The following is a 288,358-nucleotide window of genomic DNA, read 5'->3' as shown; positions in this document are numbered from 1 at the left end:
TTTTGTCTATAATGGAAGTCATTGGTAACCAACATGCTTCAAATATCTTTGTTTGTGTTTAGCAGATGAAAGAAAGTCATACAGTTTTGGAAAGATGTGAATGAGTAAATGACGGCAGTTTTGTGTGAACTGTCCTTTACTGCATTCATTTCGTCTTGAGGATGTGTAGCAACATTTTAGAAATCACACATACCAGAAGAACTGTTTTAATTAGTTACATTCATTAAGTATATGAAACAAGACAGTGACCACATTAACCACTTCCAATTTATGACAAAAATGAATAATAATAAAAAAAAAATGCTATTGCTATTTACAGACAGGCGTTTAATGAGTGTAACTGAAAAGCAGTTCTATAATTACATTTTTTTTTTTTGGTTTAGAACTTTCCTGTTAATGTTCTCAGCTAAGATCAGTGAGTCTTTCTTCCTTCCTGCCTTTCTTTCTACTTTCATTTTATGTATAATATACTGTAAAGGCCTCTGATGTTTCTTTTGTTTTACACCAATATTAGTTAATAAAGCAAAATTAATGTATGCTTTATTAACTTCGAAAGAGCATCTGTTATGCATAATAGTGAATAATGATTAAAATAAATAAAAAAGTCAAATGAACCAGCCTCTTTTGAGCAAATATAACAGATTTTAATTTACATGGGTCACAGTATATCTCTGTGTAAAATAAACCTGGAAATGTTGGCAGGTCTAGCCGTGCCCCTGTTTCAAATCAGTGCCATTCATACATTTGAAGTTTCATTTCCAAATACTTTTTGAGGGCGCAGTATTAAAGTACTGCTACATTTTTTCGAGGGCGTGTATCACAAGGGCAGTTGTTTGATGTGTCATCCAGGGCTTCAAGAACATAACAATGTTTATAGAAGACTATCAATCTAGTAGTTACACTTCATTCATATGCACTGATCTGCCGAGGCTCCATCTTGAAATCAATACCCACCACTGGCTGTGGAACTGTGTAATAATATATTAGCAATAGAAATTCATAGATCTTGTGCGTGCACTTTTTCCACTTTCCAGAGAACTCAAAGTGTTGCCCAATACTGCCTGATTGGGAATAGATGCAGTGATTGACAGGTCATGTGTAGAACAATGTGTAGAACAGCAGAAGAATCACCTTCCACTCACCTCTGCTGGACAGAGAGAATCAAAAATCACACACTGAGAGTGAAGGTAAAGAATTTATTAAAGAACTCAGACAATATCTGACTTGGATAATAACAAATCCAAAACAATAAAAAAATAATTTATTTTGCTTCTCTTATACGATCTCAAGCGTATAAAGCTAAGAAATTGAGTTTAAAGATCGGTGTTACACACATGTTGCTCACTGTTGGCTATAATCAAAACATGCCATGTAATGAGTGTTTAAAATGTTTCTGTTTCACATATTACAGTAGGCAGTATGTATTGCACAAGCTACTGTTTCGCTCCATTGTGTTGTGGTTACAGATGTGCCTTGCTTTGCTCAGCATATATAAAGCCATCTGTTCTTTTTGTTCTTGCTCTTTTTGTTCAAGGCTCTCATGTGTATTTCATCCGGAGTAGTTTGTATGTGTGATTTGTTCTGTTGTTCACTGAATATCTGCCTGTGTGTTTTGATTATGGTATTGGATTACCTTCATTACTCTGATGGATTCTGATTCCAGTATTATGTTTGTGATTTGGAACATGGACTAAAACACTGTACTTGGATCCTTCAGACTGATTACATCTTGTGTTGTTGCTCGTGCATTGAAAAGTGGGCCAGTGAGCGAGAGCAGCCAGAGAAAACCTGAATAATTATAAGCCCCGGAGAAATGCTTGACCTTTGATTCTTGACACACCAAATATCCAGGGTATAATTAGGAGATAAAAAAATTTCAGTGCAGCAACCATGTCATCTTAATCCCAAATGGCCATCATAAATTATTCTCTCTTAATGATTAAAAAATATTAAAAACACTTTTTTTTTTCTTTGAGACAATTATCATCTGATTATGCTGCAAATGCTATTAAAAATGACAAAAAATAAAGACTCCATATTCATCCTTATTTGCTAATGTCAGATATCTTTATTATTTTACATATTTGAGTGTAGAGTTCATCTATTTTTAGCTGGATGAATATTTTACTCCTGTAGGTAAAACACTCTGCATTAAAGTAAGGCTTTTTGTTTACGTACCGCTATAAGACAGATGGCGTTATATCCACAGTGGAGAAGATCCTTATTTACACATTCTCAGTCTACAGGTTTAATATTTTACAGTCTTAAAGCAAAAACAAAAAAAACATCAAATTTGGAAAATAATCTAGCATTGTGATTTATTAGCCTTGGTCTGTCTGTTGCACATCATTTCAAACATTATCCAGTATTATAAATTAGATTTCCGCACAAGAAGTTTTAGAAGAAGTGTTAATGATAAATGCAAAGTTTTGATAGCCTGATACATAATTAAGGTGGATGCCACATCCAATTACAGGACTGGCTCCAATTTATGAAAGAAAAAATCATGAGCTTAATTAACATTTCCAAATGACTGCAACTATTTTAGGTTCTGGAGTGTCTTGTTAGAGCTGCTTTACAGCAAAATTTGGATTGCCTCATGTTATTTGAAGTTTGCATCACTGATTCTGTTTCTTTCCTGTTTAGTATTGTGCAAAGTATATTGTATAAAGCTCTATATAAACAAAGGTGACTTGGATTAGAGAGAAAATATTAGTACAACTATTTAACACTACTGTCTTTCAAAATGGAATTACATACTGTGAAGGTGCAGTCACATTAGCGAAATTTTGCAGACAAAAAAAGTCTGTCACAACTACAGGATTCACTACAGAATTCACTTTCAAACCAAACAACTTTCTGTTGGTCAACACAATGAATTTGTGTTACCGACTTTAACTGAAATCTGCCTGGGGAAATATTTTGCTCTCTAATAAATTCCTTATAACTTGGATCCCTATTGAAATTACTCGTCTGTTTCATCTAACAATGATAAATGTGACCTCACCTTAAGTGGTCATTCATGCCAATTTAATTAAATGCCACACTTAATACAGCAATGATTTTACAAACGATTTTTGAATTTATTGTGCTACTTTTTCATGAATGAGGCCCATGAATCACACAGGAGACTAGATGGTATGACTTGGCAGTGTTTTTCAATGATATTTGTCAGTACTGAGTTAAATATCCTTTGTATTTATAAGTTATACTTTGCACTTGATGTTTCCTATTTCAAATGGAAATTTTTGTCAGTTCGTCCTGGGATTACCTTATCTGTGAATGATAAATGCAGTGCTGCATCCTATTTGGATCAGCATTGGGATTTGTATTGGGGGAAAGCTTATAAATGTTGCAGATCACTAGGTTTTGGAACAGAGCAAATGTCTTTGTTTCCTTTTTAATTTGAGAAGGCCACCACTGGATGAGAGATCTGGAGTAGATGGTCCACAGGAGACTGTGTTCTGAAAAAGAAAGAAAAAGTGGATGACACATTTCAGCAAGTCACCTTCACATAATCTGAAATAACAGTGAAGTTGTAATATAATAATATGAGGGATGAGAATCAGAAAGGCACAAGTGACATTTCACCAACTTTACAGGAGAGCCAAAACAAAAAAATTACCATAGTTTGAGCTGACTTTGTGTATTGATTTCAATTGTTTATAATAAAAATTTGTACACTCACGGATGACAGTACTTTTGCCAGTAGAAAGAGCTCATGAAGAGCTTTCATTTGATATATATATATTTATATATATCTCCATTTCACCAAAAATGTCACTAGAGCTGTAACAGCAGAGCACAGAAGTGCTATGTTTGCTATGTTAACAAGATGTACGTGGTCAGCTTTTGAAATAGACTTTTAGTCTAATATAAATTCCTGTTGCAGTTCTACTTTAATCATGTTTACACACACGCACGCATGCACGCACGCACGCACGCGCGCACACACACACACACACACACTTTAGGCACATGGAACAGGATCTTACACTTGAGACATAAATATACTATTTAATTATACTATTTATTCAAAGTCTAAGTTCTCCTGCTATTATTTGTATAATAGTATACCATATATTCAGACAGATGGCTCTCACAATTAATTTTTTTTTTCTTAAGTATAAACATAAACAGTCATTTGAATTTGTACCAGTTTGTCTGATTTGACTCATCTAACATTTTTTTTATTTTTACTTAATTATTTATTTGATTTATTTTGAGGAGCTACTGCCTGTCTTGCCTCTTCAGCCAAATGCCTTTTACCAACCAAAAGGGGTCTGTATTTATTTATTTATTTGAAATTTAAAAAAAAGTATTTTATGTTGACTAAGACAAAAATATGCTGTAATATTATCACAAATTAAAATAAAGGATTTCTATTTGAGTATATTTTCAAACAAAATTTAAATTTCAGCATCATTACTCCAGTTTTCAGTGTCACATGTTCCTTCAGAAATCATTCTAATATGCTGAGTTGCTGGTAAAGAAACATTTCTTATTATTATCAGTGTGGAAACGGTGATACATTTTATGCAAGATTATTTGTATTACGTAATGCAAGATTATTTCATGAATGAGAATTCAAAACAAATCTCGGTTACAGTGTACTTGTTACAGTGAAATTATACATTTAAGTACTGAGTGATATTAATTAACTACATGTACATACTGTATCGTTAGAGTTAGGATTAGGGTTTGGCTTGCAATTAATTATGCATAATTTATTGTTATTATAATAGCAAGTACATGTAACATACAGGTGCATCTCAATAAATTAGAATGTCGTGGAAAAGTTCATTTATTTCAGTAATTAAACTCAAATTGTGAAACTCGTGTATTAAATAAATTCAATGCACACAGACTGAAGTAGTTTAAGTCTTTGGTTCTTTTAATTGTGATGATTTTGGCTCACATTTAACAAAAACCCACCAATTCACTACATAAACAAATTAGAATATGGTGACATGCTAATCAGCTAATCAACTCAAAACACCTGCAAAGGTTTCCTGAGCCTTCAAAATGGTCTCTCAGTTTGGTTCACTAGGCTACACAATCATGGGGAAGACTGCTGATCTGACAGTTGTCCAGAAGACAATCATTGACACCCTTCACAAGGAGGGTAAGCCACAAACATTCATTGCCAAAGAAGCTGGCTGTTCAGCATGAGTGGAAGGAAAAAGTGTGGAAGAAAAAGATGCACAACCAACCGAGAGAACCGCAGCCTTATGAGGATTGTCAAGCAAAATCGATTCAAGAAACTTCACAAGGAATGGACTGAGGCTGGGGTCAAGGCATCAAGAGCCACCACACACAGATGTGTCAAGGAACTACAGTTGGCTACAGTTGTTGTATTCCTCTTGTTAAGCCACTCCTGAACCACAGACAACGTCAGAGGAGTCTTACCTGGGCTAAGGAGAAGAAGAACTGGACTGTTGCCCAGTGGTCCAAAGTCCTCTTTTCAGATGAGAGCAAGTTTTGAAATTCTAGAGTCTGGAGGAAGGGTGGAGAAGCTCATAGCCCAAGTTTCTTGAAGTCCAGTGTTAAGTTTCCAGTCTGTGATGATTTGGGGTGCAATGTCATCTGCTGGTGTTGGTCCATTGTGTTTTTTGAAAACCAAAGTCACTGCACCTGTTTACCAAGAAATTTCTGCTGACCAGCTTTTTAAAGATGCTGATTTCATTTTCCAGCAGGATTTGGAACCTGCCCACACTGCCAAAAACTCACCAGACTGGCCAGCAAACTCACCAGACCCGAACCCCAGAGAGAATCTATGGGGTATTGTCAAGAGGAAAATGAGAAACAAGAGACCAAAAAATGCAGATGAGCTGAAGGCCACTGTCAAAGAAACCTGGGCTTCCATACCACCTCAGCAGTGCCACAAACTGATCACCTCCATGCCACGCCGAATTGAGGCAGTAATTAAAGCAAAAGGAGCCCCTACCAAGTATTGAGTACATATACAGTAAATGAACATACTTTCCAGAAGGCCAGCAATTCACTAAAAATGTTTTTTTATTGGTCTTATGAAGTATTCTAATTTGTTTATGAAGTGAATTGGTGAGTTTTTGTTAAATGTGAGCCAAAATCATCACAATTAAAAGAACCAAAGACTTAAACTACTTCAGTCTGTGTGCATTGAATTTATTTAATACACGAGTTTCACAATTTGAGTTGAATTACTGAAATAAATGAACTTTTCCACGACATTCTAATTTATTGAGATGCACCTTTATGTAACAAGGACACCTTTAAATTTAATGTGTCCTTGCTGAATAAAAGTTTTTTTTTTTTTTTTTAATTTCCAAACTTTTGAATGGTAGTGTAAAGACATAAATTAGTAATTCTGGGTACTTACAGACAAACATTCGAATACACATGCCACACATGGCAACGACGCTGGCGATGTTAAGAGCTCGGCCGCACTCTGGACTCATCAGACAGTTCTTGGTGCTAATGCAACATCTGCAGCAGCTGCCCTGCTTGTTATCAGCAGAGCGGCTCTGATTAGTGTTGCTCGTGTGCTGCTCGGTAATAACTTCTTCATAGGATGGTGGTGGTCTCTTGTAATCCTCCTCCATGGCTGGTCTCCTAGATCAGGCCTGAGGGAGGATGAGACAGTTATGCCGTCACTCACGGATGCGGAGAATCAATCGATTGTAATTATGTTCCAGTATCTGAGAACAGCCTTTCACTGTCATTAAAGTGATATGTAAATAAATCAATGCTCTATGGATCACGTAAGCTTTATCTGTTGACACGGAGAATGCACAACTCAGAGTGTTGTTTTGAACCTTTAGTGACAATTAGCTAAAAATGTGACGGTGCTCTGTTGTTTTTTTTACATTTGGCATTCGGTGATGTCTTAAATGGGTGCAGCGAGTAACATAGTTGTGAGATGAATGTGTCAGTATTAAGCTCAGCCCTTCTATAGCAGAGCTCAAGGGCGAAATGCCAGCAAAATCATTCAAAACAAGCATTGAGTTCCTCCTAGTCATCTGTTCCTCTTTCACAGACTCACAGCTTAAAGCTCCTAAAGAAATACAACGGAGGACGCTTTTATTACACTAAACTTTTCACACCAAAAGATCAGTTCCAATCAAATAATTTACCCAAGCAAAGGCTGCAGGCGATGGATATGTTTCAGATTACTCAAATTACCAGAGAACTGCCATTTCAATTCAGTGTACCTTTGTCAAGCGCCTTCAGACGTTCAGAGTCTTCTTTTTTTTCTTTAATCTTCCTCTCTTCTTCAGTCCCACTTCTGTTTTTTTTTTCTTGAAATTGAGAAGAAATTAAAATCCTCAATCATTGCACTGCCACAAAAGGAGAAAAGAGCATAGAAACGACATTCTCAGCTTCTCAGATGATCTTGTTTACCTCTTTTGTATCTCCAGTCCTCTTTTCACCTTTTAAAAGTCACCGTAAAAAGTCCATTTCAGTAAGTTCTTTCAAATGTACCCAAGTTGTCTTTCTCGTGATGTTGACAGGGCTGATCTGACATACGCCTGGGTGGACTCCTAAATATAAATACCGTACCTCTGTGACGGCGCGTTCCACAGGGTGTGCAAATCAAGTTTTTCCTGCCTGTCCTCTGAGAGTCAGTCATTCTGGTGCATATCACGTCAAGCAAAGCCTTTTTTATTTTGCATGATTGCACAGGGGCTTTCACTTTTGAATAGATCCTCAAGATACATTTAAAAGATGACACTTGTGTAATTCACAGAATCAGTTGTATTTGGCACTTAAATATATACAGTAGAGTACAATACAGTGTAGCCTATACACAATATAGCATGGGCTCAATTACAGAGGTAGCAAATGATCTACAAATGCACTTCCAATGAACTTCCTTCATGTTTTTCAGTCTCTTGCTATACAGAGAATGGCATCATGAAGTAGGAATCAGGTCTTCATCCAGCCCATTAGTTTACATTACATTCATCAGACGATCTAAATCACCTGGCCTTCTTCCAAATGAGTACCTATAGGCAAAGAAATAAAAGAAATCAAATTAAAACATTATGTAAAATTGTGATAGTGGCTGTGCTTATTTATGAATTCTTTGATGAAGAACTACATTTATTTGCCAGCTCTCTCTCTCTCTCTCTCTCTCTCTCTCTTTGGTAACATAAACCTCTACTGTCATGCACTTTTGATCAATTGCTATATAGGTTAAAATGTATTGTTGAATGTACTGACAAGCTTTTATGGTAAACTAAGATATATTTTAATGTCATTGCTATTGAAACTTGTGTCATATTTTTGTAAGTACACATTATTAACGATGAAGTTGCAATTTAGCAGATTTATGGTTCCACTTTATTTTCAATAGGCTACTTCTGCTAACTATAAGTAACTAACAAGTAAACAAGCTCTCATTAGAGTATTAGTAAACTCTTATTTTAGGGTTAGAAGAATAAGTTGACATGCACTTGCAAAGTTACTTATAGCTAGCAGAATGTCTAAAGTGGACTATAAAAATAACTTACCAAATTTATAACATTAACTTTTGAAGATAATTTCAAATAATACACCACAGTTAAAATTACAATCAAATACTTTGCTTTTGCTTTATGTTGGGCAACACATCAAAATAAGTGTACTCCTTTAAAGTATGAAAAGAGATTACTAAAACAATCATTTAAAATGTGCTTTATTATTATAAAGAAACATAATGAAATCATACTCTCAGAAATCATAAGTACACTCATGTAGTTTTTATTTAATTGATTTATATTATCTGCAAGTACAGTTTTCCTGTACTTTTAACATCTGAAGTACAGTACAAGTGCACATTCAATACAATAAAGTGCATTTCTTCTTCACATGGGTGATAATGTCAATAAATAATGTTAAGTGTTACCAATAGCTTGGTTTCATGGAATATGCCATCAAAATATTGGAGCCACAGCAATGTACTAGTTAATATACTCACGGTGGATCTAACACATGTGCACTACTCATTTGTTACTCCACCTACCTTCTCTTGGTTTCTGTGTAGATCTGGGCTGCTCGGTGATCAGAACGGCAGCGCAGGAGTCGGCAATCGTGGAGCACATGAAACACAGCGTGTAGCTGCAGTCGTCTGGGCAGATGAGACAGCAGCCATCCAGACAGAACTGACAGCACAGGTTACAGCAGCGGTCCACACAGGGCTCATCCCGGTGACAGTTGTCCCTACAGCTTTCCCCGCACTCAGGACAAGGGCCAGACATTCCACTGCAGCTCTGTCCCATGCCTTCTCGAGTTGAGCAGTCTCTGCTGATCACAGCAGCCCTCCGACCAAAGAGAATCCCAAATGTGACATAATAAGTGCGTTTATAAGTGCGTCATTAGAGGACTGCGTGAAAACGCCAATTTGTCTGCTCATTTTAACTTTCCATGAGCTGAAGAAAGAGATGACAGGCTGTGTTTGTTAGCAGTGAGCTCATAAGCCTTAGGGTGGCCCGGGCTGCCCCTCCTTCTGTGCGGAGTCAATTATTAGACAGTGTCCCATGATTAGCAGCTCAACAGAGAACAGTGTTGGGTCTGTCTCCCCTCAGGACGACGGTGGATTGGCTTGCAAAACAGTCACTTGGGAACTGTTCTGTGTGCTCGCATAAATACATTTGCTAAATGTCCAGGTTTTAGCAAATGTAGCATAATAACCCACAAGAGACGTCACATTTGAACCAGTCTGTTTATCACAAGCAAGCCTGAGATAATGACGACTTGGGGGACGTTTATTCAACTTAAGCACAGAACAGTGTCAGCACAATGGAGTATGGGACGTGGGACACGTTTTCTAGTCCTGACTGCACATGTCTATGTAAACTATGTTGACTCGTTGTTGTATTGCAACCCATTCTCACACCCAACTCGTCACATATTGAAGCTTGGTCAGGAGCACTTGGCGTCGCTTTTTGACGCTCAAGGTACCCCTTAGCGTCATTTTTCGACTTGCAGGGTCCTCCATTGCTTTAAATAGGAAACCCTTAGCGACAATATGCCGACGCCATACTGGGAATTTTATCGTCATAATTAAATTATATATTGGGTAATAACATTGCCATTATTGCATATATGTTGGGGTGTGATTTTTCAATGTAAACAGCCACAACAGTTTTATTTATATTACATTATTTACACATTAATGAGCACATAACCCAACCCCTGCCCCTAAACCTACCATTTGTCAATAAAACACAAGATATAACAGGCAGCTACAACTACCGTCATCATTTATTTAAAAAATATTAATATTCCAAGTCTTCAGAGGCAAAACATTTGATTTGTGAGAGTAATAGACGAGATCGCCGTCTCCGTCCGCCGTAAAGCTCATCCTGTGCGCGAATTCAAAAAATGCCGCCAGAAGAAACCTTACGTCAGCCTTGGTTGTGAAATGCTATTGGCTCTTGTGTGTCTCGTGACCAATTGCATCATGCTAGGAGACGGGAGTATCTTTTTGAATGAGATGTGAGCGCGTTAACGGAGCGGGATCATTCTCAGCGATTAAAACCTTATGTTTGGCTCTCTTCTTCTCATAAAGACTTTGTATGGCTTCAGAGGACTTGGAATGCAACACGACTTGTTTGTAATGCTTTTATACTGCTTGTTTATGGTCAGTTTTTGCAATAAATACCGGTGACTGCACTTATTTGCCTGTTACGTGTTTTATGTTGTTCAGAAGTGGGTAGGTTTAGGGTAGGGGTGGGGTTAGGTGCTCCAATAAAAGTATAAATGTATATAAAATTATTTATATTTTTTACAAATGCATGCAAACCATTAAACTAAGACAAACAACTGAAAACAACGGAGGAGAACGTATTGTCATTTTCCATAAGCGTCTTGACCTGACGCATAAAGCAAGCAATTGAAAGCAATGGAGATCCTATTTTGTCATAAACTGACGCCTAGGGGCACTTTTGGCGTCTTCATAGTGACGCGAAAGGCGTTTGACCATGCTTCAGTTTTTGACGAGAGAATGGGTTGTGTATTAGGTTGGGGTTAATGACTTTTTTTGGTGTGTGAAATAACAATGAAATCTGCCAAGGCTTTGGATGACCAACTTCCTAAATACATTCATTTGGTATCTAAACTATTAAATCATTAAATTAATACGCATTCCTAACAGACAAAAGGACATTTTTTATTATATTAAAATTCAGCTGGCACATTTTAAACAGGGCCATAGAGAATATTTTACACCGAAGAGCAAGTAACTACCACTTCTAAAAGATGATAAACAAATAATTTATCAAAGGATGAAGGAGGCTTTACGATGCATTCAGTTTATATATGCTTATCAGTTAGTGCTTTCCTCTGAGAATCAAACCATTGATGTTGATGTTGCTAGAATATCAGTGAGTCAATTATTTTCAGCCCCACATTAGTAGATCCTGGTTCTATAAAATCAAATATTTTAATGTATTTTGACACAATATAACTGGAACATAAAGATCTGAACTACCCTTGAATAAAGCAGTACACTTTTAGCATACTTTTAATTATGGAAATAAAATAAAAAAAGTGAACTGAATGTAATGTTTTCAGGCACTTAATTAATTAAATGAAAATTAATCATAGTTTAAATTGATATTAAATGCAATTATTGAAACTTAAGAGTTTGTTTTTGACCTACTTAATCACGCCTTTAAAAGTAATTTTACAATTACTTCTGTTGTATTTGAAACATGATAAATGTGAACTGCTGAATAAATTTATGATAATTTCTGCTGAAATGTGTCATGGATTTAAATGTTTGTAATTACCATTCATAATTATGAAATTGCAATTTAGTACATTTAAAATATATAAACTTCAAGTGTAATATTAAATAACACACCATAAAATCACAACCAAGCACTTTATATTAAAACATGGTTTAAAATATTTAAAGTAAAACTTTTAATTTGTCATTTACAAAGTGCACTTCGTAAAACTGTTAATAAACATAGTCTTGAAAGTGTATTCTCTTTAAAAGTAGCCTTTTATTTCAATAATATTGTTTTACGAGTAGTTTAAAAAATATATACTTTTATGATCTGAAATACACTAAGTATGAAAATGCACTCCTTTTCCAGAAGAGGCTGTTTTTCTCATACTCGTGGATTTTGGCTTTATTAAACCAAAGACATTAATATATTTGGACAGAATATAACCGTGGAACATCAAATCCAGACCTAGACCCTTCAAAACCCTATTTAAATTGTTGAGTTGTGTCCAGTGAAAACACACACCATAACCAACAGGATTTTGGCATCAATGACCCCAAGATCAAGACTCCAGCTCAGGTGATAAGACTTTGAGTGGAGTGCTGACATTAACGTGATTGCCATTTTTTAAAGTGGTCTCCTTCGATATTTGTAACTGCACTGATACTGTGAATAAATAATGGCGAGATAAACAAAATCATAGAATTTGGAAATGTCACAACGCTCCTTTAAAAGCCTTTTAATCTTTAAAATTATGTGGAAAATTAGATATTCATCATGAAAAGCAGAAGGTGACCGTTCCCACACACCTCAGTCTTAGGCACACACATACACAAACTTTTCTGTGTCTTTCCACACAGTTCACAAATCAACACACAAGAACATGACAAGTGAATCACTATAAAGCTGAAGTGACCTTGACTTCCCCAGTAGCACAGTGCGAGCAGTAAAAGCCTGTAGTGTGCTATTGTGGGCCCTCGGGCTTCCATTAGTGAATGACATGACACATCTGTGAGATACGAGGGCATACAGGAGATGATGGAGGCCAGCTGACAGGTCTCAGCATAGCAGCCTCGCATTTGTGGTGGACTCACCTGTACAAATGCCTGTGCCTCACATTCACATGGGAATAAATCACGGCTTTGTCTCATTACCTTATTCATGCTGTAGGGAACTGCACCCAGTGGTGACTCTCGTTTATCCAGCTCTCTCTCAGCGTTACACTGTGTCTACACAGGCAGCAACGCGCCAAGGGGCGGATCTCTGATTTCATAGCTGCATATATCACTGTATGTTGAAAATGAAAAATGACAACACACTTTTCCTTCAAAATGTAATAAAGCAGTGTGTTCATTGTTATTTCACCCGAGATCCTGTATTAGCTATTAGAAGACGTTTGGATGTACACGTGGAATGCATGTTGAAGGCAGAGAAGTTCTTCAGGAAATTTTCAGGCAGTTATTTTTGTTTGAAGGCATACAGCAAAGTTTAAAATCTTTGTTTTCTCCCTTGGATTAATTAATTCTTCTGCTTTGGATAAAGGTGTCTGCTTAATAACATATAATTGTGATCGGATCATCCTAGATGGATGTTAATACCAGAAGCTCTAATTTTGTACCTACAATATATATATATATATATATATATATATATATATATATATATTTTTTTTTTTTTTTTTTTTTCATTTACATGACAGCCTGAAAACACAAACTTTTAAAACAGTGTCCCAACTTCTCAAAGTTCAAGGTACAGTTGTCATCGCTATGTAAACAACACAAATGTGAATTTGTGAAAATGGTGCCGTCGTGCGCAGCAGATCAATATTTTAAAATATTTAACTATGCTTAGATTCTCTATGATTTAACAGAGACCAAGTGATGCAGTGAATCCCATTGGTAGCACAGAAAGTGATGCCCCTTGTGAAAAAGAAGTACATTTTAGCATGATTTTAAAGGGAACCTATTATGCCCCTTTTTACAATATGTAATATAAGTCTCGGGTGTCCCCAGAATGTGTCTGTGAAGTTTCAGCTCAAAGTACCCCACAGATAATTTATTATATCATTTTGAATATGCTTATTATGAATGGAAGCAGAAACACACCGTTTTTGTGCATGTCTCTTTAAATGCAAATTAGATATTGCTTCCCGCCCCCTTTTCCAGAATAGGGCTGTGCCTTTACAGCTTTTTCCTCAGATACTCTGCTAAAAAAATCGGTTTGGTTTTGATTATCATGTCTTTTGCACTGAAATCATGTGTTTTAACGCCATATCAGTTTAAACCACTGATATAAAATTTTCTAAGCGCACACATCCAAATCACATGCACAGAAAGCGGCTGTCACATGGCATGTGAGCAGTGTTGGGCACGTTACTTTAAAAAAGTAATTAGTTATAGTTACTAGTTACTTCTCACAAATAGTAACTGAGTTAGTAACTGAGTTACATCATTATAAAAGTAACTAATTACCAGGGAAAGTAACTATTGCGTTACTTTTTAAAAAATGTTCAAATGTCAAATAACTTTGGATGCCCCCAATATTAAATATGTTAAATTAATGAAATGGACACCAAAAAGAATAAATTATTATTATAAAACATTTTACATTAATCTACACTATTTATCTACTGACACTTAGTACCAGTCAGTCAAGCATTATAATATAATATTACAACTTTAGTAATTAGAATAACCAAGTGAAGGCATATTTGTCATCAATATAAAACGCCCTAAGGATCAATGAGCTGCTGGGTTCATGAATATTAATCACGTTGTCTGCGTTCGCTCGAATTGATTTGCTGAAATCAAAACAAGCACGATAATAGGTGAGAGCCAGCCAATGAAATTGTCGTTTGCGCATTAGTTCCGCCCACTACAGGAGAAACCGGCAGTTCTTAAAAGCTAAAGAATTCCAAAGGAACTCCGTTATTTTGACAGGAAAATGCAACAAAGAGTATAGTTTACATGTAGCGCGTCAATTCTGCATGTTATGAAAGACTCTCTTGATCTGTATCTTTCTTTGAGTGTGTGTTTGTGAGAGAAAGCGACAGCGAGTCGTGCGCCTTCACACTAGAGTTTATGGTACGTCAAATACAGCTACACTGCGCATCCATTCAGATGAACTGAAAAATTTAATTCTAATAATATAATATAGTAACGCCACATTTTAATGTCAGTAACGGTAACGGCGTTGTAACGGGGGAAACGGTAATTCGTTTGATTACTCGTTACTGAAAAAAATAACGCCGTTAGTAACGCCGTTTATTTATAACGCCGTTATTCCCATCACTGCATGTGAGTACTAAGTTCTCTTTCATATCTTATTGCGCTTAAACTATCAAATACAAACAAGTTTTTGTTAAAAGCACACAAAAGTTGCAAAAACACAGTTGGTTATGTCTTTGAAGGTAAACAGCTGGGAAATAAATCATATGTTGATATTAGATCTGTGTAAGTGACAGTAGCGTAATATACAGTACCTACTGCTGTCTTCACTGTTAATATGACCTAAACAATAAAATAAAAACAGAAAATCACTCACTGCTCTGGACTGAAAAACATTTATAGCTTCAATAAGAAGATATTTCTTACTTGAATGCTGCTTTTAAATGCTGTAGCGTGAAGATAAACATGGTGGATTGTGTGCAGCTCACTCAGGGCGGGGTCTCTGAAAATACGGCAGTGTCCATCAACAGTCGTGGGAGGGGCTTGTAAAATGTGACATCACATTTTACAGATTCTGTGAACGGCTTGTTCTGAGACATTGAATGATTAATGGAGATTAAGAAAAAAGGAGCAGACAGATTTTTTATCATTTATAGGGTGCTTGTGTACACACACCAACACATATTTATGTTCAAACAACATGTAAAAGTGAATTTTGCATGCTCTTTAAAAGAAGTACTCATATATAAAAAAGTATATTTAAGAATGTATTTAAGTGTAAACTGAATGTAATGGTTTTAACACTTAATCCCGGTTAAGTAATTTAGTTTAAAGTTGAAATATTTGAAATATTTTTAAATTGAAATTAAAGGCAGTTAGTTGAACTTAAGAGTTTTTTGACCCACTTAAGTACATTTTTATAAGTAATTTCACAATTACTTCTATTGTCTTTGAAATATGGTTAAGATGTACTGCTGAATGTACTGTCAAGAATTTAAAGTTAATTAAAATATACTTTAATGTCATTTCTATTTAACCTTGTATGTCTGGCATTTAAATATATTTGTTTTTACACATTTGTAATGATAAAGTTGAAATTTAGCTATTTAAATGTTTTAATTTATAATATTGAATAAAGACAAATGACTATTAAAACCTAATGATTTTAAATGAACTTTAACGTAAAACTTTTAATTTGGCATTATTACAAAATTAAGTTGTTAAGTAACAGTCATGAAAGTGTACTCGCTTCAAGTACACTTAAGTGATGTTTTATTTATTAAGACGAGCACTTCTTTTTTCACAAGGGGTGTTACCAGAATACAGCTAGATACTGCGTAGGACCTTTCAGCTATAATATATTACAATCACTGCAACTTAATTTATGTATAGACAAATATTTATATGTACTGATGATATCTGTTAAGTCAGAGAACAGGAACATCCTGAACTGAATTTGATGTGACGACTCATGGTTATTAAATTACATAACAAATACGTTTTTTTAAAGACAGATAGGGAAAATAAAATAGCCTGCGGAGCATCGCATATAGAAGCCAGGCTTCCATCAGCTGAAGACGTGACACACTGCATTGGACACTTTCAGCGTAGACTACTTCATTGATTATAATGGAACTGATTTTGTTTTGATGCGTCACACCACTTACGTCCGGTGTAGACATGGTATTGCACCGTCTGCAGTCTCCCAGAGACACATGGTAACCTAGACAATCAGGTCACTGATGGCCATTGATCAAACAGAGTCCAAAGGTTTTATTGTCGTGGTAATGTTGTGAAACAATCTGAATAAATTAGGGAGCAGGCCTGAGTGTCTCAGCGCGCCTATGCTAATGTTGCATTGTCTGGAGCTGAAATGTATTTAAGGATAATCAATCATGAGACACAGGTGTGATTAAAGTTATGTAATGCACTCTTTCGCTTTGCCCTGCTCCACCTCTGAGGAGTGAATGGATTTCTGCACTGATAATTACACTTCTCCAGTCATTCCCTTTCGCAGACATAAAAAGAAAGGACACACAGAGCGTGAAACGGGAAAGCGAGAGAGAGGGAGAAGAGGGGTAGCTAACAATTTATTTCAGCTCTCCATTGAGATTGAGATGAGATTAAAGATGCTGTTTCGGCGTTCACAATTACCGTGGCGTCTCACAGTCCACGGCTATACCATCAGCTGACTCCAAATGTAGAGTGTCCAGATCTCTTAAAGTCTCTCATAGAATAAATAACAAGTTTTAACTTCTAAACTATCAAACATTTGCACACACTTAGGCTATGTTGAATTTACTTTTCTCATGAACTTATGATTATATTTGAAATTAGCTTTGAAGACAAAAACTAATTATGACTATGTACTGTATTAATTTACTTTATTATTTTTTTAAAGGTCACACAAGTTTAGTAAACCATCTGGTAGGAAAAAGCATTAATATGAAATATTATGAAATATTTTGGCGAACCGACTTGTCTTAAAGTGACTTTGCTAATTGGAATTTAAAAATAAATAAATAACAATAATAATAAACAAACAAACAAACAAATAAATACATAAATAAATAAAAATACCGAAAATTCATCCATGGTGTTTTTTGAAGTACCGGTCAAGTAGCTAATTACTGTCAAAGAAGCATTTCATAAAGCTGAACTATTGACTATTAATATCTTCTAATGTTTCTGAAAATAGTCAATATGTTGCATGAATGCATATTAAGTAATTCATACAGAGAATGAAAATATATGTATTATTAACAGATTTGGTCACATAATTATAATTATTATAGATGTGTACCATTAATTCCATTAATGTGATTAATGGAAAATTAACATTCATTTCCCCTCAATTCCTCTTTCCACTTGCTACTGATCGATTTCTCTGTGCAACAAGTTAGTGTGGATATTGTTGTGAGGGCCAGATAGATTAGAACAAAGTCGGTTTGCAGAAAGACGTTCTAGAATGAAAGTATGATCAAATCACCTTGCAACAGCAAATAACAAGCTTACTTTTCTTGCAATGTCAAAAATGAAACCAGATACAGTGGCTAGAAATACACTGAAGACAAATCATTTGACATCAGTGAGTCTAACTGCTAAAACTGGGGCATGTTCATAATTTTTTTTTGTCTGGGCATTGAGACACCTCATGAAATTGGGTCTGTCTGGACATCTGGTCACCCTATTCAAATCACACACAGCTGCATTCATGTTTGTGTAAACAATAACATCACAGCTGACTGGAATCAAGCACATGAATTTAAACAGTATTATGCCGATTAAAAAAACAAAACAATAGATTTCAATTGCTTTCTCTAGGCTAGTCTGTCATTCCACATTCCGGATGCATACACCGTGCTCAGGTTATGAGTAAAAGTTTATCTGGTAAAAAAAAGTGTGTTAGATTTAATGCTGCTGCCAGCAGTAGGATGACAACGAGGGGTGAAATATTGCAGAGAGTCCTGTGTAACCAGCCGCTCTGGCATTTCATTTGGATTGGCAACAAGCCGTCAAGATGCTCATATTTTACCTCACTGTTCTCACAGGTTGTGCTCGAGAACTCAATGTCTTTCCATCACATCTGTCAAAAGAGCAAAAAGCGGGAGGTAATTGCTGGTTGGAGGTCGGAAGGGTGTGTGTTTGCATTTAATGGCATAAGGGTCCTATAAAAATGGTGGTGTTCTGAGTACTTTCAACTTAACGGTGCACAATCACAAAGATAGATTTAAAAATAGTAGTCGAAAATAGGAGTAGATACATGAAAGCAATTTTTTTATTTTTTATTTAGAAGAATATTATATATGGCAGTGACATCAGATCCTTATGGCAGTGAAGCTCTATAAGTCTGTCAGGAAGAGTAAAGCTATTTCCCCTCCACATGTGTTCAAAATGATGATATTATGATATATAGAAAAGCACTCTGTATAATTTAATGTGCTAGATGACTCCCCCCAAAGATTCAAAATTGTGCCGGCATTTACCCACCCTCATGAAGTGTGACAGAATTTAGGTGATCTATATCTTTACAATATATGAATAAGGCCTTCAAAAATCTACAAAATAAAAGAGCAAGCTACTTCAAAGCTGGAACAAAATAATTGGCTGTTGGTTAGAACATGTCTTAAAGCCTTTTGTAATTTAATTGTTCTGGTACAACCGTTTGAATAAAAGCTCAACCAAAAATGTTTGTGTGAAAGCCACACCTGACTTGTACAGTCTTAAAACAACTGTACTGTATGATATCAACCTCAAACACTCAAAACCTGTGCAAGGCCATGCTCATATTTTAAATACTCACTTTATGTACCCACACCACTTGATTCCCAGTGCAATTTGCATATCACTCAAATAGATCATTGGGTGACACAGTACCATCAGTCGCACTGTTTACTCCTTAGCTCCTACACTGGCTGATTGCATGTCAAGACTTTATTCACTGAATGAAGCTCTGCTTTAATACATTTAAAGTGTTCTTGATCCATCAAGGACTTGACACTGCATTACTAAATAAGCAAACTGCAGATCAGAGCAATTATGACTGATTTTGAATAGTGGTGTACCTCATGGTTATATCCTCGGCACCAGTTTTCACCTGGGACTGTTAAACGGTTAAATCAAATGTAGCTGACATCACTACAATTACAGTATGCAAAACACTGACAGAACAACATAAAGCAATGAAGCAGATGTCCTGATATATTCCCTTTTGAATGTCAACAAGACAAAATAGTACATTGTGGAGTTCAGCAGACTCACATTATTCTTGATGTTAAAAAAAAGAAAAAAAAAGAAAAGCAGTGGGCATTGTTCGCTACTTCGTATTCTGCATGGGATCTTGCACATATCATCTGACATAAAGGTCATTCTGTTGCAACCTTGCATCTTCTCACAGAGTGTTATTAGATTACAGAAACTGGAAAGATGGGAATAACAGGAATATAGCCTGGAGTACAAAACTGCTCCAGAAAAAAAAAAAAAAAAAAACATATCTCCTGTTTCTTTCACTTTTCACAGTTCTCGCAGTATATCTTAAAAATTCTAACCACAAATAGATTTATACTGTATATAAGTATAGCAATTATGTGTTTCTCCACTATTTTTGTCTTGTGTATCCCCACAGCATCATCAGTGAAATTCTAGTAACCATATGATTTAACATTTTTCAGTGCTGCACTTTTAAACTAAAAGCAATATACAAGATATGATGGAAGTAGTTTAATTTTAAAATTATTCAATTTCCTTTTGATCTGATGAGATATATAGCATATGGTGGCCAAAATTATTAGAAAACTAGTATTTTCACCAGCTAAAAAAGGTTTAAAGTCATTTATCTATCTTTTGCTGTAGTGTTTCAGTAGGAAAAATCAGTTTATATTTCCAAACATTCATTTTGCCATTAATTGTAATCATCCAGTGAGATTTTTGTTTGCACAAGGAGTCTGACAACAGCCAGTGCTCCACACAGAGATCTGATCTGATCATCATCCAGTCTGTCTGGAATGACATGAAGAAACAGAACAAACTGAAACAGACTAAATCCAGAAGAACTGAACATGAAGATGCTTCATGAGACCTACCTGCAAAACTACCTGAAAAAATGAGCAAGTGCACCTAGGGCAAAAGCTGCTTTAAACGCAAAGGATGGTCACACCAAATATTGATATTTAGTTAATAGATGTTAATTGATAAAGAAAATCTATGACATTATTTTTGACAGCATCTATATATATATATATATATATATATATATATATATATATATATATATATATATATATATATATATAGCTCATATATATATTTACATTTAGTAATTTAACAATTTAGCAGACACTTTTATCCAAAGCGACTTACAAATGAGGACAATGGAAATATTATGTGTGTGTGTGTGTGTTTTGTTTTTTTGTAAATATGATTTATTCTAATGCAATATTTTCATCGGTTTTCTATCAGCTGTGACATAGGCTATACATCTGCATGTTTTTTTATTTATTTATTTATTTTTTTTATTTTATGCAAGGGCATTTATTTAATTTTTTTGCCTTTATAGAGAGCATTTTACCACTAATCTCATTAACTTTCATTTCAAATTCTTAAATTTGATCTATAAATTCAATTGTAATAATGTGATTGTTATTATCTATAGCCTACGTTATCAAATTAAATAATTTACACTGAAAAATACAACTACATTAAACTATGAGATTCTTTAAAAACAAAAACCGAATATACAAACAAGAAATTACGGTGGAAATTATACAATGAAATTAAAACGCCAGTAGGTGCCAGTAGTGAGCGTTTAATGAGTGAGTCATTGAGTCGTTCATTCAAACGATTCGTTCAAACGGCAGATTATTCAGATGTTTATGCATGGGCTAATGAAACTTTGACTCAATCGATTCGTTCAAAACACTGAATCATTCAGCAATGAATCGGATGGTTGCTTTGAGATGCGCTGTGGTTCCGCCAAAAATGTAAGTGACCTAACATTATTGTATTTGCTCATTGAACTGTTTATAGAACTATTAAACAGTCGTAATGGTGAAAACATTGAGTGATGTTGCCTAACTAACTGTATTTTAAATATAAAAACTTTCTATTTTGAATTTTTACCTCAGTATGCTGAGTTTCTTAGTGTTGCGCGTTTTGATTTCTCCCGGAGAGGCTGCGTGAACCTCGCCTCAGCAGCGCAACCTTATACTGTCAATAGATGCATTATATACAGTAGCTATATCCACTATTCGCCACTTACCGTAAATGTAATAAAATCAGAATAATACTTGCGTTTTGGTGTTTACATAGTTATTTTTGGTTAGTGATGTTTTAATCATGTTACTTGTCTGGTGTTAATGAAGCGTTAAAGTCGAGCCCTGGAGTCTATGTGCCGGGGCTTAGCCCCTGAAGGCCCCGGCCCAATTTAAACCCTTTATATACAGATGCATCTCAATAAATTAGAATGTCGTGGAAAAGTTCATTTATTTCAGTAATTCAACTCAAATTGTGAAACTCGTGTATTAAATAAATTCAACGCACACAGACTGAAGTAGTTTAAGTCTTTGGTTCTTTTAATTGTGATGATTTTGGCTCACATTTAACAAAAACCCACCAATTCACATTCATCTCAACAAATTATAATATGTTGACATGCCAATCAGCTAATCAACTCAAAACACCTGCAAAGGTTTCCTGAGCCTTCAAAATGGTCTCTCAGTTTGGTTCACTAGGCTACACAATCATGGGGAAGACTACTGATCTGACAGTTGTCCAGAAGACAATCATTAAACATTCATTGCCAAAGAAGCTGGCTGTTCACAGAGTGCTGTATCCAAGCATCTTAACAGAAAGTTGAGTGGAAGGAAAAAGTGTGAAAGAAAAAGATGCACAACCAACCGAGAGAACCGCAGCCTTATGAGGATTGTCAAGCAAAATCGATTCAAGAATTTGGGTGAACTTCACAAGGAATGGACTGAGGCTGGGGTCAAGGCATCCAGAGCCACCACACACAGACGTGTCAAGGAATTTGGCTACAGTTGTCGTATTCCTCTTGTTAAGCCACTTCTGAACCACAGACAACGTCAGAGGCGTCTTACCTGGGCTAAGGAGAAGAAGAACTGGACTGTTGCCCAGTGGTCCAAAGTCCTCTTTTCAGATGAGAGCAAGTTTTGTATATCATTTGGAAACCAAGGTCCTAGAGTCTGGAGGAAGGGTGGAGAAGCTCATAGCCCAATTTGCTTGAAGTCCGGTGTTAAGTTTCCACAGTCTGTGATGATTTGGGGTGCAATGTCATCTGCTGGTGTTGGTCCATTGTGTTTTTTGAAAACCAAAGTCACTGCACCCGTTTACCAAGAAATTTTGGAGCACTTCATGCTTCCTTCTGCTGACCAGCTTTTTAAAGATGCTGATTTCATTTTCCAGCAGGATTTGGCACCTGCCCACACTGCCAAAAGCACCAAAAGTTGGTTAAATGACCATGGTGTTGGTGTGCTTGACTGGCCAGCAAACTCACCAGACCTGAACCCCATAGAGAATCTATGGAGTATTGTCAAGAGGAAAATGAGAAACAAGAGACCAAAAAATGCAGATGAGCTGAAGGCCACTGTCAAAGAAACCTGGGCTTCCATACCACCTCAGCAGTGCCACAAACTGATCACCTCCATGCCACGCCGAATTGACGGCGGATTTAGTTCCAGGCAGGTCTTGACGCATTACATGACCATATCACTTTGCCATTATTTCTGTTATTTCAAAGGTCTTACAACAGCAAAATAACCAAAACCCACAACGACACTGGCCAAACAAATAAATATGGTAAACAAAAGGATAAAAACGACAGATCATGTCCATGTTTTTGACAGAAAATTACGTTTTATTATGTACGGAATGCACATACTCTACCTCTCCCGCTCTCTCTACCTCACAGACCACACATACATAACAGTTGCACACACACTAACATACATCGCGCTAATGTTGTTAGCTCTACTCTGATGATTTTATCAGTAAACAACTTAAAAACTACATGACTTCTCACAAGCGAGGTAACAACAACGGCGCTGTTCGTGAACAAAAGGTACTAAGTTTCACTATAACTAGAGACATTTCTGCCGAACACTATTGAGAGACGCACAGAGGTAATTCTCTCTCTTGCTGTGTCCCAATGTGCCTACTTATACTACGCCCTTAAAGTATGTACTCTTTTGGTGAAGAAAAAGTACACACTTTTGAGTGTGTAGTAGAAGAGTAGGCAAGCTTTGTGACATACTATCATGTCACACAACTGCGTGTTTAGCGGACCGCTCTGTCGCATCTGCTCTGTCGCACCCTGTCACTGTAAACTGGCCTGTCAATCATCTTGTCACAGTTAACATCCTCCACATTTCATTTCATTTAACTTCCTACCGTATTGGAGAGAAAAGAAGTAGCTCAATGATCTGCCAGTCGCGGGTCTTTCATGCAGAGAACTCTGCTCATATTTTCTGCATAATGATGCATTTAAAAGTAACGACCAAATTGATGTTTATAAAGTTTACATTGCTGTTGCAGATGAAATATAACACGGATAACAATAAATATTATATATATATATATATATATATATATATATATTGTGAAGGGAAACTACAGACACAGTGGGTGTGGCGTCAGGCCTCGGAGAGGCTTTTATTAAACAGAAATAATAAAATAAAGTGTCCAAAGGGGATAAGGTGTCCAAAATAAGCAGGTGATCTGGTGTCCTCGTCATGCTGCGAGGTTTGTGAAGGAGGGCAGTGTTCTGGAAGGAAGGGTCCAGGTAAGGGGCGGAGTCCGGCGGCTTTTTGCAAACCTCTCTACCTAAGGGTCGATCGCGCGCATCCGCCACATCTGTAGTTTTTCTAACGTGTTTTATACGTGCTTGTAGTTCTGGACCGAATCCCTCGCCAAAGCGCAATGTATTGTGGGCAATTTTAGCCATTAGAGTGTGCACGGATCCACACTTCAAAAATCGACCTTAAATAGTAGACCATCCGGGTACTTTTGGCATACTCTTTTCAACATACTATGCTTTGGGACACACTTATTGTTATCTCACATACTATTTAGGATGGATAGTATGAACATTGGGATGCAGGGTCTCTCTCTCTCTCTCTCTCTCTCTTTGGCCCGCCTCTCCTTTTATTCGATTGGACAATGGAAAAAAACGCTTCAAATTTTAATTTTGGGGTGAACCACTCCAAAGTCAGTGTGAAACTCTTTGCAACCTATTGCACTTTTATAACGTATTTCTATAATACACTCACATTTCTGAGTGAAATATTTAATTTGAAAAAAAAAAATAAAATGTTAGGTGGGATTTGATTTTACCCATTTGAAAATCAAATTGAATGCATAAAGTGAGTATTATCAGAATGTTGCCAGGTGCTTTAGAGGAAGGGTTAAAAATTAAGAGGAATGTTAAATTTCAAAGGAACGTTGTTTATATGGCCTAAACATCTGCTCACATACAGTATACTAGCATTGAAAGTGAATGACTTCTGATCATTTTGTTCCTGGAAATTGTTGCCAGCATGAACACCTCTTTACAGGGACAGACTCCCTGGAGTAGCCTGAGGTTAAGTGCCTTGCTCAGGGGCACCATGGTGTTAGTCCAGAACCCTAATGTGTTTTGAACCTGCAGCCCTTTTGGTTACAAGCCAAGATTTCAGGACACTAGACATCCGTAGATAAAGGAATACAAGACAGGTCATCATTTATCTGTGAGGCTTTATGCATTTGATCAATAGTCTAGATGACAATACACCATTTTCACCTTGTCAGAGAAGTGCATTCTGATCATTAACCTTTGTCAACATATTTAGCTCAACCCACTATTCATCATGAGCAGCTCTGTATGTCTGATGCTTGAATTTCTCAACCTTTATTTATCATCTGTTTGTAACTCCTGGTCTTCTTCACTCTGTGTGCAAATAAGGATCTCAAAAGAGGGCTAAAATTATGCCTCTCTTTCAGCTGGCTGGCTCTCCAAAGTCTCCAGCCCAAGCTCCGGTTACGTCGGCAATCAACAGACCCCCTGGCCTCATCCATCAAAGGGGAGAATGCGCTGTTAGTGGGGGATTTACAGCACTTGCACAGGAAGTGCAGAATCACTCTTGATTTATGCTCTAAGACTGAGAGTTGCAAGGCAAGTGTTCTTTCTGCCATCTGAAATATGAAATGGACCGGCCTGGTGTCTATCTGTCTATTTCTGGACAGATAGGTTGATTATTTAACAATTCTGCCTATTATGATAATTATGTTTGCGTTATGAACAATAACTGATAAATGGCGGATATTAAATAAACTAAAACCAAACAAACAATAAATAAAATCAATTTTTAAATCTCACAAGTGAATTCAATTATAATGTAAATTAAGTAAAATGGATATTAAATTTTAGATTTGATGAAGATTACATTTAAAAGTGTTATAAAATTATTAGTATTTTTAAAGGGGTTATTGGATGCAAAATTCACTGTACAAGTTGTTTGACCATAAATGTGTGTTGGAAGTGTGTGTACACATCCATCCTATAATGATAAAAATCCACCCAGTGGTTTTTGTTAAATCCCTATTTTAAAATCCCCTTTCTCAAATCAGGCTGTTCTGAGATTCCTGTCAGAATGACGTAGTTCTGCACAGGCCCCGCCACGGTAGTTTATTGACAAGGCCGTCTTACCTTAGACCCGCCCTGAGTGAGCTGAGAGCTGTCCGCCATTGTGTCGACTCTGGTGCAGGGGAAGACAAGATGTCACCGATTAAGCGATTGAGGTGCTTTGTTGTTGAATGTAATAATGCAGCGGTGCAATCCCAGTTCTCGCGCCAAACCCCTCCTCCCTTAGTTAACGCACCAGATTTTTAATCTTTAGTCTTAACAACCTGGAGCCCAACACGCTCAAAACTGTGGAGATGGTCGTGGACTTCAGGAGAAACCCCCCTGCTCTCCCCCCACTCACCATCATGAACAGCACTGTGACTGCAGTGGAGTCATTCAGGTTCCTGGGCACCACCATCTCCCAGGACCTGAAGTGGGACACTCACATTGACTCCATTGCTAAAAAGGCCCAGCAGAGGTTCTACTTCCTTCGCCAGCTGAAGAAGTTCAACCTGCCACAGGAGCTGCTGAAACAGTTCTACTCCGCCATCATTGAATCTGTCCTCTGCACTTCAATAACTGTCTGGTTCAGCTCAGCTACCAAATCTGACCTCAGAAGACTACAGAGGGTAGTCCGGACTGCTGAGCGAATCATTGGTACAACCCTCCCCAGTCTCCAAGAACTGTACTCCGAGTGAGCAAAACTCTGGACCCCTCACATCCAGCACACTCCCTCTTTGAACTGTTGCCGTCTGGTCGACGCTACAGAGCTCTGAGCACCAGACCGACCAGACACAGGAACAGTTTCTTCCCTCAGGCAATCCATCTCATGAACACCTGACAATAAACGTGGAACACACAACACTATTTATACACTTATGCACTTATTTATCTAGCACACGTACTTAGTCTACATTTCAATTTGCACATAATATAACTGTACATACAATTGTCAATTTGTATATTGTTATTCCCTATTTACTTGTTCTATTTTTAATTCTTCTTTTTATTATCTGTGTTTTTGTCCTGTCGCTGTCATTCTGTTGCACTGTGGAAGCTTCTGTCACGAAAACAAATTCCTCGTATGTGTAAACATACCTAGCAATAAAGCTCATTCTGATTCTGATTCAGATAACCAGCTCGTTAGAAGTGAGCTACGTGCATGAACTGTGTTCTGATTGATATGATCCACACAGTGTTCATTGCTACCCACTCCCTGAGCAGGGGAAATCCGTTGAAGTTTACTTCACTTCAGAACATTCATTCACGGATTTGCGCTGCGCAGCATCTTCACACACAGACGAAACTTACTAGAGAAGTGTGAAGTGTGACATAATATACCTCTGTAAATAAATAAAATTTTAATTCACGTCTCGCACACTTTAAGGGCGAGGACTGGGATTGGGAAACACTGTAATGATGAATATAGCAGTCGTCATTTACTCCCGATATCTGAGCCGCTGAAGACGCAGAGGATTAAGGTTACTTCATTTTTGAAGGGAATGCGCCGATCCCCGATCTACCTAAATGCGTCTATGTTCATGCGAATCATTCATGATCCAGCCTCACCTACAGAAGGTTTTTTCATGAATCTTTGCAAATCGGCTTTCCTAATAATGTGCTAGTCAGCAAGTTTTGCGGCTGAAGTTTACAGTCTGCTCATCACTTCACGGAAGAGAGGGGTGGGGTCAGCAGAGCTCATTAGCATTTAAAGCGACATGGACTAAAAAACAGCTTGCTGAAAACAGAGCTGATTTTGATTGGATAAAAAGGCTGTTTTTTATACTATCACTGAGACATTTTAACCAAAGTATGTTATAGACTTTTTCATTAAGACCCTACAGAATCATATGAACCAGTGCAAAATGGGCATCTGATGACCCCTTTAAGAAATGTATTCAGAACACTTACGTTGAGTTCTTAGTGTTAGATGACAGCAAAAGTTATTTAAGTTATTTACTAGTGAATGTATAATTAAATATATAATATTGTCCAATACTAATTAAATAAAAACTGATATTAGCTGATAACTGAGATGGTACTAATATAAAGTGAATCCCTCAACATGTTCATAATCTAGGCCTGTTCATCATGAAAACTTGACCCAATATTAGTATGCTTTTGATCTGTTCAGACCAATGCGTGATATACTGTAGCAGACCGGCTGATGAAAATGCAAATTCACTTCAATTAGAAATACTGTACGCTGTTATGCAAAAGCAGCACTGCACAACTCAGTGTTTTTATTAACTAAAATCGAAAATAGTTTTCATTAAAATAAATCTGAAATAAAATATAAGATGAAAAACATCAAAAGACTTAAAGGAAAATTAGAAATGTTGCCTTGGCAACTGACTGAAACTAAATTAGTTTAAGTTGAAGCTACTAAAACTAAAATTTAAATAAATATAAATTATATTGAAATTAATGCAAATATTCGTAGGGAGGAAACTTTTGGAATGGAAACAGTTATTTCAAATTTACACATAATGCAAACATTTAATTAATATGATTGCCATTGCTGCTGCACAATCCAACATGCTGCGGTACCTGAAGGCATTTTACTGTTGCTGGTAAACAACTCCATAACAGTAGCACTGGACGACTAGCTGCTTGTATTTACACACCTCCTAAAACTAAACAATATCTCCTTTAAAAGTGTAATAACGTGCACTTATTTTACATGTGCATACATATGATGACACCACACATATGTGTATTTATAATATTCCATAATATTCCTTAAACTGCATTAAAGGGAAATGCAATCCATGAATTAATGTTTCCTTCATAATTTATGAGCACTTAAAGTATTTGTAGTCTGTGGAAGCTGTCAAGACTGTGAGCCTGTGGTTTTTTACAATTATTCATGTGTGCTTTTTTTGTTAGTACATTACTTAATGTGCATGTACGCAACACACAGACAGTGCAATAGTCTTAAGAAATCACACAGACGACAATGAAACAATTATAAAATCATGCGAATTTGTTAACAACATGTTTATTACCAAGAGATAATGCTTTCATTTTGACAGTTGTAGAGGTATCTAAATGTTACTGGGACTTTTGATATTGTAGAAGAGCTCTTTATCTTACCAGACAAATATTTGTGTCAGTCTTGGTGTGAATAGACCTTTCGGGTGTGATTTGTCTCACATTTTCATCTCATATTTGGTGTGAACAGACCTTAAAGAAATAGTTCACAAAAAAAGAAAAGAAAAAAAAGTTGCTGAAAATGTACTCACCCTCAGGTCATCCAAGATGTAGATGAGTTTGTTTCTTCATTAAAACAGATTTGGACAAAACGTAGCACTGCATCACTTGCTCATCCTTTGCAGTGAATGGGTGCCGTCAGAATGAGAGTTCAAACAGCTGATAAAAACATCACAATAATCCATAAGTAATCCACATGACCCCAGTCCATCTATTAATGTCTTGTGAAGTAAAAAGCTGCGTGTTTGTAAGAAACAGATACATCAAGACATTTACATTTTTTTAAACCTTCGCTTCTGGCCAAAATACCATAATCCAAAATGAAGCTTCCTCCAGTGAAAACGGAAAGAAATGGTGCTTGATCGGTGCATATTTCTCTCCTGAATCAGACAAAACAACGTTTTTTTCACTGGAGAAAGCCATATAATAGAGGACTGGTATTTTGGCCAGAGGCAATGGTTTGAAGTTAAAATCGTCTTAAAGGGATCTGCTTACACCCAGGGCATCCAAGATGTAGATGACTTTGTTTCTTCAGTAGAACACAAACGAAGATTTTTAACTCAAACCGTTGCAGTCTGTCAGTCCTATAATGCAATTTCAATGGGCACACAATCTTTGAAAGTAAAAAAAACATGCACAGACAAATCCAAATGAAACCCTGCGGCTCGTAATGATACATTGATGTCCTAAGACACGAAACAATCGGTCTGTGCGAGAAACTGAACAGTATTTTTATCATTTTTTTTACCTCTAATACACCACTATGTCCAACTGCCCTGAGCGTGTCCACGGCATCCGGTGCGTGACCTCTCTATGTGCTCTGGCATGTGCTCTTACCAAATTATTGTGATGTTTTTATCAGCTGTTTGGACTCTCATTCTGACAGCACCCATTCACATCAGAGGATCCATTGGTGAAGTAAAGTAATGGTGTATTTCTTGAAATTAACATAAATTCTTGGATGGCCTAAAGGGGGTTTACTATTTCTTTTCAGTTAAGGTTTGTCAGTAAAGTTTTGCAGGGGCACATCATTGTTGGTCTAAGCTGGTCTATTCAGCAGGAAGATACAAAAATAACTTCAGCATGAAATATTGAGATTCTTGATACAGTACTAGGATAAGAAGTGTAGGGAGACTATCAGGAGAGAAATGTATATATATTAAAACCAAGGATGGGCTGGTAAAATTATTGAAAAAGAAAACTAACAAGCTGGCAAAGAACCCTAGGCTAGCCTCTTTAAACACCTCCAGGGTGCTACAATTTCATATTTGTGCATGTAATCATCTTTACATTGGAACTCAGTGGGATATTTCAGGCAAGCAGCCACAGGAGCAGGATTATATTGACAAGGTCTAGTTTTTGACATAACACCGAGTTATAATGGTGAAGTAATACTGTAGAATGGCATGTGTGTAACTGTATAGTGCTGCGTAGGAACAATCACACTCGACCTGCTGAGTTAATGACTGCGCCTTTTTTCACAAGATGATGTGTTAGTGCTTCAGACCCGCTCATATCTCTGCATATTTTGCTCATTAAACACTAGTTAATTTCAGCTATGACATAATCAACTCTGAGAGGCACAAACACGCACTTGAGAAACCTCCTGGGGCAGATGAAAAGAAAGTGATTGCCATAAGATCATTTCACTGGAAATACAATACAAACAAAAGACTGCTGTTTACAAGAGAGACACTCGTCAAGAAACAAATACAGACAAGGTTTGTTCTTTCAGGTTGCAGATCTACAGACTTCAAAAGAGCTCTCTTTATATTTCTTCCTTGGCATATTTATAGGAAAATAAATCTATAGATTAAAGCCGCCATACTATAAAGCCTCCATGTGTTTAAGGTTACATATTCAATCTTTGGGCCAATTATACGTAATCATTCTTGTAGCCTTTAATCATCTTGGTCTAGTCTTTTATTTTGAAGTTTTGTCATGTCTAACTTTGAGTTCATTTCATTGTTGCTGTCTGGTCCCTCTTTTGATTGTTTCTAGATGTTTAGTCACTTGTTCTTGCATATTTATGGTGTCTTCATGTGCTATCAGAATTATCGTAAATATGAGTTTCCTAATTGGAAATTGGACACGAACGGCAGTGCTCTGTCACAGTAGATAAAACCAAGAGAGCTGGTTTGCTGCTCGATTCTTGGAATCTTAACTGTAGTATGTTATTCAATATTACATTTAAACTTAATATATTTTAAATGTACTAAATTGCAACTTCATCGTTACAAATGTGTAATTACAAATACATTTAAATAAATTATATAAAAGGTTTTAGTTAACTATAAATGCTTGTCAGTACATTCAGCAGTACACTTTAACCATATTTCCAAGACAATAGAAGTAATTATGAAATTCCATATAAAGATGTACGTATGCCCTACTAAAGTGTGTCAAAAAAAACACCCTATTAATTGCATTTCATATAAATTTAAACTGTAATACATTTTAATTATTTGCAATTAACATGCAATTAAATGTCTGAAAACATTCCATTCATTTCACACTTAAGTACACATTACTTATCTTTATATAATCTCACTGTCCCTTTGCTCCTTTCTGCATTACCCTTTTCAAATTCACGCCACATTTTATGGTCACGATGGGAACAAAATGAGCTCAAGGGAGGCAAAAGAGGCGCTGCCTCCCTCTGAACCCTTTTCCGCTGGTGTCCATGTCGAACAGTGTTGAATTAGTTGTGACAGGGTGCAAGATGACAGTCCCCCCTGAAGACAACACTGACTACACCATCTTATGTTCTTCATAACATTTGTTTGTTTTATTTTTGTACTAATTATTTTCTCATCTAAACTTTTTTGAAAAGGCGCTGCCTCTGTTGCCTCCCCTGAGAAAACAATGTTATTGATACTGCATCATTACTTGCCTCAATAATATGCAGATGGCTTAATGGTATGGAGGATGTGACACAAGCGTCATTAGCAAGACCACACCAACGCAATCACACAACAGCGCACTGTTTTTCTCCATTCACAACAACGTCCGACCAACGCAGTGGGAAGATTAAACGTCTCTTTTGACAACGAACATGATGTGTTCACATTAAAAAACGCAATTAAATAGACGTTATTATGTCAGCCCTCCCATAACTCTGTTTCTCTCGAACCGATTCAAAGAAATCTTCAAAACACAAATAAGAAGCCCACCTTCAGGCTGATCTTCTGAGGCGCAGTTCTCTTTGCTGTTTTATTCAGAGAACTAAGAGGAAAAGACACACGGGAGAAGAGAAAAAGCTCTGCGCTCAATCCCTGGAGGCCTATAAAACTCAAACGAGTCAAATCCATAAATAGGGTCAAGAGCTCTAACAACTTACCCTCTAAAGTTATCATTCTTACACCAGCAAAACAACACCAGACACCTCGAGAGACAAATGGCCCATGTTAAATGATCTAGTAAATGTGGCTAATGTGTCTTAGCACTTCTTCAGTGTCATGATCCTGACCTGCTTCTTTGGCCGCCGAATATTTGTACTTGAGCTCTGCGCACACTATACTGTTTCAGCCATTTTTTAAAATTTGATATTCAGTGAAAAATGATGAAATGAACTAATCTATGTGATACTGTATGAAACATAAATATCTCGCTAATTAGCAGTCTCTTCATGTTATGATCATGCTATTAAATTATGTGGCGTTCATTCTGAAGAATGAGCAATCCACAAACTCCTTCTGTCACCCAGATATGACAATCTCCAAAAAACCCGGCTCCTTTTTTTCTGCTTCCAGATGAATCATTAGTGCAAGATCTTGCCAATGAGGATGTCAGGATCTAGTGATGCAATACATGGTGGTTTTTCACATTGGTTTTTAGTTATAGTTCTTCTCTTTTGATAAAAACTCTTCCAAATAGTCAATACAATATTTAATCATGTCATGTTAATTATTTATTCAGTTAGTCATTAAATTGACTTTAGCCAATGTTACTAATATTAACTGATCATAACAATTATTGAAACATTTTATATGTAAATTGAAATTGAAGTGAAAATCTGAACTTATGGAATAACAACCAGTGTTGTTATTGTTATATAAAACTAAAACTATTAGAATTTGTCTTATAATAAAATATAAATATTGGATGAAAAACGTAAATTTTAACTAAATAGACATTTAAAAAATAAAGGGTAACACTTTATTTCGATAGTCCACTTTAGACATTCTACTAACAGTAAATAACTTTGTAACTACATGTCTACTAGCAGTCATTAGAGTATTAGTAGACTGTCTGCTTAATATCTTCTAACACTTTATTTTGATGGGTCCACAACATACAACATACTGACTATGAGAAACTTTACAAGTATATGTCAACTTATTCTACTGACCCTAAACCTACCCTAACAGTCTACTCTGAGAGTTAGTAGATATGTAGTTGTGAATTAATGAGAATTAGTTGACATGTAGTTACAAAGTTACTTATAGTTAGTAGAATGTCTAAAATATCAAAATAAAGTGTAACCGAATAGAGTAGCCCAATAAAGATGACAAAAACACATCACCAAACAACTAAAATTTAAAATAAAATGAAAACTAAAGTTAAAATAAATACTGAAAATGCACAAATAAAAGCTAATTCAAAAAAAATTTTTTTATAATAATAATAATAAAAATTACATTTTGAAAAGTTGTGGAAACTGAAAAATAAACATTGACTCAACAAATTGCTTTCCAAAAATTACCCCCAAACAAACAAAAAAAAATACATTGTACTAATTTTATCTGAAGGTCTGAAGTTAAAATTTCAAATATATATACACTGAACATATTAAATTTTGATGTTTCTGTGTTTCCTCTGCACTGCAAAGATGCATTTTGATGATACTGATTTCATTTGCTTGTAACAGCACAAATGTCTTATTCTAATTGACTACTAAAATGTAAGAATTTGACTCAAACAATAATGCACATTTTTAGAAAAATGGCTCTATGAAGGTAAAAATGCCCATAAAAGGTAAAACTCAATTTAAACGTATTGGAAAAGATTAATTTCTATGACTGCTGTGAACTGACCACCACACAGAATATGCAGAATATCAAAACTTTAGGAGTCCACGGTAGTCCTTAAAATGTAAGCACAAAAACTCAGAAAATATTGAGATGTAATTTTTGTCAATATCGCACACCTCTATCTCTCAGTTACCTAAAGTTACTATTTATTGAACTAATTTATTTTTATTTCACATTATGATTATTATATTAAATGTATGAGACACAAGGAAAACATTTTTTTTTTGTAACCCACCATTGCTAGGTCTGAGCTTACGAGGCACCATTTAGTCAGAAGTCAGAAGTGTAAAAAAGGAACCACTATGAATTTCACAGTGAGTATTTAACTCAGTTCTTATTGAATATGTTAATTCCATATTAGTGTCAAATACTATGAGCTCTTAGATGTAATTTGTGTGACGTGGCTCTGTGTAATGCAGGCTGCATAAGTTATTGAAGTTATATGTAGACTTATACTGACATTGCTATTTTATATTTTTTTACAGAGCCATTGGAGAACCACACAACTGCAATGAAAACTGGAATAGTAAGCATCAGCAGTTGCATTTCAAGAGCCCTGTGAAGTGTGCTAAATGTCTCCGTTGTCCTGGAAGAGGAGGTGGTTCTTCACAACTTAGGAGACTTTGTAAATGTATTTATTGTACTCTTTGGATTATTGTGTGCACTCAACATGGAGTACAACAAGGATTTACTGTAAAAGGTTAGTTCACCAAAAATGTAAATTGTCATTAATTACTCACCCTCATATCGTACCCAAACCCATAAACCTTCAGTCATCTTCAGAACACATATTAAGATATTTTTGATAAATCCGAGAGCTCTCTGACCCTCCATAGGAAGCTATGCAACTTACACATTCAAGTTCCAGAACAGTAGGAAAGACATCATTAAAAGTACTCAGTGTGAGTCCAGTGGTTTAACCTCAATTTTATGAAGCAACGCAAGAGTTTTGTTTGCAGAAAAAAAACAAAAAACAATTTACAATTTACAAAATAATATCCAAAGTGTGATGGTGCTTCCCCTATTGGGTTGCAGATCAATGATTTAGTAAATAAGGTGGTTATTAGTTTATTTATTTTTGCGCAAACAAAGCACTAAAATTGAGGTTTAAACCACTGGAGTCACGTTGATTACTCTAATGATGTCTTTTCTACTGTTCTGGACCTTGAATATGTAAGCTGCATAGCTTTCTATGGAGGGATGGAAAGCTCTCAGATCTCATCAAAAATATCTTAATTTGTGTTCTGAAGATGAACAAAGGTCTTACAGATGTGGAATGACATGAGGGTAATTAATGACAGAATTTTCATTTTTTAGGTGAACTAATCCTAAAAAGTTCAAAGTACCTCTTATGAGATTATTTACTGTATTTATTTTATTTTTTGGCAAACATTTGAAGTGTAAGTTTCATGAGCTCAGAGTACCTTTTGTGAGAATGGTAATATTCAGGTGACATTACACTAAACACTGGTTGAAGTAACCTTACATTTTATGGTGTTTTTGATATTTTTGCATGCTTGTGAATGTACAGTATTAATGTTTAAAGTGCAATTCATCAGCTTTGTGTATCTTATGATAATTAAAATGTTTACTGTGTAGAAAGATTCAATGTATTTATCATTTTAAGGTATTTTTACAATATTTTTTTGTAGATTTTATTAAAAATGTATTAAAATGTGTCCGTGTTCAGTGTATCATCATTTGATGTTTTTTTTATTATTTTTTTTAATTAAACAATTCAGTAAGGTTGGTTTAGCAATATAAATTTGCCAATATACATTTGTAGATTAGGTAAAACAAAAAATGTATGCTACTATCTAAAATATTTAATTGGGCCAATAACATGGTTTGGTAGATTTAATGTTTTTCCAATTGGCTCAACATATTATTTCTCATTGAGCCAATGTTAACAGACTGTTGCCACAATTGAAAAAATTCAATTCGCAGAAATTCAATTGGGCCAATGGAAAAATTTTGATGTAATCAGTCACTGCAAAATTGTGAGTTGGGGAGGTCTGAAATTTTTTACAGTGTAGGATATTAAGTAAAGGTCATGTTCCGTGAAGATATTTTGTACATTTATTACTGTAAATATATCAAAACTTAATTTGTTGTATGTTGTACTTATGCTGTAAAAAAATCAGACATAAATGGATTTCAATGTCACTCAGCCTGTCTTTTATTCATGATCTCACTGGGGTCATATCATACAGTCTGACAAGCAACAATCACAGGACCGAAAGCACAATGCACCTGATTGAACACACACACGCTTATTTGGTTCATCAGGATGCCAGCAAGAGACCAAAAATGGTTGCACTTCGGCTACATGTTTTAAGCGATTTCATTAGCCATGCTGCTAATTATGTGTTCTGCTAATCAGGGACATAAAAGAGCAGAGCCTCTCCACTTCATTAGGCCAAGAACACATTGTACTTCTGATTGCTACTCCCCGAGTACAGAGTTCATTAACTCTTTTGGACAGGACCTGCAAAAGTGAGCTTGCTCTGTCTTTACAATGTATTGCATCAAAGTGGTAACTTGCGGTCCGCGGCATTTTCTGGATATGCATGTGATGCCAAATAAATGTCTCATTAGGAGCCTTTTGAAGTATCTAAAATATCAAGAGGAAAAGAAAAAACAGAACAAAAGAGAAACGGTATATGAAGTTTATCCACAATTGCTCAGAGTCAAATATATGTTGTTTGTAAGCCAGTCGCCATTGGTTTGTGGAGGCTATAAATCTTTCGATTTACCTGCTCATGTTTTCTCAGATGATGGCTTCCCTCAGGTCTCTGATGCCGGCTGCAGACAGCATAATACAACAGCTCCAGCCTGGAGCTTTTAATTAACACCGAGATTGCCAGAACCGGCTTCACCATGGGAACTAACATTACATTAAATTGAACCAGGTATTGATTGTTTGTACTTGTGCTGCTGTTTCAGTTTTTAAAATTTTAGTAGCTAGCATGTGGTAGGATAGAGTTTAGTGATTTTTGCTAAAATGTGAGAACCTTTCCTCAGAACTAATGCTACAATATAAAACTGAATCAAATAAGACCAGCTATATAAATACAATATAGCTCTGTTTCAAAATCGTGGCTGTATTACAGACACAAAGGCTGTTTCGAAACAGTAGGTAGCAAACTAATGGTGACTCGTACCTCATTTTTGGCATTTTAAAGCTGCTGTGTGTCATTTTAATTTGCAGGGACAACTGTAAGCACTGTAAGCCATTCTTTCTCTGTTTGTTGGAGAAGCCCAAAAGAGCGGTATTGTATGGAGCGTGTTTGGAGTAGGATACCCTGTTTTTCTGAACTGCGCATATCAAAGCAGCTTTACAGAATATTGCAGTAATAATGTCTTAAATTCTATAAGGTCCTCATTCAGCAGTTCCATTTAAAGCTCAATTAAAACATTATGGCCTGATGTATTTTCCTGTGAACCCCAAGTGAGCTGTGAAAAGGGATGAAAAACTCCATAAGGTGAACAGTGTTGATGTTAGTTAGCCAAGATTAGTACCAATCATATATTAGTTTTAGTTTGTCATCATTCATGAACATACACTTCAATGTATGGTAAAGTTTTTTCCAATAACCAATAGATAAAGTCAAGATTCATTTTTGTTGTTGCTACATTGACAAGAGTGATGTAGAAGAATTCACTTACACTGGCAACGTACCCGACAGAAAATAGATTTCACGTTAAGCCGTCTAATTTCAGCCTCAAGAAAAAAGTGTTTTAAAGCTTGTTTTGTAGAACATCGCATTTATACTGTATATGATATGAGAATAGGAGTACAGGTTAATTAAGGAAAATATAACTATGTCTTCAGAATGACAATGTTTTTCAAACGTAAAACGCCCCACAGTCACTTGGGGTAAAACACCTCCAGGTGGCATCGCTACCCACTATCATAATTACTGTAGTTATCATGTTCTGAACATCACATCTTTTGTTTTTCCATCAAATGTAATCTAGGCGGTTGGGAAATATATATATATATATATATATATATATATATATATATATATATATTTAAAAACTTTATATTTAAAAGAATACCTTTTTTTTTTTAAGTGAACTTGCCTCCTTGCGTCCATCATTAACCGTTTTTAATTTTAACCGTTTAAGTTTAATTCCAATACTCAAGAACGCAAGTACAGAGGATGCATGAAAGTGCCTGGATGTGTTCTTGAAAGCCTGTAAGCTTTAAATTTCTCATTGTCAAAATCCCATTGCAAGCTCGCAAATACGTCACAGCTCATGAAAGTAAACATTTGTTTTGCATATTTTTAATAAGCTGACTTGGAGAAAGCCTGCAGTAATCTTAACATTGACAAAGCATTGGTAACATTAAATATGCATACTCATTGCCACAAATATACACGTTGATGACATTTGTTTGTGATGTTATGCTCGGACAGTCAGTTGAGCAGGATCACAGTGCATCTCAGTTCTTGCAAAGATGTGTTCGCTGGCCTTGTGTACTTTCGAGCTCATTCTTTCAAGGTAGCAATGTCTCCACAGGAATGCAAGTCCGTTCTTTGGGTTCTTGGAATTGACGAGCACCTAATGTTTTTCAAATAGGGTGAATTTCAGCATGGTTCATTAATAAATATTCATATTTATCTTCAGTTATTTTAGCCCGTCTTTTTAATTTTAAGCTAAAACTGTTTGTACTCAGATTTTGCTGTAAATGTATGAAGAAAATTGCTTTGTCAGAGAAGGGGAATTTTACCCTATACCTGTGGGGCGAAACGCCCCCTTGGTAATATAATAACATGAAAACTCTGGACACTTTTCATACTTAGTTTATATAAGTCATACTGAAAACTAGGATAATATTTTAGGCACATTGAACTTTTTTTTCATAGAACAATTACACAGTCTTTAAAGGGGGCATTTTCCCCCACTATATCCTAAATAGTTTGTAAAACCACTATGATATAAATTGTTGCATTCAAATCAATACAATTTAACGTAAATTTATGAATAATTTGCATAGAAATTCTGCTCATGTCAGAAATGAGGCAGAGGCGATTGAGCAATGTTTTCAAGGGAATTATTTTTTGTAATTCCCATTGGTGACACTGCTATTTTATTATTTCAGTGATGCTTAAATACCATTATAGTATTTATTATTATTTTGAATTAGCTTTTGATTGTAGATTTTTTTTTTTTTAAGTATTAGTAGTTTTATGTTGCTTGTAAAATTAATTAATTTAAAAAATATATATTTTAAATTAGCTTTAATTCATTTTTTATTTCCATTTTAGATTTGGTAGTGTTAGTACTTCAACTTAAAAGTTATTTGTATAAATAACTTTTATTTCAGTTATTTGCCACAAGTTTACATTTTTAATATTTCTGTATAAAATATTTTAGCATAATCTTTATTTTATATTATTAATATAATGTTAATTAACAATTATAGTAATATTTTATTTAACAAAATTGATCGTTAATACTTTTAGTTTTAGTAACAATCACAAACAGTGGTGCTGCAAAGGCAGAGACACAAATTGACACAATGCAGTTTTAAGGCAGAATTTCATGTATCTAACAGATAATGAAATCTCAAAATTCATTGTGATGAAAATGTATACAAAATGGTGGACAGAGTGAAGGTAAATTATGTTATAAATATATTTTATTCAGTGCTCAAAATTACTTTACAAATATTGTTTCATGTCAGTATTTCTGTAATTCTAAGATGCATTTTGACTGTTGAGCTTAGAGCAAAATGTTCAAGTCAGATTCTTTCATCTAATACTATTTTTCCCATTCACCTCAGAGTCATGATGAAATCCTGATGGTCGTGTTAGAGTTGTGACACACTGAAACTCGATTTCTCACAGAGGCCACATTTATGACAGAGCGCTCAGATTCGTTTAATACCTGTTATCTGACAATGTCAAAAAGCAAATCCAAAGCTGCTCTTTGAGCTGCAATCTCTCTAGCCAGAACACTAATTATACAGGATTTAAAATAGCCATGACAGTTTGCTACATAATTTCAGGTCCTGCTGTGGTGCTTTCTTGAAAGGACTGCTAATGAGTTTTGAAATAATAAAATAAACACACATACAGTGGGCTCAAAAGGTGTTTGTCACATTTTAAAAGGCATCGATTTCTAAATATAACTCTATCAAACCAAGGGTCATCTGCAAAGAAATTATGCTAGACCTTTTCCTCAGAACTAACTTTCTAAGTAGGTGTTTAAAATCGTTTGACATCAGCTTGCATGGCACAAAGCTTGAAAGCAACATATCAAACAGGTGCATATTGACATTTCAGAAGAAAGCACACTCCCCCTGCAATCAAATAAAACAGGCACTGATTCTGAGTAGGCTGAATGGAAACCCTGAATTTCCTTCAACAGGATGCACATGTTTTGCTAAGCTACATGAGGCTCTAGCCTCTAATTTTCTGCTGTTTATCTTGACAAGAGATACATAAAAAAACTAAAAAAAAAAAAAACTACAAGAGTTATAAAGGAGGTAGTGTTCTTTCTCCTTTCCATCTCCCACTGGATACCCACTTTCAGCATCAACAACCAAGAAGAGAGGAACTTCAAACGGCAACACTGCCGACAGCTGAGGCTCAGAGAGCCAGAGAGAGAGAGAAGAGAGAGGATGACATAGCAGAGAACAGAAAACAGAGATCATGAAAAACAAATAACAACAACAGAAAAAAGTATATTGGGTACCACTTTCCCTGGACGGAAAATAGCTGAAGGTAATGCAATGACTCCCTTGAGGGCGTATCTGCAGTATCCTTCAGTGAACCTGCTCCCCGACACTTTGCGCTTGGCAATACACCTGCAACTGATTCCGGTGAAATGAGGGAGAGATGATGGGGGAGGCTGGCATAGAGAGTATAGTGAAAGTAATAAAATATAAAGAAGAGATATATCTGACACCATTACAGGGCTGTGTCTTCCTTTAGAGGCTAGAGCAGCATGATTGAACATGCTGTTGACTTCAGTTCCTACAGCAAGTCTACAGCAAAAACTAACACTTGGCATCCATAACTCTTTAAATATGCTACTGCATAGTTCATTTGTTTTTTCAAGGTGCATGTTTCTCTGACTGATATGGCAAAGTTTTTTTTTTTTTTTTTACTGTATACCAACACTTCCTGGAATGTATGCAGCATCAAACAAAATAAAAAGATATTGGTCACTGTTTCCTTTGTAGAAATATATTGCTCAGTCAAGAAACACTAGATGGCACATGCTGATAGGTCCTTTACATGCAATCTGCTGGTAATCTCTACATGGCACAAGCTGATTGTTCTCTGCTGATTTTGCAGCCAATGGACAACGTACTCCTCTGAAACCCTCCACCTCCCCCAGCTCCTCCTATCTATTCATGCAGCAGCAGCAGCATATCTTACATGCTCAACAATGTGTCTGTGTATCTACTGGTTGTCATGATAGAAATACAACTAATAATCTATTTTTATGTGAAATTGTTTGATAATAGGGTACGGGAGAAAGATTTAGCAGGTAATGTGATCTCAAAATAGCAGCCACCGTGACGGGATGACCCTCTTTATGAAGAAAACTGTTATCTGATATGGTTGAAGTCTTCGTCTGAAGGTAGAGTATGTCATTTTAAACACTTTTGTAAAATATACTATTAAAGGTGCCATAGGTAATTGTCTTCAGATTTTTTTTTTTTTTCTGGTTGAAAGTCTTTTCACATCCTGATAGCAATCATTAAGTTAAGTGGTCTAAATGTATTTATCTGTATTTATATATTCTGTGGAAGAATCAAAATGTCCAATCAAAACGTTCAGTCTGTCAACGTATGTATTTGCATACTTCTGCACACCCTGTTCACGCAGACAGGATACATCATCAGCGCGATCACGCACCCTGTGCAGACAGAGCAAGAATAGCAGGCAAACATCAACAACCCGATCTTCCTTCCTGGTATTGTAGTATTTTTACTAACTGTGCTATAAAGTTTTCTCACCGGTGAATGACACATGATGTAGCCCAGCGGTTCCCAATTCCAGTCCTCGCGCTCCCCGCTCTGCATATTTTGCATGTCTCGCTTAGTTAACACACCTGAATCAGATAACCAGCTCGTTAAAAGAGAGCTAAGTGCATGAACTGTGTACCGATTGACATGCTCCCTACACAGTGTTTATTGCTCTCTACTCCCTGAACAGGGAAAATCCATTGAAGCTTATTTCACTTCGGAACATTCACTCACGGATTTGCGCTGTTTAGTGTCTTCACACGCAGACAAAACTTACTAGAGAAGTGTGAAGTGTGACATAATATACCTCTGTAAATAAATAAAATAGCGAGGACTGTAATTGTAAACCGCTGATGTAGTCTACTGTAGTAATTTAATGTTGTCTCTGGTATTCTTGTATGTGCGTTCAGGGGGCGTGGCTTTGGACGGCAATTGCAGGGAGGGTGGGATGTTCGCTTTCAGTGCTATCAGGCTAAAGTTAGCATTTTCCGAGATCTCCAACTGCACCTTTAATTAAACAAATAAATAAACTTCACCATATTGAAAAGGAAATCATTTATCCAAAGTCAGTATGAAACATTTTATTTCTGTAATCAAATTTATTCCCATGTGAAACAGGTCACTCCAAAAAAGGTTTGGTGGGACTTGATATTATCCACTGTGAACTGATTGGATGGTGAAATGTGGTTGTTACACACCAGAATGGAGTCAGGCTTTTGGAGTTGAAAAAAGTAAGGGGTTTGTGACGTCAACCAAAAAGCAAAGTCATTTCAGTGGCTTGGCAAGCTATTACATTTTGATAAAAGACTATAAAGACAGCCTTTTTGTGTTTTCTTTGGAATGATGTGCACCAATGAATCATGCACAATAAAACGAGGAATGCATATAAGGAAAGTAAATAGGGTCAGTTTTGATTTCATGCTGAGTTTAAGAACATTCTTGTACAGTTATGATGAAATAACCAAACTATGCCAGCCAGTGTCATATTTATAGACCCGAGATTTCAGAGAGTGCATTTGAAACTAAAGGTCTCCTTGCAGCCGTAACACAGAGAGACAGTTTTATCACCATACATTCAAACCCTCTTTGCTTTCTTGTATCTCTCTGTGAATAAGTTGCTTTTCCAGAAGTTAGGCTGCTTGCGGGGTGACAATGTGTTCCAGCACCGCAGAATGGGATAATATGAAATTGTTGTTGTGGTTCATTTAAATCTCTGTGCGTTGAATGTTAATTTATTCAAGGGCTTGACATGTGCCCTTTTTAGTTTTCCACATCTGTCTGAGTGCCCTCTGAGGGCAGATGCACAAGAACCCTTCTTGCTGTCTTACTGATAATTTGTCTCTACTCTTTAGACATCAAACTATCAGATGCCCTTTCCAGGACCCTTTCCAGCTCTGAAAGCCAAACGCACACAACAAGCTTGATGCTCGCCACCCTTTTATACACCAAAACCTCAGATCGCAGCCATGCTGTCGATGATGCTCTTCCAGTGTACACTTAACTAGTAGTAAATGCTAGGACCGCTGTTGTTTGAAAACATCATCAAAAATCAACTCCAACATTGATATGTACACAAGTTTGTGTGGGAATGAATTTCAGTGTCTTAATGCACACTGAAAAATAAATAAATAAATAAATAAAATAAAACAATTTTCATTCAAAAATAGTTGAAAATAATCACAAAGAAAGTAACACAGTGAATTAAATGTGAAATTTGGAAGTAGGAACACTGAAATAGTATTTTCTTTCAAAATGTACTTTAATAATCTTTGCTTTATTCACAATTTCTTTTTTTCTTTGCAGTGTATTTACAGACATGTAGAAGAATGATCTTGAAATTAATACTAAATGTGTGTAATGCTTCAGTCATGTACATTTCAAAGAATAGTTCACCCAAAAAAGGAAAATGTATAATTTTCTGTACTGTCATAATGGCACTTCAAAGCATCCACAATTTTAGACTAAGAAGATTATTATTTTTATTTTTTTCAGTGAACTATCCCACCTGAAAACCAGGTGAAATTACAGACTTCCCGATGTTGTGGCAAATCACGGGTTCTTTTGTAATTTTTTAAGAAATTCAAATAATAAACAGTTTTTTGAACATTATGAACATGAATGAACATCAGAAGGTATCTTGTTTCAACTGTGTAAAGATGTCAATACACACCATTTTTTAAGTTCAAGTACACCAAAGTTAATCTACTCTCCTGTCTGGTTTGTTTGTCAAACAAAAATGGCAGATTATGCGTTAAGATTGGTCAGATCACCTGTCAATCAAACTCCATGTGAAGGTCAATTGGGTATCTGTTTGTTGTGCTAGTACAGTATCTCACAAAAGTGAGTACACCCCTCACATTTCAACAAAAAATTTTGTATATCTTCTCAAGGGACAATACTACACAAATGAAACTTGGATATATTTTAGAGTAGTCAATGTGCAGCTTGTATAGAAGCACAAATTTACTGTCCTCTAAATATAACTCAACATTATTGCATTATTGTCCAAATAACTGGCAACAAAAATGAGTACACAGTAAGTGAACATGTCAAAACTGTGTCCAAAGTGTCAATATATTGTAGGGGCACCATTGTTATCTAGCACTGCCTTAATCCTCCTGGGCATGAAGTTCACCAGAACTGTACAGGTTGTTGGGATCCTCTTCCACTCCTCCATAATAACATCACATAACTGCTGGAAGTTAGACACATGGTGCTTCTCCACCTTCTGCTTGAGGATGCCCCACAGGTGTTCAATAGGGTTCAGGTCTGGAGACATACTTGGCCACTCCATCACCTTCACCTTCAGCTTCATCAGCAAGGCAGTTGTCATCTTGGCGGTGTGTTTTGGGTCGTTATTATGTTGGAAAACTGCCGTTCGGCCCAGTTTCTGAAGGGAGGGCATCATGTTCTGCTTCAGAATGTCACAGTACATGTTGGAATCCATGTTTCCCTCCACGAACCTCAGCTCCCCAGTACCAGCAGCACTCATGCAGCCCCAGACCATGATGCTAACACCACCATGCTTGACTGTAGGCAAGATACAATTTTCTTGGTACTCCTAACCAGGGCGTCACCACACATGCTGGACACCATCTGAGCCAAACAAGTTTACCTTAGACTCATCAGACCACAGGACATGGTTCCAGTAATTCACGCTCTTGGACTGGGTTTCAGGGTGTTACCGAACTTCTTATAGCCTCGGCCATCTTTGTGGAGAGCAACAATTCTGATTCTCAAATCCTCAGAGAGTTCTTTGCCATGAGGTGCCATGTTGAACATCCAGTGGTCAGTATGAGAGAATTGTACTCAAATCACCAAATTTTAACTGCTCTAAAACAAGATACACACATTTGTATGGTCCTGTCAAGCAGACAAAAACATGAACATGATGAGTAGGACATGTGGTTTAGCATGGTTAAACGACATATAGTTGTTTTCACGTAGGGTGTTCTCACATTTGTTGCCAGCTTTTTTGACAATAATGACTGTATGTTGAGTTATTTTCAGAGGACAGTAAATCTGTAAGCTAACTAAAACAGACATTAATGGTCATTATATAACAGTTTAAACAGCATTTCTCTTAATGTGATTTTGTAGGAAGTAAAAATTCTTTGAGCCAATTAGATTGCTTAGAGACCTAATGCAGACTCTATTTTGAAGATCATATTTAGATCTGCCTTCAGACCAAGATCTACATCTGATGTACATCTGAGCTGTTTCACATAGATGTATGTCACAATATGGAAGAAATACTTCTGAGTTGTTGCAGGTACAATGGTGAAAAAGGTATCTAGATTTTAGATTTAATAAAGATTTGGGAATGAGTCCAGGGCGGAACCGGACACTGTTGTTGGCTCAGCTGAGGAGGAGAAATATGTATCTGGACGATACATATTTCATGGTCTGAGCTGCACTTGAGGATGTTTTATCCCAGAGAGGTAGCATTTTTCACATTTCAATCTGCTTGGCTTTACAAGCGTTTCAGGGACAGGGCTGTGTCTGTGAAGGATGATTTCTCTCCAAGGGGAAATCAGATTTTCCCAGCTAGACATCCTGTTTAACAGCAGCTTAGTAAGAGTAATGCTGTGATATCATATAATTGTGTGCATGTGTGTGTGTGTGTGCCAGTGGACATGTGGTGAAGACACTCTCAGGAGAAGGGGCTTATCAAAAGGAACGTATGTCAAATTAGGATAGTAGCCATGGTGGGAGGCAAACCGCAGAGCCCCAGCTCTAATGAGCCTCCAATCCAGAGCATCACAAAAGCCTACAGGATCCTGTCGAAAACCAAACACTGCCAATCAGACTCAATGTGCAATGCACCGTATTGTATCCCTAATTTCCCAGTCAGAGCCAGTGTGCGATTCGAAGCCGAATTAAATTAAGCTATTCCGTTTCAGTTCGTTCAATCTAGTGCAGAGGAGGAGTGGAAGAAATGCGAAACGGTTTTTCTTGGGATGGAATGACAGTGCTACGGTTTGACAGGTGAAAGATTGAGACGAAGCTGAGAAATAGCATGTAGGCTAGCGGGTCATATTATGTGGCTTGATTTGTATTCTCGCTTTGCGGTTAATAGGCATGTCCGATTGGCATTCCTGAAACTTTGCTTGACGTGCCGTATAGAGCTGTCACCACACACAGGCTCATGGCTATGCGTTTTCCTCTAGGCTTTAGTTCCATGGGAAATATTAAACAGGGAGAAGGGTCTGCCTCAAATTCAGAATGAAAAATGTGGCATGTGTTCCAGTGATAAACCGAAAGAGAGTCTGCATTGTTGATAAATGATCCTGCACGCCATTTCAAATATTTCTTTATTTGAAGCACCTTATGACGCATGTGACACATAATCCCTAGTGATTAATGACTAGTGTATGCGATCAACTGAAAACTAGGCTAAACACAATGAGCAATGTTGAGTGATGCCCTATGACTACATTGAAACAAGCCACAATTAAATGTAAATATCCAAACAAAGTATGGATTAGGGCTGGATGCAGTGACTGTATTCCATGCAGTGACAGAAATGTGTCAATATGGAAGAGATTTAGCTTTTGTGTGTGTGTGTGTGTGTCTGTGTGTTTTAAAATCCTATTCAAGGAAAAACACCTGCGGGCAGCTTTTTCAGCCAGACTAACTAATAATACAGAAATTTCAAAAACACACTATTTCAATAGCATATTTCAAATCAGCAACAAAATTTGACATGAACTGTCCAGTCACGTCTGTCTGGAGATTTTCATATTTCAGGTTATAAGTTAAAAAAAGTTTAGTCTTGACGTTTGCACCTGAGATTTGTATAAGTAGATGCCACATTCGACAGCTCCAGACACATTGATGCGCCCGCCATCTTGGAACGGTCATGTGTTGTCACTCACAGAAAAATAAATAAATAAATAAATAAAAATCACAGAAAAAATAATAATTTAAATTCTCAAAGAAATAGGCTTATGTAGTGCTGGGCGGTATACCGGTTCATACCGAATACCGGTGTTTATTTTTCTTATGATATGAATTTTTAAAATACCGCAATACCGGTGTTATTTAAATAACGTTCGGAACGCGACACTGTTTGAGAGGGGTCTCTTTTCACTATTGCATTGTGGCAAGAACACAGCTGTATGTGTTACTAAGCGTGTTCTGAAGCTGTAGAACTAGTAGAACGTGATGACACAGAAGAACTCATCCACAATATCCACCGCGCGCCGCCACCAGCTCGTCACACACACGAGCATGACTTTAGCACTATATTTAGCAACTTTCAAACCCTTTTAGCGGCTTTTTTTCCATAGAATATACAAACTGACAAACCTAGCGAATGTTTTGGATAAACCTTAGCTATGGTTCAGTTGGAAGATGTCGCCAGTGCTGCCCCGCGAGCGCGAGATCTGACTCCCAGCGCAGCGTCGCGTCTCTCTGCGTCTGTTCTGTGCAGCGAGCGGCAGAGAAGCACCGCATTCAGTTGGCCGTACCGCGACTGTTTGGAATTACAAATATGAGCATAGTTCGTCTGTTAATATTATGCACTTTTTTGTTTTAGTTTACTCAGACGCAGGCAGTGCGCTGCATGAGACAAAAAGTAATATAGCCAAAACCACCGCATAGCCGCTCTTTAGTATAACGTTAGATGCATGTTGATTTTATCAGACGATGTCGCGATTATAAATGAAAATGACTCCTGGTTAACATGTATTAATGGGTCGTGTTTAGTCACTATTTAGTGTGGAATTTTTCTACAATATTCGCTCATCATGACAGTAAAATAGGGCATTCTAAGTCAATCTACTGCAGTTTTTCCTCCCTCAATCAGTAGAAAATGTGGTTAACACCCGATCATGCATGAAAAAAATAAATACCGTCATATACCGTGAAACCGGTATAATTTTGAAAAATACCGTGATATACATTTTTGGTCATACCGCCCAGCACTAGGCTTATGTATAGCGGCCCATAAGAACATACGCTAATAAGGCATCTACTTATACATATCTATGGTTTACCCTCCACCATAAGGTGACCAGACGTGCCACTTTCTGGGGATATGTTCTTCAATATGATTTCAAAGTGCAAGTTCTTGAAAATGTTACCATTTATTTTCGTGTCTGTGTAAACTTCAAAAAATGCAAACACAGTGGTGTCATGCGCTTTACATGTTCACTTGGTGTTTCTTTACAAAGTGACATCGTCAACTACTGGCCTGGCATGCATAATACAACATTTTAAATTGTAAAATGTTTCCCATGTGAACAGGAAACGTTTTAACGACATTGATGTCTGTATGTGAAAAATGCAAAGAAAAACCGTTTCCGATTTTAGTTCATTGTTGTCGTGTAAATGTACTCTTAGACTTGCTCATAGTTTGTCTTATAGTGTTATTTATTCTGACTTCTCATTGGTTCACAGTCATTGTCTTGATATCTTGTTTAGTAGTTCTGTTCTGTTATTGGTGTGTTTTTTTTTAAACCATAGTCTGGTATATAAGCTGTAATGTTTGCCATCTTTCCTATAGATTTTGAAGTACGTTACACTGTTCCATGTTCCAGGTCATTGTTCATTGTCTAGTTAAGGGTAGTTCATGGTTATATTTTGTTTCATGTGGATTAAGTTCATTATTTATGTTTTTGGATCATCACCGTTGTAAATAAATTGCGCTTGGGATCTCTGCGTCTTTGTCTTCTTCAATCCAGCTATGTTAAATGTTCCATTAAAGTTGTTAGTTATTTCAGGTTGGTCCATACACTGCATTTACTCCGATTTATAGTAATGAACTTATAAGTCTCCCATTCATAGTACTGAACTTAATGGTTGACAATATTATTTGGAGATTATTTTGAAGAGTTTATCCAAATAGTCACAACAGAAAAACAAAGGCCAAAAAGCTCATAGTTATTACATATACACTGTTATTACATGGACACATGTCCACGAAAAAAAAAGCAGTGATGTAAATTTACACACGATGCAAGATTTTGGTCATACCGCCTACCCCATTACCGTAGGAATTTATTCATCCATTTTAAATCTGTACTATTATAAGTCAAACAGAACACATACAGCAAGACATGGTGCAGGACCTATCCCCCCGCCAGTTAACTAGTGTTTCTTTCCACCTGCCATGTCTACCTGGGTGCAGTGAACAGCAGGATAATAACGGCAAGACAGGCGCAATTTGCGTCTGCATCAGACTGGGAGCAGAAAGCTGCCACCCAGCCAGCGAGTCTCATCATCTGAGCATCATTAAAACGGGCCATGAGAAACGCAGCTCAACGTGGCTCCAGCAAGCGCGGGAACCCTGCTGCTGAGGCGATGCAGTTCTGACGAGACGTCAGGAGAGCACGACAGCATGGACTGCGGAGCAGTCCCACATGCCGTGAGCTCTCTGTTGCTTCATTAATGGAGAAATGCTTTTCTTGAAAGCTGCAGTGCAGCATTGTGTGTGTTAATCAATACAGTTCACTTCTGTCTCATCCACCTTCACAGTCAACAGTTCAAGGCCCAGTCAGCATCACTCATGAGGTTTATTTGGTTACTGTTCTCCTTCTGCCCCAGCCCACATGTTAATCATATTAAGTAGTGAATGTTGCTTAATTAAAACCATAGACAATCTGTTGAACATAAAAACGTTTACTCAGAGGTGGATCCCCTGAGGGCTGTAGAATATATATTTATATTCCATGTTTTAATGGATCACAATCAGCTTTATTCATTAGCATAATCCATTTGCATCATGACTATCATGATCACTAACACTGACCTCATCTCAATCTTCACTATCATCATCCTCACAAAATCGCTAGTAAGTAAAGCTTTATTTATATAGCAACTATAAAAACATAAAAGCACCAACAATATCATCATTACCACTATCATTACCACACCAACATCATCAACACTATCAGGTTTACCACCATAATCACCACTACTAGCATAACCACAATCAACATATCATCATTACCATCATCAGCAGCAATACTGTCAAAATCAACACAAATATTACCATCACCAACAGTATCATTATCATTACCAATATTAATACCACTTCAGCATCATCAACACAACTCTCATTGCCAGCAGTATCTTTATTACCATCATTATCATCGCCACCAGTATTATCACTACCACCACTATGACAATCCTCACACCAATACTATCATTATCACCTCCACCATCATCTTTACCATCATACCACGCTCTGAGTTTAAGGATTGAAGCACATTTGGTAAAGAAACACCTCACATGCTTATATTTAGAATGTGAGTTATCATTTTGATTTTTGCCTCCTGCTCAGTGTGGGAATGAATGCGGTTTCTGGATGTAACTTGAACAGTTGTGCAGTACGTGAGTCATAGCATGCTTGGGTAACAAGTGCAGTAGTCTGTGGATCTGTTCGGAATTTAAAACCAGATTTGTGTCCTCAGGATCAAAGCTTACACTGAGCCTGCGGTCTCACGGAGAGGGAGGAGGAGAGAGAGAGAAAGAAAGAGAGCCACTAATAATAATGTTGCTCTATGAGCTTGTGCTCTCTTGGCGAACAGAGAACTTGCACTGAGTTACAAGGAGTTATAATTCTGGCATCCTGTGGGAAATTGTGGACAGCTTGAACTAATTGCAACTCCCTACTAATTAATAAAACGTTCATAGATAAGCAGAGCTCGCTGCCTGTTTGAGTTAAACACCCTTGGCATTTTCGTAAGCATGGTCTCGCCGCAGTATGAACGTCCAAACTTTGAATGATGCTGGATGGATCTATTATAAACATAAATACGTCGTAATAGGAAGATGCGGTTCTCCCATCTGCCGCGTGGTGGCGACATCCCACAGTGAAGGAGTTCGGCTTCAGTCCTGAGTTATCAGACACTCATACATTGTTGCTCGCAGTACTGAAAGGACACGGACACTGCATTTTTGAGGGAATACATCCAAGATACCGGACGGAATATTTCCTCATCGAGACTCACTTCTTCAGCCCTTACTTCCCCCTCCCAGCAGTGGCTGTGTCTTTTTTTTAAAGAGCATCCACTTTGAGAGATGCTTCATGACGCGCTGGGATGCAGCGGAATCGTTCCTTTGAACGCAAATGATTGAAATCATCTGGACCCAGTTCAGAAAGGTTTCTGAGATTAAACAATTCTTATTGCCTAACTTTTTTTTTGTAAATACATCTGAATAAATAATCTGAAATAATTAATTAAAGGAAGAAAAAAAAAAAAAGATTGTCATGTGAAGTCGTGCTGTTTATGCAGTTCTTAAACTTTGCTTCTTCGGACTTTGCAGCAGTTTATTGGTGCCTGACGCGTACAGACTGATTTATAGACTCCTCCTTATTAAGCGCTGGTTTTGGACGCACGGGAGCGACGCGCTCAGTGTCTCGCATCGCTTTGGGGAAACCGGGACTACGGCGCAACATGTATCCAGCGCGGCGCGGGCGAACGCGTGCTGCGGACTCACAGACGTGTCGGAGCATCATGTCAAGGCGTGCGTTAATTCTGAAGTGGAGCGCCGGATGGATTCTGATGTTTTCATTCATCACTAACACTTGGGCGCAAGGTAAGCGTCTCCGATCTTATTGTGGCCCCTGAGACTAAGAGCTCGCGAGTCAGTGATGTGTGGGATTTATGGAAAGAATCCTTACTGAATGCTAATGGAATTCCAGACATAATTTGGAACCAATTCTAACGGGATCAAACATGAATCCTGTTAGAATTAAAATGAGCATACCGGTTCAGCTGAAATCTCCAGATTGTTTTCACGATTTCAACTTATCCAGATATTAAGGTCACTTCAAAATGATAATAGCAATACTATACGTAGTCCTTTGAGAATAAAGCATTCATTATTTAACAGTGAATTTTGTAGTATAATATTTGTTGCTGTGAATTTGTTGGTGATAACCTCAGATGTGGTTGAAGTAATACCCTGTGGTCTCTAGCTATGGCCAGCATGCTCCATCACTTGTAGAACAATCCCATGGGATGGAGAGATCACAGGCACCCAGCATCAATACTGCACATTACAGTTCACTTGTGTTAGTCGCTACTAGACCACACTTACACAATGGGTAAAGTTTGAAAAGAGAGGTCTGTTCAGAGAACAAAAGATCTATCTCAGCTAAATTGTGATCAGATCATAGAAAAATGACATAAATACCAAAATGCAATAATGGATGCAAGCATTTTCAAGCAATGGTGTGTGTCTAGCTGAAAGAAAATTCTATTTAATTCTCATTTCAATTACCATGCTGTCTTGCCCATTTGGTGGGTGGAAATACAATGAATCTACTCATATTTGGCCAATTTGAGATAATTGGCTAAGAGCTGTGTGCTGTTGTCAGATTATAACAGTAATGACCATTCCACCAGGTCAGTTCTTAAAGATCAAAATCTGAGAGCCTTGTGAAAGGATAATGCACATTGTATTTTTGTAATTTGTTTTTTTAGTAAAATAATGAAATAAATACTTACTATATTGATTATTTTGAGTTGTATAAAGTTATTGTGAAAAATTCAGCTTATTATATATATTTATGTATGTATTATATATGTACTGTATGTATTTAAAGAAAAGTAAATGAATATAGTCATGCTCTGGTTTGAAATGACATTTTTGAGCTGAACATCCCTAAAGGGATCCACAATTATAGCAATTAATGATCATAAATAAGCCAAATAAATAAAATAAAGCATATGTGCAAGAGAGACAATATGTTGATTTAAATTGACTTGTTGAGCAACTAAATAAATATATATTGCTAACTAAATAATAATAATAAATATAATTGCACTAATCTGCTATCCATCTCCCAGAGTGGCATACCATCGCTTGTTCGTCCAGTTCGCTCATGAGGGTATTTTACCTTTTGACAAGGTGTTCTGCTCTGTCCACAGGGTGCATTTCTCATCTATTAGCTGCTGTAAAAATGGCCTCGGCATCTGCAGGCAGATGGCTGATATACAGCCCAGTGATCCATCCTGGTTGACAGATCTTAAAGCACTGGCACTGGTGATTCATTCACTGTGAAGAGGCATGGATAGGCTGAGGTGCATCTGATAATTACAATGCCCTAAGCATTGGAGTGCTAAAACCGGCATAATCCTTGAGCATGTCAGCCTTTGAACAGGCCACATTAGGGTATAAACGACCCCCTATCTTATCTAAGAAGCCTTCAGCCGTCCTCTATAATGCATGGCACGGTGTTGCTGACACTTATTAGCATCCTGTCATGGAGCATACACATACTCTAGCATGCTATAGACAAGGTCTGTCCAATGTTTGTTTAGAGCTGTTGAGGGCAGCTTTGTTTTTCCTCATATTGATCAGATCCCTGTTTTCATCCTTAAGTGTACTTTCAATGCCCTTGGACAGCTTTAAGGGAGCTTAGCGGTGACTAAAAGGAAACCCAGCACTTTGGTCAATGGGTAGAAAAAGCTCTCTGAACCCTTTTCACCTCAAGTCTTTCTCTGGAGATCAATTGCTCGGCTCTACTTGAAGCTGCCAGATCTTGCAGCCCCAAATGACCAAATGGGTACCTGTCACAGAGGGTGGCAAGAAGAAGCAGCAACAAGTTGGAAGCTCGTCACTGAGGGTGGCATTAACCACCATCGGGGAGCGACGAGCCTCTGATGCCCAACGTTCCCCCCACGGGGCCTCTGTATTTGTTCTGAAGCTTCCCGCTAATGAGTATCAGCGTGACTGGCACGCAGGGTACGGCAGAATGGGATCAGTCATCCTTGCGGAGGGTGGGGAACATGGAGCATTCCATAAATTAGGAGGGCTCAGAAGCTGAAGAGGCCTCTGGGGAAGTGGAGGTGTCATGTGCTTGTTTTTCCATCCGAAGGCAGAATATGTTTCTCGTGCTGCGTTTAATAGCGATCCAGGCTCTAATTCCACTGGGATACCTGATAGAGTCCGCAAAAAGAGACGGATCCAACAGAGAGACACTTATTTTGCGCTCATTGAAAAGCAGAAACCCCCTTTGTGAGGCTTACCACCTTTGGAGAGTGCTGCCATTAAACCAGTGCACAAATGCCGAAATCTTGAAGAAAAGCACATATATGCCCCAGAACATTGTGTGTGTGTGTGTGTGTGTGTGGACAGTTTATTCCTTGGATTTTCAACTAATCCCGACTGTTGTATCGCATTTTCGAAACAATGTCTTAGTGGCACTTTGTTGCATCATATGACAGCTGTCAGCCATCTTTAAATCTTCTGATTATATTTGATAATCCTCCATGCTTACAAAAATGAATTCGGGTGGAATCCACATCTTTATGCGATTAAAACTGCCTGCTCTGTTGTTTAAGCGGGATAATGTGTGCACGCAGGCATATGTCAAGACGTCAAGCACATTTCATTCATACATGTCAACAGAGTCACGCAAATCTGACCCATTTGCCTTAAAAGCTCCAGGAAATTCGAGCCGCAGTCGCGGTAGTTTAAATTCGCCACCATGCGGATGTTCCCCTCCTTTGTGGGCACCAGTAAAAGCTTGTTCCCATATGAACACATGGGGCTCAAGCGCTGTTTTTGATGTCCCAGATGGGCCATAATGAGCATGGAAGACCGCAGCTCCCTAGATGCCCTGTCATAATTATGCGCCCGTGCACCAGTTGCAGCATATTTATCTGTACGCGCCGTGACACTTATTTAATTAAACGTCTTCGAAGCAAGGTCCCGGCATGGCAACAGATGTCTCGTGAATTTTTGACAAAACGCTCTGCGTTTTCTGCGAGCCCTAGCTGCGACAGCCCCAACGCATGGCCCCCAGGTGAAACAGACTGACAGCCCAGTTCCTGCGATCCCACGCCATCTAACGCGGTAGCTCTTCCTCGTTCCTCGCCACTGCAGTCTGCTGATGTTTATTCATACAGCCAGTAGACTGAGGAATGAATAAATGGCTCAAAATGAGGCATGTCGACCTCTGCAAGGCTCCGTCTGTTTTTTCATTACTGGATGTCAAACTTTGCTTCTTATCAGAGGGGTGGCTCACGTTAATCTGCCTCGAGACCAGACGCGATTGTAGCCTAATATTAGAGAACCTGTAGACTGGCTGTACGGAGCCTGTATCTCGCTCCAGGAGGCTTTTAAACGTACTCGTTCGAGCGGTAAAACTGTTTGTATAGTGCAGAATGGAAGTATAATCAGATAAGTTTAGACTTTAGGGCCCCTGCCTAGTAATTGCAGTGAGCCTGAGGGGGTATGACTGTCAGTGTTTGTGTGAGGCCAACGAGAGTCAGATCTAGCACTGCATCCATGAAATGCAGGCTCCTAATGCAGTCCCCAAGGAGATCCGACTGTTTGCTCTCCGTTCGCTGCGAGTGCTCGAAAGAAGCCGTTTCATTATTCTACCGCAAATGAATGTCTTTTTGTATTACGCTACTGGAATGCCATTGTTATCGGGTTTGATTCTGTCTCAGTAGTCAGATGGTGCAAACGAGGATGAATTCATGAAGCTTTTTTAAATTCTGTGTTAAACCGAATCCTGTGAATATCTACAAACATCATTTGGCTCCGGAATCTCAGGCTGGCTCCAATCAGTAAGGAAGCAGTTTCTGTCAACGACCAGCTGCTGGAAGCTGCTCGCTTGATGATAATAACGAGGACCCTTCAGTTTTGTTATCTCCTGTTCTCTTAATATTGCTACAGTGTTCAGTTTTACTACAACATTATTTATGTCAAAAACACATAAATGTTTCTTCACAGTCGCTACGGCAAAGTGTTAAACTCACGGCTTCAGTATGTATCACATCTATTCATGGCACGGCACTTGAAGGTAGATGCTGGTTGTGTAAGTTGAAGGTTGATGCTGTGTAGTGTTTATACAATAGTCATGAAATACCAGGATTGATCTTCTGAAGTTGATGATGAGTTACTTTTTGTGTTTTTTTCATGCTATTGATAAGACTATCTCTGCATATGTTGTGCTTTGAATGCTAGTCTCATTGGTCTCCATCATAAGGCTTGGTTTACAAGCTAGACTAAACTAGACATGTGTGCAGTGTTTAACTGTGAGAGTCTAAATGTGTATAAGATTAATGAAGTAGGTAAAATTAGTGACCATTGTTGGTAAAATGAGATACTGCACCAAGACTCTAGAAAATTCAATGCTGAATGCTGTAAAAAAAAAAAGACACTAATGTTTCAAAAGGAAAAACCTGGCCTCCTGTCAGACTCTCTGTGTGTGTGCTGCTCGATATTTGCATGAGTGAGCTATTTATTTCTAGTGCACCCATTCAAAACATATTTTCCACTGTTCTCCTCCAAGTCAAATTAATATGAATAATCACAATTTACTTAAGTGCAATGTATGGCAGGCTGATAAATTGTTTGCTGTTGGCACAAAGTTGCCTTTGAACTTGAAATAAAAAAGTGAACAAAACTTTCCAAAAATTATTATATTTTGATCTGGTTTTATTTTGATTGTAAATATACACTCTATATACAAATATGTTTGAATTTTGTACATTGCAGTTTTTTTGTAGTACAGTTACATAACCTTGATATTTCAAAATGTTCAACATTTTTATTATGGGTGTTTAAAATGCTCATGTTTAGTTTGGGGACAAATTTTCACTATTAACTAGCTATGGGGATGGGGTAACACTTTAGTTTCGGGACCATTTGCTTATTAGTATGCATATTACTAGCATATTGGCTGTTTATTAGTACTTATAAAGCAAAAAAATGTATGCCTTATTCTGCATGACCATATTTTAGATCTCTTAATCCTACTACCCCATACCTAAAATGAACAACTACCTTACTAACTACTAAAAGGTTGCAAATTAGGAGTTTATTGAGGCAAAAGTCTTAGTTAATAATGAGGAAACTTGACCATATATGGATTTACACACACACACACACACACACACACACATAGACACCTGAATGTTTGCCGGGCAGGTGCATTGGACATAGAGAGTATTTCAAAGAGTGAAGAACAAATGGCTGATGAAGGTTAATAGGCTGTTTCATTAAACAGTTCTTATTTTTTGCAATTTACTCCAGCATGCAGGATTTTTCTCTCTTCTAGATCATTTTTTTTTAAATGCAGCATGACCTAACTGCAACCAAAATGCAACATTGTGAAATGTTGTTGAAATGTTCCGTGCTTGCTGGGATGCCAGCCACAATATCATTCAATTTGATGTAATATTTAATGGTAACATACAAAACTGACCATGTTTACTTTCTTAACCCTTGTGTTGTGCTGAAAATCCTTTATCTAATTTGGTGTTGTCGGTCAAAAATGACCAGCCTTTTATCCTCTATTTTTGAGTGGAAAAAAACAATATTCAGTGAAAAACAGGTGCATTAGCTCAAGTGATCAATCAGTTCCAAAAGGAAATACAAAATCTGTGATAACTGAAAGAAAGCAAGTCAAAAAGTCTGAAGTATACAGCATAACATGACATTTCTGAGCAATTTGTTGGAGGCTGGTCATGCCATTTTGACTGGGGATATCACAAGTGTATTGAGGTATGAAAAAAAAAAAAATCTTGGAGAAGTTTTTACATTCTTTGTGAACAAAATCAGTAGGTTTTAGTCCAATGCAGAATGCATATTCTGAAATGTGTTTACGTTCTGTGAAATTATCAAAACCGTGTGGGATTAAAAGAACCAATGAACCAATAAAATCAAGCCTAAGTTTTCTCTTTTTGGGATCAGGCTTTGTTCTGTACCTGAGCTCAAATCAATCTACAAACCAAAGAAAGCTGTAATAGAATCTTTACAATTCTGTTTCGCAGGCAGACCATTTGATATTTAAGGTGGGTGGAAACAGAAGCTGAATGCTGTAAGATTGAATGCTTGATGAGAGGGATGTCAATAATGAAATTCCTGCCTTTGGAGGAAACTCATTATTTCAGGGCTAGTTTAAATAAAAGAGCATCAGCGTGAGTGAATTTGGTTTTCATTTTCTGGTTGTTTACTGCAACAGAGAGGGGAAAATGCCAGTGGTATTATAGGCTTAATAAACGTTCTGCATGTGCATTTGCTTCAAGATAATTTGTCAAGAAATTCGGGGCAGATTTTGCACAAGCCAATGTGGAAATGGCTGGTGTGTGTACGTGTGTCCTTATAAAGTCTTTATGTAGCGAAGGTTGCTTCTGAATAGCCACAGTGCACAGTGAGTGTCTTCTGGAGAGACCTTGGCCACTGACATGCTTAGTGTCAAAATTAAATTAGCAAATCTTTCAAAGTGATCTTGACGTGGCAGAATTGCTTTGGAAAGGAGAAAATGTGATTCTGACAAAGTGTCATTTTCCTGCTGCATACAAGCTTGTTTCAAGCCTCTGGGCTGTTCAGTGTAAACATTTAAACAACAGAAAGCTTGACTGAAGGGAAACAGCAGCTAGAAACAAAGCCCTCTACATCTTTTCCCTTATTCAGCGTCATCCTCCTGGGAAACTGGGAGTGCATTCTTGTGTTGTGAATAAAATAGCAAAGTGGCAACACAACCATATGATAGAGACATTGATAGAAAGATTGAAAAGGGGGGGGAGGGAGAGGAAAGCAAAGGAGATGCAAGCCTCGTTTTCTTCTGAAAAGCTCCAGCGCTATGAACCCATTTATGTGCACAAAAGACTGAGCGCTGTTGTTCTGGCTGTACGTGCTCAAAAAAGGTGCTCGATCCAAGCCCGGCCAATCATAACATGGATAATTTTACCCATAAAACAATCTTTTGCTCTTCGTTTTACCCATAAAACAACCTTTTCTCTCGGTAACACAAAAGGTCTCAACACAGAGCTCTGCTGCAAAGCAGTTTGAGTAGTCTTTTACAGATTTCAGGGTTTTCGCCTTAAAGATCCAGTAAATTTGGAGTTTTGTGGCTTTCAGATCTGTCAAGTTTCCAAAACAAACCTTTAGTAGATCCAGTATATGTACTTTAAATTTACACTCTTTCATTGACATGAAAATGAACCAAAGATATAACATTTTAGTGCAATGTTAAATATCTAAGATTATAAATTTAGTCATAATGTGTTGAGAATAATGTTTTATAAGTAATGTTATGGGGCCCTTTTATGAGAAAAAAGCCATGAAGCCAAGAATATAGTTAAAAGATTATGAAAATTAAATAACATCAAATGAACATGTTCTGAGATATTTTGAAATTTGTAATCTTGACACAAAATGTTGTGTGTTGAAATGCACTAAATATCAATGTAAAAACATTGTTACATATACATATATAATTACTTATGATTGCATATATACAGTTAAGATCAATATGAAATATTATACACAAATGTTGAAATTTGGTTTGGTTTTTGTAATAAAGATTCAGTGCATTGACATCTATCTATCTATCCATCCATCCATCCACAGTATGGTTTCTGAAACGTTTTTAGAACAATAAACAGTGATTTTTCTTTTTTTAATTGCTTTAAAGTTTTTATCTGAATGTAAGTATAAATATGAATATCTGTCAGCAAAAGATTCTTTTCACCCCCAGCAAAGATGTATTTCAATGGAGCCCTTTGATATGTCCATAACCCCAATTTGGAGTTTAATCGGATAAGGGTCACTATAAAATGACCTGTTTTGGATCCACAATCTCCTTAAGACCTTCCAATGAGCCATCACCATAAGTGACAGGAAGACATTTCTGAAAGCGTGGCACACCCATCGTGGCTGCGGATGGAAATGTTTCAGATTGTGAAGTTGTCTCCTGTCCCATCAACCCCCTCCTCCCCAGCACTCTTCCCTCCATCCTTTGGCAGTCGGCCTGGACGTTTGCCTGGCTGGGAGCCCCTGGCTGCATCTCAATGCCTTGTGCTGGGTATTGATTAGGACAAACGCTGAGCTCTCCCCACCAGCCCAGACTCAGCGCGTGCGGGAATGTGTGGCTGTTTGATGTCACTTGTGTTTCTCTCTCTTCCTTTCCCTCTTATTTCGCTGTCTTCCATCTCGTCTGCGCTTCTTCAAATGCTAGCGACGTAGCGAGCGGCCCTGCAGCCGTCTCGTGTGCTTGATGTTTCTTTGCATCGCACCTTGCTTGCAAAACAAATTGACTGCTGCTTTGAGGTGGAAACTCACGAGCCCCTGGTGTGTTTCTGAAACTGGTATGTGTGTGTTCATATGTATGCGCGAGTGTTCTTGTACAAGGATGTGGAGAATATATAAATGTTGATTCGCTGTTCGCACTCGCAACAAAAGTTCTTCCGCTCACAGGTTCGGTATTTATCACTTATAGTCAGTCGTGGCATTAAAAAGAGAAAGTTCACCCAAAAAAGAAAATTCTGTCACTATTTACTCATCCTCCTGTTGTTCTAAACCCACATGCTGTTTGCTGGAACTCAAAAGGAGAAATCTGAATTTTCATGCATGCAGTTAATTTGCATACAATGAGATCACATACAGTATATACGTGTCGAGCTCCAAAAATCAACAAAAAAAAAAAAATCTAAATTAACCCATATAGCACTATATATGTTTAATTTTCCTTTCTTGTTCCTTACCTATAATACAGCTTCAGAAGACTTAAAATACTTTAAAAAATTCACAAAGTTGATACTACTACTAGTGAATGTTTTAAAACCTATTTCAATGCGCAATAATATTCTGCTGAACACACTCCTTTAATTAAAAATGTTAAGTATTAATATAAATATTTAAATTTAGAATAGTGATACTTGGCTTTCAAGTACTTCTAATTAAGTAAACATTAGACATTAAACCTTAACATAAAAGTAACTATTCAAGTCAGTATAAAGAACATTTGTTGGAATAGTCTTCACTGCATGATGATTCAATAAAGCTTTAATTAAATAATGATTCTTTAAATTAGATGACTGATTAAAGCTACTAAAAATAAACATTCTTTTTTAACAAAATTGTTTTTTAATTAATATTGATGACAGTAAACAACAACATGTCTGTTAGGCTGCATACAAGACTTTTTTCTGGTACTTTTGATATCACTTATTAAAAATACACAAATCATTTGCTACATGGGCTACTTTAATGTTTCTCTCATTGTTTTTTTTTTTTTTTTGTCACTGTGAACTTTAAAGTGCCCCTATTATGGGTTATGAAAGGTTCATATTTTGGTTTTGGGAGTCCCCAACAACAGGTTGACATGCATGCAAAGTCAAAAAAACACTTTCATTGTCTTAAAATATGCATTTATTTTTTCCTTTTTTGCTCAGGACTCCCAAACGGTTCGTTCAACGATTAATTTTTCCAAACCCCTCCTTTGCGTGATGCTAATCTGCGGTGATTGGTCTGATGACCCGGTCTGTTGTGATTGGTCTTCTGCGTGCAGCGCATGTCAATAACGGAACGCCCATCGCCACTTAGCACACAGCTCGGTGGTAAACACCCAAACAGCCATGGTATATTAGAGCCCTGCATTTCTTTTTTACGTCCCTAGGGCCGGGCTTTGGGACAATTTTCACGTCATAGTTCAGACGCGGGTGGGTGCCATAGGGTCAGCGCAGATGAAGACTTCTGCGTTCAAATACACACAATAAAGCTTGCCGTAAAGCCCCAGCAAAAGTAATTACCATGAATGTGTCGGCAGGAAGTAGTAAGGAGATATTTGAATTACTTACTAATAAAGTAGTGTTTTCTTTGTCAGTGTTGCAAAGATGATGATCCATCTCTGCAGTAGACGCGCCTTAGAAAGAAGTGCATCTTCACGGATTATGATTATAATGAATTAGTTTTTGTTTTCGATTTGATTTATTTCATTAAGTAGTAATTTAAAGCTTTCTATAGAAATATATATATCATGTCTGTGAGGCATGTATTCGCTGACTCGGTTAATTTTTGTGAAGCGCTCAAGACGAGACGGCAGAAAGCGCATCGTTTGCTTTATTTTATAAAAAGAATGTTTTGTTGATTTGTGAGTGCACACAAATAAAAGTAGACCCTTTACCTTTATGACCAAAAATTACGGCCTATTTTAAGTTGTTTCCATTGAAAAAAATGCAATTGATTGCGCTGGTGCCTCCATGTCCTGCGCTTTAGCTTCCACTCTCCGCACAAACTATTGGAGCGCACATTTATCTTTAACGTTTAAACATTGTTATTTGCTTGAACTGTTTTAGTATATCTATAGATTTTATTTTAGGCAAGTCGTGATGATTTGATGATTGATCAAACATGTTATGATCAGCATGCCGGTCTGCCACTGGCCGCTTGGTCGTTACTTTAAGAAAGAAAGAAAGAAATAAAGAACTTGAAAGAACAAAAACTGCTCCAAACGTTTTTCAAAATTAACTTAATAATAATAAAAAATAAAAAACAAAACGAAATATAATCACTGTGCTATTACATACAAAACTGAACTATTTTAATAGCTGAAACATGAGCTGTTTTGGGAGAAGAGGAAAAAAAAAAAAACGGGCTGGGGTCGGACTCGGGCTGGTAATTCTGATAAGCTGTCGGACATGGGCCGGGCTAGGGCCTGAGCATCTCGGGCAAGGGCCGGGCTAGGGCCTAAATTTGAGGCCTGTGCAGGGCTCTATGCTATATGCTTTAGCCCAATGCAGAAACGCATTTATAAAGCACTGCCGTTTGTACACCAACTTATTGCTCTATTCTTTATCAGAACTCCAAATAATAACAACGACAAACATTCACTATTCACTGGCACATTTCTAGACAACTGTGAGCAGATATTGCTGTTAGCCGGTTAGACGGAGACCTACAAGCTGTGCAGAGCGAACACAACACACACAACTAAATACGTATTTTGCATGCTACACTACAGATTACATGACAGCAACAGTTTTAAAAGAATTACTCCACTTTCAGAATAAAAAATTCCTGATAATTTACTCACCCCCATGCCATCCAAGCTGTTCATGTCTCCCTTTCTTCAGTCGCAAAGAATTTATCAGTCACAGCTAATCTAGCGAAACCATCTGTAATTTTCTTTAAAAAAAAAAAAAAAAAGTTTATACACTTTTTAACCACTAATGCTCGTCTTGTCTAGCTCTGCGAGGCGCATGCGTACTTTGTCTGTGTACAACAGTTCAAGATAGGGTATGTCTAAAAACTCCCAACACTTTTCTCCTCGAACTTCAAAATCGTACTACATTGTTTTACCTTTTTTTTTTTTTTTTTGTAAAGGGTGTTTGACCCTCCTTGCACGTTCACTTTGTAAACACTGGGTCGGTGCTTCTGCAGCGATGTAGGATGATTTTGAAGTTGGAGGAGAAAATGAGTTGGGAGTTTTTAGACATACCCTAACGGATTTACCCTCACAGTGCAGAGCACAGCGTCTTCTCCACAGGAATCCGCTACGGTGTTTGAGGGAGGGGAGGTTCAAGTTTTCCCGGGTCTGCGCGCGCAACAAGTGGGCGGGCATAAATATGCTAATGTTTCATGTTGACGTCACCTTGAAACAGCTAAAGATTCGTTTTAAAAAAGACTCGTTTTCATGACTCGGAATCGACTCTTTCTTTTGAAAGACAATAACTTTATACACGGTCAAAGACTAGGCTTTGACACGGTGCACTTTTAGATTTAAAACTTTGCAGAATGTTTTCATTCACTTGGAGCTGTGTTACACACTGCATGAAAGGTAATTTTCAAAAATCCATAATAGGGGCACTTTAATTGAAACAGAGCTGTGTAAAGATTTTTCAAAATGTCTGGGTAAAAAAATAAAGTAATAATGACAGAGCGAAATGGCCTATGCAGGGTGATGCAAATTTATGGTTATTTTTATATTGTTTTTTATAAACATTTTTATAGTCCATGTATTTTGTAATATACAATGACTGATCTTCTCAAGCTGGCAATGAGTTGCCCTGGGAAGTGACATTTGGTTTGGTTTTTCTCCGCTAGGCTATAATTGTGAGTGTCTTACAAACTGACCAATTTAATGTGTTAATAGATTAGCGGCATTTAATTTGGACTGTTGTTATTACAATGAGGTACAAGACCCAAGAAAAGTCAATTCCATCACCAGCTGTGCCCTGAATGATTTAGCGAAGGTTAGTGGAGCTAGTGAGGTTAAATGGAAAAACTGCGGCGCATTGCTATTTGCTCCTCTTGCAGTAATGAATACTGACAGAGATAAAAGAGATTGTGTGCAGATATTTATTTTCATTTCAAAGAGGGCAAGAAAGCGGACTCTAATAAAAGACTTTATTGCGGTGATACATATAAACCATTGCAAAAACATGTGCGCTAAAATCTTGACAGGCGCAGATAATCATGCGGCCACTTGCCGATGCTAAATTGCCCCTCAGATTTTTAGTGCAAAGCATCACTTCTGAACTCAGTCTCAAAACGTTTCCAGAAGTGTTTCCAGTATCGAGCTGACAGTATTCACCATGTCTACCATTAGAATCAATTCTGGTCAATGGAGAAGCATATGTCTGAAAGAGAGAGAGGCTCTTTGTACAATAAATCCCTGTCATGTTGGTATCTGTTTATTATGAGGTCATACAAAGGAAAAGAAAACGCTGTAGAAAGAGAGTGAGAGATGAAAAGAGCAAGAGATACCAAGTGAGTGCACTGGAGAAAAGATATTGATGCGGTATACAGTAGTGCGCATCCCAAATTCAGCCTTGATCCCATGTAGCTCAGAAAGCCTGTTTGCGTTTGGCTCTGTGTTCATTTGAGGAAGGTTGTCGCCGTACCAAAATTGGCTGATACCCATCCCAGTGAAATTTCACAGTTCTGCATACTCATGTCAGTGCCACACAACGACAAAACAATTATGTTATTGAACGCTTTTTCATTATTTATATTAGTAATGACAAATTAAAACACTGACATTTAGCCTTCAGGTATTTCTCAGATAAGTAAACATTGTTTAATTACTCAAGAGAAGTAAACAAGCCATTTTAAAATGACAAAAGAACAAAGAATCAAATCTGATGCAATAAAAGAAATAACTGCAATAGAACAAAGATGGTCAAAAATGAACAGTGCTTGAAGTTTCTCAGCTATTCAGTTAGACATTTAAAGTATTCAATTACATATTCAGAAATATTCAGAGTTATAAGCATAGTTTTTGCTACTGCATGATAATCAAAAACTCTCTCTCTATCTATCTATCTATCTATCTATCTATCTATCTATCTATCTATCTATCTATCTATCCATCCCTTTTTGAGACTTCTATATTTGAGTGTGTTCTTGGAAAACTTATTTGATACAATTTATTTGATATTTCAGTGTTTCTTTCCTTACTCAAAACACAAGCTTAGACCAGCATGCTGGTAAGTGCTGGTTTGTGGACCTGTTCACGTAGGGGGTAAAGATAGTAGACCAGATAGTAGAGTCTTTTCTGAGGGCGGTTGATGTTTTGAGTCTTGCTTATCAAGCTAGTTTATATGTCTGGAGAGGATGATGATGTGCTCAAACATTAGTGACCCAAATTTTCCTTCATAGAACATGTTTGATATATACAGTACTGTTCAAACGATTCCTTTTTAAAAAAAAATAATTTAATATTTTGAGGCAGCGAGGTCACATTAAATAACCAAAAGTAAAAGGAAAGACATTTATAATGGTACAGAAGATTTCTATCTCAAATAAATGATGTTCTTTTAAAATAAATGTCTGACAGCTTTTACAGAAATATTAAGCACAACTTTTTTCAACATTGATAATAAGAAAATATTTCTTGTGCAGCAAATCAGCATATTAGTTTTTTTTTTGTTTTTTTTTGAAGGATCATGTGACACTCAAGACTGAAGTAATGATGCTGTAAATTCAGCTTTGCATCACAGGAATGTATTCAAACAGAAAACTGCAATTTTAAATCGTAGTAATATTTCATAATATTACTGTTATTAACGCATTTTTGAACAAATAAATGCACCCTTGGTGAGCATAAGAGGCCTCTTTTAAAAATATTAAACAATTTTACCCCACATTTTTTGAATGATATTATAGTATTTAATATATTAATTTAGTTAATTTTATATGAAAATAAAACTTAAAAGGGGTATTTAACCATATTCTCACCCACAAGGTCATTGAAGTACTACCTAAATGTTTTTGTCTGAAGTCAGTGCAGCCTGCACAATTGAAAACAAGTAATTGTGATTAACATGATTCTGTAATTAATTGGGTACCATTTTTGACTGACTGGGACTGACATCCCTATTAAAAGCAGACAATTCCAGAGCAGACTCACTGCTCATTTTAACACACACACACACACACACACACACAAATGAAACGAAACCTCCTGCTCGACAATCCCTTAGTATTAGATTCATCCCTGCCGCAAGCTATTCCATAAAATGATGTGGACAAAATCTGTCATTCTTCTACCTTTCTCACAATCGTACCAGAGTCTTTTAAGGACACTTGGCTTGCGTTAAATCTCTACCGATCTGGTATGGTTTTGTTCGTTCTTATCTCGTAGCAACTTAAGCTCAACTCTGTATATTCAGGTTGTTTTCTTGTGAATGATCCTGTAGGACTCCCACTCGCTCTGATGCACTTTGACAAATACATCGAGGGCACATGAAGGGTCACGAAGGAAAGAAACTGAAGCAAGTTCTCCAGATGAAACAAAGAGTCGCTAGCTGAAGGGAGAGGCTGCTCACGTCACAGTAAATCAGTGCAGGGCCGGTGATCCGGGGGAAACTCTGTCATCAGGTCTCGACGCTGGTCTGCGGGGGCTCTGGATATAGCGGCATCACGCGGGCTTGTGTCTGAGAAGCGTCCTCTTGTCTCTTTGAGCACCTTGTGAGCCCTGTGTGGACCAATGGGATACGTGCACATTACTGTACATACAGAATCACACGCTCACGCTACAGTGGTTGTTTCCTGCCTTGCCTTTGTGTTGGAGACTTGAGAGATTCATCAAAGGCATCAAACGTTGCGTCTTACCAAAAACTGCAACAGGCTTATTGTTCACTCAAGTATGTAATTTCTGCATTGCTAGCAGCTTCAAGCAGAATTGCATTAAAGGTATACTGTATGTTTCGTCAGTTCACGCATACCCTGGGAATCAAACCTTTGACCTTAGCATTGTTAGTGCCATGCTTTACTGTTTGTGCTACAGGGATGACTAGTTAAGAAGTCTCTTTTAAAGAAGTTCTGTGTAATTATGAGTCAACCAGATGCCGACCAAAATATGTCATTAACTTTGTCATGTTCATTACAATGCTAAACTCTCAGAGAGTTATGACAGAGCTACATTAGTTAACATCAACAATGAAAAATACTTTTGAATCATTTGTTAATCTTAGGTAACATTAATTCCAACATTTACTAATACATTATTAATTTCAAAGTTGTATCTATTATTGTTATTTAATATTAATGTTATTTAGTGGACATGAGCTATTTTGGACAATAATTTTATTATCTAGCAGTAGCAAAGATTAATAAATAATGTAACAGTGTATTGCTCATTGTTAGTTAGTGCATTAAATGTAGTTAACAAAAAGTGTTACCCATTATTTAAATAAAAACATCTTTAAGCATTTTCATAAATCTCATGAATTATTCATAAACATTATTTCGTTTTTCATCTCATCAGCACCAAATGCCATTTTACAGCCTGAATGAACCCTGCCTTGTCATAAAAAGGTCAAATTTTCTGATATGCACAGTCAAAGGTCAATAAAGGGGGATCAAAATGAATATTAATTAAGAAATTAAAAACATGCTCAGGGGATGTATTCAGGTCATTCTTTGTGGAAAATAAGCACATTGTAGCACAATTTGAGTACTTATTACAAAAATTATCTAGTTAAGTGCAAACTGAATTTAATGGAATTTTTTGGCACTTAATTTCATGTAAATTGCAATTATATGAAAATGTATGTTTAAATGTATATTAATTACAATTAGCTGAACTTTAGAGTGCTTTTAATACACATGTAGGACGTACTGTAAGTGCATCTTTATATGTAATTTCAAAATTACTTTGAAATATGGTTAAAGTGTACTGCCAAATGTACAGACAAACATTTATAGTTAACTAAATATACGTTAATGTTATTTCTACTGATACTTGTATGCCATGTATATAAATATTTCTGGATGTAAGGATGAAGTTGCAATCAAATCAAACACTGCAGCATGCTTTAGTATGTCAATTAACACATCAAAATAAGCACACTTCATTAAAGAACAAAAAAATTGATTATTAAAACAAAGTGATTTAAACTGCTTTTAATTTGGCATTGCTACAAAGTACACTTTTGTGTACTTTTATGTGTGTTAAGAAACAGTCATGAAGTGTGTTGTCGTAAAATACACTTAAGTGGCATTTTATTTTATTAATATTACACTAACTGCATGTTTTTAATAATATGCTTCAACGATTTAAAGTACACTTACAAAGGGACTTCAAATTCAATTAAACACACTTCTTTTCCACAATCCATGTTATTTTGGAAGGATTCCTGATGAATTGTTTTATTCTATCATTTAGTGTGTGCCTGTGCTACTTATCTCCAAAAAGCTCAAAACAGTTACATACATACTTGTGATCATTTGTAGAGTCAGTAGTGCTGCACTGATACTCGCCTGATGAATTGTGTTTTTATGTTAGCATTTCATTAGCCAAAGAGAAGCTATCAGCATACAGGCAGATAGGAAGGTGATCTGACAGCTCCCCCCTAACCTGTCTATTGATCCTACAGCCTCATTAAACCTCTTATCCAGTGGCTTTCACACACCCGAGCCTGTCATCGCTCTCAAAGCTGTCAGTGCCCAAGCAACAGTCAGAACGCACACACACGAACACACACACATACACACACGCTGCCAGTCTCCGCAAGCAAACATGCAAGGCTATGTTTTTTTTTAAAAGCTTTAATCATGGCACAACAGCGAGTGGAGCATGTCAGCATGCCCTCCCCTCTCCGAAAGCGTGTTTTATTAAAGGAGTCCTGAGCGAGCGGCCCGTGGAGAATGTCGTGTAGAGCTGGAACAAAAGATGGGGATGAAGTGCGGAGAGTGCATCGTAAAACACTTCATTAAAACTTCTCACTGTTAATGGAGAAGATGAGAACTAGTTTAACTCCTCGCTAGAGGTTTTTTTTTTATTCGCGGCTCAAATTGAATTGTCATAAGTTTAGAAGGTGACCTGAGGTGTTTGGCATAATTGTTAACGCTGATCAATCAAAGAAGTTGTGATTGCAGGAGCAACTTTGGGAATAGCCTGAATTGCTTCACTTTGATGAACGGTGTGATGCAGAGTTCATAAAGCCTTTGGCTGACATGCAGATATGAACATGTCATCTCAGCATCCAATCTGAAATGGAATACCAATTTACATACTATTTAGCATGTCAGGATTATCGTGTCCCATGATAGAAATATAATGTCAAACCAACCTGGATGACATATTTTGTCTAGGGTATTTCTGAAGTAGACTTCCATTTATGCTTTCTGAGCCTACAAATTTGCAAAACATCCTCTCATGCAGACTGTGTGTGAATTTAGTAAAGAGATTGGTGGTATGAGCACCCGGACTCTTCTACTACGAAGCCATGCTGTTGTAATAGCTGCAGTATGTGGTTTTGCATTGTCCTGCTGAAATACACAAGGCCTTCCCTGAAATACATGGAGGGGAGCATATGTTGCTCTAAAACCTTTATATACCTTTCAGCATTCATAGTGCCTTCCAAAACATACAAGCTGCCCATACCATATGCACTTATGCACCTCCATAACATTAGAGATGCTGGCTTTTGAACTGAACGCTGATAACACGCTGGAAGGTCTCCCTCCTCTTTAGCCCGGAGGACACGGCGTCCGTGATTTCCAACGAGAATGTCAAATTTGGACTCGTCTGACCATAGAATACTTTTCCACTTTGAAACAGTCCATTTTAAATGAGCCTTGGCCCACAGGACACGAGGCGCTTCTGGACCATGTTCACATATGGCTTCCTTTTTGCATGATAGAGCTTTACACTCTTAAAAATAAAAGTGCTTCACGATGCCATAGAAGAACCTTTTTGTCTAAATGGTTACATAAAGAACCTTTAACATATGAAGAACCTTTCTGTTTCATAAAAGGTTCTTTGTGGTGAAAGAAGGTTCTTCAGATTATAAAAAGGTAAGAAAGAGATGGTCCTTTAAAGAACCTTTGACTGAATGGTTCTTTGTGGAACCAAAAATGGTTCTTCTATGGCATCACTGTGAAGAACCTTTTAAAGCACCTTTATTTTTAAGAGTGTAGTCGGCATCTGCAGATGGCACGGCGGATTGTGTTTACCGACAGTGGTTTCTGGAAGTATTCCTGGGCCCATTTAGTAATGTCAATGACAGAATCATGCCGATGAGGGATGCAGTGTTATCTGAGGGCCCAAATACAACGGGCATCCAACAAAGTTGTTCGGGCCTTGTCCCTTACGCACAGAGATTTCTCCAGTTTCTCTGAATCTTTTGATGATGTTATGCACTGTAGATGATGATATCTGCAAAGCTTTCGCAAATATTAATCGCCTGCGTTAACGCGCTAATTCTGACAGCACTAATATATATACATGGGCGTCGGAACCATTCGGAAATGTCTTTACGAGCACATCGAACAGGAGACCTGAGAAGCGAAACATTAGAAGAGACTGAAATGGGTCCGACCTGAAATGGGACAGATAAGGTGATGAGAGTTGAGAGAAAATATGATGCGTGTCAGACCCGCATCACGTTCAGCAGCGACATTAAAGAAATAGCAGCCAAAAACGACCTAATAACCAGCTGCTGTGATGTCTGTTCATCAAGAACAAAAGAAAAAAGAGGAAATCAATAACTTTTATCGTTTTAAGTATTTAGTTTAGAATTTAGTGTTTGATAACTTTATTCAATTTCCGTATATTTCTGCTGAGGGGCACAGGTAGATAAATATGACATTTATTATAATGGGTTTATGTGAAGATTGTTTTAAGTTCACTTAAATTAGAAGTTATGGTCCCACTTTATATTAGGTGGCCTTAACTACTGTGTACTTGCATTTAAATTAATAATTTGGTACAATGCACTTATTGTGTACATACATGTTTCTACATTGTACTTATATTTTTTTAAATACCTAGATGTAGTTACATCTGTAATTAATTTCTGTAATTACATTTATAATTACACCGTTGACCCATCCCTTACACCTTAACCCACCCTTAAACCTACCCATACCACCAAACTTGTCCCTAACCTTACCAATATCCCACCTCAATAGCAGCAAAAGTGTTTTGCAATACAATATGACCACACTAAGTACATTGTACTTATTTTTTGATGCAAGTACATAGTAGTTAAGGCCACCTAATATAAAGTGTGACCGAAGTTATTTTTAAAATCTAATAAATGTTAAAATTGTTAACTTAATTATAATGTAAAGTTGAATGGCTATAGTCAAAGGTTAAATTTTAGGGGGGAAACATTTTTATAGGGAAATCAGTATTAATTGGTATCAGTAATACTAGCCTTCAGTCATAAGATGCCATTAAACAAATATAAAAAAAAATATACTGTCTTTATATTGTTTGTACATTAATTTGAAGATTGAATGTGAAATTATTGCAGCATAAAAGTATATTTAAAAACTTTAATGTTAGGTGGGATTAATCGCGATTAAATTCAGAAAAATGTGCGAATAATTAGTTGTCGTTTTTAATCGATTGACAGCACTAATATATACAAACATTCAGCATAATTACTCCAGTCTTCAGTGTCACATGATCCTTCAGAAATCATTCTGATATGCTAATTTGATACTCAAGCACAAGATTCTTTGATGAATGGAAAGTCCATAAGAACAGCATTTATATGAAATATAATTTTTTGTAACATTATAAACGTCTTTACTGTCACTTTTGATCAATTTAATGTGTCCTTGCTGAATAAAAGTATTAAAAGTATTTCTTAAAAAAATCTTACCGCACCAAAGTTTTAAAAGCTATTGCTTTTAACATTATAAAAAGCTGTATATAATGTTTCCTTGTAAAGTGCTCATATGCTCCAACACTAGTGTACTGGCTTATTATATTCTTAAAAAGTACCTAATTTATCAGCACAGTTCATACTTTTTTAAAGTGTGCAACTTGGGAGGGAGTCTGATTGAAGTCTGGTTGCCATGTCTGCAATTGTTTTCATGCGTCCATATGATTCAGCAGCTCCAATCTCAAGCTCTGTTTGTCAGAGGCCTCACAAGCCTCGTCGTTAATTGCCCTCATTAACAGCCAGCACTCACACCCTGCACTGTTCCCTGCAATTAAGACTTTGCAGTAGAGATGTTATGAGGTAGACTAATGCGGTGGGTCAAGGAGATAAAGTTAAATCTAATTAATTCTCTCTTAAATTAACGATATCTCTTGAACACAAATGGCTTTTGCACTTGTAGTGTTTTTGTCCCAATTTTGAGAAGTTAAAACAAGTGGCAGGGCAGGATATAAAAGACTGTTGTTGTGCTTGTGTGAATTATTCTTTGTGAGACGAACACGACATCCTACAGTGCGGTCATATTAAAGATCTGCAGTCATGAAATGACACTCAAGACTAATGAATATGAAAACATTTATAAAAATAGGCATGAAGCTCCTTGGAGCAAGAGATTGGGTGACAGCCACATTGGATGAGCTTAACTGACAAAAGCTTCAGGGATCACATATGAGGACGACACACACACACACACACACACACACACACACACACACACACACACAAAGAGACTCTACAATTCACATCATCATGAAATGGAGGATTGAAGGTACAGGAGGTGGTCTTAGGGTAACAAACCGTGCATTTCTCTATTTATTTTTTAGCCTGTGAGTTTGTGTTCTGTATTTTAATCTCACAATAATCTGAACTGTAATAGACAAGGATAGATTTTGGATTTAAACCGCACCTGAAACTATGGATGGAAAATGTAATAAATATAACTACTCCTGTTTAGATTTCAGTTTAGGTCTGCAACAACTAATCAATTGTAAGCAATAATGAAAAGAATCATGTTACTTTAGGGAATAATAATTTCTTTGGGCAAATTGCATATCACATGTTGCATAAGACACAGAGTGAGCTGCTGCGGGAAGTGCATGTTTATATTACAGTTTTTTTTTTTTTTTAAACTTTACACACAAATCCAAGAATTGCACACGCAAAATACAAAATGCCTCACATCTCTTGCAAAATGAAGCACTGCATTCAAAATATCACAAACACATCTCAAAAGCAAACATTTGCAAACACCTTTGCCATAATATTAATTCCTGTTAGATTTTTGTGTGTTACATAGATAATTGTGTTTTGCAAAAAAGTGTTTTATGAAACTGAAAACAGAGTCAAATGCTGATAATTAGCGTATGGTTTTGCAGATTTGGTGTGTGGTGCTGGTGTTTGAGTGTCGGGTTTCAGAAATTGTGTGACAAGTAAAGATTTTGTGTGTAAGCACTTGAAAAAATCTGTAAGTGCTTCAAATATTCTTATAAGCATATAGTAATAATACAATACAAAAAATTTATACAATACAATACAATGTTTATTTATATAGCACATTTAAAACAACCGAAGTCGACCAAAGTGCTGCACAGAGTATGCAAAACAAAACAAGTCAACAAGTTTATAAACACACACTGTAAAATGGATGAGGTTCACTAAAATAAAGGATCATTGCACAGCAAGTCAAAAAATAGTAAATGCCAAGGAGAAGAAATAAGTTTTAAGAGTAGACAAAATAGATATAGTTGAGGCAGTTCTGATATGAATTGGGAGACTATTCCACAACTTTGTCACAGTGCACACAGCAGGGAGGAACGAGGAACACAGAGACGCAGATAAATTTAAAAATAATAGTCTTTAATGAGGACATCAGGGCAAGACAAGGCAAGGTTTACACAGCCAGGAACACCAGGGAATAACGAGTAGACCAGACGAAAACTAACTAAACAGGCAGGAACTAAATACACATGACAATCACAGATAATTACTAAAACACAGCTGGACAAGACTTAACGGTAACACTTTAGAATAATGGTCCGTTGTTAACAAGTAACTATGCAGGAAGTAATAGGTAGTACTACATTAACACTTAACTTAATACTATTAACTAATAGAGAAGCAAGATTAACTAAGCAGTAAGTAGTAACAATTTTAGGATAAAGGTAGTTCCTTATTAAATATGTGATAATTGTTAAATAAAAACATCCTCATTGAGAACTACTTGCGAACTATGACCAATTAATAAAGAATAACCAATTAATTACTAATCACAACAGTAACTTCTTAAAAGTTAACAATTGGGTTCTTTGTGGAAACTAATTTATGAATATGATGTCCCCAAAATAAGTCAGCTACATTTTAAAATTGTGACTACTCTTACCAAAGGATGGATGTTCTCTGTTTATTTCAAACAAAAACACAGAATAATAATACAAATAATTCATTTAAAAATTTTAATAATTAGGAAGTGATTAGTGAATTAGTTAACAATTATGAGCTCTAGTTTGTGTCAGTTCAGTATGCCTCTGACTCCAAAAGACCTACATTTAGTGACAGTAGACTGGGGAGGAATTATCTTGAATATAAATAATGATGTTCTCTTGACAAAAATTATTCACATCCTTAATAAAGGCATCGACTGCATTAATATTGTGTTAAGCACAAAACTGAATATTCCAGATTACAGTGTCTGGTAAAATATCACTAGTGCCTCACACAAATGTATGACTGTACACTATGTGTCAGATTTAAATATGTTAAATAACTTATTAAATTACTTAGTAATTACTGAGTGGTTAAGGTGTTTTTCACTTTAAAATAATGGTCCAGATCACTAGTAGTTCCTGAAGGCTGACAAGCTAACGCTTGAGTAATTAGTGAGGGGTTAATACATTTTTCACTTTAAAGCTAAAGTGCTACTAAGGAACTACTAGTGATCTGGACCATTATTTTAAAGTGAAAAACACATTAACCCCTCAGTAATTACTCACACGTAAATTAATACGTTTTTTAACGTTTTATATCTGACACATAATGTACAGCCATACATTTGTGTGAGGCACTAGTGATATTCTACCAGTAGATCATTTGGAGTGGGATACATATTGAACTGACATAAAACAGAGTTCATAATTGTGAACTAATTCAATCATGAGCTTGTCAGCATCACTTCCTAATTATTAAAATTATTAAGTGACTTATTGTTTTTATTATTATTCTGTGTTTTTGTTTGAAATAAACAGAAAACATCCATCCTTTGGTAAGAGTAGTAGTCACAATTTTAAAATGTAGCCGACTTATTTGGGGATATCATATTCATAAATTAGTTTCCACAAAGAATCCAATTGTTCACTTTTAAGATGTTACTGTTGTGATTAGTAATTAATTGGTTGTTCTTTATTAATTGGTCATAGTTCGCAAGTAGTTCTCAATGAGGATATTTTTATTTAATAATTATCACATATTTAATAAGGAACTACCTTTGTCCTAAAATTGTTACTACTTACTGCTTAGTTAATCTTGCTTCTCTATTAGTTAATGGTATTAAGTTAAGTGTTAATGTAGTACTACCTATTACTTCCTGCATAGTTACATGTTAACAACGGACCATTATTCTAAAGTGTTACCGACTTAACTAATAATCACACTTAACAAGGACAGGAACAAGACCAAATATGGACACAAGAGGCGGGAACACATGACACACACAACAGAGGACACACAACAACCGAAAAAGCACGATCACCTCTGTTTTTGAGACGTGCCCTGGGAACTTGCAGTAAACCAGAATCAGCGGATCTGAGTGCTCTTGGTATGGATGTAACAAATCAGATAGGTACTGTGGAGCCTGATTATGGAGAGATTTATAGACAAACAGTAAAATGTTAAAATCAGTTCTCTATTTGACTGGCAGCCAATGCAATGAAATCAAAACAGGCGTGATAGACTCATATTTGCACTTCCCATAAAGAAGCCGAGCCGCTGCGTTCTGAACCAACTGCAGATGAGAAACACATGACTGCGGAGCACCGATATACAGTGAGTTGCAGTAATCCAATCGAGATGTTACAAAAGCATGCATAACCATTCAATGTGGCTGTCAGGTGCTTGACATATTCATGTATTGTTAAAAGCATTTGACACGTGTTTTCCTCAGTGCATTACTTACATTTCACAGGCGTATCCTTCACTATAAATGTTAGAAAGTCACGCAAGTATTTTATTTTTTATTTTTTTTACATACATATATATATTGGTAATGATGAAAATTGTTGGCAAAGTTGCTTTTTGGAAATAAACCCCAGGCTAGTCCTGAAATCTAGTGAGTCAGAGCACAATAGAACAAGAGTGCAATCATTTTAACTTAATATGTTTTGCTGAAATTGTACGTTATTTAATGGGCAATATTGGATTGGATGTTGAGTAATGTTTTAAATAATGGATAAAAATTGTAAATGTATTAAATTATTACAATTCAATAATTAATATTATTTGAATTTTTATCTGATTAACCAATTAATTGAAGAAATAATTGATAAGTATCAAATTAATTGTTAGTTGCAGCTTTATTCTAGTTATTAATTAAATGATCAAACATCTGATAAAAACATCACAATAATCCACGACTCGTCAGTTCATCAGTTAACATCTTTTGAAGCAAAAAGCTTGTAAGAAGTGTTCATAAGAAACAAACCCATCAAGACATTTTAACTGCAAATCGTTGCTTCCAGTTAAAATACGATACCTCTATCCAGAATATTGCTTTCTCACAATTAGTGAGTGAGTGATTGGTGATATCTTGGCCTGAGGCTTAGTACAGTACATTTTCAGCAACTTTTTGGGTAAGCTATTCCTTTAACAAAACCTTTTATCCAATTACACACTGCCACACACTTTTTCTAAATTTTTGATTGGTTTGATCTGTGAGTCATTAATGACTGGCTCATTTCAGGAACCGGCTCATAAGAGTCATTCATTCATGAGCTGCAGCACTGCTCGTGCGGTACACTTTGTGTTGTGTGCAGCCAGCAAAGACAAGATGCATTATCAATTTATTGTTTTTGCTTTCTTTCACAGTGCCCAGACTCTTTCTCGCATCACATTCAATTTGGGCTTCAAGCTAACGCAACTAATACATGATTTCTTTTGCCATAGTGCTGTACTATTCAGTGGAAAAACAGAGAACTGAAAAAGAGGAGAATGACGTGACCCTTTGGCGGCAATGCACGCATAGTCCTTCGCTCTGCTCACTTTGTCAGAAATTGCATATATCCTGTCAGTAAATCTTGAGCCACTCTTTATTTAGCTCACTACGAGTACCCCAGCAGTCAAGGACAGCCGGAAAAGAGAGAGTGAACAATTGCCAATAAAGAAAAAATTAAAAAATTCCACCATCTCCAGAGAGGATCTCGCCGCTGCTATAGCTAACGGTATCAAGCTAGCGCTTAAAAAGCAACAAAGTACTCTCGATTTGGTAGTGGCTTCGACTGTAAGAGAAGAGATAGACTCTGTACTGACCCCAGCACTCCATGATCAGACTCCATGATATTTTCACAAATATTTCCAGTGTATTACTTAAGCAGATTGATTGTCCTTCAGTGATGGGTGGTGATTTTAATGCTGTTTTAAATCATGCACTGGATAAATCTCACCCTGATACTACAGCTAACCCATCCTCTAAGTTATTGAATAAATTTATCACTGAACTTAATGTAATCGATCTTTGGAGAGTCCAGAATACTACATCTAAGGACCTTTCAAATTTTGTAACAACACACCCTTATGGCACAACTTTAATTTTTATGTTGAAATCGGCCATTTGTCCAGCCCTCTTGGTCTACATTGAGCAGAAACGCATGCGGTGACTTATATGATAACCAGGGACTCTGCTCACTTCAAGAACTAAGAACTAAGTTTTGTTTAACAGCATCATCATATTTAGTCTTTTTTCAGTTACGTTCTGCTCTCAAGGCCTATGGAGTTCCCTGGAATTGATGGTGTGCAGAAAATGTTGACTATGACGGCTCCGACATTAGTTTGCCAAACAAGCTAGACAGCAACTAAGTTAACGTTACAGTTTATGTTACATTTAACAAACAATAATTTACCACGGAAGTGTAAGAACAGTTCCCCAAACCCAAAATCCGACTTTACAATAAATTTTAACCGATACTATCTCTGTGAACAATGGGGCCTGCTCAAGCACTGTTTTCGCACCGATAATCGACTGAGCTTCTTATTCCCACAATGCAAAGCGTAATTAAAAACTATGGAAAAACACCTGTAAAAACCAGATACGGAATTTCCTTCAAATTATAAAAGTATATTGTACGTATTTTTTTTTTTTTTTTACTGTGTATATATATATATATATATATATACACACACACACACACTAGTTTCACTATCCTTGTGGGGACATTCATAGGCGTAATGGTTTTTATACAGTACATACTGTATGTGCTATTGTCCTACACCTAAACCTACCCCTTACAGGAGACTTTCTGCATTTTTAGATTTTCAAAAAACTTCATTCTGTGTGATTTATTAGCTTGTTTGCCCATGGGGACCTCAATTTAAGTCCCCACCGTGACACGAGTCCCCATGAGTCTGTGTGTATTCAGGTTTAAGTCCCCACCTGAATAGAAAAACAAGTGTACACACACACACACACACATACACACACATACATCATTATAATATAGTTATTTTTTGCCATTTGTTTGCCATGCCATGTTGTTGCAGATTCTTTTCTGAAAGGGTCTTAAAGGCGTGAAATGGACTTTTTCCCCGTCTGCTGTCTTTCACGTCACAGCTCATATTTAGTGCAGAGTTTGGGTCTGTGTGTGTGTGTGTGTTTGTCATGATGATAAACGATGATACGCAATATGACTTTTTTTCTGAATTTGACGCTCAGTAAAAACTCTGCACAAATGAAATGTCAAAACATAGCATCATTTAGTAACATAATCCCATTACGATCTACAGTACAGGAGTTCTGTACTTTTTGAAGTAGCTTCTCCAACACTGTTAAAATGAGACACAATGTGTAGCAGATGATTTACGCCTGGCTGAAGTGCAGGTGTATCAGTCAGCCCTCTTCGAATGTTTTGAGCATCTTTTGCCTCGAAGCAACGCAATGCATCATGGGGTTTGTTTTCTCTCTGACATTTACGCTCATAACCATTATCTCATATAGCTCTCTGTGTGACAGTTTATTTATTCATATGCTTACAAGATGACAGGGCAGTCATTGATATCAGTTAGTGAACGAGAGCGAGTGGCTGTAGCTCAGAGACAGGAGCCATGACACGGCTCTAATGAATCGAATCAATTTTGATCCTGTTTTCTTCCCTGTATCCTTAAAAAGACTTTCATAAATGTGATATCCTGCACATCGCAGTTAGTCTGAGTCTGTTTTGTAGCTATATTGCAAGCGTCGTTAAAAACTGGATTGCTCACAGACACGTACATTTACACAGGCACGCACAGTTAGCCCTCGCTTTGCTCTTTCGAGAGCCCCTGGTGATCAACATTAAGATGTTTTTGTTCTCTTTAAGGAAGATTAAGTTGGACTGGATGTTCTTGGAGGAACTGGAGAGAGAGAACGCAATACATGAAATGTAAATGCTCTCATCTGGCTCTCAGTTGGCAGCAGTTTAACTGATTAATTGTAGATGTTTATTTGATTGGCTGCAGTTGACTAAACCATGTTGTTATTTGTCAAGCTATTCCACATGGGCATTTGATGCAAGGTTTGTGTGTGTGTGTGTGTGTGTGTGTGTGTGTGTGAGAGTGTTAGAAATCGTTTTGCTTTTAGCTTTGATTGTTTGTTTAATTTTTTTATAACAACATCAGCTCTCCATACCCCTACCGAATCTGACTGTCAATACAGAAAAAAAAAGATTCTTCTTTGAAATAAACCGACCTTTTTGTTATTTAGAAAATTACCTTTCTGACAGTGTGAATTGTGTTGCTATGTAAGGATTAGCCGATCATGACATTGGTCAGGTCATTTAGATATAGAAGTCTTAAAGGCATAGTTCACCCAAAAATGAAAAATCGGTCATTTTGCTCATGTTGTTTCAGATCAGTATTACGTGCTTTCCTCTGTGTTTTTCCTTCCAGTGTTACTTTAGTATTATTTATATAGTATTATAGTATTTATTATTTTATTTTTTATGTTATCATTTTAATGTAAGTTCTAGTAATTTTGTTATGTGCTTTTGTCGTTTTTAATAGGTTTTTTTAAAAATAGTAATTTTAGTACTTTTTAGTAATAATAATAATTTCTCTTTTTTTAAACCAAATAATTTGTTTATAGCTTTAGTTTTAATTAATAATAACACGTTTGAATACCACAGACTTCTTCTTTACTCTTCTGCAGAAGAAAGAAAATCATACTGTGAGTAACTATTTATTTATTTATTTGTATAAAATAAGAATCACATTCTTCCACTATTCTCAATTGACAACTAAAAATGCTAAAGTCTGTTTAAATAATAATAATAATAATAATTTGAACTGCTTGTTTTCTTTGTTTTTTTAAAGTTTGAATGAATGATTCAATGACTCACTCAATGACTAGTGTTACTGGATGAATCAGCATTTTTGAAGGAATCTCTTGAATGAATAATTCAATGCCAAATATTTTTTTCAACAGTCACTTGTCACCACCTACTGGCATGATGATGCAATGATACAATCTTTATCTGAAGCATCAAGTTACTTTAAAAAGGTGATTTAACTCGATTTACTCTTTTCTAAGACTGAAATAATGATACTGTATGGTTGAAAACTGTTTGTGAAGCTGTTACATGACACCTGCTCTTTTTGGATCAGAACTAGCGTGAACACAGATTTGAATGTTTTGGTGTGATTGTACTTGTTAAATGTTTAATAGACTTAGCCAAATTATTATTATTTAGGGATGAAATCGTGTGGGTGTTTGATTCAAGATTGCTATCTTTGAAGAAAAGTCATGTTACTATAAATTATAACAGTTTTTGTTTTAAGACACCATCATAAGTCAACTTGAGGGAAACTAGCCACATAATAAATCTTGAATGTAATTGACCATTGAAAAACCCATGTTAGTTGGCTGCTAATCTGAATATTAGAGAGAAACATCCCCCTCAGTGTCTATTGTGGTTACACCGCTGATTCAAGGAAAGAATAAAACGCTACAAAAGTGTAGAAAATGGTCCCTTTGAAGCTTTAGTAAAGCATTAGCATTCACCAGCGAGCCACAGTAATCATTTATCTGCCTTAGCACTAGTGAAGAATCACAATCCAGTCATGGACAGAGAGTTAGTAGGTAGAGAAGTGCAGTGTGAACTGCTGTCAGTGGACACATCTGTCAACACTGCAGCTCTTCTGTTTAAGTCAGTCTGGCTGCCCGGCCATTCTCTTCGCTGTGTGCCTGTCTACCATTTAATGAGGCAGTATTTCAATGCTTTCAATACATCCAGTGTGAAAATAACAGGCTCAGAGCAACACACTGCATATAAAACTGTAATACAGTGCATTGTGAGATTTAAAAGCTTTTGAATGAAACTGCTGTAATAGCTCCTGCAACCTGAGAGACAAAAGCAGCCACATTTTTCACTGCTGAGATGTTTTGTTCTGAGGTTGATGTTAAAAGATCTTACCAGAACCGATTCAGCCTGGACATTCATAGATACACTGGAGGACACGGTCATTTTTCATGCATGCAGATCAGGGGAAGTTGTGTTTTTTTTTTTTTTTTAAGTATTTTTAAATATTATGAATGTATACAAAAAGTGCACAATTGTCCTAAAAAAAACCTATAATATTCTGTTTAATGGCAGGTTACATTATGACAACATAGCAAAAGGTCTTGAAAATCACATTTATTCTGTGCAATAATGGTGAAATTTGTTATTCAGATAATACATTTTTAAATAAAAAAAATACTTCGTAAATAATAGGTGAGGGCTACTTATAGCAAACACTAAGGGTCACATGACAAGAACCAACCACTGATCAAACAGAACTGAGAACCACATGACAGGACAATAACCAATGAGGAACAAGACACATGATGAATAGAACAACCAATCACAACATGACACATACACAAGGCAGAAATACATGAGGGCAAGGGAAGCATGACACTAACAGCATGAATCAAATTACAAAATAAAAGACATGAAAACAAGAACATGAAACTAACTCCAAAACCAGTGATAGGAGAAACTAACCTTTTCGAAGCTTAATCAATTGAACCAAATGCTTCGCAAAATGATCCACTGTTTCGAAGCGCTCAACACCACACGCTGGTGATGCCTGCTGATTAAAAGTGTGTAAATGCAACAAAAACTCAGGCTAAAACATGTATAAAAACAGATTTTAAAAACCCATTACACGTTTTATTGAAAGTATAATATAGTAAATGCCATAAAAATGATAAAATACCATGAAATATGAAATGTCTGTAGAATATGTGGCTTTTAAAATATTTGATATTAATTTGCAGGGCTTGTTTTGTTTTGTTTTATGGAGAGCTTGTGTGTATATATAGGACAGAAAGATATACTACTTCTCATCCTTTTATTTACACAAATGTCTTGTTAAAAATGTCTACAAATTGATGAAACTGATCTGAGATCAGGTAAAAACCATAGACGCTGGTCCAGTGGTTCGCCGCTGGGGGCGATCTCAATGAACTCGCATGATTTACAGAGATCACCCCCAGCGGCGAACCACTGAAATTTAGAAACGTTTCAAACAGTTATGACGTAATGAAGCCTCGTTTACTGAAATCACGTGACTTTGGCAGTTTGATACGTGCTCCGAACCACTGTTTCAAAGCAACTGATACGCAAAAGTTTCGGAGCTGCTTCGAAAGCGGTCATCACTACCCAAAACCAGGCGTGACAACTAGTTTGACTAGTCAGTTAGAATCTCTTAATTAAAATGTATTTTATTCATACAGTGTAAAATATATTATTAATATTAAATGATTATTAACATGGAAGTTATTCCTGTCTGAATACTGGATTCTGATTGGCTGGCAGGTATGTAGTGAAATCGTTTAATGCACAGGTAGTTCCAACACGCATCACTCGCGCATGCGCACACACAGAAAGAGAGAGAGAGACTTTTTGACTTTTAACCCACTTTATTAAAACATCTAAAACCAAATGCTACATTATACCCCACACATATCACATTGCAATGTGTTCAGGAGGCATACATATATAATGTATGTATGCATGTATGTATGTATGTATGGATTTAAAAGAGAGAGAGAGGTCGCAGATTGCAGTGCACACACACACATAATGTTACGGGGCTGACGAGACGAGAGGCGTGCGGATCCATGTGCAGGCTTTTATTAGGCAGAGACGTGGTCATAACAGGCAGGGTCAAATAATGGCAAACAGGTATGGCAGGGACAAGACAAGAGTAAAACTTAGGGCAAGCGTGGGTCGACGATCAGCGAACAGTATCCAGAGGGGCGAGACAGGAGAGGTAATCCAACAACGTAAGCGATAGTCCAGGCAGGGGAAAACACAATCCGACAAAGGATAGGCAAGGCAAGGCTAGGAAAACTAATAGGGCTCTGTAGGGCAGCAATAATGCGTACAATACTCGGCCACGAGGGAAAGAATGTCCAGGGTTGAAATAAGGTGTGTGATCAGTAGGTGCGTTTACATGTACACTTTTTTTGTCATTCCGATTAAAATCATTCCGATTGAAAGATTCGATGAACTGTTTACATGAGACGTTATCTAATCCGATATGGTGTTTACATGTGCCTGTGCTTTCGATTTTAGGATATGCTAATAGCCTACAGTGACAACAAAAACAAGTCACCAGAGGAAAAAACGCCCATATTTACGTTAATATTTTTAATATCTGTTTGCACTTGCTTAGAATAAACGGTTAATATTTGAATCCCTTGCGTTCATTCGAGCTCAGTCATATGACCAGAACGCCATCATAGAAATCATACGCCTCTGTAATGCAGCTGAGATTAATTGTACTCTGATACTACAAAGTTGTACTGTACTTAAATGGAACAAATACACGATTTCTTACCAAGAGTTGCTGAACAATGAATCAAAGGAGCATTGCTTTATCACAATCGTGTTTCAGACAACATTCATGGCGTGAGCACGTATAAATTCAAGCAGATCGGAAATTATGAATCTGTCATCTATACAAATACAAATGACAAAGGCAACTTTTGGTCAAGTTGTTTATTTTCATTGAGCTACTTTCACTATCATCACTGTGTTGTTTCTAAGCTGAAAAGCAGAAAATTGCGCTTCATTTCAGATCTGTTTTTCACTCCGGACATGAGAGCAGATAGTCTGTCACACAGCAAGCGTTCTCCTTTCTAATGTGTTTTTAACTGTATAATTGAAATTTTAACTTTATACCTCCACTATTACCCAGTCTCTACTGTAGTGTCGGTGTCCCCAAATCACAGAATGTACCGTTGCCGACATCATCACGTTCACGTTCTGACGACCCGACCTCTGGACGTGATGATGTAGACGCAAAGTAATCGGTTTAAAGTGTTTACATGGCAGGATTTTAATTTTGTTCGGTTTATAGAAAGGTTTATCCCACCCCTCTCAAACCGATTACAATTTCATTCGGTTTGGGCATTTTTATTCCGATTGAGGTGTTTATATGGAGCATTTTCATTCGGATTGGACTTTTAAACCGATTACAATGCTCCATGTAAACGCACCTAGTGTGTGCGTGTGATTAGTGCAATGAGTGATTGGTGACAGCTGTGATCAGTGTTGGATGATGGGAAATGAAGTCCAGTGTTATGTATGGTGTGAAGGTCCATGTGGTGAGCGGGTGACCTCTAGTGGTGAATGAACGGGAGTGCAGACCAGATTCGTGACACATAAACTGGTTGTCAACGCTTCCCCGCGATTTTTGTTAATAAAATAGCCTAGATACTAGATTGCTACATATTCCTCAGAAACGATGGTAAAATGGCTGTTTTTGAAGTAATTGTTTGTAGAGAGAGACACGCAGCACGCAGGTACACACAACTGTCATATTTCTCTCTCTCTCTCTCTCTCTCTCTCTCTCGATAATTAATTGAAATACATGCGAAAATGCATTAAAATAAATGTGATCTTACTGCACTATTTCATCTCTGTCTGATTTGAAGTTTGCAGAATGCTAGTGCTAACGTGCCGTAATTGACGAAAATAACATTTTTACCCATTTGGTTAAATATTGCGCTGCAAAGAGCAATACTACTTTTAACTTGTCTATAACTTGGCAAATGACCATGGAATAAGCAGGATAACCAACGGCTAGCCGTGCATTAAAGGATTTTAAATGCACTTCGCGGAGGCAACCACCCGTTGGCAGCTAGCCGTTGATTATCCCTTACTTGTATGCATGTGTGCTTCCATTATTTATCATTTATTGATCTAAATTTACTATACAATGTAATTTTTTAGTACATTTTGGAGTTTATTGGAGTACATTTAAACAATAATGCTATTTTAGTCTTTATACTCCAAAATTTCATGTTTAATTCAACAGTTGCATGCCGTTTCTTTGTAACTAATTGTGAAATTTACAATTTCTGAGTGAAAATATCTACACTAAATTACATTCAGTGTAAAATACTAGTTCATTTAGTTTTGCGCCAGTGCATTTACACTCATGCACTTCAAAAAGTCATAGGCCTATATTACACAGACGCACACACACGAACATGCTAACTGAAAAAAGCAAGCCTCTCCTTCATGGACCTCATTTGTTGATTTTAAAATCGAATGTGTGCGGCCGCAAAAAAAAAATAAAACCTGATTTTCAACATTGATTAACAAATGAGGCCCATGAAGGAGACGCTTGCTTTTTTCAGTTAGCATGTTCGTCATCACTTCCGTCTGTTTGTTTATGAGTGTGTGTGTGTGTGTGTGTGCGCGCGTCTGTGTAATATATGCCTTTTTGAAGTGCATGAGTGTAAATGCACTGGCGCAAACCTGAACAACGGCAGCGTGTGATTGAAGAACTCCACGGAAATGTCAAGAGTCATCAAGCTCCATTCAATCACAATCAGCCCTAATTCTGCCTGTAGTGTATTCTCTAAACCCATGCGACATGCTCCCGGGTCCCTCCAGATTTAGCCCTCCTTGACTTTGCCACAAGGATTCGGGAACGGGACTGCACCCAGGAGATAGACTGATTCATACTCCTGTTCGGGGTCAAGGGTCAATTAAAGCTTATTGAATAATAAATGGAAAGAAATAACAGGCAGCTGGGAGCGAGCAATGTCTTGGCCTCTATCTGCTCCCCCGTCTCTCTCTCGCTCTCATTTGCGGCCAGCCCTGTATGAGCCTGTAATGTCCTGTATATATGCAGGGATTCATATTGCAGTCACAGCCACGCTGGCTGAAATTGGTGGTTGAAGATGAAGTTGAAATTGGAAAGTGGTTATCATGTCTGCATGAGGAAACACATTTGAGTCAGTAGGAGGTGGGGGAGAAGAAATCAGGCTGGCTGTATTATTGAGGAGACTGTTTTCTGCGTGCTGTGGGCCTGAGATTGTAGCCCAAGGTGAATCCAGACCAACCTGAAGTCAGACGCACTGAGCGGACACAGGTGAGGAGTCCACCTAATGATGCATACCTAATGCGCTGCAGCTTTATGACACTGAACAATCGCTGCCACCTCGTTGAATATCATTGCATTTTATTTAACACCTTTGTTATTCACATTTTTTTATAGAAATTTGCCATATTCCTCTCACGGGAACCCTTGTGACATCTCAGTAAATCTACTGTTACAGCTGGACAGGCGTATAAAAGAAATCTGAAAAAGCATCGTGGCGTTTAGCTGTTGAAGAGTTTTATTCATCCTTTTACATACTAATACTGGCCTACGGAGTTTCCTTTCTGTGGCATATGGGGAAAATTGGAAGTTAAAATTTCCTGCAGTCGCTTCGATCTTGTCTTTGAAAATATGTCAGGGGAGAGCCGCTGTTCTGTGATCACAAGGCATTAAAAAATCTTTGGACTCGATGTCTGCAGTTGTCTCTTGTGTGTAGCACTCCTGCACACTTGTATTTTACCCTCTTTACCAGAGTGTTTGTGCTTAAAGCTTCATTGGAAACTGCCAAAAACTAACAATCCAACTCATTAAATTCTCCTCACACCTGGTGTTAATATATGTGGTTTAATTTTCAAACTCTTTTGCATATTATTATGTAAATGTATGGTGCGGTATCGCATTTAAAAGACCTGCTAATGCTGCGTTCCATTCAGCTGAAGAAACGGCCGCATTTAAACTCCATTTGAAGTTGGACTTTCAAATTGGAAAATCATTCGGGTCTAGAAATCTAAAACTCTGATTTTGCAGGGATGCGGGTCAATGACGTCACATGGTGGGGCTGAGGGAGATATACACAGTAAAAAGATAACTAAAAATGCAACTTTAAATGTCAGCGTCCTCATTTCGTTCCAAATCTGTATGACTTTTTCTTCTAGAGAGAGACAAAAAAAAATAATAAAAATAATATATACATATATATATATATATATATATATATATATATATATATATATATATATTGAGGAATGTTTTAACTGTTATGTCCACAATGAATGTCAGTGGGATTAAAAAAAAAAACATTCTAATCTATTGTCTTTCTTCATATGGAGCTAGTTATTTTTCAAAATATATTCTTTTGTGATTCACAGAAGAACGTAATACAGGTTCTGAATGACATGAAGGTGAGTAAATTATGACGAGTTTCATTTTTGGTTAAACTACTGTACATTAAAAGAATATACTAAATGTAATGTATTTGTACACTTAATTGCATGTTATTTACAATTAGATAAAATGTATTAAGCTTAATCTAAATTAAAAATAAGTGTAAAAGTTCATTTTTGAGCCACTTAAAAAAGGACTTCTTTATATGTAATTTCATAATTTTGTTGTCTACAACTTTTATTGTTTAGTACATTACAATTGGGCATTCAACACAATTAAGCATGCTTCTTTTTAAAGGCATCTCTTTAATGACATTTTTTAAGCAAATAAACACATAAGATGAGTCAAATTCCCTAAAATACAAGAGACTACAACTAGTCTAACATAAACAGTAAATAATCCTCAGCTAGCATAGCATGTTAGCACAGCATAGCAGTTTAGTTACTAGCAGACTTTGTTGACATTCAAACAACTGCAGAGCTGACAGTAGCACAGCCATTTTGTTTGCTGATACACAGAGTGTAAGCCAGAGTAACTCCTTCATGTTTGAAATTTGCAGATGTTTAGCATGAATATCACACATCCGTCTCTGAATGGAATGCAGCATAATAAAATCTATCTTGTTTTAAGGAGCGAGGTAGGGACGTGGTAAATTAGCTGCAGGATGCCTTCCATTGATTCTGTAAATAGGTAGATCTTAGAAAGAAAGCTTAAGATGATAGTATATCCCCTTGTGAAAAGCTGGTTAAGAGAATAGATGCTATCTCATGGGTTTTGGTGTTTCTCTGGCATTGGGAGTGTGTGCATGTGTGTGATGTTGTAATATGCAGAGCACAGTGGCTTACGATAGCCTCTTTTTTCCATAAACACCTTATTACAGCCTCCGCCTGGAAAATGGCTGTTGTAACAAAGAGAAACTCGTATATTCAACATCTTATTCATCCACTATGATTTTAGTCTCATATTGAGGTCCGGTGAGATGAAAAAAGGAATGAATTAGTCATTCTTTACAGCTTTTTCTTGGAAGACTTGCATATAGTTTTGTTCCCATTAACATATAATTCATGTAAGTTTGTTTGGTTTTATTATTTTGTCTTTATGACTGATGTGACAGCACCCCAGGCACGGTGTGCAACCCCTCCCTGCGTGCGGCCACTTCGCTCGCCCCGCTGTCAGTGCCGGCTCACTGAGTCTATTCAGGCCAACGGGCGGCAGGGGTGGCCCACAGATCCACGTTTTGTGTGGTCTGAAAGGAAGTGGCTGTAGGCCTTCAGGGCTCAACGGCAGTGTTTTTCATGGGGGGTTTTGGAATATGCCAGGTCAGGACAAACACAGCCATTGTGGTTTGTTTAAGATGGCATCTTGCCAGCCACCTCATTGCAGATGTATTGAGTGGACTCCACCGTCTGCACATTTCTCTCGAAATGTTTATTGCAAGCAGGAGTGATCTGAAAAGTGGTGGAAGTGGCACATTATGTCAACCTGGCTTGTATGTCAACCTGGCTTGTGAATATCAATTATGAGAATTAGGTAACATTCAGGCAGTTGTTGAAAGTTATTAGCTTATTAATAATTGTTGCAATTGTTCGTTTAACTGCCGATGCGACCAGTTGCCAGATGCCACTGCCTGACAGGGATAGTTCACGCAAAAAATTACATTTTGGCATCATTTGAGGCCTGTTTACACCAAAAACAATAACTATATTGGTGTTGACACCAGCATATATAAGACAGAGTTTTGATTTTTTTTTTTTTTTTTTTTTTTTAAGAACCCTTATCTTGCGCTTTAAACAAGATGGATTCTGATTGGCTGTCAATGTTTTTATCATTCATTGCTACTTTGTAATATTGTTCCTCCATTACCATTTTAGTTGTGGCGCGGACTTCATTATTCTCAATTATTATCATTATTATTATTAGTAGTAGTAGTAGTACAGTAGTAGTAATTTAAGTAGTATTAAAGGGATAGTTCACCCAAAAATTTTGTCATTTACTCACCTTGATTTCGTTCCAAACCTGTATGAGTTTCTGTCTTATGTTGAACGTAAAATAAGATATTTTGAAGAATGCTGGTAATCAAACAGTTGTTGGTCCCCACTGACTTCTATATTTATTTCCCTACTATGGATATCAATGGGGATCAACAACTGTTCGGTTCTTCAAAATTGTTCAAAATATCATCTTTTGTTCAACATAAGAAAGAAACTTATACAAGTTTGGGACGACATGAGGGTGAGTAAATGATGACAAAATTTAAATTTTTGGGTGAACTATTCCTATAAATTATTACTAATAATAATACTTATTAAAATCTTTAGGATAGTTATTATATAGTTTTGTTTTATTATTTTTGGATTGTCTGTTTCATTTTAATTTTAGTTAAAATGTTAGAAATAATGTTTTGTTTTGTCATTTATTTATTTAAGTTGGTATGGTTTTTATTAATTTGATTTCAGTTGTAGTTTTAGTTATTTTAGAACAAATTTTAACACGTTCATAAACTAATTAAAATGATAAATGTGTAATATGTTATTTGATTTCAAGTACCAATTTTTTTATGGTCTTTGTTAACTATAATGAAACAAGCAGTAATAGAAGGCATTTTAGAAAATGTCTTGCTTTGTCCATATAATAACTCAACAACACTGGACCCCATTGACTTTCACTATATAAACTAAAGCACAAAAAAAAAAAAAGAATTATATATATATATATATATATATATATATATATTTTTTTTTTTTGTTGTTGTTGGTTTTTGTTTTTGTTCCACTGAAGAAATAAGTAGTTGAGTTGAGTTTATTTGACACAAAAAGTAGCAATTCACTGTTACAACCTTTTTGTCGAGGATAACACAATAAAGTTGCAGTAACTTATTTCCATTGTGGTCCTTGCTTTAAAAAAGAGTGAAGAAAATCCTAGTCAAAAAACCTGCTCACTCCCATAATTGAGGTTTGGAATGACATGAGGGTAAGTAAAAGATAAGAGATTTTTATTTTTTTGGGTAAACTATCCTTTAATGTTGTTTTTTTGTGTGTGTGTGACTGGCAACCATTTATTTTCTTCACACTGTGGACAAGCAAAACAAAGCTCTTGATATAAAATGCTTAGTGCCAAGTGGAGGTCGAACTGAGATATATTTAAATGTGGCAAGTTGTGTCCAGTTCCCAGTTATAATTGTTGCCACAGGTATGTAAATGCATGTGAGGAAAAAGATGAGAAAAAGTCATACAAAGAGGCTTTTTTTTGGCGATTTGGTGCTTGGTCACGATGACTGAATGCACAAAGTAGTCAGATGAAAATGTTGCCATGGTTTCCAGGGGACATGTGGTGCCTCTGCCTTGTGTCCTGTTGCCCTCCTGTGATAATAACAAGGCTTTTGACATTTCTGATTTTGATTTGGTCAATTTAGGGGTTACTTTGTCCCACCAGGAGACCCCTTAGGCCTGTACATGTGTCTTTAGTCATCACGGCTCATTGCGGAGCATTATGGGGCAGTCCTGCGCAAGCAGTGGGGCGGGCAGACACGCACCAAGGGGTGGGCAGGATGCCAAACTAACTCCAGTCCACATGAAACATAGAGAAGTATTTCTGTTGCGACAGTAAATCTGTCGTTCAGTCATCTGGTACTCATTTAAGACAACCGTTTCCGCCACAGAACTGCTTAGCCTCAGTGCTGAGGGCAAAACGGATGAAAAGATGGCCTGTTTTTTTTTTTTTTTTTTTCAGACTTTGAGGCAAAAGCCAACAGTATGTGCTGCATTTATCACAGTCAATCAGACCTAACGCCCTATTCAAGTTCACTCATTGCTGGCAGAGTCTATAACCTCATGATTTAATGACAGGCCGTGGGCAGCTCGGGTGGCACAAATCCAAGCTCTAAGCTGTTGTTTTGTGGCTTTTATTTGGTGTGGTCTCATTAGACCCTCCTTCACATCTTGAAGTAATGTGTGTAAGAGTTTGCCGTTTTTAATTTGGTTATCATTTCCTGTAATTTTGCTAATTAAAGTTTGATGGCGAGCATTAACCTTAGCAACTAATGCTTTCATTACCCTTCAGATTTACTCTTAGACATGTAGTTGTTCACACACACTCGTTCTCACACTGTTCGAGCTGCTCTTGTTACATTGAAAAAGTGTCAGTGCAATCCTGTTCTTGTTTAATTCACTGAAAAATGAAAATTTTTCAGAAAATATACTCACCCTCAGGTCATCCAAGATGTAGATGGGTTTGTTTCTTCATCAGAACAGATTTGGAGAAATGTAGCATTACATCACTTGCTCACCAGTGGATCCTCTACAGTGAATGGGTGCCGTCAGAATGAGAGCCCAAACAGCTGATAAAAACCACAATAATCCACAAGTAATCCACACGACCCCAGTCTATCTATTAATGTCTTGTGAACAAAAGGTTACTTGTTTGTAGAAACAGATCCATCATTAAAATCTTTTTAACTTCAAACCATCGCTTCTGGCCAGAATACAAGTCCATAATCCATAATATTGTTTTCTCCAGTAAACGAATCTCTAAACCAGGAGAGAAACATAAACAGGACAACAGGTGATGGACAAATTTATTGGAGAAAGCAATATTATTGATAGTGAACTCATATAAACACATATTAGTTGATGGACTGGAGTTGGATTATTGTGATGTTTTTATCAGCTGTTTAGACTCTCATTCTGATGGCACCCATTAATTGAAATGAGCAAAATTTCTCCAGTTCTGTTGTTATGAAGAAACAAACTCATCCACATCTTGGATGTCCTGAAGGTGAGTAAACTTTCAGCACTTTTTTGGGTGAACTATTTCTTTAAAGGGTTAATTCACACAAACATTTTAATTCTGTCATTAATTACCATCATTTCGTACCAAACCCGTAAGACATTTGTTCATCTTCGGAACACAAATTAACATATTTTTGATGAAATCCGAGAGCTCTCTGACCCTCCGTAGACAGCAACAGAACTACCACATTCAAGGCCATGTGTCATTATTTTTGTTTTCTTTGCGCACACAAAGAGTATCCTTGTAGCTTCGTAAAATCACGGTTGAATTACTGATGTCACATGGACTATTTTAACAATGTCCTTACTACCTTGAGTGTGGCAGTAGACTGCTGTCTATGGAGGGTCAGAAAGCTCTTGGATTTCATCAAAAATATCTTAACTTGTGTCCCGAAGATGAACGGAGGTCTTACGGATTTGGAATGACATGAGGGTGATTAATTAATGACAGAATTTTCATTTTTGGGTGAACTATGCCTTTAAAGGGTTACTCCACCCCAAAATGAAAATTTTGACATTAATCACTTACCCCCATGTCGTTCCATACCCGTAAAAGCTCTGTTCGTCTTCGGAACACAATTTAAGATATTTTGGATGAAAACTGTGAGGCTTGTGATTGTCCCATTGACTGCCAAGTAAATAACACAGTCAAGCATGGGCGACATTAGGGGGGGGCAGTGTTTTCTTGAACACTTTTCTTAAAGAGTGATTAGTGATAATAAGGGGAGCGTGCTTTGTGTGTTTTCTAGGCTATAATCCATTCAGAATTTGAAAAACTTTTGTTTTAAGGCCTACATGCTGCAAAGTTTCGGCAATGATGCTGGATTCTTTCTCGAAATATCAGTGATAAGCAATGGACGGGACAAAAAATTCTGGAAGCGGACTAAAAGCGTGAATTTTGAGATTGGGAAATATCAACCAGTAATTTAATTTCCAGTAACGGACGGTAGAAACTTCAGAAATCAATGGTACTGTATGCGATTTATGACAGAATAGTCCCACAACTGATCGTTTATTTTTTTTCCTCACGTGTCTCACCACAGTGATAGAAAGTGGACACATTTCAAGTGACACGAGAAAAAGACACGGAAAACTTAAATGAACATTGGAAAAGCAGCGTGCACATTTCTGGTTAAAAAAGAAAGGCTATCGACTGCCACTTAAAACGGGAAACATCACCATTGAAATCAGCAGCAAGAAAAGCTCCACAGTTTAGTAAATGCAGGCAACCTCTTTAAGTTATTCTTCACTGCACTGTATTGACACTGTATTGTATAATGCGTTGCAATATAGTAGCGCATTGTTTTGATGCATCCAAAATTATTATTATTTTTTTCTTGCCCCCTGACTCTAGAGTCAAATGTCGCCCATGCTTTCAAGGCCCAGAAAAGTATGAAAGACATCGTCAAAACAGTCCATCTGCCATCAGTGGTTTAATCTGAATGTTATGAAGCGACAAGAATACTTTTTGTACGCAAAGAAAATAAAAATTATGAGTTTATTCAACAATTTGTCTCCTCTGCGTCTCATCGCATCACCATAGCGCCATTTTGGAGAATATCTGCTGGACGCAAACTGCGTACGCTGTTCTGTGTCAGCCGCACTGCACGGCTGGAGGTGACGAATTGTTGAATAAAATCATAATTTTTCTTTTCTTTGCGTACAAAAAGTATTCCCGTCGCTTCATAACATTCAGATTGAACCACTGATGGCAGATGGACTATTTTGACGATGTCTTTCATACTTTTCTGGGCCTTGACTGTGTTATTTACTTGGCAGTCAATAGGATAGTCACAAGCCTCCCCGTTTTCATCCAAAATATCTTAAATTGTGATGAACGAAAAAAGACGAACAATGCTTTTATGGGTTTGGAACGACATGGGGGTAAGTGATTAATGACAAAATTTTCATTTTAGGGTGGAGTAACCCTTTAAGGCCGAAATACATTGTACATATCTGAAAGGTTTAGTGGACTGTATGTAAAGTTTTACTCTCTTTACACAGACCAAATGTCCCTACGATGATTAAAAAACCTGAAAAACACACCTTGTTGTTTACATCACTTATGTGTGAAATGCAGTAGCAATTCTGCTAACTCAACTACATTTTTCAGTAACATTTCAGTAGTTTTAATAACAGAGCTGGGTTTTGTTTTATTGAAGCTACTTTAGTAGTCAAGCTACTTTTTCCAACAATTAGTGGTATTTATGCATTAGCAATATATCACTGGTTTTAATATCACACTGTTGCACATGCATGTCTGCGAAAAAGTGAAAAATATTCAATTAAAATAATTAAAATGCTCTTCTCTCTGTCTCATATGTCATGCTGGGAAGTCTGATTCAAGTCTGCGTGCAGAAGTCCCTGTGCGGCAATTTGCATCTTTTTATAGCGATACATTTAGTTAATCGCTGTAGTTCATCACTACTTCTGAATCATAGTCTAGTTTAGTTGTATTTAGTGTAAATGGACTGTGTCGGTTTAAGATAAATTGATCTGATTATGTCACCATAATCAAGATTTATTCATTCAAAAACCTATTTTTTTGAGCCAGAGAAATACTGCTCTGATTGAGTTATAATTATACAATCTATTACTTGTCTGTTTCAAAAGATATGGCTCCCTAAAATAGCCTCAATGTTGTTAGCTATCTTGTAGCGTGTTACATAAAAAGACTACTTACTGTATGATGCAAAATATATATTTTAACTGAATATTGTTAAAGTTTTTTTTTTACAATCACTGACAATTTTTTCAATACTTGCAATACAATACTCTTAACGCACCAACACACCTACAACACACAATTGACAAAACAGTTAATGTCATGCTCAAAATCACTCATTGCAAACTAAACTAATTTTCAAATTACGATAACACAATACACTACATCTACCTAAACACTGCATACATGTCTCAAAATCAAATTAGTAATCCAAAACATTAACACATGTTCTCTTCCAACAGGAACATTTAGTCAATCATAGCACAGCATCATAAAAACACTAACATCAAATGGAATTACAGAAACTGCATCATTTTAGGTGTCAGGTCTGACCGTAATAGACAAGTATATTGCATTGATCATATTGTGTTTTACACTACAGTCTCTTTTGAAGCCTCGCTACAATTTTTGTTTTGTTGGGTTTAGTAAATGCATGTATTTTGTTTATTTTGCTGCAGAAAGGGGGGAAAGACAGAGATGGAATTGCTGCAGTAAAGGCTTTATTTTGCAACAGGATATTAGAAAGACAAGAAAGAAAACAAGAATGCAGGAAAACAAAAATATGCAATATAGCTGTCATTTACTGTATTATGTGAAAATACAAAATATACAAACAAAAAAAGCAACAGAAGAATTAAAACAATAAATAAAAAATCATCTAATCTGCCCGGTCTTCTGTGTTTGGCCACATGTTCTCATCCACATCACACCTGATATCTTCTCTGGCAAGGCTTCTTGGGAAGAATCTTTTGGTATGCCTTATCCTTCCTGGTATTGTTCAGCTGTGATTTCTTGGCATTCAGCATCCATTGCATCCTGGAGGGACATTTGACCCTGTGGACGATGGTCAAAAACCTTCCATCTCCAGGCTCAGAAAAACTCCTCAATGGGGTTGAGGAAAGGGGAGTAAGGGGCAAGGAAAGGAGACATCATTCTCGAATGGGTGTCAAACCATGCTCTGACTGCACTGGGAATGGTGGAATGCCACATTGTTCCATGTGATCACATATATTGGCAAGTGGTCTTCCACCTATCCCCTTTCTCAGGCACCAGTCTTTGGTGCAGATCTTCTAAAATACCCAACCCGATCTCATGAAAGTGTGTATAAATAGTACACCAAATAAAAATGAAAACTCATGGTATTGATACCCAAAAATGGACTTTGGCGTGTATATGCTACGCGATGGGTAGGATTAGGGTTGTGGGGTAGATGCGTATTATATATGCACGTGAAAACTGCGTTTTATATGCACGCCAAACACGTTTGTATCATATATATGCCAAAGTCCATTTTTGCGTATCAATACCACGAGTTTTCGTTTTTATTTGGCATACTATTTATATGCACTATCATGAGACCAGGCTCAAAATATCACATTTACAGGGTTTTTTTTTCCAATTGCTGAAAAGCGTTTACCAGTACTTAAAGTACTTTTTCTAAACTCTTAACACCGCAACACACCTTCATCACACAATTAGCCAATTAGTTCATTTTCTGGCCAAAACCACATTTTGTTAGTTTTTTACAATCGCTAGGACACATTTCCCAATACTAAAGTCACTTTTTCAAAACTCTTCACACAGTGAGCACAACAGCAGTCTGTGTGAGCTAAACTGTGGATCATTTTTCATTGCTTTGGCACAACATGCATTCATTGACTACTTCTTTCAAATTCCATGAATTCTTTTCTCATTTCGACACAACTGTCAAAACTCTGTGTACCTACAGCCCAGTTTGCACGCGTTTACATATTCTTTTCAAAATTGTTAAACTTGAGTTCAAAATAATAACATAATACAAAACTGAATAAAACAGCAATTTTCTGTATTTCTACAATAATATTTCATTAAAATATATTTAGAAAAAGAAAATGAAATGCTATCAAAACCGTTGGACCAACCACAGGTGATTCCTTTTGTAGCTGAAGACCTACATGTGTTACTCCTTTACATAATTTCATTATCATCTATAAAAAGTATTTGCATTGAATAATTTGCATTGTGATGTAAACATGGACCATGCCGGACATAGAGAAGTGGCTGAAAGAGCAAGAGGGAGACGTATGCGTGGTGGAAGAAGAATAAGAGGAAGTTCAAGAGCTGTAGTCTCAGATGAGATCAGGGCGACTATAACTGATCATGTAATAAATCATGGTCTTTCAATGAGAGAGGCTGGTTCTGCGAGTGCAGCCAATTCATCACGAAACACCAATGACTTGTACACATGGGTACAGTCGTTTTAGACACTTCCAAAACTGTTGCAACAGAGATGGAAATACAATTTTTTAATAAATGAATTATGTTTCCATCTTCGTTGCCACAGTTGTGGAAGTGCCTTTTTCTGTTCTAAAAAAGGGGGTGTCCCAATACTTTTGTCCATATAGTGTATGTACAAGTCATTGGTGTTTAGTGATGAGTTTTAGGCTCAAGGTCTGCACTTACAGTTTTTTACGATTGCTTATACACTAAAATAAAAAATAACACACAGTTAGTGAAACCTTACACTCAGGGAGCACAAACGCAGCCCAAATATGCACAACAATAAGCACATTCTCAGCCTCACACTTTTTGCAAAACATTACACACATTGTATTGCAAAACACTAAACACACTTCTCAACATTAGACACAGAAATCTAACATAATGTCGCTTCTTTGCTATTTCAAGGCACTGCTTTCAAAAATACCACCCTTATAAACCAATTGATCAAACACGGCCATCAGGTGTGCAGACACTTAGGTGCTTAACTGTAAACTCAACAATCAGGTGTAAGCACTATTAAAAGGCAACAGGTGAATTTTTGTATTCAACAAAAATGAAAGGCAGTGTTGCAGTAAGAGGAAGAGGAATACTGTAAGAAGAAACATCTTTGTTTCATCAGCTGTTTTGAATGTCCCAGGTCAACAAGGTGGTAACATCACAATATATGCTGCAATCACTCAGAACGGGGTCCTCATGCCAAAATAGCTCCTTACAACACCGACCGCATCACGTTTTTAGACAGACTAATTATTGGACAGACTAGGTATCTGTTTCCATTATTCCAGTACCTCCCACAACACTCTCCCTTCCTTTCCTTTTTCCCTTCTGCATGGCAGTGGAAGGTTTATGACCTCTGACCCTATGTTATGCCCCTCACTGAAGCTATGGAGGAGGCCTGTCACCTACTGTAATAGATGCAGAGTCTGTGTAAGGATGGAGTCACCATTCGAGAAGATTCTTGCCTGTAATGTGGATGAAGTGGTTATATCCAGCTATACGAAGAGATGATGAGAAGGTGTTTTTTTTTGTCTCCACAAAAGTACTATAAGTATGTACTATATTGTAATTAGAATATGTTCTGATTTTCAGGGCAAAATACATCCTTTGAAAATGCATGAATTGAATGGTTTTTACAATGTGGAGAGAAATATTTTCATATGCAGTAGGTCTTGTGTTTACTGTTTGGTCAATATGTTCATGTACTTTACTCAGTGCAATATCTCTGAAAAAAATCAAACCCAGACTATATCATTAGTAAATTTGGAATTTTACAAGTGTTTAAGATTGAGAACAGCAGTGTGTAGAATCAAACAGAATTATATTATATGAACCTTGTGTGTTCCATACGGTGTCAAAACTGGGTTTTGTTATATTATTGTAAAGTTTTGAATCAAGTGTTTCATTTTGCAAAAGAACTAAGGTGCTATTTGTGTGTGTGGATGGGTAAACTGTGTGTAGTGTTTTGACAAAATGAGCCTTGATTTTAAAATTGTGCTTAAGCAATCGTAAAAAACTGTAAAGTCACACCAGAGGTGTTCAGCTTGGATTAGGACTTGGCTTTCTGCAGACCAGTCAAGTTCTTTCACACTGACTCAATCAATCATTTCTTTTTGAACCTTGCCTTATACACAGAGGCATTGTCATGTGTTACGACCCGGGGTAGCACCTGTTCCCTAGACGGGATCTGTTCGCCTCTAGGTGGCGTTTTGGGTTCTGGTTTGTGTGTTTTCTTTTGTCTGTTTGCAGGTTGGCAAGGTGTGGCAGGTGCAGTGGATTTCAGATGATGAGTGGACTGATATAAGGATCTCTGTCCTACAGTGTGACGCGCTCATTTGGAGCTCGACTTCTCTCCAGCACCAGACCTTGAGCCTTCTTTAATTGTTTTCTTTTCTCTTCCCCTTTTGGGGTTTATTTTTAGTTTAATTTACTTTAATAAATGTTTATTTTGAGTTAACTGATTTTGTGCATGGCCTCCCCATTATTGTTACGCTGCCCTGAGCCTGGTAGTTTGTAACACATGTTAGAATAGAAAAGGGTCCTGTCCAAACTGTTGCTTTAAAATTAGAAGCACACAATTCCCTAGAATATCATTAAATGCTTAAACATTAAGATTTGTATACTCAAGGAAATTACTAAAGTAGTCAAACCTGTTCATTAGAAGGGGGTGACCCAATACTTTTGGCAATATAGTGTATCAGCAGGAGATTGCCAGGGATGGATCAGGCATGCCAAAAGATTCTTTCCTAGGTGTATTGCCCTAGATGACATACGATGTGATGGGGATGAGAATCTGTGGCCAAATGCAGTACATAGAGTTGATTAGGATTCCTACAATACAATATATACAAATGTATATACAAATTCTTGCATTTTGGAATAACTTTGAAAAGTAAAAATATATATATATATATATTGAAACATATAGCATCATGTCTAATTCATTCCTGTATGAAGTGTTTTGATAGTTGTGGTGCATTTTGAATGTGGAATGAACTGCTGTGCCAAGCTGAAAGTTGGTTAGGAGAAGTGTGTGAAGAGTTTTGAAAAAGTGACTTTAGTATTGAGAGATGTGTCAGAGTGATTGTAAAAAAACTGTAAATAAATACAAACTCTACATTTCAAAATGCTGAATACCTTTTTCTACATAATATACTAACTCTATCAAAACGCAGCAAAATCAAAATCGAGTAATTCGGTCAAAACATTGGCACTAGTTTTCTATCCAATAGGAACATACAGTCAATCATAGTGCATAGACTGTCAAAATGATAACAATTAATGGCATTACAAAAACTGCATTACTTGTACTCAGTTCTACCTAATAGACAATATAAAAATCCATAGTTTTTTTTTGTAATTTAGCCTTCCGTTTACCTTCATCTGAAAACCATTTTACATTTTTACATTATGTTCATTCTTGACAACATACTATCTAAAACTGAATGAGTCATTACTTTATAGAATGTACTGTACAATAGAAAAAATTGGGTCCCCTATGCAGAAATTCACTTGGAACCTTGAACCTTCCAGTGGGTGAGGGTTCGATGTGGATGGTGCCCCCATGGTAGCTGATGCCAGTGATCAACAAAAATTCCAACATACATGGCCTTTGGTTACTATGCAAGCTTGTTTCCGTCACAGAATAAAAAAAAGTAAAAACAATGATTGTGACCTTTTTATCTCACAATTCAGACCTATATTGGAATTGTGAGTTTACATCTTGCAATTCAGAATTTATCAGAATTGTGAGATACTGTAAATTCACAATTGCAAGAAAAAAGTCCGAATTCTGAGATAGTCACAATTACCCTTTATATTCCATGGCAGAAATAAGCTTTCATAGGTTCCACATGTGTAAGGGGAAAAACAAACAAAGAAACATAAAAAATGCAGAGTCTAACACACATTCTCACTCCTCTCCCCTACCTCTTCTCCCTTTTTCTGATCCAACTACTCCTCTACCTTCTACAACTATTCCTCTCCCTCTCCCAGGCATTATTTTTTTATCTTGCTGATTCTTTGTGTTGTTCAGCATCCACAAAACCAATTCAAAGAGGTCTTTTTTTACTCTATGTTGTTGATGTAATGGAAAGAGCTTCAACACCTGACTATTCCTCCATCTGAGACTGGAATCAGCTATTTCTAAATATTTCATTGATCTGTTACTTAAAAGTGCTTATCAGTTGTTACAATATTTTATATAGAGAGATTTTTTTCAATACTTTTGAGCTGCTGTTGTAGCTGCTGTTGTAGCAGAAGTAGAAGCTTTATACTATATTTAAGGTTTGGAACATTATGTCTTCAATTCTGACATTTGGGTAAGCTTGTATGAAAAGAAACTGTAAGCATTTTAGAAACATGGTAATTGACTGCATATTGTGTGAAGACAACACAAATTGTGCTAACGGTATGGTCACAACAGACGGATGTTGTGCTAATTGTGTTTAGAGTTTTGAAAATGTGACTACAGTTTGGACAAAAGGATGTTGGCAATTGAAAAAACTGTAAGCAGGAATGCACTTTTCCAAATAAGACCAGACCAAAGAGGTCTTTTACTGTGTATCATATGGTCATGCGACTGAAAGAACCTCAACATCTGTGTGTGTTTCCTAGATGGGAATCAGCTGTAATTTATATATTTGCATGACTTCAATCAGCTGTTTCTCATTAGCAGTGGAATAAAATACAGGGGATATATTTGTGTTTTAGAACATGATGTTATCTGTTCTGACATACAGAGTGAGAGCATTTGAAAATTTGGCAGTAAAATTACATTGTTTTGGTCTTGTTGAGCTTGTGTGTAAAAGAAGTTCAAGCATTTAAAATGTGTGTTAACTGTATGCATTTTGTGTCAAAGCAACAAGAAATGTGTTAATTGTATAGCCTACACAGACGGATGTTGTGCTAACTGTGTTAAGAGTTTAGGAAAATTGTTAAAAGTATTGAAAAAATAGTTTTCAAACACTTACATTAAGCATTTCATGTTAATTACTATTACATGAAAATATACTCTAGTTTAAATGTACATTAAATGCAATTATCTGAACTTTAGAGTGATTTTGACAAAGTACATATTTATATGTAATTTCATAATTACTTCTATTCCCTTTGAAATATGGTAAACTGCCAAATTCTTTTATGATAAAATACACTTTAATGTAATTTTTGTCATGAATTTTAAATATATTTTTACAAGCCAGATTTGTAATGCTGATGTTGCAATATTAACCTTAAATGTAATATCAAATTACACACTACAGTAAAAATTATAATTAAGTTCATTACACACGCTTTAGTATATTAGTCAGCAAAACAAAAAATCAAATAAAAATAAATGTACTACTTTAAGCATGACCAAAGATTATTAAAGCATAATGATACAAAATCACGCAGTGTATGATGGTCACATCTTAGATTTTTTTTTAGATTCAGATTATAATTCCATTCAGTTGGAGGATATCAAACATGTTTGATATTTTGAGCCAATTTTGGAATATATATTGTTTTCATTATTTGTCAAGCGTCTTCTAGCAACAAGGCTTTTTGCTGTGATTGGAACTGATTTTAAAAGTCATGTAGTGTATTCCAGCCTTTAGTGTGTTTAGAAATAGTCATGGAAGTGTGCTGTCTTTAAGTACACTTAAGTGGGATTTTATTTGATTAGTATTATATATCATCATTTAAAATACTTTCAAGTTTTGAAGTACACTACAAGTGTGCATTTAATACAATCAGGCACACTGCTTTTTTAAAATAAGGTTTATAAGCTGTAGGCTTAATGTAGCTACCTACTTTTTCAAAAAATCCGCTTTGACAGTTGACTTGGCTTAATTTTTATCTTGCCAGCTAGGCTTAGCAAATATAATTAGTTTAATTTATGAATAATAGTTTTGAAAATCTCCATAGCAGGTTTTCCTACAGTATCCTGACTATATTTAATTTCCACATTCAAAACATGTTGAACTGTATTTATAAATCTTAATTAAATCTAAAGAAAATATATTTCCACAAATTAAATTGTAATAACTAAAATGCCTGAATTAGACTAGCAAAAAAACAAAACAGTAAATACACGTGTATGTGTGCCGGCACAGAGAACAGCTTGCGGCCGTTCAGCGTACAGTAGAAACCAAAGTCCCCACAGGATGTGTCAGTCTGAAAGATTGCTGTGTTTAATAACAAGAGTGCCATAGACTGGTAGGAAGTCCATTCACTCTGAGCCCTACAGGAACTGAAAAGCTGTGACACACCGTCCCTTTATTAGTATGACACATCGCCGATGCTGAATTGCTCACACCAGCTGCTGATAAAGCAGAATACGGCCGGCTTACCGCACATGAAACGCATCTGCTAACTATGGCAGTGAATTGTTAAAGGGGCACAATGAGTTTATTGGGGCTTAGCAGATGTGCCCATATCCAATTCAGCTTGCCATTCAGCCACCATGTGCATAGCTACGCCATATTGGCCAGCAATACAATTCTCCAGTCTGGATCTAATCATAGTAGCAGTTCTTGAACCTATTTAGGTTAAGTGATTTGCTGTGGGCATTATATATATATATATATATATATGACATGGAAAATGTACAAAACAGGCGGTGAGAACCGTAAAAACAGGGTGCGGACCGTGTTTGCGCGAGTGGTAAACATGTAAGCCATCTGGGCATGTTGTTTTGAGTGTCTGCTTGGAATAAGATAATACAAACAATGGCATTAATGGGAAGTGTGAGGATAATACCTCAATGATGTCACTGAAGGGAAATAGAGGTGAGAAACAAGCAGACGAATTAGAGCGCGGTCCAGATGTGGCGAAAGGTGCCGTGATGTTGTGACGGATCCGTGCCATGGATATCCGTTCATCTGTTCGTCGATTTACACCACATTATTGTTATCCAGCGAGATCATCCTAATCCCTCGGGTTTAGCCACATAATGCGTATGACAATAACAGTAAAGGGGCAATGTTAGATTATACTGCCCTTCAGAACAGAGCAGGGAGTCTCACCCCCCTACAGAAGGAGCACATACTGAAAAAAAGGGGTTTTATTTAATAAATATATTATTTAACATCATTGAATCAGCCTATATACATCAATCTATACAGACAAAAGCAGTTTTATATGTTAAATCAGGTAGTAATTAGTAACAATTGCAGGCTACCAGTTTATTGGCAATATAAAATTCAATAACAGTAAATATCAATGTGCTTTGTTTTAGCATGCTAATCCTCGTCTTGTGATTTATGAGTCTGAATGTGCTCTAAAATGTTTTAAAAGCATCACTGATTTAAACTTTAAAAATGTACTTGAATGAAATAATGTGTAATATTTTGAAATATTACATTTAAAATAAATAGTAATGTTAATTAAAAATTAATTAATTAAGAGGTGACTTAAATTTGTCTAAAGAGAGTATACGGTCATGACTGTTTTTCCTAACACATGTAAGTTTTTTTTTTTTTTAAGTGCATTTTGTAATAATGCCACATTTGAAGTACATTTTCATTTTCATTGTGTTAATAATTATTTGTCGTGCTTTAATGAAATACACTTATTTTGATGTGTTGACTAACATAACTATAGCATGTATACTCAACCGTAGTGTGTTATTTGATATTACATTTAAAGTTAGTATATTTTTGTAAATTGCAAGGCCATCATTACAAATGTATAATTACAAATATAATTAAGTACAGTAGAAATGACATGGAAGTATATTAAATGTGTGTCAGTGCATTCAGCAGTACGCTTTAACCATATTTCAAAGACAACAGAAGTAATTGTGAAATTAAGATGTACAAAAGTGGAAAAAGAAAAAGAAAAAGAAAAAGAAAAAGAAAAAGAAAAAGAAAAAGAAAAAGAAAAGAAAAGCTAATTGCATTTATATTAAATTAACTATAATACGTTTTTTAATTTAGTTGCCCAGTCACTCATAACTGCTTACAAACATCTGTGGCATCTTTCATTTACAACTTTTGTTGTATGTATATATATTCTGCATTTAAATCATGTTTATACTTATGTTTGTATATACTGAATTTTATTAGTTTTAATTTCTACATTTTAACTGCATTCAGCTACAAAACACATTTTATGTTGTGTGTAGTTGAACATTAAACTTTAATTTTATTCAGTGAATTATACAAGATGGGTCTTTTGCACCAGCACGTCATGTCTTGATTTTCTCCTCCAGACCTTCGTACTCCCTTAGTCAACCAACATTAACCAGAATAAACCAACATGGAGAACCCCACCCTCCTCATTCCCCATCTCTGTGCTCCTCTCAGACAGTTTTGAGCGGTTCTCCACATTACTAAACCGCCAGAGGTGATCCTCCCAGCTCCCTCCTCTTTGTATTCAAAACTCTCAGCACACCTTTCCCTCTCACTCCATCCTGGCTGTTTTATTTTTACCATCCTGTCACTAGGGACCCAACTGGAGGACTGCAGAGAGAAACGGGATCATCTAGTCCAGCTGCTAAATGTCATCAAAATGATCTGCACAGTGCTCTCAAAGACGCTCTCGAAACTATTTAAACGGCGCTCCTCCTCTCAGGCTCCAGAAGTGTTTTTAAATCAAAGTCATTTGTAATATTTTTCAAATAGGAGACGGGGACGCCACAGCCGGAACGGAGCACACATGGGCAGGGAATATAGAAGTGCAAATAATTCCCTCATGTGGAAAGGCTGCAATTAACTGGGGATGTCAGCCTTTGTAAAATGTAATTGAGTTCAGGAAGAAATGAATGTCTCTAATCCGAACGACAGAGCACTGTCAGTCAGAGTTTTCGGATTCCCGTACCCCAAGTGTCATGCTTGTTTATGCGTTTCTGTCTGATACGAAGACTGCATTTCACTTGTGACAGACCCATTCTGCCACATGGATGCCGCTGTGTGTTTTTGAAGCCGATCTGGGTCTATTTGCGCTAATAACGCTCTCTCAAACTGTAATTTGCACTCTCTTTGCAATAGAAGTACAGTTTATGTTGCTAGAATTAAAAGCTACTTACGCTAATCACATCAAATGGCTCATTGTATTTTCCTTGACCAAAGTCTGTTCGTTTTCTCGCAGAGCTGCACATTTCAATATACTATGAAGAGGCGTTGGTGTTAGCATTGGGACTCACCTCAATTCCAAGGGTCAGTAGCAATCATACTTTTACCTGACCGTCCAATCGATAGCCTACTATTCTGATGGAAGAGGAGTAAATTACTCTTTAACCATCAGGCTTTTTACTGTGGCATCTCAAAGACTCGCCTTTGGAAATGTCAACAGTTAAAAGCACTCAAATATCATTTGTCAAACGAATGAAAAGAGCGGCAACCTCAAAGTGTCTCCTTGACTTTTACACTTACATCACGATTGTTTTGTCCACTCTAATTTCTTTCCGTCTGTGTCCTCTTCCTTTGGTGTCTGCTTTGTCTTTGAGTAGGTTTTTTTTTGGGGGGGGGGGGAAGTGTTACAAATTTCAAGGAAGAAAATGTCTGTCTATTAGAAAAACACTCTGGTCAAGCTCAGGCTAGCACACTGTAAAAAGTAGTAACCCATCATTTTTACCATAAAGAGCTGTAAATGAATGTATTTACAGTATATGGAAACCCATTTCTGCCCTGGGATAAAAATAAATAAAAAGGTCATTGCAACTTTTTATCTTATAATAAAGACTTTATTCCCGCACACAATTATGAGGTAAAACAAAAGAGTTTATATCCTGCAGTACTTTATATCTCACATTAGTGAGAAAAAAGTCTGAATTATGAGATAAAAAGACACAAATTACTATTTCTATATTTTATCCCATGATGGAAACAAACTTTCATATATTTAGTGTGATTGAGTGATGTTAGTCATTTGGTCTAGTTAACAGGATGGATGTTTAATCTAATGAAGCCCATTGCTAACTGGCAAAAAAAAAAAAAAACATGTTAGCAGAAGATTATCTCTGAAGAAGAATTTTACTGAATTGATAAAATACATTGAAAAAAAAAAAAAAAAATCATGACCAGTATAAATTGAAACAACAGGCTCAATATTTTATGTTTTATGCTATTAAGTCCCTTTCCCTCCAAGGAAATTATGTCACTTCTAGCAAGTCATGTGATTTAGGCACATGTTTAAGATTTTAAAGGGCAAGTAGAACCAGTGCAACAGGGTTGAGTTTCACGAGTTTCATTTCATGGTTTTGTGCATTTAAAATATGTATATTCTAATACTCAAAATTGCTAATTTATAATTAGATGTGTAACCTTCATTTCAAAGTGAAGTTGACTGGGCACATGGGAATTTGTCAAGTGCTAATCATTATTAATTAGTGTTAATGAGATACTTGCATGAAAAACCACATGGCATTGAAGCTGATTAATATTTTTTGAGTGTTGTTTCATGGAGACATAAAATCTGCCAAACTGTAGGAATGACCATCCCGTTCTCATTGAAAGGTGAGGAGTAGGAGACCATGCCAGGCTTTGTGAAAAGTGTTCAGACAGCTAGTACGTGGCCGAATGTGTTGAGGCCTCTCCAGGGGTTTTCACTGACCGAAGAGGACACAGGGCCTGACATGCAGAGGTACAGAGGGCTCACGTCACAGCAGATTAATGTCCTGCTGCCAGTTGTTTTATTCTCCACACTTAGTGTTAATAATACAGTGGGATCATGCCGTGGACAGTATGGCGGAGCAGGTTGGTACATTAGCTGCGGATTAATTGCACTATTATCTCCTGGTGCTCGCCCCTTATTGACTCCCAGGTGACAAAGTCATTGCCCTGGCAACTCACTCCGATGTAGTGCCTTGGTAATGGAATGAATAATCCTTCTTTCTTGAAATTCGCTGTTGTGTCAATGGACAAGCTTGCGGTAATTATGTTTATGTGCACAATGGTCGGCATTCTGTAGATGTCATGTTGATTTTATCGCTGGACTCCTACATTGCCAGGCAACATCAATGTACTTCTATATATATGACGAGAATCAAGTTGTCGGGTATCACAAATGCCCAATGACAAGCTAGCTTGTGTTTATAGGACACAACAATAATTTTTTCCCCCTCTTGTCTGGATCCAACATTCAAGATTTACATATGGATATTTTTAGACAGTAAATAGGCGGTGTTTTTCCTCAGAGATATGTGTAACTGATGTGTTCTTAAAAACATTTTTTTTTTGTATTGTATTTATCTTAAATGTTTTATATATTTTTTATTTGTTTTATTGTACACTGAAAAAATGGTGTAGGATTTACTTTGAAACTAATTTCACTCTAACTGCTAGTAATTGAAGAAACTGCATATATACATATATATATATGAAGAGTTCAGATGCAAAAGCCTCTAAATGCCGTCTGAAATTTTCTTCTAAAATGAACATTTTTATCAGGCTCCTATATTTATGTTCAGTTATTTCACTTTAATTGCGTAGAAAGCACCTATACATTGCCATTAGAGTAAAATTACTGAACCTACACACAGGAGCCTGATAAAAAAAATGCTCATTTTAGATGAAAATTTCAGATGGCATTTAGAGGCTTTTGCATCTGAACTCTTCATACACACACACACACACACACACACACACACACACACACACAGTGTCAAGTGATTAATCACAATTAATCACATCCAAAAATGTGTGTGTGTGTACTGTGTATATTTATTATAATACACACATTCATGTATATATCATGTATATATTTAAGAAAAAAATATTTATATTTAATATAAAAAAAATGTTACATGTACAGGGCTCTAGACTCGTTCTTCCCACTGGTTGCTCTTTTGCGACTAACTTTTTCAGTTGGTCGCACAGCACATAATTTGGTTGCATTCTTTCTTCTTTTTTTTTTTTTTGCTACAACATGGGATTAATCAATGCATGCTGATGAACGTTTATAGTTATATGGTAACGAAAGTGTTCAACATTCAACCTGTTCTTTTTCATCAGTAGTATTATTTGTGATTAGAATTTTGTGAATGGGAGTTCCTCTTTTGCTGTGTTATAATCCGGGCTTTGTTCAAGTTCGTGATCTTGGTGTCACGTTTTACAAGAAAAGATAATTGTCTGTTTTGCTTATATCTATAGACCTTTCACTTTTTAAGACTGAAACAAAATGTACTTAAAAATTTTAATTATTTTTATAATTTTAATTAAAAAGCACAACAACAATAAAATGAGTAGGCTTCAGTGACAAACTAGATTACATAACGTTTATTAACAAAACCGAATAAGATGAGGTATGGCATACACCAAATGCTGTATTATATGGAGTAGATGCTTTGGAGCAGCACAGACCATGTGCAAATGCAATCACGACAATTTTACTTGCACATTCTCAAAAAAAATTGTCGCAAATGTGGTTGCTCGCAGTCTAGAGCCCTGATGTATATGCAACAAATGCACTGAGCAGCACTGCCATCAGAAATCACCCTTAAGAGATGAAAGGATAGTACAACAAATATAATGCTTTCCTCTGCAGATATTGAAACTAATGTTTTATTGTGAATATGAGACTGAACTGAAGAATGAATGCTGTATCAGATGCAGGTAATCACATCTCTCTCCCTCATAATACCCGTGCCGTTGAACTGTTGTAAATGCAATATCACACTCGTAGCTGTGAGATATGGCTGTATATCATAATGGTTGTGATTTCACAAGCACCAAACCAGCCTAAAAAAAAGCTAGTAGTTTCAGCAGGGCTTTTCATTTTTGGGTGGAACGGAGTTTTTTTTTTTTTAAACACAGACTTGTTTGGTTTGTTCATCACAAAGGTTCACAATTGTGAAACGCAGTGCGGGGTACTAACGGTGCAGACTCTGAGGTCATCAGGTGCACCAGGCATGTGGCGCAGCAGCTGAGAACTTTGCAGCAAGATGAGAAAGAAGCGCTAAAAATCACAGTTACGCAGCATGGGTGAGCTTCTCCTCCCCCTATTCTCCTATTGACTAGCTGTTTTCTTTTAGTGCCCTAGAAACTCGTTCTTGTTGTTTCTTCACACAATCCTCGAGGTCAACGTCATTATCAACCTCAGAGTACACCTCAGCTGCAATAACATCGTGACCCCCGTGGCCAGACAATTGACTCCCGACCAGTGCCGCAGTGGCCGGCTTCCAAGTTATCTTAATAAACGCAGTGGTCTGACGCAGTTGAGCATGTACGCAATTTCTGCACACCACAAAATGCTTGTTGTACAGCGTGGAAGACAAAAAAAGCAATTTTTTCTTATGGTTTTGCAATTACTTTCACCCACTAAAGGCTGTCTAGTGGATCTGTAGTGCCTGATGTACCTCCTGTAGAGGGAAAGAAACAGAAAAACGGTGATTCATAAACTCCCAGAGCTCTTTCATCATAACTCTTGCCCACTGCTCTCTAATTAGTTTGAAAAACTAACGTTTTTTTCCCCCCAAATATAAATCATTTATATTAAAATTTAAGCAAAAAATATAATATGTCTTCATTTATTATTTTCTTCATTTATATATACAATATATTAAAATAGAATAAAGGATTTTAAAAAACAATTCTTAAATTCTAAAAAACACTTAAAAAACATAAATTATATATTTTCAAAAATAACAATTTAGATAACTTTAAGCAAAAAAAAATATAATCAAATAATATGCCAAATTACTTCAGGTTTTCTTTCAGTCTTTCTTTTAATGATTCTTTTTCTTCATTTATATACAGTATATCAAAATATAATAAAGGAATTCTTCTTAAAAAATAATGTTGGCTATCAGAATATATGTTTGTTTGTCCAAGTGATGTATTTGGCACATGCAAACATTGTCACATTCTTTACTTGCATAAAAAAAAAATAATAATAAAAAAACCTTTAAAATGTTTTTTTTTTTCATGTTTAAAAAAATAATTAAATAATTAAATAAACAATTCATAACTATGAGACAATAATTATAATAATAATTCATAATTACCTTGACACATTGACGTTTTTTTATGCCTCAAAAACTATCAAATGTAATTTTATAATGGAAAGTAAACACGTAGAGAATTATTAAATTATTTTTTAATTAAATTAGAATTATTAAACAGTTCTGTGTATGAATGTAATTAAGCAATTGTATAAATGAATAAATTGCATTTTTAATTAGTTTTGATTGAACTTGATCAACTAAAAAAAAATAATCACACAGGTTTCTGTAATTAATCCTAAGTAACTGCATGACATAAAATTTCTAACATGAAGCTGAAACATAGACAGTATTTTAAATATTCGTTTAATGGAATCTTTTTACTAAGTACTAATGGCCAGAATAATAATAATAATAAAGTATTGTTTCTTGCAATTATTTTCACCTACTAATGGCTGTCCAGTGTGTCTGTAGTACCTGATGTACCTCCTGTAGAGTGAAAGAAGCAGGAAAACAGCGTGATTCATAAACTCCTGGTGCTTTTTCACCTTAACACTCGCCCACTGCTCTCTAATTGTACCTTAAGAGCCTTTATGATTCACAGCCCAGCATCTCGTCCTCTTGCCCTATTGTCTCCGTGGCCTTGCGCTCTCTGTCCTACATGTCTGCAAGCATTGCTGCAGCAATTATGGAAGTGTGCCATATTCTCCTCATGACTTGATCCATCAAGCTGTGCCATTTAAGATGCTAATAATATTGGGAGGCTCCCAGTTGCATGTATGCATACACACAACAGAGTTTGTTTGTGCCGTGCTGGATTTCTTTGTGTGTGTGTGTGTGTGTGTGTGTGTGTGTGTGTGTGTGTATGTATGCGGTGGAGCTGTCCTGCAAGGAGCTGAGAGTAAGCTTCCAAGATCAAAAGAGAAATGATACACGACAGCAATCACTTTATATCCGCCCAGCAGGCCAGCTGGAGCGTGCTGTGCTGGTGATGGAGCACTGCAGAAACCAGTCGAAATCTGACGGACTGCACTGAGCAGTTGGTGGGCTGTGATTCAGCATTGCTGTAAGCCATTTTAACGTTACACTGACTTCTGCTATGTAGACACTGAATTAGACCACGCCCTCTCACTAAACCACACCCCCAAAGATGATGTCACATGTTTTAGTGATATCTGTCAGGTAGTTGGGACTTTTTCTGTATTTCAATTTCTGTATTCTTTTTAAAGAAGTATCTTATGCTCACCAAGCCTGCATTTATTTGATTACAAATACAGTAAAAACAGTAATATTGTGAAATATTATTACAATTTAAAATAAGTGTTTTCTATTACATATTAATATATTTGTAATTGTAATTTATTACTCTGATGCAAAGCTGAATTTTCAGCATCATTACTCCAGTCTTCAGTGTCACGTGATCCTTCAGAAATCATTCTAATATGCTGAAATGCTGCCCAAGGACATTTATTATTATTATTATTATCAAAAATGAATACTTTTTCGTTCGTTTGTAACATTATAAATGTCTTTACTGTCACTTTTACCGAATAAAAGTAAGTAATAAATGAATGAATGAATAAAATATATTATTTTTATATTATATTTTACATTTTAAGTTGGTGAAGTTTTGTCCGTGTTTGAGATCACAGATGTCTGGATTAACACAGTGTATATTAATACACTGTGGCAGACATGGTTGTTAGGTAGCTTGATGCCTTTATAAAGCCTTGTTAAATCGCAAATCTTAAACCAGATTATAAAAAGATTATTAAATTGCAGTGTGTATATGGCTTGAGTGCATTTGGTTGGCTCTTTGATTTATGTGTTGTTGAAGAAGCTACTTAAAAAAAAAAAAAAAACCTTTTTAATTAAATTATTACCATTTTACAATTACTACCATTTATTTAAAAAAAAAAAAAAATCAGACACATACATAAACTATAAATTCTCTCTCTCTCTCTCTATACTGTCTTATATAAAATATGTAAAATAGGACTATACAAAGACTACTGGGAACTCTATTATACAAGTTCATTGAAAAGAACTGTCCAGGCAAACTAATTCACTACAATAAGTCAGACTACCTGATTCTTGTTAAGAAGAAGAGAGAAATGGGGCATTCAAAGACCCCTGAGTTTGATTATTCCCTGAGCTGTAAAGGCTGTGCGCGGCATAATGTAACATCAGCAAAGAAGCATTTTGTTATACAGCACTACATGTTGGAAAAAATACAGCTTGTCACTATAAATGCTACAGTATTTTGAAAAAAGCTGAGGTACTGTCACTCTACCGACAAATGTGATTTTGTTAGTAGTGTCACTTCTTTTAGCTGGCTAACTCTCCAACACTGGAGGTGTGAATATGCTAGCAGACATTCAGGCCTTTGATAGTGTCTGCAAACACGATTCTAACAGGAAGTTGTTCATCGTGACTTACATATCTTTGAATCTATAGTTGTCGTTGAAAAGAGCAAAAGAATAAGGATAAAAAAGACCAAGTATTGCAAGAATCTGTCTCCCAAGAGGCTTAAATAGGAAGTGGCAGCACAACAATCTGAGGATTACATACCGGATTTGTGTGAGAAGCTCCGGATATATCTCCTTATACATTTATCACACTGAAGAGGACGAGGTTCGGAGGCCAAATTCGGTGACCACTTGTTTTTGTTGTCTGGAAACCTCGATAAGCAAGTGTAAGAGTGAAGGGTGCTTGATTTAAGTCATATTTAAAGAAACTTTAGGTTAGAAGAAAGTAAACGAGGCGGGAATGTTAAGTAGTGACACTTCAATTTTATGCCGCTAATAAATTATCAGCCATTTGCCTTCAAATGAACCCAGAGTTGAGAGTCTGAAGAAAATGGCTTTCCTTATCCTTCTCAAAGTCCTCAGGGAGCGACCACTCCGAGCAGTTTTGGTCTCTTGTCAGTATTTTTATTCAATAAGCTTGACTTGGTTCAGAAACAAAAGACACATCCTAAAAGAAGAGAGTAAAATTCTCTCCGGTGAAAAGATGTGGAAGATAATAGAACAGTGGACGTTACCATAGAGAGAAAGCCTGAAGAAGAGCAGCAAGGTGAGACTTTCTCGCCTCAGTCGCCACAATGATGACAGTAAACACCCATTCTGTCCCAGGAGACTTTATTCTGACCAGAGATAGCACAATTGAGACCCTGATGAGGAGCACATGCAATTACTCTCTCTTAATAAAATCTCATAGTTCCAATTATACCCCAGCACAATGGCCACCGTGCTTGGCTGCTGATTGAGTTCAAACCATGTGGGACTTCGAATAGCACTCTTCCCGCTCCCTCCCCTGCCACACACAAGCCTCTCTGCTATTTCTCTCAGTCGGATCCTTTCACGCCGCTAGTCTCTTCACCTTCTACTTTTTTTCTGGCTTCTTTAGATCTTTACAAAGGCTTGAGTCCCAACCCACAGTCCATCCAATTGATCCAGAACAATTTAAGCATGATGCTCAAGTGCTTTGAAGAAGTATCTCCAGCAGTAGCCTCAGCCTCGGGTGTTACGCCCACAGACTGCCCATAGTCCAGTTCCCTGATGCGCTGTGGATTGCATATTTTTTACACCTTGAGTACTAGTGCACATCTGAATCAATATTTAAACAAAAAGATTTTTGAATGTTTTTTTGGGGAACAAGTTTTTATTTTTATTTTTATATAAAATATCTTCAATTATTAATTCATTGCATTTATGGGATGTTGTACAACATGACATTTTGTGACCTGAACTAAACTTTCTTTGCCAAAAACTGCCAATTAATTTGATATTTTGAGAGATTTACTGGCCTTGACTGTCATGAAGTTTGGCAGGGGACATATATATATATATATATATATATATATATATATATATATATATATATATATATACATTAGCATTTCAAGCAAATAATAATAATAATATCAGGACAGTTTCAACTTGACATTTCGGTCTTTATATCTAAAAAAACTATCAAAATTAATGTTAATATGGAAATAAAAGACATGTTCATCATGTATGTATGTATGAATGAATGAATTGCATTTTGATGTATTTTTGGTGTTAATCTGATGTTTCTGTATACTGTAATAATTCAGCAAATATTAAAGCATAAAATTTGTAATCATAAATATATTTTCACATTGAATAAAGAAAACAAACGTGGAAACAACATAAAACAGACATCTATCTGTCTGTCTGACTATTTACATAAAATGAGTAAATATAACCATTTGAAATTATTTATTAACAATTGCCATCAAAAAGTGCACAGACAGCATGAATCTATACTTTAACAATAGACAAAAGATATGAAGACTAACATTTCTACTTCAGAAAGTGGGGGGTGGGGGTTAACAGATGCTGTGTTAATTATTTTTAACACAGTTAACAGCAAAAATATTTTCCAGCCCTAATCTGTGAATAAATTAATAGTTGAGTGGCATGTCAACAAAGGTTAGGAGAACAGCACTTATAGGTTACTCTTGGGTGTGGTGCAACCTAGTGTTTATAGATCTGGGCTATTAACCGGAAGGTTGCAAATTGAAACCTCACAAATGGTGGGTGGTGAACTATTACCGTTGTTTCCTTGAGCACTTAACCCCAAGTTCATGTACATCAAGCTCTCAAAGCATCAGATAATGGCAAAGTAGAAAGAAACACGAGAGGTCTGGTTTGAATAAACTTGAAGAGTTTGTTGTGATGTTGTCTAGCAATAGCGTAGCCCACAGATGCTAAATAGACATATTGATGTTAAAGAATCCAAGGTTGTTTATGTTTTATAAATCTATATTTTTTATGTATACTTTTCTTAGTTTGAGAGGTTTTCAGTCTCAATCTTGGGCATGGTACGTGGCAGGGCTAACACGAATGCCCTTGAAAATACTTATTCCATCATCAGACGCAGAGGGGAAGTACATATCTTTTGAGGTTTAACAGCAGTCAACAGGAGTTGCATTTTTTCCTGCTGTGATGGTACTGTCAGCACAGCTGATAGTACACCAGCCAAATCCTATCACACACCTTCCCACAGTGCAGAAAGCTGCAGCTCATTGTTGCCTTTAATGGAAAACAAGAAGTATATGAGCAACCACAACATAATTAACTGGCACATTGCTAAGCCTGCTCTTGGTTATTCGCTGTGACAGAGCTAAACGGTGTGAAAGCTCAATTTCCCCCACAAAGCCTCCACAAGCTGTCCTGGACCAATCCTACTGAAAAGACCGGCTTAGACTAGCATGAATTAACATGCTGGTTTATGCTGGTTTGGTGCTGGTCTAGCTGGTGGATTTGCATATGTTTCTCACCGGCAGAACTTAACAAAAATCCTTGATAGACAATATGTTCCCTTACTCAATACAGGGAATGCTGCAATAGATCTAACAGACATTTGTTTTCCATAAAATACTGTTGAACATACAGTTTTTGGAACAAGAAGAAGAAAACATTGTAAAATTGGCATGTCAGTGCATAAGTGCATATGTTTTGTTGCATCTGTGTTGTTGTATTAATATGTATTTAATTATTTTAGTGTCATGACATTTTGTGTTTGTATATATGACACTGTGTACCTTCTATATATTAGTATTTACCTCTGTTATCAGTATAGTATAAGTATACAAAACAGATTTTATCTTTGGCATATTAACATTATATCATTTAATGAAATATATGATTTTTTTTTTTTTATTGAAAATGTACATAATCTGTAAACTTAAAATGTTGCTACTACAGCTGCTGGTTTTTTTTACCCAAAATTTTAACTGTATAAATTAAAATATGGATGAAAAAATATCTTGGTTGTATGATGTTCCTTAAAATTATTATTATTATTACTTTAAGAATGACATTTAGTGTACACTATTAATATATTTCTGTCATAATTTCTTCAAGTTAAACCAAACTTTTATTGTGACCGCTTGTTGTGAAGATTGAGTTTCAATGTGTAGTTTGATGATGATAGTTTTGTTCAAATTATTATTATTATCATTCTGCATGCCGATTGCAATTCAGGAAATTAATTGCCATTTAACCCTCATGTACTGTTCCGGGTCAATTTGATCTGATTTGATTTTTGAGTTGTCGGAAATATCAGTTAACTTATGATTTATTGGTTAAATTTTATTATTTTAGTTTTTTACTATCCTTTGAAGCTAAAAAAAAAAAAAAAAGCTTTTCCCCACTCATTTCAATATAGAAAAAAGATGGTAAAAATTAGCTATCATTTTTTTTTTTTTTTTTCAATCTATCTGAAATACTATTAAACCTATGCTGTTTGTCTTGAAATTCTGTGACTTTTTCTCATTTAGGGTCATAAACATGCAAGCAAAGTTTCAACACACTGATGTGTTTTGACATGATTAAAAAATAAATTGTTACGTTCGTACTGTTCCCGGGTCAATTTGACCTGCCTATTTTAATGTTCTAAGGCAACTCTACAGACCCAAAATAATAACATTTATTGGTTAGATTTTGTTATTTTAGATTTTTTACTATACTAAGCTAAAAATGGTGCTTTTCCCCACTTATTTCAATGCAGAAAAATATTTTGTCAGCCACAGATGGTAAATATGAGCTAACTCATGTTGTTTTTCTTGAAGTTTTGTTACTTTTTTCCCATTTAGAGTCATGAACATGCATACACAGTTTCAACAGTTTTGATATTTGATTTGAATTCTATCTCTAAAACACATTAAAACATAAGTATAGAATAAGAGTGTGTTTGGCACCATATCACAAATGAAGAATTTATCGCTATTTATCTATTGCTCTGTCATTTCTTTGAAAAACAGTCACCAAATATGAAATCTAGAGTCCAAAACCTTTCAAATAATATATAGTTTGTCAATATTACTTTAAGTTTAGACCAAGATATCGTTGAACCATGTGCAATCGCAAAAAGGTGTGGGGGAGTGGCAGTCAAAAATAGTGGTTAAAAACATTTTTATAAATCATAAATTCAGATATTCATTCTTTGAAATGTGTGAAAAGTACTGATATTAAAAGTTTATTGATTGTACTTGATTGTATGTTTTTTTTTCATGTCGTAATTTTTGTGGAATTACATTGAATCCAATACGGGTCAATTTGACCCGGACCATACAGATAGTCACCTGTTTTTGAACAGTACATGAGGGTTAAAAGGCAATTAATTCATCATTAATTTAAGATTAATTCGTACATTGCCATTGATGGAGTAAATGTTGCTGTGTCTGTGGGATACCCAAACAAGCAGAACAATGTTTTGATAGCATGTGTGCGATTCAGCGGCTGCTGATAAGAATTAAAATGCGGCCAGATCTAACAGTAAATTAATTTATACTTATTTTTTTCAACTGCCAATTCCATTTGTACTGAGAAACAAGCATCACAGTCATTATACATCCACTCTGATATCTTTAAAGCTGATTTGAATTTGTTATAGACCATTAAATATGACATTATAGCACTTTCATGCGAGAGCGCTGCCTGTTAAGTCATTGACTGTGGTGACCAGCATCCAGAACAAAGCATTTGCTGGTCCTCTCAGCAGGACGTTGTTGGTTACAAGCTTATCCACTGAGCCGGACCGACGGGAAGTTCTCTTGTTGACTTTATCATTGGCACTGCGATATAGGTCAGAGACGCTCGCTCCTCGAGTCTGTCGTCAGCTGATTATGTCAGATTAATTTCATGTGGACCTTTGAACGGGCTCTCCTTTGATGTGCTTTGGTTCACTGAGATTTATTTATTTGACTCAGTGCGTTCGTCTCGCGTGGACCGCGATAGCATGATGATAAAGGCCGAGCATTAGATCTGTCGGGTGCCACGCTATATTTCCCCTCGACAAATCCGCAGAAGTTCCAGTCTCTCGGTCCTCCGCTTGGATGACAGCCTGATCTCTCAGACGGAAGGGATGGACAGCTCACCCTCACAATGCAGCTGCATGAAGGACGGAGAGAAAGAAGGACAGAAGAGGATACAGACAGCGAAAGAATGAAATAGCGGGGGGAGAGAGAGAGAGAGAGACGGGCCGAGAGAGAGATTGATTACTTCGGGGCTTGACACAAGCTGGCACCCATCAGTAATCCTTCAGTGACACCCTTCCGCTGTCATGAGCTCAAAGTCTGGAGTGCTCTCTAAATCCTACACATACACTTTAACACTCTTAGGAATGGCAGTCTTTCTCTGTTCTCCTGGGCTTCCTGTGACTGACAAGTGGAAGAGGAGTGACTTTGAGGAGTTTAGGCTAAATATGATGAGCTTTTCAGCAGGACGCTTAGACGCTGTCACAGACGAGCAAAGTAGGAAATTGCCGTGCATCTGTTGCTGTGTCGGGAGAAACTTCAGCCGTCTGTGGTTATCAGCTCTCGGAGGTGTCTTGTGTGTCTGATCCAAGCGGTCAGGATTTCTGTTTTGCTGGCTAGCATCGTCCGCTCGGGCCCTGTTGGGACTGTAGACGCTGTAACTGTAGTATCTTGCTGCAAAAAGCTACTTTTTAAGGAATTCGTTTGAAAGTAGTCATTCAAAAATATTGTCAGAATACATATGAGAAGGCTAATCAATACAGGTGTGTGTAAATATGCATATGAATATATAATATATAATGTATATATTTATTATTGACTATCAATGAAATAATATATTATACTATAATATATTATTTATCTGATATAATATACATCTATCTGTCTGTCTGTCTGTCTAGCTAGCTAGCAAAACCTTTCAACTAGGACATGCAAAAAATATGCTAAACAACATGTTAAATTATGTTTGCAATATATAAATAGGTGTGTATGCATTTTAAGACATAAATTTCCATTGATATAACTGTGAAGCGTAATGGACAGTTTTCAACAGTCATATATTTATACTGGGGTGGAATGTTTATTTTCTGCTTTATTGATATTCTAATATATTTATGTACATTATATTACAATAGAAATTTACTGATCTGGATGAGCAGTTTCCTTTATGAGACTGGGACTTAACTGGGAGAGCTAATCAATCTTTCTTTCTTTTCTTTTTTTTCTTTCCAGACAAAGATGTATTTTTTTAATTAATGAATTGTTTTTTCTGTTATATTATTTTTATTGTTATTTTTCTTCTATTTTTCTACTATAATATTTTTACAGTTTATTTACAGTTTATATTATAGTATACATTTAATATATACATCAATAATCATGAATTTGTCCATATTTCTATACATTATTACATAACACAAGTTTACTGCACCAGCTGAGCAATTTCCATTGGTGTAAATGGGCATTATAATGGATAGTTTTCTCCAGTCCAGACTCATATTGAGTCGTATATTTCTTTCTGCTGTAGTATATTATTAAAATAATAATAATTATATTTATGTATATTATAATAGAAATGTGCTGCACTAGCTAAGCAACTGCCTTTTACACAATTGGGAATGCTAATAAATATATTTTTTCCAGTCTTTTCCAGCCTGAGGCAAAAATCTTTTTTATAGTTATAATTTATAATGTATTATTATTTTTATCATTGTTTTTTTTTTGTGTTTTTTTTTTAACTATATTTATATTGCATGTAATATGTGACATTACATTACAATAGGAATGTACTGCAGCTGATCAATTGCCGTTGGGAATGCTATCGGATAGCTTTCGGCAGGTATTATGGATCTCTTTGATCTGAGTCTGATCCCCCAAATCATCCCTGCGCTCCGTCCCAAAGTCCTCCTCCTTACACATCAAACATCTCTGGAACTTTTATTTTATTTGCTGCAGTGTCTCTGGACAGTACTTCCCGTTAGCGCACTAACTCTCTACCTTCAACAGCCCACATAACACACACTCACTAGGCCAATAAGAATCGTTGAGCCATCTTTCTACTATCCTCTCCTCCTGGACAGATCCTCACAGTGGAGCGGTTCAGATTGATTGGCTCGGTATTGATCAGAACATGTGCCGGGGCTAAAAGCAAAAGGGATGGTTCTGTGCACCCCACGGCTTAATGGAGAGGAGCCCAGTCTAGCCTGGCTCTTTTGATCCACCGAGGATTAGAGGAGATTGCTGTGTACGAAAGCAGGAAGATGCTGGTCCATCAGAAGGCTCGTCCAGCAGACGTGAGCGGAATGAGTCGGAGTGTGGCACCAGCTTTATCCGTGTGTTTGAGAACATGTGTGAAGAGCTTTCGGTCCGTCATCCATAAGCATGTTGCAGTGCTTTCACGAGCATGACTTCCTCTATACCTCATTTCAGGATTAATTACCCATTTCAACAGACAGCCGGAGGATCTGACCCATGTGCTGTGTAACCACTCCTGGATTGTTCTATATTCTGAGCATGGACATCCACTGAAGAGCATCAACTACACCCTGATGAGAGCTCGCTCGCTGGTGGAATCAGTCTGTTTTCTCAGCTACTTCAACATGGCTGATTAAAATCCTTTCTGCAGCATGCAGGAAAACATCTCATTGTCTCATGTTTGTTTGTGGCCCAGCAACGGTGACTCTTAAACAATACTGTTATTGCCAACTCTATGTGTGACATAGATTAGTCAGAAGCAGAATCTGCAGTTCGTGAGAAAAAATATGTGAAATGTATCTGAAAAACACAGCAACAGCTATGAGTCAGTTCTTTTCAGTGGATAGAAAACACAGCACAACCTGCGCAGTTTCATTTATGAACCAATGAGTCCATTGAGTTGGTTGTACTATAGTGAATCAAAAACATGCAGTGTGACTATTGTAGTTTGATTCCTAAACGAATGACTCTTAAAAATCACTTCTTTTTAGAGAATCAAAGACATACAGTGCAGCCAGTGTAGTTTGATTCTTGAAAAAACAAGTCTATCAAATTGGTTATATTAGAGTGAATCAGGAATGTACAGCAGAACCAGTGCAGTCTGATTGCTGGAAGAAAGACCAGTGAATCAAGAAACATATAGCATGACCAGTTCTTTTTTTTTTTTTAGTGAACCAACTTTTCAACTAATAATTGTGTTGTATTTATTAATGAAAACAGTGCTGTTATTGTTAAATAAGCAAAACTATTAAAAATAGCTTTCTTAAATTGAAATAAAGTTTAACTAAAATAAAATATAAATATTAGATGCAAAAATTTAAATTAAAACAACTTCAACCAAAAGAAAATGTTGTTTTAGTTTAGGATAACCTAGGTTAAAGTACTAAAATGTCTAAAACTTTACAACTAAATTAGAAATAGAAATAAAAAACGAATTTCATTAAAAATATATACAATTATATAATGTTAAAATGACAAAAGCACTTAACAAAATAACTAAAATTTAAACTAAAATTAAAATTTTATATATATATATATATATATATATATATATATATATATATACACACACACACACAAAACAGTTCTTTCTGGTTCTCGAATCTGATTGGCTGAAAAAAACATTAAATAACTTTGAATAGTATATAAAGATATTAAATAATTTTGGAGTGAAATTATCACATCATTTGCCAGTGGAATTGCATTTCTTTTTTCTAAATATTTCTTCCTCAAAAGTACTAAAGGAATAATTAATGAAACTGTTAATGAACCTAAATCAAAAGAGGATGATAAAACAGAAAATAATATATAATAAACAAACACAAATGTTCAAGGATGTGTAAAACTTTGTGAATGACAGGGGTGAAACTACCTGTTTGTCCTAGCAATGAAAGACAGAAAGAGTTTTTAAAACTTGTCTCTTTTGAAACAGTCATTAGTTTGTGACTCTGTTCAGTGCAACTTGTGCAGAAACTACACGCTTCACTTTTAAACATGTGTGTCATGTTTATGACAGTTATTTTGAAAAGGCAGGAATAAAGAAACTCTGATCAATAATATCAGCTTGATATTCACAACAGTGCGTCTGAGGGAAGTTGGTGCGAAACAGTGTTTTAAAAAAATAATAATAATAAAAAAAAGTTGGGGCTGGCCTTTTAATAATTAAGACAGATTTGGGAAAGAAAACATCTCGGAAAGAACGGATAAGAGCAGGCGCTTTGATAATATCCCGCTGATTCATAAAACATTCATACACTTTTCATTCTCAAACTTGTCAGTCAGATCTCGGCACCTTGTTCTCTTCTTTTGATATGCGGGTCTTTGAGGCTGTGTGGGCTCTACGAAGATCTATAATCACAGCTCTGAGCCCTTTTCCAAATCTATTTGATGGAAAAAAAAAAATCCATTTAGAAAATAAAGGATCAAACGATCATTATTCACAATAATGTAGTCGCCTTTAAATGCAAATGAAAAAGGTTATCCCTGCCCTTTGACTCGGAGAATATCCCACGGCATATTATTTTATGATGTGCACTGATCCAGTGCAGAAAAGCTGGCTGCGCTACAGTAGATGGGGAAAGGAATCGCGGGTTTAGCCACAATCTGATTTACTTTCATCGTGTCGCACGCTGTGAGATAGGCACTTAAAGTGATGAAGCAGAGCGTCAGGTTTATGTTCCTCACGGCGCTCGCGCAAATGACTCGTGGCATGTGATCTACGCCACAACAGCCTGTAAGGGGCTGCAAGAGCGTCAGATAGTCTCCCAGGCCTGATTAAGGAGCCGTACGACGTATCTGAATATCTTATGTAAAAAAAAACACCTTTGTGAAGTAGTAGTGTACAACAGGAACCATGGGAGCCGAGTGGGTGGGGTTGCTGAAGGCAGAACAGTTCACAAACCTTCAACAGCTTCGGGCTAAAACAACTGTGTTCTTTACAGGGGTGCCAAGCATACAGTGCACACAGAAGTTGGCCTTGCGTGATCAGACTCCTCACTTGGCTGTGAGATAGAGCTTGGTGTGCCGGAGCTGCTTGGCACTCTTTTCTTTCCCTTGGAATGATCTGGTTTTCATCAGCTCTTCCGCCGGTGAGATGGCCCAAAGAAAAGCTGTCATCTTTCAGCTGACAGGCCGTCCTCCACAGAAGCTCTGAGTGAAGAGCTGTGTCTGTGTTCTTCTGTGCCTTGTCAAAGTGGGAATGAAAAAATTGAGGGGAAAGGCAAGAGTCTACCCTACCTGGATGAGAAGAAATCTTTGCTTTGTGTTTACAGTGTGTGGACCAGTACTATGGCCAGCTCTGCTTGTGAAAAGACAGACACTGCTGGTTACCAGCGTATGATGTGTGTTAGGCATTGTGAAAAAATACTTTTTGTGAATATATTACTTTATACTTAATTGCATGTTATTTGCAATTAAATGAAAATGTATTATAGTTTAAATTCATATTACATGCACCCACCTAATTAAGCCTTAAGTACATATTTGTAATTTTACAGTTTCTTCAATTGCCACAGGAATTAGCTATATGAAGTCAACCCAATCGTAACTGCTTTTTAAGTTTTCTGTTTGAGTGTGGACATGAATAGATTGTTTACATAAGATGTTGAATTCTTCATTCCAGACTTACTCATTTTTTATTGAATAGCGATATACCACCGACATGACAAAGCATATCTTGTTGGAATGTACTGCTTTAAATGCCACTAGGCAACATTAGAAAGTTCTCTAATGGATGTTTTCAGAAGGATTTCATCTGGAATAGTCTTATTATTGTAATTATTATCATTTAAGTGTAATTAGTTGTTGTATTATTATTAAGTTACATCAGTTGTTGTTTTTCATTAAGGTGTACAGCCGAATGTACTGACAAACATTTATAGTAAACTAAAATATACTTTAATGTAATTTCTGTTGAAACGTATGTTTCATGGGTTTAAATATGTTTGTAATTACAGATTGTTCATATTTAGTAAAATGAAAATGAATTTACTTTAATCCAATACTGAATTATAATCAAGTTCTGTATGTGTGCTTTAATATGTTAGGCAACACATCAAAATGAGTGAACTTCTTTAGAGTTCAACAAAAGGTCATTAAAACATAATGATTTGTCAATTGTTTTGACATTATTAAGAAACATATTCATGAAATTGTGTCTTTTTCAAGTCAAGTCATGATTATTTATATAGTGCTTTTTACAATACAGATTGTGTCAAAGCAGCTTTTCAGTATTAAACAGAAAAATAGTGTGTCGAAGGAACCAAAACTCAACTTTTTTCATTAATATTTTTTTAGATAGGGCCTATACTTCTCAGATCAGAAGCATAAGACACGTTCAATAACAATTAAGCGCATTTCTTTTTCACAATGCAGGTGCTGTGCTGATGTCAAATTTTACGCTGGCCAACCTAGATCGCCAGCCCTACTCAGCATGGAAATTTATTTTGGCTAAAGCTGGCATTTTTATCAAGGATGTTTGTTTGTAGGTGACATTGGGATATTTTATTTTATGTTTATAGAGTGATTATAGCATTTATGGCTCAGGTGTTTGTTGCATTTTAGCATAGTATTCAGATGCAGTACAGAAACAGAAAAGAGTACGATGGTGGCATGCTATTCTGAATTCAGTCATTCGGTTATTAGAGGAGATATTTGGATAAAGGATAATAGGATGATAAAGGACCACAAGCCCAGAATCAGTTTGCCCAAAGCACTGTTGCACCATATGCCTGAGTGCTGCCCACAAGGCTATGGCTCCAACTCAAAATTAATTTGAATGAAAAACAAATCATTTATTCATATCATAGAAGATTTGTATTCAAGTTATTGTATGTGTGAATTGCATTTTTTATATATTTAAGAATAAATAAATATTCAGAACAAAACCATGAGCATTGACCCACTGGTCAACATGTACAAAAAAAAAAGAAAAGAAAGAAAATATGAAATTTCCAAGCGAGTGCATTTTATTTCTGAATGCACATCTCACTGTGATTACAGTTTTCAAACTCTTAACTAGGAACTTCTCAGGAGGACTTGAATGCAGCATAAGCATCGCAAATTCTGCCATTCATTTTTCAACAAGTGGTATATATTTATGCTCAACACTACTACCGATATTATATTGCTAAGAACATGAATTCAGCCCCCCCCCAAAGTCTTAGCTCCCAATTGATCTCTCAGCGGGATTGACAGCTTGGAAGCATTTGTCAGGCGTTCACATTCCACTTGTTCATTACGACCCTTGGGGGGACCTTGCCTAGTACGACTAACCACTATCGCTCAGAGGCCGCTGGTCAATAAAAAGACAGACGCCGACCATATTCACCACCTGTAATCACAATATGCCATGCACACGACAGCAGCGTCTCCACTCTAATTAGCCTCAGGTGTATGGACTCTATTCAGACTCGTGTCTCGTAGAAGTTTCTGGATTCTCTTTAGAATGCGAGGTGCATTGCATTCGCCGCCGGTGCCCAGGTTGCGTCAACGTCCCGGGGTCCTGACCTCAGCAGCTCTTTGTTCCGCCCCATCCATTCGGTGGGTAACTGGTGTGCATGTGTGGGCGAATGTAGGCGAAGAGTGGTTCTGAATCTTTAAAGAGCCCGGCGCCTGCCTCTCATGTTTAGCACGCTGCTCATGAGCTAGAGCCCAGCAAGGTTCGGATATTTCAATTAAAAGCAAAGCTGAGAACTGTGGTTAAAAGCATGGAGGGAAGCAATGCGCCACTGCACCCCCCCACTTCCCTACTTCTCCGACTCCATTGTCGCAGAAACACAAAGGCTATTTTCGGAGAGCCAATGCACAGTGGGGCGAGTGGGCAGGCCGAGCTGCTCGCCTAAAAGCACTCATGACTTTTTAATCTGTGGCTGAGGGGCTGTCGTCCGGCGGTCGCGGAGCAGACCCAAGCGCTGGGGCGAAATAGAGGGATCAAACCCTCGCCCGTCACACCGGCTCTGTCAGAGAGTGAGAGAGGGCTACAGAGGTGAGGAAGCAAGGGTGGTTGGAGTTGCGAGAAGGAGCAAAAATGTTAGATTAGTGCATTTCAGAACTTACTCGCAACGGGCGAAGGCTGATAAGGAGACAGAGAAAAGGAGGACAAAGGACAGGGGACTGACAGACAGAGATACTTTGCATCATCTGACTAGTGAACAGAGAGAGAGAGAGACGCAGAGGACAAGATGAGGACAAGCTAGCCGTCTCCAGAGAAAACAAAATGATATCTCTTCCAAAAAGAGCACGCAGGCAGACAGTCTCATGGGCATCATTCGGTATTAACCCATCTCTGTGTCTGATTCATCTCTGGCACCTGTTTCCACCATATGCATTCTTCCCGGCTCAATAATACAAAACAAATAAATATGTTTATGGCATTCTCGCCCTGTCTGTTTCAGTTATGGCGTTTCAATTCAAAAAAGATTTATTGAGTTTGAAAAGCTGCATTCAAAAGTGATCGTCAGAAAAGGCCTGATGAATTATGTATGCCTGACGTTGAACTCGCCCTATGAAAAGTGCAAAATGGTGTTAGTATTCGAAGTAGTGTGCATACAATGTCAGGGGTGAAAAGGTAATAGGCCACTGATTCTGAGAGCCTACGAAGATCAGTTTGAAAAATGTATTTCCATGGGCTTTTTAAAAAGGCTGGTGCTCTTTTTGAGCCATATATGTATGGACTGTCAAAGCAGTAATCATTTCAATTTTGTCTTGAGTTCTGATGATTCTGATCTGAACTCAATAAAGCATGCTTTCTGCCATGTGGCAGCTCTTATCTGAAATCAAAATGTAATTTAGTGTATCTGAGAAAATGCTCATAAATAAATCTGAATGTATTAATATAATCCAGTGTGGTGAAGTATGCATGACTGTGTTTAAGTGATTCTAATAAAATTCTGAAGCGTTTAATGCCGGTTTAAAATACCAATGCGCTACTCACCACTGTGACGCCAATATTCCCTAATGGGTTTCATTTAAATATGTTCATTTGCGATTTTCTCCACCAATTCATTTCTATCTCGGATATTGTAGACGGAGATTATCCCTGGGATTACAATGTTGAGGGGGGTGAGGCTGGGTAAAAGAGACACTCTCGATGTGTATTTACCCGCAGCTTAGTGATGTAGATGTAAAAAAATGGGTCTCGCATATGCAAAATAAAACCTTGACAATATCAGCCCCAGCGTCGCCCATCTGGCTTCCTGTCGGTTTGTCATTTGCTAATATTCATTTCCAAATGTGGAAAGCTAACAGACGTTTACGATGCAAATCGCAGGCCATAACTCTTGTCAGTGTGGCAAGCAGCATTAATCCGCCAAATCACTCATTCCGGCTTGTGCCAGGAACATTAGAGCCATCGACTCTGATGGTGGGAATCTACTGCACTTTGTTATGTTTGTCTGCGTCAGCTTGGTAAAGTCCATCGGGTGTGAACGGGGCCAGTAGTTTTTTATGGGTACTCTGTTTGCGTCAGTCCTCTGTCATGTCTGTCATGTGTTCCTGCCTCTTGTGTCCATGTTTGGTCATGTTCCTGTCCTTGTTGAGTTTGATTGTTTTTGATTTCTGCTCAGGTGTGTGTAATTATCTTGTGTATATAAGTTCCTGCCTGTTCAGTTAGTGTTGGTCTGGTCTACTCGTTACTTCCCGGTGTTCCTGTGTGTCAACCTTGTCTTGTCTTGCCCTGATGTCGACATTAAAGACTATTATTTTGAAGTTACTCCTCGTCTCCGTGTTCCTCATTCCTCCCTGCTGTGTGCACCGTGACAGTTTGGTGCTGGATAACAAATGATAGAAATTAATTTAGTGCATATTTTGGACTTAATCAAGAAAATATAATTTCTGCAAATCACATATTACATTGTATCACCAATAATCAGCTTACTTTGTGTCTTCATTTAGCCTTAAGTTAGCAAGCTATCAGCTTAGCCACCTTCTGCATCTGATTAAGAAATGCACTTTTGATCAGCTAGTACAACATATTATGATTTTATTTTTTCAAGAAATAAAGGGATAATTCACCAAAAACAAATAAAATTCTGTCATTATTTACTCACCCTCATTTCCTTCCAAACCCATAAGACCTTTATTCATCTTTGGAACACAAATTAAGATATTTTTGATAAAATCCGAGAGCTCTCTGGCTCCGTAAAGACAGCAACCCAACTGCCATGGTCAAGGCCCAGAAAGGTAGTAAGGACATTGATAAAATAGTCTATGTAACATTAGTGGTTCAACTGTAAAATCGAAGACTGACTGGAATTGTGAATGAAGTCACTATATTTTTGTTTTCTTTGCACACAAAAAGTGTTGTAGCTTCTTAAAATTAAGGTTGAACCACTGATGTCACATGGACTGTTTTAATGATGTCCTTACTAACTTTCTGGGCCTTGAACGTGGTAGTTGTGTTGCTGTCTATGTAGGGTCAGGAAGCTCTCGGATTTCATCAAAATATCTTAAATTGTGTTCTGAAGATGAAAGAAGGACTTATGGGTTGGGAACGACACGAGGGTGAGTAATTAATGACAGAATTAAAATTTTTGGGTGAACTAACCCTTTAAGAAATTTAGATTTTTCTGTGACACTGGTCCATCCCATCAGTGATATAGACAGTCAACTTGGGCCCTGCTGAGATGGTTCATAATAAAGTAGTTGATAACTGAAGGAAAATGCTAACTTGTAAATGTACAGTGAAAGTGAGAGGCAAACTGTGACAAAACTGTCAGTCCAACTTTAATCAATGAACTAAAGAAATCTAGTTTTGTTTTGTCACGCTGCTCTGCTCGTTGAATCTAAAATTACATTGAATATGTTGAACAACATTTATGCATGTTGTGTAGAGGGTGATTATTTTTAGCACTTTCTCTGGAAACCAAATAAACCACTAGTCACGTTGCAGTGGTTCTAGGGATGTTTTATTTTAAGACTGTTTTTGCATTGGTGGGGCCCATTTTAATGATCTCGCCTGGGGCCCCCACAAAGGCCAGATTATGGTCCTGCAAGGCTCCAAGGCACCTGCCTCTTTAAAGCATTGAAAATGTGACAAATAAAGTAGCAGTTGAGTGAAACAAAGTTTTGAAGTTGCTGTTATGAGAATGAGCACATATATTGCTAATGAGACAACAGTATACTACATACAGTAAGTTTAATTTCTTCATTTAATTTCCATTGTGCCAGTCGTCAGTGGCACACTTTTAAGTCTAGATTTCCAGGTGTTCCAGGTGATAATCAGAGGCCCCGAGGCACGGGCCCCACTGGCCTTGATCTGTCATTTGGGTGAGAGGATTTGAATATGGGAGATTATTATCATTAACTCAACCTTCTGAGTCCTCACTAAAATGTTTAAATGGTGTAATGAAGGGTAGAAAGGGAAAAATACAATGGTTGTGTTGTTAATTTTAATATTGTTATTTCCATCCCTCAGGGATAAAGCTGACGCTGTGTCAGAAGTAAAATTGCTGTCTCTATAATTCTCTCTCTCACTCACTTACTATTTATCTCCCTATTGCTTGCTCTCTCTTTCTCTTTCTTTGTCTCACTCTACCTTTCTCTCTGTCTTTTAAGAGCTCCTGAATATTTATAAGAGGATGTCAAAAATAGAGCTAACCTTGATTTTACTTTCACAACTTCAACCCTGCATTGAACCTCTCAGGCTGCAGTTTCCAATACTCTTGCATATAAATTGGATTTGTTAGTAGGAGGTTGCCAGTGTGACATCTGGGTGGGGTGGAAAGTATTCCTCCCCACCCCCCACCCTACAGCAAGGTTTTTGATTCTCACCTTTGCTGCAGGAAAAGAGACAGACATTTCACAAACTGGCGATTAAACATCACTACAAATGTTTTAGAGTTTAGTCTGAAAGACGTGAAGATATGTCAGTAGAGCCAACTGTTGCCCTACACAAAAGTTAAGTAACTTTGTTACTACATGTCAATTACATGTCAACTAATTCTCATTAATTTACAACTACATGTCTACTAACTCTCAGGGTAGACTGTTAGTAGGTTTAGGGTTAGTGGAATAAGTTGACATATACTTGCAAAGTTTCTCATAGTCAGTATGTTGTATGTTGTGGACCCATCAAAATAAAGTTTTAGAAGTTATTAAGCAGACAGTCTACTAATACTCTAATGACTTCTAGTTGACATGTAGTTACAAAGGTACTTACTGTTAGTAGAATGTCTAAAGTGGACTATCGAAATAAAGTGTTACCCATGCTTTTGTTTATTTTTTTACATTACAAATTCTTAAGCCTATTCAATTAATGGGTATTTTAATACATTTCAGTGTTTGATTTATTGACATGGTCTGCTTTAAACCACTAGAATAAAGCAGAATCAGTGCCTGAATGTAAAATCTGGTACCAGTAAGCTGATTTAAAGGAATACTGTAGTTCACCCAAATCTTTAAATGCAAAGTCGTAAAGGTTTTGTTGTTCAGAACACAGAACAATATTTGAACAATTATGGTGATCATTGACTTCCATTGTATGGGAAAAAAGGTGAATTATCTCTAATGTACCTAAATAATTTTAGTTCTCTCAGTTCACATGTTTATTTTTTATTTTTTTAAATCCTTTCCGAAGAATAATTCCACACATAAAAGTCAGCAGATTCCATTTTGGCCTGATGCTGGTGTGAACTCAGTCAGGAAAACTGTGTGGGTTTCTCGTTCCTCCTGGATGGCATTGATGTGACATACATTCATTTGATGTCTGAAACCAGTCATTAAGCCCAGCAGCTGTCCACAAATTCTTCACCCTTATGCGTGGCAGACAACGAAAATACTCACTCATTTAAATAAATCTGTTAATGTGCCCATCACCACATATTTAATTTGGCCAGACCCTAACCTGTGCTGTGGAAATCTATCCTTGTGACCAGGGCACATGAATTTAAACCACATTCGTCTGCAGTTCTTACAGCAGAATGCTGATCCCAAGCAGCCTGCACCACAGTTCTTGCCCTCTCCCGTGTTTGTATAACCAGATGCTTATTTAGTCTATTTTTAAAGGTGTGGTCAGTCTTACTCAAACTCCAGAATTCCAGGAAGTTTATCTATACGGGTGCCATGTTAACCACAAGCACGGAGCAGAATCCAGACGCTGCTGCTTTATGCTGACTACAGAGGTTAATTGCACCCACCCTCACATGCAAGACCATCACCGGCCACTATTGTGTCCCGGCAAACACAATAATTAGTGTTTTGAAAAGAACTCCTCTCTCCTTTTGTTTCTGCGCAGTGCCTCTCAGCTACTGATGCACAATATCTGGGTAATTGAGAAGCAAGATGAGATTCAGCGAGGAGACATGTAAGATGTGTGAGAACAATGTCATTAGCATAATGTCTGAGTGTTCAGATCCGTATCTGCGCTCTGCTCTACCGTCCGGCATGGTCGGCGCATACATCTGTGGCCAAATGCCCACCGCTTCTAGACGGAGCTGGCTGTGGTAGTCTAAACACAGCTACAGGGTTCCGGCTGGAATAGAACTCTTGGAATGACGGAGGTCAGGGGTCAGCGATGAGGTGTTTAGGGATGTGGAGTGCTTACTCTCAGTGAATGGGGACTGCGGCTGGAAGTGGGGTCATTGGGTGTCACAGGGGAGGTATAATTACACCATCTCTGAGAACACCAACAGCCCTATTAAGAAGAATGATGGGGGAAAATGGTGGTCAAAAAGGTCTGTAGGAAGTGTGTGCATGTGTGTAATGGAGTACCATTACACACTGTAGTACACTATCAGCAGGCTGAGATGAGAAACGGCTGTTTGTCTGCTCAAATTGTTGTGTATGTTCTCAAACATAAAAGTTCTTGTTTGGTCACCTCGTTTCAACTCCCCATGTGTCTTGCTTGTTCCAGTCACAAAGTAGTTTATTTTTTCTACTTTTGTTACCAGCTTGTGCTCCCAGATGTACGGTCATTGTGCAGTTTTTAGCCTCAATATTGTTTTGTCCTCTATGAGGACACATTCTGTCTCTCTTTTCTGAGTGTTGATGCTTCTCTGTTTCAAGTCACTCTGATGTAAAATATGGCTGGTGTATCCTTGATGGTGCAGAGCTGCATCCTTCGCTGTCCCTCCCATACGAAAAGCATGTGACTGATGTTCCTAATGCGAACCGTGTTGTGCACCCTCATAACAAATAAATAAACCAGTGTCCAAGCTGAGCCCTGTCTGCTTTGGCACGCGGACCGCTGTAAATGTAATGAAGGCGAATGGTAATTCTTCTCTCTGTCAAAGCCATGCAGCCATTAGCATTTACATCCAGCCCTGCCATTCACTCAGTCACCTCGCGGCGCTCTAGCCAGCACACGCGCAACGATAAGAATCACAATCAGCGGCCTTTCCGCACACATATATTACAATGCCAGCCTCCAGATACAATGCAGAGCTCCTGACTATTAACAAGTGCACTATCTCTCCAACACAGGGGTTTCAGGTGTAGAGGAGGGGTTGGAAGATAGCAGGAGGAATCCGACAGCTTGTTCTGTGCTGTTGGAGTGTCAGTATCTCTAAGGCCCAGTGAAATGACTGCTCGAACAGATGGGGCCTAGGCCGTCCTTTCCATTTGAAATGATTGCCTCGGATGCCATTTAGTCGCGAAGAATGCAATGTGTGATTTCCTGTAGGGGAGCCTAAAAGGGCGTATCAGCCCGTAATTACACTGCATGTTTGTAATTTTTGTGTTTGTTTGTTTGTTTTTTGACTCGTTCTTTTGCAAGCCCGGCATTAAGTGAGCGAGGTTTTGGACAGTGCCATGTCATACGTCCAGGTGCTCTACCATAATGGAGCCAGTGAAATAATAATGTGTGGATGGAATGCTTTCCCACCACCCCATCAACTAATTAGGATCTAATTATCCAGGCAAGTGTAAACAATCGCAGCAGATGGCAGAATGCGCAGAATTAACTCTAATGACCCGGGGCTCAGTGGAATTCTCATTTCGATGCCTTTGTTTGTTATTTTCCTCCATTATTCTTTGCCCTACTTTCTAAATACAGTTCGTAGCTGCCTCTTCGTGCCATGCCAGAGTGCTTTCCTGCCTCCGATCTTTCTTCTTTACACTTCGGTGAGGTGTTTGCATGCCTTCAGCTTACATGATGTAATTTATCTTCACAGTAAGATCAAGTGAATTTGTAGCTTGCGCTCTCATTTACCGGTTTTGTTTGCCACCTACCTGCTTGCATTAAATTAGACGTGAAGACAAGCTCTAAGATGTAGTTCTCTATAAGTAGGCACATAATTACTGCGCACACGCCATTAAAACTTCAGTGCTCCCTCTGCTTCGCTCCAAAACTCACTACTCAAGTCCATCAAAACAGTATCTGACTTCACAGAGTCCACTGGATGAAGAGAGAAACATGCAGTCGGGGCAACTGATTGGGATTCTCAGAGGCATTGACAGAGGGGTGAAAAATAGATGTGGATGAAGTATGAGGGTGCACGGCATCTCATTAATTGATGGTTGGCGTGCACAGTTGCTTCTCCGTGTTGTGCCAAGTGCTCTGGTGCCTAATTAATCTCATGGATATCAGAGACACGTCCCAGGGCGCAAGCATCCCCTAGTGTTGAGTCAGAGCGAGATTGAGAACCAGAGAAGGAGAAAGGCAGATGAAATAGGAGGGAGGGAGAGTAGAGAGAGGTGGGGAAAGATGCAAACAGAGGTGAGTAGAAAGAGTATAGTTATAGAGGGAAATGCAAGGAGACAGCATATGCACAGCGCCAGAGACTGTGACGAAGTGTCAGAGAAAGAAGAAGTGACAAAAGGAAAGAAAATAGATAGGTGTTGAAAGAAAGAGAAGGTGGGGGAAGAATGTGCGCTGGCATTGTGTCGATGCCGCCTTCAGGAGGCTGTGCTCGGATAATTCAATCTGCCGACCATTGACTGCCCCCCATTCTGTCTTCACTCCTAATTAAATCTCTATTTGATAGCTCAATGCCGCCTCTAATTGCGTTTGAGTTACGTCACTGGCTGCCCGCAGCCCCCTGGATCAAAATCGCAATGCCGTGCTACATTACACCTCAATTAATCGCATCAATTACACATCCATTAACCCGCGGCAACCTACTCATACTGCAGTCATAGACAGATGTGCTGAGAAAACCTGAGGAGCTAATGAAATTCAGAGCTATGAGAGACTGCAAATTACCCCACCGATTGAATTGCAACAGAAGTCAAACAAAGTAATTCCGAGTTCCTTTATTATTCTACGCCTCATTCAACAGACCTGTGGTGCTTTTCAAAGAAAGACAACAACAGTAAAATAAAAGCTTTTTCTCTCTTTCTTGCTGCCATCACAATCTGCCTAAACAAAAGAACCCTTGGCGCTGCTGAAGCGGCCAACCTTGTGCCTCACAAATGTAATTTTACCAGCCATAAATACACCAACAGATACTGTACACAGTAACGTGGATCAGAACGCTGAATGTGACGGTGACGATAGTGCCGCGGCCACGCTGCTGTTGCATCTGTGTTTGTCTTAATGCGGCAACATGCTTGTTTGGCCTGAAGGGTAATGGGGCTCTTCACCTTGCTGCCAGGGTGGAGGGCACTTTGCACGCTTGGAGAGTTGATGAAGTGTAAATCGGCAGGGTGCCGGTTGTCACCGTGACAACCGCTGCTGAAAGAGAGTGACAGATCAGGCTGACCTTCAGCAGGGACCGGGAGCGCAGAGCAGGATTGTTCCTGTGCCAGTTTTGTACACTAACCTGGTCCAGCAGACAGACAAACACATACACTGACTTCTCCAGTATTGCACCTGAAGGCTGAGGTGACCATTACCCCAAGGTTCTACAATGATTCAGGAAAGGGCACCTCTTAAAAAACACCTTTAAGCCAGAGGTTGCCTAGAACTTGCGTCCACTTACTCTAAGCCTTTGTGATGAGAAAAGCAGGATTGGCTAACGTGCTTATGCACAGGTGCCAGAGGATTACGCAGAAGGGGACATGGCCTCTATCGTGTTGGAATAAGGGAGGGAATGGCAGAACAAGTGTTCAGTCCGAGCCCCAAGAGTATGATTGCGTGCCAGCATGGTGCAGTGAAAGCTCTGAGGGGCATGCTTTATGGATCCCGCCTGGTGCCTGTGGCCTTTGTCTCAGAGCTATTAAAATTCTGTGTGTGCAGCCTGAGTGGAGCGTTGCCATTCGAGGTTGGCTGTCAGGTTAGTGGAAGTGCTTCTTTGTCGTTTCTACGGTGGCCAGTGGTGGTAAGGTGGATAAGGGCACAGCAGAATGATGGCCTCGGCCCGACCAAGCATGAAGAGAACATTAACCGCCCCCTGACTCCGGCCAGCTCAGCTTGCCCGCCGCAGGGCTCCTCTACCGCAGAGGAATCTCCCCTAGGTTCTCCATCTGGACCAACAATCCATGCCACCCAACACCCACACACAAACATACAGCGTCTGGAAGGAACCTCAATATAGCAAACTTCATTCACCTAGTGCGTGTTGACATGCTTCTTATCTCCTGCCGCCCCCCCATTAAGATCAACACAAAAAGGCACCTTCCTTTAGTTTTATCTTTTTCTTCCACTTCCGAACCACGGGGATTCTAATGAGAAATGGCACCTGCGTTATGGCTCATTAAAGCTGAGTTTAGCATCATCCTGACCTGGGGTTTCTTTCTCTCTGTGGGCACGCTCTCCTGCGGACCTAGCCCGCCCACTCAGAGCAGGATTTTAGAGAGTGAGAAACAGAGCTGCTTAACCCTGCCTGAGCCCCAGCAGATCAAAGCCTGGCGCTCAAACAGTGAAGAGGCCACAGGCACTGACTGACATTCTCATTACAATATGGAGATCGCTCTCAGCACCAAGAAGCTTCCTATGTGAGGACAATGTCAGACCTCTGAAAACTAGTCTGTGCTCTGCCTCCATTTCATGCTAACATAACCTTTCGTCTGACATAATAGGAACCCATGGGAGTGAAATTTTCACCGCATTGTGTACTCGGCCACAAAGACCCTGTTCTTTTTTTTTTTTGTCTAAAACAACACAGCTGCTCCAGCCCTTTTGAGAACTCTCGACCACAAACATTAACGGTTTAGACAAACAGCATAACTTTCTTCAGAAACTGTTTAAAATCTAAGGTCTCGGTTCTGCCTCACTCAGAGGAAAATTGTGGAGCGGTTTGTGTTTCACAGGGGACATTATGGAGTTCTCAATTTTGTTTAAAATACCTCTGTGTTTCTCCTAAAATTCCTTACAAAAAAAAAACACTTACACACATGGGGCAATTGGTAACCTACAGTAAGACTTTAGAGCAGGGGTATTAGCCACTATTAGTCACCAATAATATTATAGATGATTGCGATTCATTTTGTAATAAATGAAGATTTTGATATTTAAATTATTTAAATTAAGTATTTAAATTATCTGTATTATATTGAGTTTATACTGAAATCTGCAGATTTTGGTACCCAGGCAACAATGGGCACAGTATGAGACATTCTTGAGTTGTATTTATTTTTTAGGAATAAATCTTAAATAAAAGTGTCAATTTTCTCTTCATTTAATTTGATTTTTGTCTAGGAGAAATGATCGAAATATCAAAGAAAGTCTCACTCATGATTTTTCTATCCTGCGGGCAGTCTAGATGAGACTTCACAAGATGGCACAAACAATCGAACAGTCAAACCACACACACACATTCACACACATATGCGCAACCGTCCATCATATCGTCGTAGGGGGGATGCTGCTTTCAGCCAATCGATGTGGAGCCTGATTTTGCACCTGAGGTCTCTAATGGTGGTATGTTTATAGTGCGGCATTGCTAAGTGGATCTGCCTCTCCACTGGCTGTGCTGAATGGCAGTGCATTTACTGGAGGATAAAATGACTGTGGTGGCATGGTTGGCGAGCGCTGTGCACTCAGGGTGGGGGATAGTGAGGACTGGGTGGGGGGTGGATTTGAAATGCCTGGCAGTATATGTCTGCTCACAGAGGAATTGTTTTTAAGAGCCTTTTACCCAATGGCAATGATTTGGAGGGTTGTACTAGGCTTGATTAGGCCGATAACAGTTTCAGTCCTTTAGACAAAAATAATTACCCATTCTTCATGCAAGGGAGCATGTGGGTGAATGATCGTTTTTATAAGTACTTATACATATGTGCATGACCATAGCAAAATAAATAAATAAAATAAATAGATATGGGAATATGGGAATGAATATGTTTTGGCCTTCCTTGTCTACAGGCTCCAGACAGCATTTTAAGTTGACTGAAAGTTGTTAATATGTATCATATAATTGTGTATATTTGTTGTTTGTGTGAGACCTCAGTCCAAACTGAGATCTGTATATGCTTGGTGGCGCCCCCTAGAGGAGAGACTCCGTAACATGCCTCTCGGTGCACCTCGCAGCACAGAGAAATTAGCACAATGTTTAACAACCCTGCAACAGAGCTCCAGGGCTTGCTAGCTTATTGCCTCAATTAATAAAAGCTTTAATTGGCTTTCCACAAACACAATGACAATCAGATCCATGTCACCTACAGAGAACGACTCGGTTGCAATCGATAGGTCCCATCATCTGCTCCTCGTGAGGGAAATGAAAGCACTTTGTCTCCTGGCTGAAGGCACTCGCATGCAGGGCTTTGTGTTTGTCTGAGAGTCTGTATAATCCGACTGTTTTAGAAAGACTGAAGATGAATGGATTCCCCGGCACACTATAGCTCATTCTGTCAGGTTTGCAGGCGGAGCGACTGCATCTTAAAGTTATCTTCAAAACCTTCCCTCACTTAGCCCGTCAGGCCCCTGAAATTCTCACCTCACCCTTCCTCTATCAAGACTTAAGATGTCTCCAGAGCGTCTCAGCGTCACAACAGACAAATCGTTTCTTAAATTGTCTTTTATATTTTAAGAGACCAAATTCACTTTGTCAAATCATGTTTAGCTTTTCGTTCTTAATGGCTTCTTTTGCCTTTGTTTCTGCCTCTCTCACTCTCAGCATGATGTGATTCAGCAGTGAGACATGTTTTATCTTTCTTTGTTGGTAGTAAACAACATCTCTTTCAAACAATCAGCCTGTTGAATATGGGGCCTGATGGTTAGTGTACAAGCTCTGACGTGTTGCCACTATCTATATATATCAAAATGCCAAAAATAAAACTTTAAAGAAGGAAACTTCAACAGCTCCAACAGTAGCTGTAACCTTCCTTAGATCTATTTCTTCTCATTCCCTGCGGTCTTCAGCCGAGTGATGCCAGTGGTGCCGCCACGGTGAGGTCACTGTCTAAAATCATACAAAGCAAATGTAAGTCAAACTGGGCAATGGTGAGACGTAGACGAAAAGACTTATGAGAGAAGAGGAGGCATTATGATTGGCTGATTACTCTGCCAATGTGATAATACCCACCTGTCTTTTTCACAACCGGTCTGTAAATAAGCCTGAATGGGTCTAACAGGTGGCAATGGATGGACTAATTTCAAAGTAAACAAGTCACTCATTTGGATGTCACCACATGAATTGAAATGAACTTGAAATCTCTTTACCCAAGATCTGTTGCTTAATGGTTCAAAAAGAATAAATAAAACAAAAAAATGTTAAAAAATAATAAACTGTGAATAATAATAGCTAAACAACATTTAGTACTAACAAATAATTTACATACACATTTTGCTGGTGACTATATTAGTGCAGTTATTATTTTTCAAGCAATATTAAAATGTCACAATCAAGACAATATTTGAGCCGTCCTATTTAAGAGGTATATATACCACTGCTACTTTCATAAAATAAATTAAATTAAATTCATTTAAAAATAAATAAATAAGTCGGTTGTATGGCAAATGTCAGTTTAATGTTTAATGTACATACTGATTTGTATTTTTTAAGCATTATAATTTTAATTATGTTAATGTAACTAAATTTCATTTTAAGACTTATTTTGGGGCCCACTTGGAAGTTTGCTTAGGCCCTCAAGTGGCCTTCTGGTTGAGAACTAATGGTGTAAAGTAAATAGTCTTTTATTGTGCTTTTCTCCTGTGGAAAAAGGATGGAATATCTGCTCATTTTCATGTACAGAAGACATTTACAGAAGACCATCAAATGCCAGCTCGACAGTAACTAGCATTGTTCTCCACTATTTTTTTTACTTCCACTTCCGCTCAAGTGCTACACTATTCTAGTGAAGCTGACTGCTGACTATGTATTGTTTTCTCCCTTGGATTAATCTGCTTGTATTATTCTGGTTTGTAAGTCTCTTTGGATAAAAGCGTCTGCTAAAATGAATACATGTAAATGTAACCTCAGCCCTAAGCTTGACTCTAAATCTCACCCTTATATCGGATTGGTTGACAGAAATGTTGTCTCTGGACTAACAAGTATGTTGATCCAGGAACATGTCCTACTTGAGTGAAACATGCTAAGCCTCTTTCTTTCTCTCTCGCTCTCTCTCCCTCCAGACGATGTCCCACCCTACTTCAAGATGGAGCCGGTGGCAACCCAAATCCACCTGGAAGGGAACCGGTTGGTTCTCACCTGCATGGCTGAGGGCAGCTGGCCTCTAGAGTTTAAATGGCTTTACAACGGTACCGAGTTGACACGTTTCTCCCTGGAGTACAGGTGACACTTCCCATCTTCCCACTGCTGTATGAGTGTTTCTGCAACTATGAGCACTTTTGGCCCTGTAGACATATTGAAAATGCACTTTCGCACAGGTAATTTCATTTGTGTACTAGTGCATTTTGTGGTGTAAATAGTGATGGTGATGGAAATGACATTTTAATTTTGACATTTACACAAAAGAGTATTTTTCTGTTTTATTAAAAAAAATGACATTTTAAGGATAAATCTGAGAGCTCTTTTGTGTGGCTTATGTTTCCTAAATACAAAATAAAAAATAAAAAAAATATATATATATATATATTTATTTATTTGATTATTTATTCTTCATTTATTTGAAGATTGAACGTCAGGGCCTGGGAGAAGAATAAAACAATAAAATATATTCATAAAAGGCATTTCAAAATTAGAAAAGAAAATAATGAAGCCCTGGTAAAAAGTTCCCAAAACCATTTTAATATGACCTTCATATAACAAACAGAAAAAAATTAAGTCTTTTAATTTGAATAAAAATCAACCCCTGGGTCACGAAGATGCCTGTAGTTGAAGAAACACGCATTTATCACTCTGACAGCTTAATTATTATCACAAATAGAACATTAACCACAGTTTCAATTGCAACAAATTTCATTCAGTTTTCTGGTATTTATTTAAATGATGTCTTCTTTCTTTTTAGTGAGTCAAGAGCGTTTGCGGATTGTAATCCTCTTGAGTTGTAGCGCCTCATTCCCTCCGCAGCCATGAAATCACACTCATATTGCCTCTCAGCTCACATTAAATTAGAATGAGATGTATTTCCTGAGCGATCCCTGTCGTCCATGTTTTGTTTTATGTATTCTGCATAAATGTTGTATCCCTGGTGAAGGCAGTGCAGAATTATCCATCAAGAAAGAGCAGGTAGCCGAGTACCTTGTGAATTATTTTCAATAGCTTCAAGAGCTATGTAATATTTATATTTGAAAAGGCAAAGTGTCCCCCCCCCCTCTCGCTCTGGTCGCAGTGAGGTGGCTTGGCTGTATTCTTTTCCTGCACTCTTTGTACCTGCTGACCACAGGACTCCAGATGGACTCTTTCATATTTGCCTTTGCATTATAAGAAGTCCTAATAGCTAAAATTCTAAGCTACCCGCAGTGCTTACTCTAAGTAGGGGTCGAGTCAGACGTTTTCTGGCCTCTTTCAGAGGTTCCTGCTCGCTACGGCTTTTCTGCCTGTCAGTCAAGACAATAGCAGCGCTTCCGACGCAGTCCACAGAGCATCTCCAAAAGATCCCTGGTGACTGAAACTTCCCTGCAGTCTCTTACGTCTCAGACACTGATATGTGTGTGTGTGTTTGCATAGTTTCCTCTTTCAGCGAGTGTGGACTTGCTCTCTTCTTTGTATTCCTCAGGTCCACCGATCAAAGAAATAGCTTGAATCCTCTTCAGCAGGTCATACTAAACCTGTGACTAGTAATGCAGGAAAACTAAAGTATCGGAAAAAGAGCTGGTGGTGTAAAAATTAGGCAACATTGACTGGTTGAGTAAAAGCACCACTGCCCACATGCTCAGCTCTCTCTTTATCACTCCATTTAACTAATAGGTCTTGCCACAGGCTCGTGACTGAAGCAGTGTGCGTAGGTGTAAAAACACACTTGCGTACTTCATGTTTTCATGATGGCGGCCTAGTTTTAGTTTTTTTTTTTTCAATAGCATACATGACTACGATCACAGATTTTCAAAGCACATGAATAACCCATATCCAAGACCCCTCGTTTTGCATGAAGTCACAGTCATCTTAATGGGATATTTCTGTCATCATTTACTCACCCTCATGTCATTCCAAACCTGTGTGGCTTTTGTTCAACATATGAATAGTTCAGATGAAAAAGCCTCTAAATGTCATCTGAAATTTTTATCTAAAATGAGCATTTTTATCAGGCTCCTATGTTTAGGTTCAGTAATTTTACTCTAGTGGCAATATATAGGTCCTTTTCTATGCAATTAAAGTGAAATAACTAAACATAAATATAGGAGCCTGATAAAAATGCTCATTTTAGAAGAAAATTTCAGATGGCATTTAGAGGTTTTTGCATCTGAACACTTCATGTCTTCTTTTGTATTTCAAAGGAAAAATAAAATCGTACAGGTTTGGACTGGTATGACGTTGAGCAAAATATGACAGGATATTCAATTTTGGTTTAATTATCCTATATATTATATACAGTGGAGATCAGAATTAGAGAACAATTTATGAACACTTTTTTTTTCCAGAAATAATTTAATCTTCATCGTTCAAAATTTAAAGGAATTTTAGTTGTGGCTATACCATGCTAATAGAACAGTGTTTCACAAAATAATCAAGGCACTTCAACAAAACAAAAAACAAAACTTTTATTTTGCGGAAAACACAGTGATGATAATTAGAGAACAGCAATTACTGCAGCACGAAGAAAGATTACTACTAAAATTTCTAAAGGTTACAGCAGTCAAAGAGTAGTAGGAAGTGTAGAGGCCCTTGCATTGAATGACTTAAGCACTACCGCAGGACATCACTAGTCTCTCACACACTGCTTTGGTGTCATCTTGGTCCACTCTTCTTCCAGTCTCTTCCACAGTTCGGTGACTGTATTGAGACACTAGTATATGCAGAGACAGATCCTTACCCTGCAATTCCAGCTGCAGTGTTGAACCGATTCCCCATTGAGATTCTCCGTATTATCCTGTCCTCTCCTACATTTGTCTTTCGTGGACAACGAACCTTTTTGGGGGACTTGAATGAGTTAGTGACATTGTAAAGATGTAATATTCTGGAAATCACAGATTTGAAATGAACAACTTCTCGTGTTTTGGCTGCTATTGGCCTTCATCTGGACAACCTGCTATCAGAGGGTTTCAGTGACTTTAGAACATCTCACCATCTTGCAAAGTCAGTGAAAACTGGAAAGTTTGGCTGCTAGTTAAATAGGTTTTGTCAGATAATTAAGGAAATTAGCACAACGTGCAGGATCAATGCCAATAACTGGATTTCTGAAAGTGTTCTCTAATTTTGATCAGTGTTCTTTTTCAAATATCTCATTTAAGTTTTTTATAATGTGCTTCAGAATATATTTAACTCATGAAATATGCTTAAAAACTGCTTTTATATGCTTTTCCTCCTGTTAGGATAACTTCAAATAAGCAGTGACTTCGAAATTTAGGAAATTTTAGGTTGTTCACTAATTTTGATCTCCGCTGTATATAAATAGTAGTCTAACAACAAACATTTTACAAAAATCTCCCAACCCTATTTGGGAACTTTGATTTTGAAAGGTTATAAAATGTGCCCCTAGTGGTCATTTTGTGTTGAATATGCAGAGAAATTAAAAGCACGATGGACACTTGGTTATGTCCATTGTTAGAAAAGGGGCAGATTTTAGCAGTTACATCAATAACATTGCATTTTAATGCAACACGCAAAACTAGATCAGGTTCATTTTCATTTATTTTCAAAGGGTCAGTTCACATACTGCACAAGAGGGCCGGGTCTCCCAGTGGTCAGCAAGTGGTCAGCAAGTGGTCAGCTTGCATTGTATGCAGCTCTAGTGTTTGGTTCCCTTTGATGGTCTCAGGTCATCCAACCTGATGTTTTGTGGGCCCCTGGTAGCTAGAGGCCCCAGGGCACTGGCCCTATCCATAATCCAAGCCAGCCCACATCCACATAAATATTTCTCTCCTTTGTTCTATCTGAAGTGTTAATGGTCACTCCTGTGTTTTGTTGTGATCGCAGCACCAGGGCTGCCCGAGGACTCCTATCTATTGTTGATAAGGGTTCTTTCTTCAACAGGTTACCCATGAACACCCTGAGCTGGCTGAGTGTTGCGGCCTGATCTGCACTCGAGTAGAAGCTAGGACTTTTTGATTAATTATGGACCAATAAATAGCTTTTTTGGATCAAAGGCCATTTGCTACAGCCAGTGCTTTGGGCTTGCTCCAAGCTCCCATGCTGTGAGTATGAAAAGTAGCAAACAATGGTTGATGGGATTCCGATTTTCTTTTACCAGGTATGTAATTCCGTCACTGGATCGCTCCCATGCAGGCTTCTACAGATGCATCGTCAGGAACAGGGTGGGAGCTCTGATGCAGAGGAGTTCACAAGTCCAGGTCGCCTGTAAGTATCACATCATATCCAAGTGCGATTGCTTAAGATATCACATTAGCAAAATGTTGCTAACAGAGCAAAAAGCTAATTGTCTGTTGTCGATAGTGTAGCAACACTTGAAGTAACTTTCACAGAAGTCACTTTTGAATCCATGTGACCAAATTTAACTAGTTGTGAAATTTGCATCAGGAATATTTCCTTCATGTGAAATTCCTTATCATTCCTATTTTAATAATTGGATTTAGTCCAATAACAGTAAATGTGATCACACCTTTAGAAACGTGATAATGATGTGAGGCAGCTTTAGTGCAAACAGTGTGAAATGATTAATGTACCAAAATTTAATACCTGGTTTATGGATTCTGAAACATTTTGATTGGCAATTTTGTTGCTTTGTTCATTTAGCACAGACAAATTAGCATACAGAAAAGCTGGTGCTAGAAACGTGTCACGTCAAACCAAGTTCCCAGCTAATCAGAATTATTTGGCTTCCCAACTTTTTGGGAAGGTTCTCTAAAGGTTATGAACAAAAGTTCTTCCTGTAACGTTAATAGTAAACTAGTCTTTAATAATGTTCTAAAACCATTAGCACAAAAATGTTATATTTACATCATTCATGGAATGTGTTTTAAACATTTTAGCTGGATGTTCATCCAACGGTTTTTAAAAGCTACTACTTTTAGAACATTCAGAGAACATTCAATAGTAACATTCTCATAATGTTAGCAAACTAATAAAATGGAATGCTCCCTTAACGTTCATAAGAAAAAAACATAACGTATTTAAGAAAGTGGACTTTTTGAAAGTTTAGAGAACATTCAGTAATTCATAACTCATTGGGAACTTTAGCAAAAAGCTCTTAGAACATAAAGCCGGATGTATATTTTCAGAATTTTCATTGTGAACAACAGTGCATATGCGAGGGATCTAACCATTTGAAAAAAAAGTGGCATGTACGTGTCTATCTACACTCACGGTCAAAGGAGTATACTTTGAAAGACACAGAAGAAAAGAACACAGAATGAAGCCTTAAGTGTTAGTTGCCAAAAGAGTCATATCACACGGTTGGAACTTTGTGTTTCCTGTCACTATGAGTCACAATGTCCCTGTTCTTGTTTTGTCCTCTCACTTTGCCTGTTCTTCCTGATTTGTTCTCTCTGTTTCTCAGACATGGAAGGCTTTGTGGAGGGAGAACGGTCTCAGGTGGTGTCCCAGGGGGAGGCGGCCTTGATCTCCCCCCCACAAATCCACAGCTTCCCGCGGCCCGGGATCACATGGTTCAGAGACGGGCGCAAGATCCCCCCCAGCAGCCGCATGTAATCTTCTCTTTATATGTGGATCAGAGTCAACTTAATGGCCCCCGTTCTCACAGATAGGCTATTATACCTTACAGAAATAGAGTACAATGCTGTTGTATAATTACTCTGGAACTTCCAGAAACATGCCAGGAGTGTTTACTGCAGAATCTCTCATTGATAAAGTCGGTTATAATAAGAACCCCTGTTGACTTTAGACTAAAGGTGATTGAAGGCTAGAGAGGAAGCCGGCAACACGGGAGCCAATTAGACAAAGTGGACAAAAGGCCTTTATTGATGACCTTGGATGATTGACAGAGTTTGCGCCTGAGTGCGCGCCGCCCCGTGTGTGTGCATATGTGTGTGCAGTCCATGTTAGAAAGGTCTTAGTAATCACCTGAGATCAATTTACCTCATCCGCCAGCAGGAGGCTCGACAAAAACAGCCGGCATGTTTGATGATCTATAATTCATGCTGATCGTCCGGCATGTCACATCTGACGTGAGGGTTTTAGACACTTAGGATTGTGTTCCCCCTCCATAGCGCATGGACTGGAGAACATTCAGGCACTGTTTTTCAGCTGGAGTATATGAGGAATCCCCAATGAGACACTGAGCGTTGAGGCAGTGGTTATATAAACATCTGAAGTTCCAGCGGCGCTGCTCCGTGCTTCATTCTGTCTTGCTCTCCGTGTCTGTCGAGCGGCAGTAATGGTCCTATATGATGGTGAAAGGGCCTGACAGCATACGATTTGTTTGCCGCTTGTTTGTTGCTCCTTCAATGCATTGATATTCCGCGGCGCGTTTGGTTTGGACTCTGTGAGAGCCCTCACTCTAATTGTGCTGGAGTCGGTTTAATCTGGGCTGATCAGGCCTGTGCTGACAGATACACAGGCTCTAATCTCGCTGCACTCCAAGTGTCGACTCTCATTTAACCACACACACTCACGCATGACCTGCATTTTAGCTCCAGCAATCCTAAAACACTTATCCACTCGAGTTTTCAATGCAAATAACATTACCATCCCAGTCTATGGCCGTAAACAGTTTTCCTCAGCACTGCTGTGTGTTTGAGTTGTTTACTAACGTGTTTGCTGTTTGCAAGTTGTGTTTTCTAGTTCTGTGACTACTGTTCTCTATCCAACGTCGTAGAGCCCTCACTTTGGACAACACTCTTGTCATTTTGTCCGCCGTGGCCCCTGACGCGGGCCGGTACTACGCCCAGGCTGTCAACGACAAGAACGGAGAGAACAAGACCAGCCAGCCCATCATCCTGAATGTAGAAAGTGAGTTCTAAATAAAAAATCAACACACGTTTTGTGAGATCCAGTCTTCAAAAGACTGTCTGCAACATCCTAGGGCAAGGATTCCCAAACTTATTTGTCAGTCAAACCCCTTACCTAAAATATTTACTTGTACCCCCTTACATTTTAAATGGAAGTCAAATATTTAACAACACCTTGGCATGTTCACAGTTCTACGATGTCAGTTATGGTCACATGGCGTATAGGTAAATAAATAAAATATTTACATATTTTTGATCGTTTTTATTTTAAAATCATTTATTTATTAATAGTTTTTTTAGCTTTTCATTTAGCTTTTTCCATCACCCCAGTTTAGTATACCCTGCCCTGGGGGGTCTATGGCAGCACTGCAGGTGGTCCAGCAATTATTGTTTGATCTCAAACAAATATTTAAATATATGTTAAAAAAATATATATATATATTTAGACAGACTTATATACAATATTCGAGTTCAGCTAAATGATTCATCGTCCCTCTCACATTAAAATGCATTAAAGGGGTGGTTTACTGGTTTTTTTTTAGGCTTGATTGTGTTTATGGGGTGCAGTCTAACATGTTCATGCTTCGTTTTTTTAAAAACGCATTATTTTTCATAAAATGTACCTTTATTCCACACCGCTCTGTCCCTTCTCTGACAAACGCCTCGATTATTTCCTGTTTTTATGAAGCCCCTCCCTCAGAAATACGTGATGGGCTCTGATTGGTTAGCTGGCTCAGTGTGTTGTGATTCATTAAACCGCCGAGCGTGTGTCTAAATGTCCCGCCCCTCAGCTCAGCGGCACGTGCTCTGGTTGTATTGTAAACAATGGCGTCTTCTATATTGCTTATCAATTTGAGCCCGATTGAGACGCAGAGGATATTAGTGAAGAGGATCGCGCAGAACCTGTGCAAGCACGGCTCTTAATGGTATGTTTGTTTGTTTGTTGTCTCATACTTTTAGATACGCTGTTATTATGCTACTGCTTATGTTAGCTTTTAATATACGGTTTTATTCTGATTAAAGCTTTAATACAGTACGGCAACCGCACACGCGTCCATGTATAACGCTTCTCATGTGAAAATGTATAATTGGAACAGTTTGTTGGAGCTGATCTGACGATCTGAATGAGAGAGAGAGAGAGATGCAGAGCAGGGCGACGCGAGGAACAGTATTAAGAACAGCTGTTTTAGAACATTAATTTTGAAACTTGTGAATCCATTAGAATCGTTAGAAGACAGAATCACGATTCATATATGAATAGATTTTTACGTGCACCCCTAGTTTTCTCTTCCTCTTCTCTAAAGCAGCACAGCATGGCCTCACCCCCTACTTTACATGTTCCCGAGGGAGGGGTTTATCTGGGTTTTTGAGGTAACGGACCCGGGAAGTAACTCGTTGTGGTCCCTTACCAGCCATTTTTGTAGGCATTAAACTTCCAGAATTTTAAAAGACGATATCTCTGTTTGCATTGAACTTTCAGCTCTGCAACTTTGCAGATATTGTTTATGCTCAAACAGCAACATTACACACTAACTAACGTTAAAAAAGTGAAATTGCAATCAACCACCCCTTTAACTAAAATTAAAATAATGCGTTACTTATATATATATATATATATATATATATATATATATATATATATATATATATATATATATATATATGTATTTACAGTGCTTATTGCTTTCAATTTGTAGTCCATTACTGATTCCAAATTACATGACAAAATTGTAGTTAGTATAGTAATGTAATCCATTACATTACACATCACACTACTTTTTGATTACTTTTGAATTAGCTCGTTAATCACATTGACAAGAAATAAGATAATCTTGTACCAAAATGCTATAAAAATACAAAGAGAAAGAAAATGTATCCCATTCGTTGTTAACATGAAGTAAATTAAACATTTCATTACATCAAGGTTTTTCCAAGCTGGGGTTCGTGAAGTAACTGCAGGGGGTTTGTATGAAAAGCTAATAATTAATTCAATCATAGAAAAAAAAAAAAAAAATGTATGCAATGTTGAAAACTTGAAACACTTTTTAAAATTTTAATATTTTTTTGTAAATCCAGTGGTCAAATGCTGTGTGGCCTCCCAAGTTTCTGTGTAATTATATCCATATGGCCTTTTTGTGAATGTCTACAAAACTAGAAGACTTTCTGAATGTATATAAGTGCTATTTTACGAGTATTTAAAAATGTATTATAATCTAGTTACTTAATTTGTAATCTGATTATGTAATCCAGATTACATGTAATCAGTTACCCAGCACTGCATATTTATATGCAGTACAACCATCATTACAAAGTTAATTAATATACTGGTCTAACATTTGTAATAATGAAGATTTTTTAATATTTTTGAAACAAGTCCCTCACCAAGGCTCCACCAAAAATACAGTAATATTGTGAAATATTATTAAAATAACTGTTGTTAGTCTTTTTCCTCTTTTATTGATACGAATAGTGGAGAGTAAACCTGAAATGATAAAGAATAGGGTTCAACTGATGGAAGCTGGACTCGAACACACATTTTCTACATAAGCACCATTTCTCAATGTGCTGAAGCATTTTCACAAACTGCCAGGCAATCTTATTTATTTGCAAACTGATTTTTCACACTATCCAACAGGTGAAATGACGTTCAAAAGTAAACAACTCCATCGCCCCCTAGCGGCTGTGCATGACACCTAAAGTAGTGCACACACTGGGTCAGACTTCAGTTTGTCAAGAATCAATATTCCCCAACTCGCTGCGCAGTAGATTGCGAGTATGTGGCGTGTGGTGAAGCTTCATGGAGCTTTGTATGATAGCTGTGGTCCTGCGGTGCCACAATGACAAGGTGATTAATCACCCTCATAAAAGCAGCCCCTCTCTTTAATAGACCCCACAAAAACAGATTTATGAAAAAGAGAGGCAGACCATAAAGTCCCTCTGTGAGACCATGGCCCACTGTAACTCTTATCCAGGGGTCCAAGTATGGAAAAGGAGGCAAATAAAGGGGAATAAGATCAAGACAGAAGAAAAGAGAGATCACTGATTGAGGGCAGAGAATCAATGGACAGCTAAAGGTTTCCAGGAGCCGGCAAATGATTGCATGGCATTTAATCATGTCAACGGTGTCTCTCAGTCAGGCCCCATTCTGCAGCGCGGCACATTAGCGAAGGTATTACAGTGCACTTACAGGAGGAGAGGGTGCAGACAATTACATATATAATACTAAGCACATAATAGAGAGGGCTGTGAGAAAGAGACGAGCAAGTGCTCTGGGCTTCAAGATTGTCTTTATGTCTGCCTTCTTTCACTACCTCCACCTTTACTCTGGCTTTCTTTCTATCTATCTCTCTTTTATTACTCAGAGGTTGCTCGTTCAAATGGTTTCTCTGGTTCTAGGTTTCACAGGCTCCCAAATGGCTCCAGTGGGGTCACGGAGCGGCCATTCACAAGATAACCACTGAGAAGAGCGCAAAATGTATGCATACTGTAAAAGTGTGGAGATGTAAAGTTCATGTTAGAAGTAAAGCTCACATGATTTGGGCTTGGAAAAATTTGGATGGAATCATATACTGAAATCTCTTGCTTTGTTACATTTTTTGTGATATTGTTTTGAAAGACACATGGGAGATTATTAAGGTGTTTTTCCTCAGAAGTAAAATCTCATAAGCAAGAGAATACAGAAAGTCTCCCTTTGCTCTTCATTTAAATTCACTGTGAAACGCTTTTGGTAATCCATTTACTTCAATATTTTCACATGTTTCAAAGCAAAAACAGGATTTAGACAGAAAGAAACGCAGGTTGGGGCTTGATTTTATTCATTGGCTGTTAATTAGGAAAAGACTTCCTTTGAAATAACACACTGATAATCATGATAAAGATTTGCAACTGTAAACAAATCCTGATGCTGTCAATCACAATGCAGTTTATGTTTTTTGGAGGCTTTTATTTTCACCAAAGCTGTGTTTATTTGATTAAAAATACTATAAGAACATGTGAAAATGTGACATTTTAATACAATTTAGAACAACAATAATACAATGTATAATAAATAATTTTGATATGTAATGTATTCGTTTTATTCAGTCAAAAAATACAGAGAAAAATGATTATTTTCTATTTGAATGTTTTTTAAATTGTAATTTATTTCTGTGATTTTCAGCACCATTACTCCAGTCTTCAGGTCACATGATTCTTCAGAAATCATTCTAATATGCTGATTTGGTGAATAAAAGCTTCTTTAAAGAACAGAAAGCTCAAAAGAACAGAATTTATTTGAACTGGAAATCTTTTGTAACATTATAAATGTCTTCACTGTCACTTTTGATTGTTTTAATGCATCGTTGCGGAGTACAAGTTTGAATTTCTTAAAAAAAACTTTCTGACTCCAAACTTTTGAACAGTACTGTATATAAACAGCATTTAAGTATTCCAGGAAGCCAATTTACAGCTTGAGTCGCATCTTAGAGATCTCATTTGTAATTGTCTTGCCTATGTGCTTCTGCTTCTCTTCAGACGTTGGCGGCCCAGCAGACCCCATCGCTCCTTCTATTATAATCCCTCCGAGGAACACCAGTGTGATGGTGGGCACGTTTGAGGTCACACTGGAGTGCGTGGCCAATGCAAGGTGTGTGTGTTTGTGTGTACACAAGCACTCAAAATGACCTCTATCAAACTATTAAAACTCAATTCTGTTTATTTGTTTCCTTCAGGCCACTCCTATCTCTCATTCCCCGCTTGTGTTTATCCGTATTTCTCTCTCTACCTCCAGGCCTCTCATTAAGCTCAGCATTACATGGCGGAAAAATGGAGTGCTGGTAAACCGAGGCCTCCGGGACTTTGGCCGCCGTCTGACTATCAGCGGTCCTTTGGTCAGTGACAGCGGCTACTACGAATGTGAAGCCTCCCTCCGGAGCAGTAGCGCCCCCTCTGTCAGCGCTGGAGCATATCTGCACGTCCTAGGTAACCTCATGTTCCTTCCTCTTGTCAAAACTATGTTTAAAATGTGCCTTGTACTGAAAGTTTTCAAAGTTTGCATTATTTTTTTTCCCCCTTTTAATCTTCAAAAATGTCAGCACAGGCACGCAAAAAAAAAAAAATCATTCAAGAACTTTCTCCAAGATGAAAGACTAATTTATGAAAGTATTCATCTCTTAGAGTAAATACTAGCCCTCTTGCAGCAATTACTGCCTTCAGTATGTCTCTTCGAGCCTTGCACATTTACTTGTTTAATTTCCGCCCATTTACCCTGCAAATATCTTCCAACTCTACAACATTAAATGGAGAGTGTCTGTGGATTGAAGTTTTTAAGTCTTGCACAAGATTTCAATTAGAGCTGAGTCAAAGTTCTTGCTGGGTCATTGCAAAATATTAACCTTCTTTTATCCTTTACTGCTGTGTGCTTTTAGTCGTTGTTCTGATAGAAAATGAACAAACCTAGATATCTGGCAGACTGAATGAGGTTCTCTCAAGGATTTGCCTGTATTTGGATCTATTCATGTTGCTTTTGATGCCAACAGCTTCTTCCACTGAAAAGAGACTATTATTATGAGTGATGGTAAGGATGGTATTACTTGGGTGTTGGACCAAAGACTGTGCTTTCCTTTCAAGCCTCACATAGCTCAAGTTTAGGCACTTAGATGTTCCTCCAAAAGGTTTCATGCTTTCTCATCTGGATTTTAGCAAACTATGGATGAATCTTGGCATCTGTCTTCTTCAGAAATTACTTCTAGGAAAGTGATTCTGGGAAGAGCTGAAGATTATTGATGTCTGATGTTTTAGATCCTCACACTGCTGCTGTTTTTTGGTACTTTGACAGATATTGAAGTCCAGTTGCTCAGTTTGTTGAGATAGCTTAATCCTAGGGCTGTCCGGGTTGTGCTTTGTTTATTCACTTTTGTTATGATGGGCTTCATGGTGTCTAAAGGAAGATTCTAAGTTTGCCAGTCTTTTTATGAACTTGTCCAGGTGTTTTCCACACAGTACCTTCATCTTGAAGTTCTTCAAACAGCTCCTGGGTCTTAAGAAGAGCAAGGCTGATCTTTATTGCTATTTGTTGCTCTGTTTAATGAATAAGAAAAGTTTTTGTTTAATATCCAAGGGAACCCATGTTCAAATCTTAAAGTAAAATATACAACCATTAAATTGTCTGGGGTTGGTAAGACTTTTTTTAAAGAAGTTTTTGAAAGAAGTCTTGTATCTTGTATTTATTTGATCAAAAATACAGTAAAAAAACACTAATATTGTGAAATTGTATTACTATTTAAAATAACTACTTTCTGTTTGAATAAATTATAAATTATGCATTCCTGTGATGCAAAGCTGAATTTTCATCATTACTCCAATCTTCAGTGTCACATGATCCTTCAGAAATCATTGTGGTATACTGATTTGATGCTCAAGAAACATTTATTAATGTTATCAATGTTATATTTTTAGGATTCTTTGATGAATAAAAAGTAAAAAAGCATGTTTTAGAAATATATATTGAAATGCATTATAAATGTCTTTACTGAGATATTTGATTAATTTAATACATCCTTAATGAATGAAACTTAAACAAACAAACAAACAAATAACTTACTGACCCCAGACTTTTGAACATTAGAGCAAAATCGCCCAAGCGAAATACATTTTCATATAAGGCTAATATTTAAATGAATATGTAATATGTAAAACTCTTTGGAGGTCCTGTGATGACAAATTAATTTTTCATAAAAAATTTGCCTCAAAATCATCAGTTCTGTTTAAATATATTTTAAAATGCAATTTACTTCATAAAACAATTGCTTCACTTAAGTTAACTTTTTTTTTTTTTGCTGCTCTGGGCATAAAATATTTTTATATATCCACAATATTCATGTAAACCTTAATTATTAAAGGTGCAAAAGTGCACAATTGCCTCCTCAGTTTGAATGGGCATGACGCTTCTGCACATTATTAATGCATCTAGTGTGATCTGTCATATCAGATAATTAAACACTCCACTATAGTTGGTTGTTAAAGAAAGTGAATGCTATAATGTTTTTTTTTTTTTTTAACATGGTGGCAAAAAAAAAAAAAAAAAAACCTGAATGATTTCTTTTATTCTGCAACAATAATGAATACTTTGTGAAGGCCCTGCACATTCTCTATATCTGTGTTATTGAGTGTTTTAGATCAGTCTGGTCAAGTACTCTCACGACTGACTCAACTGAACTCTGTGCAGAACATCCCCAGTTTGTGAAGGAGCCCGACAGACACATTACTGCTGAGATGGAGAAGGTGGTAGACATCCCATGCCAAGCTCGCGGTGAGTTTGTGCGCCTCTGCCGTGTGTGTGTGTGTGAGAGAGAGAGTGTGTGTGTGGATGTGTTAGATAACACTCCTCTTCCTTTGCCCCTGCAGGTGTTCCTCAGCCAGATATAGTGTGGTATAAGGATGCTGTACCCATAAGCCCCGTGAAGACACCTCGTTACAGAGTCCTGGTGGGCGGCAGTCTGCAGATAAATGGACTGCTCCCGGACGACACCGGAATGTTCCAGTGCTTCGCTCGCAACTTAGCGGGAGAGATCCAGACGAACACGTACCTTGCTGTCACCAGTACGTCAAAGCACCATCTGGGCCTGTCAATAACTCTGTCTTCATTTATTACACTTCTACCCTACATTCATCTTCTTCCTTATCTCCTGTCAGATGTGTCATTTTATAAAGCCTGTGACTTATCAGCAGCTTTTACTTTAAGAAAGAAGGAAAGATTAAGAAGAGTGATTATTCCAAGTTTAAGAGTGAGAGATAGTAAGAATAATGGTTGTTTTGTCTGCACTGGACAGGTCTTTATTATGTCCACCATTTATTTAATGCATAGTAGACAGCTTGAAAAAGACATTTTTGATGATTTAGTCAAGTTAAGGAGCAATGGCTTTTATATTTTCACATTTAGATCCTCTGGAATGTGTGTGTGTACATTACAATTTTTATTGTTATAATTATATATATAATTATTATTAAATATATATTTTTGAAAGAAGTCTATTATGCTCATTAAGGCTGCATTTATTTGATCAAAAATAATATAATGTATATAATGTATAATAATATTGTGAAATATTATTACAATTTAAAATATATATATATATTTTTTATGTAATTTATTTTTGTGATGCAAAGCTGAATTTTCAGCATCATTACTCCAGTCTTCAGTGTCACATGATCCTTCAGAATCATTCTAATATGATGATTTGATGCTCAAGAAACATTTCTTGTTATTATCAATGTTGAAACCGCTGTGCTTCTTAATATTTTTGTGGAAACCATGATACTTTTTTTCCAGGATTCTTTGATGAATAGCAAGTTCAAAAGAACAGCATTTATTTAAAACTGAAATCTTTTGTAACAGTATAAATGTGTTTACTGTCACTTTTGATAAATTTAATGCATCCTTACTGAAGGAAAGTATTAAATCTCTTTCAAAAAACACACAGAAAAAAATATTACTGCCTCCAAACTTTTGAAGAATAGTGTATACTGCTGGAAAACAAACAAAAATAAATTCAAAGTAAAATACACACATATATAAAATTGAAAACCCATCCGTGTTTACAGCTTTTAATAATCCAAGCAAAAACTGCTGCTGCACATCAGTGACTGTTTCTCAGAAATGGGGCCTATTTGGTTGTTTTTTATTTTGTTATTTCACCGGAACAAAGAGCGACCCACAGAGCGACATGGTGAGAGAAAAACACAGCACCCCTGACTAGAGGGAAGCGTAATGCTTAATGTAATGTACTTTAAAGGTTTTATGGGGGTCTAATGAGTGATTACACTTGTTAAATAGAGACATTTTGTGTCCAAGGTGAAGCTAAAACTGGACTGGAGCATATACTGTATGGATGAATTGGATTGAATTGGTGCCAGAATGTGATTCCAGATTATTCCATACCAATTTAATTTCTGTCTACATGGATAATAAATCCTGAAATCGCCAGCATTAAGGGACCAGCCAACAGTTCCCTCAATGAAAATGGCTTAATAAACATACTAAATGTGTTCAGGGAACTCTAAACATACAAATAAGTTTCTGTTCTGTGAGGTTTAGGAATTGAAGTGGATTTATGTAATATATATATATATATATATATATATATATATATATATATTAGGGGTGACCCCGAATAGTCGACGATTCGATGCTTCGATTCGAGGAGCCTGATTCGACTCCCAATCTCACAGTCGAATATTCGCGGGGTGTTATGATCATGCCATTTTGGCTATATGGGGGTGTTCAACGTCTGATTTCACATAGAACTACCGGTTTTATCCCAATAAGTTAATATACAGCCTATTATGATAATGCTGTAAATAAGAATCTGAAAAGAAAAAAAAGCTTTAAATAAATATTTTAACGTGCGTGAATAAATCCAACCACCCCTATAGATTTAAGTTTCACTTTCCATAATCTGTGACCGACAGAGGAGCATCTTGGCGGCAAGGATTTAAAACTTTAACAAGACTCAAATTGACACAGGCAGACTGAAAGACTGGATTTTTTTCGTTCAGGTAGGATGCAAGTGATTTCAAAACATTTCAGCCGGTTTATATATATGGTGTTTATATTATTTATCTTGTAAAAGATGCATTTGGTTGAGTCGGTGCAGTAAAGTGCTTCATTGTACAATCATTCTTCAGCGCGCAGGACAAACAATTATGCAGAGTATTAATAACTATGACTTGGACTGTCATATACACATAACATTATAATGAGAACACTATTATAATAAAACGCTGTGGATTTTTAGAGTTTAGTTCCCGTGTTTCTGCACGTTGTTGCGTGAACAATGCGTCCACAAAAGGAGTTCATTCAGAGCCGCGCAGACACGTTCATGCATCGGGGCGTTTTGTGCAGATAGCCTAAGTTGTTATATTAACGTTATGTTGTATAAATAAGGAAGCGTATTTTATATGAGATAAATGAGTTAAATCCCATTGATTAAAAACCTGCTATCATATGCTTCATTCTACTGGTCATCTTCAGCGCGCGCAGCTCATAACAAAAATGCAGAACATTAATAACCGTCATATACATAACGTTATAACTATTGTAAAAAATGTGAATTCTTAGGGTTTCGCTGACGTTTAATGTTAACTATCTTTTAATCAAAACATAAAACATTATTCACTCCGTTTGTATCTGCGAGGCGTCCATTACACATTTTCCCTGCGTGTTAACGTCAGTATTTACAGTATTTGACTGTCGAATGTCTGATTTGACTCTTGGTAATGTATTTTGCCCCGCCCCCAAACATATGATTCGACTATCAGTCGACTATCAGCAAGATTCGAAAATTCTGATTTGACTATGAGAATCCTTAGTCGGGGACACCCCTATATATATATATATATATATATAATTATGTCAATATCACAATGATAAAAGTCAATGGAAAGTCTCAACTGTGTGTGTGTTTGTGCATGTTTGCTTTTTGAATATGTGCATATGTGTCTCACCAGCCTCTTTCTCTGCCACAGGTATCGCCCCAAACATCACGGCCGGCCCTTCTGACAGCGCTGTGATTGATGGCATGTCCATCATTTTACACTGTGAAACCTCAGGGGCCCCGCGGCCCGCAATCACATGGCAGAAAGGTCAGTCTCCAATCAGTCATCTCTCTCAAAGAAAGATATTCATCAGTGTCTCGTGGACTTACGAACATTAATGTATCTTTGCTAGCTTAGGGATGTCAGCTAAATCAAGTGTCCAATCAACAGTCTTCTGATGAGCTGGGGACCGTCTTGTCTGTTTGATCTTCATTTTAATTTCTCTCTCTCTCTCCCTTGTGTTTTGCCATCCCTCCATCTTTGCACAGCTGATCGGGTTCTGGCAAGCGGCTCCGTGCAGTTGCCGCGTTTCACTTTGCTGGAGTCTGGCAGTCTTCTGATCAGTCCCTCTCACCTGTCTGATGCTGGATCCTACACCTGCATGGCCAGTAACTCCCGCGGCATTGATGAAGCCTCAGCTGATCTGGTGGTGTGGGGTGAGTGCATGACTAGTCCCATATAGCGTAGTCAGATAGGCTGCGTTTACAAGCAGATCGGATCATCAGTCAGTCAGAACACGGCGCGTTTACACTTGGCAACATTAACTGACTTCTCTATCTGGTTTACCGATCGGATCTGTCTTTCCTGCGCAATATTTAAATAAGTCTGCAGAGAATGGCCTGGTGCAAAGTAGACCCGAAGTGGTGGGCTTTCTTTTGAAAAGCATTTTCAGTCAAATTTTACAAATCAAAGACATAAGTCTACAAATCTCACTAGCGCTCCACAGCCTGTTGTTCTTCGTCTTTCTTGTGACAGTTTGGGAGAGGGGGGGACGGGGTTTTGCGTGACGTCGACCTGCGAATGCAGACACGATGGCTGGATTGCGTTTACATTACACTGAGATCCGATCACAATGCGTCCTCGACTCCCTCTGGACCAGGACAAGCGTGTTTACACTTGTCTTTTCAATGTGTATGTGGACAACATCCGGATACAGGTCGCATGTTGATGCTAAGTGTAAACGCAGCCATAGTGTGTGATTTCTATTGCAGATTCTGACCACTGGTTTAATAAGGGTCTGTTTTACTGCCTGAAAAGTGACCCACTGTTCGCTTTCTTACGTCTGCACTGTGTCCTAATCAAAGTGTCGAGGTTTGTCTGGTTAACATGGCCCAGTTAGTACCTGCTAGTAGATATTTTTTTAGGTAAGTGATATACAGCATGAGAGTGTCCACAATAAGCGGACAAGGAAAGAAAAGGACAAATTTAAATTCTAGATTTTATTTTATTTTTTAAGAATATATTATGCCATATGAAAACAATATTTAACTTTGATTATATTAATGTGTTAACCGTGAAGAAAAACGTATTATAAAATGGATAGTTCCGGTCCTTGATTCTGATTGGTTGAACCAAGTACAAAGCTGTTGTAAATTACTCTACAAACACACCTTTGTTTACATTTGTATGTTGCTCAGCAACCGCTTTGTTGGAACCACAACCGTTTCTGAGGAACTACATTGTTTGGCGGAAGAATGATGCTGTTATTAATTTCATTACACTTTGCTCTGTTTTATTTTGTGAAACCTTACTACGTATATGGAATAACTGTTTTATAAAAGCAATAAGCCCCGTGAAGCCGTGGTTTACAGTGAATTTATAACAGCTAAGGGGGTTGTCTAACAACCATGGCTTCTTGGGGCTTATTGCTTTAATAACACATTTTCCAAACATCTTGAATACATGTGAATATACACATCCTAATCATAAAAAGTGGAGTCACACCAGAGAATTCATGAAACGTTTCTCAAATTTGTTATCTGATATTGATGATATAAGAGGGTCTGCAGGGATCCACACTAAGATGTCATGTTTTATGTTTTGTTTTGTTAGTTTTGTTTCATTTCGCTTTGCTTCACTATGCTTTGCTTTGCTTTGCTTTGCTTTGTTCCACCACATAACTTTGATGATCACACAGTATGACTTTCATTTGGCATACATTTTTGTTTTCAAATATTTATTAGCAATATATGTTTTGTTTTCATCTTTTCTTTCACATATTTAATTGAGGCCTTTACTGAGGCGCGTTTCTTCATTTAAAATAAACATTTGTACCACCATTACATTTTTGACTTTATGCCCCCAATTAATATTAATTATATTAAATATAAAATTATATTAAATCAATTGAAAACAATTGAAATCATAGAAAAAGCTGTATTAAAGTCATTTTATGTATGAATACAATTTTAAAGCATTTTTCAAGAAACTATTAGGACAGAAAAATCAGTGTCGTATCCTTGACCCATACCAGCATGTTTCTCTGTTGACAGCCTTTCAAAAGTAGTGTTGTCTAACCCTTGTGGAAAAGAAGTGTAGTTAATCAATATTGAATGTGCACTTGTAGTGTACTTCAGATCTTACAAATATACAGGTGCATCTCAATAAATTAGAATGTTGTGAAAAAGTTAATTTATTTCATTAATTCAACTCAAATTGTGAAACTCGTGTATTAAATAAATTCAATGCACACAGACTGAAGTAGTTTAAGTCTTTGGTTCTTTTAATTGTGATGACTTTGGCCCACATTTAACAAAAACCCACAAATTCACTATCTCAACAAATTAGAATATGGTGACATGCCAATCAGCTAATCAACTCAAAACACCTGCAAAGGTTTCCTGAGCCTTCAAAATAGTCTCTCAGTTTGGTTCACTAGGCTACACAATCATGGGGAAGACTGCTGATCTGACAGTTGTCCAGAAGACAATCATTGACACCCTTCACAAGGAGGGTAAGCCACAAACATTCATTGCCAAAGAAGCTGGCTGTTCACAGAGTGCTGTATCCAAGCATGTTAACAGAAAGTTGAGTGGAAGGAAAAAGTGTGGAAGAAAAAGATGCACAACCAACCGAGAGAACCGCAGCCTTATGAGGATTGTCAAGCAAAATCCATTCAAGAATTTGGGTGAACTTCACAAGGAATGGACTGAGGCTGGGGTCAAGGCATCAAGAGCCACCACACACAGACGTGTCAAGGAATTTGGCTACAGTTGTCGTATTCCTCTTGTTAAGCCAATCCTGAACCACAGACAGTGTCAGAGGCGTCTTCTCTAAGGAGAAGAAGAACTGGACTGTTGCCCAGTGGTCCAAAGTCCTCTTTTCAGATGAGAGCAAGTTTTGTATTTCATTTGGAAACCAAGGTCCTAGAGTCTGGAGGAAGGGTGGAGAAGCTCATAGCCCAAGTTTCTTGAAGTCCAGTGTTAAGTTTCCAGTCTGTGATGATTTGGGGTGCAATGTCATCTGCTGGTGTTGGTCCATTGTGTTTTTTGAAAACCAAAGTCACTGCACCTGTTTACCAAGAAATGTTGGAGCACTTCATGCTTCCTTCTGCTGACCAGCTTTTTAAAGATGCTGATTTCATTTTCCAGCAGGATTTGGTACCATCCCACACTGCCAAAAGCACCAAAAGTTGGTTAAATGACCATGGTGTTGGTGTGCTTGACTGGCAGCAAACTCACCAGACCTGAACCCCATAGAGAATCTATGGAGTATTGTCAAGAGGAAAATGAGAAACGAGACCAAGAAATGCAGATGAGCTGAAGGCCACTGTCAAAGAAACCTGGGCTTCCATACCACCTCAGCAGTGCCACAAACTGATCACCTCCATGCCACGCCGAATTGAGGCAGTAATTAAAGCAAAAGGAGCCCCTTCCAAGTACTGAGTACATATACAGTAAATGAACATACTTTCCAGAAGGCCAACAATTCACTAACAATTCATGTTTTTTTTTTTTATTGGTCTTATGAAGTATTCTAATTTGTTGAAATAGTGAATTGGTGGGTTTTTGTTAAATGTGAGCCTAAATCATCACAATTAAAATAACCAAAGAACCTGTATTTAAAAACATTCAAGTTTTAAAAAAACTTGAAGATTGAAGATAATATAATATTATTGAAAAAAAGACTGCTTTCATGACTGTTTCTTTAAAAAAGTATCACCGTGTAACAGTGTCAAATGAAAAGTTTTACTTTAATTTTAAAACATTTAGTTTTAATAATCTTCACTTATTTTGATGTGGTATATACTAACATACTAAAGCACATGTAAATTACTTGATTATAATTTTAACTTTAGTGTGTTATTCAGTATTACATTTATATTTTGAATGTACTAAATTTCAGCTTCATTATTACAAAAGTGTAATTGCGAATATATTCAATAAATAACACACGAGTCTCAGTAGAAATGACATTAAAGTATATTTTAGTTCAGCATAAATGCTTGTCAGTACACTTTAACCATATGTCCAAGATCGTAGAATTAATTATGAAATTTTTTACGAAAATGTACTTAAGGCTTACTTAATTGGGTCAAAAAGCACTCTAAAGTTCAGCTAATTACATTTAATATAAATTTAAACCATAGTACATTTTAATTTAATTGCAACTAATGTGCAATTAAGTGTCCAAAAGCATTACATTCAGTTCATTCTTACATATGTTCTTTTGAAATATATTATTTCCATAATAAGTACTCATTTTAAAACCGTGTGCTTCTTTTTCACAAGGTAAGGCTTTTACATGTCTAACAGAAATTGAAAGGGAAAATCAATGCCATCGATTACTGTACTACACTGTGATTTGTGTGTGCAGCTCGGACGCGGATCACTAATCCACCGCAGGACCAAAGCGTGATCAAGGGCACAAAAGCAGCCATGACCTGCGGGGTGACCCATGACCCCAGCGTTACAGTCAGGTACAACCTCCACCCTCCTTAACATGTCTTTGTTGTCAACTCTGTCTAAATGTCTACTGTCTTTCTCTCTCTCTCTCTCTCTCTCTCTTTCTGTCACACCCTGCCTTATCTCACATTCAATCTTTGAGCAACACTTGCTTGTTCCTTCCATCCCTGTCCTGTGTGTTTATTACATTCAGTCCCATAAGACTTGATTTAACTGTCACCTGCTGGGCTGCTGTTATTCATTTGATCAGGGAAAATGGATGAATATGTAAACAAAGCAATAACTTAGATGGGGACTTTAATTAAACGCAAGACAGATGAGATTAAATGGGGAAACGATGTGGCTGCAATTAAGTGTTGATGTGTATGTATGAGTGCATATATGTGTGCAAACAAATTTTCTGTTGTGTGTATGTGTGTGTGTTTGTTTATTCATTAAGTAAACAGCTTTGCCATGTATTGTTGCTGTGAACAAGAATAAGTAAATAGGCCTCTGTTATTCATAGGCACATCTGGGAGAAAGGAGGAGCGGCTATTGACGTGAAATCGAGCCCTCGCTTGCGACTCGACTCCAACGGCACCCTGCATATATCTCAGACCTGGTCAGGAGACATTGGGACCTACACATGTAAAGTCACATCTGTGGGAGGCAATGATTCTCGCAGCGCTCACCTGAGAGTCAGGTACATGTCAAAAACCCTCTTGCCAATTATCCACTGTGTCCTTTGCCTTATACATTTAGATTCTGCCATTTTGTTTTCACTTCCTCTTGGACATTGTTTTGGATTGTATCTGTGAGCTTTGTTTTTCTACTGGGATTTAAAGAACTGAAACAATAGGTTGTTGAGAATGCACAATGAATAGTAAACAAACATCCAAACATTGCTTTCCCTTTTCTCTCTCTCTCTCTCTTTATCAATGTTTCATTGCTTCAAGTAGAGAAGTGCATTGTGTTTTATCTGCATCATAAATAATGGTGAATTGGCAAAGCAGTTGAGGCAACATTTATATTAACAATAGAGTCAATATTTATTATAAAAACTCAGTTTATCTCCCTCTCAACATCATTTGGTCTGCTTTATTGACATGGCAAACACTTGTACATTTATATTGCCAAATTGTCTGCAGCTTAGCAAAATAGCATAAAAATAAATAACAGAATAAATGTATTTTGTTAAATATATGTAAATGTATTGTGTAAATGTATGTACACTACCATTCAAAAGTTTGGGGTCAGTAGTTTTTATTTTCTTTTACTTTTTTAAAGAAATTAATACTTTTATTCAGCAAAGATGCATTTAATTAGTCAAGGTGACAGCAACGAGATTTATAATGTTACAAACATTTCTTTTTAAAAAGTGATGTTCTTTTGAGCTTTCTATCCATTAAAGAGTCTTAAGCAGCACAGCTGTTTTCAGCATTGCTAATAATAAGAAATGTTTCTTGAGCAGCAAATCAGCATATTAGATTGATTTCTGAATAATCATGTAACACTGAAGACTGGAGTAATGATGCTGAAAATTCAGCTTTGCATCACAGGAATAAATTACATTTTTAAAAACTTTACAATAGAAAACAGTATAGTATTTCACAATTTTGCTGTTTTTACTGTATTTTTTATCATGTAAATGCAGCCTTGGTGAGCTTTCAGAGATAAAAATCTTACCGACTTTTGAATGGTATTGTATATATAAAACTGAATTGAAATGCAGTGTTAACTGTTGTAAAATGTTTGAATTTTTATTGATTTTTATTATTTTGCTTCTGTCTCTGTAGGCAGTTGCCTCATGCTCCAGAGAACCTCATCGCCACCCTCAGCAGCTCAGAGAGACGAACCATCAACCTGACCTGGGCCCAGGCCTTTGACGGGAACAGCCCGCTCATCCGTTACATCCTGGAGGTGTCAGAGAACAGTGAGTTTTCTGACCTGCTGTATTTTTCTGTCACTCTTCTCTCAGCTCTGGAGTCCATTCTCAATGTCTCTGTTTGACAGATGCACCTTGGACTGTGCTCTTGGCCAACATCGATCCAGAAGCCTCCAGCGTGATCGTGGGGGGCCTCATCCCGGCACGTTCTTACCAGTTTCGCCTGTGTGCCGTCAACGACGTGGGGAAGGGCCAGTTCAGCAGGGAGACAGTGCGGTGAGTCTGGAACTCAAAAAGCGAGAAACATTGGATCACCTTTTCTATCCTCACAGCTAAGCCTGAAGCTTAGGACGTCAAACTGTGAGATTGAGTGTTAACAAAATGATTGGTTTATTAAAGCCTAAATACATTCAAGGAAGAAAGTGATTACATAGACAGTTTTTTTTTTTTTTTTTGACTAGCATGAAGTGTGGTCTTCATCAAAGTTTATTCAGGTCAAGTACTGTCAGCTTTGACAAAAAGAGACTGACTGACATGGAAAGCTACCAATCACATCTCAGTTTGTTTACATGCCATATTAAATATAACATAATATGCTGATGAGGAAAAATGTATATATATAATGTGTGTCTGAGTACAGACGAACACTTACGCATTTAAAGTTTAAACTCAAATTGATAGCGTGCATGAACATATAGTAGAAGTACTTAACACATGCAAACTTCCAAGTTTCATGTTTGCCCAGTGCCTGTGCAATTTTTCTCCAGATGTTATGACCGATAAAAATGTCTGTACTCTTTTAAACTGTATTTAATTATTTGCGTATCTTTTAACCCATTCACATAAGCACTTGAGTGCGTCCTTTGTTGTCACGACTAGAGGAGTTCGATTTTGTTATCGTTTTTGTTATTGTTCCAACAAATCTACGGCAAAAGTGCCACCACCTTGTGGACATACTAAGTGAGATGCTATTACTGTTTTTATAATTTTTTTTGAATTGGTTTTTATTTTTATATTTTCCATTTTCAGTTTAGATTTTAGTTAAAAGTTTTAGTAATTTTGATTTTGTCATTTTTATTATTTTAAAAATGTCTATTTTATTACTTTTTATTTAGTTTTAGTTATTTTAGTACAACAAGTTAAGCTAAATGAAAATGAAAAATGTTGCCTAGCTGAAAAAACGTTTACATTTTATATATTTTGTTTTATTTAAGTTAATGTTATTTTTATTCTAAACTCTATTCTTTGGGCTGTAGTCTATGGATGCCCATTTACGCCACTGAATTTTAAAAAAAATCTCGCAATTCTGACTTTTTTTTCCTCAGAATTGCATGATATAAACTCACAATTGTGAGTTATAAAGTCATAATTGCGGGATATAAACTCGCAATTCTGACTTTTTTTTCCTCAGAATTTGTAGTAAACTCACAATTGAGTTATGAAGTCTGAGGGGGGGAAAAGACTGATATTTTCTCAGAATCGCGAGTTCGCAATTCTAACTTTATAACTTGCAATTTCGAGGTTATATATCACACAATTATGATTAAAAAGAATAGTCAGATTTGCAAGTTTGTATCATGCAATTTTGAAAAATAAAATGAAAAAAAGTCAGAATTGTGAAATGAAAAGTCGCAATTACCTTTTTTTTAATTCAGTGGTGGAAATGGCAGTAGTCTGTACGAAAGGTGCAGAAAATGATTTTAAAAAAATCGAATAGTGCCACGCAGTCTTCATGAATAGTTATATGGAAAATACTGAAAATGTTTACTTTTCGGATTAGAATAGAAAATAAATTTGATTCCACCAACCTGGTAAACTTGGACAAATCTAGTGGTTTTCCTCATTGCACAGACAGACTGCTAGGAAAGCTGTTGCGCTTTGACTTTCAGAAGTGAATAATCCCGACCAATCAGATTGGAGCTAGTGATTTCAGTCAACACGTTCCATCAAACGGTCAGTGAACAGGGTTTCCTGGGGTGTTCTGAAGACTAGCGCAGACATGTCTGTGAGAATCGCACTTAAGCGTGGAAGAATAGCCACAAAAGCCTGGCAAAAGTAGAAGACTTTTTTCTCGCAGACCTACAGCCCCCGTGAGGAGGGAGGTAGTGCATTATTCAGCTGAATCGGAGCCTGCAGCCCGCAGTGCTGTGAGGAATGGAACCGTGCACTGAGAGATTTTTAGCAGCTTTTGTACAACTGCGTTCCACTCTGTCTACTACAGCATTACAAAGAGCGCCAAGTGACTCGCGCCTTCAAACGTGCTCAGATCTCACGGGAACGCCTGTGACGTCTGAGACATCCTGACTCAAAGATGCCCCAAAAACCGTGAAAACGCCAAACAACATTTCTGCATGAATATGATGTGTTTGCGCATTAATATTCATATCTGCTTGTGTCTTAAGGGATCCTGCTATGAAGGAAGCAGATATTTGATTCTTGTAATCTGATAGAACAGTCACATTTGGAGTTGCTTCGGATCAGCTGGAGAGTGTGGCGTGTTTGCTGCCTTTACAGCGAGAAGGAGGCTGATTGAAAATGGAAAAGTCAAGCTCGAATCAATGATTTGAGAATGAGATCTGAAAGCATGTGGGAAGTAAACATTCTTTGCCCGTCTGCAACATCCTGCGCATGCACAGCTGTGGCAAATCAATAATCTGCCGCCCAGGATACCAAGTCCTCGACGGACTTAAAAGTAATAGACCGGGAAAATATTAGGGGAAAAAAACGTGTTGCTGATGCAATGCCCCGTCAAGAGCTAACATCCCTGAGGGCGAAAATGAACAACACGCTATTATGAGAATGCCACATTGTTCTCCAACACACTTACTAGTGGTCGAAGAGGTGTGGAAGTAAACTCTTCGTGGAGGTTTCATCATTCGACACCTAATTTATCATGTTAATTAGCATATGCAAAACCAGGTTCAAGGTTTAACTTCTTAGCAACTGCAGACAGTCTCTTATGTTTACCAAGACTGCATTTATTTGATCAAAAATACAATAAAAACTGTACTATTGTAAAATATTATTAATATTTCGAGTTATTCTTGTGATAGCAAAGCTGATCAGTACTCCAGTCTTCAGTGTCACATGAACCTCCAGAAGTTAAGTCGTTTGAATCAGTTTAACAATAATCTTCAGTGAACAAATTAATTACATTTTTACACCAGTAGTTGGCTACAAATGAGCATCTTTTATCTGTTATGGGTGTGTTATTGAATTGATTTAAACCGATCGCCCTAGAGCTATGATGGCAGATTTAAAAATCACATACTTTCTGAGCGAGCAGCTGCCATTGTGATGAATGGGAATGCTAACAGGTATTATGAACCTCCTTGATTCTGACAAACGCACCCCAAACTTACGCATTGATGCAAAACAGTGCCATCCGTTTATTCCCACAGACTCTGAGCTCATCTTGCACCAGATCTATTCTCTCAGCTAACAACTTCCACTCGTTTTGCAACTTGCATGCGCGCAGATCAGAAGACATTCTTCTCAGCGCGTTCAGGCGGGGAATCCGCAGAGGTGGGGGTGACATAACAGCACTGCGCCGCTCAAGGATCCGCGCCTATTTCTTTGATCCTAAAACACTGCGCTTTATCTCAGCCACAGAACTGTGGCTCTCACGCAGGAGATATCAAGATGTCAAGTTAAATAGATTTAAGAAGAATCTTGCTGGATTTTTTTGCTCTCTGGCATTAGCCAATTTTGGCTGTCTCGTCTTTGATCATCTCCACGCCAAGAGGAGGCACGTAACTCGAGGGGCCTCTGCTCGAAATGCAGGCTTCTGAGATGGAACATCAAAGTTCTTAATCGTTATTCACCTTCAACTCGTGCATTACAACAACATACAGATACAATCAGCACATACACAGTCAATGTCACCCATGTACTATCCCAGTTAACAGGGATTGTTCTCAGAACATTATGGCAAGGTTCTCTCAAAATTCTCTCTGCAACATTAATAGAACTTTCATTCAAAGTTATATGGTCTTTTAATAATGTTCTAAAAATGTTAGCACAAAAACATTATTTAATTTTGTACCAACTTTTTATTTATTTATTTATTTATTTTCACAATCCCACAACTTATATATTTATATATAATAACTAATATACAATATATATATTAGTGCTGTCAAACAATTAATCTTGATTAATCACATCCAAAATAAAAGTTTGTTTACATAATATATGTGTAGACTGTGTATATTTATTATGTATATGTAAATACAAACACATGCATGTATATATTTAAGAAAAATATGTTAAGTTTATATATTAAATATATTTATATATAATATAAAATATAAGATTATAAATATATAAATGTATATACATGTAAATATTTTCAAAATATATACTGTATGTGTGTGTATTTATATATATATATACATAATAAATATACATAGTACACATACATATATTATGTAAACAACAACTTTATTTTGGATCGCGATAATCATTTGACAGCACTATTATATATATATATGTATATATATATATATATATATATATATATATATATATATATATATGTGTGTGTGTGTGTGTAAATTATATAAATAACCCGAATTCTGGAAATGTTGGGTTGTTTTTTTTATTTTAATAAAATGAAAACTAAAAGAATTTCAAATCACATGAGCCAATATTTTGTTCACCATAGAACATACATAACATAACAAATGTTTAAACTTAAAAATAAATTTTACAATTTTATGCACAAAATGAGCCCATTTTAAATTTGATGCCTGTTACAGGTCTCAAAATAGTTGGGACGGGGGCAACAAAGGGCTGAAAAAGCAATATATTTTGAAAAGATTCAGCTGGGAGAACATCTAGCAACTAATTAAGTTAACTGACATCAGGTCTGTAACAAGATTAGCTATAAAGGGATGCCTTGGAGAGGCAGAGTCTCTTAGAAGTAAAGATGGGCAGAGGCTCTCCAATCTGTGAAACACGCATAAAAAGATTGTGGAATACTTTAAAAACAACGTTCCTCAACGTCAAATGGCAAAGGCTTTGCAAATCTCATCATCTACAGTGCATAACATCATCAAAAGATTCAGAGAAACTGGAGAAATCTCTGTGCGTAAGGGACAAGGCTGAAGACCTTTGTTGGATGCCCGTGGTCTTCGGGCCCTCAGACGACACTGCATCACTCATCGGCATGATTCTGTCATCGGCATTACTAAATGGGCCCAGGAATACTTCCAGAAACCACTGTCGGTAAACACAATCCGCCGCGGCATCTGCAGATGCCAACTAAAACTCTATCATGCAAAAAGGAAGCCATATGTGAACAAGGTCCAGAAGCGCCGCTGTGTCCTGTGGGCCAAGACTCATTTAAAATGGACTGTTTCAAAGTGGAAAAGTGTTCTATGGTCAGACGAGTCCAAATTTGACATTCTTGTTGGAAATCACGGACACCGTGTCCTCCGGGCTAAAGAGGAAGGAAGCTTTCCAGCGTGTTATCAGTGTTCAGTTCAAAAGCCAGCATCTCTGATGGTATGGGGGTGCATAAGTGCATACGGTATGGGCAGCTTGCATGTTTTGGAAGGCACTATGAAAGCTGAAAGGTATATAAAGGTTTTAGAGCAACATATGCTCCCCTCCAGACAACGTGTATTTCAGCAGGACAATACAAAACCACATACTGCAGCTATTACAACAGCATGGCTTCGTAGTAGAAGAGTCCGGGTGCTGAATTGAGAACATTTAGAGATGTTATATTATTATAACATATAATAATAATTATTATATATTATAATAATATAACTATATATTATAATTCTCTATAATTATAGAGAACATTAGGCGTATCATTAAACGAAAAATACGTCAAAGACGAGCACCAACTCTTCAGCAGCTGGAAACCTATATCAGGCAAGAATGGGACTAAATGCCAACACCAAAACTCCAGAAACTCATAACCTCGATGCCCAAACGTCTTCAAACTGTTTTGAAAAGAAGAGGAGATGCTACACCATGATAAACATGCCCCCGTCCCAACTATTTTGAGACCTGTAGCAGGCATCAAATTTTAAATTAGCTAATTTTGTGCAAATTATTATTATTATTTTTAATTTCTTAGTTTAAACATTTGTTATGTTATCTATGTTCTATTGTTAATAAAATATTGGCTTGTGTGATTTGAAATTCTTTTTGTTTTCATTTTATTAAAATGTAAAAAACGTCCCAACATTTCCGGAATTCGGGTTGTGTGTAATATATATATATACACAATGTAAGGAATAATTCGCGTCCGTGACCGCATCACCACCTCGGGTGTGCATTATTTTTCTAATAATTCAACGGACCGAAGTCAATTATTCCGCTTATACTACGGTTGCCACACCTCAAGACATCGATCAGATTATATATTTCAAGGCATTCATCCGGTATTTCTACTTAAATCGCTATCGTGAGTAGGATTATTTTTTCCGCATCTCATCCAAAGCCTTCGTTGCTAATTCCAAAACGTAATTTCAAACCTAGTAATGGAGGCATGAGCCGTTGATAACAGACTAATGCAGTTAATACAGTTAGAGAGAGAGAGAGAGAGAGAGAATTACCTCAATAGTGTTCGGCAGCAATGTCTCTAGTTATAGTGAAACTTAGTACCTTTTGTTCACGAACAGCGCCGTTGTTGTTACCTCGCTTGTGAGAAATCATGTAGTTTTTAAGTTGTTTACTGATAAAATCGTCAGAGTAGCGCTTGTGTGTGTGCAAACTGTAACTGTTATGTATGTGCGGTCTGTGAGGGAGAGAGAGCGGGAGAGATGTGCTTTCCTTACATAATAAAGCGTAATTTTGTGGCAAAAACATGGACATGCTCTGTTGTTTTTATCATTTTGATTACTATATTTATTTGTTTGGCCAGTGTTGTTGTGGGTTTTGGTTATTTTGCTGTTGTAAGACCTTTGAAATAACAGAAATCATTTGGCGAAGTGATATGGTCATGTAATGCGGTCAAGAGCTGTCTGGAACTACGTTCACCGTGCGTTTCCCTGAAAATAATTGCACACCTTAGAACGTTCGTCAGCCAATCAGATTCAAGCATTCAACGGCCCCGTAGTGTGTGTATATATATATATATATATATATATATATATATATATATATATATATATGACCCTGGACCACAAAACCAGTCTTAAGTCGCTGGGGTATATTTGTAGCAATAGCCAAAAGTACATTGTATGGGTCAAAATGGTCGATTTTTCTTTTATGCCAAAAATCATTAGCATATTAAGTAAAGATCATATTCCATGAAGATATTTTGTACATTTCTTACCGTAAATATATCAAAACTTCTTTTTTGATTAGTAATATGCATTGCTAAGAACTTCATTTAGACAACATCAAAGGCACATTTTTATGGGTGTCAACGTTAACGCGTTAACGCATGCGATTAATCAAAAAAAATGTAACGCCTTAAAATTTTTTTAACGCAGATTAATCGTTTGATAAGGTTTGACCCCAACTTCTTCCCGTCATCGCAGTGCGGAAGGTTATCTATCATTGTGTGATGAGGGTACAGCACCAGTGTTGCCAGGGTAACGCAACAAGTGGGCTATTTTGAAAATACAGTCACGGGAAAAAATTACAGAGCCGTGGGTTGCGTTTTTTTGGGCTACTTTTTTAATGTACCGCGGCCGCTCAAAGTGTATATAGACAAATAAAAATTAAAATAGATCCTTTTACTAATGTGTATTATACTTGAAATGTATACCTGGCAACTTAAGAACGGAGAGGCGGTTGTAACATCAAACAACGTGAGTTTCAGCAGAGCATGTTAAAGGGATAGTTCACCCAAAAATGTAAATTCTGTCATCATTTACTCACCCTCAAGTAGTTCCAAACCTGTATGAATTTCTTTGTTCTGCCAAACACAAAGGAAGATATTTTGAAGAAAGTTTGTAACCAGGCTGTTTTGGGGCACCATTGACTTCCATGGTAGGAAAAAAAAATACTATGGACGTCAATGGTGCCCCAGAACTGCTCTGTTTCCCACATTCTTCAGAATATCTTCCTTTGTGTTCCGCAGAACAAAGACATTCATACTGGTTTGGAACTACTTGAGGGTGAGTAAATGACAGAATTTATATTTTTGGGTGAACTATCCCTTTAAGGCTTTTACACAGCAGAAATAAACATGACAACAGCCACTGTAGATTATAAAAGATAATAAACACACGATTACGATATATATGGTCTGTATGTGATTTTCTTGAGATTTAATGTGTACATCTGAAATGCTAATTTGTGCAGCGATATAAAAGGCTATAAATAGCATATTTTAACAACAGTAAATGACCAAATTCCACATGTGATCGTAAAAGGAAGTTATTACAAACACTCGATGGTGGTTTGAAGTGAGTTCTGAGTAAAAGTGTATTATTAATCTCATAAATTGTCTTATGAAGCATGATGCAGAACAGGTCCAATTCTTCTTCATAATGCATTTTGTCATAATACCTCATAAGGTCGCAAGAAAATGTTTTTTTTGTATTTATTTAGAAATACTTTTGATAATAGTTGGGTAAATGTATACTGGGATTGAAGTGATGTGGCTTGGTAAACGTTGTATTGCCAGTTTAAAGGCTGATAATGGCTGAATAAAAACAAAAGAATAATGATAAAAGAATAATAAGGATTATGTCTCATACCTGGCGGAAGTGTGAAAGATTCTGTTTCCTTAAACTAGTTTCATGCATTTCTTTTTCAACACATTTACAGGTAAATCCTAGTATTTAAAATTTGCGATTAATCATGATTAATCACAGCCCGTGACTGTGATTAACGCGATTACATTTTTTAATCGATTGACAGCACTAATATATATATATATATATATATATATACACTATACAAAATTTCAGTATGATTTGAGAGCTCTAGACTTCGCTCTATATAATATTAATCTTCCAGAGATTCCTCTTCTCTGTATTTCTTTTAAATTATTAATTTTGGATTTTTGCCTCTGTTTTAGATGGTACACTAAAACAGGGAAATGATTGGGTAGAGAGAGCAAACAGACTCAAACCTGCTTCAAATGGCCATTCCACTTTCTCTTTTAATCTCTTTTGTTCTTTCTCCCAATTCCCTGTTTTTAGAGTATCATTACCCGAGGAGCCCCCCAGCGCCCCTCCTCAGACAGTGATAGCCAGTGGCCGAACCAACCAGTCCATCATGATCCAGTGGCAGCCTCCCCCTGAGAGCCACCAAAACGGGCCGCTTCAAGGCTACATCATCAGGTGAGAGATCTCTGGGACTGTCCTTTACCCAATCTAGCTGTTCTCAGCAGCACTTCATCTTCTAGAGTACACCGGTCCTCGTCTGCTTCAAGTCCCATTGGAGCCAATAGTGTCCTCTCAGCGAGAACTCCTATTTTTGAATCTCAAAAGTCATGGGGCTGATGCTTTTCCCTTGTCTCACACTGTTCCCACCATGCCGCTCAGGTACTGTCTGTCTGGATTACCGGTGGACTGTCAGATGAAGAACATCACCAACCCAGACCAAACGAATCTCCTGCTGGAAGACCTCATCATTTGGACCAACTACGAGATTGAGGTGGCTGCTTATAATGGGGCGGGCCAGGGCGTCTACAGCCCCAAAGTCACAGAATGGACCCTGCAAGGCGGTGAGGATCTTGAGAGTATCTTATATCAACAGATTTAAAGTTTAATTTAATATTAAATATTTTAGATGATTTATTATTTATCATAAATTAAAGAAAATTATGTATCTAAATTTAAATTTTTTTTTTTTTACAGTAACAGGGTTGAATAGTTATGCTTGACAAATGCCATCAACAGTACAATTTGTGTAAAAAATGTGAAAATGGAATAAGAAGACTTACTTCTCTTGTCATCACATTGAAGAAAGCGTTCAAATGATGTCACTTCCTGTGTGTCACAGTTTAAATTTTTTTGTAGTAGGGAAAAATCACTCAGTTACAGGATTGCGCACAACATGCAGGTCACAGCAAAACAATTGTTTTTGGTCATTAAAATTATATAATAATTAAATGTGAATAAATTTCAACAGATTGAGTATCAAATTTAATATCAGATAGTTTTAGTTTGTTTAATAGTTCTTATAAAATAAAGAAAATTATTTGTTTGATATTTTTTTCTTACAGTAACAGGGTTGAATAGTTAAACTTAACAAATACCATCAACAAACTGAAAACTGAAACTGAAAAAAATGAGATTTACCTCTTGCCATGGTGAAGAAAGCGCCCAAATGATGTTATGTCCTGGGTGTCACAATTTTAAGGAATATTACATTTTTTTGTAATGCGGAAAAATCATGCAGCTACAGGGTTGCGCACAACATGTGGGTCACAGCTGAATATATGTTTTTAGTCATTCAATTTAGTTAATAATTTGATATGAATATGACTAAACATTTAATATCAAATTTAACATTAGCTACAGTATTATGACAGATTATGTAAAATTTATGACATTGTTGTATTATATAAGGGTTAGATACAGACCTGTGAGGTGTGGCAGGCCAAAATCACCTATTTAAACTAACTACTTTTCATTTTTTAATGTAAGATAAGAGTATCGATATATACCATATCTAATAGATGCCCCAAAAAGAAATCATCGTCCGCTCTTTGATTTCCCTCACCATCTCACTTTGTCAAATCTACTCTTTTCCAGTGCCCACAGTCCCACCAGGGAATGTCCAGGCGGAGGCTGTCAACTCCACCACAGTCCGCTTCACGTGGAGTGCTCCAAGCCCACAGTTCATCAACGGAATCAACCAGGGATACAAGGTGAGCGTCCATCCACTGCCCTCTAGTGGTCGAGCACAAGAGTGCAGTGCCCCTTTTATAATAATGCTTTCATTACTTCCAATATATGTCATGCTGAGACAGCAGCAGGATTCACATTGGCTTGTGCTAAGCGATAGTGGTCACATCTGTCCGTTTTTTTACTTCAGCTGTTGGCATGGGAACCAGGCCACGAGGAAGATGTTACCTTGGTTACTGTGAGACCCAATTTTCAAGACAGTGTTCATGTAGGTTACATCGCTGGATTGAAGAAGTTCACGGAGTACTTCACCTGCGTGTTGTGCTTCACTACTCCAGGTGATGGCCCTCGTAGCACTCCGCTGCGCATTCGCACCCATGAAGACAGTAAGTGTCCTTTTTTACGTACTCTATCCATCTTGACCCGTGACAATGTTCTGTTCAGTGTTCTGACTCAACGTGGGTGTCTGTATGCTCAGCTCCTGGACCTGTAGGTCACCTGAGCTTCACAGAAATCCTGGACACGTCTCTCAAAGTCAGCTGGAAAGATCCGCCAGAGAAGAACGGCATGCTCACAGGTATCTGAACCACCCCCTTTAGCAATTTCTCCTGATCTTCTGGCTGTCTGCTGAACCACTTTCTGTTTTGTGCCTGCAGGGTATCGCATTTCCTGGGAGGAATTCAACAGAACAAACACTCGCGTCACGCATTACTTGCCCAACATGACACAGGAGTACCGTGTCACCGGACTGACTGCTCTCACTACCTACACCATTCAGGTGGCCGGTATGACTTCCAAAGGTCAAGGTCAGCTGTCGTCCTCCACCATTTCCTCTGGTGTGCCACCAGGTGAGTTTCTTCTCATGTTTTCTCTTACTCCATGATTGCAGTGATGCCGTCATGTATGTCATCATTCTCTAGCAAAGTGTCTTCAAGTTTTCTATATTATATAATAATGATAATATTATGACTGTAATAATATGAAAATATAAAACTTATAATAGAATGACTGTATAATTTGCATAATTAATTATTATTGCAAATTTTTTTGAAGTAATAATAATTTTCCAAATATAATTGTAATGATTTAAAAATAAATTTGTATATATATATATATATATATATATATATATAATGATAAATCAATGCTAAATTGCACAACTGTTCAAAAGTTTTATATATAGTGGGGAAAAAAATTATTTGATCCCTTGCTGATTTTGTACGTTTGCCCACTGACAAAGAAATGATCAGTCTATAATTTTAATGGTAGGTTTATTTTAACAGTGAGAGACAGAATAATAACAAAAAAATCCAGAAAAACACATTTCAAAAAAGTAAAATATTTATTTAATATTTATAATAAGTATTTGACCCCTTCACAAAACATGACTTACTGTAGTACTTTGTGGCAAAACCCTTGTTGGCAATCACAGAGGTCAGATGTTTCTTGTAGTTGGCCACCAGGTTTGCACACGTCTCAGGAGGGATTTTGTCCCACTCCTCTTTGCAGATCCTCTCCAAGTCATTAAGGTTTTGAGGCTGACGTTTGGCAACTCGAACCTTCAGCTCCCTCTACAGATTTTCTATGGGATTAAGTTCTGGAGACTGGCTAGGACACTCCAGGAGCTTAATGTGCTTCTTCTTTGTTGCCTTGGCCGTGTGTTTTGGGTCATTGTCATGCTGGAATACCCATCCACAACCCATTTTCAATGCCCTGGCTGGCTTCAATGCCCTGACGGTACATGGCCCCATCCATCATCCCTTTGATGCGGTGCAGTTGTCCTGTCCCCTTAGCAGAAACACACCCTCAAAGCATAATGTTGCCACCTCCATGTTTGACGGTGGGGATGGTGTTCTTGGGGTCATAGGCAGCATTCTTCCTCCTCCAAACACGGCAAGTTGAGTTGATGCCAAAGAGCTGGATTTTGGTCTCATCTGACCACAACACGTTCACCCAGTTCTCCTCTGAATCATTGGCAAACTTCAGACGGGCTGTACATGTGCTTTCTTGAGCAGGGGGACCTTGCGGGCGCAGCAGGATTTCAGTCCTTCACGGCGTAGTGTGTTACCAGTTGTTTTCTTGGTGACTATGGTCCCAGTTGCCTTGAGATCATTGACAAGATCCTCCCGTGTAGTTCTGGGCTGATTCCTCACCGTTCTCATGATCACCGAAACTCCACGAGGTGAGATCTTGCATGGAGCCCCAGTCCGAGGGAGATTGACAATTATTTTGTGTTTCTTCTATTTGTGAATAATCAATTGTTGTCATCTTCTCACCAAGCTGCTTGGCGATAGTTTTGTAGCCCATTCCAGCTTTGTGCAGGTCTACAATCTTGTCCCTGACATCCTTGGACAGCTCTTTGGTGTTGGCCATGGTGGAGAGTTTGAAATCTGATTGATTGATTGCTTCTGTGGACAGGTGTCCTTTATACAGGTAACAAACTGAGATTAGAAACACTCTCTTTAAGAGAGTGCTCCTAATCTCAGTTTTTTACCTGTACAAAAGACACCTGGGATCCAGAAATCTTGCTGATTGATAGGGGATCAAATACTTATTTCACTTATTAAAATGCAAATCAATTTATAACTTTTTTGAAATGCGTTATTCTGGATTTTTATGTTGTTATTCTGTCTCTCACTGTTCAAAACCTACCATTAAAATTATAGACTGATCATTTCTTTGTCAGTGGGCAAACGTACAAAATCAGCAGGGGAGCAAATTATTTTTTTTAATAATTTAAAAAAATTATTAAAAAGAGAGAGAGAGAGACATTTATAGTGTTATGAAAGATCAAAAGATTTCTATTTCAAATAAATTAATGTTTTATTGAAATATTTATCAAAACATCTTGAAAAGTATCACTGTTTTCACAAAAATATTAAGCATCACAACTGTTTCCAACATTGACGATAATAAGAAATGTTTCTTGAGCATCAAATTAGCTTATTAGAATGATTTCTGAAGGATCATGTGACACTGAAGACTGGAGTAGTTATGCTGAAAATCCAACTTTGATCACAGGAATAAATTACATTTTAAAATATATAAAAAATATATATTTTTTTAATTGTAATATTTCATAATATTAAATTTTTTTTTCTGTTTAAATCAAATAAAACAGTACACAGTAAAATCCTGAGTGTTAAATTAACACTGCTTGGAGCATATATGGTCCCACTCTAAAAGAGTGTTAAAGTAAAACCGAAGCAGTGTTAAAGTTAATGAGATAATTATGTGATTAATTAAGTGCTGATTGAGCATTAGTGATGAACAGCTGCTGTTAACAAGCAGAATCAATGAAGAAAAGAGAAACACAAGAACTACAACTGACTTTAGTCACAGCCTTAAGCCCTAAACACACTGCATGATTTTCGGCTGTCCCAGACGAAAGATTGGCATCGTGAAACAATCGTGGCCAATCAGAAATCGCCACGATTTCTTCACAATGCCATTCTTTCATCTGGGACAGCCGAAAATTGTGCAGTGTGTTTCGGGCTTCAGATGAAATCAACTGAAATAAAAGAAAACATTAAATCTCTCAAGATCTCAGCAGAAGATAATTAAACAACTCCACAAACAACATCACCAACTTCATGCATTACTGACCAGTTAGACTTTATTTCTGGAGTATCTAAAACAGAAGTTCTTTATTAAGAATTTAGGTTTAGATGGGTTTTTTTTTTCTTTTTTTTTCTTTCAACTTACCGTTTTGGTGAATAGTGTTTGCTTTAGTTACCTCTTGACCCTTGACTTCTTAAATATAAGTTTATCATTGGCTGTTATAATTGTGTTTATAAAGCGCATATGTGATGGCAAGAAAAGTATGATAAAATCATGCATCTTAGTCTCTGATTACATTTAGTCTAAATCTGCAGTGGTTTAATGATGTCTATATTATTGTAGTTAGAGGATATGGCATGACAATGTGAGAAAACTTTATAAACCAGTTTTATAAATATAGTTCAAGCAGAGGTTTCAATTCTGGCACTCATAGACATGAAGAATCAGCATGTGAATCTCAGCAATGGTGAAAGTAAGAATAAAAGAAAACACTAAGACAATGCAGCTGCATAATTTATTCATGTCACAATGCATGCTGGGAGCCATGGATGAGTTATGATTGGTTCACCCAGAATGCAGCATGAATCTGTCTGATGATTGTCACCATTGTTGAGATTCATATGCTGATTCTTGATGTCTGCATGTCAAAACAGTACAGATGTTCTAAATTGGTGTGCAAAGCGTTTTTAAGGTTCTTTATATTATTTAATTAAAATGCAGTTGTGCTCAATAACAAGTTAAATTATACATTACCGCTCATGACATCAGTGCATCATGCTACCAGATTACAAATACATCATTTTCAAAAAATGGCCAAAATAATTTGGCCACATTTTCTCCTGGTTTTTCTTGCCATAACAAATGTGTTTCATAAACACAATAACAACAAGCAGAGAAAGATTAATGTTAAAAAGTCAAGGGTCAAGAGCCCAACTAAAGAAAACGCTTATCTCCACAACGGTGACTTCAAATTTTATTATGTTCAATAAACATTAACATTAACTCTGTTAATTCTCAATAAGAATTTTTTAGACGCACGACAACAAAAGTCGAACTAGTTAGTAATGTGTGAAGTTGGTGATGCTGTTTGTGGTGATGATTAATTCAGTGATTCTGCTTGTTAACAGCAGCTGTTCATCACTAATGCTCAATCAGCACTTAATTAATCACATAATTATCTCATTAACTTTAACACTGCTTCGGTGTTACTTTAACACTCTTTTAGAGTGGGACCATATATGCTTCGAACAGTGTTAATTTAACACTCAGGATTTTACCGCCCACAAATGGGGAAGAATGTGGTGTATAATTTTTAAAGGGATAGTTCACCAAAAATGAAAATTCTGTCATTAATTACTCACGCTCATGTTGTTCCAAACCCATAAGTCCTTTTCGGAACACAAATTAAGATATTTTTGATGAAATCAGAGAGTTTTCTAGCCCTGCATAGATAGCAAAGTTTTGTGGTACTCTAGTGAACACGCATCAAAGACTGACACGGAAGACAAGAAATTGCCGAATATAGTCGTATTTTTGTTTTCTTTGTGAACAAAAAAATATTATCACAGCTTCATAAAATTCAGGTTGAACCACTTGATGTCACATGGACTATTTTACCGATGTCCTTATTACCTTTCTTGGCCTTGAACGTGTCAGTTGTGTTGCTTTCTATGCAGGGTCAGAAAGCTCTTGGATTTAATCAAAAATATTTGTGTTCCAAAGCTGAATGAAGGTCTTACAGGGTTGGAAAGGTGAGTTTGACAGAATGACAGAATTTTCATTTTTGAGTGAACTATCCCATTAATTTATAAATTTGTGTTCATAATATTTATTTGATATATATTTATATAGAGGAAGGAACAGGAAGGAAATAATAATTATCGTTAAACCCTGATGTCAATGTAAGAGCTGAAAAGACAACTGGGTTGTACATCCCTTAGGATGTTAACTTTCTATCCTGTGGCCTTATTAACCTTACTCTTGATATTGAAGTTAATGAAGGCACACTGAATATGATGGCTTTGTGCATTAATATTCATAATCTTCAGCCATCTCAAAGACAGAAGCAGACACTAAACACAGTGAGACAAGACACTGTGGAAAGATGCTTTGGCGTTGTCCTCTGTAGATGCTTGTAATGAACCATCGGTATGCTGGATGGATCACACTGTTTTTTAAATCAAACCTATCTTGTCTCACTTTTTGTTCCCTGTGATGCTAATTTGCAAGCTTCTGCTTCTGCATGCAAAAATTAACTGATGGCAGACAGAAATGTGTGTCATGCAAATAAGGACAACATGCATTTTTTTCTTTTTTCTTTTTTCAATGAACGCAAGGTAGTAAAGCGTGAGGTGGAAAGTAAATATATTGTTCAATATAGTGTGACTTACTTCATTTTTTTTTTTGTTCAGCAGGGGGTATTGTGAGTGAATGGCAATAATATTGTTTCCAAGGCTTTTATTTTTTCCCACTGAGCCATTTCAACCATTCATCTTGCATGCTTTACCTCTCCTGTTCCCATAGAGATGCCTGGACCTCCTACCAACATTGCCATCTCTAACATCAGCCCGCGTTCAGTAACCCTGCAGTTCAAACCAGGCTATGACGGCAAAACATCCATCTCATGCTGGCTGGTAGAGGCTCAGGTAGTACAGAACTAATTTACGTTGAACATTCACCTCAAGCAGTCACCTTTTTATTAGCCATCACTGATTTCTCTCTCTCCTTTGTTGCAGATCGGTGTTATCGGAGAAAACGAGGAGTGGGTCATGGTCCATCAGTTGGCCAATGAGCCTGATGCACGATCTCTTGAGGTCCAGGGCCTCAACCCCTACACGTACTACAGGTCCACCCATTGAATTCTGGGATGTACTTACATACATTGTCTGTAGGCTGCATCCTAATTTACCATCTGATTATAGATTTCGAATGAGGCAGGTGAATATAGTAGGCACAAGCCCACCCAGCCAGCCATCTAGGAAGATCCAGACCCTACAGGCTCCTCCTGACATCGCCCCACAAACATCACTCTCCGCACAGCCAGCGAGACCAGCCTGTGGCTCAGATGGGTGGTACGTATGTGTCCTGGAATGTGATCGATGTGCTTAAGGGGGAAAAGAATGTGGAATTGATTGTGTGTTTGCTTTATTTTGTTAAGTAGTCCTGAGATTGCATTTCCACCCAGAGGAAAAAATTTATTGGTCAGTGTTTGCTCATTCACAGCTCGGGAGACTTAATGGACGTCCCAGTCTCATGTTTTATTGAAGTAGCAAATTATATTGATGTTTCAGATATTTCTTATTCCTTGTTATTCCTGATTCCTTAGGTAAAAATTAGTTGGCACAAGTGAGACTGTTTTATTAATTTGGGTCAAGCTAACTTTTTTTTTTTTTTTTTTTGTGAAATCTGCATGCAAATGAAGTCATGCCAAACAAATCACAAACAAACAAATCATGATTCATCAATAACTTTTGTATAATTGATTCTGAATTTGCAAGAAAAATATAGGAACACCACACACATGCAAACAAAAATCACATGTACAGCTTGCTAGATTCTAAATCTGGGTCTGTATAAAAGGTGTTTATTGCTTTTGAACTGGTTTTGAGGATGGTACACTTGGCATTGCTCGAGGATCCTGCTGCACATGTTCTCTGATAGGAATGTGTCTTTAGAAAGAATAATGCTTGCTGATAGTCATGAAAGGCAGTAAAGAAAAGGTTGTGCAGAAAGGAGATGGTTTGGGCGTGTTTTATGCAAATATCTAACCTCGGGTGCGTGATTACTCATTTCGAAATTCATTAACATCAGAACGAGGTTAAAAAAAATTCATGTGCATTCGCACATGTTGTGAATCATGCAGAAATGTTTCAAGAAAGATCACCTGTATATGTAAATACGAATAATCCACAGTTATTAGTGGATAGTTACCCATTGTCTCTTCTGAAACTCTTAAGAGACATATGTGAAATTAAGAAAAAATCCCCATTTGCATCTCTTTGTTGTGGGAGAAATAGTTTGGTTATTGGAGATGTTTCATGTGTGATGTTATATTCCTTACAGGGAAATGACGTGGTCTTGTGGTGATAGTCTTCTAAGATGCAAAAAATTTTGAAGATGCTAAAAGTTGAAGTGTGTCTGTATTCTAGCCGCTGCCAGAGTGGGAATACAATGGCAATCCAGAGCTGGTGGGCTACAGGGTGCAGTACTCTCGTCTAGGCTCCAAGGCTGGGGTCCTGTCCCACATCATCCCAGACAGGCAGGAGAGGGAGTTTACCATTGAGGACCTGGAAGAGTGGACAGAATACGACGTCAAAGTGCAGGCGTTCAATGGCATCGGGCCAGGACCGTGGAGCCAACCAGTTCATGGGAGAACCAGAGAGTCAGGTGAGAAATCTGCTGTGCTTTCTTTCCTCCCTCTCTTGTACTTTGTAAAAAAAAAAACCTTCTTGAATGATTTTGCAACACTGCTGACCTTTGAATTAATTATGATGGCTGCCCACAAGAACACTTTATTGCTCAAAGGTTGTACTTTTATTGCCCAGGAGTCTTAATGGAATTTGCAGTTATGATTCAGCTGACTTTGTATCTCCTAAAATTGCTTAGGAGAAATAAAAATAGATATAAATGAGACAATTGCTGGCACACAATAAGAATATTGCTATAAAATGAACGTGGATCGTATAATTCGGATAACTGATGAGATGCATTTGAGTTCATATCGACTTTCGAGTTTGTGAGAATGTTGAGATCTCGTTTGAAACTTTGGAGGAGATGTGAAATTCCCAGGGGTCTTTTTCTCCATTTGCTCTCCATTGCTTAGTCCATTAAAAAGTTATTTGTTTCATGCAAGTTTTTTTTTTTTTTTTAAAGAAGTTATTTTCTCATCAGTCAAACAGTCTGTCATTCACAGTTTGATTAACAGCTGGCAGCGCAGTCTGCAACACGTTTTTACCATCACGTACTGAATCGTAACCAGACTGCATTGGCATATGCTTTATCTTGTAAACATATGACAGGTACAATGAATGACAAAATGCATGCTGTTCCTGTTAGAAAGTCTGATTGCTCATACGGTTGTTAATTGCTTGTTTACTTGTTTTCTCCATTTGTTAGTCCCCTCAAGTGGCCCTGCAAATGTTTCAGCTTTTGCTACCACCTCCAGCAGTGTCCTGGTCCGCTGGGGCGAAGTGCCAGAGACTGACCGCAATGGACTAATTCTGGGCTATAAGGTACATTGACAGCAGGCTTCTTACCAGATTTACTGTTCTTGAGTCCATTGTAGTAGTGAAGAGATGCATCTATTTTTCCACTCAGGTGGTATACAAGGAGAAGGATGCAGAGTCAGCCCTGCGTTTTTGGACGGTAGAGGGAAATACCACTTATAGTGTCCAGCTCACTGGTCTTGGGAAGTACGTGCTTTATGAGATCCAGGTTCAAGCCTTCACCCGTATAGGAGATGGCATGCCTAGTTCTCCACCCATCTTTGAGCGCACGCTTGATGACGGTGAGAGTCTAAACCACAATTAACAACCACCATAAGTTATTAATCTTGCTTATGGTGTGCTAGTTACATTGACTTTTTTTTTAAACAGTACCTGGGCCTCCAGTCGGGATCCTTTTCCCTGAAGTCAGGACTTCCTCAGTGAGACTGATCTGGCAACCCCCTGCCCAGCCAAATGGCATTATCCTTGGTAAATTATTTTTATAGTCTCTTTACTACTTGACATACTGTACTACATGATCAGTGTGATAATGAGTAAAATTATCACACCCCGGATGGGTGTAAGGCTAGCTTGTAGAGATAGCTTTGCAGGTAAACTCATTTCCTTGGCCTTATTGGGCACACTGTGGACTGACACAAGGGTATGTGGTCTTTAGCGTCCTTGATATCATGGTCATTTGATGCTAATTCAAACTCCGTCCTGAAAGAGGCAAGTAGGACCAGATTTATTGATGCCTTGACCCGGATGGGAGTGAGTTTTACAGAGGTTTTACAGAGTCCAGCTTGAAGAGGCACACTGGCAACTGTGGCTAGGAACTGTAGCTTGAGTCTTTAGGTACTAGAGGCTGTGGTCTTTAGAATTCTTGTTAATGTATCTACCTCCCAGGCTGGTTTGACTCTAGCTCGAATCCCACTCAGAACAGTGCATGTAAAACCAGTTACATGGTGATTAAATTCAGAATCCTCTGATTGTAATGTTTATGTGTGTCTCGTCTCTAGCATATCAGATTGCTTTCCGGAAAAACTCTTCTAGTATTACCTCTGCCAACGTTGATGTTCTCAACCCAAGTGCACGACAGTATACAGCGACTGGACTGAAACCAGAGAGTGTTTATGTGTTCCGCCTCACGGCCCAAACTCGAAAGGGATGGGGAGAAGCGGCAGAGGCACTGGTGGTCACTACAGAGAAGCGAGGTACTGCTTCATCTCTCTTTACAAGGTCAGGTGCTTTTTACTACATGTCATTGATTACAATTGCTTGTCTGATCTCCTCTCAGCACGCCCTCAGCCCGCAAGTCGTCCTGTTGTGCCTCAGGAAGAGGTCCAGGCCCGCAGTGTGCTGTTGTCATGGGAACCAGGCAGCGATGGTCTGTCTCCCATCCGATACTACACCGTCCAGTACAGAGAGCTGCCCGACAGCAATTGGACCGTCCACTCGGCATCGGTCAACCATGAGGCCACATCATACGTCATAGACAAGTAAGCCTGAATTGAGCCTGTGGCGAACTTTCTAAACTTTGAGGGTTATAGAGGACAAAACTGGTGGTGCCACAGTCCTACTGAGCTTTTTTCCTATTTGCAGGCTCAAGCCTTTCACTTCCTACCAGTTCAGAGTGAAAGCCACTAATGATATTGGGGACAGCGAGTACAGCGAGGAGAGTGAGGCAATCACCACTCTACAGGACGGTAGGGGCAACTGTGAAACACTTTAATGCTGTCGGGGAACAAGTTCCTGAGGCCTGAGATGAATCGTAATGTGGCCAAAATAGGACACAGTCAGTGAAGGAGAAAAACTACAGGGTTACCTCATGGTTGACCTTTGGCGTTTAACCAGAACACTGCTAACAGTTATACCACTATTAGTATTAACTGGTTTCCACTCTTGGTTATTCCACTCTTATCAGGGTCTTTGCAGCTCTGCAGTCATTAACTGAACAAACTGTCTGTTTGTGTTCCATTAGCACCCGACAAAGCTCCCACAATCCTCTCTGTGACACCACACACCACCACATCTGTGCTGGTCCGCTGGAAGGTGAGGCCCGATTCATCACGCTGTTCTGAGAGGGAACACGGGTGTTTATCTGTTGTTGAGCGTTGTGTTTACAAACAGGAGATAATGACATAATCTGTTCAACCCCATCCAGCCACCCCCCGAGGAGGAGATCAATGGTATTTTGCTTGGTTTTCGAGTACGCTACAGAGAACTGCGTTACGACCGCCTACGCAGCTTCACAGTGCGCACAGTTAATAGCCCATCTGCCAGCTGGGCCGAGCTCACAGGTGAGTCTTCATCCAACTTACTCAAATAAAAAACAAAGATTAGTATCTACTTGTCTATCTAGTCCCTTACTAAATTTACAGTGGTGGATATATATATATACGCAGTAGGCGTTTGTCTCATGGTACAGTCATGGTATAATATGATGACTATTATATTCATATATAGTAGTATTACTACCATGTACTTAAAACAAATGTGTAGCAGTACCATGGTACCAAGCAAAAAAAAATAAAAAAATTGTTAATGTCTTTTGTTCAGTTTTACTAATTTATTTATTAGACTGATGGCTATTGCCAACAACCCTTAAACCTGGAAATCAAGTTACTACTGTACTACATGTATTAGAACATGAAGAGATAAGCTAATTCAGCAAAAAATGCTAACTCATCTGTTTCGTGTTTCCCTGTAACGGCAGATTCTATAGTGGCTCATCTCATTACCATGCATGTAATGAGAGCTTTACAGTGTATGAGGGCTGTGCTAATTGTCTCCTCAGCAGATAGTTTCTCTCTTAAAGTCTGAAGAGCTGCCAGCCTTTCTGCTAGCATGAGCTAATGCGCTAATCCAGCTCTTGTTTCTCTCTCTCTTACGTTCTCTTTATACTTCTCCCTCTTTACCTTTGGTCTTCCTTGCTGCCATCCTCTGCCTCCTCTCCCCTCCGCCCTACCGTCTTCAGCCCCCTACAGTGTGAGGAACCTGACCGAATCCTCACTTACCCAATACGAGCTGGACAGTAAGTCCTGAGATTCGCTCTCGCTCTTTCATCAGTGTTTCTGTCATCATCATTTATACCAGTGTTGGGAAAGCTACTTTAAACTGTTCATAATTTAAGTAGTTCAACTACAGTAAAATTAGAAAACGGAACATGTAGCTAAAATAAAAGTGCAAAGAAGTTATATTCTTATATATATATATATATATATATATATATATATATATATATATATATACTCACACTACCATTCAATTAATAGCCAGAAAAAAAAATGACAGTGAGGACATTTATAATGTTACAAAAACATTATATTTTAAGTAAATGCTGTCCTTTTGAAGTGTCTATTCATCAAAGAATCCTGAAAGTTGGATAATAAGACTTTTTTTTTTGAGTACCAATCAGGAATGACAGGATTACATTACATTTCAAAATATATTATTTAAAAAAGTTAATTTAAACTTTATTTAATAATAATAATAATTTTGCAAAGTTATTATTAATAGTAGTTGCAAATGCTATTATTTATTACCATAAAATGAAATTTAATATTTAATGTATGTAATATTCATTTGTATTATTTTACTCATTTGCATATTCATTAGGGGTGTAAAGGTACGCGTATCGCGTATCGAACGGTTCACGGCCAGTTCCAAATGGAAGTGATCATCCCTATCCCCTTAGATGGGGACTTTGGAGTGAGCAGGGCACATGCGTGTCATTATTTCGTCGTTTGGAATGCACTTGGTGAAGGGAGCGTAATTTCCTCATTATCTTCAGCTGGGATGTTCCCGTGACAACGCAGCATGGTGTGCGTCAGCAGATTCACTGACGGACACCCGCATAAAAAAATATACATTTTAAAGTTTTATATATATTATATAGCATTAAAAACTTTTTAAAATATAAAATGCATGTTTATTTGAAACAGTTATGCTAACAACAATAAAAAGACTTTTGACATGGCGACATCTGCTGACGCACACCATGCTGCGTTGTCACGGGAACATCCCAGCTGAAGATAAAGAGGAAATTACGCTCCCTTCAAGTGCATTCCAAACGACTACATAATGACACGCACGTGCCATGCGCACTCCAAAGTCCCCATCTAAGGGGATAGGGATGATCACTTCCATTTGGAACTGCCTGTGAACCGTTCGATACACGATACGCATACCGTTACACCCCTAATATTTATACAAATAAAGATGTTCATATTTGCACAGTGACTCAAATCTGTGAATAACTTTTCACACTTGTTTTTTTTTAAATGAATTGTCTTGATTAAAGGGTTACTCTATCCCAAAATGAAAATTTTGTCATTAATCACTTACCCCCATGTCGTTCCAAACCCATAAAAGCTTCATTCGTCTTCGGAACACAATTTAAGATATTTTGGATGAAAACCGGGAGGCTTGTGACTATCCCATTGACTGCCAAGTAAATAACACAGTCAAGGCCCAGAAAAGTATGAAAGACATCGTCAAAATAGTCCATCTGCCATCAGTGGTTCAATCTGAATTTAATGAAGCGACGAGAAAAAAAAGAAATTGTGCCACTGTGGTGCCATTTTGGAGAATATCCGCTGGATGCAAATAGTGTACGCTGTTCTGTGTCAGCCGCACCACACAGATACGCTGTTTTCGTTCAAATCAAAGTGTAAATAAACGTATATAACATATTTTTGTGGTGCGGCTGAAACAGAACAGCGTACACTATTTGCATCCAGCAGATATTCTCCAAAATGGCGCTACGGTGACACTACGGAGTTGCAGAGGAGACAAATTGTTGAATAAAGTCATTATTTTTGTTTTCTTTGCGCAGAAAAAGTGTTCTCATCGCTTCATTAAATTCAGATTGAACCACTGATGGCAGATGGACGATTTTGACGATGTCTTTCATACTTTTCTGGGCCTTGACCGCAGTGGCGAAGCTACGGGTGGGCACCGGGTGGCCACCCAGTGAGAAGCTGGTAAATTTCCAGATGAATGTTATTTATTAAATGATAATGATAATAAACGTATAGTTTCACTATAACTTCATGTACTTTAAAATATATTTAACATGAGTTTTTATGATCAATTACAGGCAGTTTCTTAATTTTCCCACAATTATGTTAACGACGCGAGGACGCAAAAGTTGAATTTGAAAATAATGAAACAAACCTCATTCAGACTTTAAAAAGTATATATTGGATATCCCAAATGAAACGTAAGTCTTAGTGCTGAATCCGGACCGCCAACAAATGAAACCAGACCACCGGGTGATGGATTTATAGATTGGAAACTTCTGAGCCAAACGTGTTTAAAGCATCATATTAGCATACGTACAGTGTTTGATCCGCTAAATAGATGCGTCCTTTGTGGAAAGAAACAAATTAACATTATGCTAGATACTCTTCTCCACAACAAACTGCATCATTTCTACGGTCCTCGATATCTACTCTCCTTTGAACGAGAACTGAGACACTTGAGATCATATGCGAAGCCCCCTTGTCTCGGACTAAGGTGACGTTAATGCTTTACACAAAGGCTACAATAAACTTTAGTTAACGTTAGGAAATGCATTAACTAACATTAACAATGAGAAATACATTTGTTACAGTATTAACTTTTTGTAAAATTTCAACTTTTTGTTAGCTCAGGTATGGTTAACAGATAAAACTTTTAATTTTAATAAATAATGCATTAGTAAATGTTGAAATTAAAATTAATGTTAATCAATGCTTTAGAAGTGTTGTGTATTGAATCTTTATGCTGTATTTCCTGTTGGCAATTTGATATGCAGTTTTTACACGCTACACCTTGCCCACCCAGTTTTATGCAGGCCCACCCACTTAAACATTTGGCCTCGCCCCTGCTTAGCAGTGTTATTTACTTGGCAGTCAATGGGACAGTCACAAGCCTTCCAGTTTTCATCTAAAATATCTTAAATTGTGTTCCGAAGACAAACAAAGCTTTTAAGGGTTTGGAACGACATGGGGGTAAGTGATTAATGACAAAATTTTCATTTTGGGATGGAGTAACCCTTTAACATTAGCTTGTTAGTGGGAAAATTACACAGTTTTTAAAACAGCTAAGCAACTGTCACGCTACTGAAGAACATTAAGTTAGCAGCAAGCAGAAGAGCTGGGTAGTAACTGATTACATGTAATCTGGATTACGTAAACAGATTCCAAAAATTAAGTACTTGTAATTGGTGTAAGTTACATTTTAAAATACTCGTAATCAAACTACAGTTACTTTTTCATGGATTACATATTCACACAATAGCAATACATTATTCATAATTCATTGATTCTCCCAATTCCTTTTGTGACTTACCCTCTTGTGTAATCATCCAAATTAAAAAAAAATAGTTTGAAATGCTTTACTTCACATGTAATGAATCTAGAATATATGAAAGTTTCACTTTTTGAAATGTTACAATAAAAAAAAAAAAAAACTTTCACGATATACAAATTTTTTGAGATGCACCTGTGTGTATATATAGTCCAGTTTTGTGGGCATTCACACAAAGAGCAGTCATTAGTTAGGTGGTGACAGCATTTGACCACTGGATTTACAAAAATCATTTCAGGTTTAAGAAGGGTTTCAACATTGCATCAACTACTGTCACAGCTCACGGGGAGCACGGGAACCAGGAACGAGGAGACGAGGAATTAACAACACGGGAGTTTAATATGCAGACAGGAACACAGATCACAGGTAGGGTAGACACTTAAAGACCGACAAACACTAACTGAAAGGACTGGGGTTTTAAAGACAGGACAATCAAGGAACTAAGGAGACACACCTGGAATCAAATTAACACAATCAGACTGGGAAGAAGAACACATGGGGAGCAAAAACACAACAAAACAGTCCAGGGGTGTGACATTACTCCCCCCTCCCGGAAGGTGCGTCCTCGCACCGTGGAACAACAGAGGGGGGGGAAACGGGTGGGAACAAAGGTGGAGGCTCAGGAGGAGGACGGACCACCGGGAGGGGGCCGGCTGACAGAGACCAGGGAGGTGACGAAGGAAGGAGGAGCCAGGAGGGACCCAGAGCAGGAGGAGCCTGGCAGGACCCAGGCCACAGCCATGATGATGGCCCACGGTGGAGCCGACAGAGGGAGGAGCCATGGAGGAGGCATGGCCGCCGACTCCAGGGGGCCGACCAACAGCGGCGGAGCAGGTGGTGGAGGAGCCCGAGACGGAGAGCTGACGAGCCAGGGGGATGCCGAGGATCCGGGGGGCCAAGGTGGAGCCGAGTGCTCTGGCGACCGAGGCGGAGACGGAGCTCCGCGGCGGAGCCGGAGCAACTGAGGGCCAAGGTGGAGCTGGCGGGAGGAAGGAGTCCAACTGAGCCGGTGGGACGGAGCGACGAGGTGCAGCCGGAGGAGCGGAGTCCTGAGGCGATGGCGGGTCGATGCCCGACCAAGGCGGAGCTGGAGGATCGACGGGTGACGGTGGAGGCGAGGGAGCTAGGAGCCGAGGTGGAGCCGCTGGGTCAACGGGCCGAGGCAGAGTCCGGGCCGAGGAGGTTGGAGGCGGAGGTGAGGGATACTCCAGCCCCGGCGACGCTGGAGGATGGCAGTCCCGTGGGGCTTGCACCACATTGATGGTGGGCTGAGGGCGAGCAGAGGGGCTGCCAGACGACAGCGGTGGAGGAGGCAGGAGCGGGTGGGAGGGTGGGCATTCGAGGAGCAGGCACTGGAGGGCATTTTCGAGGAGCGGGCACTGGACGATATGAAGCCCCCTCAGGGCTGAACAAGGGAACCAGGGATGAAGGAGGGCTGGACGGGACCAGCGGGGATGACGGAGAGAGGAGAGGGGGCAGTTCGACTTCCAGTTCAGTTTCCCAGTCTATCAAATCCTCCTCCATGTCCAGCAGCCCCAGATGGATAATCAGCTCACCCTCAGCCACGGTGCAGGGGGCGGAGCTCCACTCCACGCTCACACCGTCCACGGCTGGCTCCCTCGCGATGGGCACTGTCGCCAGCTCTCGCACCTGATCTGACGTGTTGGGCTCAACTTCCGGGGCGATCGTCCGCTCAGTCGTTTGGCTTCGTGCTGGCTCGCAGATCGCGGCGGGAAATGGCTCTCCGTCATCGGTGGGCTCGGGCTGATGCTCCGCTCCGCTGGGAGTTGGTGGGCTGGGCTCTGGATCAGGAGTGGATCTGGCGAGATCATCCTCGGGAGAGACGGTGAGGGGTGATCCGTTTCTCACCAGAATCCACTCCATGAAGGCGGCGAAATCCTCTCGAGGACCATCCTCGGACGACAGCGCTCTGCACGCGGTGTTCAAACTTGTGTTGTAGAATGAGCAGAGCGCGCCGTCCGGGTAGCTGGTGGCATTAGCTATCATCAGGAATAGTCCGGTGTGGTCCTCGAGAGATCTGTCCCCCTGCTCCAGCAGGAGGAGGAGGAATTTGGGCCGTACATGGGGATCCATAGAACACAACAGAAAAAGAAAAACCACTGGGAAAAAACAGAAACAAAACAGAGGGGAAAACACGTAGGTTACTGTATTTTGGGTCGGTCTTTCTGTCACAGCTCACGGGGAGCACGGGAACCAGGAACGAGGAGACGATGAATTAACAACACGGGAGTTTAATATGCAGACAGGAACACAGATCACAGGTAGACACTTAAAGACCGACAAACACTAACTGAAAGGACTGGGGTTTTAAAGACAGGACAATCAAGGAACTAAGGAGACACACCTGGAATCAAATTAACACAATCAGACTGGGAAGAAGAACACATGGGGAGCAAAAACACAACAAAACAGTCCAGGGGTGTGACAACTACTGACACAACTACTACACATCCATTTTTATTTGAATTATTACTTTGTAGGTTTTTTTAACCATGTATTATTAATTATAACTAATTAAAATGCACATATTCACGTTATTTCTTAGTTACATGTAATGCAGGTATTCCAAAACTTTTTTGTCATCTAAACCTTATTCACCAAATATATTTGCTTTAAGTACCCCTTAGATTTTAAAATAAATATTTCAATAATTATCACATTTGCATGTGGTTTCTTTGATGTTGATTAATGATCACATGGCATGCATGTAAATAAAAATATTTCATCTTTTTTAGTAAGTGTTTTATTTAAAAGTCTATAGAAATACAAAGACGGTTCACTCCTGTACTTATGAATGGGAGAAACAGTCCCACCTTCTAAATAGCTAAGAGCCAAATTTCCCATAGAAATCTGACGGAGGCATTTCAGATATGGTCGCCGAGCGAAGAGACTTTCCTTGAAAGGGAGTTTGTTTTAAAATTATTTATTTTAATTTTAATTTTTTATGATTTAATTAATTATCAGCTTTTCATTAAATTCACAACCCCCTGCAGTTCCTTTACGAACCCTAGTTTGGGAAACCTTGATGTAATAATGTTTAATGCACTTCATGTTGTAAATTACAATGAATGGAACAAGTTTTCTTACTCTTTGCATTTTTTACATAATTATGGTACAAGATATTGCTATTTAAATCAATGTGATTAACGAGTTAAATCAAAAGTAATCTAAAAGTAATCTGATTATATTACCTAAAATGTGTAATGTAACAGATTGCATTACTGACTACAATTTTTGTCATGTAATCTGGAATCAGTAACGGATTACAATTTGTAAGTAATCTACCCAGCTCTGGTTAGCAGCTATTTTTTTAGTTTGTTACTCCCCGACACTGCTTTCCACTCATCCATTCCCTCCTGCCAAACTCAATCTCTGAATTCTAGTAACGTCTCTTTCTCACACCTCGTTTATTTGCTCACACGAGAGCCCAATCTCATTTGTCTCTCTTCTCACGTCTGGTTTTGTCTGACTGTGCCCATTTCTCTCCACACTGTCATTGACTTTTCCTCTCAACATCTCACTTCATTGGAACGGGATCATTATGTTTTAGCACCACTTAAGGTTTTATCATGCTATATTGAATAGAGTGTGTATATGTGCACATTTTCTCCATTGTTCAGATCTGAATAAACACAAGCGCTATGAGATCCGACTGAGCGTGTATAACGCGGTAGGGGAGGGGCCCACCAGCTCGCCACAGGAAGTGTTCGTGGGAGAGGCGGGTAAGGGTACAAATATTCTTCCTTGATGCTCTAAGTCAATATTTTTGATTTCACAGTCTAATAAAACGTGCAGTAGTGCTGTCAGTCAGTATTAAGTCTAATAAATCAGTTCAAACTGTCTAGGATTCATCGTCTCTCTCTCTCTCTCTCTCTGTTCTCATCAGTGCCCACCGCTGCACCTCAGAATGTCGCTATCCAGTCCTCAACAGCTACTCTGCTTGATGTCGCATGGGACCCTCCTCCAGTGGAGGCCCAGAATGGGGATATTCAAGGCTATAAGGTACAACATTTCTATGTGCTTCAGCTAGACCTTAAAATATTGCTGTGCCCCAGTGAAACATGATCCAGGTCTGCCAATATGCCAACCTGAGAATCATTTATTTTCTTTTTTTTTTTCTTATAATATTTCAGCAATCAAGTGTGTTTTCTGTTAGTTGTTTACAATCAGATTCATGAGTGAATAACTTTTTTTAATCTAATTTCTCACATGAGTTTGTAAAAATGTCTGAAATTGTTCACAACTAAAAAAAAAAAAAGCTTTTTCTTTCCTTTGTGAAAAGTTTCACCTAAGGATGACAACATTGTCCAAACAATCCCTGTTTACCCGGATTTACAAAAATGACCAACGGTGCAGTATTTTGCATGCCGGGCCAGTAGATGGCGATGTCACTTTGTAAAGAAACACTACACACCTGCACATATACTTATAGACTGAGAATGTAATATACATGCAAATTACATCACTGTTTTTGCAAATTCACATTTTTGTAGTTTACACAGAGATGTTAGTTTTCGAAACCTTGCACATTTTGCAAGTTTTGACGTAAAATGAATGACCTGAAAAGAAGGAATTACTTTGTTGTGTAAATGAACAGCCAAAACATGTAACATGTTTTTAGTTTTTTTGCTGAAAACGGTGTTGTGAAAACGATCCCTCAGTTTGATTTATTAGAACAGTTCACTCACTCATCACTGAATCATTTGCAGCAGTTTTTCACATCCGAAATAGTAATATGGGATATTTTATGAGACAGAAAACAAGAAGAGGTGAACTCTGCACAGCAGGTGAAGATGAAAAAAAAAAAAAAAACATTTACATTTTTTTTTTTTTTATGGAAGTCTAAAAACAGCCCTGCTTTGAATACCCCTGATGGTGGAACAACTCTAGAAACGCTGTCAGTTACCTCAGAAAATAATTTGAAATCATCTGTCACTTTGAATAAACGAACAAATACCGTAACAACTATTGTTTATAATGTAATAGTTATTGTTTATTTGAGCTGGTCAACATCGCAATATTGACTAAACCAATTAAGTGAGTTTGTGACAGTCTGACAAAGCCAATACTGTCATTTTGTAATCTTAGGGATATTGTGGTTTCTTTCAAAATAACTGACCTAGCAACCACCCAGCACACCCTAGTAACCACCATTCAAATGTCTCTTCAGGCTGCCAAAAGCTGAAGTCTTATGTAACCTTCAAGCTTTAAACCTTTCTTCAGGCTGCCCAAGTATTCACTACAAAAGGCTTATGTAACTTTCAAACATCAAACCAATCTTCAAACAGTTTTAAACTTCAGATGAAGCCTAGTCAAACCAATATTCAAAGTATGTCTTGACAAACTTTACCTTTTAAGTTGTTTTGGCAGTTCAGTTTAGAGCCACTAGTGGTGCATAAATTATACGCTGCAAACTGGTTGATACCAGACTAGTGTGACTACTGTAATATCCAACGACTGTCATGACCATGTAAAGCCAGTAAACCCTTTAAGGACTGTTTACATAAATACATTCACAGGAATTGTGCCTTAAACATTCATAAAAAGAAGTACAACTGCTTGCAAGAAAGATTTAGGCAACTTAAAAGCTTAAAGAACACATATTTTGGTACAGAACAATAATATATGCTTTTTAGACAGTGTTGGGAAGGTTATTTTGGGTATAGAATACAGATTACAAGTTACCCTATTTAAAATGTAAACCCTAATTTAAAAGTAGTGTAACTATTTCAATTACTTTATTAAAGCAATGTAACTGATTACATTTGATTACTTTTCTAAATTTATAACAAATATTTTCAACTGTTAATCATTTTGAGACATTTAAAGCAGGCAGGGTTAACCTTACAGTAGCACTCAACACCGATTACTCTCAGACTTTCAAAATACATCTTCACTTGAATTAAGATTCTAATAATTACATTATTAAAGCACAGCCAACACAAAATCAGACTTTAACACCTCTTTGAGATCATTCGAGGTTAAATACAGATTTAAAATCATAACAAGAAACTGTTTAATAGCTATGATACTGTTTTTGAAATCAAATTGTGCATAGCTATGACAGAAAACACTGGCATCTAACAATGCCAAAATAACAGCTAATCCTAAAAAATAAAGCATATACATAAATCCAAACAGGAAATAAAACAGTTATCAAAAAAGCATGTGTCCTATTTTGTGTCCTAAACTCCTGAAACATTGGTATCTCATATTTTAGAGCAGTCGATGCAATTTGGGAAAGAAATCAGTCATATCTGTACCCCCTTCGTAATGTTAACATTTTCATAATGTGATTTAATTACACATGTTTCTCAGTAACTGTAAGAGATTACAGTTACATTTATTTTGGGTAACACTTTAGTTTAAGGTGTTCTTGTTACACATCTTACATGTACATAATTACATGCAAGTAACTCTAAACCAAACCCTAACCCTAAACATATAGTAAGTAGCTACATGTAATTAATTAATATTACTTAAATATATAATTACACTGTAACAAGGTTATTAAGTGTAACCTTATTTTGTAATTAAATTACGTAATTCTGTTACATAACTAGTTATTCCCCAAAATTGTTTTTAAAGGTGCATTGAGTTGTTCTAGCTAGCATTAGCATCTTGAGTTAAACACTGCACTGCCATCTATGGACTTGGATCAGTATCATATTCTATGTAAATGATCTAAATTAAAGTTTTATGTACACTGATACTGATAATGTGTTTTTGTTAGTCTTTCTGTCTTCTGAATTCAGAGCTTTTCTGCTTCTTCAGTCATACAGGTAGCCTACTGATTGTGTGAGTCAAAGCGACAGACGTCATAACAAAGTTATTGTTCTCGGTGTGAACAGGCCAAGAAAGCCTCATTCTTCTATTCTATTCTATTAGAATTGAAAAATGACTAGGTGACTAAGTGGTACTTAGTCTGATAGACTGATTTAATCAGACACGGTCAGGCTTGGTCTGAAAAGTTTGAGGACTGCTGCTCTAAAATATTAAGCTTGATAGCCCATCAGATTTACATCTTGTGAAATTATTAATTTGTGTGATTTGTGTCTTTCTAGATTTATTATTGGGAGTTTCAGCTGCAGAATGAGACTGAGAGACTCCGCACTCTCTTTCTGCCGGAGCTGAGCGTGAAGCTGAAGAACTTGACTGGCTACACCACCTACATGATCAGCGTGGCTGCTTTCAACGCGGCAGGCGACGGCCCGCGCTCGCTGCCCACCAGAGGGCGCACTCAGCAAGCAGGTGATCCGCTGGACACAAGTCCATGCAAAATACATCAATCAACAAGCAATGAAGTGACCTTCATGCTAAACCCGCTTAGTCTGAAATGCTTTGGGAGAATGTTCTACATCTTTGATCCCACTGTTTTCCCAAAGCTCCCTGCTGAAAAGGTTATTAATTTTCAATCGGACGGATCACATCATACAGATTGTATGAGTGCTGTGGTGTTAGGCTGTGAAGGAGATGGGTTGTCTCTGAGTATTGGGGGTAGTGTGTAGGAACGGAAGCTTGTGATAGTTCGTTTAGGATGGGGAGCTGGGAACCGGGTTGGAGAAAATGGGCCACATATTGAGGAAGTGCTTTTTGGCAGGTCAGCATAAGGAGAACTGTGTTCCAAGTGATTGAGAAAAGTTAATTCAGCCTTTTCCGCTCCCTTAAAGACTGTGACAGTATAGTGAGGAAGGAACAATGAGAACAGTACAAGCGAGACTGAATCTTGGCTCAGCTTACACTAAGACACTGGGAGATGAGCCAATACGAGCCTCCGTGCCAATCTTCCGGAGGGCAAACAAGCTCCTTACATTACTGCAACATTACCCTGACCTCTAACAGAAGAAGAGTGCTTAAATATACATGTGCTGAGAAGTTATTTTTTAAGGCTTTCTGCGTCAAGCTGTATCCACCTGCCAATAGTGGCTGAATTGCTAAAAAACATAATATAGAAAAAATATAGGAAAACAATTCTTACCAGCACAGTATCTAGATAATATAGCATTATACAACACTGTTCAAAAGTTTGTCTTTTTATTTTATTTTTTAAGGAAATCAATACTTATACTCAGAAATGATGCATTGAATTGATCAAAAATGACAGTAATGATGAAAAATGTATGATTGTTTTTACAGAAATCATAAGCTCCAACTGTTTTCAACACTGATGATAATGAGAAATGTTTCTTGAGCTGCAGATATGCATATTAGATATAATTTCTGAAGGATCATGTGACTCGGAAGACTGGAGTAATGATGCTGAAACTTCAGCTTTACCATCACAGAAATAAATTACATTTCAAAATACAGTTAAATGGAAAATTGTTGTTTTAAACTGTAATAATATTTCACAATATTTCTCTTTTTACTGTATTTTGATCAGATAAATGCAGCTTTGCTAAGCAGAAGAGACTGGATTAAAACACTGAAAAATATTGCTCCCAAACAGTAGTGTGTATGATAAAGATTAAATATTTATGACACACTGCTCTGGACACTTGCAGCATCATACATTAATGCCAAATGTGTTCGTGAGGGGGGAAAAAAAACCTGAGACCCCCAAGATAAAATCTTGATACCTTTATTGCCTGAGATAAATGCGACTGTAAACTTTTTTCTGCAGTAAAACCTGTCAAAGGACACACAACAGATTTTTATTTTAGTAGACTCACATCACTCACTTCAGCAAGAATCATATTATTGATCTTACAATTTGATTTATACCATGTATTATGTTGCAGTTCCTAATAAAGTTATCGGCCAAAGTTATCGGTAACTGTTTTATTTACTCACCATGGTCAATTTTTACTCACATTTGGCAACTGTTCATTTTGAGCCCTGGCTAGCTCTATTGAAATCAGTCAATCAAAATGCACTTTCGTGAAATCGTGTTCAGGGTTTAATGAGATCTTCTTTTACTCCACAGCTCCAAGCGCTCCCAGTTTTATCCATTTTAGTGAACTCACCACCACCTCGGTCAACATGTCCTGGGGTGAGCCCAAGCAGCCCAATGGCATCGTGGAAGGATACCGTGTGGTCTATGAGCCCTGCACGCCTGTGGATGGTGAGAAACTGCACCACACTAAAAGCTTTGGCTGAGCAAATTATTGAGATAACTTTTAGTCAGCAGCTGATTTACACCCTTTTAGACTCGTCATGCTTTTTTAAACTTACAAATGTCTGAAATTTGCTCTCCAGATGTGTTCAAGATGAGGCTTCTTTTGGCATTTAATGAATGGCATTCCTCTGTGATGTTCCCTCCCTTTGCCCTGTTATTGAGCAAGGCATGGTTAAAAAATTGCCAAGTGTGGTGCATTGGCCAAATTCCACTGTAATTGGGATCAGAGAAGGAATTACTGTGGTCCCATAATGGCTCCAGAGTGGTCAAGGCTTTGGGGGTAAACAGATGTGCTTGGCTGCTGTTTACCAATGGCCGTATCTCAGAATCTGGAGGATACGCCTCAAAGGCAAAGGCCCAGCTCTCTCTACTAGTTTAACCCCTAGAGCATGACCTCGTGCAGTGTTCACACGTATGCGAATTTGACTGTAAAACCTTAAAAGCAATACCGGTGCTTGCAAAGTAACAAAATAATGGATTGAAAGTGTAGTTTCAGTTTAGATTTTAGTTTTTGCCTTTGCTTTTGTACAAATTAAAGGATAGGATCAAATGCATTGTTATAAGCCATGGCCAGAAGTATCAAATATATAACAAATTATATATAACAAATTGCTAAAATTACGTCCGGCACATTCAGCACATTAAAAATGGATGGTCAAGTCACATGCATTGCACTGTGGGATACAGTACCCTACCTAGTATTCTTTGTTGCATACTGGACATTTTAACAATGTAGATCAATCAGATATTCTATGCATACAAAAAATTGGCATACTACTGCATAAATTTGCAAAGACCAATTACAAGTCAGTATGCAAACAGCTGTAAGAAAGAAGACCAATAGTAATTAAAAATGCAAATATTAACATTGTTATGACTATCGTACATGTTGAATACTGAACATTCTATAAGTGTAAGCCAATGGAAGATCCTTAATTAAAACCTTAATTTTAGATTGTACAAAAATATATAACCAGAATTGTATTTAAAATACACTTCCGTTTAAAGTTTTGGGGTCAGTACAATTTGTTTTTTTTTTCATGGTTTTGAAAAAAAAGTCTTTAATGTTCAACAGGGTTTTGAATACCACATTTGCATTTTATTTGAATAATAATAATAATAATAGTAAATAATAAACTGTAATGTTGAAAATATTATTCAAGTGAAAATATTATTATAGTAAAAAAAAAAAAAAAAACGATTTCTATGTAAGGGATAATCAATGGCTAGCTGTGCATTAAACGATCTGAATGCACGATGTGGAGGCGAAGAACTGCCCGACGCGCAGCGGAGGGTGTTTGCCTCCGCGAAGTGCATTCAAATCGTTTAATGCACAGCTAGCCGTTGATTATCCCGTTTATGCCATGGCCATTTGCCAGCATTCACATATTAAAGATGTTAATAATATTTGCGCTGCAATATTTGACCGGAACGATAAAAATGACGGTTATTTTAGTCTGTATTACTATTTAACTGTAACTGTATGTTACTATGGTTACCAATGTTTATAGGAAGCGCATTAATATAGAACGTGATTAAACTGACCTGGAACTACCTGTGCAGTTCAACAAATTTAATCAACGCCTGCCAGCCAATCAGAATCCAGTATTCAGACAGACCATGGCATAATATAATATATTTTAAAATGCAATTTATTCCTGTGATGGCAAAGCTGAATTTTAAGCAGGCGTTAAAAGAACTCAGTTAAAAGAACTTCATTTGAAATAGAATTCTTTAGTAACATTATAAATGTCTTTACTGACATTTTTGATCAATTTATTGCATCCTTGATGAAGAAATGTATAAATTGCTTTTGAAAAATCTTACTGACCTCAAACTTTTAAATAGTAGTGTGTGTTAATATAACTCAATAATATCAACACAGTGCAGTGTAATAATGAGTGCTTGTATGTGTCATTGTTAGTGTTTTACTCTAGCATGGTATCTAGAGTTTGAGTGTTTCCTCTACAGACTCCTCTCCTCACAATTCAGGTGTCAGTAAGGTTGTCACTGTGGATGTGAAGGGGAGTGCCCCCTTGTGGATGAAAATCAAGGATCTGGCAGATGGAGTGACCTACAACTTCCGCATCCGTGCTAAAACCCTTACCTATGGACCAGAGATCGAAGCCAACATCACCACTGGCCCTGGAGAAGGTCTTGTTGCATTGCATTTAGATCCATATTTACTATTTTGTAATAAATCTAAAGCTGAAGTGTATAATTTCTGCACCACTAGAACCTTATTTCCATATTTTGTGACACAGGTGCTCCTGGGCCTCCAGGGGAGCCGTTTATCTCTCGTTATGGCTCTGCCCTGACTCTCCACTGGTCCAGCGGTGACCCGGGCCGTGCTCCCATCACACGCTATGTTATCGAAGCAAGACCATCTGGTAAGTGAAATAGAAAACAGCAGAAGTTGTTCAGAAACGCAGCATTTAAGGTCGTTACAAAAGGAATAATGGCATTCTAACCATCAACAGATGAAGGACTGTGGGATATTCTAATCAAAGACATCCCTAAAGAGGTGACATCCTACACTCTTAACCTGGATACCCTCAGAGAAGGGGTCACCTATGATTTCCGTGTAATTGCGGTGAATGACTATGGCTACGGTTCTCCAAGTGCTCCTTCTCCTTCAATATCAGGTCAGAAAACTTGCACGGCAAAAAAATCCTAAATTGTTTTGTATTATGTTGTGCAAACCCATTTTTCTGCTTCTTTTCCCTTTTACCAGCCCAAAAGGTCTCCCCCTTTTATGAGGAATGGTGGTTTCTGGTGGTTATTGCTCTCGTGGGCCTCATTTTCATCCTTCTGCTCATCTTCATCCTCATCATACGGGGGCAGAGCAAAAAATACACCAAGAAAACAGACTCAGGTGGGTTGATAAGCCAAAAACACTGAAAATAGATCCGTAATATCTCTCAATTACCCTGATTGCCCTGTCTTTCTCTGCTGACTCACATGACTAAATTGAAATGGACTCAAATTTAGCTTTATTTTCCCATCACTGGTGGGTATTGCCATGGTGCTCTGGGAAAAAGTGATTTTCCACTTGAGAGAGGCTCAAAGAATCAATAGCAACGTCTGTTTGCTTCAATTGGTTGTGGTCATTCCTATCAACATGATTGCTGACTCATTTTGCTGCCTCACGCAAAATTGTATCACTTATCATTTCATGTCTTGTCTCAGCTTAGGAAAGAAGGTGACAATCAAGTCTTTTCTCACTATTCTTGAGTAGTTTCACACAAAACTCTGAGGTTTTGCCACTTATGGACCACAAACCCTTAAGGCCACAACACACCAAACCAACATAAAAACCAGCCGTGATGAAAGCCGATTGTGTTGTCGCTTCACATTGTGTGCATGTGGGCCAGAAAGTTGAGTTTGATCACAGGAGAAAGACTATGGCCAACTAACGCATACATGTAGAGCCTGTGTCAATAACTCTCCATACCAGCAGGTGGCAGTAGTCTGTATTAATCATTCTGAAAAGTAAACCAAAAACTAGGACTGCAGATATACAAACTTCAATTTCTAGATGGCCATGTCATTATGAAAATGTTTGCATATTGGAGTGCACAGGTAAGACGATGATGTAAAAAAATTGAGCCCTCTGTTTGAGACCTCTTGACTTTGTAATTGCATGCTTTCATTACTTTTAATTTTCTTCTTGTGCACTGGTTTGCTAACTTGAACAGCCAATCAGATTGATCTGTCTCACTGACACCTTGTGCCAACGGTGTGGAACACACTGCAAAGTTTACAGGCGCTAAATGATAGATCAACATTGGCTGATGACCGACCATTGGCTTGGTGTGTCACAGCCTTTAAAAAAAGCCATCCTATTGACTGACCTATCCTTTTGTTTCCAGTTGGATTGGTCAAAAATACATTTATTGCAAAAAGTTGCATTAAGCCAACCAATTAGATTAGAGCTTGCCAGATCGAGTGCTTTCTATTAGGGCTAGGCAATAAACCGATAAGGATATTCATGATATAATTTTCCTTGATAAAACGATAACAAGAGTTCGATAAATGTTCAATATAATGTTTATGCACCAAAAGCATTTGAGCAGCACCACACAGATCGTTTATCGGCTCGGCTCAAAGTTCAAATGGCAGCACAGCGCGAGCTCACTAGAGAAGATGCGTTTACTTGCTGACGAGTCTCGGTACAAGAGCACTAAATAGCACTGTGAGATCCAGTGTGAAGCACTTGAAATCAGCCTTATAAATCACACAAATATGACTCTGTGGTTTAAACTAGTTTAAAGCTGATGAAATGAGTGCTGATAATAACACTGTGTGCAACAATACTATATTTCTGTCAGGACCACTATCGTCAAAGATGATTGACAATTAGCATACAGTTTGGATTGGCGGTATGGTTCTGTTCTGGGCAAGCATTTTTACACATTTTAGACACATTTTAGAATTAGTCTGATTCAAATGAGAATCAGAAGGCTGGATCCTGACTGACGGAGGAGGAGTTGGGGATGGAGGAGGGTAATTAGCTATTGAGCAATGTGAAAAATGCTGATAAACTGAGGGACCATATATATGGATGCTTAGATAGGTGTCGTATCCCTATAGGTAGATGGGGGTCAGCTGATGAAATCTTGACTAACGTGACCTGCCAGAACTAACGCTACGCTTGATTTTGTATCTACTGTAAGCTTTTCAACTACAAATCACCATCATTGACCATGAATTTACTGTAGTAACAACTGCATTGCGGTATTGTGGCAGAAATGTGGGATATTCATATTGAATTTTATCATATTATTAATGCAGACGTATTAAATGTATTGAAGGAGTAGTGGAATATAATTACAGTGTTTTTTTGAACTTTAGAAATTCATTTTTATATTAAGTTTTTTTTCTGTTGTTGTTTAGGAAAAATGACTGAAAAAATGTGAAGAGTTCAAAAACTTAAAGTGTTTCTTCATGTTCTGACCATAAAGAGTAGTTTAAAACCACACTTAATGGTCTGGTTTCTACAGCTATCACTTAGGAGTAAACAAATTTTTTTTTAAACTTATCATGATAATTATCGGTATCGACTTATTAGAAAAATTTTATCATGATCTTTTTTTTTTTGGTCATATATTTCACCCAGCCCTACTTTCTAGTTTTGTGTCCAATATGGACTGTTGGCTCCATACATGTTGCAACTTTCTGCTTAGAGGTCTGGGGAGGTCAGGTTGCGGACTGATCTGTGTGTGTGTGTGTGTGTGTGTGTGTGTGTGTGTGTGTATGTGTGTGGGAGGGATTCTCACATGGCTGCTTCTGAGCTTGGTCAGCGTTTAGTGCTGTGCCAGGGCCAGGGTTAGTAAACAGGGTTGTGGATGTGCAAATAGCACAAGGGAAGTGTTTGTGTAGGACACAAAGGGCTTCTCTCAAGATACGCCCCACCCGCCTGACCCTGTTCGGTCCTGATCTATTGGTGCCGGTTTGTTTTACTGAACTCCAGTGAGGCCAGAAGTTCTGCAAGGTGGGAGTTCACACTGTCCATTTAGGCATAGAGGTCACTGCTCTCCTCACCTCTCTGGAATCACACTTCAGTTTGACTCTTTGAGATCAGAGGTCTTTTGACTTTAGAAGATGCGTGCTGAATGACCTAGTGAGATTTGGCTTGCTTCGCTGCCATGGTCATGTACACAACGAGGCCAAACCCAGAGACTAGAGATTAGTGGTTTAAGATCTGGGCTGGTAGGCATAGTGAGAGATGAATTTGCATGAAAATATCACAGTTCGATTAGATGCACAACATATTTTGATGTCAACAGCCAAATGAAGTAAATTTCTTTGTACTTAATATATAATTGGTTGAATGGATGGATTAATGGATAGATAGATACTCATAGGTTGTCCTCTTATATCTCTCTCTGTAGGTGCCCACTCGAATTGCACATCTCTGCCCCTCTCCCATGGAGAGATGGTACGGCTAGATGAAGGACGCTTCCCTGCCCTGGAGCTCAACAACCGTCGACTCTCGGTCAAAAATTCCTTCTGTCGTAAGAATGGAATCTACACCCGGTTAGTATGTGTGCATGAATCACAATTTCCACTCATTAGAAACATATACAGTAGTATCACTTCACAGGGAGAGTACAACAGACTCGATCAGTATCTAGTGGAATAGTTTGCTCTGCTAATATAATGTTGTTTTTTTTACTGGAATTTTCTTTGAGGTAAACACTGTCAGTATGCTGTTCGGGACATTGTTTGCACAATGGGTTTAATTTCCAAATGGCTGCAAACAAAGAGCTAGAGAGGAATGTATTCTGTCCACACATAGAGCTTTGGCCCGGCTGTTGATTTAAATTCTACTTCAGCCATCCCTTAAATGGATTGGGTTGGCTTGGATTTTAATGACAGTCACTCTTTTCAAATCTCCAACTGCAATCTGTCAGCTGAAAGAACACACCAGACTGTGAAAGTTGGACCACTCAGACCCCCCTCCTTTGTGTCTTATTGACATTCAAAGTGCATTCTGTGGAAATTGACCATTTATGTAAGCTGCATCTACAAAGCATCTTTCTTCATGTTCTCTTGAGCTTAGATCAGACCATATTTATAATAGACATACCGTGTCCCTAGTAGATTAAGGACTGAGAGAAAGATCTTCAAGAACCCAACCCAAAATGTCTTTTGTTACTGCTAGCACATTTAGCCAAACATCTCTGAAGTTCTTCTTTTCTTGTGATATCTACAATAAAGTGATTGATATGTAGGTTTTGTCAGTATATTGTCTGATATGGATCATAACATTTTATCGGAACCAGTTGCGATACAACATGTTTTCATGATTTTGGGCCAATGACATTTCTTGGTGGGTGGATCTACCCAGTGTGATGCTGCAAAAATTAAATGACCAACCAGTTATTGCACTGGAAAAGGCTTGAGTGACTACTTTTGCTATGGTTACCACATTGAACAAACATGACCAGGTGACTGCATATCTTTCATATTTTCATTAACCTTAGTGAGCCATTGTTTGAAAACGCTCATTTTCCAATGTAATATGTACAATTAAAACAGTTTAATGCATGTATCTAATCCTTTGAAGGAATCCGGGCATTAATTAATGAGGTCAGACACTATGCTCCAGGACTTCTACAGACACTTTTTTTGGATTTGGATATATTTGAATGAACAGTGTGCAATAATAGTCTATATGGCATTCTCATTATTCTAATGAACTGAAGGACCTTGCAGGCAACTTAACTTGATTGGATGAAGGGATGGGTCTGCTTCGAGCTTCCTCTGGTGGTAATTGGAGAAGCCGCTTTGGGCCCATTATACTGGAATGTGCTGGGGGGTTTGTGCTGGTTCTCTGCCCAGATGCAGAGGCCCAGGACGGGGATCAAAGAGCCTGGGCAGTAAAAGACTTCCACTTTGGATGCAGTCCTGCTAATGAGCTTCCATCAAGATGGAGCCACGAGAGATATCTTTGATGGAGGTAGGAAAGGAAAGGGTTTGGTATGGGACGGAAGAGATGAGGCTTGATAAGAACTATGGAAGACCTCAGTGCTAGTGAATAATTGAAGCCCCTCTTTGGCTGCTGAGGGCTGTTGGGGGCTGTTTGACGTGGCTCCGCCTCTCTGCTTCAACCTTCCTCAATCCTCGGCCTCCTCTGAATTTTAAACAGATACATTGTCATAACCCTTCCCTTCCCCCTAGTTCTCTTGCTTTATTCCAAGGGGCCCGATTTTTGTTGGGACAACCCCTCCACCACCAAGGATTTCCATTGGTATACAGCTCGCGCATGGTCCTCTTGTTCATTTTAAGGTTGAACAAAGCATCCTACGTTACGCCATTGATTCTGTTGGCCATGTTTTTTATGAACTCTCTTGCATATTAGATATTCCTTTACTCATTAGCTCCCCGCATGGTTCTTTAAAGCCTCTTCCCTGTGTGTGTTATTTCAGCCTGATTTATAAGCCAACTGAAGTAAAGTACTGAAGCAGGGCAGCTTAGCAGCCTCAGTTCAAAAGCTAATGTCTCCAGTGACCTTGACTTTGAGCATATCAGACCTCATTATGGCAAATCAAGTAAACCCATCCTGCCATACGGCGATCCTTCTGCCTTCATTTTTAACAAACAAGTGAACTAGTTCAAAGAAGTACAGTCCAACCCCCTGTAGCCCCTGAAATCGGGGGACGATTCGTTGTCCCTTTCCCTTAAGAAGGCTTGTCATCCGTCGTTTCTCCTGGACTGCGCAGAATGAGTGTATTCATCCAATCAAAATCAGCTTTGAGAATTGATCCATGAGGATGCTGCATCATTTGGTCTTCATGAATTCCTTGTGATGTCTTTTAAACCCCTGCATAGTCTAGTCCACACTAAATGGATTTTTTTTTTTTTTGACTGTCTGTATCAAAGAAAAGCACCAAAAGTGGCCCATGTCTTTTGAAAACATGCATTATTTTGTGTGAAGAACAGGACAAATTACTTGACTTTGGAGTGATGCAACTAGTATTGATGGTATTAACTATGATATATAAAAAATTAAGTATTGATATCATGTTAGTACTACACATATGATAATATTGTAAATAACCCAGCAGCAGTATATCTAGTTCACTCTCCAGTATAGAATGTGGTGGTATTTCACCATGGTTGCCATCCCTCATAAAATGGAGCAAAGAAGAAGAAGGCGACAACTCAATTTGTAGTTGTCACTCAAAATCATGTTGGAGGAGATGAAAAGTGATGATTCGGTAAAAAACATTGGTTGTTAGACATGGGGGTATTAGCCATTGGCAGGAAGTGTCAGAAATTTGGCTATATCATATGTATATATTTTTTAATTCTTTTGATATTTTGGTAAGTATGTTATTGTAAGTACCTTTTTGGCCACACTAATCACATAATGAAAATCTGATATCGTGACAGCCCTAATTTGATGGGGAAAAAAAAAATGTGGGTGAACTAACATTCTTTTAACATCAGAGCTGATTTTGTTACTAATCACAAAACAGCATATGTTGATTATGAGTGAATAGTAAAGTTTTCTGTGTTCTTCTTCTAGATCTCCACCACGACCAAGTCCAGGCAGCCTGCACTATTCTGATGAAGATGTCAGCATCAAATACAATGACTTGGTCCCAGCCGAGAGCAGCAGCCTGACCGAAAAGCCTTCAGAAGTGTCTGACTCACAGGTGATTCACCCCAACAAGGTCAATGATTTTCTTAAAGTTTTTCTGATGTTATCTGGAATCAGAATTGGCCCTGATAACTTTCTTAAACTGTTATTATTACGAACTTATTGTCCATGATTCATCAGTGCATGTTATTGCAAATAAAAAAATGTTTATCTTCATGATCTTTAATCTAAACCTAATAACTTGCTATGCCTCTGAAACGACTTTCCATTTTTGGCTGACAACACAAATCCCTCATACTCATCAGCCCCTCCCCCAAACCGCCTGACTAAATGTTGGTATAAAATTCCCACTATTCCCAATTCACTAGCTAAAGGATCCAATCAGGTCTTACATCTGTGTCAATGACTGTCCCATTTCACTCGTAAATAAACAGGGATTCACTTGACTGTCCATATTATTCATACTTCACGTGTTTTCTTTTGTCAGTAGGTTTGTTGATGTTATTTAACATTTTAAATGAAGTGTTTAACACACAAGACCACCCCCCACAGGAAAGAAAAACCACAAAAGAGCTCCTTTTAACATCTGAATTGTTTCTCTTAGACAGCAGTGAGATTAAATGGAGAGCAAATGGAGATGTTTGTTTAAGTCTTCTGCCTCTCACGCTTTTTTTGATTTTACCTGACTCCCTTTGAGATCGTTCCTGTTACTATTTCTCATTTGTCTAAATTTTAAAGGAATTTAAAATAAAAATTTGAAACATAAAAGCTGAGAACTCCATTAAGTCTCTTGAAAGAGCTATAAAAAGGAGAAAATGTTCCTATGGGCCTCCGAAATGCCATTTCTTTTACGCTGAACTATTATTCCTGCAAATCCATTAAATGAATGATGATAAGAATGACCTTTCATTTACAAACCAATGCAGTTCATCTCATTCCAGGCCAGTGGTCTCATTTCTATGCATTGCTCCGGAAAATGATTTAAATTAATTCTCATGACTGAAATTTCCCTGTCATAACAAATAGTGTAACTTTTTATGCAACAGGAAGTATGATGTAGGATACTAGAATTTCTCTCATGAATTTTCTTCATGTTTGCGGTATCTGTCTTAATAACTATGAAACTAGAGCTTAAAGTGTCATGGGAATTTGTGAATCTTTTGGCCCAAGCTGTGAGAAAGTAGGGGAACTCCTCTTGTTTGAGCAGTTGTCTCTCCTCCCACAATCCCACTGGGTGCTTTTTGCCTGTTTGTCAGGTACCTATACTGTCATAACATTACTCCATCAAAGAAACCCTCCCACCATGCCACACTTTATCATAATGTCACAGTAAACAAGCGATATGAGTCTTAATTTAGACCTTCTCTGACACAAGACAGCTGGTGTACAAATACAATCCATGCAGAGGGTTTTTGGGAATCATTTGTCATCATTAAAAATCTTTTTTTTTTTTTTTTTGTAGTAATCTACGAGGCTCTGTAAATAATGTTTTTGCCCTTTCAGGAGACATTTATGTTTTCTGAGTTTCGGATGAGGCTGTAGTTTGTGTTAGTAGACTAGAAGGAATCTGTAGGGTAGTCTGAACCCACTCATAACTTTCTAATTAAAACAACGGTTCATCCATAATGATATTTAATGATTATTCACTCACCTAAAGTCATTCCAAACCTCTATTCTTTCATTTCTGTGGATCTTAAAAGGAGAATGTTTGAAAATTGGAATTAAAGAAAATGGAATTTTATGTAATTTTGTCCAGTTTCAAATAGCTTTTTAGATTTTTCTTGCATGATTATATTAGTTTTTTCTTAATAATTCCATTCAAATGCTTGCAGTTGGAAAGGTTTTAGTTAAGCATTTTTCAAAAGAAGTCTCTCGTGCTCACCAAGGCTACGTGTATTTGACAGTAAAATGTTAAAACCTGAATTTTCAGCATCATTACTCCAGTCTTCAGTGTCACATGATCCTTCAGAAATCATTTAAATATGCAGATTTACCGCTCAAGAAACATTTCTTATTATTATCAGTGATGAATAGTTGCTGCTTAATGTTTCAGTACTTTCAGTACTTTTTTGATAAATTGAAAGTAAAAAACATTTTTTTTTTAAAAAGTCTTAAATCTTTCAGAATGTAAAAAAATCTTTACTGCCACTTTTGATCAATTTAATGCTTCCTTGCTGAATAAAATATTAAGAGGTATTTATCCAAATGGAAAAGTTCAGCAATGCACATTTCCAAAATGGGCTACAGAAAAACAATTGAAGGTGTAACAGATCATTTCTTCCTCATTCAATTACAGGGCAGTGATAGCGAATACGAGTTGGATCCAAACCGCCAGAAGACCCACTCCTTCGTCAACCACTACATCAGTGACCCCACCTACTATAATTCCTGGCGCCGGCAGCAGAAGGGTGTCTCTCGGCCTCCGGCGTACGGCTATGCCCAGCCCGACACGGTGGCGGAACAAGAGTCCCGACCCCACCCGCCCCCGCTGCCACCGTTACCACCTCTGCTACCCCACAGCAATCCATCTCCGCAGCCCCAGGGCCAGAGCACCCTGTTCAGGCCCAAGGGCAGCCGGACTCCCACCCCGTCACTGCTGACCTCTGACAACCACAGCCAGCACACCCTGTACAGGCCCCCTAGCAGCCTGGGCACCTCCGCCCAGGTCCCGGCCACAGGATTCTCCTCATTTGTTTGATACAAGACTCTCATTCCAATGACAACACGCCTGGGAGGGACTCCTGCAGTATTATTGGTCTGTAATTAGTATTATTTTTTTTTTTCCCACTGCACCTTGTTGGACATCAAGAGCTGCTTTTGGATTTCATTTTGCCAGGTGTGCAGGTGTACTGTGGGTTTATATGTGTGTGCAAGAGCATCAAAACGCAGACAATCATTCTGAAGGGAATCATTTGTTGATTGTACATTTTAAAATACATTAACTTCATCCTTCACTGAAAAATAAATTTTGTGTGCAAAATATATTTAAAAAAAAAACGACAAATACGACATGACTGCACATATAGTGGAGTCCAAAAGTTTGAGACCATCTAGAGTTTTCTTTTTTCTTTTTAATTTTTCAAGATTCATATAAGTTTTAGTATTTTGAAATATTTAAGACAAAGAAAAGACAGCGCTAATGGTCTCATACTGTTGGACCCCATTGTAAATGATTAAACAAAGTGCATTTCACATAATGCTGCAGATTTCCACAGCTCATCTCTATCATTCTGTTTATGTGATATTGCTCTGATGTCATTCACGCAGAAACCAATGACAGAATATTTATAAAAAGCAAAATATTGCAAAACTGTGATTTTAGTAGTGTCAGTCTCTTGAAACTGAAAAAAGAGAGAATTTTCAACTCCTTAGACAACAAACTTTCTCACACTTGAAATAATTAACCATAACCTGGGTCATATGTTTCACATTTCACATTGTTCATAATTTACCCTGGGTTAAAAATGAATCCTAGGTATTCATAAACTGACATTTCTGACATTTATGAAGGTAAGAATAAAACAATCTCTCATCACTTTTTTTCTGTCACCTTTTGACATTTTCTTCTCAAACGTTGAAATGACTGTTTATATAGCTCACAGTCCAAAAAGCATGTGAATATGAGACATACGATCAGGTTTTAGTTGCCAACATTCTAATGCAGCAACTTTACAAGTTTGACACCCTAATGCAGAGTTAACGGCACAAAATTAGGGTTTCATAATCTTGAGTAAAAATAGTTGCTAACTCTGCTTCAAAATTACAACGTACCTTCACATGGGATTAAAAGGGGTGTTCAGAATGATGATAACCAGGGGTGACGCGCAGTGTGAAAAGCCATTTTGAGGAGAAAAAAAAAGTATGGAATTTCTGTAGGATTTGCTTATGTCCAGCCAAGGAGAAGCTGCAAAGGTTAAGGCATGTGTCATTATTTTCATCCTATGTTGATACATTTGGAATGGAAATTTGACTCATAATGTGACTAAATGCATTTTATTCTACATGATTTATCATCAGTATTGGGTCAATGTTTTTGTACAGTTTGTTGAGGATCACCACCCATTAGTCGGTGCTACCATCATCAAACTTCAGTTTCCAAACCCATGGACAAAAAGAAAGGGTTATGGCACTTTTCGTGAAAAAACACCCTATTCCCAAGATATAATTAAATAATGCAAAATATATTGAAGTATTAATCATGCATTTGCATTAAGCAAAGTGTAACAACTGTGAATTTGTGCCAATGTCAGTCTCTGGGAGAGTTTTTCTGCTTCTTAAACCAACTGAACACTGAGGAGAAGGAAAGGAAACAATTTTTATAGCGATTTGGAATTTCAATACAAGGCCACTTGCATTTACGTTAGCAAATGATGTCTCATCTGTGATGTCTTCGAGGATATAATAATGCATTTGGAAAAAGAAAAGAAAATAATGAGTATCTTAAAGGTATAGTTCACCCAAAAATGAAAATTTTGTCATTTACAAGTTCAAACCTGCATGAGTTTCATTCTTCTGTTGAACACAAAAGAAGATATTCTGAAGAATGTTGGTAACCACATTGGACGATAGCCAGTGACTTCCATAGTATTTTTTTCAATGGCTACCGTCAACTGTTTGTTCACCAACATTCTTCAGAATATCTTCTTTTGTGTTCAACAAATGATGACAGAATTTGCAATTTTGGGTGAACTATCCCTTAAATAATACTCGTGCGATCAAGAATGATCACTCAAAATGTCTGTGTACATGCAAATCTGTTTGCAGCAGTGTAAAGATACTGTGTGGGTCAATATCTTCCATCTCCATCATTAGCATACGAGCTTCATGGACAGGTGATGTCACACTGTGTCAGTTGATTTTATACAGACGAATCGCAAACGTCATTGAGTTCGGGATCTGTCGCTCAGAGACTGATAAAAATGTCTGCTCTTACAAATGACATTGTATGTATTTCTCTGAATATATTGTAGAATGTGTTTTTACGGTTCACAGTTTGACATAGTGTGCACATACAGTATGCTTACGTGTATGTCAGCAAATATGCTTAATTTATTTATAATCGATTGGTTTTATACTCTAACTTAAGAAGAACAGCAGCAGTCTTATGTGGAAACTATTTTAAAGGACTTGAAAATTACGATGATCATGATTCACAATATCTCCTGTCTTGTTCTCTGTGAGGTGACTATCACTGTACAAAACTTGATGAATTATACTGAACCAAGGCATGGTTCATATCTAAAATAAATTACTCTATTTTTCAGTGTTTTTGTTGATGTCTTGCTTTGGCTTTTGATAGTTCAGCAAACTGACATTTTTATTTTGTCATTTTATTGAGGAAAAATATACAGTAAAATTTCATTTACAGTATTTACCAAAAGGCTTGTGGTTGGTAAAATGTTAAATGTTTTTTGAAAGTCTTTTATGCTTATTCAAAGCTGAATTCATTTGATAGAAAATACAGTAAAAACAATAATATTGTGAAATATTATTACAATTTTAAATATCTGCTTTCTATTTGAATATATTTTCAAATTTAATTTATTTCGTGATTCAAAGCTGAATTTTCAGCATCATTACTCCAGTCTTCAGTGTCACATGATCCTTCGGAAATCATTCTAATATGCTTTGGTGCTCAAGAAACATTTCTTATCATTTTCAATATTTAAAACAGTTGTGTTGCTAAATATTTTTGTGGAAACCTTAATGATTTCAGGATTCTTAGATGAACAGAACGTTTAAAAGAAATGCATTTATTAGAAATAGAAATCTTGTGTAGCAATGTAATAGTCATTAGTGTTACAAAGAAAAAAAATCCGACAGACCTTACATTTTGTTCAATAAAAATATTTGTAAAAAAGAAATGTAATTTTACTGTAAAATACTGTAAAAATTATTTTGTAGAAGTAAAGAGTATTTAATATGACATCACGTTAGATTACATTTTATAGTAAATTGTTTATTTTTAATTTGTATGCATATATTTTGTGTTTTTTGAATAGTTATTATCAGTAATGTACATTATGGGGTTTTGTGTTCTGTTTGTATAATTTATGTCTTGTGTGTTGTCCTGATGTTTTGTGTGGCAACTCTGTGCCATCTAAATATGTTTATTAACCACAGAGTCCAGGTTTTCAGCATATATAATATAATATATAACATAACATAATATCAGTGTTGGGGAGTAAAGTTAAATGTAATGGAATTACATAATTTAATTACAAAATAAAAGTAATTGTAATCAGTTACATTTACTGAGAAAAACTTTGTAATTAAATTACAGTTACTTATGAAAATGTTAACGATTACAAAGGGGGTTACATCTGATTTCTTTCACACACACACACACACTCCCACAAACATTCTGCAGTGACTGCTCTAAATAAACACCAATGTCTCAGGAGTTTAGAACATGCTTATTCGATAACTCTTTTATTTCCTATATGGGTTTATGTATAGCTATGCTTCATTTTTTTAAAGATTAACTGTTTTGTTTTTCTAAGGCATTGTTAGATTCCAGTGTTTCCTGTCATAGCTATGCAAAGATTTGATTTCAAAAACAGTATCATAGCTAATAAAATATTTCTTGTTATGATTTTAAATATGTATTTAACCTCAGAATGATCTCAAAGTAAGTCTGATTGTGTGGTGGCTGTGCTTCAAAGGGGACATTGATCTTCCTCAAGTTGGTATGATTCTTTAGGGTCTTTATGAACGGTCTGCAACATACTTTGGTTAAAATTCCTCAGTGGTCATGTAAAACAACACCCTTTTTACCTTGCTCTATTCACAGCGACTCATTTTGGGGCATGTACCTTTAAATGCTAATGAGCTCAGCTCATCCGCCCCTCTCTTCCGTGGAAGAGCAAAGGCAATTTGCAAATAATCATAAAAAGTGTCAGACTCACTTCTTCTGGAGGTGCAGCTGGATCACGGACGATGGTAACTGATCTATCCTTGAGTTGTAACTTTTTAACAAAAACCTGCCTTGAATTGTCCCTCATTCAGAAAGCAGTCTGGAGTAAAATTATTTGTGCAGACATAAACTAATTTAGGTGTATTCAGTGGCACATTACCATTCAAAACAAAACAAATGCACTGCATCTTCAGTGGCTCTGATGTCAGGAGAAAATTAAGATTATTATGTTCCTCTACATCACAAAACTACAAAACTTCTGACATTACAAAACATTACAAGACATTGTCGCTACAGCTTCTGGAGCATGGAGAAAATAATGGACTTTGTACAACTGGCTGATAGTCCAAAATATGCTAATATTGTACAGTACTTCAGCGGTTGTGGGCGGGGCCTGAGCAATATAACATCATACTGCTCAGAAAATCAAAACGGCTTGATAATTGAGACTGTTTAGGATTTGGGGGGATTAAAAAAAGGAGTGAATGGATTTTTATCATTGTAGGGTGGTTGTGTCCACACACTGCTAAGACACATTTATATGAAAACACCATGTAAAAGTAAATTTTGCATCCAATGTCTACTTAATTGGATAAAAATCTTAATTCAAGTGATGAAGGATTTTGAAAGTGTTAATTTAGAAAAGTAATCAAATGTAATCAGTTACATTACTTTAATAAAGAAATTGAAAAGTTACACTACTTATTACATTTTAAGTAGGGTAATTTGTAATCTGTAACCTATTATATTTCCAAAGTAACCTTCCCAACACTGCAAAATATAATATAATATAGAACAGACACACACAGCAGCTAGTTTTACAGTAAATTTAACAAACATTTTTGGCCATTATAGTGCTAGTCAATGACTAGGGTGTATTTTAGTCTCATTTAATGCATGACTCTACTTGTTTTGACATTAAAAAAAAAAGAGAATGAAAAAAATAATGAAAAAATCAATAAAGAAGCAAGGCGTTTCAGCAGCTCTTGCCTCATTCCCCTGCAGCTACAGTGGAGATAGATTTGGGCCAGATGAGAATGGGTAAGTGAGTGCTGAATCATTCAACATCCGAAGAAACTGAGTTTAGATGTGGGAGAGTTCACCTGGAGATAATCTCTTTATTCCAGGCCGGAAAGCATCGATCTGGACATCAGGGGGTAAGAGCAGAGATGTCACAAGAGAGATGAGAAATAATAACCCAGTAAGGAGGAGAAGCCAAGCTTATAGTGTGGCCTACGCAGACAAAACCCATCAATAATCATACCTACAAACATTACAAGTATGCTTTATCCTTATATGAAAATTAATCAGCACATATATAATGTTAAGGACAGTGACTGCATGATGTAAGATGCAAGATTGTGACCAACAGACTTTCTCAATGTACTGTCTGTCACATTGTTTATCCAATTATGACCATGAAAGACTTCTTGTAATAATGTGCTACTCCATTCACACCATTTAACATGTGAATGGCTGCATCTTTTACTATGTAACTGCCACTAATGGTTCAGGTTGAAAAAGCAAAAAACAGTGATACATGACCATACTGTTTGACTGTTGAGAGCAGATAGTGATCTCACTGTTCAAACATGCCTTTCTTCTGTACACACAGTGCCAAAGGCCTTGAACTGCAAGAGGATACTCCTCTTTAGGCGCATGTCTGAGGTGCAAATTACACATGATGGCCTTTTGCAAATTGATTTATGTGAATATACAAACAACAGTTAAACCCTGCGGGTACTGACTAGACCTTCAGTGGCACAGTGACTAACAATTGTTCCCCGCAAGATCCCTATCAAGTTAACTGCCTTTCAAAGAGACATCCAAAGACAAAGGCAGGGCCACTGGGAGGGCAGGCACAGTAACGCCCTGTTTGCACGCAATACGGACTGTTTAAGGATTAATTGGTAAAACTTCAGCAACACAGAAATTAATCTGAACAGGATGTTCATCTTTAATAGCTTTCCTAAAGCTCAGACGGATCTGAAACCATTTACAAAATAAAAGCAATGCTTGCTTCAGTTTAATTATGGGGTAAATTTGATATAAACATGTCTAGGTCACATTATATATATATATATATATATATATATATATATATATAAACAAAAAAACAAAAACTAATACTGTAAATATATAAAACATTGTGTGTGTGTGTGTGTGTGTATATATATAATTCGTTTTCTTCACAATACAATTTAGTATGTCTTTCTCTGATTTTAGGCTGAAATATAACCCGGACGTGTTCTTGATCGTTTTTGTGAAGTTTACCAAAATAGTGAAGCTTAAAGTGACAAAGCAGCCAGTCAATCGTACGCTAGCTGTATTAATTGTGCTGTCTCTTTAAGCGCGGCGTGTATAGGGGCGTGTCTAATACAAAAGAGGCGTGTCTGTGGAGAGAAGGGGCGGAGTTGAATGAATTATTGCACAGAGCGGTGAGTTTACAGCAGAGCTTGACACAGGAAGGATGCGGGTGGCTGTCTGTGTGTATTGTCACAACTGAGAGATACATGTGTTACGTATAAAGAAACAACAGAAAAGAGCACCGGGAAATATTTAGCTCAAACAAATAGAAAGGCTTTTTAATACACCCGGGGGATAAAACAAAACCACAAGCTGCACAGTGTATGGATTACACCATTACAAACAGTAAGTTTTTAAGATCATTTTAAAGAGACTGAGACATTTCACACAATTTAAACCTACATGAATAGCGATCATTTCAGCACTTTTGTGAATTGTGAAATCCAATTTAGCCATTATTTAGTAGGTGGTATTGGGTTAGGTCAAAGTTTTTGTTTAGTTTGTTAAGCCAAACCACTCATTATTTTGCACTGTACTAAGAGACCTCCATCAGTCTTCAAAGCCATGGTCGAATAAGGGAGGGTCACCAGCCTCTCTCTGGAAAGCTGTTTATCATTTTGAGAATATATGGTTCTAGAATTAAATAATGCAACTGTTAAACATTTGCATAAAAACGTTTCCTTTCCGTTGATAGAAGCGCATTCTGTGTTCATTGTTTATTTCTATGAGGATCCGTCATCACCATCACTGCTCCACATGGTCAGCTGGATCATTGTTCTTTATGCGCTCGTGCGCTTCACGCTACACTCACAAGAGTCAAACGCTCTTAAATATTGATTCTCTCTCTCTCTCTTGTTCCTTATCAAGAGCTCAAAAAACGTCATTTGTGTTGCGACACCGTCGCTTCTCGGTCACTGTGCTGATATCCATGTGCATGACTGCTATGAAATAATGCCGGCGTAGTAATTGGCGCACAGCATGTGCACGGTATCATTCTTTTGTTGTGAATTGAATGTAGGTTTACAAACGGAACTGAGAGAAGCCGCTGAGAGGTCTGTCACAAAGGGAAGATCCAGTGCAGTGGGAGTGGAATGGCAATGGTGCCCATGGCAATGGATGAATGTAATGGACTTGAATGTCCTGACCTACATTGTGGTACAAACCAATGTCTTAATCAAGTTAAAAGGTTAAATTACTGTATAAAACATTATAAGCAAAATGATATGTGTACATTTATAAACACACACACACACACACTAAATACTATAGCTATATTACAAGGTATTTGAGAGACATAAACTCAGAATTATGAGAGGTAAATTGGCATACTCGCAGTTCTGAGAAAAAATTCAGAATTGCGAGATATAAAAACTCAGAATTCAGTTTGTATCTTGCGATTCTGAGTTTCCATCTCACAATTCAGAATTTTTTTCTCCACTGTATATAAAAAAATATAATTGTGACTTTTTATCTCACAGTTGTTGGTTTATATCTTGTAATTCTGAGTCTGTATTTTGCAATTTTAAGAGAATTTGTGAGAGAAAAGCCATGAGATACACTCTTAAAAATAAAGGTGCTTCAAAAGGTTCTTCACAGCGATGCCATAGAAGAACCATTTTTGGTTCCACAAAGAACCATTCAGTCAAAGGTTCATTAAAGAACCATCTCTTTCTTACCTTTTTATAATCTGAAGAACCTTTTTTTTGCCAAAAAAAGAACCTTTTGTGAAACAGAAAGGTTCTTCAGATGTTAAAGGTTCTTTATGGAACCATTTAGACAAAAAGGTTCTTCTATGGCATCGTGAAGCACCTTTATTTTTAACTCAGAACTGCAAGAAAAATGTGTTGTGAGTTAAAACTTTACCTTTTTTAATTATTTTCAATCCTATGGCGAAAACAGGTTTCCATAATATAATGTACTAATATACATAAGTTTTGTATTATTTGATTCTGTCCTGAGAATACTGTTGTATTCCAGAGATTATGAGCTTTCCATAATGAGACAGTAACTGTAACTTATTTGACCATGTGTTTGAAGAATGGAAATCTGGTGTTATACCTAAAATAATAATAATGCAACATATTACAATAGGACTACAATAGAAGCAATATTAAATGCAGATATTAAGTTGCCCTAAAAAAAACTATGTGCACACTTATACTTATAATATTATTAAAAAGAAACATAAAAATAGCACAACACCCACAATTGTTATAAAACTATAAATATGTTATTCAAAATTAAGACTGCAGTATTTGGATTCTTTCTGTTTGTTAAATGTTAGTGGATCATGTTGATATTAATTTTCATAGACAGAGAGCATTTAAATCAACTAAAATCACTTTGAAATCAGAAGTTGGTTAAAAGTCAGTTTTGAAAAAGAAAAAAAAAATAGCATCGTTTGATTAAAGATGTCACTTTGACCATTTTATATTTTGTTCTTATGTAATGAAATTCATGAATCACAGAATGAAATCATTCATAAAACGTCTTATGCAGTTGAAGGAGATCTCATATTCATTTTTCACATTAGTATGAACAGCTGTAATACAGTAGCAATAGTTTGTCGATGGTAACTGTTGTTACTAAGTTATTGTACATGTCTAATCACCACATGAATTCATGGTTGACTTTAGCGATGGCATATGGAGCAACACTCAAGTGCGTCTAAAGGTCTGTGTTTACACACGTGTGTCCACACGTGCACATGTGTACCAGTTGATAAATGTGTTTGTTTAGTTAGAGAAGTTCAGCACCTGCTGGTCCTGGTACCCAGGTTAATGTGTTTCCCATTTTCTCATACATCACTCCCCTCTCAGTAAACAGACCGCCAGGAACAGATGTACAAGTTTATGTACACATTGCTAGCATATGTTTTCTTTCTGTTAGTTTGCTTGACATGACTTCTGCTAATTTGTTGAGAAAATCCGTTCCTCAAACTTTTGGGAGAAGAACAGTATCTCAATTGTACCTGCATTTATATCAGAATTAGCAGAAGTGTGTGTGTGTGTGTGTGTGTTTGCCTCTGGAAGTCAGTGCTTTTAGCACTTTTTTAGAGTGTTAGCTTTCTCATTTGCACTTGAATAGTGTACCATGAACCTCACTACTGTGCTGTTCAACTGCTGCCCTGCTGTTTCAGATTGTCTTATTTATGAGATCTTTTGTCAGCCTCAATGGGTTTGAATGCATGTACATTGCTAGTTTGTTCCATGTCCCTTATTTATTTACTTTATATATATATATATATATATATATATATATATATATATATATATATATATATATATATATATATATATATATATATATATATACATATATACATATATAAAAACTAATGAAATAGGTTCAATTTAGGATTTTCTAGTACATAACACCCTGTTTTTTTATGAATTGATTTGGAGGGTGTTTTGGACTATGTAATCTGTTTCTGTTTGTTTTCTAATGTGAAAACAAGATCATCTGGTGTTAAAAGGATGATATTAGTTTCCCAGTAAAAGAGCACATGATATACAGTAAAAAGAAGATGACAGTATGTTTTTACATAGAGTATGTGGTATTTATCTCTGTGCTGTGTGTTAACATGTCCTCGACCTCGACAGCTCTGCATGTCTGTGTGTGGCTGAATGTGTGTCCAGCCTTTTCACGTTCCAGGAAATTCCACATAAACTGTATTTTTCCCCAGAACAGGGCAGCTATGTCAAGCACCAGAGGCTGAAAAATGGCTGAAAGAGCTGTTAGTATGTATGGAATCATCATACAAATACAAATGTTAAAAGGAATGAGATTAGGTGGAAATAACTTGCTTGATGAAACCAATTGCAGATGGAGATATCACATGAGATTTATTTGACATGATACAGTGGGCAGGGTAAAGCTATGTGAATTCAACCTCATCCAAGCCCACAATCACTCTCTCTGATCCAATGCCAATTCACTGACCGCGTTAAACTTTATGTAACCTCTCCAAACAAACCCTGAAACATCAGAATCTTGCGCTGTTTAATTGGTGGCGTTTATAGGGGAAGCCTAAATATTAAACTTCGCCTTGTTACTTATCCTGCACCAGTTGTGCTATAGACAAATCAGGTGGCTTCCTGAGGAAACTACTCAACTGTACATTACATTTCTGGATTCCATAAGTCAAAAAAGGTTCTTCCTGGTCTTTTAAACCTATTAATTTGTTTGACTTTTCCAGTATTTTGTTTTTAAATATTTAGTCAAAATTTCTACCCAATAAAATATTTTATAGCTTTGTGTAACTAGAAAAAAAAAAAAGTATATTCATTATAAAAATATTATGGGTTTAATATTTTTAAATTAAATGCTACTTTCCAGGTTTTGAAATCACACTTTTAAAATACTACCTCACATATCAAGGTTTTTCCAATGCGATGAAAATCCTGGTTCAAAACAAAACAACAAAACCAGTTGTGGGGTTAATTAAAAAAAAAAAAAGTATTTATTTTGTTTTACCTTTAGTTGTTTTATCTTTTTAAATTTTAAATGGTCATGAAATTGTGTACCCTGAAGTGTATTTATAATCTTAGTATGTTTTTTTTTTTTTTGGTAACACTTTAGCATAGGGACCAATTCTCACTATTAACTAGTTGCTTATGTGCATGCCTATTAATAACATATTGGCTGTTTATTAGTACTTATAAAGCACATATTTTGCATGACCATATTCTAATCCTACCCAACACCTAAACTTAACAACTACCTTACTAACTATTAATAAGAAGCAAATTGGGAGTTTATTAAGGCAAAAGTCTTCGTTAATGACCTTAAAATAACATATGACCATTTTTTTTGTTTGTTTGTTTGTTTTTCACCAAAAACGGACATAATTTAGATATAAATGGTCATTTCCTTCCCTGACTTTAGCTCTCTGATTTGAACAGTCCGTTAGAAGGGGCGTGTCTGCTGTGAGACTTCAATGTAAACGCCCACTGCTATGATTGGCTATCATCTTTGCATATGAAATGAGCATTACATGTGGAACTCTTTCAGAAATCTTACTGCATTTTTATTATAATAACCACCGAGATGAACTAATTGTGAAAAGTGCTGATTATTGCATTATATTTAGAATGACTCCAGTTGCACCACTACATTACAGCCAAACACTGTAATGTGCACAGAGCGCACTATGCAATGATCTCTGTATTTCAGTATGATTTCTGCAATCTTACGAATGCTTTCATCAGAACTAACACAGTGAAAACACTTGACCAGTGTAAACTTTGTCATTGATTATAATGGATGTTTTGGCGAAAATGCAGGAATGAGAACCACTCTACTGCAGACCTGAAGAAAATTGCACCGAATTCAAACTTCACTATATTGTGCCTAAACACATGGATTATGACTAAAATCATTTTTACTGTTCGTATTCTTTCCATTCACTTTCTTTCCCACTTGTATGCAGTGTAATGGCTTCATTCATCCAGTCATATTCACATTTGCCACACTCGGCACTCCTGTGAAAGTGATGTAGAGTGTGACTAAATAAAGAGAGGAGTGTCTAGATGAAATCTGAACACAAGTGGTCACAGGAGATGCATTTAAAATGCATGATAAGACCAGCTGTAAATGCTAATGCGCCTCGGTTGACCACTTGTTATCAGATCACTGAAAAGGCATCTTAATACCAGGTAGAAACTACTTGGCAACCGTTTTGTGTTAATCTTTTATAACAATATTTTTGTCTTTTATACATCAAATCTATTCAATATCAGAATATGATGGTAGGGGAAGGTGCATTGTTTGGGTTACTAGGTAGTTGTAGAGGCATTTCTTTGTTGTTCTACAATAAAAAGTTCCCTGGAAGTAATAATATGGCATTTGTTTGAATATCTGAGTGTGGCTTTGTCACGCATTCTCTTTTCTTTTTCCACGACGCATCAACAGAAAAGCAAAAAAACTCCAGATCACCTCTATTGAGTGCCAAGGCGGCATTTCAGCTATTTAAATAATGCCTTTCATGGATCCCATCCCTGGAAACATTCTGGGCATGTTTTTAAGACCGTGTGTTTTTAAAAACACTTGTTGGCAGTAACATCACACCTGGTGAGGATGAGAGTGGTTGTAATGTTCACAGCTGGGTGTCAAACCTGCCTTTAGGTGAAATAGACTCTCATTAAAGCGAGGAGTGCAAAGGAAAGTTCTAGCGCATGTTGGGGTGATCGCATTTGTGTTAATTTGTATTAATCTAGATTAATTTGCATTATCGTCGAATCATACCAAGAATGTAATATAAGTCAAACAATGTAATTTCATGAATTCAATGTTATATGAAGCTGAAAGGATTTGTAAACATCTGCATCAAATTACACCTCTAAAGGATTACATGCAATTAAAGGATTGACGTTGGTTTTATTAGTTGTCCACATGTTCTTTTTTGTATGCATGGTGTTTTTCACTTTGATTTGTGCTGGATTTACAGTAAGATGGATGCAATTTGTACGGAAACACAGTTGAACATAATGTAAATACAAGAAGTTGTAACGTCACGGGAGCACCAATAACAGTCGTGTTTATGGAGACCTGCTGGGCTGTTTGTTTGTTTAGTGTGATGGAGAATTGAGTTTATGGTGTGTTTATGCTCCTACGGAAGGGCAGGGAGTTGATTTCTGTTGGGATGGGAGGGTGTAGACACTTTGCCCTTCCTGTCCAAAACCCTCGCTTACAATCTCTATCTGTTTCATGTCATTCTGTCTTTGTTGCCGCAGGAATCAACTGTATTTCACTTGATAATCCAGACTTAATGTTCTGGTTTTAAAGGGTTCTTTATGGGTTAAGTCAATATCCATTCATTCTTTTACTCACAGCCCCTAAAGTTTAATGACTTACTTGTTTAACAAGTGCCAGTTTAAGATGATTAGGGCCCATTCACACCAAAAACAATAACTATAAAAATAACTTTAATGTCCAAATCAGCGGATCATAACATTTTGTTTATTATTAGCATGCTGCAGCTTTGTCTTCTCCTGCTTTAAATGCTCAAGCTCTTAAAAGCAAGATTGATTCTGATTGAATGTCAATGTTTTTATCTTCCTCAGATGGAAAATCGTTCTGAAAGTGATTCCAAAGAAATTGTTCCTCTGAGCCATTATTGTTATAGTTGCGAACCTCCCTATTCTCATAGAATTAGAAGCATTATCAAAACAGTTATCGTACCGTGTGTATATAGTAGAAATACTCATCTTATGTGGTGTATAAATACATTAAAAATAAACTTAATGTTATTAATTAAATTTTGGCTTGGTCTTCTCACATTTTAGTCTGTTCACTGGCTGTCTGCTGTGTTTTGCAAACAAAACTTTGATATATAAGCAATACATATCAAAGCAAATTGTGTTTACATGATTGATACAGAACCAATTGTATTTACCATGTAGTCAGGTTAATGAAATCACATTTTTAAAAGATACAAAGGCACTTAATAGCAAGTAAACACTTCACGAAGACTGAAGCACCATTATTTGAATTCTTGTTTCTCCACACTGGTCTGTTGTTGCGGTTTCATCTATTTTAGGTAAACTGGGCCCTAAACCGCACGTTAATGCAAAAAAATAAAAACCTGTGGTTGTCTCTTTACAAGTGTCTCAGATGGTCACTTCCTGTGTGAGTGAATACTTCATGCCAAATAGTGAGGGTACATGAGGATACAGTTCTTACAGTCATTTGTTCAGTTAGCTGTGTGTTTGTCTGTCTGTCATCTGTCTGCCGGTGTTTTGGGAGCTGTATCAGAGGGCCCTCCTCTGTAAATATGCAGCTTTGAAAATATTTTGCTTTGGAGCAGAATGAATATAGATGTGCTGACGTGATTATTCCTACCAATAACAATGGATTGTGTGTGTAAACGCCAACATTTCTACTGTGTGAATAATCCTGTACATGGCTTTATTGTTCTTTGCTCAAACACAACAATGTCCAGAAAAATACAGTGCAGTTAGTACAGTGAAAATCATTGCATAGTTATTTTAGGATTGTACATTTATATCAAGTACTTGTTTTCTCTCCACTATTTGAATACACATTAAAATTAAAGTCAAGATGATGGATTCGGAGAGACTGGGGGACAAAGAAGGAAAGGAAGAAAGATAAATATAAGTATAATTAAATGAAAATAAACAAATAACTAAATGTAATTTGGAAAATTCAAATATAAGAATATAAATAAATATAAATTGAACAAATATGAAAAGATATAAAAGTAAAAAAAATATATATATAATGTATATGTATATATATATATATATATATATATATATATATATATATATATATATATATATATATATATATATATATATATATATATATATATATATATATATATATATATGTGTGTGTGTGTGTGTGTGTGTATGTATGTGTGTGTATATGTGTTAAATATATAAATACATGTAAATTTAAAAACATAAATAAATATAATGTAAGTAAATATAAAAATATAAACAAAAACATCTAAATGTAAAAACATGGAAAAATAAACAAGGAATAAAATATACATATGAAAATATATCAAATATAAATTAATGTAAATATAAATGCATATAAAGATAAATAAGCATTGAAAATAAAGAAATAAAAATATAAATGATAAAAGATAAATATAAATAAATCCAAATATCAAAATAAAAACAAATAAATATAAATACAAAAATAAATAAACATTGAAAATAAATACTGAGAAATGCAAATATAAAACATGAAAATGTATTGAATATAAAATAAATAATAAGAGATGACTTGTATTAAATATAAAAATTAAAACTAATAAATATAAAGATAAAATAGTATTACTTAAATAGTTTTAGTACCTAAATTATAATCATCTGAAATTATTTAATTCTATTTTCAGTTGAAAAGACAACATAATGCTTTGAAGTTTGTTGCATATTTTTCATATCCATATGACTCGTCATTTTGATTGGATCTTTAAAAATTGTTCATAAATTCCAAAAAAATATTCAGTCATCCATTCTTCATAAATACTGTTACAACTGCCCTCATTCTCACAACCTAGATGAAATTTTGTATGGTCAAATCTTTGTTCTCATTTTCTCAGGCAGAGAGAGAGATTCTGTGCTGAAGTCTCATCACTCTTGTTCTTCTCCTCCAGTTACAATCGCCTCTGGTCTCTTCTGTGACATACAACTACAGCAGACATCTTTCAGTCTGACTGTAGCACATTTATTATGGTAGATGGCAAGGCGAGACACCATTTTTAGTTGCAGCCAAGATGTTTACATCATCTAAATCACCACAAAGCAGTCAAGATATTGACACCCAAGATAATGTCGGCTTGAACCTTTTGACTGATCTGTTTGAAAGCCCCATCCTGACTATTGTCATGCTGTTTGGGCTCTGTATAAGAGGCGTGCCACATTCAGCCCAGTAGCCTTTTGTGAGCAAATGCAGATGACACCTCAGGGAAGGAGGCGTCATGCTGAGGTGTTGCGCAACGTGTGACGGGAGGAAGAGAAGTTAACGAGGGACCATGGTGTGAAGATTATCTTATCTCAGGTGAATAATATTTACTCACCCTTCCTCTCATCCTTTCCGTATGCAGCTTCAGATCTCCACCAGTAATGGCAGGCTTAGCATTATCTGAGGCCTGTTTGAGCAGCACTACTTGATTAGCTGGCTTTTCAGAGCTGGCCTGACTTGGTTTTTAGGGTTATCAGCATCTGGGTGGACAAATGGGCTGAGAAGACGCTGTAGGTGCTTAGTCACTCTGCTGCGGAGAGAGTGCATTATGGATAATTGAATCGGCTCCGGTCAATGTCTGCACTCCAGATCAAATATTTAGGCTATTTCTGGTTAGATGTAAGATGTTTCACGAGCAGTTGACACTTACATTTATTTATTTGGTAATGCTTTTATGCAAAATGACTTGTCATTTGTTGTTGTTGTTATTATTAATATTACTATTTTGCTTCAAGTTATTTTATTTCACTTTTAGTTGTAGTAATTTTAGTATTTAAATAAAAATGAGAAATGCTGCTTTGGAAACTAACTACAATATGTTTAAGTTTTTCATATAATATTTTTATTTTTTTAAGTAAATTATGTTTTAAGTTTTTATATAATATATCTAAGGAATAATTGATGACGGGCCGTTGAATTATTAGAAAAATAATGCACATCCGAGGTGGTGACGCGGCTACGATGCGAAGCGGAGTATAATTGCACTGTTTTTACAAGGACACGTTAACTCTTTCCCCGCCAAACATGGAATTTTACGGGTTTCCGTGTTTTCACTGTTATACCCTAGGGGCGCTATTACGCATCTCCTGAATGAGTCTTGAAAATCACAGACCAGGAAGATGCAGAAACGAGTTATCTCATATGTAAGCATATGAAAAATAATGAAAACTGCATATAAATGAAAACTGCTTAAATAGAGTGAAATGTCAATCCAGAAAGTTGTAAAGGCCTGTGCAAGCTTTGGGAGTACTGATGGAAGCCATCTATCACATCTTTGCTTTGATAATATTACTGAATATGATCCAGATGTAGTATTTGATAAAAATGCGATTTTTCTCAGCTTTTTGCTCAATGTTTTTTTAATTTAATTTTATTATTTTTTTATTTATGAAACCTACGTACATTCAAGTATTGATTAAAAATAAAAATGCTTGAGGCTAGAATAAAACTGATTGTTTTTTTGTTTTGTTTTTTGTTTGAAAGTAGAGGGTCTGATCTTTATTTTGTTGTATTGCATGTTCAGATATTCATATAACAAAATATTCTGGGGCCATGACATTTTAGTGAAAATCAGAAAAAGCGTTGGCGATAGCTGGCAACTTTTTTTTTTCATTCGTTTATTTACCAGTCTTGGTGTCCCCTGCTGTGTAAAGGTCTGTGGTAATGTAAGTTAGCTTGTACCATATGGGTCTCTGTCTGTGTGGCCCCGGGGTCATGAGGGCTTCTGTCCAGGTCACTGGCTCCTAATGGACCCAGCCAGACGGTTCTTTCCCAGCTGGATGCACACACCTTATCACATCACATCACATCACATCGCTGCTGACAGATTTATGTCCAGTAGGAATCACTACTCACTTCTAGAAATCTATTCTCTCAATAATTAATGAACTGAGTGGCTTGCAGTTCATTCAGTTTGCTACTGCAAGGTGATGCAAGGAAATAACTTTTTTTCTTTTTTTTTTGTAAGTTGCAGGCTTTACAGCATAATGACACTATAATAGAATTAAAGCAAAAGGCGTCTTTTTTCTGCTTCAGCTATAGTCTTTTTTTTATTTTTAAATTTTTTTTGCTGATTGGAGGATTCTGGTATTGAGCAGAATGTATGTGATCAATTATTTATGGTTTAGACGTATAATAAAAGAAGACGGCTCACGTGGCTCTGGGTGCCTCTGCTCATGCAGGCAAATAAAAACTTCCACAGACAAACAGTAGATCATTCACTGTCTGAGTGCTAGGTTGCACTCAGCACTTTTGTTTGATTCACACAGAGACGCTTGTTCACAGAGAGCGAGCTTTCTGTTCGTCCACTGCAAAGACCAAAGACGACTTGAAGTGCATGTGACATGCCAGTGTGCTTCAGCCTTAAACAGCATGTTTCACTGTCTTAATGTTGTCATTAAACGAGACTAATTTACCCATTCCTCATATTTAGAGGTGAACTGTCATTTCTGCAAAAACTAAAGGCAGCAAGCAGGTCAAAGTTTAGCAGATTAGTATGGCTGACCACACATTAACAGGCATTTCATTATTATATTATATTATATTATATTATATTATATTATATTATATTATATTATATTATATTATATTATATTATATTATATTATATTATATTATATTATATTATATTATTATTACCTGCAACCCTACATAGGACAAACAAATAAAATGATATTATATGATTTTATACACACAACCCTACATTGGACAAATATAATATAATATAATGTCCATGACTCTGAATACCTACAACCCTATATAGGTCAACGAGACTATAATATACAACCCAAATTCCGGAAATGTTGGGACGTTTTTTAAATTTGAATAAAATGAAAACTAAAATGAAATTTTACACTTTTATCCACTAAATGAGCTCATTTCAAATATGATGCCTGCTACAGGTCTCAAAAAAAGTTGGCACGGGGGCAACAAAGGGCTGAAAAAGCAAGAAATTTTGAAAAGATTCAGCTGGGAGAACATCTAGCATCTAATTAAATTAATTGACATCAGGTCTGTAACATTATTAGCTATAAAATGGATGTCTTGGAGTGGCAGAGTCTCTCAGAAGTAGAGGCTTTCCAATATGTGAAAGAGTGCATAAAAAGGAATACTTCCAGAAACCACTGTTGGTAAACACAATCTGCCGTGGGATCTGCAGATGCCAACTAAAGCTCTATCATACAAAAAGGAAGCCATATGTGAACAAGGTCCAGAAGCGCCGTTGTGTCCTGTGGGCCAAGACTCATTTAAAATGGACTGTTTCAAAGTGGAAAAGTGTTCTATGGTCAGACGAGTCCAAATTTGACATTCTTGTTAGAAATCACGGACACCGTGTCCTCCGGGCTAAAGAGGAAGGAAGCTTTCCAGCGTGTTATCAGCGTTCAGTTCAAAAGCCAGCATCTCTGATGGTATGGGGGTGCATAAGTGCATACGGTATGGGCAGCTTGCATGTTTTGGAAGGTACTATGAAAGCTGAAAGGTATATAAAGGTTTTAGAGCAACATATGCTCCCCTCCAGACAAAGTGTATTTCAGCAGCGTAGTAGAAGAGTCCGGGTGCTGAATTGGTCTGCCTGTAGTCCAGATCTTTCACCTATAGAGAACATTTGGCGCATCATTAAACAAAAAATATGTCAAAGATGAGCATGAACTCTTCAGCAGCTGGAAACCTATATCAGGCAAGAATGGGACCAAATTCCAACACCAAAACTCCAGAAACTCATAACCTCGATGCCCAGACGTCTTCAAACTCATTTGAAAAGGAGATGCTACACCATGGTAAACATGCCCCCATCCCAACTATTTTGAGACCTGTAGCAGGCATCACATTTGAAATGAGCTCATTTTGTGCATAAAATTGTAAAATTTCTCCAGTTAAAACATTTGTTATATCTATGCTCCAGAGATGGAAACTCGAGTCTGGGACTTGGACTCGAGTAGCACTTTAAGTCGCATGCATAAAGACTTGGGACTTGACTTGGACTCATGAACAGCTGACTCGAGACTTGACTTGGACTCGGGACTCATGAGACTCGTAAAAAAACGCAAGTCATTTGGTATAGGAGTTTATATGAATGTATCTCTGAGGGGAACTGGAACTGTCTTTAGAAAAGTTTAGATGGCATTTTCTTCTCATCTTGCCTCTGTATAATGCATATTAAAGTAGTGTTCATAACCGCAGCACGGAAATGATGTTTAATTGATGTTCAAGCGCCACCTGCTGGCAGAGAGTGAATTTGCTTTCTAATTCAGCCCGTCTGCAAAACTGAAGTCAGACCATTTTGTTTTTGCTTCAAATTTCGAAATTATGCAATCCAATTTAGATTAAAAACTGCTCATGCTGCATGTATGCAGCCTCTTTGTTTGGATTGTGTTGTGTTTAAAATACAGTGGTTGCTTCTAATTTTAAATTGAAAAAGCGCACAGACAAAGCCTTAAGCCACCTTTCCACTGCACACGACATTCGGACACGACTGTCGCATTTCTCCCACTGGTGGCAGTCGCACGGAACTTTCAAACTGGTCGTGCGGCAACCGTTACCTCGGCATATTCACCATGGTAAAATTAATCATTTTAATGAGTATAATTAATGTATGAATGCATCGTTACAAATCAAATGACCCCCAAAATAAAAACATAGTAGGTTTTATGGGGCTAATCAACATAAATAATGATTTAATAAATCATTATTTTTGCCATAACTATTCTAAAGAACCATTTTACAGAAAAAGTGTTTAAAGAATAATGTTAAAGTGAACAAAATATTGGTAATTCTAACCTTACGCTCATAGTTTTTAATTGAATACATCACATCCGGTCGGGCGGTCGCATACGGTCTAGCTGCAGAAGTTCATATATTTTAACGCATCCGCAGCTCAAATCGGATCCGAATTGTTCGCATACGCATATGATCGGAACTCCACGCAGTTCCCGCACTACTCTCCATTCGAAATGAATGACTTCCGGTCTGTTGCTTGTTGTTCGTCGGATATAGTGGAAAGGTGGCTTTAGTTTGTTTATATGAGATTTATTTTATTTGTTATTTATTTGATTTGATTGTGGTTTGTTTTAAAATTTCAATTTAGTTTTGTTGTTTGACACATTTCAATTTTACAAAGAAATGTGCAGCATTCTGTCTGACAATGAATTGACACCTTTTCATTTCTAATTTGTCTTATATTTTGTTCATATTGAAATTCATATTGTGAAATCAGTATTTCAAAACGGATTTAGCCTCAATTACTAGCTGAAAGAACTGTCGCTAATATCAAAGACTTGAGACGTGACTTGGATTCCACATTAAAGACTTGAGACTTAAGACTTGACTTGGACCTCAGAGACTTGTGAACATGTCTGCTATGCTCTATTGTGAATAAAGTATTGGCTCATGTGATTTGAAATTCTTTTAGTTTTAATTTTATTCAAATTTAAAACATGTCCCAACATTTCTGGAATTCGGGTTGTAATGTAATGTAACATAATATAATATAATTTTATCCATGGCTGTACGTCACACAACAATATTATATTATTATTATTATTACATTATATTATAGGCTATTATAATACCTATGACCCTATATAGGTCAAGGAGATAATGTAATGTAATATAAAATATATTATAATATAATCTAAAAATATAATACTGTTGTGTAACGCAGAGTAATGGATATAAATACCATATTATATTAGATATTATATTATAATGTGTAGGGTCGACATACAGTTTGCATTTGTGGTTTGTTGCTAGAGGGGCAGAAATACACTTTCTTCTTTTCTGTAGATGAAACATTTCTGAGAGACAATATTCAAACAGTCTCTGACTTTCAAAATCGGGATTGTTGCTCGCTATGAGATGCTTGTTGAAACCGAAGTCATCCCAAGTGCATTGTGTGTGTGTGTGTGTGTGTGTGTATGTGTGTTTGTTTTTCTATGAGATTTGCTAAACCTAAACTCACACAGGGTCAGAGGTTAGTATGTATAGGGTCGCAGGGATGTAGAGAAGGAGGAGCTGATAGTGGGAGAGAGGGAGGTGTGTTTAGTCTTTACAGAGGAAGTCCAACTGCTCCCCATGAACTGCGTTACTATCACAGACGTTGTAAGGGTATGTGGAAAGTCACTCACCCCTTCAGAGGCCTGTTGTTTCCCACGCTGCCTTCCCATGCTCCCCGTACTTGCATCATATTTGCACGTCTATAAATAAAGCTCCTCCCGACAAGAAGCATTCGATAATTTGGTCCAGAGATGAACATGGACCACTGTTAACCAAAGGTCGTTAGCCTTTCCCGCAATATGTGCTAACAGAGCATGGTAGGACGTTTTTGGACTAATTAAGATTACAATGTGTCTATTTAGAAGTGTTGTGCCAGAAACATACTTTATACATGTACACAAATTACAACTATGTGAATACTATGAATATGATACATTTCAGTAATTCAATGCATGTTATACACAAAATCGAACTTGCTTAGCTAGATGTGTGTGTGTTCACATACTTGTGTATGTTTAGGGCCTTGGTGTATGTGGGACAGAACAGAAATGCAGCGGAACTGTGTGTCTAGGGGATTTAGGGCTTCACATCTTTCATCTACTGCTTGTTTTTCTTCCAGCTCATGCCACCCAGTAGCAACACCTCATATAAACACTGCTGTCTTTGTCCAGAATGCTGTGAACTGTTGTTCTGCATTGTAATTTGTGTCACTAACTGAATAATTTTGCATATTGATTACTCACTGTCCCCTTTTGGCCTTCTGTTTGTGCCCTTTTTTACGGGAAACAACTTGTTAGTCTTATTAGACTTCCATATTTCTATTTAGAAAATTCTATTTACATTATTTTCAAATTAGTTGACAAAAACAGTCTGCCTCTTTTGGGAAATGATAATCATTATATTTAAAGCATTTTATTATTTTTTTCTTGGTTGTGGTGGGGGGGAAACATTGTAGCTGACTATATAAAACAACAACTTTAAGCAGAAGCTAACCAGTTGCATCGGCAGTGGTCTGAACTAACACACAAGTGGTAAGTGATAACCTACTATGGCTAGCACCCTTTACCTGTGCTTTTGAGTTTGGACTAGTAGATACATGTTTAGTTAGTTTTCTATTTCTATTCATCAAAAAATCCTGAAAAAATCTATCATGAATCCACAAAAACATTGAGCAGCACAACTGTTTCCAACATTGATGATGATGATGATAATAACAATAATAATAATGTTTCTTGAGCAGCAAATCAGCATATTAGAATGATTTCTGAAGAATCATGTGACACTGAAGCCTGGAATAATGATGCTGAAAATGTGGCTTTGTATCACAGGAATAAATTACATTTTAAAATGCATTTAAATAGAAAACAACAGTTATTTTAAATTGTAACAATATTTTACAGTATTACAGTTATTACTGTATTTTTGATCAAGTAAATTCAGCCTTGCATAAGTTTTCTGTCAAAGAAATAAAAAATCGGGAAAGGTCCATCCAGCCGGGATTCAAACTCGGGACACCTGTAAGCAACGGCACGCTATATGTCAGCACGATGCCCACAAGGCTATCGGCACCGACCAGACCCCAAACTTTTGAACAATAGTGTATGATAAATATATGCTGTTTTTTTTTTTTTTTTCTTGTTTACATTAGACATTTTGTAATTTACATGATTCAGCTTTAAATAATTTATTTGTTCTTTCTCTCTCTGCATTTCTTGCTTCTGTACTTGTCTACAAACCTGGCAACAGCAGATATATTACTATCTCTTGAATGATTAAATGCTTCATAAGTCTTGAATAAAAGTGTCTTTTAAATAGCTAAATGTAATTATTTTAAGCTAAGGCATTAAAACTTGATTAATTTACAGTAAAAACGATACTAATATTGACATTGCCACCCTGATTTCCCGGGCATCATTTTGGAGGCTGTGCAAAGGCTTGCTTTGTTTTCAGGTGGGCTCGTCGTCCCCTGCTCAGAGCATCCATGAAATGATGTCATGGAAACGGGTGTGTGCAGCAGAGAGCTGCAGGACTTCGTCTCTCATTGGCTGAGCCTGAGCTTTATCCGCGCTCTCTCTTGCCTTCAGGGAGGGTGCTGGCTGCATGTGTTCAGTCAGTCTCTTAACAGAAGGCACAATAGAAGATGTTCATTATCCTTTATTTAACCAGTGATTTCTGATATTCAGTGGTTCTGAGACATGGTATGTAATTTGTGCTGTGTAATTAATATTTAATGCCAAAGAGAGTTATAATTCTATTCTAGTCATTGAGGTTGTGCATAATTGATAAAATCATTGTGGATAATTTAGCATTTTAATTTAGTCATTGACCATGCAGATACATTTCGATCAGTGAACAGTACAGTTTGAGAGAAACAGCTTGGTTAATACTAAAAGGAGGAAAATGCATGCATGCTGACAGGAAACGCCAACATCTGTCTGTGTGCGGAGGGGTGTTGCTATAGAGACACAGGCAGGTAAGGACATTAAGGAAGTACAGACAAAGCTGGTAGAGGAAGATTCAGCTAGAAAGAGGTCATGAGTTGGTTGGGCACCTCTTGCTGTTCATTTTCAAAGAAAAGACTGCATGAATATTACAGTAGATCAGTGACAGGAAAAACTTGTTCCCTGCCAAGCATTTGGCCCATTTCTCACACTTAGTTTTAATTTACAGACCGGGGAATAATGCCACAAGACTCTCCGGTGAGGGTAAGCATTTTATTTTTTCAAAGTGAGGTGAGCGTCAGACCTTGTTGTGGTGTTTTGAGTCTGAGGTTTGCACTTGTTTGTGTAAATGTGTTCACGCTTAATTTGATGTTAATTGTGGCTGTCCCTGATGAGCTACTTCGTTCAGAGAGTAGAGGTTAAGTTTAGAGTCGTGTGAAATAATGTTACCCCGAGCCATCAGTCGGATCATGGCTTACCATGTTCCTCTATCTTTGCCATTTATACAGTCATGGATGATCACAGAGGAAGTAGCTGTCACTTGCTATACAGTCTTGTCTCTACTGCAGAGCAATGGTGTTCGATGAGATGATATAGCAGACTAAGTATCATTGGCAGCTGGTCACAATCTGTGCCGATGTATTAGTGTATTCTTGTAGGATCATTAACATGTTTTTAGTTAATTCCCATTTATTTATTATGAATTTCCTATTTCACAAAAGTCATCAAATTTAAATGTTAAAGGGGACATTAATTTAAACTTCTGATATACGGTTTTCTGATCGTGCACATCCAAAGCAAGTGCACAGAAAATGGCTATCACACAGCATATGAGTACTAAACTAGTTTTCTTTCATGTCTTATTGTGCTTAAACTGTCAAATACACAAGTTTATGGTAAAAACACACAAGACAAAAACAGTTATGTCTGTGAAACATCTGGGAAAGAAATTGCATGTTTATATTAGATCTGTGTGGCAGCAGCGTAATATTCAGTAAATAAATCAATGAATCCACTGCTCTCTTGTCTCCTCTGAGGCTGGGACTCTAAATAGTGTTCTGTGCTCGTCAGTGCAGCCAAAGACAGAACAGTTAGCATGCTTTTATTGAACTTATACAACGACAACGAAACACACCGTTGTCGCTTGCGAAAACATAATGGCAGTCCCATGGATGGAAACTTGCTGATAAAGGGGTGGTAATATTATAATAATCTGAGTGGCTTGTTTTTTTTTCACAAACTTGCAGAGAAAGGCTTACCAAAAAAATAAAATAAAATTACTGGGTTGTTCTTTTTCACATTTTCTGGGTTGGTAGATGCACCAGAGACCCAATTATAGCACTTAAACATGGAAAAAGTCAGACTTTCATGAGTCACCTTTAATCGTCCTAATAACATTTGTAAAAAATATAATTTCCTTTTTCATTTTGGGGTAAAATATAGTTTGTGGCAGGTTTCATTAAATTCGTCCTATAAGGATATTACTCATGACACCATAAGTATTTCACAAAGTAGTTTAACTCTCCACTAAGTTATTTTATCAGTCTCTGCTTATCTTTTAATGATTGAAACTCCAGCTGCCAGATCACAAGAATCCTGACCCTTACCTCATCTGAATGCCAGAAACACTTCTGCAGTTTAGCTCAGGGAAAAGAATGACACTGCAGCTTCTGCTGGTATTCTGGCCAGACACATTGATAAGACATCCTGAAACTGCCTGTGTTCTGCCTGGACTGCCAATTTCTTCTGTCTGTATTGATCTTGCACCCAGAAAGTCAAACAACACAGCACTATAATTAACTTAACTTCTTGGCTTTTACACTGTGGTTTTGCTTAGAGTCAAGATGTCATCTCCAGTTAACTATGAAATCTGATTTTGATCTTGTTTGTTCCCAATTACAGATTATCTCCTGTTTGGCAACTGAAGTGACGGCCATCAAGACTGGACAGAGTTGGGCTGAGCAAAATCTGGTTGAACCAGGAGCCTTTTAGGACTCGTTAGAAGAAAACCACTTATTCTTGAAACCACAACAGCACTGGTCAAACGCAACTGGGTTTGTGAGTTGTGCAAACCAAGATGCCCATCTTAAAACAGCTGGTGTCGGGGTCTCAGACCAAGCGGCGCTCTCGTATGGACCTCACTACTGAGATGATCAGCGCTCCCTTGGGTGACTTCCGGCACACCATGCATGTAGGGCGTAGCGGGGAAGCTTTCGGAGACACCTCTTTCCTCAGCACTCGATCTGGAGAGCCATCCCAAGAAGGCCACACCTATCCTCGCTCTCCAAAACCTGGACTGCTATCTCGTACCTTCCGGAGCAGCAAGCGCTCTCAGTCCGTCACCAGAGTAGACCAGCAAGACAATACCCTCCTTCCGCCTAGCGAGTCACCCACCTTTGTGAAGAATGCCATGTCCCTGCCCTTTCTGAACAATGAAGATGGACAGGAGGGAGACAAGAGGGTGCTCAAGAGCTTGACCTCCAGCCCCTCCAATGGGGCCTCTGCTGAAGCATTGGACTTGGAGCTCCATGAGAAGCATTTCGGGGTGTTGACCGACCTGCGACCTTCCCCATCTTACAACGGGGGAGGATTGAAGAAAGCTGAATCTGTGATGTCATTCCATGTTGATCTTGGGCCCTCGATGCTGGGGGACATCCTGGGGGTCATGGAGAAGGAAGACGATGACCAGGGGTTTGAAGAAGGCAAGAGCAGTGAGGGGCGTGCTTCTCCTCTTCACTGCAACCTGGGAGGAGTGGAAATGGATGAGGAAATGAGGGAGGTTGTTGTGAAAGAAGAGGAACCAGAGGGGTTAGTCGCTCACAGCGAGGGTCCCATGAGGGCTCCCAGCTCTGTTGACTTGGAGATACAGAGTGAAGGCCCCAGCACCCCAGAACCACACCAAAAACACCCACATCACCTCGACAGCTGCTCAATTTCCAGCTCAGGTTCAGCCGCCTTGGAGGAGAAACCAGCCAGTGAGCCTTATGAGGAAGATATTGGAGTTACCGACAACACCTGCAACCCAGACAATGAACCAGCCTTCTCCTCCTTCATGGAAGATGAGGATGATGAGATCCGAGTATGAAAGCCTACAATCAGTAAACCATTCTGGGGATGGAGACCAGAATTTGACATTGTGTGAAGAAGAGAAATGTGGTGTGTAGATGTAAGCACGTCAAAGCTGGACAGATGCCTCAGGTTCCTGTGTCCCTGTAGAGATAAGTTGGGGAGACTGCTTTAGCTCAGACACCAAAGCCATCTGTCACACTACTGACCCATGCTAAGATGAGCAGCTGGATGTGTTGAGTCCAAAAGGGACCTGCTACAAGTTCCACTGATAGCTCTGCTAAAGGAAAGACATGCATAGGGGATACATACATCACCAAAACCGTAAACTTCACGTGCACAAGCAGATGCTGTTTTAAGCCATTTTCCCATAGTCCCATGCAGGGTTCCCACAGTTGTAAGCTGGAAATATCAGGGATTTTAAAAAAATTTAAAGGTCATGGATTTTTTTCCAAGTTATTCTCAGCGCTAAAATACTTTGTGAAAAATTGCATTTCGTGTTTTGAATGAAATTGTTAAAACAATCCTTACCTGGTAATCACAAGCAACTGGAATTGTCATGTAAATTCATTGGTCAAAAGCTGTGGCAACCCTGCCCATGACTTGGTGCCTAAAGATAATGGTTCTTTTGATTTAGAGCACTAGCGTATTGAAGTAAATCATATGCTTTGTTCAGTGGCCCTCTCCATAAAGGTACAATATATTTTCAAAGTTAATATCAGCCCTCTGCCATTGTCAGAAAAGTAACATTTTGTTGGGAGAGAGCTCTTATGAGATGATCCAAATGTTTTATCATACACATTCTTGGAGTAGCATTGTCAAAGCCCTACAAATACTTTATCTCTAGTTTACATATAATTCAGTCATGCATCCGGTAAAACTGTCATTTTAAGAGCTACTGTGGTTCAGAAGCTCAGGAAACGTCCTTGTGCAGCTGATTACACACTGCGCTGGTCTGAGCTCGAATGCAGATGATTTGAAGGTGGTGGATGTTTGAGAGCCTCTCCAGAGACTGATCATAGTCCACTTTTGGGAAGAGTAGCAACAGGTGTCCCTCCATCAGATCTCATTTTTCAGTCTGTACGTGTTTTGCATAGTAGTTGTTTGCTCAGTATCTTGCATATCTCACCACTTCCTTCCTGCACTTCATGGCGTGTGAGGGGAACTACTGCTGATTATTGCTGGAGTTTTTGATCAGTTTGATTGTCGCTGTCATTGAAACATTTAAACCATTGGTTAAACAATATGTGTCATGTCAACTAAAAATCAGTTGTGTTAAGTCATGTGTTCTAGTAAATATGAACATGTCGGTTTTATTAATTGTGCTAACTCTGACATTAGCAAGTTATGGCACTGGTATTGCTCCTCAGTAAATTCACTGGGGTGCTTTAATACATTGTTGAGCAAAGACACTAAAATTCATGATTCCGTTTGATCTTTTGACTTTTTCATTGTGTACATATGTCTACATACAGTATAGCAGATGTTGATGACTAAAATGAGGCCTTTATTACTGCAGACCTTCATGTGTGAATTAACTGCAGTAGTCTGCAAGCTTACTGTCTCTAAATTAAAGATCAGGCACTGTGAAGACAAGTCTTCGACATCGGTAAGATGAGATTTACCGGGAATTCTCAGCTGCTTCACACTTGGGGTCACGTCAGCCTTAAGCAGAAAAGTGCCAAATCTAATCTAGCATGTACTGCCTAGTAAGCCTGATTTTTCAATATCATTTAACATGGTGAATAAATTAGGCTTTGCCTTAATCTACTATTTCAGATATGGGCCAAACAATCCATCTTGGGTTGATTACTGTAGGCAGAAATGCTTAGCAAGAATTTACCTAATTTGCTTCAAGATGAACCTCAGGGAGAGAGAAAAAGACATGAGGTTAGCATTCTGTTTTATTTGCATAGCCTTGTGCTAGCAGTCCATTTTAAATTTAGCAAGATAAAAACATAAGTAAAAAGAGAGAAGTCTGTTTATATCTGAAATTGTGTGGCTGTTTGAGGTGGATTTAGTGAAGTTTATCTTCATGTTTTCCCTCTGTGATAATAGTGCTATTTGTCTCGCCTATCTTTGCTACATTTTCTATGTTCATCATGTATATATATTCATGCTTGCCAGCCTTTTCAAGGCTATAACCGCTATATTTTTAAATAAAAGAAAAAGTCCACGAAAGTGTCTTTTCTTCATTTCAGAAATGTGTTCCTTAACATGGCTATTTCATGATGTATTGTGTAAGTGGCTATAAAGGGTTAATTCACCCAAAAATGAAAATGCTGTCATTAATTACTCTCCCTCATGTCATTCCAGACCCATAAGACCTTCGTTCATCTTTGAGAAACAAATTGTTGTATTTTTTATGAAATCCAAGTGCTTTCTGATCCTGCATAGACAGCAACAGAACTACCATGTTCAAGACCCAGAAATGTAGTAAGGACGTCATTAAAATAGGCCTGTGAATCAGTGGTTAAACCGTAATTTTATGAAGCTACAAGAATACTTTTTGTGCTCAAAGACTAATTTAACAATGTCCTTCTGAGTCTTGAACGTGGTAGATGCATTGCTGTCTGTGGAGGGTCAGAAAGGTCTTGGATTTCATCAAAAATATAATAACTGTATCAAAGAAGAACGAAGGTCTTACGGATGTGGAATGACACGATAAGTATGACAGCATTTTCATTTTTAGTTGAAGTTATCAAGGAGAAAATACAAAAGTGACCATTTAGTTCAGTGGAATCGACAATAAACACTTTTTGATTTTGGTTTATTTGAGCAGGAGTGGAATTTTAAGCTTGAAGTTGCTATGAGTTCTAGATTGGCAAATCGTTCTCTGCATAGATGGGCACTGATCCGACAAATTCAATAAACCTACCTGAGGCTGGAGGAAGCTCGATGCTTGTCAACACACGCTGCTAAAGACCCCCTCTGATGGCCGACCACATGCAGCTCTTTAAATTGGATCACTGCGACTGCAGATGTACATGCAAGTTTCATGTGAGTAAAGAGAATTCACACTCACTCATTTAACTGATATCACTTTTCTCACATACTGTCTACAGGTGAAAATCGAAAGCCCCTTATTCCCTGCTCAAATTTACGAGTGAATATTGATTTGTGTGTTAGAAGCAAAGTGGTTTGATTGATCTGCCTGCTGCCCTACAAAGTTTGTTAGGTGTTAATGTTTCTTCAGTTCACATAAAAAAGAATTTAATGAATCTTGGCTTGACCAAAAATCCATTATTTCATGTACACGCTGCTTGTGTAAAATGTGGATACATCCTGCCACCTAGTGGCCAGCTACATGCACAACATCACTTTTTCTTAATGCCATGCCACTCTTACCCGGGTATGATTAAAACCTTTCTTCAGCAGAGTATTTTAGTGTTTTGTTTGTGACACGAAATAATTGTGCTTTGCAAATGGATTACATTTAGAACTGGTTAGAAGTGGTTCTCAGCCGGGGGCCTAAAAAGTATTTAAATTACTAAATTATTATTAAATGTGACCCTGGACCACAAAACCAGTCTTAAGTGTAAATTGAGTAAATAAATAAGCTTTCCATTGATGTATGGTTTGTTAGGATCGGACAATATTTGGCTGAGATGCAACTATTTGAAAATCTGGAATCTGAGGGTGCAACAAAAAAAAAAAAAAAAAATATTGAGAAAATCACCTTTAAAGTTGTCCAAGTGAAGTTCTTAGCAATGCATATTACGAATCAAAAATGAAGTTTTGATATATTTACAGTAAGAAATGTACAAAATATCTTCATGGAACATTATCTCTACTTAATATCCTAATGATTTTTGGCATAACAGAAAAATGGATAATTTTGACCCATACAATGTATTTTTGGCTATTGCTACAAATATACCCCAGCGACTTAAGACTGGTTTTGTGGTCCAGGGTCACAAATATTCAAATAATCTAAAATAAAACAATAAAACAAACACATAAAATCACAGTGTAAACCTAAATCACATTTCTTTTTATTTCCCCTTAATAACTATAATTTCTATTGAAGAACATTGTTCTGGAATCACAAAACAGCTTTGTTATAATTACAGCAGAAACACTGGACATATCCTGCTGTATATGGACGGTGGCTCTTTGAATATTGAATATGGGGTGAACTTTCAATCGAATTTTGAAAAGTTATTGAGTTTCAATGAAGTTATTTTTAAACCTTTTAATTTCGAGCCTTTATATGACTATCATTATTATTATTAATTTATTTTTGTTAAGAAGAGAAAAGAAAAAAAGAAAAGCTCCTTTTTCAGGATACTATATTTTTAAAGATAATTTGATAAAATCTAAATAAGCTTTACAGATTTTTATTAGAAAGTGTTTAAGCAATAAACAATTATTGCACATGCTCCAGCGGAACAGTCCTTAAAACACAGATTACAAGACATATTGTAAGCAGAAGAAAATCAATTTCACAGATCCAATAACTTAAGACTGAAAAGATGCCCAGGGTTCCTGATCACCTAAGTCTGCATTTGTATATATTCACCCACAATTAATTAGCCCTTGTGCTGTTCTTGCTTGAAAAGTCAAATCAGCAGGTCCAGGCTGAGTATTGTCCTGCTGTTCTACTATATAACCAGAGGAGGTCGCTGTTTGTGAATATTTGAAGCATTATCACCGTGAGCTGCCAGAACCGCGGCCTCCACTGCTGAATCTCATGACAGGAGTCAAGGCTTCCAGGAGGAAACCAGCATGAAGAAATCTGGAAACCATTAAGCAACCTGCTAGAGCGAGTGATTTGAACGAGTGAGAGATAGAGAAAAGGGGGTGGGTCAAAACTGGGAGTGGAACAGAATGCACGATCAACTTCTTTTTCATTCTCTCTATAGACAGACACACGTACGCAATTCAGCCTTCTTGGGATTCCAGTATGACCCCTCCCATCATTTTTTTCCTGTGTCTCCAAACACAGCATATGCAGGGGTTTTCCTTTGTCTTCGCAAACTGGTTTGTCTCAGGATTCATTTCTCGATTGCTAGAAAGGGTGGGCCATGCTGCAAGAGAACTGGAGGGAAACTCGCCCATGGGCTGCAGCTGTGGACCACCCTTCTGTCATGATCATAGATGGGCGACACACTTGGTTTGAAAGCTCGAGTTGACAGTAACCAGACAGAGTTTCCTTTCAGCCTGTCATCTCCAGCAAATAATGACCACATTCATGGCGCGACACATGTCTGAGGCTTCCCCGCAGAAACAATAAAACAGTTGGGACAGTTCCTTTTCCGGTCCATCACAAAAACATAGCGATTAAAAGTGCTGTGTGTGATTTTTCGATGTTAGATACTTTTCTACTACCACAACTTAATATGTAAAGGCAATTGTACAGTAAGCGCAACGTTTGTAGGTTGTTTTCCAAACAAAGTGTAAATACTGTGGTTTTGTGGCACAGTTAAAACATTGTTCTGCTTAAATCCCACAACTGCAACATTGGTTGTTTGAGTAAGGCAGGACTGTCTATTTATCTTGGAAAGATTTTGATTATACCAATAAAACAGAAACTTAATATTAAAAACAATAGAGTTGTCTCTACACTAAAACTTTTGGGTCTGTATTTTGTGATGTTTTTGCAAGTTTTTTTTACGCTCAACTAAGGCTACATTTATATACAATAAAACCAGTAATATTTTTGGAATATTATTAAAATTTAAAATAACTGTTTTCTGTTGCAGTATATTTTAAAATGTAATCAATTCCTGTGATGGAATAGAGCTGAATTTTCAACATCACATGATACTTCAGAAATCAATTTAATATGCTGATTTGATGGTCAAGAAGCATGTCTTCAGTCTTATCAGTGCTGAAAACAGTTGTGCTGCTTCATATTTTTGTGGAAACTGTTATATTTTATTTCAGGATTCTTTGATAAAAAGTTAAATGGTTGAGAGAGAACTATTTTGTAACCTTATAAATGTCTTACTTGTCACTTTTGATAATTTTTTTGCCTCCATGCATAATAAAACTATTAATTTCTTTATTACATTTAAAGAGGTTTTTACTGATGTTCTGTGGTGGTATAAAACAAAAAAGGTTAGAAGGTGGAGAAACACTGGTTTTAGTCTAGCTCCAATATGTTCTAGCATAAATCAAGACAATAAAAAGTAAGGCTCAGGATTCTCTGTTCCACTCCCTCGCCAAAATACAGTTCACCGCTGATGATATGCAGATGGTTTATAAAGTGGAGATCAGCTGAACTTCTTGGGCTTTCTATGTACGTTTGCATGTTCTTGGTGAAATGCACTGAGCTCAATATCCATATTTCTGAGCAGGGAAGCCAGGCCACGATATCCACTGCTGCAGAAACAGTTTTGCTCTTGTCTTTCGTTTGTTTGCAGATCTAACCGCTATGAGCAAAGGGCTTTGAATTTTACAGCCCTTTGGAAAGTGAATTAAAAAAAATTATAATAAAAGCCAAATGGAAAGAATACTCGACTGCACTAGCTGCGCTTGAAACTCGTTTAACAGTAGAACTGCTTTTTCCATCAAGCATTTTCCAAAAGTATTTTTTAGCTGAGATTGCAGCCGCTCTTGAGTACATGGCGATGGACGACTCCAACTTGTGGTCTGAGAAGGATTGGAAAATGTAAACATACGGCAGTTTGGCAGTGACCTCTGACCCTGGGCCCATGGGACCACACACATGGATGAGGAACAGTTTGCTTGAGATGAATGTTTGACGTGTCGTTTAAGGTTTTAAAATCACCATGGATCAGAGCGAAAAGCACAAGGTGTTCAGAACTCCCCACTTACAACCGTGCTTTATGTCTACAGTTTGTACGTATGATTGCGGTTGAGATTCTTTTTTTATGTTCACATTGTAATTCTTTCTCTCTTTCCTCCAGAGTGTCTGTCTGTTGCAATAAGCAGTTTCCTGTATAAATCACAGCCCACTGGAATCGGCTCAAATACTCGCTCCTAAATCCTACTTCTACACTCGCTCCAGAAGCATTTGCCACTTTAGTGGAACTGTAAACTTTAAGCGTACAATGAAAAGCTATTTAATGTACGTTAATAACAGCCTTGCAGACAAAACATAATTTAGTGAGATATACTAGCTTACTCCATCTGCACTGCGCTCACTTAAGGGCTATTTACACAGAGTGCTTTTTTGCATTTAAAAACATGAGATGCTTCTTATGAATTATACGTGTTTTTCCAGATTACAGCATTCACACTGGGAGCAGGCCATGTGGAGTCACGCCCTTTTCACCAAAATGAAAACACTTTACACATGAATCCAATATCAGCAACATCAAGACAAGTGAGTTTTTAGCTTTATTTTCAATTCAAAAGCTCAAAAAAATGATGTAGCTGCAGAATAATAGATGTTTATTGGAAACAAGACCATCCAATCATCGTTCCGTTTCGGGAAAAAACAAGACATAGGCTAGTTGTATACCTTTTAGGGTTTTTTTGAAGGGAGTAAAACATTTGAAAAGTATTAAGTAAATTAAATATGAGTACATGAGCTGAGAACAGATGACTGAAAAGAGACTATCTTTGTAGGTCATGAAGTCTCAAATGGTTAAAGGTTTGAATTTTCAGGATGGCAATTACCAGTTTGTATTGCAATGTCAAAATCTAAAAGGAAACCTACAGTACACTGATTTTATTTCAAAATGTACGAAACTGGCCAACAATATTTAAGTAAATATTTTCGACCAATATGTTTTTTGTATATTTTGAAAATATTCTGTAAAAATATAAACATATATTTAAAAAGCATTTCAATGTAAACATAAGATTGTAAGATTGGAAATGTAATTTGAAATACATATTTTAGTATATAAAAGGTTGAAACTAATTATATGTTCTATTTCAAATATATATTTATTTGAGCTTCACTGTTTTTTGAACTAATTTAGCATACATTTAAAATGTATTTTGGCAACAATAAATATATAAATATATTTTATTTCTTTAAAGTTTATCAGAGTATACTGTAAAACGAATTTGTAAGAATTTATGATCATATTTTCAGTTTAGCGAACAAAAAAATATTATTAATAATAGAATACATAATTGTTCACAATTTATTTTATGTCAGTAGCAGAAAAAAAAAAGCAAACATTGTTTTTTTTTAAGGTTGAACTTCATGGGCCATCGGCTGCAAAAGTGCAACAATCAAATATCTGTCTAGACTCTAGAGCATGTTTACATTATAAAAACAATGGAAGAGCAGCGCAGTGGAATGCAAAAACTCGAGGCATGGGGCAGTGGAATGAACACAAATTGCAAAGTCTTGAGACACGATTTTAAAAGTTTCACTTTTTAACTTTTTTACCACACCATGTCATGCTCGAAGCACGAGTGCAAGAGTCAAAGACATCCATCTAGTGCATGTTTGCATACAAAAACAGCATACAAAACAAAATACCTGTGTGAACGCCCCTTACTTGGTCCTGTTTGAACGGCAGTTGGTTGATGCGCACTCGAATTTGGAAAAGTAGCCTACTGTCACCTTAACCTGAACGAAATTAAAATATGATGTCAAATGGACTCAAAAGCACCTTAAAATCTCTTAAGACTCCTCAATCAAATGTTTGACGTTCTGGGTATTGATATTTGTCTTCTACCACAGATATTGCTGATAGGGCCCATAAATCTCTTCATCTTTACCTTTCATTTCTGTCTCCCTCCCCTCAGAGGAACCTTCACTGAGTGCTAAATACATTTAGCAATGCATTGAGCCATGTGAGAATGCACATGCCAACACCAAATATCTGTGTTACTCCAAAGTTTTCACCCTTTGTCTCACCCAAGACAACACCCAATATATGCATGCTTTCCTGTTTACAAAAGCCACATAATGCAGGCCTTGTTCTGCACTGGGGTTGTGGTATGTAGTATAATATAGGGAAAGCATGCAAGGTGATGATGGGGTCAGATCTGGCCAGGAAGTGGGAGATCACAGGGGGTTACTTGCTTTTGGCATGTATTAAACTCTAACCCCTGCAGACTTCCACCTCCTTTTCAACCCCACTCCAGCACCATCTGTTTTATTTCCCATAGGGTGTGAATGCAGTTCTTGTTATAGTGCATGCATAAATTGCATCAAATATGATCAAACATTCTGTGCAACAGATCTGGGACTTTTCACGGTTTCCAGCACTGCATTTGCTCAGCTGGTGGGGAATATAAAATGACTCTGACTACTGTTACACCAGTAGGTGGTGACAAGTGAGTCATTGAATCATTCAATCAACCAGTTTGTTCAAACACACTGATTCATTATTCATTAACTAACTTCCTGAATCTGAATAGGCCTACTTCCTTACTAAGTCGTACATGAATATAGTATGTCTGAATGCTTTGCATAAAACAGTAAGCAAATAGTATCTGGATGATCTACAACATCCACCAAGATTACGAAATGTGCATCTGATGTACACTTTTCTATCCCATGAGCCCACAGTAGGGAAGTTGTGAATGACACTTTGGCTTTGTTTAGAACTTTTCTCATTGGTGCACAAATACACTAATGTGTCAAGAATGCAAGTTGCTGAATATTAACTCCTTATATATTAATCTGCTGAATAAAAGCAATATCACACTCATAACTGTGCATGAGGCTGCAGATATCCGGAACAATGTATACTGATTTATTAATTGATTGATTGATTGATTTCCATCAATTTCTTTCTTTATTTATTGCTGTTTTAATCAAATAATGAGTCAATAATGAAGATTTTAACGGGGTCATCAGATGCGACATGCACTTTTACAAGCTGTTTGAACTGAAATGTGTGTTGGCAATGTGTGTACACAGCCACCCTATAATGATAAAGATCCACTCAGTGTTTTTATTTTTTATTTTCTTTTTTAATCTGCTAAAATCATTACCCCTTTCTCATATCAAGCCGTTCTCAGATGCCTGTCTGTGTGACGTCACACCGACCCAGGCCCTCCCACGATAGTTGATTGACACTGCCGTCTTACCTTAGACCCGCCCTGAGTGAGCTGTCATTCCTCCATTGTTTCACCGCCGGAGCAGATGTAGGCAAAAATGTCTTCTAAACGACTGAAGTGTTTTGTTGTTGGATGCAATAATGAACATAGCAGTTGTCATTTACTCCCGACATCTGAGCCGCTGAAGACGCAGTGGATTACCTTTGGTTCTGAAGGGAATGCGCCCCCGATCTACGTAAATGCATTTTTGTTTGTACGAATCATTCGTGATCCAGCTTCACCTCCAGAAAAAGTGAGTGTAAGATTCATTAATCTCTGAGAGACGGTAAACTTTAGTCGCATTCATCGTCTCTCAGAGAGCGGCTCGGAAGAGAGGGGCTGAGTGAGCAGAGTACTTGAATAATATTACTTCTGGTTCATTTGTCACATTAGAAATGGAAGGCCATGTTGAATATATAGAGTTGTGGGATTTTCCTTTCAAATTCTTTCTTTTTTATGTTTATCCAGGTATTTCATGTATATACAAACTGTTTGCATACTGCATAGTATAGTAGTATGCAAAACAACATAAAAATAGCGTTTAAAATACGTCTGCTGTTTACAGAAATGGCCTGTCTTGGTTTTCTACTTGATATGAACTGTACATAGTCTAGAAATAAATATTGTTCAACACAGGAAGAGAAGAAAACTGAACATGAATCTACTTTATAATTCTCTTCTAACAGAAGAATTTCTTCCTGATTCTCTCTTTGATCCCCGTGACGTTTCTCAGGCTTATGTATGAGCAGATGGCTAGCTTATATTTACACTTTCTCCAACTCTCCTCCCAGAGGGTAAATCAAAGGATGTTGTTTTTATATTTCAGACTCCTGTTACGTGTGAGAGGCCCTGAAGCTGGCAGGGCTGGGCTCTGAAGCCGCTGAGCATTCCTTCAATGGCTTTAAAAGGCACATAGTGTCCACTCTGTGCATAAGCATGCTGATCTTACAGTGGCTCGTTAACATCAACTCTGGCTCAGAGCAAAACACTGACTTTTCCATTACTGCACACTGTTTCCTTTTTTTTACTTGCTCTTCTCACGTCCTCTCTCCAAGATTGCACACAATGAGATGGATTGTCCTTTAGAATCCTTATTTTATCTGTCCAAGTCCTTGCTGCGAAATAATTGGCATCCTCTCGGTCTGTCCTGTTCCATAGGCTGACGTCTTCCCATCGCTGGGCTGGCTGAGGGAGGAGGAAACATACTGGGGCATTTGACATTTCCCTGAGCGCTTCATACCAGCTCACCAAGGCGTCTGTAAAGAGTCAGGAGTAAATCACAGCTGGGATAGGATGTATTGCCAAATGGGCGCAGGTTTGTGAGTGCACTTGTACAAAGGGGACATGAAAAATGTACTGAATGTACTGGGTTGCATTTGGGCAGTCACACAAAGGAGACTTATCCTGATTTATCAAAATGTCCTCAGTTTAGTGGATTCTGTCAAGCCGTGGCAATCTTCAGATGTTATCATATGTTGAATAATTCAGGGAAAATATCACATGTTTGAAAGCAAAATACAGAAGTGGTTTTAACCACCTTTATACTGAGATATTTTCTGAGACCTTAACTCAACCCCAACTCCTAAACATAGCAAGGGATTTAGTTACTCTACACTTAAAAATAAAGGTTCTTTAGATTATTTAGGTTGTTAAAATGTTATATATATATATAGATAGAGATAGAGATAGATAGATAGATAGATAGATAGATAGATAGATACAGTATATTTAATTTGGTAACACTTTATTTCGATAGTCCACTTTAGACATTCTACTAACAGTAAGTAACTTTGTAACTACATGTCAACTAGCAGTCATTAGAGTATTAGTAGACTGTCTGCTTAATATCTTCTAACACTTTATTTTGATGGGTCCACAACATACAACATACTGACTATGAGAAACTTTATAAGTATATGTCAACTTATTCTACTGACCCTAAACCTACCCTAACAGTCTACTCTGAGAGTTAGTAGATATGTAGTTGTGAATTAATGAGAATTAATATATTAATATATATCTTTAGTTGAACTTCAGCACTACTTCCGCACAATTAAAGTGCATTAAGGACAAGGACTTTAAGTACCAGTTTAGTACAGCACCAAAAATACAATTGCAGGGTATTTTTATTAAGTACATAAATATGTAAAACTATTTGTAGTATACTTAGCATGAAATAAATGTATTTCAAATACATTTTAGTATATTTATTTTCAGTAGGGTGTTCACTGAAAGATTCTTTGGGTAACCTATAATGGTTCTTCTGGCACTGCTGTAAAACCCCTCTTTTGAAACCTTTACTTTTAAGAGTGTGTAAAATCAAATAAAAAAAAATTAAAACCCTGAAGGCATTTTTGAGTGTCGACACAGGGTTGAACAATTTTGGCAAAAACTTGAAAAATGTGAATATTTGCACTAAAGTTTTTTTTTTTTTTTTTTTTACTCAAACCACTTAAATTAAGCATAAAACAAAAAAACAAACAAACAAAAAAAACTCTTTCCACTTAAGTTATTAGTCCATATCACAGTACTGTTTGGATATTGTGCAGTCCTTTAAATATATTTCACGTTTACTGAAGCCATGCATTGTTGCACAATCATAAAAAAGTGACTATTTACAGTCTTAAATGTACATCATAAAAAATAACCTGTTTAACAAAAAGGGTCAGCACAAGGTTGAAAAGTGTAAAATTTAATTGCTATGACATATTTTTGTGCAAAAAAACCTTTAGTAATATTTTTAGGGGGTTTAACGGCTGAAAATAATACCAAAAAAGCATTTATAGCAGAATACGGCCCCTTTAATATTTGCTGGTATGTGTATATACTCACATGCCTCAGTGATGAAGATATTTCTCTGACTGAAATACAAACACTTTGTGAACTCTTGACTCCTGGCTAGTTCTCGTGTGATTTAATTCATTATCTTATTCATCTGCATGCAACTTAATTTGGTCAAACTTGCATGAAGGCATGCAAGTTCAATCATAAAACATTCCTCTCTTTTAGGATAAATAAAATGTAGAGTGTTAAAACGGGCATATTTATTTTCTCTTTGGGAGGCTGTTCTTGGGGTACGTGACACCCAGAATTCCTCCCCAAGCAGTTCACCTTCTTTTGACCTTGAAAAAAATGTGGTGATGTTAAAGCACCTCCATTTCATCCATCCGCCTTCATACAGAACCACAACACAGAAAAGATTAATTAGATCAGCATGTGGGTGTGAAACCCCAAAGTTGAGTGAAGCCACTTGAGGAAAATGTGACTGCAGAGAGGAAAGGATGAAACTGATTGTGATTTGTGGAATGTGTCTTTGGCTCTCATTCCTCTGTCTGTGTTTATGGGTGCGTTCTGCACAGATCTGTGTATATGTACAAAAATAAAGGTTCCAAAAGTGGGTTTTCGCAGCGATGCCATAGAAGAACCATTTTTGGTTTCTCAAAGAACCTTTCAGTCAAACGTTATTTTGTCTTAGTGTGAAGCACATTTTAATAATCTAAAGAACCTTGAAAGATTCCATGGATGTTAAAGGTTCTTGATGGAACCATAGATTCCACCTAAAGAACCTTTATTTTTTTAAGAGTGCACGTCAGTATGTGTGTTTTTAATTAGCACTTAATTATTCTCCAGCATCAGCGAGTGTGTCAGACGAGCAGGGTGGAGTAGGTTCGTGCAATGTGGGACGGGTGGAGGCAGGGTGATGTCACTGATCTTTCGGCCCATGGGGCGTGTGGAAGGAGTACATGAGGACACTGAGAGATGTTTCATCCTCACCAGCACACATGTGCACACATTAAGCATGTGCTCGGCTTTAAAGAGATCATATCATGCTTTATTTTTTCATCTTGTCAGCGGAATTACTGACAAAAATGTTGGTTGCTGAAGGGCTGTTTGATTTCATCAGTGATTGGATTCACGTAATCCAATCATAGTGTGTTGAGGATTGAGCTGCTTAAGAGCTGAACTTTGCAAGTGGGTTCATCAGCTCATTCATAAAATAATAATTGCTGATATTGATAATCAATATCATAACTTACACTACCATTTCATTTATTTGTTTTTGAAAGGAGTCTCTTGTGCTCACCAATGCTGCATTTAATATAGAAAATACAGTAAAAACAGTAAAATTGTAAAATATTACCACAATATAAAAGTTATTTTCTGTTTGACTGTGTTTTAAAATGTAATTTATTCCCGTGATGCAAAGCTGAATTTTCAGCATCATTCCTCCAGTCTTCAGTGTCACATGATCCTTCAGAAATCATTCTAATATGCTGATTTGCTGCTCAAGAAACATTTATTATTATTATCAATGTTGAAAACAGTTATGCTGCTCAATTGTTTTTGTAAAAACTGATACATTTATTATTCATTATTATTTACATCAGTATTATATGAAGAGTTCAGATGCAAAAACGCCTCTAAATGCCATCTGAAATTTTCATCTAAAACGAGCATTTTATCAGGCTCCTATGTGTAGGTTCAGTAATTTTACTCTAATGGCAATATATTTTCTATATTGCCTTTTCTATGCAATTAAAGTGAAATAACTAAACATAACTATAGGAGCCTGATAAAAAAATGCTCTTTTTAGAAGAAAATTTCAGATGGCATTTAGAGGCTTTTTGCATCTGAACTCTTCATATGTTATTTATTTATTATTCAGTAGTTCATTAATTTATTCATTTCAGTATTATATATATATATATATATATATATATATATATGTATATATATATATATATATATATATATATATTATTCAGTAGAATTCATTTCTTAAAAATGATTGTGAATGCACAGATGAACATGAATGTTATCTTCTGTGTAAATAGTGTAGCTCATATTTCAAATACACAGTTGCCATAACAATTTTAATGCAATACATTAAATAGTCTTTAAAAATATTATTATTGAAGTATGTTCATTATAAGCTGTTATTTCAGGGGCTCAGGTTTCTAACATTTGATAAATCTTTTATATGTTATGATACACATTTAATAAATATTAATATATTTTTTTCAAGCTGTTTGGTCGGCTGCAGTAAATTGGACTAAAATGAAGGAATATTGCATGACAAAATACTGACTAAACGTATAGGACATTTTAAGGACAAAAACAAACATTAAGCCACAAAAAAGGCAATGTTTGAGTCATAATTTAGTTTTTTACAATTGTACATTTCTACAATTTTTTTCTCTTTGACATTTTTTGCACATTTTTTTCTGTTGTTGTATGTGATAATGTGATAAATGGGATCATCTGTCTCCACGTATGGGGCAGAGAGAAACCACTGTTTACTTCTCTGCTCATACATCTATTTATTCATGTGAGGGGCTTATCTGTTCATTCATCTTAGCAAAATATTTTGGGAACGGTGGAGTGAAACTGGCCTACCCATGACCTTAATCGCTTATTTTTGTTCTGTATATGCATGTGCACTTTTTTGTGTTTTTCTTCGGTGTGTGCAGTTTGGCAGGGTTGCAGATGCGATTATGAATCCGCATGTTGTTATTAAGCTCAGTAGATTCACATAAAGACTTGTAGAATCCCGGCTCAAAATGACCTTGTAATAATGCCAGGCATGCTATAATGAGAACCCAGGTAGTTTTGAAAGGTTAGGTTTATAATGGAAAAATTCAAACACAAACAGGCTCTGGTTCCAATTACACCGCCGTTTCCAACCCCCAACCAACAAAAGAGGAAGAAAAGGGCTAACTTTTGATTCCCCTTCTGCAATCCACAGAACTCGCTAGTCATAAATAGATGCATCCTTTGTAGTGCTCAAATTCTCCCAAGCAGCGTGTTGCTTTTTGTTTCATTCAGTCTGAAAGGGGAAGGGTGGAGTAATGTTGGGGAGGTACTTTTAGAAATGTCTCGTAAAATTTTTTGAAATGTAAAAACCATCTCCCTCTTTTTTTGGAAAACTGGCCACAAAATGTATGTAAGAATAAGCAGAAGCCTCCCAGTTGAATCTCCATTGAACTGAACACACAGCACGTTCGCAAATGGCTTATGATTATCCTAATATGGCTAGCGTCCACTGGTGTGAAAGAAATCCACCCTATACCTGGGGGGGTCTGCCTGTAAAATGTACAGCTGTGTGGTTGTCTTCAGGTCTGTTTTCAATCATCATATATGCACGCTTTATTTCCATATTTCCCAAAAGTCTCTCCAAAGTGTCAATTTAACACACTTTTGTTAATCCAGTCACAGTCTAGCCAGAATAAAAGTGTGTATCTGAAATTGGAAATAAAATAAAAATTGCTCTTCTTCACTGTCAGTGTTCTTCTAATGTTGTGAAACGTGTTTGAATCCTTAAGTTTATGAGGGTTTTGTGGAAGCTGGCTGGCTGGCAAAAGGCCTACCTGGAATGTGAATCAGCCCCATTTCAACACATAATATGGCTACGCACCAAGAGTGTGTGTGGTATATAGTCATCTGCTAGTTTTTTGATGCTCAGGATCAGTAAGACATTTTCTGATCTGATAAGATTTTGTTGAAATATTAGTTTCAAGAACAGGCTTTTACATGAACTGACCTTGCGTGTTTGCTGGTAAACAGCTGGGTTAAAAGCTCAAGTGAAATTCTTGTTAGTTCTCAAGATCTGGATCATCTTGATGTTCACAAACAATGACTCACATGTTCCGTCTCAGAAGATGCAAAGGGAGATAAAAATAGGAGGGAATCCAGTTGTGGCGTAACGGTTTAAAGTCATGGCAAAATGGAAGTAACATCATATCATATTCAACACACCAACATAACATATTTTCTTTGGCATGATGCATCTGAATTAAATGGATTATTGAAAAAAAAAGAAAAATAAGCATGTCTCAATCTTTTGTATTTTTCTTGAAGATGACTTACCCCCGGTTTCACAGACAAGGCTTAAGCCAAGTCCCAGATTAAAATGTAAATCTGAGCTGTTTCAACTGAAAGAAACTTGCACTGATTGATCTTAACATACATCAACTTATCATCAACTTTTGCTCAAGTGTTGTCGAAAAAAAAAAAATGGAGCTACGAGATTGAGATCTTCTTTCTACTGTACTGGCTAGAGTGGGGACTTGATTCTATCCATTGGTTGTTGATTGGATGGAGGCGAGTCTGAATGTGAGCTTGCAGTCAATTATACGAAAGGGGTGGAGTCTAAGTAAACGAAATGATTGGAAATCTGGCATATGTCACCAGAGAGAATTCTGTCGTTTCAGCGCAAGATCCAGTTACGACATTTGGATTAAGAATACTTGTGTTTTCGACTCCTTTGCTGTGTCTAAAATCATAGTATTTAGTATTTAGTTATTATTTTGAGTATCTTGAACTTTCCTGTTCAAGCAGTATTTTGCGCTAAGACAAGAGGTGACAATGGGCACCCTCACCCAGCCGTTATATCAGTTCAATTCATTTCACTCTGAATTAATATTCGAAGGCTGTTTCTTGTGAATTTTCCCTCTTTAAAATTGTGTGTATTAGCAACAACTATAAAATTGATGGTGATACTCATAATTTGTCAATGATAATGTATGTCAATGTAAATTACATATTTAAATTGTCAATGTCAATGGTAATGTCGTCTCTAAATTGGAGTAATATGGGCAGCCATGCTTTAAGTGTGCAATTTTAATGTTTAAGGCTTTGTGTCTGAAAACAAATATTCTTTACATTTAGTGTGTAATATAATGACTGCAACCTTAACTATTGTTATAGCTGACCTAAATGGAGTCAGTTCCAGGAGTCAATTGGTTGGAGTCAGGAATCAGAGAAACCCTGAATCAAACACCCCTACCGACTAAATTCACTATTTAGTCATGTCACTGTGCAAGCATGCTTTACTATGAAACTGAAAGAAAAGAAAAACATGCCTCTTTTAAAATGTCTGTGCATATTTGAAGACAATGGTGTTCCGCACATCTGCGTTCCACTGAGATATTTGACAGATTCAGACAATGAGAATGACCTTCCCTGTGCGTTTTTTTTTTTAACAAATAATGAAGGAAAATGATACTCTTTATTCATCCCCCTCATTCTGCTCTAAGAACAAGAAGTGATTAGCATCAATGCTTTTACCATGTGAACACATGCCAACACCCTGGGATGAGGTAACAACACACTGAGATGTCCACATTTGGGGACAACTCTGTCAAAGGTATACAGGAAATGCTTCCCACAGGGGTCTCCAGTGATGACCTCTGCTGACCCACCCCATCCCTCATGATGCCCAGAGTAATGTTAGTGCTAACAGCTGCCGTAGCTTCCATTACTGGCTGTTAATAAGTGTGCTCTCACTTTTAAGGTGACACAATAGAGTGCTGCAGTGATTTTTGTACATGCACATTTTTGAAGGCCAAAACTCAAAAATGAGTTAGCATTTTAGCACTTCCAGTTCCATCGTCTTGAGGTCAGTATTGTTTTGGATGGGTTTTTGGTTCTGCGGTTCACACAAGCTCAAAATAACTTTTATTATACAACATAACATACATCAGTAATACCCCCTGGTAATTTTTTAAAGCTTTTACTTGAAACAAAATGTATTGCTAAGCGGTGGCCAAATGGTAGGCCTGCTAAAGAGGTTGTCAGACATTAACCGTCATCACATAAACTCATCAACTCATTGTCTGCAGTTTGGACTACAAATTGTAGTCCATTACTGATTCCAATTTATATAACAAACATTACAGGTAATACAATCAGACTACTTTTAGATTACTTTTAGCCTAACTTTTTTTTATCACATTTAAAGAGGATAATTTTGTTACCATAATGAATACAAAGAAAAAAAAGTGCATGAAACATTATATTATGTCAAAGTTTCCCAAACTGGGGTTTGTGATGGAATTGCAAGGGGTTTGTGAGTTTAATGAAAAGCTATATTAAATAGTGAAAATATACAATTAAAATAAATCTTTTTAAAATTACAATAATCAAAATAAAACACATGATAAAAAAATATGGAATATTATACCTGTTTACCTGCATGCCATGTGACCATGTGAATCAAATGTAATCATAATCAATAAAACAGTAACTCTAGTCTGATTACAAGTATTTTAAAATGTAATAAAATCTAATTACAAGTGGAACCTGATTATATAATCTAGATTATATGTAATCAGTTAACTACTCAGCACTGCTACTCTGCTTTTACAGCCTCGTTGTGTTTATATTCACACCCTAGCAAACTAGTAAAACTCAAACTTTCTGGGAAAATGTTTTAAGTTGTTGGAAGCTTAATGGTGGTGACCCTAAAGTCAGGTGACTAGTGTAGTTCACTTACAGCCTTCATTTACTTTTTACTTATGGTGAATGTATTTAGGCTTCAAAATTCATAAAAGTTGTGAAGATTATAATGATGAACAAAATGTGTAAGAATCATAAACTTTTGTTGGTCACAAAGCTTACTTTCTGCAATAATGCAAATCCAAAGGAAAAATCCTTTTGGGTGTTTGTCAAGGGAACAATGGGAACAACTTCCAGATTGGCATACAAAAAAGGAATACTCAGTGCTCTATATGATGGAAACATATTAAGTATAATTGCAAAATATAATTAATTAGTTTAGATCTCTTTTGGACCAGCTTCCTCAGATGAATTGAAATAAAGTCCAAAGGACATCCAGTAAGAGATGCAATGTTTATAGTACTGTCAGACCAGCAGGAATGTGTTATTGGGGTTTGGGAGGGAACAATTGCTGTAATTCGAGTGGACTTTAGCTCAGAGTTGGTCTCAGTGGACATTGTTCAGCCAGCGTTTCGCTGAGCCCAGATGAGTCTGGGCAAATCCAATCCCTTCCAAACCTTTCATTGGTGCACCGTTGCCTCCTCGGGCCGCTATCAGAGTGAGTCCTGCAGCTGTGTGACAGCCTGCCGCAGTGATAGGGATGTGTGTGCTGAAGACGTAGTCTCAAACAGGAAGCCAGGGCTAATGATTCACAGATGGTTGGGGTGGCTGGAGCGCCGAGGCCTGGGCTTCGTCATGGTGCATGTTTGTGATTTATTCGGCTGTTACTGTGGAAGGGGGCCGTGGCAGAGGGGCTGAGCTTAGGGCTGGATGGGGGTGGGCAGTTAAGTTAAGCCATCTCCCCTTTGGTCATGGTGTGATTCGGGAGGTCTCAAGTTTACCCTAGAACACCAAGTACCCCCAAATACTATGATTCCCTAGCAAGGGGTCCCCTTCCTAAAATATCAAAGCAACTATGTGTTTGCATGTCCCATTCCAGTCCCATTTATACTGCGTGAATAAAATAGCAAATGTGATTGTATAAAGACAAATTCATCAAAAAAGTATCATGATTTACACAAAAAAAATAATGATAAGAAAAGTTTCCTGAGCAGGATACAAATCAGGATATTATAGTAATGATGCTGAAAATTCAGCTTTGCATCACGGGAATAAATTACATTTTAAAACATATTACAATAAAAAATAGTTGTTTTAAATTGTAATTATATTTCATAATATTACTGTTTTTACTGTATTTTTTATCAAATAAATGGTGAGCATAAGAGACTTTGTTTTAAAAACATAAATCTTACCAACCCCAAATGTTTTAAAGACAATAATATCTACAAATGTTGTATTTGTACTCCACCCCAGTGAGCAAGATAAAAATGACAAAAGAATAAACTCAAATACTTGTATTTTTATATATTGCAAGGAAGGAAGAAACACTTATCCATCTAACTTTATATAGAGATTATTTATTTATTTATTTATTTGCAATATGGTGATTTTGCTTTTCTTACTAAGAAATAAACAAAAACTTTGGCTTTCAATGCGATATCATAATCACAATTAATTTTATGATTTCTGACCAATCTTTAAAAAGCAGAAATAAACCATAAAAAATATACAATTCTGTAAATGTATTCACAGTGTTATCAATGTAAAAGTTATCACATTAAACATAATTGATATCCTGGTACGTTAACTTTGACAGTCCCAAAAATGCATATTGTAAAAATGTCATTGACCACCCAGCACCTCCTTTCGGACCCAAGTTTGTAAGCCCTTTTCCTAGAAAACTGCAACAAGCTATCTTGTTGAATGAAGGCCGCCCATACAGTGATTTGAAGGAGCTCCTACATCACACTTGGCCTAGAGTCCATATCTATCCCTACTCAGTGAAATGCAAGCTGCTTTTGCACACTAGCCATTGCATTTGAACACCGCCTTGGAAAGCGTGCCATTGTTTTCAAGTATAGGCTGACTCACGGTCCCTCTGGCCTGATATCTGATTACAGCTGAGTGAAACGCAAACATCCAACACAGATCTCAAAGCTACTCATGTAGACAGATTTGGTCTGGGAGAATGAGTAAAGTAAAAACAGCAACCGTAATTACAGCCCTCCTGCTACAGACAAAGCCTTATCTTTCATTATGCCACAATACAGCTGTGAACTTTTGTCCAAGATTCAAGTAGCCTTAAGGGACGTGTTATGCAAAACCTGGTGGTAGACCAACAAAGTTGCTGGTATTTCAATCTTATTGCATGGGAAATTAAAGGGAAAAGGGAATGCCGTTGACAGATTTCAAAGCGACGGCCAAAGTTTTCGACAAACCCGTACCATGATTTGTTGATCTAACCCATTTCAGCACTGAGACATATGTGAATTAATGCTCGTCTCCTCCACCCAGTGCATTTCAATATGTTAGCCTCATCTGTTCAGGATGTCCTCCCTCACTGCTCTGGTGACATAATATTCATTTCAGCCCACACCCATGAGGTTTTTTCTCTCCGTTGCGAGTCAATGACTTCCATTTGCTCTATTTTTCGCTGGTTTCACTCCAGCATGATGGTGGCTCCTCCCTCTCTCCAGACACATGTGAAATTCCCAAGGTCGTTCCGCTTCCAAAACTAATAACGAAACCTCCCTGATTACTGTCACGATTTCCTTATGTGGCGTGGCTTGCCGTGAAGTGTCATTCCTACTTAACCGGCCTCCTCTCGAAGCAGACGGGACTCGTGGACGTGAGTCACCAGGACAGACTACGAGGCTCGCTAGCTAACGGCTAATGAAGGAAAAAGATTTTAGTCACAACATGTGTTTTGAGACATCAAGCTTTTGGCATGCGATAAAATGTAATCACTACAAAACATATTTGGGATTGAATTTAGAAGGGATGTTAGGGATGCAGAAGTTCGTACAGTCAAGCCAAGTGGTTTCCAGCAAAGAAACAAAATACACACTTCGTTACTACACAATGAATATGCAAAGTGCTGAACTGTCATATCACTTTTTCCACAGATTGATTCTGGGTGTAAGTAGAGCCTTTGTGAAAAAGAAGTACACTTTAGCATAATTTTAAAAAGAGTATACTTGTTACAGAAATAATATACTTGAAATGAATATACTTAAGTGTGAACTCAGTGTAAAGAATTCAGACATTTAAGTGCATGTTAAATGAAAATGTATTATAGTTTTAATTTAATAAATGCAGTTAGCTAAACTTTAGAGTGCTTTTTGATCCACTAGTAGAAGTTAAGGTCACACTTTATATTAAGGTCCAATTTTCGCTATTAACAAACCATTAACTTTTGCCTCAATAAACTCCTGATTAGCTGCTTATTAATAGGTATAAGGGATAGAATATGGTCATGCAGAATATGTGCTTTATAAGTACTAATATACAGCCAATATGTTAATAATATGCATGCTAATAAGTAACTGCTTAATAGTGAGAATTGGTCCCTAAAGTGTTACCGAAGTTAAGTACCTTTATATGTAATTTCAGAATTACTTCTATTGTCTTTCTATTGTCTATTGTTACTTCTACTGCTAAATGTGCTGATGAGAATTAAAAAGAGAATTTAAAAATATTTTTCTGTATGTCATGTGTTTAAATGTATTTATGAGACATTTGTAATGATGAAGTTGCAATTTAGTACATTTAAAATATATTAACTTATATTTAATAACACACTACAATTAAAATTCAAAATCAAGTACTTCACAAAAAAAGGGTACTTCTTTAAAGAATTACAAAAGATTATTAAAACATAATGATTGAAAAAGTACTCTGAAGCAATTTTTTTTTTTTTAATTAATGAAAAAGGCACTGTTTAAAAGTGTGTTAAAAACAGTCATAAAAGTGTCTCTCTTTAAGTGCACTTATATGGCCTTTTATTTCATTAATATTATATTATCCGCAGCAACTAAATGCACTACTTTTTCTCAATGGACGTTTCCATACTGGAGCTTTTGCTGCAGACCTGTTTGACGTCAGTTTTGTTGGCGTGAAAGAGATTTTGCAAACTCTGGTACTGCTACAATTGATATAAACACAATCTGTCCTAAAACACAGAAGTTAAAACCCAAATCACAATGTGAAAGTAGGAATGCGACAGAATCAAACTGTAGTTCTTTTTTTTTTTTAAAACCTTGTGCATTAATGTTTATAATGTGAAAGATAAACTTAAGATAACCACATTTAGCCTTAAAATACAGGTCACGACACTAGGACGATCCATTCTGCTGGTTTAGTGGTCAATAAAGTAAATGAAGCCAGGCCAAGAGCTCTCTGACTCGAGCAGCACGTTGATTTAAACCATCGCTCATCTCAGTCTCAATTGTGACTCACTTTGGCATCATTGACTGCTTCGGCACAAGGAAATGTTTAAGTCAGAATATTGAATTTTCTTATAGTAAATAGATGTTGTTTTTGTAAGATGGAGTCATATGGCCTGTGGCTCTTCCTGTCAAGCTATAATATAAACAACCGCATTACATTTCTGGCATCATTCATTGTTCACATGCGAGCCAAAATTAACCTTCACAGGGAGGGAACCCTTCTATTTACAGTGAGATTGAAAAGGCTGAGATCACGTTAAACATTTGGGATGCAAAATCGAATTTAAAATTGGAAAAAGCTGAAAGTTTTAGGATTTTTAAATTACCATCACACCTTCCATTTAAATTCATGACAAAGCATTTAGTCAGTGGGTTCTGTATTTTCCTCCAAATCATAATCAAGTTTACATCACATGTTTGGTATAACAAATTTATGAAAATATGATTGACTAGCTCCTGCTGATCCAAGCAAAGTCATATGAAGTTCTTATGATGATTCATTATTCCAGGGATTCCCAGCTTCTTTTTTGTCAAACCCATTTGACCTAAAATTGTAAGTTATATATTTAAAAAATTTACACACACATTCATGTATTTATGGTCACATGACATACAGGTAAACAAACTATGTGTGTATGTATATATATAATATTACAATATTATTAGGGAAAAAACTTTATATATATAAATGTATATCAAATGTATACAACATTTTATGATTTAATTAATTATTAGCTTTTCATCAACTCGTAAATAAAATATTTCATCCTTTTTAAGAAATTTTATTTGATAGAATAAGTTGATATTTTTTAATTATTTATGAAATTGTAATTTTCATTATTTAATGAATTATCAGCTTTTCATCATCTCACAAACCTCTTGCAGTTTATTTATAATATTTATTTATAATTATTTATTTCCAAATTTATGATTTAATTATTAGCTTTTCATCAACTCACAAATAAATAAAATATTTCATCCTTTTTAAGCATATCTTTTATTTGATTTGTTTTCATTTTAAAAGATTTTTTTTATTTTATTATTTATTATTATTTAGCTTTTCATCATCTCACAAACCTCTTGCAGTTTATTCTAATTTACAATTATTTATTTCCCATTTCTATGATTTAATTAATTATTTTCATCAACTCACAAATCTCCTGCAGTTCCCTCATGAATCAACAGGGGGTTATGTAAAATTTTGTTTATTTGTCCTTAATAAGTTGTTATATTTCTATAATCTGCTCTGTAATTTATAAAAGACTCTCAATGGTCCACTGCCAGCACTATGTCAGGCTGTTCAGTGAGTGGACAAGGCTGTATATTTATGACCCTCCCTATGACCTGCATCAAACGGGGAGATCAGAGTAAATGTATTGCCCTGCTGCCACTATCCCATTACTCTGACCCATAATCCATCCATCTCACTGAACAGCAGAGTTCCTGAGCCAACCAACAGCAATGCCGTCCAACACTCAAACCCTAAGCAGTGCACAGAAAAAAAAAGAAAAGAAAAAACAGGGCTGGCACAGGGAACGCCTCCCTCACTGTATTTACAAACACAGCTGCTGCCATGGGACTCCTGACGAGGGCGTGACAAAGAAGGGGGCGCTTATAGTCACGCTGACTGCACCAAAACATCTTCAAGCGCTGAGAGGATCAAGCATTTGCGAGGAGTTACGAGGAGACACGCAAGCCTTGCGAATGTTTTATTCAAAAAGTTTAATAAAATCCTGTCTGTATTTGACTTCAAAGTGACTATGATGGGATCTATTTGCTATGCAGTCCAGATGCAGAAGTAAACAGACACATGCCAACATTCTGGGCATACCGTGGGGCCACTGGGAGGGGCCTAAGGGGCTCCACACACGCTAGTACACACTATAAACACTCGCACATTGAGACGCGCCCTGTGCCACTACATCGCAGTGTTCAAAATGAAGGACAAAGCTGAATATGCTTTAAAAGTGTGTTAAACACAAAAGCTCTCTGTGACATAAACATACAACTAATGTCATAAATTTATGATAAAACCAGTCACATTGTGTAGGATATGTATGGTGATTAAAGGGTTAACTTTCCCTTAAAGTCTACCAGCATAAGTTTAAGATTAAATCCTTAGTGGGAAACGTTTAAAGCGCTTGGATAAATGCTTTATTGCGTGTTTATGCTATTTTTTTCTATCTAAGCTTTTAAAGCTGTGAAGTATGGGAGGGAATGAAAGAGTGTGACGTAGTGACGCTTCAGGGCGGTGTTCTCACGTTTCCGAAAAAAAGAAAAAAAAAGAAAAGGAAAGAGGGAAAAAAGCAAAAACTGCTGTGGTACTACATCTGGAATAGAGACTCGTGCTTTGAGAATCTATAGTGGGATCCCGTAGTAAAGGCAACCCAGTGTTTTCTTCCTGCTCTCTTTCGCTTTTCAAGGATTTGTTCCTCTCTCCCTCACCTGTAAGTTAAGTTGGAGATCAATGGAAGTTTTCTTTTTACTTTGGTTCATTTATGGAATATCTGCACGTCTTTTCAGGAGATAACGTTACTCCGCCACGTTTCTGTTTAACGTAACTATTATTTTCCATCTGGAGATGTCCTAACCTTACTTAGCTCATCGTTTGTCTGTTCTCGGGAAGTTTGTTGTTTTATTTAAAGTGTAGGCTATTATTATTATTATTACGCTTCGTATTATGTTTTTAATAAGTTTGTTTTTGTTAATTATATTATTAGTATTGGTTTTGCATTGTTAGTCCTAATAGTCGTATTTTAATATGAGCACATCTAAAGTTTTGATTTCAGTAAAAGTCGCTCGCGGAGTTTTGCAATAAGTTAACTGGTCTGGATGACAACAAATGTTTGAACGCTGCTTTCGAACTCTTCCTTCCTTTTCTTTTTATCTGGTTCCGAATTCTGCCTCAGTTCGTAGGCTGACGTTACTCAATAAATATTCCATTTCATTTTGTTAGCATAATCTTTACTTTATGAGGAGGGAAAAAACAGATAAACAATTAAGACGTGACGAAAAAAAAAAAGGCGGCACCTCTAGAAAAAAAAAAAAAGTGACGTGACTGCATGTGGGACGTGTTTTTCTGATAAATATAGATATTTAGATGGCTTTTCAAACATTGCAGTGTGATTAGTGTAATTATCAACGTAATGTATCCACAATACAGATGTTTTCGATTAAAATGTAAGAGAAAAAAGAAAGAAAATAGACAGGACTGAAGGGGTGTTTGGGCTGAGATAAGATTGACAGCAGCGCGATCTGGTGGCCAGATGTGGAACTGCATGAGTAAACGCTGCCCTCTATACAACCGCCAGGTGTGTATTTGAGGAGGAACTGTGATGACTTTCTCTTTCTGTTCTCTTAGACGAACCCAAAAATGCTGGCCATTCTGTTAGCAACGATAGTCTTGCATCTGACAGACCTTATCATTCTCTTCATTGCCACATGTGCTAATGTGAGTATCATCTTTTGTGGACTGGCTTGCTTGCTTTTGCTTCAATGGGTCACATTTTTGAGTAAAGGACTGGTTCATGTGTAGAAGTAATCATATGAGTGTTTCTTTAAAAGGCGTGGAGAACACATGGAGTTACAAATTATGACCTCTGGTACGACTGCACACAAAATAATGGAGGATATCAATGCCGTGGGACTAGTGATGCTGGTGAGTTAAGCGAAACTTTAAAAAGTCTAATACTCTTTGAAAAGTTCCATATTTATTTAAAAGTTCCAAATGGGCGATAACAAAATGTGCTCTTATATGTGAAAGAGAAACATATGATTTAACAATAGTAGCAATGTATGTAATGTTCGTTCTGATTTTTTTTTGTCTGTGTTTCTTACAATCTGTCAGACTGGCTTCAAGCAGTTCAAGCCCTCATGGTCCTAGCCACCGTTTTCTGCTTGATCTCCTTCATCATCTTCCTCTGCCAGCTCTTCACTCTCGTAAAGGGAGGTCGCTTCTTTTTCACAGCCGTCTTCCAGGTCCTCGCCAGTGAGTATTTCCTCATCGGATCTTTATCCCAAGGACCCTGTCTACATGTTTTTATTCTTTCTCTTTCTGTCTCCCGAAGGTCTGTTTGTGATGAGCGGGGCCATCATCTACACGGTGATGAGTCCAGAGTGGAAAAATGAGAATGATGCTTACGGATACGCCTTCGTCCTGGCCTGGCTGGCTTTCCCTCTCACGCTCATCAGTGGCTTCATTTACATTGTCCTGAGGAAGAAAGAATGAGAGTTCAGGCCTCAGGGATTGTTGTAGAACTGAGAACACTACTCAGATGACAGACTCTAACCTAACGGCCGTCTCCTCCAGGCCTGAATATTTAGACCCTAATGTGATCAAAGAAACTGACAGTTCATGAAGATTGAATACAGCGAAGACACAGTGTGCATGACACAAAAAAAAGGTGTCTTTGGCTGGTGAGCCTATTTATATCACTTTTATATGGCTTTTTTTTGTAAATAGTAATGCTATGAAGTGTCAATGAAGGCCCTGACTTTTTAAGATTTTACTCAAGGAGGAGAGATATAGGAAAAGTATCATTCTTTTTTGTTTTGTTTTGTATTGTGTGTTATAACCCTTTTCAAATATCTTGTTTTAAAATGTCATAATAAAGCGTATTCTCAAAGGGAATTTGTTGACGTCGATTTGAAATTTTCTCTTATATCCAAATTCCAGAATAATAAAACAAAGAATTGTGTTTGTTTTGTGTTTGAAATTCTTTGGAAATGGTGCTATGTATTTACCATTGCTGAATATTTTATAGTTAGATACACCTATAGGCTCAAATGTTGTGTTAAATCTCACGAAAACATTTTATAACGCATATTTTACCTGTGATTATATCGCTTTATGAGATGTCTTCTTTCTGTATTATTTTTTGTTTGTTTAAGAAAAAAAATAAATATCTAATTTTTTTTCCTTGCCTCAATTTTCAGTATGTCAGGAAGACTGTGACCTATGCAAAGTGGACACAATTATTGAGATGCTGAATTATACTGTAATAGAGACTTTTTGAACTTTGTTATTGTTTAGTGTCCAGCTAGAAATGCAATGTAGAAAAAGTCTGAAAAGTCAAGCAAACCCATTCCAAAAGGAAGCATAGAGACTGAGGTCAGGCTTTCTGTCAGTAGATGAAGAAAACAGATGTGAACGGTGATGACTTTTCATGGACTACACGTGAGTCATCTCAGAGACCGGAGGATCAGAAACCAAAACTTGAGTGAAGAAAAGGCAGTGTCTGAATGCAGTCACTGACAGGACTGAAAACAATTATTATGTCATTGTTTTTAAATACTCTACATTCGGCGTGAAATGAAAAACAGAATTACACTGGGAAAACTCATGAAATCCTGAAGCTTCATTTAAGATGAATTGGGCTACAGTCCTGAATTTTCTTTCAAGCCATCTTATGTTGAAGTAAGCAAATTTGTCTGTGCTTGTGTGTGTAACTGGTATTCCCTAATAGCAGTATTTGTTTTACCTTGTTGTAGGGACATTTTTTGCTCCCCGTGAGGAAAGAAGCTTATAAATCATATTAAAACTTTTCAAAATAAAGTTTTTTTATTTTATTTTTTTGACAATCTAAAAATGCAGAAAGTTTTGTGTTGGAGGTAAGTTTAGAGGTCGGGTTAGGGGATATAAAATACAATTTGTATATTATAAAAATCATTATGTCTATGGAATGTCCCCATAAAATATGGAATCTATCATAAAATATGGTGTGTGTGCATAATCAAGCAAAATAACACATCATAATTACTACTATAGGCCAATACCAGATAGACAATAAAATAAATAAAACAAAAGATTAATTAATTTTTTTAATTTATATTTATTTATTTATTATTATTGTTTGAGATTTATAGACCTGAAAATAGCCAGGAAACATCCAGGAGCCATTGTTGAAATGACTCTAAACTGATCTTTGTGAAGGTAAATAACGAAATTTGATATCCACTTCTAATACCCAATCCCACTTTCAACATTCGTGTTCATGTAAAAACTACAGCTGCACAATCAGCAGTTTAACAGTCAGAATTACTGTAAATGTTAATATTCAAACTTTATCATGGAACTTGCTAAGAGGGATCTGAAGAGACCAGATGAATTAATGAGTGAATAAATAATATGCTCAATATTAATATCAATAGTAATATTAATAAAAAATAAATAATACTATTATTTTAAAATTAATAATATATATTGATAAATATAACCAATGAATGAGACACATTTCAGCTGTTTTAGATTAGACGACTAGATGGCGCCAGACACTTGTTTGAAGGTTCGATTGTTGTCAGTTCGTCTCGGCTGCTGTCAAAAGATCACAAAAGAAGAGAAAATTACTTCATTTAGTAACTTTAGCTAATTTGGTTAGGTAATGAAGATAATATTAACCCGTTAAATCAAATGTTTCAATGTAAGTATTACAGACATACGTTCTTTAAACAGACAACTAAGTGTGCCATGTTCTGTGACACAAGTCCTCATTTAGAATTATTGTACGTTCGAAATTTAGCTAAGTATTTTTTTTTTCCTAATGCTTTTGACTAAGTATTCTTTTTCTTTTGATTGATTTGATTATCTCAATTCTTTTATGGCCCATGGTTAAACTGGGAAATCGAGCAGGCAAAATGCAATTTTCAGTTACTAACTAAACGTACTGTAGATAACATCATCAGTTAACGTTAAAAGTGGATATCACCTAAAAATCTAAAATACTGATGAGATGTTAATGGGGTTTTGACTGCCAAAATTGTCTGGTATTTTTCACCAACACTGCATGCTAAATCCTTTAATCATTTTTATGATTTATGATGATTAAGAAGTAGTAGGAAGTTATATTAAAGCACTTTTATAAAAATCATAATAACTTTCTAAAATGAAAAAAAAAAACCTCTCAATAAATAACATTTCATATAAATAGCAAACAGACAGATTATAATAAATTAGGCTACTCAACATGTGCACCTACCCACCCACCCACACACACACACACACACACACACACACACAAACAGATTTAATATTCACATCAACCCCAACATGTGAGTCAACACTTTCTAAAAGCATCATTTGTTTTACACATGCTTGAGTATTAACCCAGTCTGTTTCTTAACACACAACTTGTACCATCAAATGTGCTCAACCAGGCAGAGCATACTGATAACATATTGGCAATGTCAAGAAAACTCTGGGGGCCCATAATGGTCTCTCAGCTCCATTTCAAATGTGGTTAACCTTAGAGGTTATTTATCACCCAGTGGGTCATGAGGGTTGAACAGTATTTACAACAGGACATGGAGACTTTCATCTGGGAATCAGTGGGATGTGTTTGAAGGGGTTAACAATGAAAAGGACATTGGATATGTTTGAAATAGCATACTACTATTACTACTTCTGCAGTAGGTACACTGTGCACAGTATGCAACTTCTGTGTAGCTTAGAGATGATCTACTACATCTGTAAATTAGGCAGTATATTTGCTTAGTTATTATAAAGTCCTCCTAGGAAGTTCTAATTCATGAGTTCATGATTCATGAGTTGTAAGCATGATGTCAGGAGCTTTCAGATCCCTTTGGTTGGAGCTAGATGGACGTGTACCTTTTCTACATGAAATTTAACACGTGTTTTTCTTGGAACGATGCATAAAGAATGTTTGAACCGTATATATATTCTGTTGTAATTGTTCAGTATGATTTTTTGTACATGCAACTTAGTTTTATCCTAAATGGGGGTTTGGATTCGAAACTAAGTGCTTAAAGAAAATGTACCACTTGTTATTACGACTTTGTGGTAACATTCATGTACGTACTCATAAATAGTCTTTCCAACATGACTTAAATGCACCATAACTTGATAGTTTATTTCCAGTGATCGTCAATTTCCAGTCACTTTCAAACCAAGCTTTCTGTTAGTCAACACGCTTGTTCAAATGAATCCCATTGCATAGATCCTTAGTAAATGACTGGATTTCACCAGTGAAAATTTGCTGAACAACACTAAACATTAACAACATTTCATGGGCAATAAAATTCCATTGTCCATTGTCAATAGTTTAGCAAAGCACAACTCAAACAAAAGTCACTTTCCAACCAAAGAGCTTCCATTTGTCAGTCTGAGCAGCCAACTTTAACCCATCGCAAAATCTGCATGGGAAAAACAATCGCGCTCAAATCAGATGGTTTTGCCAGAGAAAATCTGCTAAAACCAATGTGATCACACTTTTATATCTCATTTGACATGTTTATGGTATCCCATATCCAAGTTTGAAAAACAAATATTTTTCTTTTCTTTTCTTTTTATTTTTTTTACTGCAGTCAGTCTTTCCTTATTTGTTAGACAGCTAGATGTGTTAACACTTTAAAGCCATGCACGTTTCATCATGTGCTTAGCAAACATCTTGACATGGAGTTGAAGTAGAACGGGACCTCTGAAGGACCCAGCGTGTTCTTTCTTCTCTTGTGATCCCTCGTCTTTGATCCACTCTGGCCCACATCAGCTGAAGGAAACCTGAAAAGAGCATCTCCGGTCACCCGGGAACCCTCCCCTCACCGCCCCTCTTTCAATATATCGCCTTTTCATCCCAGGCGTCCGTCTCCTGGAACAAAAGCAGTCCATTTAGATCTTAGTAAATGATAGAAAATGGGGAAACGGCGTATATTCAGGCCGGATTTCATCATGCCCATAAATCTCAGACAAATCAAAGCCCAGCCCCTCCCGTGCTCTTTGTCTTGCTAATACACATTAGGGTGCGGCTGGCTGGTCGCTTTGACCGACGGTCGAGTGGCTACAGATGCACATCTCAGACGTCTTTGAACTCTGACCCGCCACTTAAACCACCACTGGAGTGAGTGGAGGAAACTCTGAGCACCCAGGAATCTCTCTGCTCCACTACCAGCCTCCAGGGAACTGAGACATGGCTATCTCAATGCTGATGGAGAGGAAGATAAGGGACAAAAAACGTCTCCTCTTAAGACCCTACAAGTTGGCACCAACAGAGGGATAACAACCCTGCTGCCGGCAAGGATCGGAATGCATTTCATGGAGAGCGTGGAGAAGAGGCTTTTTCAGAGGCGCTAAATAACCCATCTTGCAGACCCTCACTTTCTTTTCTTCTGGATGACCTCTTTGCCTTCTGATTCAGTTCGCGAGTTAGGCAGCGCTGAAAGGGGACAAAGCATTCCTCCGCAGTCAGCTAAATTGAGTGATCTGGGGAACGTTTCTTGCAGCGTATTCTTTAGCTTTATGACTTTGAAGAGCTCAGAGGAGCTTTCTGTTCTACAGACAACACTACAGGCTCGTCCTTGCAAGTAATGGAAACAAATGGCCTAATTAACTAGTGTTTTCCAGCCCCAAAGAAATGCTTAGTTCTAATTCGGATTAAACCTAAAACAACGACTTTGCCAGCTCCTGCATAGGAGGGAGGACTTTTTGCAAGCTTGATAAACTACATCAATTATTAGAGCTCCAAACCACAGTGCTATTTTTATACATAATGAGTCTGCCATCAACACATTACATGACTAAGTTGGTGTGAAAATGAAACGTTGGATAAAAAGTTGTTTTTCTCTACACCTGCATTCACACCTCACACATTCTTACTGTGTCTCAGGTGGACTTGCTCATCTTCTGCTGACAAGAATATAAACACAAATCTTTGAATGTGTTTAGAGCAAAAGCTACACACATAAAGCTTAATATTGTTACATTATATAAATATAAATATATAATATATGAAAATTATATGTCAATTATTATCATGGATTATTATAAAAAAAATTAACTAAATCATAAAACTCAAGAAAATCATTTATATGATATTAAGTGAAATAACAGGGAAAAAACACTGCAAAAACAGATGGGTTTTTGCTTACACTAAATATGTGGCCCTGGACCACAAAACCAGTCATAAGTAGCACGCTTATATTTGTAGCAATATCCAACAATACATTGTATGTTGGCCAATAAAACATTGTATTTTATACCACACACTTTCAGTAATTACTTATTCAAAAGAAGTACCTACTCCGACATTATGCCATTTTGGATGCAGCCACAGTATAACACATTTAATGAATAGGTTGTCTGATTATGTGTATGATCATCAGTGCTGGGCACGTTACTTTAAAAAAGTAATTAGTTATAGTTACTAGTTACTTCTCACAAATAGTAACTGAGTTAGTAACTGAGTTACATCATTATAAAAGTAACTAATCACCAGGGAAAGTAACTATTGCGTTACTTTTTTAAAAATGTTCAAATGTCAAATTTGGGTGCCCCCAATATTAAATATGTTAAATTAATGAAATGGACACTAAAAAGAATAAATTATTATTATAAAACATTGTACATTAATCTACACTATGTATCTACTGACACTTAGTATCAGTCAGTCAAGCATTATAATATAATATTATGATAATTTAATATTATATGATGATAGTACTTTAGTAATTAGAATAACCACGTATGAATGCATATTTGTCATCAATATAAAACGCACTAAGGATCAATGAGCTGCTGGGTGCATGAATATTAATCACGTTGTCTGCGTTCGCTCGCACTGATTTGCTGAAATCAAAACAGGGACGATAATAGGTGAGCGCCAGCCAATGAGATTGTAGTTTGCGCATTAGTTCCGCCCACTACCAGAGAAACCTGCAGTTCTTAAAAGCCGAAGAATTCCAAAGGAACTCCGTTATTTTGACAGGAAAATACAACAAAGAATATCGTTTACATGTAGCGCGTCAATCCTGCATGTTATGAAAGACTCTTTTGCTCTGTATCTTTCTTTGTGTGCGTGTATGTGAGAGAAAGCGACAGCGAGCGTGCGCCTTCACACTAGAGTTTATGGTACGTCGAATACAGCTACACTGCGCATCCATTCAGATGAACTGAAAAATGTAATTCTAATAATATAATATAGTAACGCCACATTTTATTGTCAGTAACGGTAACGGCGTTGTAACGGGGGAAACAGTAATTCGTTTGATTACTCGTTACTGAAAAAAATAAGTTAATGCCGTTTATTTATAACGCCGTTGTTCCCATCACTGATGATCATACAAACCAACTCTCTGTTTTGTTCTTGCACGACTGCAGCAGAATCAAGAGAAATGTTGAGCACAGCTCCTACATCCCCAAGCAGCTGTCAGCTGAGTTGTCTCTCATCCTCTGGTTGCGGGTGGTGCGGACGTCTATTCTGTGCCCTAAGATTGTAATAATGGATCTCCATGTCTCTCTTATTCTCTCTCCACATGCTCTAACTCAAAGTGGCAGCCCGGACTTCAGCTTCATGCATTAATTAGGTTTACCACATCTTAACTGCATTAAACATGTAATCATTTAGAATACCACAAAAATATTATCAACAGGCATGTGCAACATTTTTGTTTGTATTTTATTATTTGCATGATACAGTGGAATTGCATTAACCGCTTTAACAAATATTAACTGATTGTCATTTGAGTTGGAACTTAAGCTTATTTGAATAATAAAATATTAAAATGTCGCTCTCCTATTCTGTTTACCAACATAATTTTCTGCAGTTTTAATCTAGACACGGGGATTTACAGTGTCTTTTGGGCCTAAACTATTTCCAGCTGTTTTATTCATGTGACTTTTTCCCGCTTATCTGTCATATTTATAACTAACCATTCAAAAGCGTTCATAATGCATTTGTTTATTCATATACCTATTTCTCTCAATGGAACAGAATTCCAACAGTGCAACAGTGCGTAAAAAATAGCTGTAAGCTTCACCCACTTCTCCACCCACAGATGTAACCAACGATGTGTTCCAAACGGGATATATTGCCCTCCGAAGGGCACTTCGGAGTGAAAACAATCATGGCCCCCAATATTGAAGGGTCGTTCCAAACCGAAGTGCTCAAAACTAGCCACTTCAAATGAAGGATTTCGAAGGGTACAACTGATGGACAATTCGGGCTCCCATGATCCTTTGCGCAGATTCTTTGCATGATATATTCATTGTTCCTGTCTTTTTTAGATATTTATGAACTCTTGATTGCCTTCACCCATTTCCTAATAATAATTTTAGTGAAATGTTATCAGTTCCCAGCCATCCCAATTCTTGAATTAATTGAAGTCTCTCCCTTTCTTAATCATCACATTCAAAAATAATATGCTTCCCTGTTTCTGGGTCTCTACATTTGTCATAATTGTGGCCTGCAGACCAACTAGTGGTTTAAATGTGTAACTGCACCGGACACTCCAACGCTGACATATCACGCAAATCAGCTGCGCCGTTGGTCCAACGCAGAAGCATAAATTCAGCCTTCACACATCTCTAGTTGAAGAACCTCATGCAATAAGAAAATCTCTAGCTGTAGCTGAATGTCTTACTGATGAAGCGAAGGTGAGTGTGTTTGAATATGTCTGTTCTGGGTGGTAGCTAGGGCGTTGCTAGCATGTTAACTTTGTTGGTTACTGTGTGTCCCTCAGTCTGTGGGATTTGTTCATCTGTTTTTAATCTGACAGTTAGGGATGAACAAAACAAAGCTTTGTGAAACTTTGAATCAGTTGGACCATTTGTTTCGCAAAATATTTTGCTGTTTCAGAGCACTTGCAGGTCAAAACTCTGTAAATGCAATGAAAACTCAATTGCATTAAAACACCTTTTACAAACCAAATGCAAATATTTTATTAAAAGTGTAATCTATTAAATGCAATTAACAGATCATCCATGTGTAATAATGTGTTACTTTATTAAATTCTAGGACTTTTTTATGAAGAACGTTTTTATGAAGAACTTATGAAGAAGAGTAACAGTACACCTTTTCTCAACCTTTTTCTCATACCTTTTTGTAGGTACTGCTTGGGGTTAGGGGTTTGTTAAAATGTCTAACCTTCAGTGTAAGCAATGGTAATTGGTGCGATTGGGGCCATCTTGCAATGCCTCAATTTAATTCCTTCGCAGTGGATGGCTATATGGGTTGTTGTGACCTCTCTGAGTTAGTTTAACCCCGTTGACCTCCTTACCTACAGCCCCGAGTGTGTTAGTGTCAAAGTGCTGCAGGTTTGTGTTCAAGAGAGGTTGCTTAAATGGGTTTGTTTGCTTGGCCCCTCTGGACCCTCGTCCTCCATGAGTAATGATGAGGGGCCCAGTGGACCTCGTCCAGGAATTAGATAAATGAGAGCATGCATTACTCCTTCAGTAAACATTTTAGCCCAAATGACTGATGGAGACTTTGGTGAGAATGGCACAGACAGATTAATCTCCTGACCAAAGACCCTCTGCCAGCCCCAATCAATTGTAAGTTCACCTTCGCCAGCATTAAGGTCCACTGGCGTTTAGTGACAGACTTGAAGTATTTGGGGAAGTGTCATAATGGTTAATTACTCATCCAACAACCAACTAGTCAGTTTGACTAATCACTATCAATCAGAAGTCAGAACACATGTAGTAGAAATAAAGTAGGTGTAATCATTTATTTAATAATTCAGTTCAGACACATGCGTTTTTTTGCCATTGCGTCACTTGCATTTGGCTAACATCTTAACATCTGCATTCTCTGTCTCCCGACCAGAGGTGGACAGTAACGAAGTAAATTTACTTGAGTATTGTACTTAAAGGGATAGTTCACCCAAAAATGAAAATTCTGTCATCATTTACTCACCCTCAAGTAATTCCAAACCTGTATGAATGTCTTTGTTCTGCCGAACACAAAGGAAGATATTTTGAAGAAAGTTTGTAACCAGGCTGTTTTGGGGCACCATTGACTTCCATATGGAGTCAATTTAATGCCGCATATATATGCAAAAGAAAATAAAGTTTTGCAAAAGAAAATATTTTCTTTTTGCAATACTTCATTTTCTTTTGCAATTCTTTATTTTTCTTTGCAAAACTTATTTTCTTTTGCAAAACTTTATTTTCTTTTGCATATATATGCGGCATTAAATTGACTCCATAACTTTGTCCGCCTCTGCTCCCGACCATATATCACCTTGGATGAGGTTGTTTGTAAGTTACAGAAGGTGAGTACACAACCAGCACCTGCTCAGATCTGCATCTGCCTCCCACAGATATTTGAATCTTGCCAGCTTGCAGGTTAAATGTCAGTTTCTAATTGTTCAAAGAGCAGAGGATTGTGGTTGTGCCTTTGCGGTTAAGCATTTTCTGAATGCTCATTGAGGGACACATTTGGTGAGAATATGCCATAGTGGATGCATTTTAGTTTTGAATTTAAAGACATAGTTCAACAAAACTGAAGATTATGTCATTATTTTATGTCACTATTCCTTTAAATCCAGTGTTATCATCCAACTACACACTAATGAAAAATGTAAACAGCCAAGTACTTCAGGAACATAATAGTCCTCTCATGTATTACACAGGTCCATTTAGAATCTGTCAGCCTTTCTAAAGCTTTAAAAGCCCACAAATACAAACTAATAAGTCACTAGAGAAACTGAGTGGCAGGGTTTAGGGAGTATACTATATTCAGCCATTACTCTATGATAGTTTACATTCACTCACTTCGAGGTTTGCAAAGTACCGTAAATGAAGGCAGTCTCAATCGGTCTGCTTCCCCAGAGGACAAACCCCTGGGCTTAACAGAAGACGAACTCTTTATGATGCAAGTCTCAAGCTGTTAATGATGACACCATATTGAGTATTACACCAATACACTAACAATGCTGTTATGGCTACTATTATAATTAGACCAGTTTGAAGTTATTGTTCTGTTCTGTTAAATGAAATTTTCCCATTAAACTATATTTACATGTAGCTCTACAAAACTGCCATATTTCAGATTCTTTCACTAGGCCACACTATGTTTTGTGAAATGCTGAAAAGAAAGTGAGACTGAAGTGAGACAATTAATAGTGTGTCTTCATTCAGTAGTGGTCATGCATTAGACCTCTGCTCCACATACAGTTCCCCTGAAGTCTCGACAAGAGAATGAAACCTTTAAGGCTGGGCTTCAATCACTAAAATGACACTTAATATTCCCCTAACAACTGAGTTCAAAGATTCAGCACAACGCATGTTAAAGTAATTGCTAATTAATTCTAATCCGTTAGGATTTTGCTCGAGTGAGACCTCAACCTTCATGAGAGCAGAACAGCTCTTCCAGGCCTGAACAAGATATGCACCATTGAGTTTTGCTAAGTCAGTTTCTGTGAGAGTTGTTGTTTACAGAGAAAACACATCAGTACTTAATCATCATCATTTTATGGCAAAACACACCTTTCCCAAATCTATAAAAAAGTTCAAAAGCATGCAATTCAGCACTGTCAACGTTGCCGATGGCTATAAACATGGTCTGTTAGAAAACTCACTTGAGAAAAATGCAAAGGTGTGCCTTGGGTGGAAGGCTGTTTGATGGTTGATTTTTGCAAAGTTGCACAACAACAGAAACAGTTTTTACTTTCACAGAAGTTTCATCCAAGCATTCGCGGTCATGAAACAAGCAATTACATCTGGTTGAAGCTGTTGAAGACTGACATGAGAGAGCACATCTGCAATGTCTTCGCCTTTCTACGCCAATGTCATTATCGTCTCAATCAGAGGCAGAAAGAACTTTTGATTTGAAACCTCCAGTGTCTGTCAACAGCTCTCAATTATTCTTCTTATGTTGTTGATTTAGACTCTTTGGTGCTTATTGTGAGATGTTCAAAAGCCCTCAACACCAGTGTCACCATCGGTGCAAGTATGTGCTAATGACTTATTTGACCCTTGACCTCATGTTGCTGTGGCTTCTGAGTGGCCGATGTGCTTGCAGACATGAGAGGTATATGATGCTGTATTCATAGACTTCATCTTGTACGCATTAAGCCAATGTCCATAAAAGTCTGCAAGATAACAAGTGTATAAAAAGTGGGCCATGAAGGCTTTATGCAGTGTGACTCTGAGAGAGTAGAAAATGACTGATTGAATTCAAGCTCACCCGCTTAGCCTGCAATTTTGTCATTTTTTTCTCCTCAAGTTAACAGCAGAAAATGGTGAATGTCTGAAGCCTTGACCAGTGCTTTTTACTGGAATGAAATGAAAGCATTGATGAAAATCATTTTGTTTTGCACATATCCTGTCTCAGTAATATCCTGTTGTGATGCTTTTAGCACCACTGAAGATGCCTGGTTTCTGTCTAGCACTCCTATGCTTTAGATTTTTTTCTAAAGGATGTATATGTGAGGTAAGTGAGATTTGCAATATAGGTCAGTATATTTATCAGAAAATACACAAATTCAGTTTTATTCACATAGAGATTGATCGAGTTACAGGAAACTGTTGGTCTGTTTGATGATATTAACAGGTTTGAACTATTTAGGCAAATCTTTCTTTGGTCACACACCGCCTTTTCCATGTTACAGCATGAACTCTTAACATGTTTGTGTAGTATTAAAATACATTTATGGTTTCTTATTCTCATTTACATTTTCTCATATGTATTTTAAATTTGTATGCACAATGTCAAGGCTCTATTTGGGACACTCTGCATGAAAAATGCCAAGTTTTTTCTCCTGTCTGACATGTTTGCATCCAGTAGTTGTCAAGGATCTGGGGTGTGTTTCCCAAAAGCATCATTAGCCAACAAGCACCATTTTTACCAACATAGTTCAACTATTCAGTGTTTCCAGATACCAAACATTTGCAAACAGCATCACAAACTTTTGTGGTTGAAACTACATCTCACAACCAGTGGTTAGAAACCAACCTGATGTTGCAGAAACAGTTTCTTTGTTAGTATGCCATATGGACATAAAGATCATGGGCTTAAGCAAAATAAGCAAGCTAACACTTAGTACATTACAATCCATTTAAAAAAATAAATAAATTCTGCATCTTTACGTTTGTTAAGAGAATGGGCTACCTTTGGGAACCTCAAAGTATGACGTAAGAGAGAACCAAACATTTACATCAGTTCGATCCCAAACGGATTAATTAGCAGAAGTTATTACTCTAGCACATGTGTTGTTTCAGTAATTACTAATAACAAAAAATGTAGTACGAGCAACGGATGTGTGAGTTACAATGCTTGAGTTACATCGTTGTATGGAAAATGCCCCCTGGATAGCTAAGCTAGCCAATGTAAGCTAATGTTGCATTGCATGTGTAGTTCATGCTTCTGTAGCATTGTTTTTGTGTATGTGTTTTGACAAAAAATATGCACCCAACTCAAAAGTCACAATCTTTTATTAAGCTTGACAGCAAAATGGTACAAAAATATTGAGTGTGTTATGATAACATGCAGCTTTATTTTGTTTCATTTCTCAGACCTGTGTGCCTTAATTTGTAACCCTTCCAAAGCAAGCAGTTTCAATACACCTGCAGTTATAAACTGAGATTAGTGGCGCGGACTGGTAATTGCAGAGATTATCATCAGTGCTGGCTCTGAAATCATCATCAAAAGCACATTAGACTGTCTGCTGAGTTCAAGCGAGCCGTGAGACCAACGCTCAAGGGCAAATCTCTGTTATTACACATTCAGACCCGACTGTGCCCTCTCTCCCATGGGCACAAACACTGCCTTAAATCTGAATGCCCTTACTCCTAAAAAACATTCACAGTGCAATACAAAATAATAAAAAAAATAATAAATTCTGATAAAATCTGATAACCATATTTCTGTCATGACAACTCTCAGAGAGTTTAGCATGGTAATGTCCATGACAGTTTGGTCTTGGCGGAATAGATCTTCTACGCTGCCGTAACAGAGCAAGTACAGAGACTTGCTACTGGCAAAACAATCAAAAGACATGCTGCTTTGAGCAAGTAGGAAACACTGCACATATAACATATGAAATAACCACCCTATATAACATACATGAAATTTTTCCATAGCAGATCTAGACAGGTGGAGCTGGGGAAGGTGGAGGGTTTCTGAAGTGCACTGCAACTCTTACAGAAAGTGCTAGCCCAGTATTTGAATGCAGAACATCAAGCTCATTGGCTGCTGATGCAAAATGAAAGCAATCAGCTGCGCCATGTGAGTGATGATGTGATTGATTTAGAGCATATCAACCTGCACCATCTAGAGAATGACAGAACTTTGTATAGAAATCTTTACTTTTGACCAAGAAGCATACTTAATTTTTTTTTTAAGTATCAATCATCTCCCCTTTCTATTAAACTTTTCCTTTATTCTGCACACAAACAGGCATATATATAAACATGCTAGAGATCATTACTTCACTGCACTGGTTGGGAATCAAGTTGCTTTCAAACTGATGCAGATCAGAGTTCGCTTTGTTTCGTTTTTGTTTTTAATGTGGGTGTTCACCACTGAAACTGTCCCTGCTTCTGCTTCAACATCCCCCACAGTTTTGGCATTAAGTTTTGATGAAAGTATGTAAAAAAAAAATCTTACTAAACGCTCTCTGGCATTGTTAAGTCTGGAAGCGTTCACGGTCGTTCAACTTTCAAGCTGTCAACTTGCGGCCTGAGAAGATGCCTTAGAACTCATATGGCATATATAGTCTGATCTCAAGACTTCACTTTATATTTATGGTCAGTGAAGGGCCTATTAAAACTGGGTGATCTGAGTGTTGAATCAAATATGAAGAGTTATACCCACATTCCAAGAGGTTCGGGTACCATAAATTATAGTGGAATGAGAAACTGATGGCTATTAAGGGATGTTTCTATAAGCCCGTCCATTGTAAATAGTCTTCCATTGCAAAATATCTTCCCAAGCTTACAATCTATCACATTATTGTCACTGCATTTAACAGTCCATTCACTGGATAGGAGGGGAATGAGACTCTTTGTATTTTGGGGGGAAAAGAAGCATATCATCAGACTCGAAGAATGCTCAAAACTGTGCTAGTTATCAGGACAGGTTAGGGTGGTCTGACACATTGAAATTCTATGCACATGTTCTGATTTGATACTGAAATTCTAAATTCTGATTTAGTTCATGGGTTTATTTTAGGACACTGATTTAGCAGAAGGGCCAGGTTGAAACCAGACCTTTGAAAAGAAATTCAGGCTGGGTGTAAATCATTTTCCTGATTGTATAAATTAATATATTTTACTCCTCATCCCTTGCTTGCAGATTTCATAAAACTGGCATTGCTTTGATCTTGTGTTTTTTTATGATTTACTTCTGAATATCATTAATGTACGATTTTGCAGCAGCCTTTCTTTGGACAGATTTTTTTTTTTTTTAAACATAGGTAAGGGTTATGTATTTTTGGACCAGAGATATATGGGTAGGGTTTTAGAGTCAGATGTGCCAAAGGCAACAACCCTGAAACTCATGCTCTTGCTGTTCTTTGTCACCACCTTTGCACTGGTGATATATCCAAATAGAGTGAAAAAAGTAAATAGATTTTAGTATGAAAGTTTCTGATGAATCATTGTTCTTTAAACAAAATTTAGTGCACTGGCACAGTTAGTATATGAGACCTAAAGATTCCAACTGGTCTTATTGTTGATCATTATCTTCACCTTATTTCTGAGAAGAATATTCTTCTCAAAAAGCTCTTTGTACACTGTGTGCACTGCACTGTCTAGAACTCACTATTGATGTTCAAAACTCTGTGTATAATCACTTAAAAAAATTTTAATAGGATGGGTCACCTCACAGATTATGGGTTCATATTTGGATCTATTTCCAGGTTTGTTTTATTTATTATTTGGAAGTGTTAAACAAATGGATAAGAGTTTGCTCACAATAAACCATTATGAATGTAATCTTGAAATATTTAGTCCAGTTACTACTGACATAAGGACATTTTTCACAGAAATTCAGCTCCAGTAGAGATTCTGCCAAATGTAAATGACTGTTACTTGTGGCCAAAATAGTTATATTCATATAACTGCAAATTACAGCAATCCATTTAGTTTTGTGCATTGCCACAAAGTTAAAGTAACATTTACCTGAGTTTGACTAAATCTGTCATTTACTTAATATCAGTTAGAGCATATTTCTCTAGATTTATTTATCGGGGTCTCTGGAAGACACCTACAGTGAACTGTTGATGGAACTCCAAAGCTGTGTGGGCAGGAAATAGCTGTGAAGAATAAAACTGAACACAAACAATTAGTGAAATATTGTAATTATATACTGTAACAATTCCCAGGATTTGTGACAAATTGAATATACTGTACTATTTGCCATCAAACCACATTGGAGTTTTTACTTAGAAAGTTCCTACTTTAAAACAGCAGGACCTCAGACAACAGTGGTAAATGCTTGGACACAGAGAGGGTTTACTTTGGCAGATGAGTGCAACTTTGAGCTGGAGAGAGCAGAGAGGGAACGGATGGCCAAATTTCTACGTTTCACCAGAAGATTTCATATTTCCATGAAGTGATTCATCAACTATCACAATCATTTAAATCTTAAAGAGTCTTAAATCCACACACACACACACATTTGTTTTTGTGAATTGTGGCGACATTCCATAGGCGTAATGGTTTTTATACTGTACAAACCGTATTTTCTATCACCCTACAGCTAAACCTACCCCTTACAAGAAACTTTGTACATTTTTACTTTCTCAAAAAACTCACTCTGTATGATTTATAAGCCTTTTGAAAAATGGGGATATGGGGAAATGTCCTCATAATCACCTTCTCCTTGTGATACCTATGTCATACCCTTGTCATTATACAGATTTGTGTCCTCATATGTCACAAAAATGCGCATGCTCACACACACACACACACACACACACACACTGGAGTGTTTATGTAAAATGAGAATGGGAAATAAGGAGAAAAAGGGGAAGATTAGAGTCAAATGTTTAAAAAAAACAAAACTGAATATTGTGTTGAATTTGAGTTTGCATAATGTCAAGTCAAGTCAATTTGAATAGCGCTTTTAGCAATGCAAGTGCCAGGTTTGTTATCATGCTAATGAAGTAATTTCATTTAATTTCATATTAATCCAAAACAAGAGACAATTGGTTTGAAAATCGTTTGGACAACATTTTAAACAAACAGTTACATGATCAAATTAGTCTATCAGTGTTTTTTAAATACATCTAGCAGTTTTTATTTATTTATTTATTTATTTTAATAACTCTAGCTAGTATTTCACTGCTGGAGCTTTAATCAGACTCGATTAGCACTTCACAGTTTTAACACTCTTATTCTCGCAAGCTTTAAGACAAGGAAGGGTTGCAAAAGGAGTGTAATGTCACAGTCTATAGGAAACTTAATGGCCAAATATAACGCTCACTAAAATCCCTGCAATATTCATGTCATTGCTTCATTTTGGAATCAAACCCATGACATTGACATTGTTAGTAACATACTCTACTTTTTTACTACAGGAATACAAGAAACAGCCTTGCTGAACTAGGAATGACACAATTATTTTTTGTATATTCATATATACATAAAATCCATTTACTCATTAAAATAAAAGGGAGCCATCAGAAGAATATATCTGTCATGTGAAACCCATCACTTCCTAACAGCACTCCTACAGCACTTCTTGTACCTCAAGCACACATGCTGTAGCCACTCCATTGTCATGGACCAAGCAAACTGGACCTTTTCACTCAAACTTCTCCTTTATGCATAGACAGTGTGGGATGACATTTAACAGAGAAATTGAGGTCTGAATTATTTAGCAGATCATAAATGGAAAATGACACCAGCTGATAGACAGACAGTGCTAAAGCCCCAGTCAGAGGATGACCCGAGGAACTTCCACGACCTGACACCGGTCTTCAACTGGTCCACTTGTTGCTTTATAAAGAATGGTAGTGCACATGTAGCAATTTGTTTTGCACTCTAAAGCCTAAAGTATATTTAGGTTTTGACGCAAACGCTTAGCATGTCCTAAAATAGCATACACATAAAAATTCAAGTATACTTTGGGCTTTAGGGGATGTTCATACAGGATTCTTGCAGTTGTGAACACTTTTTAATTAATGGTCTGTACACCTGCATCAGTTTGGCAGTTTGGGCTGTTGTTGCACCCTCCTTTATTTTCACACCATGATTTTCAGTTAAAGTTTGACTTAAAAATGTGTCTTGCATGTATTTGAAATAACAATGAATTGTGTAGAAGGAACATGTTTATATAAACATAAGTAAATAAGTTCAGTTTTGCTTGACTGTAAAACAGCAACATGTTTTCATACTCAACTGTAAAAGTATTTTCAAAGGTTTCATGTCAGAATCAAGCGGCGGCAGTTGATTTATGATAGCATCATCTTGTTTGCAATGCGGCATGAAAGGATGAGAAAGATTCCATCTGCCTTTTCATTATTTCCCATGTCAGGAACATTAAAGCCATGTTAGATGCTCACTATTTTGGTGCAGAGACTAAAATGAGAACAAACTATCTATATTCTGTACAATGCGTGTTGGTATGTTAAAGAATCAAATCCCCACTGCTGACTTTTTATTTGTTGTTGACACATAGATGTTTTTGCATATGTTCCTGCATAAACAGGCCCTATGTATAACACTACGGATATAGAAATAGAAAATGTTAGCTGGTCCATTGTGGGATCTGAAGATGTAGGTGAAAACGAGACTTCAAAGACATCATGTTAGAAAGGAAGTTTGGAAATAATTTCAGGATCATTACAGAGGCCTCAGATGTGGTGTGATCTCTGGCAGACTTGCCACAGAAACCGACTCCTGTTCAATTCAGCCCACTGATGAATTGAATGAATGTGAAAATTGAGGAATTCAGTATGTACAGCCGGTTTAAAAGGCTGTTAGCATCAAGTGCTCCAACTTGAAACAACACAGACAACGCATTTAATGTTCATGTGGCGTATTTCAAGCAAACCTGAATATTAATCTGTAAATAATGTTTTATACATTGGGATTTGGTTCACTTGATTGGTGTATTCAAGTAATTGGTGTAAAAATGCTCGGTCAGAAATTAATCAATTAATTATAAAGAAACAGCAAGTAACACATTGAATTAAATGTATGAAGTATGAAGTGAAGTAGAAAGACTGCAATAGTATTTTCTTGTAAAACATGTTCCAGTAATCTTTGTTTCATTTACAAAAAAAATCATTTTACAGTGTTGGATCATGAAGTAGGGCATTACTGGTTATGTCATTAAAAAATAATAATAATAATAAATCATTTCGGTGGAGAAAGTTATTACATTTTGATAAAATGTTATGATTTTTTTTTCAGAAACTCCTGGTAATTGATTTCAACCAGATGTTAAAAGAAAGTGTGAGAAGTATGTAGGATGGATAGTAACATGGAAGTAAGTGAGAACAGAACTACATCATTTCTTTGTCTTATATACATCTCTCTCTCTTTCTATATAGAGATGTATAATTATGCTAAATGCAAAAGTGTATCCTAATATGTGTTGCCATTGTTATCTAACTATTTTAGGATTCACTGAACTGAATAGTCTAAAGAAACTATTGAACTTGACATTTGAAACTAACATACAGAATCTGGTTATGTGATTTAAAAAAAAAAAAAAGCAAGCTAATTTCAGAGGTGGAGAAAGTTATTACATTTTGATAAAATGCCATGATTTTCCTACTTTCTTCCACTTGGTCAAGGAATATTTATTTTAAAAAAAAGTAAATGACTTCAATATTTTACTGTTGTCACAGTGCACACAGCAGGGAGGAACGAGGACCACGGAAACGAGGATAAACTTAAATGAACAGTCTTTAATGATATCCAACAGGGCATGAGAAGGCAGGGCTGAGACATGCAGGAACACAAGGAACGTAATGAGTAGACCAGACCCAAAAGGAACTAAATTCTCCAGGACGCTCCAGGACGGAACAGACATTTCGGGGGGCCATGGCAGATCAGGGAGCTCAGGAGGCCATGGCTGAACAGGTAGTCCAGGAGGCCACTACAGCCGGAACCCTACTACTCCTCCAAAAAAATTCCTTGGGGGAACTTACGGGCTCCGGGTGTCACGGTGCACACAGCAGGGAGGAACGAGGAACACGCAGACGAGGATAAACGTCAAAATAATAGTCTTTAATGACAACATCAGGGCAAGACAAGGCAAGGTGTAGACAGACAGGAACACCGGGGAATAACAAGTAGACCAGACGAAAACTAACTAAACAGGCAGGAACTAAATAGACATGACAATCACAGATAATTACTAAAACACGGCTGGACAAGACTTAAGTAATAATCACACTTAACAAGGCCCTCACAGGGTAAACTCAAGAACCGCTTCCATTTCAGCGTCAGGAGAAGCAATGTGTCCACAGGAACAGTTTTAATCTGTCTTGTCGGTCTTGTCTTGTCCACGGAGACTCATCTGGGGCAGACGGCTCTTCTAGTTATGGCCGCAGAGGCCATTCCCAAGCCGCCTGCCCCAAACGAGTCTCCATGGACAAGACAGATTAAAACTGTTCCTGTGGACACAACAAGACTGTAAAATGACTTGACTCTAGTGGCTGGAGTTGGTCAGGACACTGGAATGAACTTTGGAGCCGCAGCCGGTGGGCTTTACGTCAGAGCGGCCGGCGGGCTTGACTTCAGAATGGCTGGCAGACTTGAGAGAGCCGCAGCTGGCAGACTTGACATCAGAATGGCCGGCGGGCTTGAAGGAGCCACAGCCGGCGGATTTGAGCGAGCGGCAGCCCGCGAACTTGACTTTGGAGCGGCCGGAGAGCTTGGGTTAGCCACAGTCGGCGGGTTGGACAGATGATCGGCTGACAGACTTGACTGATGATCGACCAGCAGGCTTGAGTGAGCTGTGGCCAGCGGGCTTAACTTTGTAGAGGCCGGCAAACTTGACTGACGAGCGGCCAGCGGACTCGCAGCACTCGCGGTGATCCTGCCGAACTCCCACGCTGAATTTCCACAAGCTAGAGCGGGATGACGAGCGGCGACTTCCATGCCGCAGGGGAACACAAACAGAAACAAACAAAAAAACTTTCAAAAACAGAACGCAAAACCATGAAAATACAGGAACACAAGGAACATAACAAGTAGACCAGACCCAAAAGGAATTAAACAGGCAGGAACTAAATACACAGGATAATTAAACACACACAGCTGAACAGAATCAGAATCAAACTAAACAAGGACAGGAAAAAGACCATATAAGGACACAAGAGGGCGGGAAACACACAACACAGGACTGACAACTGTTTCCTTACAGAATCTTTTTTGTTGTAACATACAAATGCATATACATTTGGTAGCATTTAAAATTACTTGCTTTATTCAAGTAAAAAAATAAAATATGTTTTAATCAACCTATACTGCACACACACACATACACACACTGAGTTCTAGCAACACTGAACGGTATACAAAATGCGTCTTCTTAACACGTTGTTGAGATTGAGAGACATCTCTCCTTTTCCCATACTCCATATCAGCTTGTATTACGGTAATGATTTAAATGCTTGAATGACAAGTAACTTTCTCAAACTCAACACTGATAAAACAGATCTACTACTTGTCGGTTCATCAAAAAATGTTGCTCCTTTCTGTGCTGACAATGTTAACATTGCTGGGATCTTGGTTCGACCTTCCACCACTGTTAAAAACCTGGGTATAATCTTTGACTCCTCTCCCTCCTTCCTACCTCACATTTCTTCACTCACTAAATCTGCCTTGTTTCACCTCCATAATATTGCTAATTTACGTCCCTTATTAACTATCAATGATGCTGAGACACTGGTTCATGCCTTCATTACATCTTGTTCTCACTTTTTCAAAGAAATCTTCTCACATTACTCCCATCCTACACAGACTTCATTGGCTACCCGTTCGTTTTCGTATTCAATACAAGATTCTCCTCATCACCTTCAAGGCACTACATGGTACTCCCCAGTTCGCACACTTTGTTCTTCAGATACTGGTTTACTGTTAATTCCACGCCACAGGTTAGCATCGTTTGGTGGACGAGCGTTTTGTATCTCTGCCCCCACACTCTGGAATTCTATTCCCAAACACATTCGTGACCTTTTTTCATAACAGGATTTCAAAACCCACCTTAAAACATATCTTTTCCTTTCTTGTTTCTCTGATCTCTGGCTGTATGATCTGATTCATGCCATGGATTTCATGTTTATATGTATTTTTAATTTTTTTTGTCTGCTGTCATGTGTATCTGTTTTGATATTGTAGGCGCTATATAAAATAAATTTATTATTATTATTATTATCTCCTCCATTTTCATTCTGTAAGTGAAAATCCTACAGTGAAGAAGGGAAAAGTCTTTCAGATCTCTCCTCAAAA

General features: G+C 37.2%; 4 protein-coding genes and 2 long non-coding RNA genes across 7 annotated transcripts; 4 read left to right on the top strand and 2 right to left on the bottom strand.

The window, feature by feature from the left end:
- Positions 1-725: 725 nt before the first annotated feature.
- On the bottom strand, positions 726-7,492 carry LOC131537434 (uncharacterized). Its single transcript, XR_009270277.1, has 4 exons — positions 7,384-7,492; positions 7,194-7,280; positions 6,362-6,605; positions 726-3,464 (listed from the first exon to the last, which is right to left on the bottom strand). It is a non-coding gene; the product is annotated as an uncharacterized LOC131537434 (long non-coding RNA).
- A 277-nt stretch (positions 7,493-7,769) lies between these two features.
- LOC131535902 (keratin-associated protein 4-12-like) lies at positions 7,770-9,373 on the bottom strand. Its single transcript, XM_058768423.1, has 2 exons — positions 8,987-9,373; positions 7,770-7,988 (listed from the first exon to the last, which is right to left on the bottom strand). Exons 1-2 carry the CDS (start codon positions 9,240-9,242, stop codon positions 7,957-7,959), a joined length of 288 nt encoding a protein of 95 aa, XP_058624406.1. The 5' UTR covers positions 9,243-9,373; the 3' UTR covers positions 7,770-7,956.
- Positions 9,374-52,008: 42,635 nt separating this feature from the next.
- Positions 52,009-213,946, top strand: sdk2a (sidekick cell adhesion molecule 2a). Its single transcript, XM_058771584.1, is given in 46 exon segments — positions 52,009-52,265; positions 140,609-140,768; positions 144,787-144,893; positions 146,053-146,200; positions 147,331-147,464; positions 151,976-152,087; positions 152,232-152,422; positions 154,668-154,751; positions 154,847-155,041; positions 157,967-158,083; positions 158,305-158,472; positions 162,632-162,734; positions 163,226-163,402; positions 164,496-164,632; positions 164,713-164,860; positions 173,704-173,844; positions 174,049-174,230; positions 175,264-175,379; positions 175,547-175,742; positions 175,835-175,933; positions 176,013-176,204; positions 181,441-181,562; positions 181,653-181,762; positions 181,839-181,933; positions 181,936-181,988; positions 183,066-183,303; positions 184,033-184,148; positions 184,234-184,423; positions 184,512-184,610; positions 185,141-185,335; positions 185,419-185,620; positions 185,724-185,827; positions 186,103-186,173; positions 186,286-186,421; positions 187,099-187,155; positions 194,117-194,218; positions 194,383-194,498; positions 197,561-197,747; positions 199,423-199,560; positions 201,607-201,768; positions 201,879-202,004; positions 202,095-202,259; positions 202,349-202,489; positions 205,509-205,653; positions 208,652-208,781; positions 211,023-213,946. Coding segments are annotated over 46 exon segments (6,651 nt in total). The 5' UTR covers positions 52,009-52,123; the 3' UTR covers positions 211,425-213,946.
- A 4,140-nt stretch (positions 213,947-218,086) lies between these two features.
- cdc42ep4a (CDC42 effector protein (Rho GTPase binding) 4a) lies at positions 218,087-240,844 on the top strand. Of its 2 annotated transcripts, none has more exons than XM_058771353.1 (2): positions 218,087-218,294; positions 237,506-240,844. In XM_058771353.1, exon 2 carries the CDS (start codon positions 237,681-237,683, stop codon positions 238,686-238,688), a length of 1,008 nt encoding a protein of 335 aa, XP_058627336.1. In that variant the 5' UTR covers positions 218,087-218,294; positions 237,506-237,680; the 3' UTR covers positions 238,689-240,844. The 2 variants fall into 2 exon arrangements, with proteins under 2 accessions (XP_058627336.1, XP_058627338.1); XM_058771355.1 differs by lacking the exon at positions 218,087-218,294 and adding an exon at positions 235,561-235,867.
- A 445-nt stretch (positions 240,845-241,289) lies between these two features.
- Positions 241,290-249,959, top strand: LOC131537912 (uncharacterized). The gene is made up of 3 exons (XR_009270426.1): positions 241,290-241,669; positions 245,862-245,963; positions 249,809-249,959. It is a non-coding gene; the product is annotated as an uncharacterized LOC131537912 (long non-coding RNA).
- A 14,521-nt stretch (positions 249,960-264,480) lies between these two features.
- On the top strand, positions 264,481-267,132 carry pmp22a (peripheral myelin protein 22a). The gene is made up of 5 exons (XM_058770113.1): positions 264,481-264,665; positions 265,580-265,669; positions 265,783-265,876; positions 266,066-266,206; positions 266,286-267,132. Exons 2-5 carry the CDS (start codon positions 265,592-265,594, stop codon positions 266,444-266,446), a joined length of 474 nt encoding a protein of 157 aa, XP_058626096.1. The 5' UTR covers positions 264,481-264,665; positions 265,580-265,591; the 3' UTR covers positions 266,447-267,132.
- The last annotated feature ends 21,226 nt before the right edge of the window (positions 267,133-288,358 follow it).

Source organism: Onychostoma macrolepis, chromosome 03 (assembly GCF_012432095.1).
Source record: "Onychostoma macrolepis isolate SWU-2019 chromosome 03, ASM1243209v1, whole genome shotgun sequence".
Taxonomy (NCBI): Eukaryota; Metazoa; Chordata; class Actinopteri; order Cypriniformes; family Cyprinidae; genus Onychostoma; species Onychostoma macrolepis.
This window is presented reverse-complemented; position numbering and strand designations above follow the sequence as displayed.

Bases quoted from the DNA above. Each gene is read 5' to 3' on its own strand.
- cdc42ep4a (XM_058771353.1), top strand. From the start codon at position 237,681: ATGCCCATCTTAAAACAGCTGGTGTCGGGGTCTCAGACCAAGCGGCGC.
- pmp22a (XM_058770113.1), top strand. From the start codon at position 265,592: ATGCTGGCCATTCTGTTAGCAACGATAGTCTTGCATCTGACAGACCTT. The intron at 265,670-265,782 runs GTGAGTATCATC...TTTCTTTAAAAG, and splicing joins TCATTGCCACATGTGCTAAT to GCGTGGAGAACACATGGAGT. The intron at 265,877-266,065 runs GTGAGTTAAGCG...ACAATCTGTCAG, and splicing joins CCGTGGGACTAGTGATGCTG to ACTGGCTTCAAGCAGTTCAA.
- LOC131535902 (XM_058768423.1), bottom strand. From the start codon at position 9,242: ATGGGACAGAGCTGCAGTGGAATGTCTGGCCCTTGTCCTGAGTGCGGG. The intron at 7,989-8,986 runs GTAGGTGGAGTA...CTTTGCCTATAG, and splicing joins TACACAGAAACCAAGAGAAG to GTACTCATTTGGAAGAAGGC.